The sequence below is a fragment of the Ranitomeya imitator genome, chromosome 8 (genome assembly GCF_032444005.1).
Source record: "Ranitomeya imitator isolate aRanImi1 chromosome 8, aRanImi1.pri, whole genome shotgun sequence".
Classification (NCBI taxonomy): Eukaryota; Metazoa; Chordata; class Amphibia; order Anura; family Dendrobatidae; genus Ranitomeya; species Ranitomeya imitator.
In genome coordinates, this window is record NC_091289.1 from 194,914,614 (window position 1) to 195,202,111 (window position 287,498).

Here is a 287,498-nt window from a genome sequence, read left to right on the forward strand (position 1 = left end):
GCTCTTGCGTTGCTGTGAGCATGATCCGAGTGTCAGCGCTCTGTGATCAGAGTGTCAGCGCTCAATGTCATCGTTCTGTGATCAGAGTGTCGCTGGACCGCCTCTGTGGGCAGTGGGGTACTCGGTATCGGGTCCTTCAGTTCACAGGGGAAATGTCACGGTGGCTGACCCAGTCCGTGGCCCTTGGGACGTCCGTGTAATAGGGAAAGGTCTTTAAAGGGGAAATGTTCGTGACGCCACCTGTGGTATTCGGTCAGGGCGACCGACGCTGCTGTAAGGGGTCCGCTGGGGTGATGTTATGGCAGCTAGATGGGATACCGTCCCACAGGTTAAGTGTGTCCCCAGGGCTTTCCAGATTGTAGATTGTGAGAGGTGCAGTGAAAAACGAGGACACAAGGTTGCAGTTACCTATTACTGGAGGCTTCAGCATCCACAGTCCAGGGCACCAGATCACGGGGCAGGCAGAGTCCGGCCGGTTTGTTGGCAAATCTAGAGTCCCCTTATCCAGATAGAAATCAGTAGCCTTCCTCTAGCACGGTGTGGTGTAGTACCTTACTGCTAAGCGTCTCATATGGTCCTCACAACTGTTGAAGATGTTACAGATGTAATGTCTCTCTCTGTCCCCCAGATGGATAGGACAAACCCGTATGACCGGTGGCTTGAGGCGTTTTACAGGGACTCTATCATGCCCCGGCCTCTAAGGGGTGCCACCTTGCCTCCTGGGTATAGGTGCAAACAGGTAACGTGCAATTAGCTGTCCTGCCGGTCTCTGGAGCAAGGCATAAAGGACTGTTGCTCCCTCGGTGTTCCGGCTACCTGCGCCTCAGAAGGAATGATTTCATTAAGAAAATCACGTCCATTAGTTACACTAAAGGCGGAGGCCATGGACATGAGGAGCAGGTCCCTAATATATATGGAGGCATTTTGACTCGTTCCCTGTGGCCGATGTGATGGGATAAGAGGTTTGAGCACACCGAGTTGATTCTTTGGTGTTCTTTATCTCTACGAGTTATGACCGCATTTGTACAGAATTTGTTATTTTGCTTCCTAAATGCAAAATGAAGTAACTTTGTAAACATTCGACCTTTATAATTTCCATCATTTTCCCGCTGCCGTCTGTAAGTCCTGAACCTAGAACCTCGTATACCAAATGATGCGAATCCATCAGCGCTCTGCAATCCTCTCCGAGTAAGGCTGAATTCAGACGCCCGTGTCTCCCTACATTCAAGGGCACATATGAGACCATCAAGTTCATGGCAGGAGGTCTGCGTCTAGTCTGTGTGAATCCAGCCTTAAAGAACGCTGGAGGCAAAATATTAAAAATATATCAATAATACTTTGTAATACATCTCAGAGAAATCGGCTTCTTTCTCCTCCTGGACTGAGCAACTCTTCCCATTAAAGAGACAGGAAACGACAGTTGGTGCTTATAAAGTTCTATGGAGAATCACTTCAACTGGCAGGTGTATGTGTGTGTCTCCATAGAATTATGAAGACAACAACTGAATTAAAAGGGTCACTCTTAAAATTACAAGTTTTTGCCATATATAATCTATAGATTGATCCCTGTAGCTGGGACCCCGAGATTGGGCACTGGAGCAGAGATGCGCATTCTTGGCCTTTGCTGCTTTGCCTCCTGGAACTGTGCGAGAAATCAGACTGCAACGCACTGGTATATGTAGCAGTCATGTAGACAAAGAATGTGACTGCAGAGCTCCGGTCTGGGGGTCACTGGGGGTCCCAGCGATTAGCAAGTTATGCCCCATCTGTCGGATAACTTAGACATGAAGTTTGCATCCTGAAACTCCATACAACTTTAGTAAGGTTTCCTATTATAAAGGCGACTTCAGACACTTTGCACGTTTACGCTGCACCCTTCTGCGACGTTAGACGGCCGCCCTGACCCCGTGCTCATTGGTCGCACACGTATTAATGAGACAGACGTGCAGAGAAACGTTAGCCTTTATTGATGATTTACAATGAGCAATTAAGTAGTTAAAACCAGACATTCACAACATGCTAACAATCACATCTAGCCATCCAATGACTCTGCAGTAAGAAGGACGAGCCGCGGAGGGGACACATTGTGAGGACCCACTCTCCAGGACCCCGCCTGTCATTTCTATGGGTAGTGGTCATATTTAACCGCTGGCTCTCCCACAACCAGCTTTAAAATTCCCCTGCAGAACTGGAAAACTTCATACACTATACAAAAGCAAGAGATCACTTTAATTTAAAGGTGATGTTCTGGATTTTATCACATGGCCGTATTTTTTTCCCCCAAAAAAAACAACCGCACTACTTCTGTTTACAGATTGTGATTGCAGTTCAGTCCTATTCATTCCAATGAAGCTGCAATACCAAAGTCAACCCATTGACAGAATTGGGCGTTGTTTCAGGGGGAAAAAAAAGCATCCATATTTTTGTCATCTTTGACAACCCCTTTAACAGTGAGCTAAGGACTACATGCATCATTATCAGATGTAGTGGATATAGGTGCGTACATTGTATACCCCAGCCCCCAATACATAATGCCCAATGTGCCACCTTCCTGGCATAAGAATGGCACAAGTTCAATGTAGAATCTCAGTAATATAAAGCACTGTCTATATTAAAAGGGAACTCCGGTATTTACCTTTCAGAAGGCAACAGTGCCGAGGGCGAGAAAACCCAAACTCCCACCGGCTCCAGTGCTGCCCACCATGGAAACCTGGCACAAGGCTGGAAACATGTACTATAGGCAACATGGCGGTGCTGGTCGGCCTCCATCCCCCGCTCTCACCAGGCACTGAGACTTCGCCTCATCTGCACAGTGATGTCATTCATTTACATATTAGTTTGCAGTTTAATGGGCGACTGATTAAAAGATTACCGCAGACCCCACGCCGATCACGACACCTTGTGCGTTGACAATTCTCAAAATGAGTCGGTTTGTCCCGGGTTTCGGCACCGATTCCTGCTGATCACATACATATTGATTGTCTCGTCCGCTGCCGTGAGCTTACAACTCCCAACGTGCTTTGTCGGGAGTTGTAGTTTCACCTCAGACAGGCTTGTCGTAACACCGTGGGCCGGCGCTGCCTGAACAAGAGGTCATGTCTGAATACACTTAATATTGGGCCTGGAAAAAAAGGATCTGCTCAATTACACGGTGAAAACAACTCAGACCAACTAACGGGGAACAATTTTCGGGCCTCATTTACCAATATTGAAAGAAAAACCAGGCTTGATAGCCATAGCAACCAGTGTGCAGCTTATATTATTACTGAGCAGTTTGGAGCTGGGGCCTGTCAGGTTGCCATAGGCAACCAGGCCTTCTGGAGGTTTAACTGGTTGCTATAGGCAATAAGTCATTATTATTCTAACTCTTGTCAGGTTGCTATAGGCAACAAGGCATTGTTCTCTGTTGAGGCCTGTTTGGTTGCTATGGGAAACCAGGCATTGTCTTTTCTGGAGGAGAAATCACCTCTTTTTAGGATCCTGTCTATTTCCAGTCCCTGGTGCAATCGTGGAGTTTAACAGCCGTCATGTATGTGCCACTGACCAACACTAACAATACAAAATTTGGGATATTTATTAAGCCCCATCCCTGAAGCGCCCACAAATCAGCCACTTTGGGCGTGGATTTGCTAAGCCCCGCCCATACGCGATTGTACTTCACCTCGCGGCACCGATGGTACGCGTGTAACCGATATGTAAGCTGTGTGTTCAGCCCAGCAGCAATAGATTCACTTTTTCCTGAAACTCGCTTTTACTTAAAGAGAAGCTGTCGCCATGTATCGTGGCGCTCGCAGCGGCCGTTTATCGCACCTTCGCTCTATTATGTACAGAAGCATTATTAGCACTTATCTATTGCACATGGGAGCTGCCATATTGAAGACACTGACTCTGGTCGGACCTGTTTCTGGCTTCTTCTCTAGCGCCCTCCCAGTCAGTGCGGACCAGGACAACAGAACTAAATTACATCTATAGATATTTTAGCCCTGTTAATAGAAAGAATAAATCTGTCCGAAACACGAGTCTCCCAGAACCCATTCTGCCATATAAAAATACAAAAAGTTTCTAGTTAGTTGCGTTACTGGCACAAATTACAAAGGTTTTTGTGGTTTCTTCTTTTAAAAAAAGTTTTCCCGACTCGCACAATAGAAAGGAAAGGCGACAGATGCTCTTTAAGAGAAGGCGACGTTCAGCGCTGTGAGGTGGGAATCCGGCTGTATGTGGAGGGGGAATATCGAGCGATCCCATTATGGCCGACTTCATTATATCTGTGAAATCTTTGGTGTTCCTATTTTTAAAGGGGTTGGCTCATCACCTTCAATAATTAAAACGGAAAAAAAAACTATGCAACTTTGCAATTTACTTCTTATAATCCTTCTATTAAAAAAAAACAGAAAATGTATAAGTGTTGTCAAGGTCCCCGTCCACCTCTGCAGTGATTCAGCGGGGACCTGTCTCCATATTCAAGAAGAATGAATATGCGAGTGCTGCTCTGAAGTTCTGGACCAACGGTGCAACCATGCCGTTGGTCCAAACGGTCACTCATCAGAAGTGCCGCTCCTAACAGCTTGTTTTGCAAGCTTGAAGCCCTGGGTGGGGTTACGGGGAGGGTGACAGGGGAGCGTAGCAAGCTCCTACAGACAGAACATGGAACAACCCCTTTAAGTCATTACTAATGGACACTTCTCATCAAGTTACATCAGCTCGGGACAACCATTAAGGGTTAAAAGAGCCAAACCCTATTAGAGAGGAGTCCATAATAAAATGCCGCCCACATCTACTTTCTGGGGAAGTGAAGAGTCATAAAGAGGGTTTCTCTCTGGAAGACTTGGCTCAGCCCGACTTGTGCAATTCTCCATTTCTCCTGCGGAGGCGCAGTAGGAAAGCGAACCGCTACCTGCCACAAGTTATATCTGATCGCTGGGGGTTCTGGCAGCCGGACCATCTTGGACCTGCTAATAAGGGGGACCCCCACCCTCATTTAACAAGTAGTACAGAACCCCTAAAACGACTGCTTTTGTGTGCGCCCCATGGGGACCGGCTGGCAGCTCAGGACATCATTGAATCCCAGCAATGGGCAGACGAACAGACCACTAGTACCTAGATCACTTATATTCCTGAAATGTGTAACAATTACCTCCCCCTAAAGGTTTGACCAGTGATAAAGTTACGGTTGGTAAATTCTATTTAATGCAAAAAGAAAACAAAAATGTAACAAATGTACTTTCTGCTATTGGGCGGGGATGGGGTTAAAAATCCTGCGCCGACTTCACCGCCGATCTTGGCAAAAATATATTTTAATGCGACAAGTGCAAACTTCTCTATGACTGCGACAATGTGCAAACGCGTTTTGTGACCGCAGACGATCGCTTGTGCTTTCGTGGTAACTGCAGACCGGTTGCACCGTCCTGTTCTGCGCTGATCCCGGGGACCTTTCTACCGGGAGCAATCGCTCCTTCCTGAAGCTGTGCTTTTTGTTTCTAAGGAAATCTCAACTTTTGGAAAACAGCAAAAAATAAATCTAGTGACGACGCATTGACAAAGATCATTATCAAAATAAAAGCATTTTCTTCATTCTTTCACGTCAGGGCATGCCGTGCACCGGATACATACAAAATCAAAAATAAAAGCCACCAGGTCACTGGCCATACCTTCATATGGGATCACAGGGCCCCCCTAAAACGTGAGATTTATCGTTAATCCTGGCATCAATTCAGAACTATATAGAAAAATACTATTTAAAAAGGGGGAAAACGACAGACAGAGATATCACGGAATTGAAAAAGGTGCTTTTCTTATTTGCACGGCGCATTCCAAGAAAATTTGCATTGACTTAAATAATAGTAAAAAATATATATATAAGGGGTAGGGGGTCCCCAAAATCTGTCTTTACACGCACACATGACATTCCCAGCTAACTAGTAGGTTAGGTCCTGACAACATGGGGGGCATGGATGGATCGCGCTCACATAATCAGGGAGCACAAGGCATGGCGGATTCACATGCACGGCCTCAGCAACCCCCCCCCGGCAGCCTCAGCGGCCCCCCGGTAGCCTCAGGTTATTATTTACAAGTCGGCAGGATTAAAAGGAAAATTAAAAAGAATTAGTTTAATACATTTACATAGATCATCTGAAAAAAAAGTTAAGGGTTTGCCCCTCGCTCTCTTAGAAAACATAAATAGGACACTTAAAAAATCACAGCCAAAATAATAATAAAGGGTGAAGTAATGCAACAGTAGAAACCAAGAAACGGACGGAGCACTATGAAGCAGATTATACATTCCGAGTCTCCACCTCAATCTTCTCCTCCGAGGGTCCGGCTTCACAATCGGTGACTGGGACAGTTTGTCTTATGGTAATCTCGGGACCGCCGCCGTAGATGGAGTGGAGGAAATTCCAGGTTTCTTCTGATATCTGCCCAGAATCGGCTCCTGGAAATAAATTCAAGAAATGTCGACTATGAGATCACATTTAGAGAGGCTAAATGCCAACAGACGTGGCCCCAAACCGACGGTGTACAACTAATGCAAAATGTATACAGTGGCATGTAAAAGTGTGAGCACCGCTGGTCAAAATCACTGTTATTGTGAACAGTTAAGCAAGTTGAAGATGAAATGATACAGATCACACATTTCTTTTGTATTTTAGGCAAAAAAAAAAAATTGTTTCATCTTTTACATTTTAAAAATTACAAAAAGGAAAATAGGCTGATGATAAAGTTTGGACACCTTGGTTTGCTCAGATAAGGTCCGACACCTTGGTCAAAGTTACCGTATATATTCGAGTATAAGCCGACCCGAGTATAAGCCGACCCCCCTAATTTTGCCACAAAAAACTGGGAAAACTTAATGACTCCAGTATAAGCCTAGGGTGGAAAATGCAGCAGCTACCGGTAAATGTCAAAAATAAAAAATAGATACCAATAAAAGTAAAATTAATTGAGATCAGTAGGTTAAGTGTTTTGAATATCCATATTGAATCAGGAGCCCCATATAATGCTCCATACAGTTCATTATGGCCCCATAAGATGCTCGATATAATGCTCCATGCAGTTATGGCCCCATAGATGCTCCATATAATGCTCTATGCAGTTATGGCCCCATAGATGTCCCATATAATGCTCTATGCAGTTATGGCCCCATAGATGCCCCATATAATGCTCCATGCAGTTATGGCCCCATAGATGCCCCATATAATGCTCCATGCAGTTCTTTATGGCCCCATAGACGCTCCATATAGCATTGTGCCACATGTAATGCTGCTGCACAAAAAAAAAAAAATGACATACCTCTCATCGCTGCCCGCTGCTCCTCAGCGTCCCGTCTCTCTGCACTGACTGTTCAGGCAGAGGGCGGCGCGCACACCAATGCGTCATGGCACCCTCTTACCTGCACAGTCACTGCAGAAGATACGGAAGACAAGGCGGCGGTGGAACACGGAAAGGTGAATATGAACTACTCATCTGCTCCTGGCGCGGTCCCCGCATGTCCCACGTCTCCGGGCGAGGCACCATCTTCCTGTAGTGAGTGGTCACTCCCTATGGGAGTGGAGTCCATATTTATAACTTTAATGAGCGGTACCAGTGACCGCTGAACAGGGGAAGAAGCTGCCGCTCCCGAAGACCGTGGGACATGCAGGAACTGCGTCAAGAGTGCCGGGAGCAGGTGAGTATTTGACAGGTGTCGCACCCCCTCACCCGCCGACCCACCGCCTTCCATGACTCGAGTATAAGCCGAGAAAGGCACTTTCAGACCATTATTTTTGGCTGAAAATCTCAGCTTATACTCGAGTATATATGGAAATTAGCCTGTTTGGGGTTATGGCTTGTTCACTATAATCGTTTGGAAAGGCCGGGTGATGCAAATTATCCAGCTTTATAAAGACCCAGCCTCCTCTAACCTTGTGCCAAAAACCAGCAGCCATGGGTTCTTCTAAGAAGCTGCTTAGCACTCTGAAAATTAATATGGTGGAAGCCCACAAAGCAGGAGAAGACTATAAGAAGATAGCAAAGCGTTTTCAAGTTGCCCTTTCTTCATTCCGAAATGTAATTAATAAATGGCAGTTAACAGAAACAGTGGAGGTCAAGATAAGGTCTGGAAGACCAAGAAAAATTTCAGTGAGAGCTGCTTGTAGGATTGGTAGGGAGGCAAAACATAACCTCCGCTTGCCAGCTAAAGACATTCTGAAAGATTCAGCAGACTCTGGAGTTGTGGTACATTGTTCTACTGTTCAGAGACACCTGCACAAATATGGCCTTCATGGAAGTCATCAGAAGAAAACCTCTCCTGCATCCTCACCATAAAATTCAGGGTCAGAAGTATCCTAAAGAACATCTAAACAAGCCTGATGCATTTTGTAAATAAGTCCTGTGGACCGATGAGGTTAAAATAGATCTCTGTGGCCACAATGATCAAAGGTATGTGTGGAGAAAAAAAGGCAAAGAATTTCGGGAAAAGAACATCTCGCCGACCATTAAGCATGGTGGTGGATTGATCATGCTTTGGGGTTGTGTAGCAGCTAATGGCACATGGAGCATTTCATGGGTAGAGGGAAGAGTGTATTCAATGACACTTCAACAAATTCTGGATGCAAACAAAACCATCCGTAAAACAGATGAAGGTGAAAAGAGGAAGAGGATGGCTTCTACAAATGGAGAATGATCCTAAACACGTCACAATCCACAATAGACGACCTCAAAAGGCGCAAGCTGAAGGTTGTACAATGGCCCTCACAGTCCCCTGACCTGAACATCATTGATAATCTGTGGCAGAGGATGCAAGACGCCCCAGGAATCTAACAGAACTGGAGGAATTCTCCAAGGAAGAATGGAGGAAAATCCCTCAGACGAGAACTGAAAAACTCTTGTCTGGTTACAAAAAGTGTTTACAAGTTGTGATACTTTCAAAAGGGGGCGCTACTAGGTACTAACCATGTAGGGTGCACAAAGTTTTGCATATCCCCATTTTCCTTTTTGTAATTTTTAAAATGTAAAAGATGACACTACATTTTTTTTGCCTAAAAGACAAAGGAAATGTGTCATCTGTAACTTTAGGCCTTTTAGATCATTTCATCTTCAACCAGTTTAACTGATCACAATAACAGTAATTTTGACCAGGGGTGCACAGACTTTTACATGTCCCTGAACATATCTAAAAAAACAGGATTTTTGGTTGCTTACCGTAAAATCTGTTTCTTGAAGCCTCCATTGGGGGACACAGGAACCATGGGTGTATGCTGCTGCCACTAGGAGGCTGACACTATGCAAATAAAAAAATTAGCTCCTCCTCTGCAGTGTACACCCCACCGACTGGCATTAAACTCTTCAGTTAGTGAGAAAGCAGTAGGAGAAAGAACAAGGTTGAAAAACCATAACCACAAACTTGAGAACTGTAAACGTGAGAACAGTCAGAGAACATATAACAAAAACATTGGGAGGGTGCTGTGTCCCCCAATGGAGGCTTCAAGAAACAGATTTTACGGTAAGCAACCAAAAATCCTGTTTTCTTTATCGCCTCTCATTGGGGGACACAGGAACCATGGGACGTCCCAAAGCAGTCCCAAGGGCGGGAAAACAGACTTCCATCAGGTCAGAGGACTCACCACTGCCGCCTGCAGGATCCTTCTGCCTAGGCTGGCGTCCGCCGATGCGTAGGTATGGACCTTGTAAAATTTGGCGAACGTGTGGATGGAAGACCAAGTTGCCGCTTTGCAAAGCTGTAGGGCGGAAGCCCTGTGGTGCACCGCCCAGGAGGCGCCGACTGCCCGGGTAGAGTGAGCCTTAATCCCAGGAGGGGGCACTCTGTTCTTGACCCGGTAAGCCTCCAAAATTGCCGTTCTGATCCAGCGAGCAATAGTCGCTTTAGAAGCCGGCTGGCCTCTGCGCGTGCCATCAGGAATGACGAAAAATGAATCCGTCTTCCGGAAAGAGGATGTTCTATCCAGATAAATCCTCACTGCCCTGACTAGGTCCAGCTTGTTCAACGATCGCTCCAGAGGATGAGTCGGAGCTGGACAAAAGGAAGGTAGAACGATGTCCTCGTTGAGGTGGAAGGTGGAAACCACCTTAGGAAGAAAAGAAGGTGGAGGTCGGAAGACCACCTTGTCCTGGTGAATGACCAAAAACGGAGGGCGGCAAGACAGTGCCGCCAGCTCGGAAACGCGGCGAATGGACGTGATGGCCACAAGAAAGGCCACCTTCCAAGATAAAACTGATAGAGGAATCTCCCTAAGAGGTTCAAAGGGAGAAACCTTCAAAACGTCCAGTACCAGGTTTAGGTCCCATGCCTCCACAGGGGCCCTGTACGGCGGGACGGCGTGGGCTACCCCCTGAAAGAAGGTCTTAACCTGTGGCCGAGAGGCCAAGGTCTTCTGAAAGAGGATGGAAAGCGCAGAGACCTGACCCTTCAGGGAACTAAGAGCCAGGCCCGAATCCAGTCCTGCCTGAAGGAAGGCCAAAAGAGAAGGCAGGGAAAAAACCATAGGCGGCACGCGGTTGGACTCGCACCAACGGAAGTAGGCCTTCCAGGTGCGGTAGTAGATCCTGGAAGACGAAGGCTTCCGAGCCTGAATCATGGTGTGAATGACGCGGTCCGAAAGGCCGGACGCTCTTAGAACCGCGGTCTCAACAGCCACGCCGTTAAACTGAGCGACCGAGAATTCGGGTGGCAGATCGGGCCCTGGGACAGCAGATCGGGCCTGTCTGGAAGGCACCAGGGAGCGTCCGCGAGAAGGTTGACGAGCTCCGCGAACCAAGCTCTCCTGGGCCAATCCGGGGCGATCAGGATGACCGGCACCCCTTCCGCTTTGATCTTCTTCAACAGTTTGGGAAGTAATGGAAGGGGTGGGAACAGATAGGGCATCTCGAACTGTGACCAAGGAATGGCCAGAGCATCGACGCCCACTGCGAGAGGATCGCGTGACCTGGAGACGAATTGTGGAACCTTCCTGTTGATCCGAGACGCCGTGAGATCCACATCCGGAGTTCCCCATCGAAGACAAATCTGATGGAAGACCTCCGGATGCAGGGACCATTCCCCCGCCGCGAGACCCTCGCGGCTGAGGAAGTCGGCGGCCCAGTTTTCTACGCCGGGGATATGCACCGCGGATATCACCGGAACCGTTGCCTCTGCCCAAAGGAGGATCTTGGACACCTCGGCAAGGGCCAAGGAGCTCCGAGTCCCCCCCTGATGGTTGACATATGCCACAGCCGTGGCATTGTCCGTCTGGATCCGGACTGGAAGGCCCCTGAGAATCCTTTCCCAATGGCGGAGGGACAGAAAGATGGCCCGAATTTCGAGGACGTTGATCGGCAGCGCGGACTCCTGCAGCGACCAACGGCCCTGAACCGTCAGGTGGCGAAAAACCGCACCCCAGCCGATCAGGCTGGCATCCGTTGTCACCACCTGCCAGTGAACCGGAAGGAAGGACCTGCCCTGGGAGATGAGAGGAGACGTCAGCCACCAGTTGAGAGACCGCTTGACCCGAAAGGAGAGTCTGATCGGCCGATCCAGGGAGAAGACCGACCTGTCCCACTGAGACAGAATGGCTTGCTGAAGGGGTCGAGAATGGAATTGGGCGAAGGGAATCGCTTCCAAGGTAGCTACCATCCTCCCCAGAACCTTCATGGCCGATCGGAGGGAGGGAGGCCGAGGACCCTGGAGCAAGAGAATGTCCCGACAAAGGGTGGATCTCTTGTCCTTGGGAAGGAAGACTCTGGACAGACGAGTGTCGAAGAGCATGCCCAGAAAGATGATGCGCTGAGAAGGAATAAGGCAGGACTTCTTCCGGTTGACCAGCCATCCGAAACGGGATAAGGTGTCGAGAACAATGGACAAGCTTTCGTGGGCCTGAGCAAAGGACGGAGCCTTGATGAGGATGTCGTCGAGGTATGGAAACAGAACCAAGCCTCTGACTCTCAAGATGGCCATCAGCGCCGCCATGATTTTCGTGAACACCCTTGGCGCGGTTGCGAGGCCGAACGGCAGGGCGACGAACTGAAAATGATCTTGTTGCACTGCGAAGCGCAGGAAACGGTGATGTCCGGGAAATATCGGAACATGTAGGTAGGCGTCCTGGATATCTATAGAGCATAGAAATTCCTGAGCCTCCATGGAAGCAATTACTGAACGAAGGGATTCCATCCTGAAGTGTCTCAGGCGAACCCTCCTGTTCAGCAATTTGAGGTCCAGAATGGGACGAACCTTGCCGTCTTTTTTCGGTACCACAAAGAGGTTCGAGTAGAAACCCGTGTACCGTTCCTTTTCTGGGACGGGAACGATTACCCCGGATTTGAGCAGAGAAGCGATGGCTGCGAAAAAGCCCGGAACCAAAGCGGGATCTTTTGGAGGACGAGATTGGAAGAAACGATCTCTGGGTCGGGAGGCGAACTCTATTTTGTATCCCGAAGACACAACTTCCCTGACCCATGCATCCTCTACTGCGGAAATCCAGACGTCCCTGAAACGGAGAAGACGGCCCCCCAACCTGGGAGTTGGGCTGGAGTCTTGCCGAGAGTCATGCGGAAGTGGATCTTCCAGTCCTGGGCCTGGACGATCTACCCTGGGAATAGCGAGGACGCCAGGACGGAGTGGGCCTGAAGGACACCGCCTTCTTCTCTTGACGTGGCTGTGGCCTCTGTTGCTGCTGGGAAAAGGAGTTTGACGCAGCGAAGCGACGAAAAGGCCGGAACGAGCGAAACTGCCGTCTAGGAGGAGGGCGACGAGGTTTAGCCTGGGGGAGAAGGGAACTTGTGCCCCCAGTGGCGTCCTTAATGATCTGGTCCAGCTGGGAACCAAAGAGACGAGAGCCCTGGAAGGGCAGACTAGTGAGGGACTTTTTGGAGGACAAGTCCGCCTGCCAGGCCTTGAGCCAAACGGTCCGGCGAATGGCAACGGCATTGCTGGAAGCCTGAGCCGCACAAGACGCGACATCCAGGGAGGCGGAAACCAGGTATTCACCAGCGTGGGAAATCTGGTTGGCAAGTTCCGCTAATTGCGCGGGAGGAGCCCCGTCCAGGATACCTCGCCGCAGATCCTTGGCCCATTTTGAGATGGATTTTGAGGCCCAAGTGGAAGCAAAGGCCGGGCATAGCGCTGCTGAAGCCGCTTCGAAGGCAGATTTTGCGAAGGATTCTATAACTCTGTCGTTAGAATCCTTCAGAGACGCTCCGCCGGACAGTGGGAGCACCGTGTTGGTGGACAGCCTGGACACAGGTGGATCCACCGAGGGAGAGACCGTCCAATTGGCGGTAAGATCTGGTGAAAAAGGATATAACACCCCCAGGCGTTTTCCTCTCTGAAAACGTCTGGTCGGATTCTCTCTCTCTCTGGTCAGGATTTCCTCGAATTCAGGATGAGGGGCAAAAAATCTTGAAGGTGGTTTGGCCCGTCTAAATGAAACCGCCTGATCTGCGGGTTCCGTAGAGGGATCCTTAATGCCGCAGGTTTGGTTTATAGCCCGAATGAGGTTCTGGACCGACTCACTCATGGTGGCGATTTGGCTAGGATCCAACTCCGACATCTCCTCTGAGGGCGCATCAGATAAAGCCTCGCCTGACTCAGGGGAGGAGGAACGGTGCGACACCAACCGCGGGGGAGGGCCGTGCGGCGAGATGGAACGCGAAGAGGACTCAGACCGACGTTGCTGTCTGGACCTTTTGTGGCTAATCAAGGAGGGCTCGGGCGGCGGTTCCTGCGACCCGCTGGCCACTGCAGGGGTCTGCAGGGGTAACCGATCCAGCGCGGACACCAGGGTTTGAGACATCCGTGTTAAATCGGCCACCGATTGTGACAGAGAAGCGGCCCAGCCTGGGATGGGGGGATCACTCTCGGGCGGAACAGCCGGGGGATCCTGGGCGGTGGGAACAATCGGGTTGCTGCAGGACTGACACAGCGGGGAGGACTGACCTGAGGGAAGTTTGCTGTTACAGGAAGAACATGCAAAGTACGTGACTAAGGCAGAAGATGAAGAGGTAGGGGGACGAGAGCGGCCCCCTTTAGAGGTAGACATTTTTAGGGACCCTGAAGATGCCAGTGGGTTAGGGGACAGTGGGCAGAGGGGGGTGTCAGTCTGCAGTGCAGCTACTCACGGACCCGGTCCTGGAAGATGTCCCACTTGTCCTCGGCGGAGAACTTCCCTGAGGTGCTGATTCTGCGATGCTGAGCCACAGAAGATGCGAGTGCTGCTGCTGTGAGAAGCGGTGCACACCGGCCGAGGGACCCACGAGGAAGGGGGTGGAGCCAGACGCAGAGGCGCCGGTGGGCAGGGCGCAGTATGTCGGGCGGGAAAGAAGCCCGCCCGCAGAACCGGAAGTGAGGAGCCGAGAAACCGGAAGTAGGCCCCGGCGTAAGCCGGGACCTAAATTAGAGACCGGCGCCGCCGGAGAAGGGAACCGCGGCGCCGGAGCAGCGCGCCGCAGAGTCCGAGAAGAGCGGCAGTCCGCCAAGGCTGTCCGAACGGAACCGGCGGGGCCGCGGCGCCAGAGGCAGGCCCCGGCAGAAGCCGGGACCCAAACTAGAGGCCGGCGCCGCCGGAAAATCGCGGCGCCGGAGAATCGCGGCGCCGGAGCGCCGCCTGAGAATAGCGGCGCCGGAGCGCCGCTGGAGAGTGGCGGCGTCGGAGCGCCGCAGAAAGCAAGCGGCACGGCACCCTGCCAAGGACGCCGTGCAGACACAGGAAACACCGCGGCCGCCGAGAAGCGAGACCACAAGGGGGAGCGGCGCGGCAGCCCGCCAGGCCGAGACTCCACAAGGGAGACACCGTGGCTGTGCGGCCGCCAATGAAGGAGAGCCCAGGAGGAAAAAGAGCCACAGCCCCCGTGGCTGTCCCTGGGATCCCCCCAAAACAAACGCCATGAGGGAGGACCGGGGGACATCTGGAGAAAAAATCCCGGGGGAATGGAGAGCCCGCCAGGGGGAAATACTCACCTAAACATCCCACGCCGTTACTAACCTGAGGGGAATGAGACGTCCACGGAGCTGTGATGGACGTCCTCGTCTCCTCCGACCGACAGGCTCTGGTAGGCGAGTGGGTGGGGGACGGAGCCAGGACCGGACTTCTGAGCACGCTTCTGTGCTAGGATCTTGGTCCTGGAGAGGGATCTATGAGTATACGGGGTGGCAGTACACGCCGTACTCATAGTCCGTATTGTGGGACTACAGGTGTGACTGCTCACCCTGTATCCCTCTGGAAGAAAACCTGAAAAGAAACGACGCACATTGAGGTAGATAAGGGTCTAATGAAAGACCCGTGTCCACCTCCTACTGACACTAAGCTAAACTGAAGAGTTTAACCCCTTAGTGACCGAGCCAAATTTTTGAAATCTGACCAGTGTCACTTTATGTGGTAATAACTCTGCAACGCTTTAACAAATCCCAGTGATTTTGAGACTGTTTTTTCGTGACACATTATACTTTATGATAATGGTAAATTTTGTTCAACATTTTTTGTGTTTATTTATAAAAAATAACAAAAATTTGAGAAAAATGTTAAAAAATTAGCAATTTTCTAAATTTGAATGATTATCCCTTTAATCCAGATGGTCATACCACAGCAAACCATTAATAAATAACATTTCCCACATGTCGGCTTTACATCAGGACCATTTGTAAAATATTATTTTATTTTGTTAGCAGTTTAGGAGGTTTAAAAATGTAGCAGCAATTTTTCATTTTTTCAAAGAAATTTACAAAATTTATTTTTTTAGGGACTTATCCATGTTTGAAGTGACTTTAGGGGTCTCATATATTTGGAAACCCACAAACGTGATACCATTTTAAAAACAGCACCCCTAAACATATTGAAAACTGCTGTCAGGTAGTTTATTAACCCTTCAGGTGCTTTACAGGAATTAATGCAAAGTGGTATGACAGAAATGAAAATGTGTATTTTTACCACCTAAATGTCTCTAACTTCTAAACAGATTACTACAGCCGACAGACTCTAAGGCCGCTATTTGGTAATGAATTGCCATGGCAAACATCAGGACAACAAAATCATGATATGAGGGTACCAATTGGGACAAAGAAGAAGCCCCCATGCTCTGTTAACCATTTAGAATGATGTAGTCACTATTGACAGCAGCATCTAAGGGGTTAAACAGATTTAGATGGTGCAAATACTGATCGTGGCTGGTACAGCAAGTTGTCAGCTATAGTGTACAACCGACAGATGCTGGATTGTCACCTATATGGGGAGGCTATTCTCTTATATCTCAGGTCAGTTAAAAGGCGTATTGGCGGTCATTAAGGGGTTAATGCCAGTCGGTGGGGTGTACACTGCAGAGGAGGAGCTAATTTTTTTATTTGCATAGTGTCAGCCTCCTAGTGGCAGCAGCATACACCCATGGTTCCTGTGTCCCCCAATGAGAGGCGATAAAGAAATAATAAATCTGTCAGGACAGAAAAAAAAACAGAGCACCAAGTAACAAAAGCACAGCTCATACAAGCTCTTTGTCACAGTGCTGCACTGACGCCGCCATATCGCTGGATGTCTCCGCATGTAGCATAAAACGGTGCATGGGTCAGGCCCGGAGGGCAGCCATGACACTGGGCCAAACCGAATCAGGAGCACCCTGCGTCCCCCCATCACCCCAGCATGAAGGAGGCCGAGAGCCCCTGAAAATACGTCATAAGATAAAACAGCCCCATTACAGAAGACATCCTCCTGACATCAGATTTGGGACCTCAAGACTTTCCCTTTAAGAACAAACATCAATAAGACGTTGCTCACCTTGCTTCAGACTGATATGTCCGCACTTCGCGACTGCGATTTTGGAATTATCAATTGCACCCGGAGGATCTGAAAAATCCAATTAAAAAAATAATAATGTAGAATTCAGCAAAATATCAAAATATAACATCTGATGATGTCTGACATTACCCCCGCCACTGCGCAGCATTACATCGCCTTACCCACACCCCCCTTCCCCCGGGCGAATGCGGCCCACCAGCTGCACGTGGCCTGAACGATCTCCACTGCGTAACGAGTTCTGCAATAATCAATCGTGCTCAACAAAATATATTTATTTTGTAGGAAAAAGCAAGAAAGCCTCTCCGCTGCTTCCCATTGGTCTCTGCTCACATGACACAGCCGCTAATCAGCGATTGGCTGCAGTCATATAACATTTATAATTTAGGCACTAACTATATATATCTATATATATATAATTGTCTAAGGGTTTTCCCGTCTGTCTGTCTGTCTGTCTTGGAAATCCCACGTCTCTGATTGGTCGAGGCCGCCAGGCGACGATGATGTCATAAGGGACGTAGAAATCCCACGTTTCTGATTCAGCGATGGGCACAGCGACGATGTCATAAAGGACATAGAAATCCCACGTTTTTGATTCAGTGACGGGCACAGTATCGACGTAGATGTCATAATGGTTGCCATGGCGACGATGATGTCATAAAGGTTGCCTCGACCAATCAGCGACGGGCACAGTCTGCCGCGAATTCTGGAATCATCATTGTCCATATACTACGGGGACATGCATATTCTAGAATACCCGATGCGTTAGAATCGGGCCACAGTCTAGTATATATATATTCTAGAACACCCGATGCGTTAGAATCGGGCCACAGTCTAATATATATATATACTCTAGAATACCCGATGCGTTCGAATCGGGCCACAGTCTAATATTATATATATATATATATATATATATATATATATATATATATATATATATATATATATATAAATATATATATATAATATTAGACTGTGGCCCGATTCGAACGCATCGGGTATTCTAGAATATGCATGTCTCTGTAGTATATGGACAATGATGATTCCAGAATTCGCGGCAGACTGTGCCCGTCGCTGATTGGTCGAGGCAACCTTTATGACATCATCGTCGCCATGGCAACCATTATGACATCTACGTCGATACTGTGCCCGTCGCTGATTGGTCGAGGCGAATTCGTGGCAGACTGTGCCCGTCGCTGATCGGTCGAGGCAACCTTTATGACATCGTCGTCGCCATGGCAACCATTATGACATCATCGCCGCTGTGCCCGTTGCTGATTGATTGGTCGAGGCCGCCAGGCCTCGACCAGAGACGCGGGATTTCCAGGACAGAGACAGACAGAAAGACAGACAGACGGAAAAACCCTTAGACAATTATATATATAGAAGATATATATGTAATATGTGATATAATTATATATATATATATATATATATATATATATATATATATATATATATATATATATATATATATATATATATATATATATATATATATATATATATATACACACACACATATATATACACTAGATTGTGGCCCGATTCTAACGCATCGGGTATTCTAGAATATGCATGTCCCCGTAGTATATGGACAATGATGATTCCAGAATTTGCGGCGGACTGTGCCCGTCGCTGATTGGTCGGGGCACCCTTTATGACATTATCGTCGCCATGGCAACCATTATGACATCTACGTCGATACTGTGACCGTCGCTGAATCAGAAACGCGGGATGTCTACGTCCTTTATGACATCATCGTCGCTGTGCCCGTCGCTGATTGGCCGAGGCCTGGCGGCCTCGACCAATCAGAGACGCGGGTTTCTACGTCGATACTGTGCCCGTCGCTGATTGGTCGAGGCCGCCAGGCCTCGGCCAATCAGCGACGGGCACAGTGACGATGTCATAAAGGACGTAAAAATCCCACGTTTCTGATTCAGCGACGGGCACAGCGACGGGTAAATATATAAATATATATATTTATTTTCACAGCGAGACGTCCCGTCTTCTGACACTTACCAACGTCCTTGCCCTTTACGAAGCCTTCCCACTCCCGGAACCAGTGCATGCCGATGCAGTAAATAACCGCCAGAGAGTCCTCTTCTTGGAAAGCTTTATTTAGCTGTGGAAACACAGACATTAAGCTCTTAGCGGATTACTGAGGCCAGAGAGCGTCCATTAGAGCGCGCGGTGCTGTCAGAAGTGTAATTACAGGGCGTCGTTTAGCTGGAGACAATCACAGCCTGTACTGGCCCTAGGGATGTGATACAGGAGCTGGTTTTCAAGATATCACCCTCCGTCAACAATCGCAGCCTGTTGCGGTCAGATCTAAACTGCGGTAAAGGGGCCATACAGGAGCTTTTCTTCATGTTCTCACCATCCCTTGTTAGCTTTACCCCTGGGCAGCCTTCAGTGACAACAGTTAAGTAGTGAAGAAGCTTTTTTTCCGGTTATCACCCCTTCCAGACGGCAGCTGGCTACTGTCATGTCTCCCGTGGCCCCTGGGGGTAGTAGGAACATGAACGCCTTTTCTATCTTTATAACCACAGCTTTCTACTGGCTTCTCCTGGTGTACAGCTAGTGATCCAAGGGTGTGAGAAGAACTTTTCTCCATGTTACCACCCCCCGTCTTAATAACCATGTCTTCTCCTGTATCACCTTTAGTGACCTTAGGAATGGGGGGAGAAGTAAAAAAACAACAACTTATCTTCGTGTTAGTGACTAATCACAGCACGTTACTGACATATTGTTCCCCAAGTAGACCCAGCGATCCCTGAGGGTTACACAGGAACTTTTCTTCATGTTATCATCCCCAAGACAAATCCAAACCTGTTCTGCCAACTACGTCCCTGTATGTTTAGCAAATTGTGCGCGCTGCCAGGACTCACTGTCAGTAATTTGCAGGAAATAAATGAAACCGGCACCATAAAATAGAAGTTCTGTTTACCCGAATGAAAGTCTCCAATTCCATTTTTCGCCTTTTTTCAATCTTCTCTAGTTCGGTCTGACAAGTGTGACATACATAAAGATGGTTTACAGCTGGGCCCCCTCCGAATCTTCACGTGCAAGACAGAAGGGACCAGTATAAAAAACAAAACAATAACATAAGCACTGGTATGGTATAATTGAAAAATAATGCACAGAAATCACGATACAAGAACCAGGCACAAAGAATACATCTCCAGATTTTCCGCATCATGTACTTTTTAGGTCTGACAGTCAGTGGCGATTAATTTAAAACCCCAATAAGGGTCCATGCGCCAATTTTTTCATATGAAGTCGCACTGAATGCCTGTGACCAGTAGAGGGAGCTTTACACGCCAATACAGTAAAGGGAATATAGGGGCTGTGATGGCGACAGGGCATCAATATCAGATCAATAGCGGACCACCACCGGCACCCCGGCCCCCATCAATCAGCTCCCGCCAGAGGAGCACAGCGCTGGACACAGCAATGGCCGTTCGCGGTACTTAAACTCCCATCATCCCGAGCCCCTGCGTGCGTCATTACTCGCCATTCAGGAGGTTGGGGAAGTCGTGTGGATATCGCAGAAAAGTATGAGATGGTAATTGCCCTTTCTGCCAACCATACAAATGCGTCAGATGATTCGTTTGTCAGTTCATTCGTCACTGCGCAGAGTGTCGCAGGATTGGCGGAGACTTTCCCACGACTACATTTTGGCAGCCATCACTCGCTTAAAATATGATAATACGAGTTGAAAAAGTCAAATTGTTTAATGTCAGCCGGCTTTTATCTCCTGTGTATATCCGGCTCCAATCCCTGAAAATCTTCTGCCCGTGAAATCCGAGAATAATGAGAAGCAGCAAACCGGAGGCGGAATAATCACATCTAATCCATTCACGTCAGAACAAAGGTACGAGCCCCGCGCCGAGCGAGCAAACTGCGCAAAAAAGAACGTGCACGAAACGCAGCTCCCTACTGCAAGATAACGGGGGAAAATCGCTGCACCAGAGGGTCCCGAATCAAAAATCCCATAGGAAATACAAGGCTATCTTGTAATTCTCCTCCTGCTGCAGCCAGCGCAGAGGGCAGACGCTCCAGCTGCAGCCAGCGCAGAGGGCAGACGCTCCAGCTGCAGCCAGCGCAGAGGGCAGACGCTCCAGCTGCAGCCAGCGCAGAGGGCAGACGCTCCAGCTGCAGCCAGCGCAGAGGGCAGACGCTCCAGCTGCAGCCAGCGCAGAGGGCAGACGCTCCAGCTGCAGCCAGCGCAGAGGGCAGACGCTCCAGCTGCAGCCAGCGCAGAGGGCAGACGCTCCAGCTAGAACAAGGAGAAGGGGGGGGGGGGGAATGGCTGTTCTGGGAGATACAGAAAAGGCAAAAAAAAGTCCAAAAAAAAAAAAAATTTAGGAAGAAAGTGATGGGATTTTTTTTTGTGTGCATTTTCTATGTTTCAGATTTGAGGTGCTGCTGGAAAACAACTGCCTTACATCAAAGTGGAAGACAACACAAACCTGCCATATAAATAATCCCATATGTTCTGCGGCAGCATCACAACGAGGTCTTCAATGAGTCCGGCCTTTCGTGGAGGAACGCCTGCAAATCACACAAACAGGTGGGAGTCACGACTGGCATCTACAGTGGCGGCATTGTCACGCTGCGACCATAATGTACTTGAGAGTTAGTGCCGCCTGCAATGGTCGCATGATATGGGCATTAGCTGCAGCCGCATGGTCGGCCTCATACAGCAGCCACAGAGCTGCCGGGTGGAAATAAAAACCCTACAGGGCTTGTCCCACGGCCGCATAACATCAGTGACAGACGAGCCACATGGAAGCCTCCAGCATCTGCAGATCCACGAAGATTAAAGTAAAACACAAAGCAATATTCCAACTATACAAATGGTGCATAGAACGTACCGCCGTGCACGCAGAGGAAGTCGTTATTGGATATGGGCCCCGGTTCTGCAAAACTCTTAAACTTATTGAGCCACTGGCGAGAGACGTAGAACTGCAGGAGGCTGGGCTCCGTCAGGTTCAGCAGACTCGTCACCCGTCTCCGCTCCTTCTGAGCATCTTCACTGGATTTTCTGGGTGAAAAAGTAGAAAAACAAAAAGGTTTCTGAGCTGTAAATCCTCGAGTGCGCAGCTCTACCAGCATGTACGACAATGATCACTAACCCGCGGCTCTCCAGTTCTGGAAAACTACAACTCCCAGCAAGGGGAAAAGTTGGAGTGTCACACACTGGAGCCCCCGCACACACCGGAGCCCCTGCACACACTGAAGCCGCCCGCGCACACTGGAGCACCCGGAACCCGCTGGAGCACCCGGAACCCACTGGGGCCCCTGCACACACTGGAGCCCCCGCACACACTGGAGCCCCCGGAACCCGCTGGAGCCCCCGGAACCCGCTGGAGCCCCCGGAACCCGCTGCAGCCCCCGCACAATCAGTTTGACATTTTCCAACTTCCCATCTCTTGTCCCGAGTCAGTACATGATGACTTTACACAATACTTTTTTTTAAGTTGTGTCACATTTTGGAGATTTTGCAGGTCCAGGCTGTCCTTGTATTTTCAGGGCTGCCTATAATGCCTTGCAGGAGGAGCTGTGATTGTCACCTATAGATCGGGCCAATTTCTCGGACATTGCAGTTCTGCCGTCTCCTGCACTTCTATTACCGTATTTCGGACACATTTTCTTATTCCCTTCACCAAACATTAAGATCAGGCCCCGTGACTCGGGACAAGGCAAGAGTCAGGGCAGGTTCAGACGGGACTGAATAAGCTGCAGATTCTGTTGTGGATTTTGGAGCAGATTTTTCCATATAATTTCAGAGACTGAAATCTTGGTGACAATAAGCAAAAAAAAAAAAAACTTGACCTGTGATGATTATAAACCTGCAAAAATCAATGTCCAGGCAGTATTCACACATGGACACAGTAAAAAACCACGTTATTCTCCCGGTCACTATGATTATGCCGATACCAATCTTGTAAAGCTCATTTATTTAAAGTGGTGGAAAAAAAAATTGAGGGAGACACCGCTCCGTCCACCAGTCAACCAGGAAAGGGTGAAATATCGAGAGCAGCAAGAATCAGACAATCCGGACTATTAGGGGATGAAACCTCAGGATGCAGGAGAGCGCTACCTGTAGAAGAGCACGTACGCCTCCGCGTTCTGCACCGTGGCCTCCGACACTTCCGTGACACTTTGGTCATCAAATTCGTACCAGAGATTGTTCAGATTGTTGCGACAATAAGCGATGTAGTGTCCGCCTGGATGATAAAGGGTTAATCAGAATTATAAACGAAGCGCCGCAGCATCAGCAGGTATTCTTAATGCATCAGAGAGAAAACGAGAAACATTACTGATAATACATTGATGGGACTGGTGTATTTCATCCGTCCCCATCCACACTGTATTATACCCGACCCCATCCCCCACTGCATTCCATCCATCCCCATCCCCGCTGTATTACATCCGTCCCCATCCACACTGTATTTTACCCGACCCCATCCCCCACTGCATTCCATCCATCCCCATCCCCGCTGTATTCCATCCATCCCCATCCACACTGTATTATACCCGACCCCATCCCCCACTGCATTCCATCCATCCCCATCCCCGCTGTATTACATCCGTCCCCATCCACACTGTATTTTACCCGACCCCATCCCCCACTGCATTCCATCCATCCCCATCCCCGCTGTATTACATCCACCCCCATCCCCCACTGCATTCCATCCATCCCCATCCCCGGATGTATTCCATCCGTCCCCATCCACACTGTATTATACCCGACCCCATCCCCCACTGCATTCCATCCATCCCCATCCCCCACTGTATTACATCTGTCCCCATCCACACACTATTATACCCGACCCCATCCCCCACTGCATTCCATCTATCCCCATCCCTCGCTGTATTCCATCCGTCCCCATCCACACTGTATTATTCCCGACCCCATCCCCCACTGCATTCCATCCATCCCCATCCCCGCTGTATTACATCCACCCCCATCCCCCACTGCATTCCATCCATCCCCGGCTGTATTCCAGCCGTCCCCATCCACACTGTATTATACCCGACCCCATCCCCCACTGCATTCCATCCATCCCCATCCCCCACTGCATTCCATCCATCCCCCGCTGTATTACACCCTACCCCATTCCCTGCTGTATTACATCCGTCCCCCCAGTGTATTACATCCAGCTCCGTCCCCACCGGTATGTTACATCCGGCTCTGTCCCCCCGCCCCCGTGTATTACATCCGTCCCCCCAGTGTATTACATCCAGCTCCATCCCCACCGGTATGTTACATCCGGCTCTGTCCCCCGCCCCCGTGTATTACATCCGTCCCCCCAGTGTATTACATCCAGCTCCGTCCCCACCGGTATGTTACATCCGGCTCTGTCCCCCGCCCCCGTGTATTACATCCGTCCCCCCAGTGTATTACATCCAGCTCCATCCCCACCGGTATGTTACATCCGGCTCTGTCCCCCCAGTGTATTACGTCCAGCTCCGTCCCCACCGGTATGTTACATCCGGCTCTGCCCCCCGCCCCCATGTATTACATCCGTCCCCCCAGTGTATTACATCCAGCTCCGTCCCCACCGGTATGTTACATCCGGCTCTGTCCCCAGCCCCCGTGTATTACATCCGTCCCCCCAGTGTATTACATCCAGCTCCGTCCCCACCGGTATGTTACATCCGGCTCTGTCCCCCGCCCCCGTGTATTACATCCGTCCCCCCAGTGTATTACATCCAGCTCCGTCCCCACCGGTATGTTACATCCGGCTCTGTCCCCCGCCCCCGTGTATTACATCCGTCCCCCCAGTGTATTACATCCAGCTCCGTCCCCACCGGTATGTTACATCCGGCTCTGTCCCCCGCCCCCGTGTATTACATCCGTCCCCCCAGTGTATTACATCCAGCTCCGTCCCCACCGGTATGTTACATCCGGCTCTGTCCCCCGCCTCCGTGTATTACATCCGTCCCCCCAGTGTATTACATCCAGCTCCGTCCCCACCGGTATGTTACATCCGGCTCTGTCCCCCGCCCCCGTGTATTACATCCGTCCCCCCAGTGTATTACATCCAGCTCCGTCCCCACCGGTATGTTACATCCGGCTCTGTCCCCCGCCCCCGTGTATTACATCCGTCCCCCCAGTGTATTACATCCAGCTCCGTCCCCACCGGTATGTTACATCCGGCTCTGTCCCCCGCCCCCGTGTATTACATCCGTCCCCCCAGTGTATTACATCCAGCTCCGTCCCCACCGGTATGTTACATCCGGCTCTGCCCCCCGCCCCCATGTATTACATCCGTCCCCCCAGTGTATTACGTCCAGCTCCGTCCCCACCGGCATATTACATCCGGCCCTGCCCCCCGCCCCAGTCTATTACATCCAGCTCCATCCCCACCCTCTCCCCCAGTATAGCACTTCCGGCCCCAGCCCCACAGGCACTGAGAATCACACATTCGCTGCCGGCTGCTTGGTTGTTGCTGCGGAGGTGACCACAGATACTCACTGCTGGCCGTGCCGTGGTGGCAGATGACAGACAAGAGGTCGTAGGTGACGATCTGATTGGGACTGTCCTTGGCGAGGAACGGCTGCAGGTCCAGACCCTCCAGCGGGAATGACACGTGGGTCCCGATTTTGGTGGAGAACATGAGCTCATGTCTGAACCTCTTCAGGTGAATGCTCAGGATCTGCAAAAGATGGATATTAATGACGGAGTCAAGAGATAACCGCCCTGCGCCCCTATATTCAGCAGGGGACGCGCTGCCAGCCCCCGTGCATGTTGGGAATTATTGGCAACCGCTGGGAAAAACCTTGTAAGGTCACGCCCACATGTCACTTAAGAAGGTTTTGTCCGTTATTGCCTTTTCTTGATTTTTCCCCTCCATCACTTTCTTACTTTTTCTATGCCAGGTGAGGGCTCATTCACTGCGGAACGAGCTGTAGTTTTACATCTGCCCCCCTCCCTCCAGTTGATGGCTAATTAAATCAGCCATCAAGTGTGGGGAAAGATGTTAGCTCAGTGCCGGCCGCAAAGGCAGGGACGAGGACGTAAATATGTGTCATCGGTCATGGAGGGGTTAAACTGCTGTGATCGGCGCCCACTCCTACTGCAGCCATTACAATTGCATCCTCTTGTATAACAACTCCAGAGCCCGCTCCATACCGAAAATGTATAGGGGATGTAGCCAGGAGGTTGGTGTAAGGCCTGAAGAACCTACCTCGGGAAACTTCTGCACTTTGCAAAACTTGACGCCATTTCGTAACCTAGAAAGGATTAAAATGAGAAAATCAATTAAATTGTATGGAATAAGTCCGATTGCGGAAATCACGCCTTTTGGTTTTCTAGGTTATTAAAAAATGAGGATCCGGCAGCTTGAAACGCGTGAGAATTTGTAATATATAAAATCCCTCTGTGCCGTCCACATCCCCAATGTGGCAGATGGAATATTATAGGGACCATGCCTCTTAGAGTACGGTAAATTATATTAACGTTCTGGATACATAATATTTTTTTTAAAATGTAGGAAAAAGACAATACTCACTTTTTGCATTTCTCACAGCTGTACATGTTGTCACCTGCACAAGATGGATTCAATATTATCAGTTATCATTTACTACCATAAACGATTTCTCTCCAAGAAGATCAATGCAAATAAACATGTCGTCTTCTCCCCCAAAAAATAAAAATAAAGTCAGATTTGCCCCCACTAAACATGGCGCCAGAGTTCACCGTCCGCTGGAGACCGTTTCACATACTAGTTTCTTTGGTACATGAGCCATCCATACAGATTGATCACAGATACATTACAACCAATGTGTCTTTATAGGTTTTTGTAGATTTTTTATTTTTTTGGGAGATGAACACACAACAAACTTGTTGTGAAAAAAAATATAATGTGTGAAACCGGGCTTTGTACTGGATTTTCTGAATAGTTTAATAGGAAAAACACATGTGAAATCAGCGGCTAACAGAACAGTGTAACTCACCTTTAAGTTCGTCCCTGGCAAAGAAAGCTGCAAGGCAATCCTGCAGGGTGACGGTGGGACCCCAAAACCAACTGAGGAGGGTACACGAAAGAGCAAGTTAGATATGATTGGATACAAAGCAGTTAAGACTCTGGCAAGAGACCAGCGACTGCCGTCCGCACCTCTTAAAATATTCCAGGAAGAAGGCGATCCATCCCTGAGGAGCGTACGCCTCGCCGCAGGAGCCTGCTTTCACTAAAGACGTCTGATGGCTGGACGAGTGCAGCTTCGCCAGATCTTCCTTCCCTGGGATCGGAAGGGAAAGGTCCTGAAAAGTTTCCAACGTTACAGAGATCTAAAAAAAAAATAGAATATTGTAGAAATTCTGAAAAATGTGTTTAGAAAAAAAGAAATCTGATTACTAATGAGGAATAAAAACATGTTTGGCATCGCCACGTCCATAAAAGTCAGATCAAAATATAAAATTATGTAACCTATAAGCTAAATGCTGAAAAGGGGGGGGGGGGGGAGATGAAACCCCCGAATTTCTATTTGGTACGATTTTGAGGAGGTGCGGTGACCAATGAAAAACAGGTCCACAATGGCGACAAAAAAAAAAAAAAAGAAAAAAGGTTGTAAGTACTAAACGTGGGAAAAGCAGTAAGTAGTTATCGCTGTAATTGTACGGAGCTGAAGATTCACGCTTCCAGGCTATTTTCACTGCAAATATATATATAAAATAAAAAAAGTGGCGGAATTGCATTTTTCATCTCCTCATCATTGGAAATTATATTTTTTCAGTGCACTATACAATAAAAATAGGGATTTTTGTGGACTCACATAAAATCCTTTTCTCCGAGCCAATCATTGGGGGGACACAGGACCATGGATGTTATGCTGCTGCCACTAGGAGGACACTAAGTTAATACAAAAATAATAACTCCTCCCCTGCAGTATACACCCTCCTGCTGGCTCTAAGTGAACCAGTTCGGTAACAAAGCAGTAGGAGCTTAACAATTAACAAGAATTAACTGTATCAAAACCAAGTCAACACAAAGAAAAAACTAGAGCCAACAGGCTAACAGGGTGGGTGCTGTCCCCCCCAATGATTGGCTCGGAGAAAAGGATTTTACGGTGAGTACACAAAAAACCTTATTTCTCCTACGCCTCATTGGGGGACACAGGACGATGGGACGTCCTAAAGCAGTCCCTGGGTGGGAAACAATCCACTGCAATTGCTCCTTGTACCACTGCAATTGCTCCTTGTACCCACAAGTTACAGATGTGGCACTGCCGCCTGCAAAATTCTTCTGTCGACGGACGCATCTGCCGAGGCCTGAGATTGGACATGGTAATGTTTCGTAAACGTATGCAGGCTGGACCAAGTCGCAGCTCTGCAGACTTGTGCTGCCGACGCCTGGTGCCGGATGGCACAAGACGCACCCACTGACCGAGTAGCATGAGCCTTAATCCCTGCTGGGACAGAGTGCCCTCTAACTCGGTAGGACTCCAGGATAGCTGAACGAATCCACTTGGCTATCGTAGCTTTGGAAGCGACTAGACCTTTCCTTGGCCCTTCCGGGAGCACAAACAGGGCATCTGACCTGCGGAAAGACGCCGTCCTCGAGACGTATCTCCTAAGAGCTCTCACCAAGTCCAGTGTGTGGAGAGCCTTCTCGGTGCGATGTACCGGCGCCGGACAAAGTGAAGGCAAGACAATTTCCTCATTGAGGTGGAAAGATGAGACAACCTTCGGTAGAAAAAAAACGGGATGTTCTCAAAATCACCTTATCCTGATGAAAAATGAGTAAAGGAACTTGGCAAGACAAGGCTGCCAGTTCGGAGACTCGTCGGATGGACGTGACCGCAACCAGGAAGGCAACTTTCCATGACAGAAGAGACAGAGAAACGTCCTGCAGAGGTTCAGAAGCAGCATCCTGCAAGACTCCGAGGATCAAATTAAGGTCCCATGGTTCCAACGGCATCTTATAGGGCGGCACCACATGGGAGACTCCCTGAATGAACGTCTTCACCTGTAATCTGTTGGCAATTTTAAGTTGGAACAGGACTGACAAGGCTTAAATCTTCCCTTTGAGAGAACTAAGGGCGAGACCTAAGTCCAAACCCGACTGAAGGAATTTGAGGATGGAAGGAACGGAAAATTCAAGAGGAAAGCGTCCTCGGTCCTGGCACCATGAGAAGAAGGTCTTCCAAATGCGATGATATATACACATAGATGTAGGCTTTCTAGCACTGATCATGGTACAAATTACTTTCTGAGAGAAGCCTGCCTGTGTCAGGACCCAGGACTCAACGGCCATGCCGTCAAACACAGGGCCTCGGAGTTCTGGTGGTAAATGGGGCCCTGGGACAACAGGTCTGTGCGATTTGGTAATCGCCAAGGGACATCGGCGACTAGTTCGGCGTACCAGGCCCTGCGCAGCCAATCTGGCGCAATGAGGATTACTGGTATCCCCTCCGCTCTGATCTTCTTGATGACTCTCGGCAGCAAGGGAAGCGGGGGAAATATGTATGGAAGCTAGAACTGATGCCACGAGTGAACGAGTGCATCTGCCCCGATGGCTGTCGGGTCGTGGGACAGAGCTATGTATTTGGGAAACTTGGAATTTAGCCGTGAGGCCATCAGATCCACGTCCGCGGTTCCCCAACGACAGCAGATCTGATGGAAGATCTCCGGATGGAGAGACCACTCTCCGGAGTCGAGACCTTGGCGGCTGAGGAAATCTGCCTCCCAATTTTCCACTCCCGGGATGTGAACCGCTGATATCATTGAGCGGTTTTCCTCGGCCCAACGAAGGATGTGGCCTACCTCGGTCATGGCTGCCTTGCTGCGTGTTCCCCCCTGCCGGTAAATGTACGCCACTGCCGTGGCATTGTCGGACTGAATCCTGATAGGACGACACGTCAGTAAGGGATGGAATTGAATAAGAGCAAACCTGATTGCCCGTATTTCCAGGATGTTGATGGGCAGGCGACCTTCCTGAAGAGACTGGCATCTGTTGTCACAACTAGCCAATGTACTGGGAGAAAGGACTTCCCTTGATTCAGGGATGACTTCAAAGTCCACCACCTGAGAGACTGACTCGCTGGGGAAGAAGGAAACGACGATCGAGAGATAACGGGTTCCTGTCCCACAAAGCCAGGAGAGCATGTTGCAAGGGGCGGAGGTGTAGTTGAGCGAATGGTACCGCCTCCATAGCTGCTACCATCCTGCCGAGGACTCTCATACTGAAACGTAGAGAGTAAGTATGAGGTTGGGAGAACTTCTGAGCTTCCCGCTGTAAGACTGAGATCTTTTCCGGGGAAAAAGTACCAACCCCTGGGACGAGTCCAGTATCGTAGAAAGGAAATTCGCTGAGCCGATACTGGGGAAGATTTTTTGAAGTTTCAACCCAGGCGAGAAAGAGTATCTATTGTGATGGTCACGGCCTCCTTGCAGGTGCGCAAAGAGGGGCCTTTGATGAGGATATCGTTGAGATACGGTAACACTACCACACCTCGGGAATGGAGGATGGCCACGGCGGCCGCCATGACCTTGGTGAATACTCCGGGAGCGGTGGCGAGGCCAAAGGGCAGAGCCGCAAACAAAGTGATCTTCCTTAACTGCGAAACGAAGAAACCTTTGGTGAGAAGGTAAAATAGGAATGTGGAGGTACGTGTCCTGGATGTCTATGGATGCTAGGAACTCGCCTTTTTCCACGTAGGCGATGACAGAACGAAGGGATTCCATCCGGAACCGTCGCACCCTGACAAATTTGTTCAGCAGTTTTAGGTCCAGTATGGGCCGTACTGTAACGTCCTTCTTTGGAACAATGAACAGATTTGAATAAAAACCTTGAAACCTTTGGCTTTGAGGGACCGGGATAATAGCCCCATCTTCTTTTAGAGACTTTATGGCTTGGAAGAACTCTGATGCCTTTGCCCTGGGAGGAGAAGATGGGAAAAAGCGATTTGGTGGAAGAAAACGAAAAGCTATCTTGTATCCAGAGGACACTAGGTCGCGGACCCATTCGTCGTGAACGACCGAGAGCCACGCGTCGCTGAAGGAAAGCAGGCGGCCGCCTACTTTGAGGGTATCCTCCGGATACCGCAGGGAGTCATTGTGTGGGAGACCTGCCCGGTCTGGACCCTCTGGACCCTGACTGCCTAGGCCTGCTTCTCCAAGAGGGAGAGGGTTTGTAAGAGGTTTGAGGACCTCTATCCCTGTGTTGTGCCCGGCCAGTAGAGGACCAATTTGAGCTGAAGCGAAAAAAAACAAACAAAAAAAAAACCGGGCCTGTTGTTGCTGGTTCCGAAAGGGCCGAAAGGGTCTCTGTTGTGGAAGAAATTTACTCTTCCCTCCAGTGGCGTCGGAAATTAATTGGTCGAGCTTTACGCCAAAAAGGCGACCGCCCTGATATGGAAGAGAAGTCAATGACTTTTTGGAAGTCGAATCTGCACGCCAGTTCCTGAACCATAAGGATCTCCGGATGGTGATGGCGTTTGCTGCTGCTTGAGAAGCACAGTTAGCAGCGTCCAGGGAGACGGTAAGTACAAAATCTCCCGCTCTGGCTATCTGAGTAATGAGGTCTGCTATCTTGGGGGGAGGGAGGTTGTCGGTATCCAGCACCGCTGCGGACAAGGCCTCAGCGCAGTGGGTCATAGCCTTAGCCACCCACGTAGCAGCAAAAGATGGGAAGAGTGCGGCTGCTGAGGCTTCAAAGGCTGAACGCGCCATATTGTCGATCTGACGATGGGTTGGGTTTTTAATAGAGGTGCCCACCGAAGAGGATAAAAAGGATAAAATAGATTTAGTTGCCAGGCGTGATACTGGAGGATCTACCGGGGGAGACTGAGACCAATCTTTTCTTAGATCCTGGACAAAGGGATATTTTGATTCCATGGGCTTCTGCCCTGTGAATAGTTTATCGGGACGGACCCTGTGAGATTCAACGATTTCCTTAAATTCTGGGTGAGTAGCGAATACCTTGTGAGCTCGCTTGGTCCTCTTAAAGGACACGGCATGATCCGTTTTAGATAAAGGTTCCTCCTCAAGTTTTAAAGCCTTATTCACTGAATCAGAGAGTCGAGAGTCTCCTGATCGTGATGATATTCCTGATCTAGGGACATGTCAGAATCGTCCTCTGAAACAGGTGCTCTGCTAGCCCCAATGGAAGGGGAGCGAGAAATGGAGCTCTCAGAACCCGAATCCCGGTGATGGTCTGGGGACCTAGCATGAGTCCTTTTTCTGGAAGGGCGAGAGCTCCTTGGCAAGGTACGACCCCTAGAGTACAAGGGGTTTTGAGGATAGGAAGCGTCATCCGTAAGAGTGCCCTGGTTAGAGGAAGGGTCTCGGAACGATTCTAATGCTTTTGCTAGGGAAGCCATAGACCGGGTAAGGGAGGTAGCCCACTCAGGGGGACCAGACTCACTTGGTTCGGTATCAGTAACAGGTGGTTCATGAACAGTCACCGGTTCACAAGCTGTGCACAATGCAGTATTGTGACCCTGGGGTAATGACACCTTACAAGAGGTACATGCAGCAAAAAATACTGTGTGGGTTTTCCCAGACTTTTTGTGAGGCCTTGATTGAGACATAGTAACCTTGAGAAGAGCGCTTACTAGCAGGGGAAGGGTTAAGCTTTGTATCTGCAGCTTACCCAGGTCCTGTGTCTTGAGTCCCCAGGGGAGGTCTGCAATGTATGGTCGTGAAGGCAGTATATCGGCTGTGACCCCGGATCCAGAGATTAGAAAGGCTGGATCAGCGCGGCAGGATCAGCGCGGCAGGATCAGCGCGGCAGGATCAGCGCGGCAGGATCAGCGCGGCAGGATCAGCGCGGCAGGATCAGCGCTGGGTGTACCAAGATGGCCGCCGAGATCTGTGAGAGCGCTTCTCATGGAACGAGAAGCGCTAGAAAAGATGGGCGGCGGTAATTGCCGTTGGGCGGGGCCAAGGACTCCGGCCTGTATGAGGAGAAAAGCCGGGGACTAAATTTGAAAAACTTGCTGTTGCGGCGTTGCGACCGGCATTAGTGCCACCTGAGGAGCGCTCCATCGAAAATGCGTGCTGCTGACCACCCACGGACCCAGGCTTTCTGATAGAGGTGCGGACCTTTCATACCCCGGGAACCAGGACCCCCAGCACCTCGGCCCCCGCACTGTACTAACGGTAGATGCGGTGGGCCAGTGCTCAATCCACCGTCGCCATAGTCAGGGAGGGGGTGGAGAGCTTCTGCCGCCTTGCGTCATCCGCTATGTCAGTGGTGATGCAGAGGGGGGCTGCACGGACGCCATACACATTATGTCCGGCTATGCACCTGGCTCCAGGAGAGGTAGATGGAGGGCTACTCCATGTGGTCGCCTGCTATGGAGGGGGGAGATCGGAACGCAAAGGAACCGTCGTCCGTAATGTGAGCTCAGGGCTGGCATACAACGTTGCAGGAGAGGATACGGGAGGGACGCTCCACGTACTTACCTGTTGATGGTTCGGGGGAGATCGGAACCTAGAAAGGGTCCGCCGCCCCCATTCGCTCTGTTAAGGAAAAAATAGAATAAAAAATAAAAATAAAAAACGGTGGGGTCTGAAACAGACCGAAGTGCCTCCTACAGACACTAAGCAAGAACTGGTTTACTTAGAGCCAGCAGGAGGGTGTATACTGCAGGGGGGAGCTATTCTTTCTGTGTTAACTTAGGCTACTTTCACACTTGCGTCGTGCCGACGTACCGACGCGCGTTGTGAAAATGACTGCATGATGTGGACAGCGGATGCAGTTTTTCAACGCATCCGCTGCCCATTCTGCAGTCCGGGGAGGAGGGGGCGGAGTTCCGGCCACGGATGCGCAGTCGAAAATGGCAGACACGACACACAAAAAAAGTTACATGGAACGTTTTTTGTGCCGACAGTCCGCCAAAACACGACGCATCCGTCACTAATGCAAGTCTATGGAGAAAAAACGCATCCTGCGGGCAACTTTGCAGGATGCGTTTTTTCTGCAAAACCACGCATTGTGACGGACAGCAAACGACGCAAGTGTGAAAGTACCCTTAGTGTCCTCCTAGTGGCAGCAGCATGACACCCATGGTTCTGTGTCCCCCAATGAGGCGTAGGAGAAATAAAAACATCATTCACAATTACATCTCATCTTGCAAATAGGCCCTCAAAGTTTTGTGGATGAAAAAAACAAACAAAAAAAGTTAGGAGAAAAAAAAAACGGAACAAACAAAAGTACAAAAAGAAATAAAAAAGCCCGGTCATTAAAGGGGTAGGCCTGGGGTTACAGGGTTTCGGGGATGGTTTTGGGATGGGAAGTTATGACGCAGTTAGTCCCTGACAATTCTGGTTCTCAAGCACAACTCACCCGATCACACGTCAGACACTGCACCGAGCTCACAATGGTGCCGTCAAACACGTCCGATATCACACTGCGATACTTCTTCTGCCGCTTCTTCTTGGGAAGGCAAACTGTGGGGGCTGAGAACAGACGATGACGGCTCAGATCACCGGTGAATGTAAATCCAAGCATTGCTGAGGAGGAAACCTACGGATACCTTTTTTATGGCTTGTCCAAAGAGATCCAGATTTCGGGGGGCTGCTTGACACGTGAGTGGCAGAGACGTCACTGAGCAGAGGAGTCTGAGAGGCGGACAGGTCATTCATGATGACTTCTGTGGCGTAGTCTACAACACAGGATATGACACGCTAAGTCCGCATGTCGTGCGTCTGACGTCGGGGCACCGACTGCGGCCCATCACTTACCCGATATCCGACTCTGGATCTGGACCTTGACGGTTCCTTGGGAGGAGTATTCATTGCCCTCCGCCAGGCTCTCCAGGTTCTTCTCCAGATCTTGCAGGCAGTTGTTCTGGTTTACATGGTTACAGTTCTTCTTTTCTTTCTGCCAGGACTTCACCGCATCCTGCTCCTTTTGATCCTCCTGGATTAGCATGGCCGATTCGGACAGTTCCTCAGATAGTTTCCGACTCTCGTTTTCCATGTGATCGCTGCTGGATCCGGACTCGCAGGACTGGAAGTCATTGTCTGATTGGTTCTTCTCTTCTTCCATGATTTCTGCCAAGATCCCGGGCTGAGGATCCTCTTCTGCCTCGAACATTTGCTCTTTGAGCTCTTCATGTAAAATGTCCATCAGGCAACGCAGGAATTCCTGGGCATCCTGCAAAGGTACGGAGGAAGATTTTTTCCTATTACACTATGTAACAATTTTTGTTCCTGGCTTCCATGTGTAATATTTCAACTGCTTATGTTTAAAGACTATGGAAAAACTACTTCATTCAGCAAAAACTTTGATTTTATGACCACAGGCCAGAAAAATTTTATATATATTGTGTCAAAAAAAGGAAATTACACTAACAAATTTTTATATATTTTTTGTTCCTGGATCAAAAGAGTGTTTTCCTAACCCGTTATGCCTAAAACAAATAGAAAATAGTTGTTCCACAAAAACTTTGTTTCTGTGATCAGGACAATGACATTTTGAAATTTGTCTGTTTTCTGGAAAATTCTCCATTCGTATTCAATACTGAGTAGTCTTCATTGTCCTGATCACAGAAGCCAAGTTTTTGTGGAACAACAACTATTTTCTATTTGTTTTAGGCATAACGGGTTAGGAAAACACACTTTGGACCCAGGAAAAATAAATAAAAATTTGTTACATAGTGTAATTTATCGATGGCTGACACAGACATTGACAGCTTGGTGGTCCGTCATTTAAATTCTCCCTTCCCATTTGCAAGTAAAGCGATTTACTAGTCAAATAATCAAAGAGCCAAGCATCAATTCATTGAAGGTGTCAGAGAAAGTGCTGAGAAAGCAGACCATCTCAGATGTCCTTCCCACCGTCACACAGCACCAGTCCCAAGACACCAGAAGGTCCCTGAGGACCTTCCCACCGTCACACAGCACAAGCCCCAAGACACCAGAAGGTCCCTGAGGACCTTCCCACCGTCACACAGCACCAGTCCCAAGACACCAGCCAGTCCCTGAGGACCTTCCCACCGTCACACAGCACCAGTCCCAAGACGCCAGCCAGTCTCTGAGGACCTTCACACACCGTCACACAATACCAGTCCCAAGACAGCAGCCAGTCTCTGAGGACCTTCCCACCGTCACACAATACCAGTCCCAAGACAGCAGCCAGTCTCTGAGGACCTTCCCACCGTCACACATCACCAGTCCCAAGACACCAGCCAGTCTCTGAGGACCGTCACACAGTACCAGTCCCAAGACAGCAGCCAGTCTCTGAGGACCTTCCCACCGTCACACAGCATCAGTCCCAAGACACCAGCCAGTCTCTGAGGACCTTCACACCGTCACACAGCACAAGCCCCAAGACACCAGCCAGTCTCTGAGGACCTTCCCACTGTCACACAGCACCAGTCCCAAGACACCAGCCAGTCTCTGAGGATCTTCCCACCGTCACACAGCACCAGTCCCAAGACACCAGCCAGTCTCTGAGGACCTTCACACCGTCACACAGTACCAGTCCAAAGAAACCAGCCAGTTTCTGAGGACCTTCCCACCATCACACAAAACAAGTCCCGAGACACCAGACAGTTTCTAAGGACCTTCCCACCATCACACAGCAGCAGTCCAGAGACAGCAGGCAGTCTCTAAGGACCTTTCCACCATAACACAGCACCGGTCCTGATAGACGCCACAGGTGGAGGAGTCTTACCTGCTGGGAGTAGCCACGGAAGGTCGGGTTTACTGTTTTTATGCCTTGGAACAGATTAGTAGGTATGACAGAGCCGGGCCTGGGGAGAACAGGGAGAAGGACAGAAGACCAGGACAGGGTTCTGTTAGAGGATTAACCCGACCGATATGAAAACAAGTTCACATTTCAGATATTGAAGCGACACAATCCAACTACTCGGTTCACTACGGAGGTCACAAAAACGGTGTCTACAGTGAAGAGACCAGAACATGGGGGAGGTTAAGGGGTAGGAGACAGAAGGGGAACGTGCTCATCTTGTGTCACGGGGGAGATACTCGGACCTACCGGTTCTTGTGCCAGATCTCAGACATCAGCCTCTGGTAGCTTTTACACAGAGCGGGCTTCTTGTCTGTACGAGCAAGTCCCCCACAGTCCAGGAAGAAAAGCGTCAGCGGGGGGCTGCGGAAAAGGAGAGGACAGAATCTGCTTGGTATTTGCAAGGGGAATGTAGGACAGAAGGTCAATAATAAAGCGGGGTTCTGCCGCACCTAAACGTTGCTGTGGCGCTCAAATTAGTGATAATTTGCGCAAAATTTTACAACAATTGACTCATTAGTTTCATGATCTGAACTGACAGTGGGAAGTGCCCTGCCATGCTGAAAAAGATGTCTTGGTGCAATTTTAGCATATTGGGGCACCACTTCTCTCGCTGCCTAACGACCGACCACCGCTGGTTGGCCGAACATGCCCAGTGGTTGCAAGCTCTTTTTCTGAGCTTGTAAGTAGTGATGAGCGAGCGTGATCGGTGTTATCGGACCACGCTCGTGTGCTAACAGAGTATCTTTAGCGTGCTTCAATACTATGTTCGAGTCGCCGTGGCTGTTTGACAGCCGCACACATGCAACGATTGCCTGTTTGTTAAGCCATCCCTGCATATGTAGTGACTGTCGAACAACCGCGAGACGTTCAGCCATGGCGACTCGAATATAGTATTCAAGGGCGCCAAAGATACTCCGATTACACCGAGCATGCTCCGATAACACCGAGCATGCTTGCTCATCACTGCTTGTAAGCACTTCTGTGAAGCTGCCAGGATGGATGGAGAGCACCGATAGTCTGACCCCTACCAGCCGCATTGCGGTGCTTACAAGCTAAACAGCAGCGGTGGTCGGTCTCCTAGGAAACAAGTTAAAATCTCAAAAACGGCTTATGTTTTTGATAACCGGTACATTGTAAATGTGCTTGTATATAGAGCAATACCCATGTAAGAGGACGGGAACCATCTGCTAATAAACGTAGAGTTTCAGAGAAGATAAAGATCAATTAAGATTTGGTGCAATTGACGCCATCATGTGACGGCAGCCATAAAAATCAACCGACTGCTACATGGGAAGACTAGTCATGAATGGACAGAATGGTAGAGGGAACATCAGTAACAAAAATCGCAGGAGCCCATCTGAGCGGACCCCGCAGGGCAGGACAAGGCGGCCTTAGGCCATGATCACGTGGGCGGTGACGGACTTCAGGTAGATGGTGTAGTTGCCCGCACATACGTAGGTGGGATGGCGCGTACACAGAAGCGAGCTTACCAGTTGGACAGCGCCTGCAGAGCCGCATTCATGTAACACGTGTTTCCGATGTTCTTCAGTCCGGTGAGACCTATAAATAATGCAACCAGCCGATCAATAGCACGACAGGCTCCAGAGAGGAGTAATACATCGTCTGTGCCGAGACAGGGCACAACCGGACAAGACATGCACCACAGAGGTTTCCTAAGTAAATGGTGGTCACACACCTTAAAAAGGTGAGCGTTTGGTGGTCCGCCGCTGCTCCAGACCCCCAACATGCACAGCTAAGAGGTGAAGGGACTAAGCATCTCCCCATGAGAACAAAGGATCGGGTCAGCTGAAATCCAACAGCCTGATCCTCATCGTCTGCAACATCGACCATTAGTGGAGAGCCAGCTCTTCCCTATACAGTGGACTGCGAAAGTATTCACCCCCTTGGCTTTTTACCTATTTTGTTACATTACAACCTGTGTATAAATATTTCTGTAATCCGATTTGTATGTGAATCATCAGCACTAAACAGTCCAAGTTGGTGAAGTGAGAAAAATATAGGCATACAGTCATGGCCAGAAGTTTTGAGAATGACACCAAAATTATATTTTCACATGATCTGCTGCCCTCTGGTTTTTATTAATGTTTGTCTGATGTTTGTATCACATACAGAAATATAATTGCAATCATATTATGAGTACCAATAGCTTATATTGACAGTTAGAATGAGTTAATGCAGCAAGTCAATATTTGCAGTGTTGACCCTTCTTCTTCAAGACCTCTGCAATTCTCCCTGGCATGCTCTCAATCAACTTCTGGACCAAATCCTGACTGATAGCAGTCCATTCTTGCATAATCAATGCTTGCATTTTGCCAGAATTTTTTTGTTTTTGTTTGTCCACCTGTCTCTTGATGATTGACCACAAGTTCTCAATGGGATTAAGATCTGGGGAGTTTCCAGGCCATGGACTCAAAATCTCTATGTTTTGTTCCATGAGCCATTTAGTTATCACTTTTGCTTTATGGCAAGGTGCTCCATCATGCTGGAAAAGGCATTGTTGGGCGCCAAACTGCTCTTGGACGGTTGGGAGAAGTTGCTCTTGGAGGACATTCTGGTACCATTCTTTATTCATGGCTGTGTTTTTAGGCAAGACTGTGAGTGAGCCGATTCCCTTGGCTGAGAAGCAACCCCACACATGAATGGTTTCAGGATGCTTTACAGTTGGCATGAGACAAGACTGGTGGGAGAGCTCACCTCTTCTTCTCCGAATAAGCTGTTTTCCAGATGTCCTAAACAATCGAAAAGGGGATTCATCAGAGAAAATGACTTTGCCCCAGTCCTCAGCAGTCCACTCCCTGTACCTTTTGCAGAATATCAGTCGGTCCCTGATGTTTTTTCTGGAGAGAAGTGGCTTCTTTGCTGCCCTCCTTGAAACCAGGTCTTGCTCAAAGAGTCTCCTCCTCACAGGGTGTGCAGAAGCGCTCACACCAGCCTGCTGCCATTCCTGAGCAAGCTCGGCACTGCTGGTAGTCCGATCCCGCAGCTGAAACAGTTTTAAGATACGGTCCTGGCGCTTGCTGGTCTTTCTTGGGCGCCCTGGAGCCTTTTTGACAACAATGGAAGCTCTCTCCTTGAAGTTCTTGATGATGCGATAGATTGTTGACTGAGGTGCAATCTTTGTAGCTGCGATACTCTTCCCTGTTAGGCCATTTTTGTGCAGTGCAATGATGGCTGCACGTGTTTCTTTAGAGATAACCATGGTTAACTGAAGAGAAACAATGATACCAAGCACCAGCCTCCTTTTACAGTGTCCAGTGATGTTATTCTTACTTAATCATGACTGATTGATCGCCAGCCCTGTCCTCATCAACACCCACACCTGTGTTACTGGATCAATCACAAAAAAAATGTTAGCTGCTCCTTTTAAGGCAGGACTGCAATGATGTTGAAATGTGTTTTGGGGGTTAAAGTTCATTTTCTGGGCAAATATTGACTTTGCAAGTACAGTAATTGCTGTTTAGCTGATCATTCTGACATTCAGGAGTATATGCAAATTGCCATTAGAAAAAATGAAGCAGTAGACTTTGGAAAAATTAATATTTGTCTCATTCTCAAAACTTTTGGCCATGACTGTACATTAAATTTATGGGATCAAAGAACTAAAAATTGCCATGTGTATATGTATTCACCCCTTTTACTATGAAGTCTTTAAAAATTTCTGGTGCAAGTACTTCCCTTCATAAGTCCCATACTTCATGACAGGACGTCTCCCTGTGTGCAATCTAAGTGTCACATGTCTGTCAGTATATAAACTTTACCTTTTATGAAAGGCCACAGAGGCTGCAACACCATTAATAAGAGGCATCACTAACCAAACACCATAAAGACCAAGGAGATCTCCAGACAACATCACCAAGACCAAGGAGATCTCCAGACAACATCACCAAGACCAAGGAGATCTCCAGACACCACCAAGACCAAGGAGATCTCCGAACACCACCACAAAGACCTCGGAGATCTAGAGACAACATCATGAAGACCAAGGAGATCTTCAAACAAGTCAGGGACAAAGTTATTGAGAAGAGCAAGGCACAGACACACAGGGAAGCCAGAGCAGGGGGGAGGGACAGAGAAGCCAGAGCGGGGGCAGGGGGAGGGACAGAGAAGCCAGAGCGGGGGCAGGGGGAGGGACAGAGAAGCCAGAGCAGGGGGGAGGGACAGAGAAGCCAGAGCGGGGGCAGGGGGAGGGACAGAGAAGCCAGAGCAGGGGGGAGGGACAGAGAAGCCAGAGCGGGGGCAGGGGGAGGGACAGAGAAGCCAGAGCGGGGGCAGGGGGAGGGACAGAGAAGCCAGAGCAGGGGGGAGGGACACTGAAGCCAGAGCGGGGGCAGGGGGAGGGACAGAGAAGCCAGAGCGGGGGCAGGGGGAGGGACAGAGAAGCCAGAGCGGGGGCAGGGGGAGGGACAAGGAAGCCAGAGCGGGGGCAGGGGGAGGGACAGAGAAGCCAGAGCGGGGGCAGGGGGAGGGACAGAGAAGCCAGAGCGGGGGCAGGGGGAGGGACAGAGAAGCCAGAGCGGGGGTAGGGGGAGGGACAGAGAAGCCAGAGCGGGGGCAGGGGGAGGGACAGAGAAGCCAGAGCGGGGGCAGGGGGAGGGACAGAGAAGCCAGAGCAGGGGGGAGGGACAGAGAAGCCAGAGCGGGGGCAGGGGGAGGGACAGAGAAGCCAGAGCAGGGGGGAGGGACAGAGAAGCCAGAGCAGGGGGGGAGGGACAGAGAAGCCAGAGCAGGGGGGGAGGGACAGAGAAGCCAGAGCAGGGGGGGAGGGACAGAGAAGCCAGAGCAGGAGGGGGGGGGGGGGACAGAAGCCAGAGCAGGAGGGGGGGGGGGACAGAGAAGCCAGAGCAGGAGGGGGGGCAGAGAAGCCAGAGCAGGAGGGGGGGCAGAGAAGCCAGAGCAGGGGGGTGGGGAGAGGGACAGAGAAGCCAGAGCTGGGGGGGTGGGGGGGGCAGAGCAGGGGAAGGGGGGGTGGAGCAACACAGGAGCCGGAGCATTGGGGGGGGGGGGGGGGTTGTCAGAGAAGCTGGAGCGGGAGAGGGACAGAGAAGCCGGAGCGGGGGGAGGGACAGAGAAGCCAGAGCAGGGGGGAGGGAGAGGGACAGAGAAGCCAGAGCAGGGGGGGGGGGGGGGAGGGACAGAGAAGCCAGAGCGGGGGGGGGGGGGGGACAGAGAAGAAGCCAGAGTTTGGGGGGGGTTTGGGGGAGACACAGGGGCCGGAGCATTGGGGGGGGGGGGGGTCGGAGAAGCTGGAGCGGGGGAGGGACAGAGAAGCCGGAGCGGGGGGGGGGGGGGGACAGAGAAGCCAGAGCAGGGGGGGGGGGGGAGGACAGAGAAGCCAGAGCAGGGGGGGGACAGAAGCCACAGCGGGGGCGGGGAGAGGGACGGAGAAGCCAGAGCTGGGGGGGGACAGAGAAGCCAGATTTGGGGGGGTGGAGAGACACAGGTGCCGGAGCATGGGGAGGGGGGGGTCAGAGAAGCTGGAGCGGGGGAGGGACAGAGAAGCCAGAGCCGGGGGGGGGGAGGGGATGGGAAGGGACAGAAGCCAGAGCAGGGGGGAGGGGGGACAGAGAAGCCAGAGCAAGGGGGGAGGGGGGGACAGAGAAGCCAGAGCGGGGGGGGGGGGGGGGGGGGTTGGTGAGACACAGAATCCTGAGCAGGGTGGACAAAGAAGCCAGAACACAGCAGAGCGGAGTAGAACGGCGTCTTATTTCAACCCCTGACCAGCCGTCATGTTGCTGGATTCATGTTAATCAGTCCCAAAAATTTCAGATTCGCCTAAATACAACATTAAGGGGAAATTTGTAACAAATTTGATTCGTTCATCACTAGGGAATACTTTGTATCACCAGGGAATAGCGCCCCCTTGTGGTAGAAATACCGTGGGCCCCTAACATTTGGCCGTGTGGACCGCCCTATGGCACAGCACTGGCCTCGTATCTGGGACCCCCGTTACGTGTTGCGGGGGGGGTCGTGCACACCTCGGCTCTTCAGCTCGTCTTCTTCCAGCTCGATGTCCAGGTTCTCATATATCACAGCCGGCGGCGTCTTCAGAGTCAGATTCGACGTCATCCTTGATTCCTTTGGGATAAAACAGACTTTTACTACAGATCCTGCCTACACGATGGCTCTGCTTCTCCATCATGGCCTTTCTCGGCAGCTCGTACCTGCGCAGGGCCGCTCTCCTGGGGTTTGGCGTTAGACGGGGCGCTCAGCTTCCGCTCCAGGAACACTTCTTTACTGCAGGTGTAGCACCAGACCCGCAGCGTGGTGAGGTTCACAGTGAGGCAATGTTTGGTGTCCTATATGAAGGGGTTAATAACGACATACAGCAGATTACTAGCCAAGCTTCTGTCAACAGCGCCACCCTAGTGCATTGGCTGCGTCTGGTACTGCAGCTTGTCCTTGCTCTAATGAACACTGCAATACTGATAGCAGCCAACGGACATTAGTGACACTCTGTAGGCACAAATTAAAAAAAAGAATTAGGAAGAAGAAAAACAACAACTTGTTTTACTTAAAGGGATAATAGGTGTAAAAAAATGGAAGCTAAAACTGTAAAAAAAAACGACCAGCAGATAATCATTGCCGGGTGCGTGCATCACTACTGCGGTCACTGGAGAAGCTTTTTATTGACTTTTCTAATCAGGGAATTCTCAGTTAAAAGGATCTTCAGTAAAGGAAGACGATAACTTATAGATCAGTGGGGTCCGGCCGTCGGGACCAGGAGAACGGGACCCTTCTATCCATGTTAGATTGTAGCAGAGACCCAAGTAATCCAGTGTAAGGGCAATGGCACCAAATACTAATGAAATGGAAACGTCTGACTTTGCAGTAAGTAATAAAATGCATGAAAACATTCTCTCTCTCACTATTCTGGCATTTGGTAAATATCAATCATTATTGTAACCCTAATTGTCCTAAACGGGAAAGGTTAATTCTGATTTCATGTGAGATATTGAGATAAACCTGCAGATGTGTCTTTATACATGGTGGATGGAAGCTGTATATATAATCACACAATAGTCCGGGGCTGGAGATCTCCTCCTTAATAACAACCGTTAGAGATCCCCGGGGAGCAGATTGCATCACCGCACGAGCGCAGCACGGGAGAAATATCAGCGCGGTTCCTCAGACGACGCTGCCCGACCTGCGCTTGTCTGCACTGCGAGCGCCGACTTCCACACTTTGTGGGAACAAGGATTACAGAAAATCAGAGAATCGCTACCAGTTATAGAAACGTACAGGGAGAAGACGACCGGGAAAGCTGGATGACATCCACCACCCGCACACGTCCCAGCTTTTCCAGGCTCCTGAACATCAGATCCATTTATGCTGTGATCTCATATCACTGCACATGATCCGGGGTGACGATGCACTGCACATCTGTTGTGATGCAGACAGTACAATCCGCAGGTAAATGTTGCAGATATAAGATCCGCAGTGTCGGGCGATTTATGCTGCACATTATCTCTGCAGCAGGTGGATGAAGTTTTGTGAAATCTCGTCCTCAATGCTTATGCAGGATGGGAAATCCGCCACAAATCCGCATTTAATGCTCTATATACACAGATAAATCGACTGATCCCGTCAGTTTCTCGGGACTAACCGGCCATCTATTTAGGGGATCAGTAGGGGAGTCATAATTTGCCGGTTAGATATCGGTGCACCATGGACAGTGGCGAAAACCCCAATTAAATCTTTTAGGAATACAAAGCGGATTACAATCCTAATCTAGAACAAGGCGTCCGATTATTATCCAGGAAGGCATCCGGTGGGTGCAGATCCCCATATGCCCACATGATGGCGCCAGTACTGTATAATCACCACCACGGTGTGCACCGTGCAGTCACCTAAATCTCAGATTCCACCTCCTGCCGGGGTCACTGCGCCAGGTAAAGATCCAGCATCACTGACCTGAGAATGAGTAGTGCTGTGGTCCACGTGCGACTCTCCGCAGCCGATATAGGAGCAGCCATTCTACAGAGAGAGAGCGAGAGTTACCGGACGGCAGGGAACGGCACCGGAGAACACCAGAAGAAGCCGGCTTACCTCTAAACAAGCCCAGAGGTTTGGTCCCTTGACTTTGCAGTCTTGGCAGATCCCCTGCACAGGATAACAAGGGAACAGAGCGTTATAGGAGGATATTCCTGAAGTTACTACTACCCCACAGCTGGACGGATCCGCTGCACCCGAGGAGCAGACATCACCCAGCGCTGCAGCCAAGAAATGCAAATATCGCACATCTTGCAGTTTCCAATTAAGGACAGAAATAGTAATGGTTGATGGGACTAGAATAAGATTTCGAGCAGGAAATGAAGAAAAAACTTTCTGGGAATGTGAACGTGGGTGAAAGCCCGCTGCCACAGAGTGCTGCCAGTAAATGGGCACCTGCTGAGAGAGGGATGAAAGCCCAGGGACTATGGTCAGACCTCCGAGGCACACGGCCATCTCCTGGCCTAAAATTGCCCCCCAGCCATAACAATAATATCAGCTAATCATATCCAACCGAGCTAATAAAAGATGGCGCCCAATAAGTGCCCACTGGGAAGCCAAAGCGCAGGTGCAAAACTAGTGCCCATATAGAATCAAAGTGGTGTAAGCACTATCCATCACTGACTGCCCCAATATTCTGTGCCAAGTCTGGGGTCCACATGAGGGCCAGAGTCCACATGGTAGTAGAAGTCCAGACCAAGTGCCCACGCAGTAGTTAAGAGCCAAAGTGGACATGAACCATCTACTGCCCATGAAGCATCTCGAGGCCCATCTACTGCCCATGAAGCATCTCGAGTCCCATCTACAGCCCATGAAGCATCTCGAGTCCCATCTACAGCCCATGAAGCATCTCGAGTCCCATCTACAGCCCATAAAGCATCTCGAGGCCCATCTACTGCCCATGAAGCATCTCGAGGCCCATCTACTGCCCATGAAGCATCTCGAGGCCCATCTACTGCCCATGAAGCATCTCGAGGCCCATCTACTGCCCATGAAGCATCTCGAGTCCCATCTACAGCCCATGAAGCATCGAGGACCATCTACTGCGCACGAAGCATCTCGAGTCCCATCTACTGCCCACGAAGCATCTCGAGCCCCATCTACAGCCCATGAAGCATCTCGAGCCCCATCTACTGCCCATGAAGCATCGCGAGCCCCATCTACTGCCCACGAAGCATCGCGAGCCCCATCTACTGCCCATGAAGCATCGAGTCCCATCTACTGCCCATGAAGCAGAGTCCCATCTACTGCCCATGAAGCATCTCGAGGCCCATCTTCTGCCCATGAAGCATCTCGAGGCCCATCTACTGCCCATGAAGCATCTCGAGCCCCATCTACTGCCCATGAAGCATCTCGAGCCCCATCTACTGCCCACGAAGCATCGCGAGCCCCATCTACTGCCCATGAAGCATCGAGTCCCATCTACTGCCCACGAAGCATCGCGAGCCCCATCTACAGCCCACGAAGCATCGCGAGCCCCATCTACTGCCCATGAAGCATCGAGTCCCATCTATTGCCCACGAAGCATCTTGAGGCCCATCTACTGCCCACGAAGCATCGAGTCCCATCTACTGCCCACGAAGCATCTCGAGCCCCATCTACTGCCCATGAAGCATCTCGAGGCCCATCTACTGCCCACGAAGCATCTCGAGCCCCATCTACTGCCCACGAAGCATCTCGAGCCCCATCTACTGCCCACGAAGCATCGCGAGCCCCATCTACTGCCCATGAAGCATCGAGTCCCATCTACTGCCCACGAAGCATCGCGAGCCCCATCTACAGCCCACGAAGCATCGCGAGCCCCATCTACTGCCCATGAAGCATCGAGTCCCATCTACTGCCCACGAAGCATCTCGAGCCCCATCTACTGCCCATGAAGCATCTCGAGGCCCATCTACTGCCCACGAAGCATCTCGAGCCCCATCTACTGCCCATGAAGCATCTCGAGGCCCATCTACTGCCCACAAAGCATCTTGAGGCCCATCTACTGCCCACGAAGCATCTTGAGGCCCATCTACTGCCCACGAAGCATCTCGAGCCCCATCTACTGTCCACATTTCAGCCACAGTTCTTCTAATGGTTCTGACCCGATACATTGCCCACATAAAAGTCGAGTGCCCACTTAGTAATTACAGCCTTGTCTAGTGCCCACATTTCAGCCACAGCACTAATAATGGTCATCACCCACCAGTGTCCCCATAGTAGTAGCGGCTATGATCTACAGCTCTAGGTCCCTTTCTGCCCATTATGACCAGTCTATAGCAGAGTACCATGCCAGATACAGCAGGGCACCAGGGACGGCCGTCACATCGGACCATGTGACGTGTGGTCTGACCGGCACGGTGCCGTTGCACTGAGGTTCTCCTGTACAGGTTTAGGACTGCTCTTGCATTTTGTAGGAACGATAGCCACTTACGTGAGATTTCTGAATCAGCTCTTCTTTGGTCACCTCGCCCACAGACTCTAGATGGGGGCAGTCACATGCCAAGGAGGACATTGTAAAGTCCGAAGCCTCTTGCTCTGCAAAAGGAAAAAAAATATATATTATCTATACTGTGATGCCAGAAACGAGAGCAGGAGGTAACGGAGCACCGGCCCTGTATCACAGCAGCCACTTACAACTCCCCCCGTCCAGGCCCATCAGAGACCACCCGCTGGATACGAGTCCGTTTCACAAACAACCTCATTAATATCATAGAGGTAGCAGCGCTGCAGACAATCACACACCGACGTATAACACGGGGTACGAGAGAGGAATTACATCCAACGTGGAAGTCAGCGAGCACAGAGCGGCCGTGTATCCGTCAGCGCCTCGCCGGCAGCTAATGAATAATGTATAGGGCTGGAGGCGAGATAACGTATCGACCCCCTATACTGTGACGTGTAAGCGGCTCCTGCCCGAGAGCGGAACGCGCAGATGTACAGAACATTCCGGATTCTCCGCGCAGAGACACTTACACAGGGTGGCCGCTTACTACAAGTCATAAGCAGGTAATGGGGGCACAGGAAACATCACAGAAGGTTGCACTATATTTTGTACCCTCTATGTTACAAGTCTGTGAATAAAGACATTTTATCTTCACGGATTCGGTGGAGCCGGACATTTTTCTTCTTTTGGACTTTACACATTTGGACACAGCGGCTCCGTGCTCCCGAAGCTCAATAATGCATCGCGGGTGAGCTGGTTTATTTTTCTTTTCGTTAAGAATAATAACGTACACTATTATGCCGCCTTCACCGCTGCCCCCAATCTTCTGCATCAGACTTTGGTTTTTCCTGCGATGAAGCCACTGATTGGTCTCAAATAGTCATGTGGGGGGAGGGGAGGGACAATGTATGTCATGATGACCGTCACCTCCCCCATCACTAGAGGATGACAAATCACCGACCTCAAAACCAAAAAGGACAAGATGTAACAGCTAAAGAGCAATCGGAGGTAGGGGAGCGAAACATGCGAGTATAATGTATTTTACCATTTCATCCCCTTCCCGATCATCAAAAGCAGCCAACAAAACAGATGCTGCCCCCAATTGCTGTATTAGAGTCAAACCCAAATATTGTGAATTCAAAAGAGATCACATCCAGCCTATATTACTGGGAGAGACACACAGAGCTCACATACAGCCTATATTACTGGGAGAGACACACAGACCTCACATCCAGCCTATATTACTGGGAGAGACACACAGAGCTCACATCCAGCCTATATTACTGGGAGAGACACACAGAGCTCACATCCAGCCTATATTACTGGGAGAGACACACAGACCTCACATCCAGCCTATATTACTGGGAGAGACACACAGACCTCACATCCAGCCTATATTACCGAGAGAGACACACAGAGCTCACATCCAGCCTATATTACTGGGAGAGACGCACAGACCTCACATCCAGCCTATATTACTGGGAGAGACACACAGACCTCACATCCAACCTATATTACTGGGAGAGACACACAGACCTCACATCCAGCCTATATTACTGGGAGAGACACACAGACCTCACATCCAGCCTATATTACTGGGAGAGACACAGACCTCACATCCAGCCTATATTACTGGGAGAGACACACAGAGCTCACATCCAGCCTATATTACTGGGAGAGACACACAGAGCTCACATCCAGCCTATATTACTGGGAGAGACACACAGACATCACATCCAGCCTATATTACTGGGAGAGACACACAGAGCTCACATCCAGCCTATATTACTGGGAGAGACAAACATACCTCACATCCAGCCTATATTACTGAGAGAGACAAACATACCTCACATCCAGCCTATATTACTGGGAGAGACACACAGACCTCACATCCAGCCTATATTACTGGGAGAGACACACAGACCTCACATCCAGCCTATATTACTGGGAGAGACACAGACCTCACATCCAGCCTATATTACTGGGAGAGACACAGACCTCACATCCAGCCTATATTACTGGGAGAGACACACAGACCTCATATCCAGCCTATATTACTGGGAGAGACACACAGAGCTCACATCCAGCCTATATTACTGGGAGAGACACACAGAGCTCACATCCAGCCTATATTACTGGGAGAGACACACAGAGCTCACATCCAGCCTATATTACTGGGAGAGACACAGACCTCACATCCAGCCTATATTACTGGGAGAGACATACAGAACTCACATCCAGCCTATATTACTGGGAGAGACATACAGAACTCACATCCAGCCTATATTACTAGGAGACACACAGAGCTCACATCCAGCCTATATTACTGGGAGAGACACACAGTGCTCACATCCAGCTTATATTACTGGGAGAGACACACAAACCTCACATCCAGCCTATATTAGTGGGAGAGACACACAGACCTCACATCCAGCCTATATTACTGGGAGAGACACACAGAGCTCACATCCAGCCTATATTACTAGGAGACACACAGAGCTCACATCCAGCCTATATTACTGGGAGACACACAGACCTCACATCCAGCCTATATTACTGGGAGACACACAGATCTCACATCCAGCCTATATTACTGGGAGACACACAGACCTCACATCCAGCCTATATTACTGGGAGAGACACAGACCTCACACCCAGCCTATATTACTGGAAGAGACACAGACCTCACATCCAGCCTATATTACTGGGAGAGACATACAGAGCTCACACCCAGCCTATATTACTGGGAGAGACACCGACCTCACACCCAGCCTATATTACTGGGAGAGATACAGACCTCACATCCAGCCTATATTACTGGGAGAGACACACAGAGCTCACATCCAGCCTATATTACTGGGAGAGACACAGACCTCACACCCAGCCTATATTACTGGAAGAGACACAGACCTCACATCCAGCCTATATTACTGGGAGAGACATACAGAGCTCACACCCAGCCCTCACATCCAGCCTATATTACTGGGAGAGACATACAGAGCACACATCCAGGCTATATTACTGGGAGACACACAGAGCTCACACCCACCCTATATTACTGGGAGAGACACACAGACCTCACATCCAGCCTATATTACTGGGAGACACACAGACCTCACATCCAGCCTATATTACTAGGAGACATACTGACCTCACATCCAGCCTATATTACTGGAAGAGACACAGACCTCACATCCAGCCTATATTACTGGGAGACACACAGACCTCACATCCAGCCTATATTACTGGGAGAGACACACAGAGCTCACATCCAGCCTATATTACTGGGAGAGACACACAGAGCTCACATCCAGCCTATATTACTGGGAGAGACACACAGAGCTCACATCCAGCCTATATTACTGGGAGAGACACACAGAGCTCACATCCAGCCTATATTACTGGGAGAGACACACAGAGCTCACATCCAGCCTATATTACTGGGAGAGACACACAGAGCTCACATCCAGCCTATATTACTGGGAGAGACACACAGAGCTCACATCCAGCCTATATTACTGGGAGAGACACACAGAGCTCACATCCAGCCTATATTACTGGGAGAGACACACAGAGCTCACATCCAGCCTATATTACTGGGAGAGACACACAGAGCTCACATCCAGCCTATATTACTGGGAGACACACAGAGCTCACATCCAGCCTATATTACTGGGAGAGACACACAGAGCTCACATCCAGCCTATATTACTGGGAGACACACAGACCTCACATCCAGCCTATATTACTGGTAGAGACACAGACCTCACATCCAGCCTATATTACTGGGAGAGACACACAGACCTCACATCCAGCCTATGTTACTGGGAGAGACACACAGACCTCACATCCAGCCTATATTACTGGGAGATACACAGACCTCACATCCAGCCTATATTACTGGGAGAGACACACAGACCTCACATCCAGCCTTTATTACTGGGAGAGACACACAGAGCTCACATCCAGCCTATATTACTGGGAGAGACACACAGAGCTCACATCCAGCCTAGATTACTGGGAGAGACACACAGACCTCACATCCAGCCTATATTACTGGGAGAGACACAGACCTCACATCCAGCCTTTATTACTGGGAGAGACACACAGTCCTCACATCCAGCCTATATTACTGGGAGAGACACACAGATCTCAATATATATTTCAAGAATTCCCATGCCCACTATGAGACACCCACGGAGACTAACATGCGGTGCATCTTTCCAGTGCACACTATGTCTATTTATCTTGCGGATATGCTCAGTCTCTGCAAGATAAATGTCGCCCGTACAATGTATTGGACGCGGTGACTCCGCACGGTTCAGTGATCACATGCGTTCAATAGCGGCAGCACTTTGGATGGACATGCTCTGCGCCGGTGGCTGACCGTAGGCACCTGCCCTTAGAGCTTCTTCTCCAGTCACATTTTACACTTCATGTAACGCTGCCATCCAGTGGCCAAAACATCATGAAAAATACACAGCAGGGAAATCACGAAACTGTCACCGGGTAACAACCGAGGAGGGAGAAACAGAAGCAAAGCGAGAGCGGGGGGGATATAGTAACCATGGTAACCAGGACACGGTGTATACAGTGTATATAGCCCTGCACAGACTGCGGTGTATACAGTGTATAGAGGACACATGGGGCACAGTATATACACCCCCAGTACACTGTATACAAGTGTGTGTGTGTGTGTGTGTGTGTGTGTGTGTGTGTGTGTGTGTGTGTGTGTGTGTGTGTGTGTGTGTGTGTGTGTCTCCTATAGGAGGTGCAGCACACACACACCCATTACACAGCTGTGCACATATCTCCTGTACAGCCTGCAGGCTATATACACCTGACAGACGGGGTCGCCTGCCGCTCGCCCCGGGCCCCGCTCACCTGCCCCGCTCCCGGCTCCGGCTCCGGTCTCCGCTGTCTGTGGCCCCGGGGCCGCGGCTCTATTCCTCCTTTCGTCTCGGTGTCTGCGGCTTCCGGGGCTGGGCTAAATCACAGCGACACCTGGCGGCCGCCTGAAGGGCCTACACGGAACAGTCACAGCGGCATCTAACGGCCGGTCACAACACTGCATGAGGCAGCGCCGCCTTGTGTCCAGCCGCAGTATTGCTTTTAGCAGACACAGCGCCATCTTGTGGCCTTCCGCAGCACTGCATGATCAATACAGTTTCAGGTACATAAAACGCTTTAACCCCTTAGTGACAGAGCCAATTTGGTACTTAATGACCGAGCCAATTTTTGCAATCCTGACCACTGTCACTTTATGAGGTTATAACTCTGGAACGCTTCAACGGATCCCGCTGATTCTGAGAATGTTTTTTCGTGACATATTGTACTTCATGTTAGTGGTAACATTTCTTCGATATTACTTGCGATTATTTATGAAAAAAAATGGAAATATGGCGAAAATTTTTAAAATTTTGCAATTTTCAAACTTTGTATATTTATGCCCTTAAATCAGAGAGATATGTCACAAAAAATAGTTAATAAATAACATTTCCCACATGTCTACTTTACATCAGCACAATTTTGGAAACAAAATTTTTTTTGTTAGGGAGTCATAAGGGTTAAAAGTTGACCAGCAATTTCTCATTTTTACAACACCATTTTTTTTTTAGGGACCACATCACATTTGAAGTCATTTTGAGGGGTCTATATGATAGAAAATAATGAAGTGTGACACCATTCTAAAAACTACACCCCTCAAGGTTCTCAAAACCACATTCAAGAAGTTTATTAACCCTTTACGTGCTTCACAGGAACTGAAACAATGTGGAAGGAAAAAATGAACATTTAACTTTTTTTTGCAAACCTCTTAATTCAGAACCATTTTTTTTATTTTCACAAGTGTAAAAACAGAAATGTAACCATAAATTTTGTTACGCAATTTCTCCTGAATACGCCAATACCCCATATGTGGGGGTAAACCACTTTTTGGATGCACCGCAGAACTTAGAAGTGAAGGAGCGCCGTTTGACTTTTTCAATGCAGAATTGGCTGGAATTGAGATCGGACGCCATGTCACGTTTAGAGAGCCCCTGATGTGCCTAAACAGTGGAAACTCCCCACAAGTGAACACATTTTGGAAACTAGACCCCTTAAGGAACTTATCTAGATGTGTGGTGAGCACTTTGAACCCCCAAGTGCTTCACAGAAGTTTATAACGTAGAGCCGTGAAAATAAAAAATCGCTTTTGTTTACACAAAAATGATCTTTTCGCCCACAAATTCTTATTTTCACAAGGGTAACAGGAGAAATTAGACCACAAAAGTTGTTGTGCGATTTCTCCTGAATACGTCGATACCCCATATGTGAGGGTAAACCACTGTTTGGGCGCACTGCAGAGCTTGGAAGTGAAGGAGTGCCGTTTTACTTTTTCAATGTAGAATTGGCTGGAATTGAGATTGGACGCCATGTCGTGTTTGGAGAGCCCCTGATGTGCCTAAACAGTGGAAACCCCCCACAAGTGACCCCATTTTGGAAACTAGACCCCTTAAGGAACTTATCTAGATGTGTGGCGAGCACTTTGAACCCCCATGTGCTTCACAGAAGTTTATAATGTAGAGCCGTGAAAAAAAAAATCGCATTTTTTCTACAAAAATGATCTTTTTGCCCACAAATTTTTATTTTCACAAGGGTAACAGGAGAAATTAAACCACTAAAGTTGTTGTGCAATTTCTCCTGAGTACATCGATATCCAATATGTGGGGGTAAACCACTGTCTGGGCGCACCGCAGAGCTTGGAAGAGAAAGAGTGCCGTTTTACTTTTTCAATGTAGAATTGGCTGGAATTGAGATCGGACGCCATGTCGCGTTTGGAGAGCCCCTGATGTGCCTAAACAGTAGAAATCCCCCACAAGTGACCCCATTTTGGAAACTAGACACCCCATGGAACTTATCTAGATGTGTGGTGAGAACCTTGAATGCCCAAGTGCTTCACAGAAGTTTATAATGCAGAGCCGTGAAAATAAAAAAAAATATTTTTTTTTCCACAAAAAAGATATTGTAGCCCCTAAGTTTTTATTTTCACAAGGGTAACAAGAGAAATTGGACCCCAAAAGTTGTTGTCCAATTTGTCCTGAGTATGCTGGTACCCCATATGTGGGGGTAAACCACTGTTTGGGCGCACGGCAGAGCTCGGAAGGAAGGAGCGCCGTTTTGGAATGCAGACTTTGATAGAATGGTCTGTGGGCATTATGTTGCGATTGCAGAGCCCCTGATATACCTAAACTGTAGTAACCCCCCACAAGTGACCCCATTTTAGAAACTAGACCCCCCAAGGAACTTATCTAGATGTGTGGTGAGAACTTTGAATGCCCAAGTGCTTCACAGAAGTTTAGAATGCAGAGTCGTGAAAATAAATTTTTTTTTTTTTTCACAAAAAAGATATTGTAGCCCCCAAGTTTTTATTTTCACAAGGGTAACAAGAGAAATTGGACCCCAGAAGTTGTTGTCCAATTTATCCCGAGTACGCCGATGCCCCATATGTGAGGGTAACCCACTGTTTGGGCGCACGGCAGAGCTCAGAAGGGAGGGAGCACCATTTGACTTTTTGAGCGCAAAATTGGCTGTCGTGTTTGGAGACCCCCTGATATGCCTAAACAGTGGAAACCCCCCAATTCTAGCTCCAACCCTAAACCCAACACACCCCTAACCCTAATCCCAACCTGATCCATAATCCTAATCACTAACCCTAACCATAATCACAACCCTTACCCCAAAACAACCCTAATGTCAACCCTAACCATAACCCTAATCAAAACCCTAAATCCAACACACCCCTAATCCTAATCTCAACCCTAACCTCAAACCTAACCCTAATCCCAATACACCCCTAATCACAACCCTAACCTTAACCCTAATCCCAAACCTAACCCTAATCCCAAGCGTAACCCTAATGCCAACCATAACCCTAATACCAACCCTAATCCAAACCCTAACCCTAATCCCAGCTCTAACCCTAACTTTAGCCCCAACCCTAACCCTAGCCCTAAGGCTACTTTCACACTTGCGTCGTTTGGCATTCCGTCGCAATCCGTCGTTTTGGACAAGAAACGGATCCTGCAAATGTGCCCGCAGGATGCGTTTTTTGCCCATAGACTTGTATTGCCGACGGATCGTGACGGATGGCCACACGTCGCGTCCATCGTGCACTGGATCAGTTGTGTTTTGGCGGAGCGTCGGCACAAAAAACGTTCAATGAAACGTTTTTTTGTACGTCGCATCCGCCATTTCTGACCGCGCATGCGTGGCCGTAACTCCGCCCCCTCCTCCCCAGGACATAGATTGGGCAGCGGATGCGTTGAAAAACTACAGCTGCTGCCCACGTTGTGCACAATTTTCACAACGTGCGTCGGTATGTCGGGCCGACGCATTGCGACGGCCCCGTACCGACGTAAGTGTGAAAGAAGCCTAACCCTAAATTTAGCCCCAACCCTAACCCTAAATTTAGCCCCAACCCAAACCCTATATTTAGCCCCAACCCTAGCCCTAACCCTAACCCTAACCCTACCCCTAACCCTACCCCTAACCCTACCCCTACCCCTAACCCTAACTGTTGTGAATTCTGTGGCAGAGCTCCCTCCTGTGGTCACAAGTGGTACTTCGGCTGATTCTCTCTGGGAGCTTCCGTTTGTGGAGGAAACTGGTACTGCTGCTTCTGAGTTTCCTCCCTCAGGTGATCTGGTGAGGTCGTTAGGTGCTTCTCTACTTAACCCCACCTAATGCTTTGATCCTGGCTTCCTGTCAATGTTCCAGTGTTGGACTTGTGTTTCTCTGGATCATTCCTGTGGCCTGCTGCTCTGCATAGCTAAGTGCTTCTTTGCTATTTGTTGCTATTTTTTCTGTCCAGCTTGTCTATTTGTTTTGCTGGAAGCTCTGGGACGCAAAGGGTGTACCTCCGTGCCGTTAGTTCGGTACGGAGGGTCTTTTTGCCCCTTTGCGTGGTTTTCTTTAGGGTTTTGTGTAGACCGCAAAGTTACCTTTCCTATCCTCGTTCTGTCTAGAATATCGGGCCTCACTTTGCTTAATCTATTTCATCCCTACGTTTGTCTTTTCATCTTACTCACAGTCATTATATGTGGGGGGCTGCCTTTTCTTTTGGGTTATTGTCAGATCACTGTATGTGCTCTGACCTCCATGTCCATTGTGATACTGAATTGCCTTTCATAACAGTACAGGAAGCTCAAAGTACTAATGATTCTCAATAGAGGGAAAAAAGAAGTTCTGAGACCATTTTTTTTTCTTTGCACTGTGTTTTGCCTTTTTTTTCCCCTAGACATTTGGGTGGTTCAGTACACAGGTGTAGCGATGGACATTAGAAGTCTGTCTTCATCTGTGGATCAGCTCTCGGCAAGAGTACAAAAGATTCAAGACACTATTGATCAGAAATCTATGTTAGAACCAAGAATTCCTATTCCTGATTTGTATTTTGGAGATAGAACTAAGTTTCTGAGTTTAAAAAATAATTGGAAGTTATTTCTGGCCTTGAAACCTCGTTCCTCTGGTGATCCAGTTCAACAGGTTTTGATTGTTATTTCTTTTTTGCGTGGCGATCCTCAGGACTGGGCATTTTCTCTTGCGCCAGGAGATCCTGCATTAAGTAATATCAATGCGTTTTTCCTGGCGCTCGGATTGCTGTACGATGAGCCTAATTCAGTGGATCAGGCAGAAAAGAATTTGCTGGCTCTTTGTCAGGGTCAGGATGAGATAGAGGTATATTGTCAGAAATTTAGAAAATGGTCAGTGCTCACTCAATGGAATGAATCTGCGCTGGCAGCTATGTTCAGAAAGGGTCTCTCTGAAGCCCTTAAGGATGTCATGGTGGGATTTCCTATGCCTGCTGGTTTGAATGAGTCTATGTCTTTGGCTATTCAGATCGGTCGACGCTTGCGTGAGCGTAAATCTGTGCACCATTTGGCGGTATTACCTGAGCTTAAACTTGAGCCTATGCAGTGCGATAGGACTTTGACCAGAGTTGAACGGCAAGAACACAGACGTCTGAATGGGATGTGTTTCTACTGTGGTGATTCCACTCATGCTATCTCTGATTGTCCTACGCGCACTAAGCGGTTCGCTAGGTCTGCCACCATTGGTACGGTACAGTCAAAATTTCTTCTGTCCGTTACCTTGATCTGCTCTTTGTCATCGTATTCTGTCATGGCGTTTGTGAATTCAGGCGCTGCCCTGAATTTGATGGACTTGGAGTATGCTAAGCGTTGTGGGTTTTTCTTGGAGCCCTTGCAGTGTCCTATTCCATTGAGAGGTATTGATGCTACGCCTTTGGCCAAGAATAAGCCTCAGTACTGGACCCAGCTGACCATGTGCATGGCTCCTGCACATCAGGAGGATATTCGCTTTCTGGTGTTGCATAATCTGCATGATGTGGTCGTGTTGGGGTTGCCATGGCTACAAGCCCATAATCCAGTATTGGATTGGAAATCCATGTCGGTGTCCAGCTGGGGTTGTCAGGGGGTACATGGTGATGTCCCATTTTTGTCAATTTCGTCATCCACCCCTTCTGAGGTTCCAGAGTTCTTGTCTGATTACCAGGATGTATTTGATGAGCCCAAGTCCGATGCCCTACCTCCGCATAGGGATTGTGATTGTGCTATCAATTTGATTCCTGGTGGTAAATTCCCAAAAGGTCGACTGTTTAATTTATCCGTGCCTGAGCACGCCGCTATGCGCAGTTATGTGAAGGAATCCCTGGAGAAGGGGCATATTCGCCCGTCATCGTCGCCATTAGGAGCAGGGTTCTTTTTTGTAGCCAAAAAGGATGGTTCGCTGAGACCTTGTATAGATTATCGCCTTCTTAATAAGATCACTGTTAAATTTCAGTACCCCTTGCCTTTGTTATCTGATTTGTTTGCTCGGATTAAGGGGGCTAGTTGGTTCACCAAGATTGATCTTCGTGGTGCGTATAATCTGGTGCGAATCAGGCGAGGCGATGAATGGAAAACGGCATTTAATACGCCCGAGGGTCATTTTGAGTATCTAGTTATGCCATTCGGACTTGCCAATGCTCCATCAGTGTTTCAGTCCTTTATGCATGACATCTTCCGAGAGTATCTGGATAAATTCCTGATTGTGTACTTGGATGACATTTTGATCTTCTCGGATGATTGGGAGTCTCATGTGAAACAGGTCAGAACGGTTTTTCAGGTCCTGCGTGCTAACTCTTTGTTTGTGAAAGGATCAAAGTGTCTCTTTGGTGTGCAGAAGGTTTCATTTTTGGGGTTCATCTTTTCCCCTTCTACTATCGAGATGGATCCTGTTAAGGTCCAAGCCATCCATGATTGGACTCAGCCGACATCTCTGAAAAGTCTGCAAAAGTTCCTGGGCTTTGCTAATTTTTATCGTCGCTTCATCTGCAATTTTTCTAGTATTGCCAAACCATTGACCGATTTGACCAAGAAGGGTGCTGATGTGGTCAATTGGTCTTCTGCTGCTGTGGAAGCTTTTCAAGAGTTGAAGCGTCGTTTTTCTTCTGCCCCTGTGTTGTGTCAACCTGATGTTTCTCTTCCGTTCCAGGTCGAGGTTGATGCTTCTGAGATTGGAGCAGGGGCTGTTTTGTCGCAGAGAGGTTCTGATTGTTCAGTGATGAAACCATGCGCTTTTTTTTCCAGGAAGTTTTCGCCTGCTGAGCGGAATTATGATGTGGGCAACCGAGAGTTGCTGGCCATGAAGTGGGCATTCGAGGAGTGGCGTCATTGGCTTGAAGGAGCTAAGCATCGCGTGGTGGTCTTGACTGATCATAAGAACTTGATTTATCTCGAGTCTGCTAAGCGTTTGAATCCTAGACAGGCTCGTTGGTCGCTGTTTTTTGCCCGTTTTGACTTTGTGATTTCGTACCTTCCGGGCTCTAAAAATGTGAATGCTCTGTCTAGGAGTTTTGTGCCCGACTCTCTGGGTTTATCTGAGCCGGCGGGTATCCTCAAGGAAGGAGTAATTGTGTCTGCCATCTCCCCTGATTTGCGGCGGGTGCTGCAAAAATTTCAGGCTAATAAACCTGATCGTTGTCCAGCGGAGAAACTGTTTGTCCCGGATAGGTGGACAAATAAAGTGATCTCTGAGGTTCATTGTTCGGTGTTGTCTGGTCATCCTGGAATCTTTGGTACCAGAGAGTTAGTGGCTAGATCCTTTTGGTGGCCGTCTCTGTCGCGGGATGTGCGTTCTTTTGTGCAGTCCTGTGGGATTTGTGCTCGGGCTAAGCCCTGCTGTTCTCGTGCCAGTGGGTTGCTTTTGCCCTTGCCGGTCCCGAAGAGGCCTTGGACACATATCTCTATGGATTTTATTTCAGATCTTCCTGTCTCTCAAAAGATGTCAGTCATTTGGGTGGTCTGTGATCGCTTTTCTAAGATGGTCCATCTGGTACCCTTGTCCAAGTTGCCTTCCTCCTCTGATTTGGTGCCTTTGTTCTTCCAGCACGTGGTTCGTTTGCATGGCATTCCAGAGAATATTGTTTCTGACAGAGGTTCCCAGTTTGTTTCGAGGTTTTGGCGAGCCTTTTGTGGTAGGATGGGCATTGACTTGTCTTTTTCCTCGGCTTTTCATCCTCAGACTAATGGCCAGACCGAACGAACCAATCAGACCTTGGAAACCTATCTGAGATGCTTTGTTTCTGCCGATCAGGATGACTGGGTGTCCTTTTTGCCTTTGGCTGAGTTCGCCCTTAATAATCGGGCCAGCTCGGCTACCTTGGTTTCGCCATTTTTCTGCAATTCTGGGTTCCATCCTCGTTTCTCTTCAGGACAGGTTGAGTCTTCGGACTGTCCTGGTGTGGATACTGTGGTGGACAGGTTGCAGCAGATTTGGACTCATGTAGTGGACAATTTGACCTTGTCCCAGGAGAAGGCTCAACGTTTCGCTAATCGCAGACGCCGTGTGGGTCCCCGACTTCGTGTTGGGGATCTGGTTTGGTTATCTTCTCGTCATATTCCTATGAAGGTTTCCTCTCCGAAGTTTAAACCTCGTTTCATTGGTCCTTATAGGATTTCTGAGGTTATTAATCCTGTGTCTTTTCGTCTGACCCTCCCAGATTCTTTTTTCATACATAACGTCTTCCATAGGTCATTGTTGCGGAGATACGTGGCACCTATGGTTCCATCTGTTGACCCTCCTGCCCCGGTTTTGGTGGAGGGGGAATTGGAGTATATTGTGGAGAAGATTTTGGATTCTCGTGTTTCAAGACGGAAACTCCAGTATCTGGTTAAATGGAAGGGTTATGCTCAGGAGGATAATTCCTGGGTTTTTGCCTCTGATGTCCATGCTCCCGATGTTGTTCGTGCCTTTCATGTGGCTCATCCTGGTCGGCCTGGGGGCTCTGGTGAGGGTTCGGTGACCCCTCCTCAAGGGGGGGGTACTGTTGTGAATTCTGTGGCAGAGCTCCCTCCTGTGGTCACAAGTGGTACTTCGGCTGATTCTCTCTGGGAGCTTCCGTTTGTGGAGGAAAGTGGTACTGCTGCTTCTGAGTTTCCTCCCTCAGGTGATCTGGTGAGGTCGTTAGGTGCTTCTCTACTTAACCCCACCTAATGCTTTGATTCATGCTTCCTGTCAATGTTCCAGTGTTGGACTTGTGTTTCTCTGGATCATTCCTGTGGCCTGCTGCTCTGCATAGCTAAGTGCTTCTTTGCTATTTGTTGCTATTTTTTCTGTCCAGCTTGTCTATTTGTTTTGCTGGAAGGGTGTACCTCCGTGCCGTTAGTTCGGTACGGAGGGTCTTTTTGCCCCTTTGCGTGGTTTTCTTTAGGGTTTTGTGTAGACCGCAAAGTTATCTTTCCTATCCTCGTTCTGTCTAGAATATCGGGCCTCACTTTGCTTAATCTATTTCATCCCTACGTTTGTCTTTTCATCTTACTCACAGTCATTATATGTGGGGGGCTGCCTTTTCTTTTGGGTTATTGTCAGATCACTGTATGTGCTCTGACCTCCATGTCCATTGTGATACTGAATTGCCTTTCATAACACCTAACCTAACCCTACCCCTAACCTTACCCCTAACCCTACCCCTAACCCTACCCCTAACCCTAACCCTAACCCTAATTTTAGCCCCAACTGCTGTTCTCCTGCCGGCCGGCAGATGGAGACAGATGGCGGGCGCACTGGGCATGCGTCCGCCATGTTCTTCTGCCGGCGGCCAGGAGGAGCAGCAAGAGGATCCAGGGACACAGGTGAGTATTGTAGGGTCCCCGAATCCCCCTATTTCTCTGTCCTCTGATGTGCGATCACATCAGAGGACAGAGAATTACACTTTACTTTTTTTTTTGCGGTCGCCGGTAAACAGTTAATTACCGGCGATCGCAAAACAGGGGTCGGTAAAACCGACCCCGATCATGCTCTTTGGGGTCTCGGCTACCCCCGGCAGCCGAGACCCCAAAGATTCTCCCGGTGCCGGCCGGCGGGCGCACTGCGCATGCGCCCGCCATTTTAAAGATGGCGGCGCCCACCGGGAGACACGAGGAGCATCGGGGGAGCTAGGTGAGTATTGGGGGGCCACCTGGGACCCCTTTTCTCTGTCCTCCGATGTGCGATCACATCGGAGGACAGAGAAATTAAAAAGAGACCGCTTTTTTTTTTTTGCGATTGCCGGTAAACGGTTAATTACCGGCGATCGCAAATGCGGGGTGGGTTAAAAACCCCCCGAATCTTGTTCTCTGGGGTCTCGGCTACCCTCGGCAGCCGAGACCCCGGAGAAAATCGGCCTGTGGGGGGCGCTATTTACTTTTTCCACAGCGCCGTTAATTAACGGCGCTGTGGTTTAAGTACCCTTAGCGGCCGCCGTTAAAAGGCGTATCGGCGGTCTCTAAGGGGTTAATGCCTTTTGTTTGAATTTTTAGGCCAGGTAGAGTGATTGAAAAAAGGCAAAAAAAAAATACATTTCTAACTGTTTTACTTATTCTTTTAGTCCTCTTATAGAACTTTAACCTGCACTAGTATATATTATGTGCGGCTCATTTTACACATTATGATGCAGCCACAGATGATTTAAAGCAAGGTAGAAAGTGACTAATGGAACCTTCACACATAACGATTTCGTTAACGATATCGTTGCAACGTTACGCTTTTTGTGACGTAGCAACGATCCCGCTAACGATCTCATTATGTGTGACAGCGATCAACGATCAGGACCCTGCCGGGAGATCGTTGGTCGTTGGGGAATGATCAGGACCTTTTTTTGGTCGCTGATCACCCGCTGTCATTGCCGGATCGGCGTGTGTGACGCCGATCCAGCGATGTGTTCACTTGTAACCAGGGTAAATATCGGGTTACTAAGTGCAGGGCCGCGTTTAGTAACCCGATATTTACCCTGGTTACCATTGTAAAAGTAAAAAAAAACAAACACTACATACTCACAAGTCACGTCCCCCGCCGTCAGCTTCCCTGCACTGACTGTCAACGCCGGCCATAAAGCAGAGCACAGCGGTGACGTCACCGCTGTGCTCTGCTTTACGGACGGCGCTGAAACAGTCAGTGCGGGAAGCTGACGGCGGGGGACGTGACAGACATCGGAATGTGAGTATGTACTGTTTTTTTGTTTTGTTTTTTTTTACTTATACAATGGTAACCAGGGTAAATATCGGGTTACTAAGCGCGGCCCTGCAATTAGTAACCCGATGTTTACCCTGGTTACCCGGGAACTTCGGCATCGTTGAAGACAGTTTCAACGATGCCGAAGTCTTTCCCCTGATCTTTGGTCGCTGGAGAGAGCTCTCTGTGTGACAGCTCTCCAGCGACCACACAACGACTTACCAACGATCACGGCCAGGTCGTATCGCTGCTCGTGATCGTTGGTAAGTCGTTTAGTGTAACGGTACCTTAAAGCAGTCAGTTGGCCCTAAGGGCTACCCAGTGCTTTAGACAGTGAGAGCCATGACCAGGAGAACTGCTGGGTAACTGCCTATGCTGGGGATTAAGCAGGACTGATAAGAGTCCTGTCAGGAGCTGAGAAGGAGGAGGAGGAGGGATATAAGCAAATAACTGCTATATATAAATAAGGGCTCTTCTGGCCTCCTGCTTCCAGACTCCTGTGTATTCCTGCTTCTCCCTCTAGACTCCTTAGTTCACTTCCTCCTCCTCAGGGTATGTGTCCACGCTCAGGATTGCATCAGGATTTCGTCAGGATTTTATGCAGGTAAACTCCTGACCAAATCTGCACCTGAGGTCACTGGCAGGACACCTGCGTTGTTCTTGCGTTGTTTCTGCATTGTAAAGACATGCTGCATTCTTAAAAGACGCGCCGCATCTTCGTTAACACGGGTCTGCCGAATGCGTCTTTTAATACATAGTGGAGACGGGATTTCATGAAATCCCCTCCACTATGCTGTAACATCTGGACGCTGCATTTTTGACGCTGCGGCTCAATGCAGCATCAAAAACGCAGCGTTTCCTGAACGTGGAAACATACCCTTAGAGACTCCTCTGTCCTCCTTTATTATTATTATTATTATGCTTTTGCTTATACAGCGCTATCTTATTCCGCAGCGCTTTACAGACATTGTCATCGCTGTCCCCATTGGGGCTCACAATCTACATTCCCTATCACTATGTCTTTGGAATGTGGGAGGAAACCGGAGAACCCAGAGGAAACCCACGCAAACACAGAGAGAACATACAAACTCCTTGCAGACGTTGTCCTTGGTGGGATTTGAACGCAGGACCCAAGTGCTGCAATGTTAACCACTGAGCCACCGTGCTGTCCTCCTCCCTTCAAACCCCTCTTTCCTTCTCCCTCCAGACCCCTCTTTCCTCCTCCCTCCAGACTCCTCTGTCCTCCTCCCTCCAGACTCCTCTGTCCTCCTCCCTCCAGACTCCCCTGTCCTCCTCCCTCCAGACTCCCCTGTCCTCCTCCCTCCAGACTCCTCTGTCCTCCTCCCTCCAGACCCCTCTTTCCTCCTCCCTCCAGACTCCTCTGTCCTCCTCCCTCCAGACTCCTCTGTCCTCCTCCCTCCAGACTCCTCTGTCCTCCTCCCTCCAGACTCCTCTGTCCTCCTCCCTCCAGACTCCTCTGTCCTCCTCCCTCCAGACTCCTCTGTCCTCCTCCCTCCAGACTCCCCTGTCCTCCTCCCTCCAGACTCCCCTGTCCTCCTCCCTCCAGACTCCCCTGTCCTCCTCCCTCCAGACTCCTCTGTCCTCCTCCCTCCAAACCCCTCTTTCCTTCTCCCTCCAGACTCCCCTGTCCTCCTCCCTCCAGACCCCTCTTTCCTCCTCCCTCCAGACTCCTCTGTCCTCCTCCCTCCAGACTCCTCTGTCCTCCTCCCTCCAGACTCCTCTGTCCTCCTCCCTCCAGACTCCTCTGTCCTCCTCCCTCCAGACTCCTCTGTCCTCCTCCCTCCAGACTCCTCTGTCCTCCTCCCTCCAGACTCCCCTGTCCTCCTCCCTCCAGACTCCTCTGTCCTCCTCCCTCCAGACTCCCCTGTCCTCCTCCCTCCAGACTCCTCTGTCCTCCTCCCTCCAGACTCCTCTGTCCTCCTCCCTCCAGACTCCTCTGTCCTCCTCCCTCCAGACTCCTGTCCTCCTCCCTCCAGACTCCTCTGTCCTCCTCCCTCCAGACTCCTCTGTCCTCCTCCCTCCAGACTCCCCTGTCCTCCTCCCTCCAGACTCTTTTGTGTGTGGATTATCTCCAGTAGCATCATCCATCTGGCACCTGACAGGGTGGATCCTTCTCTCCATCATCTGTTGATTGATAACAGCTGATTTGCCCAACTTTAGTTTACTCTTTTTGAGTTTCAGAAACCAGCGACACAGACCAATAGCTGAATTATTTTTTTAACCACTAAGATAAACTTTACAAATTTGCACCGACCCGGAGAATCTGCTAAAACTAAACCCAATAAACAATGGCGGAATTGTGTTTTTCACTTTTTCATCTCACTTAGAATTTTTTTCCCTTTCCTCAATATTTTATATGGTAAAGTGAAGGCGTCATTCCAAACTACAGCTCATCCTGCAAAGAACAAGACCTTGTGCGGTGACACAGATGAAAAAACAAAACGTTTTGGATCTTTAAAGAAAGGAAGGAAAAAAGGAAGGAGCAAAAATCAAAAACTGCCCAGTTATAAAGGGGTTAAATCACAAGTGGCTATTTCACAATCCGCGCAGATCTGCTGAGGCCACCCTCCGGAGCGGCGCCTGTGCACTGGCGGAGCCATCGTCACAGGGGTTAATGTCCAAATACAGTGTCTTGCCACCACAGAAGTAAAAATTAGCGGCAGATTTCCCACTTTCATTATTGGCTGCAGCGGTTTTGTGGTTTTGCAGAATTTCTGGGGCCATTAACAGTAAGGCCATGTGCACACGCTGCGGATTCTGTTGCGGAATGTTCCACAGCGGATTTGATTAAATCCGCAGTGCAAAAAGTACTGCGGATTTATCGCGTTTTTTTTGTGCGGTTTCCACTGCGGTTTTAGACACCTGCGGATTTTTAACATGGAGCAGGTGCCAAACCGCTGCGGATTCCGCACAAAGAATTGACATGCTGCGGAAAATAAACCACAGAGTTTCCGCGCGGCTGTTTTTGTTTTCCATAGGTTTACATTGTACTGTGGATCCACAGCACAAACCGCACCGTGTGCACAGAGCCTAAAGGATTCACTGCGCAAACGAGGTCACAATTAATGTAAAGTCGAAACGTCTCCGCATCTCGTCACATTACCGTCATGGCGAATGTTTAACGGAAAGTTAATAAAGGAACTTCTATGTTATGGGAGACGCCGGCGGCTCGTGTTCTGCTATTGGACGCTGTTTGCTGGATTTCTATGTGGAGGTGGAAATGTGATTACTCCGGTCTGCATGAGGTGGAGAACTACAAGATCCAGCAATAGAGCCACGATATGAAACCTTGTGAAAGCAGCAAAATAGTCACTGGGGCAGCAGAACCGGAGCGGTGAGTGACCGAGAAGATTCTGGTGGAAAGATCCCGGTCATTATCACCGGCGCCCGTAGATTGTGAGCGGGGACAGCGATGAGAATGTGTGCAAACTGTACAGCGCTGCGGAATATGTTAGCACTATATAAAAATAAAGATTATTATCTGGACTCAGATAGAAGGGGCCCCGGGGCAAGAACATTATAGGGGTCCTGCACAGTCAGACAGCAGCTCATCATAATGCAGAAAACCACCTGATGGGGAGAAAGAACTGGACCCCAATGGTGCACGGCGGCCCCAGGGCACAGACCCCTCTCTCCTTCATCCCCTCTCTCCTTCATCCCCTCTTTCTTTCCCTCTCTCCTTCCTCCACAAGTCGCTGAGGATCCTCCTCTGACCCTCGGATACATTGTATCCCTCTCCGCTCTGGCCCCGCCCCCGGAAGCGGCCCCTCCCCCGCCGTGGCTCCATCTGTGCTGGGAGCAGCCAGTGTGACAGGTAGGTGAGGAGTATACAGCGGTATATACACCTGTCCTGTGTCTGCAGCGATGGATACAGCAGGAGCATGCAGAGGACACAGAAATCCCCCCATATCCCAGCACACCGGCAGCAATCCCCCCATATCCCAGCACGCCGGCAGCAATCCCAGCATACCCCAGCAGCAATCCCCCCCATATCCCAGCACACCGGCAGCAATCCCCCCATATCCCAGCACACCGGCAGCAATCCCCCCATATCCCAGCACACCAGCAGCAATCCCCCCATATCCCAGCAGCAATCCCCCCCCATATCCCAGCACACTGGCAGCAATCCCCCCATATCCCAGCAGCAGTCCCCCCATATCCCAGCAGCAATCCCCCCATATCCCAGCAGCAATCCCCCCATATCCCAGCAGCAGTCCCCCCATATCCCAGCAGCAATCCTCCCCATATCCCAGCACACCAGCAGCAATCCCCCCATATCCCAGCAGCAGTCCCCCCATACCCCAGCAGCAATCCCCCCATATCCCAGCACGCCAGCAGCAATCCCCCCATATCCCAGCATACCGGCAGCAATCCCAGCATACCCCAGCAGCAATCCCCCCCATATCCCAGCACGCCGGCGGCAATCCCCCCATACCCCAGCAGCAATTCCCCCCCCCCATACCCCAGCACACCGGCAGCAATCCCCCCATATCCCCAGCAGCAATCCCCCCATACCCCAACACACCGGCAGCAATCCCCCCATACCCCAGCACGCCGGCAGCAATCCCCCCATACCCCAGCACGCCAGCAGCAATTCCCCCATATCCCAGCACGCCGGCAGCAATCCCAGCATACCCCAGCAGCAATCCTCCCCATATCCCAGCACGCCGGCAGCAATCCCCCCATATCCCAGCAGCAATTCCCCCCCCCCATACCCCAGCACACCGGCAGCAATCCCCCCATATCCCCAGCAGCAATCCCCCATACCCCAACACACCGGCAGCAATCCCCCCATACCCCAGCACGCCGGCAGCAATCCCCCCATACCCCAGCACGCCGGCAGCAATCCCCCCATACCCCAGCACGCCGGCAGCAATCCCCCCCATACCCCAGCAGCAATTCCCCCCCATACCCCAGCACACCGGCAGCAATCCCCCCCATATCCCCAGCAGCAATCCCCCCATATCCCAGCAGCAATTCCCCCCCCCATACCCCAACACACCGGCAGCAATCCCCCCATACCCCAGCATGGCAGCAGCAATCCCCCCATATCCCAGCATGGCAGCATCAATCCCCCCCATGTCCGCAGCACACCGGCAGCAATCCCCCCATACCCCAGCATGGCAGCAGCAATCCCCCCATATCCCAGCATGGCAGCAGCAATCCCCCCCCATGTCCGCAGCACTCTGCAGAAATCCCCAATTGCATCTTGTATGTGGCCTTTATTGTAACATGTAGACACAACCACCCGTGAAGCCCCCGCAGGCTGCATTGGAGGGAATGCGGCCAAAATCTGTGCACGCCCCTCGTCCCAGGCTGTGTGCACAAATCCACAGGTAAAACACGCTGCGATTTACCTGCAAAAACTCTGGTTGAGTGCAGTGTGTGATCCATTGTCCGTCTCTTCAGTATCTTATCTATGTGCCCACTTTATACAAGGTCAGATATTGTTCACTAATGGCGGATGCCGCGTAGTAGCCGCCATATTTCACCAGATATATGGAGATGACGAGCGCATGATAACCTTTCTTGCTCTTCCATTATGCAGAATGTTGCACAAAAAAAGTCTTTTGTTCCATTGATGAAAAACGTGTTGTTGTTTTTTTGGTGGCGGGAGCGTCAAAATCCGAGTCCGAAATCCTCTGCTTTGTATCCCCCAGACATGAGCCCCTTGTCTCCAGGATCCATTCTCCCAGATGATTTGTGATTCCGTTATTCCCAATACTGATCCAAAGGGTTTGCAGATCGCTGGGAGAGCCGGACCCTGAGAGGCCGATGGAGCGGAGCGGTGTCTGACCTGTGCGCCGTTTCTTCAGGGTATTTCGGGATACCTTTTCCAGGGTGTGCGCCCAAAGAGTCTTTTTTTTAGCAGCTATTTTTGCACTACATAAATACGCTGTTTAAATAAGGTTTAAAAAGTGCAAAACAATCCTGGCAAAAATGCGGCAAGTTCGAGAAGCCGTTCTGTATATTGGCTGTGACCATAAGCCCCCTGTAGACGTCATCCTCTGGGGTCTACAAGTATCGGACCTCTCACTATTTCTTAATTATAGTTGTATAATTCCGACAGCCGGAGCTCTGCACACATCAGAAATCAATTGTTCATGCTCGTGTGTGAACACAGCCCTAAATAGAACCGTTCAGGAGGATTGTTACTATGAATCGAGCAGCTCGTCTGCATAAAGGATCCGTCTTGTGGGAATCCAATCAAGCAGTGAGAAAATTAAGCCTTGAAGACACATGCAAATGAGTCTGGAAATGCATTGGGGGCGTGTCCATGTACTGAGTCTACTGACACACCCCGAATGCACTTCCAGGCTAATTTGCATGTGGCTTCAATGATCGATTTCTCGGCGCTGACACATCGGACGCTACACGACAGGAATCCTTCAGCTTCTTGTACGGCGAATATTTACTCACCTCTAAATTTAGAAGTAAAGTCGTCTTGGCTCATTTTCTTTAAAGGGGTTTCCCAGGGAATGCTATAATCATATCCACGTTACCACTGCAGCCGATCACTGACCTCGACAGTGTCATGCCATTAAGGGCAGTGATCGTCATAGCGCCACTGCTGAGACTAGTGATTGGCTGCAGTGGTCACGTCCATATATGACTTTTGAATGTTGTTTGAGACTGCCAGGACCACCAGTGCGGCCTGGGGGATGTAATATTTTTATTTTGACTTAATAACAATGTAATGTGGTGCGTCTACTATCTATAGCCGTAATAATGTACACTGCGGTGCACACAGTGCTAAGTACGGCCATACCGTGCGCCTCACACACCAGGATGGGGGTCAGCCAACTGTCTCTCGTCAAGACCACTGCATGGCTGCTACATGAATGATCACCAGCAGGGGACGCTGTTCTGCCATTTTCTGACTTCCCCTATGGAAATATATGAAGGCACATACGTCCTATGTAAGAACGACTCCGCCATAATTCAGACTAGACGCCATCACCAGCACCGCGCCTCCTCTGACCGATCCGAGATACTAAAACTGGGATTGGGGTCTTTATACGTAGTTTTCAGTATTACATGTCACTCATACGTGAGCTGTAGTTCCACAGGGCTTGTCATATGGGGTTTGCTGTATTCTATGGCAAGGGAATATAGGAGGAATTCTGGGCACTGCTCCTTTTTCTGAGCCAGAAATGTTATTTTGGGCATAACTCATTATTAGTGATGAGAGAATGTGCTTGGATATTGTGTTACCTGCGCGAGCTCGGGGTGTTACCTGCGCACGCTCGGGGTGTTACCTGCGCACGCTCGGGGTGTTACCTGCTCGGGGTGTTATCTGTGCACGCTCGGGGTGTTACCTGCTCGGGGTGTTACCTGCTCGGGGTGTTACCTGCGCACGCTCGGGGTGTTACCTGCTCGGGGTGTTATCTGCTCGGGGTGTTATCTGTGCACGCTCGGGGTGTTACCTGCTCGGGGTGTTATCTGCTCGGGGTGTTATCTGTGCACGCTCAGGGTGTTACCTGCTCGGGGTGTTACCTGCTCAGGGTGTTACCTGCGCACGCTCGGGGTGTTACCTGCTCGGGGTGTTATCTGCTCGGGGTGTTATCTGCTCGGGGTGTTATCTGCTCGGGGTGTTATCTGTGCACGCTCGGGGTGTTACCTGCTCGGGGTGTTACCTGCGCACGCTCGGGGTGTTACCTGCTCGGGGTGTTATCTGCTCGGGGTGTTATCTGCGCACGCTCGGGGTGTTATCTGTGCGCGCTCGGGTGTTTTCCTACGGCTGCTTGTGTTGCAGCTGTCTATCAGCTGTGGATCATGCAGTGTGTTATTCGAGCACGCCCGAGCATATGCAGATAACACCTTATCCGAGCACGTTCGCTCATCAGTACTCATTATCTTTTATCTGAAGGGGATAAATTGCTGATATCTGGGGGTCCGTGCGCTGGCACCTCAAGTGATCCAGAGAATGGGGCCCTGCTGTTCAATCTTTATTGGAGTGAAAATGCTCATGCTCGACTATTTGTCAGCCTCATAGACAATGAACTTAATGAAGGCCGCGCATGCGCACGTCCACCCCACTCAGCACAGGCCCTCAGTGGTCGGACCTCCATTGATCAGCAAGTTACCCCCTGTCCTATAGAGGAGGGGATGGCTATTTCTGTCTAAGGCAGTAGATAGGTGATGCCTATTAGATTTAGATCTCTTGGACCCCCAACTATCGTCAGAACCTCAGAACTGGCACTGGTATTCCTGGTCCCCCCTGGATGAAAGACCTCGGCAATGAGGAGAAGAATGGAGGCGGTGGTTGTGCATCCACAGCTGATGGAGGTGAAGAGCAGCGGCTCTCTTTTTAATTGTCATAGACCTGAGCGGTCATCACAACGCATGCGCAACCATCTGCGCCATTCATTTCCTCATGTCCCCGACAGCTGGGCCCTTCATCTAAGATCTTTATGTCACCCGTCACTTAGTTCAGACGTTTTCTCTTATAATCTGCAAAAAATTGAGTTATGTCCTACCTGGGTCTGATTTGTGGGTGAAGCTCGTCCAGTCAGGATCCGACGGCGCATGTTGCATCCATGTTGTATCTTCGCGCTGTGCGATTGCTGCTGACCGGTTGGTAGAAGACGCTTGGAACAATAAATGAGACACGGATGGTAAAATCGGATGCCGCACACGGATCTATTTGGGCTTTATTTTTTGTACGAGAAAAATCACGGATGTGTGAATGAGGTGTAGTTCTGCTGCAGCGGCCCCCCGAAAGTCGCAGCTGTACGGCATGGGTCATTATGCTCACACCTTGTATATACGTACTGTATGCACCTGATGTGATCGCTTTATTCTCAGGACAGGTCTGATCTCACCAGAGGACACAATGGCGGAGACGCAGCACCCGCTCAGGATGGCCGCCCTGCGTGCCGTGGATTTCCCCTTGTCCCTCTACAACTCGCTCACGCAGGTAATCGGATGAAGGTTTTGGGCTTTATCACCTCCATGGAGCGAGATCAGGAGCCGCGTTACACCGCCATCATCTGCCTGTAACATCAGCGACCGGAGCGAGCGCCAATCGCTGCCGTGTAACCGCTTAAATGCTGCTGTTAATTAGGTCGTAATTGAAGTGGTGTGATGAGGTTGGGGCCTCCATATTAGCAGCCATTATGGCCCCCACCCACAACGTCATTACACCGTGCAAATGGTACAAGTCAATAGTGCCTTTGATTGTCCCGTGAAGTCCGAGCACGACACCCCAATTTGCGCTGTATTCCGCAGGTCGTGGGTATTACAATATATAAAGTGCGTGCAAAAAAAAATACAGAAAAAAAAATGTAAGTTTAAAGCACCTCTCTTCCTCGTCCAAAATAAGGTAATAAAAAAAAAGTATAAAAATAAGCATAATTGACCTCGCCGTGTTAATAAGTATTCGATCTGTGAAAATATAAAATTACGATAAATGGCAAAAAAAAAAAGGAATTAAATCCCTAAAAAATCCTGGTTTAATAGTTGCTACATCTAAAGCAACAAAAAAAAAAAAAAGGAAAAACATCTTAAATTCCCCCAAAATGGCAGCAATAAAAACTACGGCTTGCCAAGCGAAATTACAAGCGCCCTCCCCTCCATTGACGGAAACCAAAAAATGTTACATCGCTCAGAAAATGATGACACAAAGCAATTTTTTTCTTTTACAAAGTTCTGAATTTTTGTTGGCCGGTTTGGTGTCACCGTAATGTCACCGACCTGGAGAATCGCTGACCGGGTCACTTTTACTGCGCAATTAACGGCGTAAAAAAAATGTGGGTGGGAAATAAAAAAGATCTGGAAGGAGAGAAAAACAAAAGCACAAGACTGACAACGGTCTGTGTCATTAAGGGGTTAATGGGTTTTTTGCATTCTGACTTTCTCGCACTTTACGTTACAGCTGAAGTCGTCTCCCGGGCTGAAGACGATCTTCGCGGTCACCGCCGTCGGAGCGGTGTCTATTATTTTTCTGGCTCGTCATTTTAAAAGAAGGAGAGGGAAAATAAAAAGCCCAAATTCATCCTGGGAGGCCGGAAATCTGCTGGACAGTACCAAGCAGGCTGCCCTAGAGAAAGGTGCGTCCATAGACTGTCAGCAGCAGAGGATGACTGCAGCACAGAGGATTTCAGGACGAGAAATGGGGTTATATTAGTGAAGGCAAAGGACACAGAGTTAGATGGATCGGCAGCAGCACAGAGGATTTCAGGACGAGTAATGGGGGTTATATTAGTGAAGGCAGGGTGTAGTGTCAGGATGTCACATGACCAGAGGAAGGGACACAGATGGATCCGCAGCAGCACAGAGTATTTCAGGATGAGTAATGGGGTTATATTAGTGAAGGCAGGGTGTAGTGTCAGGATGTCACATGACCAGAGGAAGGGACACAGAGTTAGATGGATCCGCAGCAGCACAGAGTATTTCAGCAGAGGAGTAATGGGATTATATTAGTGAAGGCAAGGTGTAGTGTCAGGATGTCACATGACCAGAGGAAGGGACACAGATGGATCCGCAGCAGCACAGAGTATTTCAGCAGAGGAGTAATGGGATTATATTAGTGAAGGCAGGGTGTAGTGTCAGGATGTCACATGACCAGAGGAAGGGACACAGATGGATCCGCAGCAGCACAGAGTATTTCAGGATGAGTAATGGGGTTATATTAGTGAAGGCAGGGTGTAGTGTCAGGATGTCACATAAGGAGAGGAGACCAGAGGAAGGGCCCCAGTTAGATGGATCCGCAGCAGCACAGAGTATTTCAGCAGAGGAGCTTGTGGATCCTGCACCATTGTGTAACCATCTTGTTGAGCGCAGGGTGGTTGTATCGGCATTTTCCAGAGACAAGAACAGAGATAAATAGGAACAGAGCAGCATTCACAGCAGCGCAGAGTATTTCAGGGGAGCAGGGAGGGTCTTATCTTGTCCAATGATTTGATTATATTAGTGAGGACAGGGTGCGGACATCAGACAAATGCAAGAAAACAGATCCCAGTCATAGAGTTAAAGGTGCAGAGTCCAGAGCAGCGCAGAGTATTTCAGCAACGGATCTCCTCGCTCATGATGATGGTGTAGGGTTAATAGATGTTCTCTGCAGTCACCGTTGGAGAGAGCGAGGTCCTGATTACTGCGGAGGACGCACATCTGCCACCTCCGTCCTCACGCATGGTATACGCTGTATACACGGTGCGGCCGTGTGACCCGGCTCCTCTCCTTGTGCCGCAGGGTCCAGCTGTTCCAGTAGCCGGCAGAATCTGACCCTGTCCCTGACGTCCGTGAAGGAGAAGGGATCCCTGCTGCACCTTAACGGAGGGCTGGACAGTAAATATTCGGGCTCCGTGCAGAGCCTGGCGTCCGTAAGTTATCACCAATCTGACCTGTTTCCAGAGAAGGACTCACAATCCAGATGTCTCCCCTCCCTCCATGTATGTTAGTGAATACATTCCCCATGAGGAAAAGTAGCAACTTTTTTGCACTTTTGTATTTGCCACTAGGGGGCAATCTCCGTACAACTCCTATTGAGAGCAGTGTAAAGAGCTCCCCCTAGTGGTGGCAACGTGCAGGACTACTGAGGGCATTTTCAGCTTTCCTGGCATCGATGGCGTTTTCTTGGTGTGAGCCCCCACTGCCTGCGGCTACATAATATCTGTCCTCTGATTTAGGTTCGAAGCATTAACTCGTGTCACAGCTGCAATCCGTGGGATAATGGGGAAGAAGAAGATATTAAGCTTGTAAACATCCCGGTGACCACACCTGAGAACCTGTATCTGATGGGTAAGCGAGGACTTGCACAGCGTCACTGCTTTTACAGTAAAGAATCCCCTTTAGGAAGAATCTTTCTTATGACACCAGTCGTCCACCGCTGACCCTTTCTGCTTTGTATGTATCGTACACTGACGCCCTAACTGTATATAGTATTTAGTTTTCATGTTTTTGGCTCATTTGGTTGTTGCAGCTTTAACAGCAGCTGTCTGGCATTGATTGTTGGATTTAAAGGGGTCATTCGAATTTACAACAAATTGATAAAAAAAAGTTTTACATTCCAGCTCTACTTTGGGTTTGAAAAGTCATTCCCCGTGATGTTACAGTGCGGAGTCTGTGAACTATTTTAGAACAGGAGTTAGAAAAAATAATTTCTCTAGTTCCTGGCGGAATGTTCTATGTGGATAACGGAGGACAGCGGCCGAAAACCCACGAAACCTGATCCGACAGGTTGAAGAATCCATTTCCGCGTCTTGTTTACTGAGCGCTTCCTGCCCGCGCGGATGGATTAGGGTCGGCATCTGGGTTCTCCAACTGGATTTATTGCAGGATCGGCAGCTGCTTTCCATCAGTGGTCGGTTGCAGGACTTGGTCCCAGTCTTCACGGTCATTCACATGCACATTTTGCTGCAGGCCGTCCGTCCAGCGCTCGGCGAGCCGGGACCCGTGATTATGGGGGGCTGATGGCATTATCATGACAGCCGGGGATTGAAGACCCCTGTGTCGGCCATGTTTGTACACCCATGTAGCTCAGCCGGAGGATGGTCAGTATTGCAGGGAATTACATTATACCTGAAGTCACAAGTTTAAGTCCCCCAGACGACCAATAAAAAAATAAATTAAAAAAATTGAAAGTTCCTATCACCCCCTGTGTTTAATCAGAACATGACTAAGTCGTTTCATGCATCACTGTGCAGACTAATGAAATATCAGAATATCTCAGATGCAGTGAAAGATAAAATGGACATTTGAGAATCGCTGATTATTTTGATCCCTCCGACTTCCATAAATATGGAATAAATAGAGATGAGAAAATTGTACAGATGGCAGAATGGTATCAATAAAAACACCAGATAAACTATTACAACGCTTATCGACTTAACAATAAAAGAAGTTATACGTCATGGACAACAAGGAGAAAAATACTGAAAAGTGAAACGTGGCCTCCTGAGACTCTGTTGCGCAGTGACCTGCATAAACCTGGAGCCTCGTATCAGGGCGTGATGGCTGCGGAGCGATCTCAGAAGCTGGAGGGGCACAGACTATTTATTTTATGCAGTACTTCAGAGTTGCCACAAGAGGGCAGAGTTCCATTGATGTGAATGGTAAAGCAGCTGGTAAGAGGCCAGAAGCTGCCGATTGTTGTTTGTGGAAGAACCTAAGGGTAAGTTCACACTAGGAGTTTTTTCAGTGTTTTTTCTGCAGCAAAACCTGTTCTCTTGGCAAGAAAGATGTTGCAGAGAAAAAACAGGTTTTTGTTTCCTTTTATGGTGCGGTTTTGGCATGCTAGATTTGTCTCTTGTGCATGCTGATATAGTGTTTAAAAAAATGTCCTATTCTATAGAATCAGGTTTTGGCACGAAAAACGCAGCAAAACCCGATACTTGCATTTTTGGTGCATTTTTTCACCACCCATTCATTTCAATAGGTGAAAAATGCTGAAAAAAACGCTGAAAGAAGTGACGTGCTCTATTGTGCTAGAAAACATGCAAAGTCCAAAATCCTGATGACAGTAAACCATTGTGTGTGCCTGAGATTTCTGACATCTCATAGACTTTGAAACGCAGCTGAAAATTTGCATTAAAAAAACACAGCAAAAATGCGAAGTGTGAACATCTGTATAAATATATCTCTACCTTTTTTTAAGGGATGGAGTTATTTGAAGAGGCGCTGCGAAGGTGGGAACAGGCCCTCTGTTTCCGAAATAGGCAGGTGGAAGACGAGGCGAGCTGCGGATCCATCAGAATCGGAGCTGGGGACGCCATTGCTGAAGAAAACCTGGAGGTACTGTTGGCTTTACCAAATGCTTATATTAGGGGTCCTCCCATCTCTGACATTAATGGCCACAGGACAGATCTGAAATGTAGAAGCGGCCGCACATCCGCAGCTTTCTCCTTCATTTCTTTGAGTTCTGAAACTACGTGAGAACGCTTTCTCGGATATAATGGAGAGAGGACCTCAGCGCTTTACTCCCAGCGATCTCGGGTTGTTCCGCTGCTGCAGTCACTAACGGTCAGATGAGATTTGCAAGAACTTGGAGGCGAGTGACCAATTCTCCTGCAGCGCCTCCGCAGGAGGAGTTAAGCATTACGTGGCGCCCTTGAAGTAAATGGACGATTGTGTAGTGCAGCGAGAGCGACCTTCTTTATAGCCATTCTCTGCTCTCAGACAAGCTTTAAGGGGTATTCCCATATTATATCGAGATGTCTGATCTCCGGGATATGCCCTCTTTTTATCTTTGGTGGGTTTCACCTCCACGGGGCCCCTGCAGGATGAAGGGGCCACTTTGCTGATTTAACACTGCGTCCTCTTTTTCTATCATGCCCGGCTGTGAGGGTCCTGCTGCCGGCTCGGGGGAACGCTGCTGTATCCTGCTCAGTACGAGGCTTGGCGTCACTGCAAAGAGAAAAAAAAAATAAAGGGGTTGTGAACCCACAACATCATTGAAGCCCTTTTATTTTGCCGATTGGTGGGCTCCTGGACATTTTAAAGTGATAATATGTTAATTTTTTACATAGGAACGTCCCTTTAATTGACTATAAATGTCGACTTCTAGGACATCATAAGTGCGGAGTTCATCCATAAGCTGGAAGCCTTGCTGCAGCGGGCATACCGCCTTCAGGAGGAATTCGAGGCTTCGCTCGGGACCTCCGATCCAGCATCACTGGCCAATGACATAGGTAAGACACGAGGACTCCACCTGTGGTGGGTGCAGCGATTGGCGCGGACGCTCCTGCGGTGCCTTCTCCTCTAGAGCAGGGGTCCCCAACTCCAGTCCTCAAGGCCCACCAACAGGTCATGTTTTCAGGATTTCCTTTGCATTGCACAGGTGATGCAATTATTACCTGGGCAAGACTAAGGAAATCCTGAAAACATGACCTGTTGGTGGGCCTTGAGGACTGGAGTTGGGGACCCCTGCTCTAGAGTGCAGAACCAGTAATTGTAGCTGCTGAGATCTTTTTGATGTTCACAGCAGCACAGAGTATTTCAGGAGCTAGAGGTTCAGATCTTGTCACAATCTGCATCATTCCAGCTCTGACTCATATCCTGCTTATATCCGCAAAATGTCCATTAAAAACCCAGTGCATGCTGCAATTACCCTAAGGCTATGTGCACTCGTTGCGGAATGGGGTGCAGAATTTTCTGCACAAAATCCGCATCTCTTGGCAGAAACCGCAGGTGCAGATTTGCTGCGGATTTCGTGCGGTTTTTATGCAGATTTTGTGCGGTTTTTACCACTGCGGATTTCTATCATGGAGGGGTGCAGAAACGCTGCAGATCCGCACAAAAGAAGTGACATGCACTTCTTTTAAATCCGCAGCGTTTCCGCACGGATTTTTCCGCACCATCTGCACAGCTTTTTTTTCCCCTTTGATTTACATTGTACTGTAAATCACAGTGCGGATCTGCAGCGTTTCTGCGCGGAAAAATCTGCTGCGGATCTGCACTAAATCCGTATCGTGTGCACACAGCCTAAAATAGTCTACAAAGGCCTCAGATTTTCTGTTCAGATTGGACAGAAGTGGTACTACACCTTATACTAGTAATAAACGGCTGCAGGTAACCTTTAATATCAGATTTTTGGCACCGGTCTAGAATCGGATGATCTTACAATGGGGTCAGGTATTTCTTTACAGCCCTTAGAGATTCTTACAGAGATAAAATCTCCTTTCCTGCAGCCAAAATCTGCATTTGCTTTTCTATAAATTCTCACATGAAGTCTGGGAAATGTGACTCTCGATGTCTGGGGAGACGTTTACTAAGTTGTAAATTGGAGGAAGAGTCGCCATTCAGTCTGTATTGTTCCGCATTTGTAAATTTAATAAAAGGTGTGAAAGTGGAACTATACCCCCCTATCCAGCGCGAGAGTGACAGAGTATCCTGAGCGCAGGTGCAGTCCTAATGTTTCTTCATTGCTTGTAGGAAGGATCATTTGTTGCAGCACATGGGAGAGTTTTCTCACGTGCTGCATCGGAGGGCGGGGGAGGTTACACTCGGAGGGTCCTGACAGCTGACATCTGCTATTTTCAGCTCCAGATAATAAATAAAGTATCACATTCTTTATCCCCTGCTGTCAACTCTGTAACAAAAAAATAATAATAAATAAAAATGACAGAATTGCTGCTGTTTGTTCGACTCTCAAAAAAGCAGCAAAAAGTGATCTAAAAACCAATGTATCTAAAAATGGCGCCAGCCGAAGCCGCTTCTCGTCAGCACTGAACAGTCTCTTCTAAAACTCCATTAACGGAAAGATCTAAGAGTATGGCAACAAAGTTTCAACCTGGGAACAGGATAGGTTGATAAAGGCATGCTGAGGGTTGTAGTGTAACCCCGCGGGCGCTCTGTATACGAGCACGCCGTCAGACGAGCACGTGCCAGGAGCCGCAGCACAGAATATGACATGACTCCTCGCAGCAGACTTTCCTCACCAGCCGTAACCATGTTAAATTTAGGCTTCTGATGTTCGCTGCCGTCTCCGTCCTCCACCTGCCGCAATTACTCAGACACTTGTGAGCGGGATGTGGACTAGCGTTGTAATCACGCGGATGGTTACTCAGTGGATGGAAATGATGTCTCATCGTAGGGGCGCACATCGTCATCAACCCCTTTTGTGCTCATGTGACTCTCTGTAATAATCTCTATTACAGACCTATGGCTAATGTTATTATTGCACCGTGCCTTTAAGACACTGCCCTTCTTCAACCTACAAAATATCACTTGGAAATGAATCCTCCAGTCCGGTTATACAGATTCCCTCTAGCTGTCCATTTCTACCTGTTTTTATTGAATTCCCAGTAGGTTCCCAGCAATGAGAATCGCCTTATCATGGCTGCTGGGTACGCATGAATTGGCCAATTTGTGCACTAAGTTTTCTCCATTTTTAGAGTAATGTAATTCCTATTTCCTATATTTCATGTTTGCATTCTATAGCGCTGCAGAGTGCTACTTTATTTCTTGGTTATATATGGAGATGGAAACTCTTGGTTCGCACCTGTACACACCTGGTTTCTGTTTGGAAGCGGCGGTCAGTCTTTTTTTTGTTTTTAACCCTCATTAATGGCGGATCGCCCTTTCTAACATTTACGTCTATTAGCTGTTTCACCAGCACAAAGCCCCATAATTATCAAAATCATCGGTGTGGGTTTGGCTGTGCTGCGGCTGCAATACGTGAACCTTTTCATTCCCTGAGTGTGTAAATAGCTTTAGTGTTGGTCGTTTTCTCACTAAACAGCACCTGGTCTCGGGGCAGCTGCACAGACTGTGTGGGACCTTCCTACGATGCCTGGGTATATGGAAGCTGCTATACTTCTGCTTTTATAAAATGCGGCTCTTCTCGCAGCCCAAGCTCAGAATCATTTGGTAAATGTTGTAACTTTGTCTTCATGCAGCTACCACTAGGGGGAGCTAAGTACAAACAGATATGTACAGCTGCTCCTGCATTAATATATATGGAGTGAGCGACCCCTAGTGGCAGCTGCAGATACAAAGAACGCTGGGATGGCAGGAGTAGTTTAGTTTAGTATCAGCAATCTCCTGATACGGCATTTGATAACCGAAAACTATTTATGACTTTCCTTGGAACAGCACAGCCTGGCAGACAGGTAATGCAGGAAGAGGGCAGTGTATAATACCGCACAGTAAAGCCCCCCGTCACACACAGCGAGATCGCTAGCGAGATCGCTGCTGAGTCACAAGTTTTGTGACGCAACAGCGATCTCATCTCGCTATGTGTGACACGTAGCAGCGATCAGGCCCCTGCTGTGAGATCGCTGGTCGTGTCGGAATGGCCTGGGCCATTTTTTGATCGTTGAGGTCCCGCTGGGTAGCACACATCGCTGTGTTTGACACCTTACCAACGACCTCGCTGACAGGACGTCCCATTGAATCATCATGAAATAGCATCGTTCTACAGGTCGCTACAGTTCGCCGCATCGCTGCTGCGTCGTTGGGGAGATCGCACTGTGTGACATCTCACCAGCGACCACATAGCGACGCTTGAGCGATCCCTGACAGGTCGTATCTTTGTCGGAATCGCTCAAGCGTCGCTATGTGTGACGGGGCCTTAGTGCACAGAACGTCAGGTATGATCTGCATTTTAGGTCAATGTCATTGTGGTAAATAATCAGATCCTGAGTCCGGCGGAGGAAACGCAGACTCCCATGTGTAACGTCTGAGGTTTAGACATCATGATCTATAACTCTGTTCTCCCCAGAACCGATCTCAAGACTCAGAATATAATGGAAGCCATCCAGGGGGTGAAACGTTTCCTTCTCCATACAAGTCCATGAAATCCCCCGTACACAGAGCAGACAGTATTATGATTTATGCATGGGTTTAATATTACTGAAAATATTCATTAAACTGAAAAGGCAGATTTCCTGAGTCCGCTGACGGCTGCCGAAGTGTACGATTTCTGGATGACCCGGGGGGCAGCGGTGTAGCTTGGGTTGGAAAATACTGATGCAATTATAGTATGCGCTCTGACCTCTTGGGGTTTTTTTTTTCTGACATGAGACACATCATTTTAAAACTATTTTTTTCTTTCTTTTTTTATGTAACAGTTTTATTACCCTAGCCCTGATGCTATCCCTAGCCCCGATGCTATCCATAGCCCCGGTGCTAACCCTAACCCTGATGCTATCTCTAACCCTAGCCCTGATGCTATCCATAGCCCCAGTGCTAACACTAGCCCTGATCCTATCTCTAATCATAGCCCTGATGCTATCCCTTGACCCGATGCTATCCCTTGACCCGATGCTATCCCTTGACCCGATGCTATCCCTTGACACGATGCTATCCCTTGACCCGATGCTATCCCTTGACCCGATGCTATCCATAGCCCCAGTGCTAACGCTAGCCCTGATGCTATCTCTAACCCTGATGCTATCTCTATCCCTTGCCCCGATGCTATCCCTTACACCGATGCTATCCCATGCCCCGATGCTATCCATAGCCCCAGTACTAACCCTAACCTTGATGCTATCCCTAGCCCTAGTGCTATCCCTTGCTTTGATGCTATCCCTAGCCCCGATGCTATCCCTAGCCCCGATGCTAACCCTAGCCCCGGTGCTAACCCTAGCACTGGTGCTACTGCTAACCATAACCCTGATGCTATCTCTAATCTCTGATCTTCTCCCGAACCCAAAATCTGCATTTAGCCACACAAATTATGTGATTAATAGCTGGATTGCTGCCGGCTGTTGTCCTCGGGCAGTGTCCCTGGCAGATAATTTGTCCTATATTACCCAGGTCAAAACTAGACTGGAAATGAGAAGTTGTGGGGGCTTCATCGTTTCTGTTATTACCTTATTAATCAGATTTTTGCATACAGATTACAAAACAACATATGTAACTGATCCATAGAATAGGTGACATTTGTATAATCATGGAGGGAAACAACATTGGGCCCAAAGTCCCGTGTGTGAGCGGAGCAGCAGTGCACGTGTGTGACCACCGTCTTATTCGAAGAGTAGTGGAAGCTCCTTATATTGCCATAAATCGCAGCTGGAACTGGCAGAGGGGCTGAACAGCCAAATTTGAGCCTGCAAGGTTCCTTTATGTGCCGCCACATTCTCATTGTCTTCTATTCAAATAACATATGTGTTTCCTGAAATACTCTGTGCTGCTGCGATGTGTCCCATCTGCTTCTTTATCGCTCGCTTAGTAACTGTCTACTTTATAAACTGAAAGAAAAGATATAGGTTAATAATAATAAAATATAGAAAACGTATGTTCAGTTTTAGATCCCAGCCTCCCACAAACAAGGTCCGGCCCTGTTACTTTGTTGCTTTTAGGTCTGTGAAAATTAAAGGGCTATTCCCAAAATAACAAGTTATTCCCTATTAGGACGGTAGGGATTTTTTTTCTAGCACGCAAAGCAATACATTAGTGATCCTGTGATAAAACTGAGCTACGAGATGTCAGAGCTACAGGAAGTGTTGTCATAGGGACACAGGTAGAGGAGTTCAGCCATGTTTCATTGCAGAGAAATAATCTCACCGTGTCCATGAAATAATGATAATCTGCCGTTATTTTTGCTTTATTCTTTGTGAAGACAAGGACACGGACATGACGATGACGGATAACGGAGGGGATTTTGGGATGAGAGACACAATAAGCATCGCTTCAAACGACTCTTTCACGTCTGCCGCAGAGGTAGGTGCGGGGTGCTGACATACTCTATTGCTATATGGCCCCTTTTCCAAGTAGGACAGAATGTAAAAAGGCAAAGTACCCACCAAAAAAAAAAAAGTTTCCCAAACTTTTCCCAGTAACCAGTCCATGAAAAATGGAGAGAGACAGATTGTACCAACGTGTCATTTTTTGCCGACCCATTTGCAAGAGTAGGGCACGTCTATACTGTTTGATGTAGACCATTGATCTAAGCGTGGGGGTCCTAAGACCTCCTTTGTGAATAGAATGGTAGTGCGCATGTGCAACCTCCCCGCAGTTCACTTTCTACTGTATCGGTGGTTGCACATGCTCACTACAGCGCCATGGGTACAGGTGTCATTGAGCCCCCTGCTCTCTAGATAGCCGGACCCCCGGGATTATACACCATCACCTTCCTTGTATGCAGTGTTAATGGGACACCCATTAGGACACAGGACTGTGCTGGGTCCTGAAGAGGAGTATGAAAGTGCGGGTTTATCAACTGGTTTGGAAGTTTCACCCTCTTCTTCAGGACCCTCCACAGTCCTGACACCCTGCATAACAGCGCTAATGAGTATTGTATGCAAGCTGTCAATCACAGCCAGGGAGGCCGGACTGATCCAAGGAAAGAGACACCTGCCAAACTGGAGCTGCTTCATTAGCATATGAGTAAGAGCGCATTCTTCCAGCATTGCAGAAATCTGCACCCGAAGCCTTATAGGAGAGTTTGGGGACAATGTGGAAACGAATGCAAATCTTGTACCTAAATTCAGTGAGTTCTCTGATTCTTTGTGACTTCCCGGTGTAATGTGCGGCTTCCGTCCCTGCCCCGAGCAGGAATGATTGCAATGTGCGTGTGACGGTAATAATAAACCGGTTTCTATAGACAATGCAATAAAATAGATATTGGTTGAACTTGACACCGGACCCCCCCCCCCCCCCCGTTTCATCCTCCCCCTTCCTTCCCATCACACGGATTTCTAGGAATTTTTTTTTGAGGGAAAACATTTGCTGAAGAATTCAGCTGTTCCTAAATGTTTCAGGATCTCGGAATATCTCTGTGTGCAGACAATGGCGGTATACACAGGGACAGGCTCTCTGAATATGAAGGTCAGATATTGAAGGAAATGTAGAAAAACCCGAAGCTGCGGGGACCCTGGTATTGGCCCCTTTACATTACATTAGTATGGAAACATACTGGGACTCACCGGCGGTAAATCACAAATGTGATTGTCAATGCCCATGTGACATGAATTAGCCAATGAATGATGACTTCAGTGATTTATAAAGCCACATGGTCGCCCCTGTTCCTTTATTACAATGGTGAAGACAGAGGAGCGGTCTGAGGACATCAGAACTGCTATTACTAGCAAACACTAGACTTAGAAAAAGTATAAAGCCACCTCCAAAGACTTTGGTGTCCCAATTTCAACAGTGCGCAATGTTAAAAAAAAGTTGCCAAGCATGGGACCATCAATAACCTCCCTGGAAATGGGGGAAAGAGGAAAATTGACAAGAGATGTGTTCGAAGGTTGGTGAAAATGGTTGAAAAAACACCACGTTAAACATCCAAAGACCTGAAGGCCAACCTGGAACAGTATGGGGTCATGGTTTCTACAAGTGCCATACGCCGCACACTAAACCAAGCAGAGCTTTATTTGTTGAAGGCCAAGGAAGAAACCATTGCTGAAGAAAAGACATAAAAAGGAACGACTGATCTTCGCCAAAGAGTACCTTGACAAACTACAATCCTTCTGGGAAAATGTTCATTGGACAGATGAAAGAAAATTAGAACTTTTTGGCAATGCAAAGCAACAGTTTGTTGACAGACAGCGTAATGAAGCATATATGGAAAAGAACACCCTACCAACAGTAAAGCATGGTGGAGGATCCATAATGCTGTGGGGTTGCTTTACTATTATGTGTTTTCTGTTATTGAAGGACTTGACCATATCACAGGAATCATTAAATGAGAGAATTATAAAGAGATTTAGAGTGAAATGTCCTACACAGTGTAAAAAAACTTGGTTTGAGTCGAAGATCATGGGTCCGCCAGCAAAACAAAGACTCTAAGCACACATCCAAAAGTACACAGGAATGGTCGAAAAAGAAAAAATGGACCGTTTTAAAACGTCCAGTAATGAGTCCTGACCTCAATTCCATTGAAAATCTTTGGGGTAAGCAGAAATTAGACCTTGGGGGGAAAGAAAACCTTGCAAACATTCAAGACCTTAAACAAACTGCAAAGGAAGTGTGGGAGAAAATACCACCTGAGAAGTGCAAGAAGCTTCTAGATGGCTGCAAGGAACGTTTGGAGGCCGTCATCAATGCCAAAGGAGGTGGTGATGGCGAACTCAGTCGAGGGGTTCAAGAGAGGCCTGGATGTCTTCCTGGAGCAGAACAATATTGTATCATACAATTATTAGGTTCTGTAGAAGGACGTAGATCTGGGGATTTATTATGATGGAATATAGGCTGAACTGGATGGACAAATGTCTTTTTTCGGCCTTACTAACTATGTTACTATGTTACCCAAGAATTAATTAGGGGCTTTTATTGCGGCACATGCTGTATATTTTGTTTCTTCTTTGAAATTGCAACATGTAAGTTGAAAAACAATGTTTTATTGTTGTATTACTTTGGACCAGTAATTAAAAAAATCCAGAGGATATAACAATAGCACGTTTTTATTTATTTCTCAAGATATTGTACAGTCTATGAAAAAATGAAGGGGTGCCAATAACGATGAGCAGGACTGTATATCATAGGTATTTGATGTGACCCTTATCGGCCACCGTAGGCATGTGCGTCAGGTTAATTGCATTTTTATTTGCAGCCCCTGCTTTGCTGGGAGAGTCCAACCCAATAAGAAGACAGTTGAGCATCTCCCTGCATGCTCCGTGCTTGCTCCCTGCATGCTCCTGTCTGGCTTCAGTTGCAGTTGACAGTTGGAGAGTAGACATGGAGAGCAGGGGGCTGACCGCCCGGGTGGGTGTAAGTACGGCTTAGTTGACTTGTACACGAACCACCCCATGTCATATAAGGAGGGTGTCCTGTCAGTAGATCCCGTACATATCCAAAATAGTTAGCCTATCAATTCAGGATGTCCTTTATATAAAACGGTATTCCCACTTTAGATGTTTATGACATAAGAAGAAGCTCTTCAAACTTGTAGTCTCAAAAAAAAAAAACCTTTCAAAGCTGTTAGATCATAAATGCAAGTGATCACCTCCCCACTGGATACAAAATAGCATGAAGAAGACCCGGGGGTCCGTCTGTTGGAATCCCCACTGATCCCAAAAACAGGGCATCGGGGATCACCATTTGAAAGCGTTTTGGTCCCACTTTGTGCCCCACCGCTCTGTTCATTATATATGGTACTGCTGGAGACAGTCAGATACCGCGCTCCTCGATCTCTGGCAGTCCTGTAGACCATGAACATAGCAGTATCAGGTTGGTTAGGGGCTGATGGCGGCAATCCATGTCGGAATGGCCGTATAATCCTGATATCAACATTATATGAGTCCAGTTATAGAATCACTGAACTAAAGAGTCCGATGTATTCAGGCTCCACCCACCCTGACTGACGACAGCATTGTGAGCAGCAAGGAGGAGGGACTCTGAGGAGCTGTCAATCATGCTAGGTGGGCGGAGACTGAGTTTACACTTTCAAAAAGGATTACACAGCAACATAAATACACTTGCCTCATCAGGTCTAAGACACCTGTTTTTAATTGTATTCAGTTTGTTGTGGGAAATCTGGTGACCAGTCCAGCTTAAGGGTTCATCCTTGTGACACATACCCTTTAAGAACTTCCCGATGATTACTGGACAGTGTGGATCTTCTGCACATGGTTTAACTCGACGGATTAGCTTGGGAGTCGTACTCTAAACATCAGAAGTCGGTATGTTGCTCATTTCTGGAAAGTCTCCAGCCTGACTGGGATTGTAGCCTCGAGACATAAATATTGCGAGGAAATGTCTGTATTTCTGGATGACATAAATCATGAGAATATGGTGAGGATATACATTATTGCTGTTGGATCAGCGTCCAGCAATTTTTATGGTCGTGATATTTCCTGTTTTACATCCGGTGATGATAAGAATGACATTATATCGGCCGCTGACCGGGATTCATCCTCCTATTGGGGACCTGCTGGTGGTCTTCTCACATTAACACAATTAGGCCATGTTCAGACACCGCAGATTTAATGTGCTGATTCCAAACTACAAAACAATTAGATGAGGTTTACAAAACCATATTCAACATGTAAGGGCAAAAATCTGCACAGATATTTGGGCATGGAACAGATCTGAATATTCACAAGATGTTCATTCATCACAAATTTCCCTCTATGCAATGCACAAGATGGGATCTGGATGACGTCCACCACTCAGTGCAACACTGGTAGGATTTACCCCAAGCATTGTGCTCCAGAACCGGCTTTATGTAGGATGGAGCCACGTGCTGTTCCGCATCCAGTGCCATGCAGTATGGTGCCTAACCACAATGCAATACAGCGTTGCATCACTACAACGCCCTGCAGAAATACTATGATGTTCTGCGCCTGTGTAGCAGAGCCACTCGATGCCGAATGTAAATCCCATATACTGCTCAATAATACCAACATATGTGGAAAGCTGTGTCCGTCCTTTTAAGATCTGGAGTTTTTCTGTTGCTGAGCTCACCGGCCTTTTCACAGTCATGGAGTGAAATGATAAAATTGTCTCCCGGCGGCCACCACCAGGGGGAGCTCCCTGTATACAATTGGAGGAAATGCTTAGAAAAACATCAGTGTAGTAGAAGAATGCACTAGTGCTGTATTCCAGGGTATTAGTAGAGTGCCAGCAATGAACCACCTGCTGAATCAGGTTTTCCGGATTATTGGAATTCTTTGTACCTGCAGCTTTCCTGTACTAATATAAGGTGTATGTTCTGCTTCCCCCAGCTCGCTGAGCACCGAGAGATGATGGAGACCACTGACTTGCCGTCCCTCTACCACTGCCCTCTGTATGAGGACGCCATGCTGCTAGCGGAGGAGGGCAGGATATACTGCAGAGCACTAAGGTGAGCAGCGGTGGAGACGTTGTGCAGTTTCTGTGCAGGCAGCAGTATTGATCGGTGCATTGATTTCATTTCTCTAGGACCGACTTGCTGGAGTGCGGAGGGGACAGCGATTTTCTCGCGAAGCTTCACTGCATTCGTCAGGCTTTTCAGGTAAACCTGTATTCGGGGATGTAGACTTCATGGTCGTCTGAAGATCTTTATTCGCTTACAGCTTGAAGATTTCCAAAGGCACGGCAGCGACGGAGGGGTGTACTGACCTTGTAGGAGGCAGTGACCTGCCTATGTATTTATAGCAGCACAGAGCATTTCAGGAGAGGAGCGTGCTAATTCTGTAGGAGGCAGCACCCATATGTGTATTTGCAGCTACACCAAGTATTTCAGTAGAGGAGGGATCTAATCCTATAGGAATCCATGCTTTGTGTTTGCATTTGTAGCAGCACAGAGTATTTTAGGGATCTTGTAGCCTAAAGCATTTCCATAGAGCAGTGTGCTGATCTTGTTTGAAATTGTGCTTAATTCTTTGATTCATGGCAGCACAGAGTATTTTAGGAGGAGTGTGCAGACCCATTATATCTGTCAGTAGGCTGAAGACATTGCTGACCATGACCATTGAGCATCATGCAGATGGCACAGCCCGTGAGCACAGTGGTAGCGGGCAGCGTGACAGGCGGCTCATGCCAGTGTGCGGCTAGGACGACCCCCACATCTCGCGCTGCCAGGCAGAAGTTCGTGCGAGTACGGGAGGCAGTTTTCCCTGTTTGCTGTTTTGATTAGCGGTGATATTAGGACGGGCGCCCTTGTGATTTATGGCAATGGTTCCCGAGGTCACAGTGGAGTCCTGCCAGTCTGATTCTGACATTCCCTTTTACAGATGATACTCTCAAAAGTCGAAAACAGGGAATTTTTAATTCACGTCGGCAGAAAAATCTTATCCTCTTTGATCATCAAGGCCAAAAAGGTACGTTGTCATCAGCCAAAAATGGAAGTGGGCGCTCGGTGCGTTCACAGTATAGTACAAAGTATTAGCTGAAAATAAGCGTATATCCTATAAAATATGTCCTGCACGAAGCCCTTATAAGAAGGCCCCCATTATGGTGGTGGGGTTTTTTTTAAACTAAAAATTTCTGAAAAGTTGTTCTCATTTTTTAAATCTATCCTTTGGCAGTCAGAGCTGGAAAAGTAATCAATTCTTGCAACCTTCTGCCGCCACTAGGGGGCGTTCAGAAGCTTTCTGCATACAGCTAGTGACATCATTGCAGTTTGTGGGAGAAATTAATCTGTTTTGGGGGTGACATTACTGCAATTTGCGGGCCACTTTGCTTTTCCGGTGACCTCATTGGTTTTTTAAATGTGGCTGTGGAATTTAAGAACAAATGAACTGATGCATTTTTCCCTTACCTGCGTTCTGCGCATTTGTAGAATCCTAGGAAGTTTGAAGCTGCTTATGACGAGATGATGCGCTTCCTGAGCTTTCCAGACTCCTGGTCCACCATAGAAAATGAGCTGTTTGGACGAGGGGTGAGTCCCGGGAGCAGAACCCATCATATGACTCATCAGTGATAGGAGCAGTGTGGGCAGGAATATGCCATCCATAGTGGTCCTAGATATAGCGGGCAGGTTATAACAGCACTAATCCTAGCTGTATAGGCTCAGGTCACAACAACCGGATATATTTTCAATGGCTCCGATTCCGGCTATTCATCTCTTCATTGATTAGGTTATGAGGACATCATTAACCTCTTTGTGACAAGGCGCCTTCATTTCCTCAACTTGATCCAAGAGCCAGAACTTTTTTATTTTAATTTTTTTCCCCTTTGAAATAGCGTTATGAGGGCTTGGGTTTTTTTTGTGTTTGTTTTTCAAAATGAATTGCAGTTTTGAATGACACTCTTCATTTTACCATATAATGTACTGAAAAATGGGGGAAAAAGTGGAGTGGAATTGAAAAAAACATCAATTCCACCATCAGCCTTTGTTTTTGCAGTATTTTTTTTTTTTTTTTTTTTTAAGAACAAGCTGTAGTTTTTCTTGGTAACATTTCGGGGTTTTCAGTCTCTTTCTTTCCTAAATTTGTGGTGAATTGACTTCCCGACCCCCACAGAAAAAATATCAATTCTGCCATTTTTTTCCATTTTAGTTTTAATTATATGGGATGAATAATTTTATATTTTATTAGTAATGGGGCGATATCTAATATGTGCAGGTTTTTTTATTATTTCCACTTTCTTTGTTGTTTTTTTTTTTTTTAATATTTTTCCAATGTTCTTTGCATTTTGGATTACAACTAGTGATGAGCGAATATACTTGTTACTCGAGATTTCTCCAGCACGCTCGGGGGTCCGCCGAGTATTTTTAAGTGCTCGGAGATTTAGTTTTTCTTGCCGCAGCTGAATGATTTACATCTGTTAGCCAGCATAAGTACATGTGGGGATTCCCTAGCAACCAGGCAACCCCCCAATGTACTTATGCTGGCTAACAGATGTAAATCATTCAGCTGCGGCAAGAAAAACGAAATCTCCGAGCACTAAAAAATACTCGGAGGACACTCGAGCATGCTCGAGAAATCTTGAGTAAAGAGTATATTCGCTCATCACTAATTAGAACCCTTCAGGGACATGAACCTGCGATTGCTTGATTGACTATATAATACGGTATTGTTGCAGTGTATTGTATAAATACTGGTCTGGGCTTTATAGGAGTAGTAACATGGCGGACAGCTGCAATAGCAACCCATGGGTGTCTGAAGAGATCATCCCCGTTCTTAACCCCCTCATTGCTGCTGTCACAATTGATAGCGGCATCTAAGAGGCTGAACTTCTTTGATTGGAGCTGGCATTGATTGCGCATGTTACTCTCGGGTGTTGGCGGTGTAAACGCTGCTCCGGAGCTTGCTTTATGCCGTTAGTTTACATATCCGCCATATTGGTACACATCGATAATGGGTTAAAGGACATCTGCTAGTACGGACTGCACCAGGTGCTGGACTATCGTATATTCCAGATTACCAGACGTTAATTGCATTGGATTTCTAGATTAACAGGCTGGAAACACAAGTGCAGGATGTCTGTACAGCAGACTGAGTCGACCGTCCTGTACATTCACCAATCTCATATTGTCCTTCATGTCCATTTCTCCCCTTTCAGGTGAAGAACATTAATTTTTACGACATCTTCTGGGACTTCATTGTGATGGACTCTTTAGAAGATCTGGAGAATCCGCCATTGTCGATTCAGAATGTAGTGAAGAATCGCTGGCTGAACTCCTCCTTTAGAGAAACGGTGAGTTTCCTCTATATATAGGTCGCCATTAACGGTGTCCGCAGATAATGACTGATAGGAACCTTGTCAGCCCAAGTGGCGGCAGATGAAGAGCGGACATGTCCGGGCTATGGTGCTGTCAGGCTTGGCAGGAAGCTGTCAGCACAAAGTGTGATCCAGTGCAGAGCGGCCTGTGCACACTGGCTGATGGCTGCCAAGGCCTCCCGGGTCGGACTTATGTGAGTGAGGCCCAGTGATGAGGGACATTCTCCAGAGCTCCTAGCAGCAACCAATCACAGCTCAGCGTTCATTTCCCCAGAGCATATAATGAAATAAAAGCCAATCGCTGATTGGTTGCTATGGGTGACGAGGCCTAGTTCACTGTTGTGATAAATGGAGCCTATTGTAATTTAGAAAGCAGCAGGACTTTAGTAGAAACGCCTAATTTTCCACAAACTGGGAAAACCTTTTACTTCTTTTATTTTTTAATATCTGGGGAAGTTTTTTTTTTTTTTTTAATTCCATGATGCAGAGAATTTTAATTTATTTTCCTTCTCTTTTTTTTTCAGGAGCCACAACTTATCATTTTTCCATCGTCATAGTAGAATCAGGGCTTGTGTTTTGTTTTTCTTTTACAGAACGAGTTGTAGTTGTGGATTTCCCCATTGTTTTTACCTTATAATGTTCTGTAAACCTCCATATGTATGATGAGCATAGGGGTCTACAGGCCAATTAGCACGTATAAATAGAAGAAAAACCTATGAGGAATAAGTGCAAGGCAACAGTAAGATCATGATAAAAAATACATTTTATTAAAAATGTTATTGAAAAAAAATGTAGGACATAAGATAAGCGAAGCTGAGTAAGCGTAATACAAGCAGCGCGACACAGATTATATAGGTATAAGCTTAGTGCTATGTGACAGGTACTTAGATAGTAAAACAGGGGTAAATACAATGGTATTAATAAAAAATGCAATGTGTAATCCCAATATTACAGACGGACACCAGTGTATATAGGATAAAGTGTGAAAAAGGCTCAGCATGTCAAAGTAAGGTATCATGGAGTAGAAAAAGTCCCATAAATAGTAGATGTAAACATGCACAGTGGCATAAGAGTCTCATCGGTCAATGAAAAAACTGCGTTTTGCACGTAGCTATGTCAAGGGGTGCGAACGAAGCTAGGTGCGAAACGCGCTTCTGGTGCCGTTCTTTTGTCTGGTGGAGACAATTGTCGTATTTGTAGGCTGTAATGTGAACATTAAGAGCATGTATTCTCTGGTCAGTCCATTTCCTTACTCTGTGGTCTGCAGTGCCTCGAGGGTCTCATCCAGCTATTTCTCAGCACAAAGTGCAGAACACGCATCCCCCTCCCCTTAACTGTGCAGTGCGATTCCCCAGTGGTCCCTGTGGTCAGATCACTAGGAAGGAATGGCGGATTGGTGTATACCCCCCCCCCCTTTTGCATGGTAATTAGGGAGTAATTATTATTGCAGTCTCTGGTCCTACAGGAGGAGGAATGGAAGCCGCCGGGTGCTGTGGACAGTACCGTATCTGCCGTACCCTTACGTTAATGCCTGAGTCCATATTTGGGCAAATTACTGAATAAACTATTTAATGTTTTGGCATCAGAAACATTTAAGAAAAAAAAAAAGTATCATATGGCTTCTCCACATTCCTCTATTTTTTGTTGGAATGATCGCCTTGGTTTTAATGCTCAGTTTGGCAGAGGATGCGGTATAACGGCAGAAGAATGCAGAACATACGAGCAGAGAGAGACGCGCCATAGACACATCTGCCCCGAAAGCACGGCCAGTGTCTTCAATTATCAGGAGCCGCCGCTCACACTCTTTCCCCGACTGGGGATGACTCCGTGTGACATAAAGCAACATTTCTATTATGGAATTGCACTCTGAGCAATTGCCCATAATGTGCTCGATATAAAAATGCAGATTTTAAGCTGAAGCCAGAATCGGATTAGAGAAGAATATATGAGGGAAGGACGGACACTTCCACTTTGTGCTAGATCCACATCAGCCATTTAGAATATAATTAATCCATCAAAATAAGGAAGTCTGCTCATTAAAGGGGTATTCCATTTTTTTTTTTTTTTTTAAATGACAGTTTTATTGTGTTACAATATTGCCAATCACCCTCACACAGCCGTTCCACCAGTGATCCTTCTGCAGCTCTCCTGAGTCTCTTTTGTTACCACAGGACCGCTGCAGTCAATTAATGGCCGCTAGAGTTGGTGTGAGGCCACGGGTCCATCGTCCACGTCGGTAATCTGTAGCCCCTGGGGGACTAATAACTGCGCTGCTTTCTTTTGATTAGTTGGGATGGCACAAGAGCGTCACACAGATATGTCACGCCAGGACGACTAATCAAAGGAAGAGCCGCAGATGCCATCGGGTAAGAGGCGGTTCTCGGGACCCCCATTAAGCAGTCACAGATTACAGATGTGACCACTGGACCGGGTCCTGTGAATGGATTAGTGGCCGCAGCAGTACTAATGGCATCATGGCTGAGCGGTGGTGCAGTACGGCAGGAGACGCTGTATGAATGCAGTTTTCACGTGCTGACTACACATAAACTAAGGCCTCTTTCACATTTCCGTCTTTTGCTGTCCGTCGCAATGCGTCGTCCTGTGCAAAAAAACTGCATCCTGCAAAGTTGCCCGCAGGATGCGTTTTTTGCCCATAGACTTGTATTGCCGACGGATCGCGACGTATGGACATGTGCGTCGTGTTTTGGCGGATCGTCGTATCGAAAAAACGTTCAAGGGAACGTTTTTTCGTACGTCAGATCCTGCAATTCCTACCGCGCATGCGCGGCTGGAACTCCGCCCCCTCCTCCCCGGGACTTCAGAATGGGCAGCGGATGCATTGAAAAACTGCATCCGCTGTCCACGTTGTGCCGAATTTTCACAACGTCCGTCGTTATGTCGCGCCGACGCTTTGTGACGGCCCCGTACCAACGGAAGTGTGAAAGAAGCCTAAGAGAAACGGCGCTTACAGTGAGGGTTTATGATATTTCCCAATACTGGCAATCATTCTTACAAAATTCGTACAGGTTGCAAAAACCCTAATGATATCAGTGCGTTGACCTTCTGCACACCTCAGGTAAAAGACTGGCAGTGCCGTATCCCAGCTGACTATTATGGGGTCTGTTATGGAACCTCCACAAGGTCTGGACCTAGGACAAGTTACTTCTTGGGTGTTTTCTGCTTTTTTTTTGTGTAATTTGTGTTGAATAACTCTCCTGTATATTTAGGTTTCTTGTTTTTTCAGTTGTTTTTTTGTCACTTTTGTTGCCCCCAGGCGGTCGCCTCCAGCTGCTGGTCCGTTCTCAAGGAGAAGAGGCGACAGATGAAGGTACGCAGCCTCTGCCTGTGGGACAGTGGCTCCTCTTGTAGCTGTGGCTGTTCATAAGACCTCTGTCAGCTGACTGTTGTATAAAGGGATGGTAAACCCAGAGTTTTCCTCTCCCCATTTGCTGCGGAGTCAGAAGTGTTTTCCGATGTGATATACATAAATCATTATCGTAAGGCAATGTGCACACTTTCAGGATTTCTTGCAGAAATTTCCTGAGCAAAACTGGACATTTTCTGCAAGAAATCTAAATGCGTTTTTTTTTTCGTTTTTTTGATGCGTTTTTTTGTGCATTTTTGATGCTTTTTGTTTCCGGAGCTTCCCAATGCATTAAATAGCAGGAAAAACGCAAAAAATCCACAAAATTAATGAACATGCTGCGTTTTTTACCACGATGCGTTTTTTGCGGGAAAAAAACACATCATGTGCACAAAAATTGCGGAATGCATTCTAAATGATGGGATGCATAATGTATGCGTTTTTTATGCGTTTTTATAGCAAAAAAACGCAACGTGTGCACACAGCCTTAGACTTTCTGATTGAATCATCTCTTAACATTTCTGCTTGCTGTCAGTGAATGAGCGTCATCTTGTTCTCATCCAGAGACTAAACCCTGCGATCACAGGTGATGGATTTGGTATAAAAGTATCCAGTCTGGGCTCAGGTGTGCAACAATTTACCTACAATGATACATGGTAGCAAACTAGAGGAATTGGTGCTGCAGATGTGTTGAGCAGTCTGGACTGGATAGAATTCTACCTGCAGCTGAGGGTTTGTTACAAGTACTTCTTTGTGGGTTTTCATTTCAGGTTTGGTGAAGTTGAAAATGGTCAGATCAAAGTACATGAGTAATTTGCATAGCTTCCTATTGTGCCACAATTATGTAGGATTTACAGTATAGTAAATTCCTTTTAATGCTAGCTATTGCTCTCTGTTATCAGCCATTTAGAGCAGTGTTGTCTCACTGTAGTGTTTTTAATGCAATGACTGACAGACTACTACAGGGATCTACAACTCAAGACACATGGATGGGGCTTGCAAAAGACTCAGCAGTTTAGCTCCGCCCAGTTGTCAGATATGTAATCTGACAGCTCAGTGCTAAGGCTTGGGGTTGGAAGCAGCTGGATTTTTTGCCACTTGATTGTTGCGGAGCAGTGCGTGGGTTAACTCTCTTGCATTACCCTCTGATGTAGCAGCGACATACAGCGACCTTCCACCGTACATCCTGACTTCACTATATATCTGCACACTCCACTCGGCTGAACATGCATGTGTACTGAATGGACAGAGAGAAACCGCTGCAGCCACTCACTGATTGTGGAGGTGACAACACATCATAGCTCCAACTAGAGAGGGAAGTAAAGTGATGGCTAGAGGCCAGAAAAGAATAGGAGCAACAGGGGATGTGTCAGGATATGTTCACACATTGAGTTTGTGGTGGGTTTTTTCTGCACTAAAAAAATGCATCTTTTTTTGCAATATTTGATGCATTTTCGTTGTGTTTTTTATTTACACTTTTCATGCATTAATTTAAATGGATGAAAATTGTTGCAAAAAAAGCTGAAAGATTTAAAATTAAAAAAAATAAACGAACCACAGCTCAAATAATACAAGAAAAAAGAAAACACGGCGTGAATGAGATATTAGAAAGATCACTTATTTTGCTGCTACTGTAAAACACTGCGTTTTTTCACACGAAAAATTCACGGGGTAAAAAAAACGCTCCATGTGATCGTACCCTATGACTTGTTTTTTTATTTTCTGACATTCTGAGCTTTTTTTACCCTTTATAGTATGTAAGTGCCCAGACTACCCATGTAATGTGAGCTCCCACAGTGCCGGGCTCCCTGTTAGCAGAAAGGCCACATTTTTGCTGGTTTTGTCCTACACGGAGAAGAAACAACAGTTGCCGTGAAATATTTTTATGTCTTCAGACTCAGACGGCCGAGTCACAATCTGACAAGTTCCGCGCCGTTCTGATGAAAGCTGTTTCCAGCTCTCTGCAGATTCCTTATAGTCCGTGGCGGAGCCGTCTGTCGGCACCATTGTGTGACGGCTCCGGTCCTCTGTATCGCGGTTTCTGTTCTAAATGGCGCAGAATCAATCACCAGTTGAAGATGACGAGGGAGTTTATAGGACTGACATTTATTACTAATTATTGTAATATTTGCTCCTTCTCTTTCCACAGGCACCAGACGGATTTTTTGCACATTTCTACGCCGTCTGTGAGCAGATAAGTCCAGTTTTGGCCTGGGGATTCCTGGCACCCAAAAACGCCCTACACGAGCTGTGCTGCAGTTATAAGGTCGGTGTGTAGGATTCCTGTAAAATTTGATTCCCGAGTTTGTCCTCTTCCTTAATTAATCGTTTTATCCGCCGCTTGGATCTGAGATGTGACCGATCTCCTCTTATTTGTAGGATCAAGTCCTGCATTTCCTGAAGGACATCTTTGACTTGGAGAAGGTCCGCTATTCCAGCGCGGAGAGTCTGTCGGAAGACATTCTGCAGAGCCTCCACCAGTACGCAGAGTCGCTCGGGGTGTACGTGGCGGCAGACTCTGCGAGGGGCCCGTCCTGTAGATGTAAACCTGTTAAGACTGATCACCTAAATCTTATCTGAGGTGTCGGGGATCCGCACATCCGCCGGCAGCCATTGTGAGAACTGGAGGACAAGTTTCGACATCCATGAAAAATATTAAACCTGAGTTAATAAGAGGGTTTCTTCGAAGAAAACAAAACATCACATATCTGCAGGAAAAGTGATAACTTATTGATCCACTGGGACCTTCACTGTTGATTGGGGCACTGTTATCCTTGTTAGAAAATGGAGCCGCAGGTTGGAAGCCCGGCCACCACTCCGTTCATTCTCTATGATGCTACTGGGACAACTAGAGTGCAGCGCTCGGCAGCCCAAAGAGGGGGAATGGAGCAGCGGTTCTGCTCCTTTTTATTGGGGCCTTAATTTCCATGTTCTGCTGATCAGACCCCCTCCACTCAATAAGTGACCACCGATTTTGTGGATAAATTCTGTTTTCACCAGACAACCCCTTCACTACATTCTAATGGTTGCCATTGGTGTGCCCAAATGACTGGTGCCCATTACAGGAGTCTTCCACCAATGCAGGTCCCTTTCGTTGTTTGCAAATGGACACGGTCCGGGAAACACAGAAATGGCTGCGTTAACGACTCGTATACATTAACTACAGTTATGGAGCACAAAACACCCATTGTAAGGGACCCTTCCCTGCCAGAGATGGTGAGAAACAAGGATAATCCCACTCTGCCTAAAATGTTATTTCTTATTCTCACTGCTAAATTAGTCCTGATATTCTAAATCTGCCTCCACAAAGATTTTTTTTTTTGTCTATTTTTTTTTTTTTACGTTTTGAGACATTTTTGTAAACGTTTGTTTTGTTCCATCACTTTGAGCCAATGGTTGAAAAGTGTTTGGACGGTTTGTGCTCAGTGCCAGACATGACGTTGCCTGGTCCTCGGACAGTTTACCTTCTGGGACTTAGTTTGCACCCCTCGGTCCTGGGGAGCAGCTCCATTACCATTTACCTTCAGCCTGTAGTTTTTGCACCATTACCAGGTTGGATGGTTTGCGCACAATCTTGCTGCCTTTTTGGTCAGTTTTTTGGAATGGTCCACACCCTTCATTGCACAAGGGCAACTTCTAGATGTCTGGGATTTTCCATGTTCTGGCCCCTTAGGGGCCAAACTTGAGTTTTTCTGTTTAAAGTTTGCTGGAAATTTTTGAATTCTACATTTTTTTTCCCCTCTTCCATCTGCTCACAAAACAGGCAACCGGTCTGAGGGATTCATGCTCCCGGGAGTTCTCCAAGCTCCTAAAGTATAAGGCTGTGTGCACACGTTGCAGATTTGACTGTGGAATTTTCTGTGCAGATTCTGAATTTCTTGGCAGAAAACGCGGGTCAGAATCTGCGCCTTTTTTTGGTCTGTGCACACGTTGCAGATTTTTGTGCAGATTTCTTCCTTTTTTTACCCCTGCAGATTTCTATTATGGAATGGGTGCAGAAACACAGCAGATCTGCACAAAGAATTGACATGGTCCTTTTATGAATCTGCTGCGTTTTCTGTGCAGAATTTTCTCCACCATCAGCACAGCATTTTTATTTTGCCATTGATTTACATTCTACTGTAAATCACTTGCAGATCTGCAGCGTTTCTGCGCGGAAAAAAAAAGCTGCAGTTCTGCAGGAAATCTGCAACGTGTGCACACAGCCATATCAGTCGACGCCCATCTCCTCCATGTGAGGGGTACAGACGCGGTTTAGGTTTGTTCCGTGCATCTTCCGGGATATGCAGTGGCCTTGAATGAGGGGTGATGACCGTACACCGCGTGGAGCTCAGGGAGGTCGTCACAGGCAATAAGTACAAGAATTGCTGTTTACGTCAAAGGTGAGCTGCCTGCGGCTCTCCGGCCGTGCATGAACTACAAGTCCCAGCAGCCTTTGGGCTTTCAGGGCATGCTGTGAGCTTGTATACGGCCGGGGGTCTGTGGGTCGGCCTGTCCTGGTTTACATGTTGTATATATGGTGTAAATGTTTGTGTGTGGTTGATGCAGCGTCGCAGATTATTGCACTTTATGGCACACGGCCCTCCGGTTATTAATGGGGTGAAACATTATTATTGCACCTCTGGGGGGACGCTGCTGAGACCACCGCCCATCGCTTGGGACGTCTACTGCAGGCTTCTATAGACTGTGGACACAACTCTCTGTAAGTGTAAGACCCCCGATAATAAGACCCCATCACACAACTGCTGTCATGCGTCAGAAACCTCATAATAGCCAAAGTAAAAAAAAAAAAATCTATGTTTGGAAACATGGAAAACACTGAGATCAAGGCCGACCGCAGACCTGAGTGATAGTAACATCAGATATAGCGGGGACTATGGTCGGGGGTTGTACTCAGTAATTACCCTGTATGGTCGGATGTGAAAAAAAAACTTTAAATCGGACCTGTCACGTGCCGTAAATGTAGATATTTGTTACCTGAATCCGCTGCTGTATTTCATTTCTTCCTGCTCCTCACCGTTCCTGAGATATGACCTTTTCCGTCTATAAAAAATAAATAAATCTGCTTTCTTTAGCCAACTGGGTGTGATCTACAAGATGATCACACCCACTTGGCTAACAAGACTAAAATTATGTACACAGAAGAGAAGGTCATATCTCAGGAACGGAGAAGAGCAGGAACAAAAGAGAAACATCGCCGGATTCAGGAGGACAGCGGCGTTTACACCACATTCATGGCAAGTGACCGGGCTTCTGTAAGGAGACTGTTACCTGTGTCTTATTGTATCCCACATGGAGGACTGTTATTTTTATATGTAGCTTATTACAAGTGCACTGGATTTCTACAGCCGCCGGGTAGATAGATGCGTCCATGTCCATGCAGCTGAAGGACTTTATACGCGTGGTTCAGGGTGGTCTGGCAGGGGTAGGGGCCGTATATCTGTGCACCCCCCTGTACTGATGATACCTGTACAAGGCAGATAAAGTCACCGCTGTGGTATATGCACAATCTATAGTCTTATATGTGACTGTTCACCGCGGCCTCATCATGGAGCCAGACGTCCTACACCTATACATCCTACACCTGTACATTGAGGTCTATGTATAGATGTATCTGGCCACCAGGATGTACCCAGAGCCGTCTGATGGCAGCCGATGTTATCTATCCTACACCTGTACATTGAGGTCTATGTATAGATGTATCTGGCCACCAGGATGTACCCAGAGCCGTCTGATGGCAGCCGATGTTATCTATCCTACACCTGTACATTGAGGTCTATGTATAGATGTATCTGGCCACCAGGATGTACCCAGGGCCGTCTGATGGCAGCCGATGTTATCTATCCTACACCTGTACATTGAGGTCTATGTATAGATGTATCTGGCCACCAGGATGTACCCAGAGCCGTCTGATGGCAGCCGATGTTATCTATACCAGGGGTGTCAAACTGCAATCCTCGAGGGCTGCAAACAGGTCATGTTTTCAGGATTTCCTTGTACTGCACAGGTGATAATTTAATCACCAACTCATTATCTGTGTAGGTGATTAAATTATCACCTGTGCAGTACAAGGAAATCCTGAAAACATGACCTGTTTGCAGCCCTCGAGGAATGCAGTTTGACACCCCTGATCTATACTACACCTGTACATTGAGGTCAATGTATAGATGTACCTGTCCACCAGGATGTACCCAGAGGCGTCTGATGGCAGCCGATGTTATCTATCCTACACCTGTACATTGAGGTCTATGTATAGATGTATCTGACCACCAGGATGTACCCAGAGGCGTCTGATGGCAGCCGATGTTATCTATCCTACACCTGTACATTGAGGTCTATGTATAGATGTACCTGGCCACCAGGATGTACCCAGAGCCGTCTGATGGCAGCCGATGTTATCTATCCTACACCTGTACATTGAGGTCTATGTATAGATGTATCTGACCACCAGGATGTACCCAGAGGCGTCTGATGGCAGCCGATGTTATCTATCCTACACCTGTACATTGAGGTCTATGTATAGATGTACCTGGCCACCAGGATGTACCCAGAGCCGTCTGATGGCAGCCGATGTTATCTATCCTACACCTGTACATTGAGGTCTATGTATAGATGTATCTGGCCACCAGGATGTACCCAGAGCCGTCTGATGGCAGCCGATGTTATCTATCCTACACCTGTACATTGAGGTCTATGTATAGATGTATCTGACCACCAGGATGTACCCAGAGGCGTCTGATGGCAGCCGATGTTATCTATCCTACACCTGTACATTGAGGTCTATGTATAGATGTACCTGGCCACCAGGATGTACCCAGAGCCGTCTGATGGCAGCCGATGTTATCTATCCTACACCTGTACATTGAGGTCTATGTATAGATGTATCTGGCCACCAGGATGTACCCAGAGCCGTCTGATGGCAGCCGATGTTATCTATCCTACACCTGTACATTGAGGTCTATGTATAGATGTATCTGACCACCAGGATGTACCCAGAGGCGTCTGATGGCAGCCGATGTTATCTATCCTACACCTGTACATTGAGGTCTATGTATAGATGTACCTGGCCACCAGGATGTACCCAGAGCCGTCTGATGGCAGCCGATGTTATCTATCCTACACCTGTACATTGAGGTCTATGTATAGATGTATCTGGCCACCAGGATGTACCCAGAGCCGTCTGATGGCAGCCGATGTTATCTATCCTACACCTGTACATTGAGGTCTATGTATAGATGTATCTGGCCACCAGGATGTACCCAGAGGCGTCTGATGGCAGCCGATGTTATCTATCCTACACCTGTACATTGAGGTCTATGTATAGATGTATCTGACCACCAGGATGTACCCAGAGGCGTCTGATGGCAGCCGATGTTATCTATCCTACACCTGTACATTGAGGTCTATGTATAGATGTACCTGGCCACCAGGATGTACCCAGAGCCGTCTGATGGCAGCCGATGTTATCTATCCTACACCTGTACATTGAGGTCTATGTATAGATGTATCTGGCCACCAGGATGTACCCAGAGCCGTCTGATGGCAGCCGATGTTATCTATCCTACACCTGTACATTGAGGTCTATGTATAGATGTATCTGGCCACCAGGATGTACCCAGAGCCGTCTGATGGCAGCCGATGTTATCTATCCTACACCTGTACATTGAGGTCTATGTATAGATGTATCTGGCCACCAGGATGTACCCAGAGCCGTCTGATGGCAGCCGATGTTATCTATCCTACACCTGTACATTGAGGTCTATGTACAGATGTATCTGGCCACCAGGATGTACCCAGAGGCGTCTGATGGCAGCAGATGTTATCTATCCTACACCTGTACATTGAGGTCTATGTATAGATGTATCTGGCCACTAGGATGTACCCAGAGCCGTCTGATGGCAGCCGATGTTATCTATCCTACACCTGTACATTGAGGTCTATGTATAGATGTATCTGGCCACTAGGATGTACCCAGAGCCGTCTGATGGCAGCCGATGTTATCTATACTACACCTGTACATTGAGGTCTATGTATAGATGTATCTGGCCACTAGGATGTACCCAGAGGCGTCTGATGGCGGCCGATGTTATCTATACTACACCTGTACATTGAGGTCTATGTATAGATGTATCTGGCCACCAGGATGTACCCAGAGCCGTCTGATGGCAGCCGATGTTATCTATCCTACACCTGTACATTGAGGTCTATGTATAGATGTATCTGGCCACCAGGATGTACCCAGAGCCGTCTGATGGCAGCCGATGTTATCTATCCTACACCTGTACATTGAGGTCTATGTATAGATGTATCTGGCCACCAGGATGTACCCAGAGCCGTCTGATGGCAGCAGATGTTATCTATCCTACACCTGTACATTGAGGTCTATGTATAGATGTATCTGGCCACCAGGATGTACCCAGAGCCGTCTGATGGCGGCCGATGTTATCTATCCTACACCTGTACATTGAGGTCTATGTATAGATGTATCTGGCCACCAGGATGTACCCAGAGCCGTCTGATGGCAGCCGATGTTATCTATCCTACACCTGTACATTGAGGTCTATGTATAGATGTATCTGGCCACCAGGATGTACCCAGAGCCGTCTGATGGCAGCCGATGTTATCTATCCTACACCTGTACATTGAGGTCTATGTATAGATGTATCTGGCCACCAGGATGTACCCAGAGCCGTCTGATGGCAGCAGATGTTATCTATCCTACACCTGTACATTGAGGTCTATGTATAGATGTATCTGGCCACCAGGATGTACCCAGAGGCGTCTGATGGCAGCCGATGTTATCTATCCTACACCTGTACATTGAGGTCTATGTATAGATGTATCTGGCCACCAGGATGTACCCAGAGCCGTCTGATGGCAGCAGATGTTATCTATCCTACACCTGTACATTGAGGTCTATGTATAGATGTATCTGGCCACCAGGATGTACCCAGAGCCGTCTGATGGCAGCCGATGTTATCTATCCTACACCTGTACATTGAGGTCTATGTATAGATGTATCTGGCCACCAGGATGTACCCAGAGCCGTCTGATGGCAGCCGATGTTATCTATCCTACACCTGTACATTGAGGTCTATGTATAGATGTATCTGGCCACCAGGATGTACCCAGAGCCGTCTGATGGCAGCAGATGTTATCTATCCTACACCTGTACATTGAGGTCTATGTATAGATGTATCTGGCCACCAGGATGTACCCAGAGCCGTCTGATGGCAGCAGATGTTATCTATCCTACACCTGTACATTGAGGTCTATGTATAGATGTATCTGGCCACCAGGATGTACCCAGAACTGTCTGATGGCAGCCGATGTTATCTATCCTACACCTGTACATTGAGGTCTATGTATAGATGTATCTGGCCACCAGGATGTACCCAGAGCCGTCTGATGGCAGCCGATGTTATCTATCCTACACCTGTACATTGAGGTCTATGTATAGATGTATCTGGCCACTAGGATGTACCCAGAGCCGTCTGATGGCAGCAGATGTTATCTCATGGCATCATCTGTACCGGAATCCTCCATCTTCAGACATGTGGCCCTTTAAACTGCACATTTTGGGCCTCATTTACTACGAGGAGGGAAGATTTGCTTCGAGTGGCCAATCAGAACATTGCTTTAGAATAAGATTACTTCATTTTGACTGGTTGTTGCGGCCGATTCCTCCTCTCTTTGTCTTGCCTGGATCGTATGCATGAGACCTGATGATTCTAAACATATCACATTATATATCACATTAATCTCAAATGTAAAGAGGTTTCATTAAAGTGAAGCTCCGTCTTGGATGAACATTGGTCGCAAACTCTTTATTATAAATCTTGATTCCAGAAAAAAATAGAATAAAATAATGTGTATACCTGGAAACCATCAGCAAGCTGCTTCTTATAGATGTTTTTTTTTTTATAAGTTTTTATGACAGATCTCTTCTTTATGTAAGCTGTTTGAGTGCAGAATGATGTCCTGATGTAAGACATGGCCCTAATTGTCGGAGTAATTACCCCCAGCGTCCTGGTCGCTACCGGATAAATGCCGGATGGTATTACTAGGTAATATTATGTGTTCATTAATATTAATAATTTGTGTGTTGAAAGCTGCCATTAATTAGCACCTAAAGGTAGAATAAGGCCTGTCAGGAAATAACCTGCATGCTGATGGTTTCCATGTAGCAGCAGATTTTTTTTTTTCTGCAATGTAAATATGAAGCTGAAAAGTCAAAATCTAAAAAAAAAAATTAAACAAGTTACAAAGATGAGAAGTTTCCTAATAACCGGACCACCATTAACAGGAGCAACACTTTATTGATCTCTCGCTCTGATATTTTTACTCTTTTTACCCAGATTCACCGATTTTCCTCTGAATGTTTATAAGAAATAATACTCGCATCTATTTTCACGTGCGTCTTGTAGAAGGTTTGTACCGATGTAAAGCTCAGATGGAGAGAAGCGCTGCTCCGATCTATATTCGTATGTTTTGGTAACTGAATAAAATCGCATTATAAAAAGACGCCTGTGAGTGATTGTGCGGGAGGAGAGCGGCAGTGACGCACCACGCGATGCACACAACTCGCCTGATACACACCGAACATTGGTGCCTGGAGGGAAAATCCTGCAATGGGAGCGATTCTGGGTGTTCATGGAATTGCCATTCATGCAGTTGACTACAAGGAGTGTGTGGCTTCCGATAGTGGCACTATATGGCGGCGTGCAGTATATAGGGCTCCGCATGCTGCCTTACAAGGTACATGAGGTTTTGTGTGCATCAGGAACTGCGCTATCTGCAGCAGGCTTCGTGCACTCTTTTCACGTTTGCTGCAGTTTTACATACATGCTTTTCCAGCAGCGTAATAAGGAAGCGCAGGAAGATGCGTCAGGTGAAGTCGCAACAAAATCCGCAGCAAAACTGCCAAATGGTATCAAAACACGCAGCAGATTGACCACAAATAAATGCGCCGTGTGTGCTTGCAGCTTTGGCGCATGCGCACACTTGCAGAACATCCGCAGCATAAATAGGCCGGCGCTGCAGATTGCAGTTCTCCAGCATGTAAAGGGTAAAGCGTGCGACCGAACTGCACCAATATCTGCAGGCAGATTTATAGTCGCAGAAGTCCGCAGCCTAAATGTTGCATGTCTGCATACACCTGAGGCCGATTCATTTTTTTTTATCTAGTTTTTCCTGTTTTATTTTTCCTCCAAATTCTTTACGTTTTTGTTTTTTTTCCTATTCTTCCATCTGTTTTTTTTCTTTGTTCTCCATTTTGGGCACGCTTTTTTTCAATTCCCGATATTGCTGACGATCGCCCTTTTTTTCCACAAATATCCTCCTTTTTTGTTTGTTTGCTATAACTTGTTATGCAATTGTTACAGTTTCATGTGATATTCTAAAGGTTTATGCAACTTTTTGCTCTAATGTAAAAAAGGGAGCATTTTTGATTTTACGCCAAATTCATAAGCCGGGTGACTTTCTGATTATGGAATTGCCAGTTGAGCAATAGTTATAAATATTACGAGGAGGAGCATTAATTTTTTTCGATATGGAAAATGCAGAGTTAACGAGAGATGTTTCGCCTTGTGGGTTGGATGCGATCCTGTTAAGTCGCCCAAATCTTGGGGAGAGGGGAAAAAAAAAAGCGAAGAATTAACCCCTTCCAGACTGACCCCCTATTCTCATTCATGGCTGAAGAATGGAGTGTGGTTTCCTGTGCAGGGGGTCGCACTGGGAACATTTGAGTGCTCGACAGCTGAGAGCTGCTTTTGGATTGTCTGGAATGTGGTGGATGACCTGACAAGCAGGACTTTTATGGAAACTCGCAGGCTGGGAGTAACTGCAGCCAAACTGCATCCAGTCTGATGAGAGGAGCAGAAGAGCGCAGACTGGCCGCAGTGTTAGTGTGCATCCACGTATCCTGGGGGCCACGCATCACAGGGCGCCCGGCCTAGCACCGCTCCGCCAGGAATACCCCGGACAGGGCACCGAGCACTGACCCTATATCTGGAGAAGGTAAGACTGGTACTAATGCGTGACACAAGGGACTACAAGCCACAGCAAACAGGGGGCCACTTGGGGCTTGTTGGTTATCCTAGAACTGACACTTTCGCAATTAGTGCCGCCGCTTTTCTTGGAGAAAATTGCCACCTGTAAGGAACATTCACGGCCTTGGAAATCTGGTAATGATTAATAATCAGAATCTGGTCATCTGGGTTCTCGTCCTCCTCACGCTCAGTTCTCGGAGTTCTTCCTTAATGTGATGTGAACTTATAGGAGAAAAGTTTTAGAAATCTGGCAAAACTTTCGGCGTTTAGCCCTGATACTAGATAGTGTAATGTATTCCTTGGCGTTGTGCGGCCTGGCACCGGTATGGCATTTGGGCATCCCGGCCTCCATCTACTAGACTTTTTATTTTTCATTTTTTGACTGCGGAATATTACTGAAATAATTTTAAAAAAAGCAAAAAGTTTTTAAAGAATATAGAGTTTAAAATAAAATGCTCATTTCCAATGGACGCGGCCTTTTATGTTACACAGAAACTAGGGAAATTGTTGGGGGCAAAAATAAAGTTGTAATCACGTCGGTCAGAGATGCACCTCTGGTCAATGGCTTGTAGCTTGTGGGCCCCAATGCAAAATCTCCAATGGGCCCACTCTTACCTGGGGCTGAAGATGACTGGTGGTTATTGGGGATGTATATAGCGGTGTATATTAGCTACTATATGGCGGTATTATGCCACATTTCATCTACAACTCGCCCCATTTATCAATCTAATATGTCACTGGGGGAAAAGCAGTGTTTGCATCTGATATGAGTGCCAGCAGGAGGATGGGGTTCTTGTCCTCTACTTATCATTCTGGATGACAACATTGGTTTGGTGGTTAAACATTTTATTAGTTTTTGGAACATCCGTGCGACAAACTCCTAAGAAAACCAAACTTTACGTTTTCTTTTTTCCTTTCGTGGGAACCTGGCGTCCGTTGGTTTTATTGCAGATTATATGGCGGTGATATTAATAAGCCGGGTCAGCACATTCTCGTGCCGGCTCTTATATAAATGGTGCAGACAGCTGGGGATTTCATGCGGCTCGTACGGCACAATGTACATTTTCCGAATATAGGATTCCAGGCTTTATATCTAGGGTTTGCCAAGGACAAGACCGGACGGAGTCGGATACTGCAGAGTCTGTGTAATGCCACTGGGCCCGGGATGAGTCCCCACAACAGGTGTCAGCTGCTGTCACTGCCCCCTCCCAATAGTGCCGCAGTAAAATGAACCGATATCTAACGCCGTCTCCTGCAACCTCCATGTCGGCACGGTCATTGGGAGTCTTCTTGGTGGATCCCTCCGAGGATCAGCAGACGAGGGTTCATTGACAGCACCCCAACATTTCTTGTGTGCTTCGCCCCAATAATAAAAGGGCACAAATACACCCGGCAGCCGCTTGTCCCCCACCCCTAATGGCTGAACTGAAAATGCACACTTTTCTTGTGTTTTGCTGCTCACTACAATACATTGGTGAATTTTACAAAGAAAGTGCCACAAAAAATTGGGGACACCATGGCAAGGATGGGGGAACATAACTCTAGGCGGTGCAGCGGTAGCAGTCACACCTCATACCGTGACCCTTACATTAAATAATAAAATTGGTAGGTGGGCAGTGGCGTAATTTTAAGATCATGGGCCCCAATGCAAAAGCAGTAATGGGGTCCCCAATTATGTTAGTCTTTAATAATATTGGTCTTTTCATAGAAGGACTTTTTGGGCCCCTTAGTCTGCAGGGCACGGGTGCGATTGCAACCTCTGCACCTATTGTGGTTATGCCCTTGCTTAGTGGGTGCATTGGGCCCAGAAGCTACAAATGACGCCCCACCCAAGTCCACCATGAGATCGTAAGGGGCGCTGTGCTTTAGATCCATAACATGGATGTGTCTGAGGCCTCACCTTTGGATAAGCTGTTGAGTTGTACAACATTTTTCCCCATTTTTTTCACATAGAATGACCTAATTGTTCTGTTTGCATATTTTTTTTAAATTTCTCAGTGGGTGATTGCTTTCTAAACAATTGTCTAATATGTTCTGGTAGCTTCACCAAAAACAATGGTTAATGGCTTTAATGTTTGTTTGTTTTACGTGTCTATATATATATATATATATATATATATATATATATATATATATATATATATATATATATATATATATATATAATAAAATACAATTTCCTGTGTTTTTGATAGACGTTCCTTTTTTTTGCGTAGAGACAATCATTCACAATTATAGGCAAATTACAAATTCAGAAATGTTTAGATCTTTGGAAATACGGCTTTGGGAGGCTACACCGACTCATGGAGATTTATTATTGATGTCTTGTGTTAGGACTTCTATATCCAACTGTGATGAGGGAACAGCCGCCATCTTGGAACAGGCATGCTATCAGATTGGCGTGACTCCATTTTGTCTCCTGGACACAGGAGTGCTCCTGGCCCCCACCTTTGCTAATGAATAGAGTTCCTATTAGTATGCTAACGGGCTGAGCTCAGTGTAAACTGTAGACGGTAGTTCAAAGCCCCATGAGGAAACCACGCCACCAGGGGGCTTGGAAATGCTTGGGGGCTTAATTAAACCACGCATGCCAAGTGGTCACTGGATACACATCTATTATGGCAGCCCAGCCAAACCGTCTCCAACATGGAATTGTGAATTATGGACGCATCGTCCGAGGTACAGGCTCATAAAAAATATTCTCATTACCCTAAAGAAATTGTACATCCAACAGTGTGACTCCCGTGACGGTGGAAGGTCTGAAACCCGAGATATAGGGATCAGCCTCCCACAGGGACCGAATGGGTCCAGGTTTGATCCCAGTACGACCGGCAGAACAAACCACAGGCGCTGGTACTGCCCGTGTGCTGATCCGATCATCCTGAGAGAAGTTATCCCATTTATTAGATATTGGAATAAATCTTGCAGGGAGACAGAGGGGGTGGAGATTGCTAAGCCCCCCAGCTGCAGGCAGGGTGGCTCAGCCAGGTATAAGAAGAAGCTGAGGTCACTGGGAGGGTCTGACTCCACAGAAGAACATGATGATGATTTCTTAAGGAACAGGGTATGCCAGCCAGAGGGGGGAGCAAGCACATGCTTTCTGGGGGCTGCCCGGCAACTAAGTTTTTGGACCTGCGGAATGCTATGCCCCCCCGGCTTCCACAAGCGACCTTCAACCTGGTAAATTGACCTCCAGCTTTATACCTTTAAGCCTTGTATTATTGTTGTTATATTGTACTCTGACTGTAATTCTTGATATATTCTTTGACTGTATATTTCTTGTAATTATCTAGTGCGCCCTTAAGGCAATTAAATCATAAATTAATTTTGGGCTGATCCTTTTACTCTGATTGCGAATCTTAGAATACCCAGGGTGGGTAACAGGGCAGTCTCCCCGGCGGCCATTTGCTCTAGGTGCAGTCCCTTTACTGACCTGAGAGACAAAGGGGGCGCCGGAGAGCTGGACCTGTGTAGTGACGTCACGGATTGGTGACGTGGGAGGAAGGGGTAATCCTTCACAGTGGTGGCAGCGTACGTGGGATCAGAGTAATAGTGTGCGTGGGACCCCTACTCCCAGACACTAAAGACTACCAGTGGTAACTTTCACTGCTGGGGTCTTAAGGTCAGCCCAGCACTAGACGGTCAGAGTGTAGATATAATAAGTTGTGTGCAAGGTCAGGGGTACAGCTGTGTCAGTAACCAGAGGTTCCAAAGATGGCGGAGGGCACCAGGAGTGCAGTGAGGGCGCAGGCCAGTGCTATGGCCTATGAGGAGGTGGTGGTGGACGGTACTGTTCCAGGCGAGGGGGAGCTCAGCCCAGACTCCCCAAGGAGCCAGCCACCCGTGCTTAGTCCGGCAAGGGACTACCCACCACCTACCCGCCCCAGCCTGTCCACATCAGCGGCCCTTGTTGCAGCGGCAGTAGCACGTCTCGAGGCGGGTAATGAAGACGCCTATATGAGACTCATGGCAGCTGCAGAGAAAGCAGCGGAAGCCGAGCGTGCAGAACGCCGTGAGGCAGCGGAGCGGGCAGAGAGAGCTGCTGAGCGGGCAGCGGAGCAAGCAGCGGCAGAGAGAGCAGCGGAGCGCCAGCACCGACTGGAGATGGCTCAACGCGGGCTCCGGCTGGACGCCCCAGCACCGCCAGAGTCCAGGGTTTCCAAAGTCCGGGCCGAGGACTTCCCTCTGCTTGAGAAGGATGGAGACCTGGATTCCTTCTTGCTGGCCTTTGAAAGGACCTGCCTTCAACACCATCTGGCCCCGGATCAGTGGGCAAGATACCTGACCCCCCGTTTGAGGGGTAAGTCCCTGGAAGTTTTGGGGGACTTACCTGCCGGGGCGGAGCAGGACTACAGCAGCATCAAGCGGGCGCTGATCCAGCACTACAACCTCACCCCAGAGTCCTACCGCAAGAAGTTCCGGAGCCTGCAGCGGGGCCCAAAGGACACCTGGACCGACCACATGCGGGCGTTGCTGAGAGCTGCAGAGCACTGGACCTCGGGTCTAGCGCTCACCACCCGCCAGGAGGTCCAGGAACTGTTCGTCACGGAGCAGTTCTTGTGGAACTGCCCAGAGGACCTCCAGCAGTTCCTCCGTGACCGGAAACCGAAGGGGGCTTCTGCTACAGCCGCCCTGGCAGATGAGTATGCCAATAACAGGGCGCCTGAGCCGAAGAAGCCTGCCAGCAGCACCTGGAGAGGGGGTAAGCCCAATCCTGCCCCTGTTTCCCCAGCCCCCAGAGTGCAAGGGGTGTACCCCCCTGCTGCCCTCTCCAGGCCAGGCGCAGAACCCAGACGTGGTCATCACTGCAACCAGCTGGGACACTTCAAGACCGCGTGTCCCCAGCGTCTTAAGGCCCCATCCATGTCTCCGAAACCGTCCACTGTTTTATGTGTGGGAGGGGGTGGTGGGAGGTCCCTGGACAATTACCAACCCGTCACTATCGGCCGCTCAGCGGTCATGGGACTGCGGGACACAGGCGCTGAACGAACCCTGGTACGTCCTGAGGTGGTGTCCCCTCAAGACTTGGTGCCAGGGAGATCCCTGTCCGTCTCCGGAATTGGAGGCGTGGAACCGGCGCTGCCTGTCACAAAGGTGTTTTTGGACTGGGGTGCCGGGAGGGGAATGCGGGAGGTGGGAGTAACGTCGAATATTCCTGCTAATGTATTACTTGGGACCGATTTGGGGCGGCTAGTGTCTCAGTATGTGGCCACTGAACCCCCAAGTTCGGCTCCCCAAGAATGTCATGTCTCTACTGTGAATGTTGATGTGTTGAATGTGCCTCCAACAGTGGGGGAGGGAGTGAAACCTGAGGGTACTCCATGCACTGACACCACACACACAGGGCTCACAGTGAGGACAGGTGAGGAGACTGTAGGGGAGAGCTCAGAGGTGGAGGGAGGGGCTGCTATGGGCAGTGTAGGGCCCCTAAGTGAATCCCGCCTGCTGAGTCTAGGGCCCCTGCAGGAAGAGGAACAGGCCATGGGGGGAGGAGGCGTCCCGGGAGAGGAGCCACCAGGTAAGACCCCAGGGCGGGAGTTCCCCACACCCGGGATGTCAGGAGGGCCGGGAAGTCTGCCTGACCCGGCGACTTGGTCAGGAGCCGGGGGGAAGCAGGCGCTACCCATGGACACAGTGGTCGTGGCCGCTGTCACCAGGAATGGGAGCGCCGGAGCCCAAGGAGCCTTGCAGAGGTCCGACGGCTTCCCCCTCTCTGACCAAGTGGCTGCCGAGTCAGACAGCGGCCGGGAGACAGATCCCGGGGAGCTGACGGTGGATGTGGCGGTGTTGTCCATTCTCGCCACATCGAGTCAGGGATGTCAGGAAGCGCTGGAAGCTGACGCTAGCCTGAAAGCTCTTAAGGAGCAGGCGGCACAGCCTCCCGGGGAGTCAGACCGCGAGCAGGTGGTCTGGGACCAGGGACGGCTGTACCGGGTAACGGTCCAGCAGGGTTCACCGGAGGCGTGGCCCAGGGACCGACAGTTAGAGGCAGCCTCTGAGAGAGAGAGAGAAGGAGGAGGGGGCAGAGGCAGCCTCAGAGAGAGAGGGGAGGGGGCAGAGACAGCCTCAGAGAGAGAGGGAGGAGGAGGCAGAGACAGCCTCAGAGAGACAGAGGAGGGGGCAGAAACAGCCTCAGAGAAAGAAGGAGGAAGGGGCAGAGACAGCCTCAGAGAGAGAGAGGAGGGGGCGGAGACAGCCTCAGAGAGAGACAGAGGAGGAGGCGGAGACAGCCTCAGGAAGAGAGGGGAGGAGGCACAGACAGCCTCAGGAAGAGGAGGAGGGGGCAGAGACAGCCTCAGAGAGAGAGAGGAGGAGGCAGAGACAGCCTCAGAGAGAGGAGGAGGGGGCAGAGACAGCCTCAGAGAGAGAAAGGATGAGGCAGAGACAGCCTCAGAGGGAGACAGGGGAGGAGACAGCCTCAGAGAGAGAAAGGAGGAGGCAGGGACAGGCTCAGGGAGAAAGTGGCAGAGACCATGGTAATGCTGATGGGTTGTCCCGGCAAGGAGAAGGTGTGGAAGGGCGCATGGGGGAACACAGGAATGTGATGCCCCCTAGCGCCCTCTAAAGCAGGGAGGTGTGATGAGGGAACAGCCGCCATCTTGGAACAGGCATGCTATCAGATTGGCGTGACTCCATTTTGTCTCCTCCGCACAGGAGTGCTCCTGGCCCCCACCTTTGCTAATGAATAGAGTTCCTATTAGTATGCTAACGGGCTGAGCTCAGTGTAAACTGTAGACGGTAGTTCAAAGCCCCATGAGGAAACCACGCCACCAGGGGGCTTGGAAATGCTTGGGGGCTTAATTAAAACACGCATGCCAAGTGGCCACTGGATACACATCTATTATGGCAGCCCAGCCAAACCGTCTCCAACATGGAATTGTGAATTATGGACGCATCGTCCGAGGTACAGGCTCATAAAAAATATTCTCATTACCCTAAAGAAATTGTACATCCAACAGTGTGACTCCCGTGACGGTGGAAGGTCTGAAACCCGAGATATAGGGATCAGCCTCCCACAGGGACCGAATGGGTCCAGGTTTGATCCCAGTACGACCGGCAGAACAAACCACAGGCGCTGGTACTGCCCGTGTGCTGATCCGATCATCCTGAGAGAAGTTATCCCATTTATTAGATATTGGAATAAATCTTGCAGGGAGACAGAGGGGGTGGAGATTGCTAAGCCCCCCAGCTGCAGGCAGGGTGGCTCAGCCAGGTATAAGAAGAAGCTGAGGTCACTGGGAGGGTCTGACTCCACAGAAGAACATGATGATGATTTCTTAAGGAACAGGGTATGCCAGCCAGAGGGGGGAGCAAGCACATGCTTTCTGGGGGCTGCCCGGCAACTAAGTTTTTGGACCTGCGGAATGCTATGCCCCCCCGGCTTCCACAAGCGACCTTCAACCTGGTAAATTGACCTCCAGCTTTATACCTTTAAGCCTTGTATTATTGTTGTTATATTGTACTCTGACTGTAATTCTTGATATATTCTTTGACTGTATATTTCTTGTAATTATCTAGTGCGCCCTTAAGGCAATTAAATCATAAATTAATTTTGGGCTGATCCTTTTACTCTGATTGCGAATCTTAGAATACCCAGGGTGGGTAACAGGGCAGTCTCCCCGGCGGCCATTTGCTCTAGGTGCAGTCCCTTTACTGACCTGAGAGACAAAGGGGGCGCCGGAGAGCTGGACCTGTGTAGTGACGTCACGGATTGGTGACGTGGGAGGAAGGGGTAATCCTTCACACCAACCATGTTTCAGGTGAAGCTGTCATAGTGGAGCCCAGAAGTGACAATAATGGAGGTGCATCGATCAATTGATAATTAGCTTTATTAAATTATTGGTCTTTTATTTGCTCCAAAAACAATGCAAACTATGGGTTAAGTTCTAGTAAATATTGTAATGTTATGGTAAAATGATTGTAAACTTCTGATCTAATTCTAGTAAATATTGTGACATTGTAGCCAAGTTATGGATGTAGTAAATATTTGATAAAGTTGTGATACAGTTATAGTAAAGTTGACAGGTCACTTAGATCCCACTGAGTGATGTGGGCGCACGCTTTCACTCTTTCTGGTGCATTTAGGTAATAGATTTGTCTAAAAACAATTTGCAGCAAATAATAACAACATATTTCCAGAACAAAGCTAATAATGCATCTGCCGGAAGAATTCTCACATCCCTGTCTGTCTTCTGTTTGCCGCCAGTGATTTTCGCGCACATGTAATAAGCTCTATGGGGACATTCAAAACTGAGACAGGTCCTGTTTGATCTGATTCATTCATCAATGTTGCCAATTCAAGTGACTGGGTCCCCCCAAAACTGACGTCACATGGATACCATCTGAATTGCAACTTGGTGCTGTCCAATTTTCACAAACTTTTGGGGAAAAAAAAAAGTTTTGACAAACAGGAAAAAAACAGATGGTAAAAACAGTGAAATAGCCACACGGACCTACAATTATTGAAACCGGATCCAGCGCACCGATGAGAAATGGTCGTTTTTTATGTATGTGAAAAATCACCGACATGTGAATTAGATCCTATTTGCAACAACAACCAAAAATTGTGTTTTTTTCTAACAAACGAAGCCGTATACGATGTGAAACCGCCAACATGATCAGAATTGGTTGCAATGGTCGCGTTTAACATCTCGAGGACAGTGTAAACCACGGCGGTAACTTCTCTGCTATTTGCACACGTCACCTAAGCCTAAATCTCATTATTACCAGGGCTGACCTCCTTCTAGAAGGATTCTGGATTGTTGCAGCTCTTACCGCATCCATGTTCTCAATGTTTCACAATATAATAATAATCTTTATTTTTAGATAGTGCTAACATATTCCGCAGCACTTTACACACATTATCATCGCTGTCCCCGATGGGGATCACTGCCTAAATTCCCTATCAGTATGTCTTTGGAATGTGGGAGGAAACCGGAGAACCCGGAGGAAACCCACACAAACACGGGGAGAACATACAAACTCCTTGCAGATGTTGTCCTGGGTGGGATTAGAACCCAGGACCTCAGCGCTGCAAGGCTGCAGTGCTAACCACTGAGCCATTGTGTGCTAACCACTGAGCCATTGTGTGCTAACCACTGCGCCATTGTGTGCTAACCACTGAGCCATTGTGTGCTAACCACTGAGCCATTGTGTGCTAACCACTGAGCCATTGTGTGCTAACCACTGAGCCATTGTGTGCTAACCACTGAGCCATTGTGTGCTAACCACTGCGCCATTGTGTGCTAACCACTGAGCCATTGTGTGCTAACCACTGAGCCACTGTGTGCTAACCACTGCGCCACTGTGTGCTAACCACTGAGCCATTGTGTGCTAACCACTGAGCCATTGTGTGCTAACCACTGCGCCATTGTGTGCTAACCACTGCGCCATTGTGTGCTAACCACTGAGCCACTGTGTGCTAACCACTGAGCCACCGTGCTGCCCACAATTCATACCGGAACGCGTCTTATGACAGCACGATACGCAGCGCTCCGTGTCCTTGCGTGGCCCCGGCCTTACACGCCGCTGTATATTCTGTGTTTATTGTATCGTTTTCCGCAGGTTGTATACTTTGTGCGCTCGCCAGGTTTATAGGAGATGCCGTGCGCCATGTTAATAATTATTTTCTGCTCCTTCTGCGCTGTCCCATGAGAGGAGGCCTGACCGGCTCTGGTTCTGGCCCGGTGCCCCGTCTGAGCCCGATGATCATGTACACTTCGGCTATTTTCAGCCTCTCACAGCTGAGACCCCTGCCCCCTCTCGGCAGCTTCTGATTTTTCCAGCCCCCTGTACACACTTGGAGCCATAATGACACACATCTATTTTATTTTTTATTTTTTTGCACCACGTTGGACAGGATTCTCGATAATATCTTCATATGTTTATTCCCAAGCGCAGACCCGGGAATATGTTACACGCTCCTTTGGCAGCGAATGCTTTATACTTGGTGCCAATTACAGGATCACAATCCTTTTTTTTTTTTTTATTATTGAAGTTGGATCCGGGACATGAATGCAACGTGGCTGAAGTTTGGCTCTTATCGCCGTATGCTTTATTTTCTAAAAGACATTAAATTTCAGAAGTTTTTGGAGAATTTTGCTTTCCTTTGTAAGATTTGAAGACCAGGACTGGACGGCTCGGGAAATTAAAGGTCTTAAGTTATTACAGGGGTGTACGGGCTCCACTGGTACTGATTTTATATACTCAGATGATATCAAATGAAAACTGCAGAAAATATGCAAACAGCCTTCACCATATTCCACCGTTTTGTGTATACAGCTCCTACGCAGATCTGTGTCTCCATCATTACAAGTCCCTGTTGTATGCTGATCCTGCAGTCACGTACTGCTCCTTCCCATCTACCCTTATTCCTAGAGGAAGACGGCTCTGGACTCCCCTGAATCCTGCCCATGTTATTTATGCATTTGGTGCATTTATGGCACTGTTGATATGGACGCTGTATGATGGTAACGGAGCACAAATAGTACATATGGTACTGGTAGTTTATGTAGGCACTGCATGACAGTAGAGGGACATATATCACACAGTATATATAGGCACTGTATGACAGTGGTGGGACATGTATGGCACAGTTTATATGGGCACTGTATGGTGGTAAAGGATCACAAATAGTACATATGGTATTAGTAGTTTGTGGTCACTGTATGACAGTAGAGGGGTATGTATGGCACAATTTATATGGGCACTATGACAGTAAAGAGACATGTATGACACAGTACAGTATATATGTAACAATGTGTGGGCCTTTGTTGGCAACATATAGATGTACTACGTGTGGGCCTATGTTGGCACCATATACAGTTGTGCTAAAAAGTTTACATACCCCGGCAGAATTTTTGTTTTCTTGCCTTTTTTTCAGAGAGTATGAAAAAAAAACACCAAAACTTTTTCTCCAGTCATGGCTAGTGGTTGGGTGAAGCCATTTATTGTCAAACTACTGTGTTTTCTCTTTTTAAATCATAATGACAACCCAAAACATCCAAATGATCCAGATCAAAAGTTCACATCCCCCATTTCATAATACCGTGTATTGCCCCTTCTAACATTAATGACAGCTTGAAGTCTTTTGTGGTAGTTGTGGATGAGGTTCTTTATTCTCTCAGATGGTAAAGCTGCCCACTCTTCTTGGCAAGAAGCCTCCAGTTCCTGTAAATTCCTGGGCTGTCTAGCATGAACTGCGCGCTTGAGATCTCCCCAGAGTGGCTCAATGATACTGAGGTCAGGAGACTGAGATGGCCACTCCAGAACCTTAAATTTGTTCTGCTGTAGCCAATGACAGGTCGACTTGGCCTTGTGTTGTGGATCATTGTCATGTTGGAACGTCCAAGTACGTCCCATGCGCAGCTTCCAGGCTGATGAGTGCAAATTTGCCTCCAGTATTTCCTGATTACGTGCTGCATTCATCTTTGCTTCAACTTTGACCAAGTTTCCTATGCCTTTGTAGCTCACACATCCCCTAAACATCAGCGATCCACCTCCATGCTTTACAGTAGGAATGGTGTTCCTTTCATCATAGTTCTTGTTGACCTGTCTCCAAACAGGAACGTTTATGGTTGTGGCCAGAAAGTTCAATTTTGGTCTCATCACTCCAAATTACCTAGTTCCAGAAATTTTGAGGCTTATCTCTGTGCTGTTTTGCATACTGTAAGCGAGATACTTTATGGCATTTGAACAGTAATTACTTTCTTCTGGCGACTCGACCATGCAGCCCATTTTTCTTCAAGTGCCTCCTTATTGTGTATCTGGACACAGCCACACCGCTAGTTTTCAGAGAGTCCTGTATTTCAGCTGATGTTATTTGTGGGTTTTTCTTTGCATCCCGAACAATTTTACTGGCAGTTGTGGAAGACATTTTTGTTGGTCTACCTGACCGTGGTTTTGTTTTTACAGAGCCCCTGATTTTCCATTTGTTAATCACAGTGTGAACACTGCTGACTGGCATTATCAATTCCATGGATATCTTTCCTGTTTTATACAGTCCAACTACCTTTTCCCTTAGATCCGTTGACAATTCTTTTGCTTTCCCCATGACTCACAATCCAGAAAGGTCAGTGGCTGGATGAAGGATGCAAGAGTCAGTCTGGATCCCAGAAACTCACTCAGCTTTTTTGCACACACACTGATTACAAGCAAACAGGTCACAGGTGAGAATGTTACCTTTAGTAGCCATTCACACCCATTTGTGTCAACTTCTATGCATGTTATCAGGCCAAAATCACCAGGGGATGTGAACTTTTGATCAGGGTCATTTGGATGTTTCGGGTTCTCATTATGATTTAAAAAGAGAAAACACTGTAGTCTGACAATAAATGGCTTCACCCGACCACTAACCATGAGTGGAGAAAAAGATTTGGTGTTATCATTCATATTCTCTGAAAAATAGCCAAGAAAGCAAAAATTCTGCCTGTCTATTTAAACTTTTGAGCAAAACTCTAGATGTACTATGTGTGGGCCTATGTTGGCGGCATATAGACGTACTAGGTGTGGGCCTATGTTGGCGGCATATGGATGTACTATGTGTGGGCAATGTATTGCAGTGGTAATCCTGTTTTTGCCTCTGGCTCAGCAGCACATCTTGTCACTATTTTGTTGTTACAGTCTGATTTCTGGGTGTTTCTTCTTTGCAGCAGTCCGATGATGTTGAGTATTGTAGTACTATTATTAGTGTGAATGATATTACTATATAATGATTCTGTTAATTACTCAGGTCATCCTGGGACGTGAGACAGAAATGATGACTCAGGTGCAGCAGAGCTGAGCTTCTCATGTGACACAGTTGTCAGCTCGGTGGTTCACGACTGTTGCTTTACAGCGCTGTGGTCCTGGGTTCAATCCCCACCAAGGTCGACATCTGGAAGGAGTTTTTATGTTCTCCCTGTGGTTGCATGTATGTAAAGCACTGTGATAGATGAGGTTTGTGGAGACCCAGGGGTCAGTGGGTGTTCTCGTCCGTTGGCCAGGACACATGGACCAGGGATCATCCCACTGAACTCCAGCACTCCTTTGCCGTGGGCATAATACCACTCATACAACACCTGGTGAGGGCAACAGTGTGCCAATACTTTATAATAACGTATAGAACAGTCCCAGTAAAAACACAAGATGGTGTCAAATTACAGAGTCTCACTGATCTGCTTGCGCAACATGAATTACACCATCTGTGACTTCAAGGCTTCCAGGACTGACTACCCCCACCAGTGGCACCCCACTTTTGTCGGGCACCACAGAGTGGAGGTAACGACAAGCTTAGGAAGCTGACAGTCCATTGATGCATGTGGCCAGGTGACCTGATTGTCTCAACCTGGCTTCTCTGAGCTTCTCCATGGGGTCAGGTGACCGGAGGGTCACAACCTGGCTTCTTCAAACGTCTCCATGGGTTCAGTGATGTTCAATGAATCAGATCTGTATTCCTCCGGCTGGGTTTGTGGTCCCTTATGCTGGCGTCCTGTAGAGTGTCAAATCTGTATTCCTCTAGGTGGAGTCATGCTTCCATAGCTGCTGTTCTGTAGAGTCTCACTGCAAAATGATAGAAGTCCCTATTTATATCCACAGCTGTCCTCTAGGCCATAATCAACAGGTCAAAGAGAAGATGGGATGAGGTCAACTCTCATTGTTCCAGTATTCAATCAATCTGCATGATTTGTCCTTCAATGTTTGCAGGTCAACCAGCTGCATGGACTGATACAATCGGTAATCAACATATTGGCAAACATCGCTTGTTCAATGACCCTGTGTCCCTGTCCTCCAGGGATAGCAGCACAATACGCTGCAACAAACAAGAGTCAACTTTCAGGCTCATGTGAACAATGGCTTAGGTCTCTTGACCTACCATAAGATGCGTCTGGCCTAATCAATAACAAATGCTGTGTCGTTACAGCTGCAACAAACATCAACTCAAGAGTCAACGTTCAGGCTCATATGAACAATGGCCTATGTCTTCTGACCTACTGAAAAAATAAGTCTGGCACAATTAAAAATAAATTCTGTTTTGTCACAAATGTGCTATGTAAGCAAGTAGAATAAACATTATGTAGTAGACAAAATGGCGAATTCTTGCATTCTCTGTAAATAAACAGATATGTTCCGGCTTTATTTCTTGGACGCTACTGAAATCAGAGGAGCTTCTATCTCTGGTCTGTTCTGGATGTGAATGGTGCTCTATAAATAAAGCCACAGTGCGGGAATTCACTATTTTGTCTACTAACTGATGTTGTTACGTGGCAGCCGGACACTGACGCATTCAGCTCTGCTACATCAGTAGTGACTGCATTATAAATAGCACAGCACAGATAACATTGTTGGCAAGTGCTAAAAAAAATGTCCCAGTGATTAGGCAGACAGAGGACAGGAATGTGGAGGCTGCAGCAGAGACAACGTGAGATAACGCAGGAATTCAGGGGCGCAGATGATAACGTTTCCAAATGGTGGTAAATGGACGACTTATGGACTCTGGTATGTGTTCATGTTATAGGGAACCTGTCAGGACCGTCTTACTACTGAAACTAACAGCATGGCTGTATAGGTCCGAGCTCAACAATAAAAATGACACTAGTCTTGTGGTGATCCGATGTGCCAGCGCTGGGAAATCGAGCATTGAAGCAACTTAGCCTGATAGGTGCAATGTGGGCGTGTCAAGGTACTCTGAATGCATAGACACACCCCCAGTGCACTTCTAGGGTCATTTGTCATTCAAAGCTCACTTTCTCATCAGTGGCATATCAGATTACTACAACACAGGTGTCGTTTTTTTTGCTGTGCGGCCATGTTGCCAGTGTCAGAGGTAAAAACACCCTGACACGTCGTTTATAAAGAAGGACATAAAAAAATAAATTTGTTATTGTCGTGTCCGTAAAAGTCCGATCTATCAATATGTAGAATTGTATAAACTGTATGGTAAAGTCTGTAAATTCCTAAAATGGTACCAACGGGTCCCTACACAACCACAAGTCCTCACACAGCTCCGCCAACATAAAAACGTTTCGTGTATCAGAAAATAGCCACACAAAACGCATTTTTTTTTCTTTTTTTTTATAAATGTCTGATTTTGTTTTTCACCAAGTAAGTAAAATAAAAAACCCAATACGTTTAGTATCACCATAATTGTACTGACCTGGAAAATCACATTACTCCGTCATTCTTACTGCAGAATGAATGCCGCAATACTCAAGAAAACAATGGCGGAAATGTTTTTGTTTTTTTTCACCATTTCAACACACATTTTATTTTTTTTTGCGCGTTATGTGGTAAAATGAATGTTGTCGTTCTAAACGACAACTTGTCCCACAAAAAAAAAAAAAAAACAAGTCCTCGCACGACGATGTGGATGGAAAAACAGAGAAGTTATGGCTCTGGGAAGAAGAGGAGGGAAAAGACACAAAATATGCACAATTGGGCAGCGCTCAGGTTTCGCGGATGGCGCCGATCATTGCTTCGGATGGCGCTGCGCCTCTCCGTGAAGCACCACGAGTTCTCGCTGCATCTTTAGTACTTTTTCCGCTGTCACTTATGACTTTTCTATCTCTTCGTTAACTTGCTTCTAAGTTATGAGGAGCCGAGTGCAAAACTTCAATAAGGATATTAAACAGCAGACACCCCATGAATGTGCAGAGCATCGCTCCCTTCATTCTGCTTTTATACAAATATGATATTTCTATAATTAATAAAACAATTTCATACAAACACAGGTGACTATAATCCAGCCGCTTGCACCTCCACATGGTCACATGGAAACATTCTCAATATTTTTTTGGGTTTTAGGAACTGTTATTGTGGCTTGGCGATTTTTCAGGAAGCCAAAGGGACGGGCTGCGACTTTGTGGTATATATTCTGGCAGAGGAGGGAATGATGGAGGCGTCTACATACCGCACAGCTCATCCATGAGTGATCTTACATGTTAAGAATCCACATCTCTATATAGGAGAGCACTGGCCTCCATCTGTATCACACGCTTAGGAAATTAATTGCAAAGTGATTAAATTGCTTATTAATTGCATAATTAAATGTCCGGTTAAGGGGACATTTTTTTTTTTTATTTCAATGCATGTATTTTGGGATAAAAATTATTTTTTTGTAATAGGTTTTATTAAGAATTTTGCAACGTTTGCCTCCTATAGTCGCTGTGCTGCACTGTCTATCGCCGGATCCAGAATGAGATAACTGAGGGTCCATCAGTGAGCTCGTCTGATGGGAACATTTGTAAATCTTTAATGTGTTTTTTTTTTTTTTTTTTGAGGGTCTATGGAATAAAAAAAAAAAAAGAATATGCAGAGAAAAGAAGAGTAAACATTTTAATGAAACCCAATTGCAAAAAAATATGTGTTGGCCCAAATACATGCATTTAAGTAGAAAATAAAACCTTTAAGGTTTAAAAAAAAAAAAAAAAGCATTAATATCAATTTCTAATTTTAGGTTGAATATTAAAGTAACCTGATTTACGGGGGAAACGCCAGGGAAGGGAAAATAATCATGAATGACGTGGCCCAAAAGACTGAGGTAGGTGCTTAACGTGTGTACTGGCAGCTGCGCCGGTCATAGGAAACCACTGGATGTCAATGTCGCGTGACGCATGTCGCTGCGCTGGTCTAGACTTATTGTGGCCATCCAAACTTTTTCTAGTGCAACTTTTCAGTTTTGACAATTTCACTAATTTAAGGGGCAACTAAACGTTTAAGGTTTTTATGCTAGAGTCCTTTTTCCATAGTGTTGATTGTTGGGGGTGTAGACCTTCACCAATCACTGATAGCAATGCAGAGACGTGGTCCGATTATTTTCAGATGCGAATGGATCCGAAAACTTTCTATAGAGCCCAAATGGAGCTTTGCCCCTATTTGTGGGTTTGTCTATTACTTCTGTCTCTCAGTTTAGGCAAAGCTGTTGGTCTCTGGACCTAGACCCCAACCCATCAACAGGGACTAGGCATGGACTAACCCATCAAAAAAGGTTTCAAAGTTTAGTTTGTAGAAATAAAGTAAACCTGATAAAAAAAAAGAGGAAAGTTTTGCACTAAATCCAGGGTATAAGAAAAGGCAGGGATTTGCAATTCCAGGAAGGCGGGTGACTGTGTGACCAAATCGTAGCTCCACAGATGTGAACAATGACTTCCCGAGAAGGTGAGAACTATCGCAATGTAGCGAGTGATAGGAGAAGAACTCTCCGTGTGGCTGAGGCTCGTTCACATTTGTAGGTCTGCAGATATCAGCGTTGCCCATACACGCTCTGTCTCTCTGAATTTTCTCCATCTATGTTTATGTAAATACAAAGTATCATTGTTTTTTGTCTTTTCTCAACTATCATTCATTGGTACAGGCAGGAATTTGTATCTATTTTAGACCTGTTCCAATGTACTGCTTAATGTTGCAATATGTCTCCCATTCGGAATAAAGGCAAACAAAAGTTTTGTTCATGATTTCTTTTTTTTTTTTTTGGGGGGGGGGGGACCAAAAATGTGGTCAGCTAAGTTTTTGTTTTGTACATTCAAAAAAAAAAAAAAACCCTCAACATAACATAAACCTGACTAGGTCAAAAGATTTTTTTTTTGCCCTTTTTAAGGTGTGGGTACGCGGCCATTTATATCTATTTTTTTTTTGCAATTTAGGCTAGTGTGGTACAAGCATGAACTACTCAGTAAATATATTTTCAACCACAACTTTTAAATGTGAACTTGATCGTCCTCTAAACTTCTGTGCACAGAGATGCGACTTTGCTGTATTCTGTCTTTAGGATCTGAAGCCAATTTCTCTAAATAACTGCTGTAAATTTCTAACGGACCTGGTGTAAACGCCGCTGTTCTCCTGAATCCGGCGATGTTTTTCTTTTGTTCCTGCTCCTCTCCGTTCCTGAGATATGGTCCTCTCTTCTCTGTACACAAGTCTAGTCTTGTTTTCCAAGTGGGTGTTGTCTTAATATATTCTCAATGGACGTCTACTTGATGGCCACACCCCCTTGTAACAAGACTATGTTTATATACAGGAAAGAATAAGCCATATCTCGGGAATAGAGAGGAGCAGGAAGAAAATAAAAACATCGGCGGATTCAGGAGAACCGCGGCATTTACACCAGGTAAAATAATTCCATATATATGGCGAGTGACTGGTCGCATTTATTAGGGATTACACTGTCTTAGAAGTTAATAGAGAGATTCAGTCTCTGCATGATCGTTGTAGCCCCCTCACTGGGCAGGAGATGGGGTCTGTATCATCAGACATCAATGCCATATACAGTAACATAGTAACATAGTAACATAGTTAGTAAGGCCGAAAAAAGACATTTGTCCATCCAGTTCAGCCTATATTCCATCATAATAAATCCCCAGATCTACGTCCTTCTACAGAACCTAACAATTGTAAGATACAATATTGTTGCGCTCCAAGAAGACATCCAGGCCTCTCTTGAACCCCTCGACTGAGTTCGCCATCACCACCTCCTCAGGCAAGCAATTCCAGATTCTCACTGCCCTAACAGTAAAGAATCCTCTTCTATGTTGGTGGAAAAAGCTTCTCTCCTCCAGACGCAAAGAATGCCCCCTTGTGCCCGTCACCTTCCTTGGTATAAACAGATCCTCAGCGAGATATTTGTATTGTCCCCTTATATACTTAGTACAGACCGAAAGTTTGGACACACCTTCTCATTTAAAGATTTTTCTGTATTTTCCTATGAAAATTGTACATTCACACTGAAGACATCAAAACTATGAATTAACACATGTGGAATTATATACTTAACAAAAAAGTGTGAAACATCTGAAAATATGTCTTATATTCTAGGTTCTTCAAAGTAGCCACCTTTTGCTTTGATGACTGCTTTGCACACTCTTGGCATTCTCTTGATGAGCTTCAAGAGGTAGTCACCGGGAATGGTGTTCCAACAATCTTGAAGGAGTTCCCAGAGATGCTTATCACTTGTTGGCCCTTTTGCCTTCACTCTGCGGTCCAGCTCACCCCAAACCATCTCGATTGGGTTCAGGTCTGGTGACTGTGGAGGCCAGGTCATCTGGAGTAGCCCCCCATCACTCTCCTTCTTGGTCCAATAGCCGTTACACAGCCTGTAGATGTTTGGGGTCATTTTCCTGTTGAAAAATACATGATGGTCCAACTAAACGCAAACCGGATGGAATAGCATGCCGATGCAAGATGCTATGGTAGCCATGCTGGTTCAGTATGCCCTCAATTTTGAATAAATCCCCAACAGTGTCATCAGTAAAGCCCCCCACACCATCACACCTCCTCCTCCATGCTTCACGGTGTGAACCAGGCATGTAGAGTCCATCCGTTCACCTTTTCTGCATCGCACAAAGACACGGTGGTTGGAACCAAAGATCTCAAATTTGGACTCATCAGACCAAAGCACAGATTTCCACTGGTCTAATGTCCATTCCTTGTGTTCTTTTGCCCAAATAAGTCTCTTCTCTTGTTGCCTGTCCTTAGTGGTTTCCTAGCAGCTATTTTACCATGAAGGCCTGCTGCACAAAGTCTCCTCTTAACAGTTGTTGTAGAGATGTGTCTGCTGCTAGAACTCTGTGTGGCATTGACCTGGTCTCTAATCTGAGCTGCTGTTAACCTGCGATTTCTGAGGCCGGTGACTCAGATAAACTTATCCTCAGAAGCAGAGGTGACTCTTGGTCTTCATTTCCTGGGGCGGTCCTCATGTGAGCCAGTTTCTTTGTAGCGCTTGATGGTTTTTGCCACTGCACTTGGGGACACTTTCAAAGTTTTCCCAATTTTTTCGGACTGACTGACCTTCATTTCTTAAAGTAATGATGGCCACTCGTTTTTCTTTACTTAGCTGCTTTTTTTTTGCCATAATACAAATTGTAACAGTCTATTCAGTAGGACTATCAGCTGTGTATCCACCAGACTTCTGCTCAACACAACTGATGGTCCCAACACCATTTATAAGGCAAGAAATCCCACTTATTAAACCTGACAGGGCACACCTGTGAAGTGAAGACCATTCCCGGTGACTACCTCTTGAACGTCATCAAGAGAATGCCAAGAGTGTGCAAAGCAGTCATCAAAGCAAAAGGTGGCTACTTTGAAGAACCTAGAATATAAGACATAATTTCAGTTGTTTCACACTTTTTTGTTAAGTATATAATTCTACATGTGTTAATTCATAGTTTTGATGCCTTCAGTGTGAATGTAGTCATGAAAATTCAGAAAAATCTTTAAATGAGGTGTATCCAAACTTTTGGTCTGTACTGTATGAGAAAATTCCATTGAAGTGGTAATCAGTCACCTTAGGTAACACTTTTAACTTTTAGACTCTGAAGCTAAACTTCTAGTCATCTATTAGGTGTACTAGTAATGGCCGTCGTATGTGTATCTTTGTCCCTTCACATTGTGTTTCCCCCAGAACCAGTGCCAGTCTTGTACACGGGTTGTGTTTGGTATTGCAGTAATTCAAGTAAAGGAGACTGGGTAGCAATACCAGACACAACCTGTGGAGACAGTGGCGCTGTTTCTGAGTGAGCAAGGATCATATGTAAACACACATGTGATATGGTAGTGATTATAGAGGCAGGGATTTTCGAGGTGTTTCTGTCAGTAACCCTAAAGATGAACACGACAGCAGCTCCCAGACTGAATTCGCTGATAACAGAGAATCAAGAGAAACATTTAAAGTTTTTTTTTGCAGATAGCAATAATTTTCAGACTGGTTAAACAAAATAAGAAAGTCGTGCTCACAGTCACAGTCCCAAGCTTTTTTTTGTCCCAACAGTTTCCCGTTCTCCGCTGGTCTCTACTTCCTGGACACACAGGAAGTGGCAGTAAACGCTAAATGCCTGCTCAGCCAATCACCGATTGAGGTGGGTCAATGCTGTGGCCAGTGATTGGCTAACAGAAATTTCCTGTGTTTTCAGGAAGTAGCGACCACATGGGACTGAGCTGGACCATGACCAGTGCTGGATCGAGGGGGGATCAGCGAGTATCACGTCTACTTAGTTTTCTACCCTAGTCTGAGCCCTTTTAAAATGTTTTTTTTCTATCCACCGAATCCCTTTAACTTCACATCATAGGTAAAAGAAACTTTCGATTTACTTTTCCTTTAAGATTTTTCAGATAATATAATAACAATAACATGCGCTGGAAAATGTGGCTCACGCTCTGTCCTTACTCGCTTTCTGTCTATAACTCTTCCTCCATATCTGTCATGCTCCTTTCCTGTTTTTCTCATCTTTAAGATTCTGCTTTCTACATCTAAACCTGTCCAAAAAACCTACGTCCCAAAACTTGGCAAGGGAGATGTAATGAATAAGTTTGAAGCCATGCAGAAAGCCAGAGAGGAGCGGAGCCAAAGGAGATCCACGGACGAAAAACAGCGGAGGAAAGAGCAGTATAATAGAGAGCGGATCTGGAACAAGAGGAAGCAAGAGGTGCTCTGCGCTGCTGTGGACTCGCTGTCTTGTAGGCTAGCCATGACTTATACGTTTAGGCCACAGTATACATATACAGTGCATGCACTAACCGCAAAGTGAACCCTTCACCACTGTCTCCTTTATTTTCCAAAATGTTCCCTGTGGTCTCTTTTGAAGATCGAGGGATTGGACTGTTGTCCATTTCCTTACGTCTTCTCCACCCTTGTATCATATTATTACACATGTACAATTATCCTAATGGACAGAAACATTTTTCCCATCTTCCATTGGATGCACTGTTAAAATATCCCTTTTATTAAGTATTTCAAATTAATAATGTAATATACCCAACACCAACTATAGCACTAAAATGCAACAGGTGGACTAAGTCCATAGAGTGTGGATTCTCCAATATTGCTGCCTAAGGAAGCACTATTGTCACATTATTGCCAAGGACAATGGGCACCTACCCTGTCCCTCAAGCTATGGGAACCCTAGGCTGTCCCCCAGATTACTCCTGAAGGTGAAGACGCCGGGGTCTCGTACTTTGTTCTACTCCTATAATACTTATCTGTTCCGTCCCTCACCCAAGAATGTATGAGACAGAATTATATAGGAGCATAGCAAGGTACGAGACCCAGGCATAGCCACCATCAGGGGTACAGGGATAGCCTAGATTGAGGGACAGGGAAGGTGTCCATTGTCACTGGCAATATGGTGACACTATGACTGGCCAGGTTAGACGCAAGGAGGAGAGTTCTTGTACCTCTTGGAAGTAACAAACTAAGAACAGCTGATACAACCCAAGACAGAGAACTCCAGGAGTCCAATGACCCAGTTTAACCCCTGCAGCACCAGAGCAAAAAAAGCCAAAACTACTAATAGGACAGTGAAGGCTACTTTCACACTGACGTTTTTTGCAATGCGTCGTTTAGGGGAAAAAACGCATCCTGCAAAGTTGTTTGCATGATGCGTTTTTGCCCCATAGATTAACATTAGCGACGCATTGCGATGCATTGACACACGTTGCAAGTCCGACGCTAGTGTGAAAGTAGCCGAAGTCGTGTTAACTACCGCAGGGGTATGCATCTGACCCCACTCTGTTGCGGTATTCCCGTGACTACGATTTAGTCTATAAATCCTTGTGCCCCTGATGAAGCTGGATTACAGGCGAAACGTTAAGCTTCAGTGTTCCTTGTTAGGAATTGTGATGACCGTCTTTGCACTGCAGACACAACACCAACATATATAACTATTGCAGCAACGTGAAAGTTGAGAAACAGTGCTCTCAATTATACATTTTTGTAAAATCCACAAATTGGGCACTAAGCCCTCCAGTTGAATTTTAGTAATTTATTCAGTGATGGATATTTCACATAATTAACGTAATGTTTTAATAATGTTAGTTGAAATGGTGGAAGGGTGAACATTTCTCTGTCCATTTGGACAATTGTATATTTGTCTTGTAAACCCTCCAACCATGGCGGGGTCCGGACTCTGTTCTTATTGCGTTACCACTGAATAATTCTTATTCTTTGCCACCAGATTAAAGAGTTACTAGAATCTGATGAGGAAGAAGAAGATAAATCGAAGCAGGTGGAAAAAGGATATGTCCCAAAGCTCACCGGTAAGTCTGATCAAAGTCAAAACATGTTGGATTTTTTTTTTTCAACCTTTTACTTTTTGCAAGAATTTGAGCCCTTTCTAGTCGCTATTGTTTAGGACCACCGTAAAGATTAGGTTTAGATACCGCGAGTAAGGGAGGAATATATTTTTTAAAATTTTCAACCGTGGAAATTTCCAAATGATTAGGAATTTCCATTACAAGACGGTAACTTAATGCTACAATTTCAATATTTGTTACTCAAAAGCAAAAAATAAACAAAAGAACAGTTATGGGTAGAGATGAGCAGATCGGCAGGACCTTGGTCCAGAAATCACAGACCTGGCAGGAGCCCTGCGGACCACCTTCTATCTGCTGGTATCACCAGATCCTCTGCTGGTTAGTAGAACCGCTGCACCGCCATACATACATCATACTGGAACAATGGCGTCGTGCACGGCCTACAAATCCGAGAAGATGTATCGGCGATTCAGTCAGATAAGGGGCAGTTTGCCAGCTCCTGCCCGGATGCCATGGACTACTGACTTGGCCACTGGACCTGCAACATTATTTGCTCGTCTCTAAGGGGATGTTAATTAGGCATTTTAGCCGGATTTTATATTCAGAGCCAGAAATTAATTTTTTTCCCCCTATAACGGGGCAAGTGGAACGTGTCTCATTATTATCATAGGCTGGACTATATCAGCTATCTAAGCTTTCTGGCCATTGGATCAGGTTTCTAAATTTTGGAAGCAATTGTTAGAAGAAACAAGAATCATTTGGTTCCATTTGGTAAAATGTTCTTGACCATTAGTGATAACCCTACATCTATGGCTCAGCTTAAGGGCATTGTACCAAGTATATAAGCTTGCCCTGTGAATAAGATAGGGGACACCTTACTGATCTCTGGGGTCCAACCGCCAAATCATAGAACCTGACCCTGCAGAAACCCACCTTGTGCTCTTACCTTCACACCTCCGCACCAGTCATTGTCTATGGTACTGCTGGAAATTGTTGCTCCAGTATTCTGCTATCTCCAGCAGGTGCCGAGAGAATGAATGAAACGCGTTCTCGGGATTGATGAGGGTCATAGTAATTAATAATTTATGTCCCCTCTTTGGTACGACCCTTCGAATTACGTTGTACTGAATCGGCTTATTGAAACGTCGTATAATTTGGCGGTATACATTTTGTGCCACTTATGTACTTATCTGAGCTGTGGCTTGTAACAAACAGCGATAATCACCCGTGTGATAATCGACTGTAATGAAAGTTCCTATTGAATGACAACAAGAAGAAGCATTAAACATCATGAGATATTGATACAGAAGAATGATAATAAATCGCACAACTTTCCATTTACAAAGCCGTTCTCTCGATGCTACATTGTATCTGGATGATTCCGAGGTAAGGGGGGGGGGGGGGAATAGACCGTACTAATTCCTACATTGGTGTCGTAGGAACCGTTAAAGGAAAGTTTGCAGAAATGGAAAAACAAAGGCAAGATGAAGAGCGAAAAAGGATGGAAGAGGAGAGGAAGCGGAGGAATGAGCAGGACTTGAAGGAAAAGAGGAAAATTCAGCGTGAACTGGCAAAGAAAGCTGAAATTGTAAGTCAGGTTTACCCTCTTCTTTTCTCTTATTTATATCAGTACTTTGCTGCCCACCATAAATGTGTAATGTTTGTTGTCATTTTGAGGAAAATATCACTGCAGGCTCTACAATACCATCTTTGCGAACAATGTTGTTTTTTTTTGTCTTAAATCCATGTATTTTGGCATCTTTTTTTTCAATTGGGTTTCATTAAAATCTCTTTTTTTACCCTTGTATATTTCTGGCCGAAGAATGAGTTAACTGAGAATCTGTCATTGATCTTGTTCTGACAGAAATTTGTAACTTATTTTTTTTTTTTTTTTTAGCTCTTCTTCACTGAGGAATGACCACAGACCACAAAAAAGTTGACCTGAACATTGATGTGGTCATAAATCAGCTGAGAGGAGTTCAAGAAGAGATACAAAAGTTATAAACTCCTTGTTAGAATCACTGACGAACTCAGTTAGCTCATTCTATAGTCAGACAACCTGTTAAAAAGTTCAATTTTTCTAAATAAAAAATTATTTTAAGTTCAAAATAATTGCATTTAATTTAAAAAAGTTTCCCCTGGAGGTGTCAATATCCCCAGTGAGACAATAACGAATACTGACGCATCTGAACAATCTTAGAAAAGGAGCTTAATGTTAGCAGCAAGCGTAAATTTGCACTAAAATTCAAGATATTTCCTCCTAATTCAGATTAGATGCTTTCTCTCCAATTTGCAATTTAAGTTGATAACATGAAAAGTGGCAAATTTGAAAGCAAAAGTTCACTTGGCGCCGCGGTTTGTACCAAAACCAGGAATAAAGTGCCCGATAAGTGGTCTGCGTTACACTCAGATGTCCATGGTACCATCCATGGTAGAACATTAATTTGGTTATCATTTATGCACACAGGTCAGTAGTGTTTTACAAGTGTTTTTTAAGAGACATTTTGGTTCTGGTCTAGAAAAAAAAAACACCCGTAGGGTTTCCGCTCCTTCCCCTTTTCAGGAGCCATAAACAAATCTTCAAAGTCTCCGCTCTTTTAAAAATGTGATTTCCTTACGTGATTTTTTTTTTTTCCTGTTCTAAAAAATGTTATTTTTTTCATGAACAAAACATCAGTATCTTCTTTGTGGAAAGGCAAACAGCATGACAATATGACCAATTCTTATTTAATAGATTGAGGACATTAACTGTGATGGAAGTGACTCGGAGATGGAGGTAATGAGAAATTTATTCAACTAAAATTCCTATTCTTCCTACTTTTTTTTCCTTCTGACGTCTTTCTATCTTTATTAATACTTATTGCCTATTTTTCCTGAAAAAGTACATTTTTTTTATTTAGGTTCCTATCCTGGAAATATAAAGGGCTTCATCTCGTTTAACTTAACACAATTATTTTATTTTTCTTTTTTTTTTAACTTACGGTAACACAATTATTTTATTTATTTATTTATTTTTTTTAACTTAACACAAGTATTTTATTTATTTTTTACTGTTACTTTTGACTTTTTTTTTTTTTTTTTCAAATTAAATCTCAGCTTATTTTTGAGAACAGTTTACCGCTGAAATCTCAAAGACAAAAGAAAAGACAGACGTCTCCTCTCAAGTTCATGGTTTGCTCAGGACTTCTATCTTCTACATTTCAGACATTCACCGACCTCTGTGATTAAAACATGTTAAACTAATCTGAAGATGCCACGAGATACAATCTATGAAATCAGTTTTGAGTGTCTAAAATATAACAGCTGAAGGAAGTTATGAGGACAATTTACCCCAAAATGAACTGGTTATCAAATAGCCGCCTTATAGCAAATATTTCCAACATTTTTTTCTAGCAAGAAACATTGGGCCCGATTCATCATTTGCGATTTTTTCACACGTTTCTCTTTTTTTTTTTAAATAATTTTCTTTGCACCAAATTTACCAAAATAGCACATGCACATAATGACGAACAAAGTAAAAAATGGTCTTTATTTTTTACTTTTACCTTTTCTGTGACTTTTTAAGCTCAAAAGTTCTAAAAATTGTGTCAAAATATCTCTGCAAATATCCTCGTCAGAGAGGAAGGGGACTAGAACTCTAGCACCAACTATTGGATGCAGCAATCCTAAAACTCAATATTGACCCATTAATGAGCCTTGCCATGACTTAGGCTAAAACCAATCTATAAATTTCATTTACAGACACATGTTTCAGGGTGTTTGCTCCTCATCAGTGCAAAGCTTAGCCTATTTATCCTAAGTAGTGATATAGTGATATACGAATATACTCGTTACTCGAGATTTCTCGAGCACGCTCGGGTGTCCTCCGAGTACTTTTTAGTGCTCGGAGAATTAGTTTCCTTCGCCACAGCCGAATGATTTACATCTGTTAGCCAGCATAAGTACATGTGGGGATTCCCTAGCAACCAGGCAACCCCCACATGTACTTATGTTGGCTAACAGATGTAAATCATTCAGCTGCGACAAGAAAAACTACATCTCCGAGCACTAAAAAATACTCGGAGCACACGTTGCGGATTATCTGCGGAAACGCTGCAGATCCGCAATTGATTTACAGTACAATGTAAATCAATGAGAAAAAAAAATGTTGTACACACTATGCGGAAAATCCCACTGCGGAAATGCTGCGGTTTAAAAGAAGTAGCATGTCACTTCTTTTTTGTGAATCTGCAGCGTTTTTGTACCCATTCCATTATAGAAAACCGCAGGGGTAAAAACCGCAGCAAATCCGCAAAAAAAAAAACGCAGCAAAAACACACAAAAAACGCTGCGGAAAAGCAGGTGCGTTTTCTGCCAGGAGAGGCAGAATCCGCACCAGAAATTCCTAAGCCTAATCCGCAACGTGTGCACATAAAGACACAAGAGAGCATAGTAGAACCAAAAACACGCAGTTACAAAAAATCACAGTAATCCGCAAGTGCTAGTAAAAAGATGTAAAAAACAGGGTATTTGGTTGATACGTTTTTTGCAAAAAAATGTGTTCCTGTTTCCATAACGTGTGCACATAGCCTAAAGGGTCAATATTGACTTTAGGATTTCTATCTCTCGACAGATAGCACTAGAGTTTTAGTCCTTAGTACTCTTCTTCTTTGAAGAGGATATTTACATATTTAATTTCCCAGAGGAGTATTGCATGGCATATAGGTCTTCTTACTCCAAAATATCTGGCATACATAAAATCAGTTGAGCATTGGGGGAAGGGGAGACTGGAGTATATTTGTGACTTGTGCAAATGATGACTTAGGCAAAAAATCTGGAAACCCTAAACGTCATCTACAATAGTGAACTAAAAAAAGCAAGAGTTGAACACCTATAAAATAGACTTTAAAGGGGAATATGCTGCAAACAAAAAAAGCACAAAACAGTAAAAACTCGACAAATACGTTAACCGTTGCAAATACAACAATCGGGTCCATAATGTATTCAATTTTAAAGCAACTAGTTCTTTTTACTTGGTTGAAGGATCGGACACATTGAAATCCAACATTAGGACGAATCTACAAAAAAATTTAGTTCTTTGTAGAATTCTTCTTAGTATAATCCAACAGAGTCTCCGACGTTTCAGATCTTGACTATAAGGAGAAGATCCAATGAGTTAATGTCGGCATCGAGGCACTTTAGTCTATCGTAACTCTTACCTTCTTCTTTTGTAGAAATAGTTTGGAGTTTTAGTACTTGGGTTTTCTTTTCTTTATAGTTAGTGAATAGCGTCTCATCTAACCAAGGAGAGTGTCTATTTTAAACAGGAAGAAACAGAGGAAATAGAGGTAACTGTAAGAACAGAAAAGCCTGTCAGATCTCCGGGGAGAATAAATGTCAACTTCGAAGATTTGGAGAAGGAAAGGGAAGAAGACGAAAAAAAAAGACGTGAAGAAGAAAAAAAGAGAAGATATGATGAGCATAGGAAATCATTCCGAGAAGCTAAGAGACGTTCCACCGCTATGGTAATAATGTCTAGATGCCGGCAATTATGCTGTAAATGTATCCACTTACAGAGGTTTCGGCTACAGTTAGAATCAATTTGATTTTGGCATCAATCATAGGGACATAGTGGAGGCAAATACCAAGGTTGTTTGTATCATGTCCTGTTAAGAAGAGCTGCACATCGCCACATTCAAGTGACCAAATTATGATCATTCATTCTCAATTATAATTGCCATCTGCCTACACATCTTATTTTCTAAGGATGAAACAGAGACTCAGGACAAGAAGAGCAAAGAGCAAGTGACTCCTGGAAAACTAAAATTAACCTTCGAAGAGATAGAAAAACAAAGACAGGAGCATCAGAAGAAGCTTACGGAAGAGGAGGCTCGCCAACGTTTAGAGGAGGAAAGAAGGACCTTTGAGGAAGCCAGGCAGCATGTGGTAATACTGCCATTAATTCTGTAGTTCTTTGTCCTCCCTTACACTCGCTTACAGTCAATATAGTGATTTCTAAAAATTGTTAATTCTCATTCCCAAAGTCATTCAAGAAGCAAATATATCTTTTGTCATTTGCCCCATCAGTCCAGTAACTAGCTGATCCAGATGAATTCCACGCTCAACCTTAAGGTTCTTATTGTTTTTATGAATTCTAAACCCTAAATCCCCAGTTAATTCATAGATTCAGTGTCTCCATCTCTCTGTAGGGTCCTGGAACACAAGATATCGGAGATGAAGTAGTGACCATAGCTCTTGGCTACCAGTACGTCTACGATGGTGGGAAGGATAATATCCATCTAAATATTGACACTTGGTGATTATCCACACGACATAATTGATGAATAGTAAGTGTCAATATGTAGATGGATATTATCCTTCCCACCACCGAACTGCTTGATAACAAATTAGAACAGAAAACATGCAGTCATGTTCTTGACAGTAGAATCTGTAAAAGAGGTTATTGCCGTCCTTGACAACTGCCCCAGACTAGTCCAAGGGTCGTGGCTTCACCCAGAGCAGTCTGGCCTCAAGTGCAGTAATCGCCCTCCCTGGGCATGGTTGACGCCTTCCTTAACAACCTGGTGATGTCTGCAGTTCTCCACCATTCTGGGCATGCACAGCGTGCCAATAAAGCATGGGAGAGCAAACTCAACTTCACTGCTCATGCTCAGGTAGGAAGGACTTCGAATAAATGCGCAAGATTTCCAGTTCTGTAGATATCATGTGGTCATTGAGAAAGACGACAATCATGCCCAAAGGAGGTTACGGGCAGAATCTGAGGCTGGTCTGGGTGAAGCGATGGCTCGATGGATGATGATGTGCACATGAGAAGTATTGTATCCAGGCTTGTTGTGCAGGTTGAATACTCTCCATTGCTAGTAATAATTTTAAGTTGTTACTAATTTCTGTTGAAATATGGTTTATATAAACCACTGACTCTCACAAAAAAACTCTTGAATTTACTTGCATTAACAGGTTTTACGAACATTCCCCAGCACAAAACTTCCTTTATTTCTTTTTCCATCCTAGTAATGTGAGGTGCGTGTATCATCTGCATGAATAGTACATGCAAGAACGTTAATTTACTATTTACACTCAGATACAAGTTTAATCCCATGCAAAAGTCACTTTAACGAAAATTTCTTTCAAGATCAGAAAGAATTTAACTTGTCAGCGTCTATTTTCCGAAGGTCAGTGATAATGAAGACGACACCACAAATGCGCACAAAGAAGAAATCCGCCCCGGAAAACTGAAGTTGAGTTTTGAGGAGTTAGAAAAGCAGAGAAAAGAGGAGGAGAGGATGAGAGCGGAGGAAGAAGCGAGAAGGAGGATAGAAGAAGAGAAAAGAGCATTTGCGGAAGCCAGAAAGAGCATGGTAGTGTAGTGTTCGAGAACGTTCCTTCTGTGTTCCCCCATCTTGCATGAATTTCTTTTTTCCTCCAGGCAGGACGGCATCGCTATGTTAGAATAGGAATACACCTTCTAGGGACGGGCAAAATTCCCCGGTGAACACAGTGAAACATTGGTTGGCTAAATTAATGAAAAGTAGGAACCCTTATCCTCAGATATCTAGAGGACCCAATCCAGTGCATGGCAGTCCATGTGGATTGTAGAATACTGATCAGAACAGTAAAAGAAAAGTCAGGAAAAGATCCGACATGAATATTTGCTCTAACTTCACATAAGGTGTTTATAGGATCCAGGAGCAACAATAGGTTAAATAATAAAGTAGGTTCTTTGGGACAGTAAAGAAGTATAGGAGATGAAGTAGACATTCTTAGGGTATGTGCACACGTTGCAGATTTGACGCTGCAGATCTGCAGCTGTTTTCCATGCGTTTTACAGTAGCATGTCAACCTATGGAACACAAAACCCGCTGTGCACATGCTGTGAACAATTCCGTGCAGAATAGCTGCGGTTTATTTTCTGCAGCATGTCAATTCTTTGTAAGGATTCCGCAGCATTTTACACCTATTCCTTAATAGGAATCCGCAGGTGTAAAAAACGCAGGTGAAATAAAAAACTGCACTAAATCCACAGGGCATTTTACCTGCAGATTTTGCAGAATCCACGAGGAAAAATCCGCAATGGAATCTGCAACCTGTGCACATACCTTTAGCTGTTTCATTTGTGGGTCAGGTGGCAAAAACTTTTTGTTTTAGTATAGAACATAAAGCAACATTTTAGATGCAGAGATTGTATTCATAAATCAGACATAACATTAAAACCTAATTGTGTATTACACCCTGAGCAGTATAATACACAAGCTGTGATGCTGTGTCCCGACACCTTTCTATAATAGCTGTGATGCTCTGTGTCCCGACAACTTTCTGTCATAGCTGTGATGCTGTGTGTCCTGACACCGTCTATCAAAACTATGATGCTCTTCGTGTCCCGACACCTGTCATAGCTGTGATGCTGTGCTGTCCTGACACCTTTGTCATAGCTGTGATGCTGCGTGTCCTGACACCTTTCTGTCATAGCTGTGATGCTCTGCGTGTCCTGACACCTTTCTGTCATAGCTGTGATGCTCTGCGTGTCCTGACACCTTTCTGTCATAGCTGTGATGCTCTGTGTCCTGACACCTTTCCGTCATAGCTGTGATGCTGTCCCGACACCTGTCATAGCTGCTATGCTCTGTGTCCTGACACCTTTGTCATAGCTGTGATGCTCTGCGTGTCCTGACACCTTTGTCATAGCTGATGCTCTGCTTGTCCTGCAACCGTCTATCATAGCTACTATGCTCTGCATGTCCGGATTCCTTTCTACCATAGCTGTGATGCTCTGTGTCCCGACACCTTTCTATCATAGCTGTGATGCTGTGCGTCCTGACACTTTTCTGTCATAGCTGTGATGCTCTGTGTCCTGATACCGTCTATCATAGCTGTGATGCTCTGCGTGTCCTGACACCTTTCTGTCATAGCTGTGATGCTCTGCGTGTCCTGATACCGTCTATCATAGCTGTGATGCTCTGCGTGTCCTGACACTTTTCTATCATAGCTGTGATGCTCTGCGTGTCCTGGCACCTTTCTGTCATAGCTGTGATGCTGTGCGTCCTGACACTTTTCTGTCATAGCTGTGATGCTCTGTGTGTCCTGATACCGTCTATCATAGCTGTGATGCTCTGCGTGTCCTGACACCTTTCTGTCATAGCTGTGATGCTCTGCGTGTCCTGATACCGTCTATCATAGCTGTGATGCTCTGCGTGTCCTGACACTTTTCTATCATAGCTGTGATGCTCTGCGTGTCCTGACACCTTTCTGTCATAGCTGTGATGCTCTGCGTGTCCCGACACCGTCTATCATAGCTGTGATGCTGTGTCCAGACACCTTTCTGTCATAGCTGTGATGCTGTCCCGACATGTCATAGATGCTATGCTCTGTGTCTTGACACCTGTCATAGCGGTGATGCTCTGCGTGCCGACTCCTTTCTACCCTACCATAGCTGTGATGCGCTGCGTGTCCTGACACATTCTATCATAGCTGTGATGCTCTGCGTGCCCTGACTCCTTTCTACCATAGCTGTGATGCTCTGTGTGTCCTGACACATTCTATCATAGCTGTGATGCTCTGCGTGTCCTGACACCTTCTACCATAGCTGTGATGCTGCGTGTCCTGACACGTTCTATCATAGCTGCATTGCTCTGTGGGTTCCTTGAGGTCTTCTCCTTCCAGGTGGTGCATGCTTTTCCTTGCATGGGTTTTGTCTTGGTTCTTCCCACAATCCAAAAGCATGGAAGAAGGAAATTATCTGGTGATCCTGTGAGTGCAGGGATAGAGCATACTCTGTGTGCCATACTCCTATTTAGTGCTCATCTACAATGACTGAATTTTCCATGTGAGAAACGTCATGAATAACTGTGACGACTGTTTCCACCCTAGTGGTGCTGCGGTCACTGAGTCTGGTGTCTTCGGTGCCTGATTATGGACACAAAACAGTTCTTAGACGACTACTTTTGCCATGCAGGCTTCCAATGATGAAGATGTGTATGAACTACAAAAAGAAAATGTTACCCCTGGAAAACTGAAATTAAGCTTTGAAGAACTGGAAAAACAGAGACGAAAAGTAGAGCACAGAAGAGCGGAGGAGGAAGCGCGACGGAGGCTGGAGGAGGAGAGGAAGCAATTTGCCGAGGCGAGGAAAAACATGGTAAGCTTTTACCCCGTCCTTCAGAGTTCAGTTTGGAAAATGATGGAATAAGGTGGGATAACTCTGAAGATTCATCCTAAGAATTCTGACTCCTGTGATTAGCTGATTCAATGGGGCATAGCTTTCCACTGAGTGTAATAGCCCTTTCGCTTTCTACCTAGCTCCACTTTGTAATTTTGGCAGTGACTGTACCAGATACTGGAGCCTACTCCATTCAATTCCAGTCAATGGGAGTGAGATGTAATACCAGGCACAGCCACTACAAGAAGTAGGCACTGTACCAAGATGGAGTGTCGTACACTTTCAGGGCAGGTGCTTGGAGAGAGAATTTGATAATGGTAGCCTACTTTAAAGGGGTTGTGTAGTACACAGATGGCCTATCTTTAGGATAGGTAATCAATACCTTATCAGTGGGAGTGCGACACCCGATCAGCTGTGGTTGGTTGCCGAGCTGCACAGCACAACCCAATCAACTGCATCATGGAAGCGGCAGAGTAGGTGAATTTGTAGTATCTTGCTGCCGCCTCCTGCAGTTAACAGAGAGCAATGCTGTTGTGTTCGGAACCTAAGCACATCCAGCCGCCGCCGGCATAGAGAACAGCTCATCGGTGGGGAGGAGGAATCCCACCAATCTGGAATACCCTACTCCAGTGTTCCCCAACTCCGGTCCTCAAGAGCCACCAACAGGTCATGTTTTCAGGATTTCCTTAGCATTGCACAGATCATTGAATTCTTGCCTGTCCAGGTGATGCAATTATCACCTGTGCAATACTAAGGAAATACTGAAAACGCGACCTGTTGGTGGCTCTTGAGGACCGGACTTGGGGAACACTGCCCTACTCAAAGGATGGGTCATGAATATAAAAGTACTGGACATCCCCTTGAAGGATACGCTGTCAATGTTCTAACTCTCGAGAGCCCCTTTAACAAAAAGTGACAATTGATTCCGATCCTTAACTATGGGACCATTGTTAGTTTATAACCGGTTCCAAATACATTTCTCGATCTTTACTACTGATATTATCAGAATTTTTTCTCCTTGTTTATGAAAAGTTGTAAGACACGTACCAAAATTTCTAATCTTCATCCCAGATAATTACGTATTTTGGAAGTTAACTATGTTGACCGTCTGAGCATCGCATCTTCTTTGTAGCACTGAATTAAGATCGAGACTTGCGTGAAAAATTCCATGAAATGCAATAAGACCGGCATAAGGAATAGGTGATCATGGAGGATCTGCCACACGGCAGCCAGCCAATATCATTGATTGTTTTTCCATTGGTGACAGATTTGGAATCGTTTTGTGTTATTGTCCAAAACAAACAATTTCCAAATTATTTTTTAAGAGCCCCGGCCAAGATTATATTCTTCAGGATATGGAGTATTCTCACCTGGACAGTTGTGACGCATGCAAAGTAAGATATGTTCAACTGAGGTCAACTTCTAATATTAACTCACTAATTTACATCATGTTCATCATTAACAAGTTCATATTAAGAATATTAAAATCCATTTTGCCTTCCCAAATGTTTAACGAAAACTCCAGTAAATGTTCAGCGGCCTGTCCGTTCATGCGAAGACTTTCCGAATGGGTTGTTACAATTTTAGTATTTCTTACTTGAACCATGATAACGTTCTACAAACGGCTTTAAAGGGGTTTTCTGTGGCATTAATATATTAGCGAGGGTCACCATGCCGATCAGCTGATTGAAGGCGCTGCAGGACACCAGATGCGATACAGCGCCATCCGAACTGTGAATAGTTCTCCAAGGTTGCTCCCATAACCGTGAATTAAAGAGAATTTCTCGAGCCATAGACTGCAGGGGAAGCTGGTAACTTAGGGCACTGAGCAGTAAGCAAAAAAAGTTTTAAAAAATCCCTGCGTTCTTGATGTATTTTTAGTAATGAGTAAATCGTAATGTTCCTTAATTTTACAAGCATTTTGGAAAATCATCCATCAAAAATTGTGAAAATCCTTTTTTGAAGCAGATTCCTTCTACAATGTGCAGATCGCTGAAGTCCTGGCTCACCGTCTTAGTTTTGTTAAAACAGATTTGTATGTCCAATATAGGATAGTAGCGAGAAGTCCCAATATTGCGGTGTCATAACATGTCCTACAATACAAATTTCTGCATGACGCGAAATATTTTGGCATCTACATTATGGTCACACAAGTTCACATGGGTGCAAAAGGACAAGAACATTAGAAGTAAGAAAATTTCAGCGGGACTTTTTTTTGCCATTAATTTGCACATATATACCCTGACAAGTGAGGTAGACGTAACATTTATGGCATCTTATTGAACCCAACTAGGTATGTATGTGATACATATTATAATTGACACAATGTATCACCGATGACGTCTTCGGGGTCAGCTTTCTCTGGGGCAGATATCGGAGTTGTACAGTTGATAAGGAGTATGTATGTTTACTTTGTTTCCCCCACCAGGAACCAGATGAAGAAGGATTGCCACTTAGCAAACCCACCTCTCAAGAGTCTCTTACCCCAGGCAAACTGGAAATCAATTTTGAAGAACTTCTCAAACAGAAAATGGAGGAAGAAAAGAGATCAAAAGAAGAAGAAAAGAAACAAAAGCTGGAACTGGAGAAACAAGAATTTGCACAGTTACGACAGGAAATGGGAGAGGTGGGGAACATGAGAATGGAAGACTTTTTAGAATTGCAACAAGGCATAGGTCATCAACATGAAATCGGTGGGGGTCCGATACCTGGGACCCTCCTCGATCCGCAGCTCCTGCATGTGCAGGGACGGCACAGCTCCATACACTAATTAGTGGCGGATATCAGTACTGCAGCTCAGATCACATTCACCTCAATGGAAACTGAACTGCAGTACCAATGGCCAGTACTCGGTGTAAGGAGTGGCACTGTATAAGCTGGGTACACCGTGTCCTTTCAGTAGACAATGGACATGGTACGAGATGGGAATCCGCCATCCCTAGTCAGATATCATCAATGACAGCCCTCTCATATGATGCATGCACTTAACACTGCTATTCCCCATCATGTACGGTCAAATTTCATGTGGCTGTGGTTTCTAGAAAATTCATTGTTAACCTTGCTTTACCAAAATTTTATCCTCCGCATAACCGGTAAATTATTATATGCCCATGCAAACGTGCCTCCACGTCTGCGGAAAACCAGATTCATTGTGCAAAGCCATAGAAATAAATCAGAGCTGAAAATTACGTGAAGGGAGGACGGTTGTAAACTTTTCCAAAACAATTCAACCTTTTATTTTTTCTACTATAGTTTAGTAATATTTTGGCAACTTTTTCTCCAATAGGCAACGATCAGTTTCACTCATAACTTTTTCTTTTTTTTTTGGAGAAGGAAGAAATAAATGAAAGTTATGAGGTTTTAAGCCGAGAATATGAAGAACTCATCAAGCTGAAAAGGACTGGATCCATCCAAGCCAAAAACTTGAAAAGTAAATTTGAGAAAATTGGAAAACTGTCAGAAGAGGAAATTCAGAGAAAAATCGAAGAGGAGAGGTTAAGGAGAAAAGCCGAGGATGAAGAGCTGAAGGAAAGGGAAGCAGAACATTTCCATGAGGTCAGATGTTCCTCGTTGTGAGTTGTACGAAGGATGCTTGTCTCGTATGATGGGATATGTAGGATGATTCACGGTTAGTGGATCCGCGGTTTTTCTGCACTTTACTAACCCTCGCTATGTTCAGCTTTGCTTTTAGTAGTCCCACTAATCCTATTAATGCCCAATGTCAACTTTTCACTTTCTTTGCCAGCAGGTCCAGTTGAAAACCTGCCCAGAGATCCCATCTTCTCTAGTCCAATATACCAAAAGAAACTAGCAAATTTTAGTGCATGGGTATTTAAAAAAAACCTTTGCGATGGTCTCAGCGCATTTTAACCCCTTCCTGACACCGGACATACCTGTATGTCCAACATTGGACACAAGTGTACGGAGCCGGCTCAAAAACCGGGGCTGATCATGCAGAAACTGCGTCAACTGTTACACAGCCAGCACCTGCAAAATAACAGCAGAGACTGGAGCTAGCACCCATCACCGCCATTTATGGGTCCCAGTCACCATGGTGCCAAATTTTTAATTCCACTATATATTACTGCATCTCAGTAAATAGGACAAGTGATGTAATAATTGCAGGTTCAAAACCCCTAGGGGGACTTTTGTCAAAAGTGGTACGGCCAGTCACACCCGACTAATTTATTTTAGTTTATGGCACAAGAGGCAAAAATTCAAAAAGAAACATTAATGTACATTTCTGGCGAAGGCGAGGTTGAACGATGCACCAAATTTATAATGACACACACATCTCTTACGTACTACAGTGCAGTTTATCAAGACTGCCCCAATTCATCAAGAATAGCGTTTTCACACCAGATATCTTTCTCCGTAATTGTACTCACCCGGCAGATCATGTTCCCAGGTCATTTTTGACTTGACAATGAATGCCACAAAAATGAAACCTAAACTAAATGGTAGAATTATTTTTTATCTTTTTTTAATCCAATTAGTACGATCTTTCAAAATTACATGTCTTCGAATGGCAATATTGTCTTAAATATATATAAAAAAAGCCTTAGCAATTGGAACAAGGATAGAAAAACACATGAAAGCAAAAAAATTAGCTTGTCAAGAAGGGGTTTTAAGAGTGCGTGTGGCTTAGGAAAAGAGGCTGCTGCGTGACATACAGTACAGACCAAAAGTTTGGACACACCTCATTTAAAGATTTTTCTGTATTTTCCTATGAAAATTGTAGATTCACACTGAAGGCATCAAAACTATGAATTAACACATGTGGAATTATATACTTAACAAAAAAGTGTGAAACAACTGAAATTGTGTCTTATATTCTAGGTTCTTCAAAGTAGCCACCTTTTGCTTTGATGACTGCTTTGCACACTCTTGGCATTCTCTTGATGAGCTTCAAGAGGTAGTCACCGGGAATGGTTTTCCAACAATCTTGAAGGAGTTCCCAGAGATGCTTAACACTTGTTGGCCCTTTTGCCTTCACTCTGCGGTCCAGCTCACCCCAAACCATCTCGATTGGGTTCAGGTCTGGTGACTGTGGAGGCCAGGTCATCTGGTGTAGCACCCCATCACTCTTCTTCCTGGTCAAATAGCCCTTACACAGCCTGGAGGTGTGTTTGGGGTCATTGTCATGTTGAAAAATAAATGGTCCAACTAAAAGCAAACCAGATGAAATAGCACATGCCGCTGCAAGATGCTGTGGTAGCCATGCTGGTTCAGTATGCCTTCAATTTTTAATAAATCCCCAACAGTGTCACCAGCAAAGCCCCCCCACACCATCACAACTCCTCCTCCATGCTTCACGGTGGGAACCAGGCATGTACAGTCCATCCGTTCACCGTTTCTGCATCGCACAAAGACTCGGTGGTTGGAACCAAAGATCTCAAATTTGGACTCATCAGACCAAAGCACAAATTTCCACTGGACTAATGTCCATTCCTTGTGTTCTTTAGGCCAAACAAGTCTCTTCTGCTTGTTGCCTGTCCCTAGCAATGGTTTCCTAGCAGCTATTTTACCATGAAGGCCTGCTGCACAAAGTCTCCTCTTAACAGTTGTTGTAGAGATGTGTCTGCTGCTAGAACTCTGTGTGGCATTGACCTGATCTCTAATCTGAGCTGCTGGTAACCTGCGATTTCTGAGGCTGGTGACTCAGATAAACTTATCCTCAGAAGCAGAGGTGACTCTTGGTCTTCCTTTCCTGGGGCGGTCCTCATGTGAGCCAGTTTCTTTGTGGCGCTCGATGCTTTTTGTCACTGCACTTGGGGACACTTTCAAAGTTTTCCCAATTTTTCGGACTGACCGACCTTAATTTCTTAAAGTAATGATGGCCACTCGTTTTTCTTTACTTAGAATTTGTATTTTGGCAAGAAAAAGCAGCTAACAGTCTATTCAGTAGGACTATCAGCTGTGTATTCACCAGACTTCGGCACAACACAACTGATGGTCCCAACCCCATTTATAAGGCAAGAAATCCCACTTATTAAACCTGACAGGGCGCACCTGTAAAGTGAAAACCATTCCTGGTGACTACCTCTTAAAGCCCATCAAGAGAATGCCAAGAGTGTGCAAAGCAGTCATCACAGCAAAGGTGGCTACTTTGAAGAACCTAGAATATAAGACATAACTTCAGTTGTTTCACACTTTTTTGTTAAGTATATAATTCCACATGTTAATTCAGTTTTGATGCCTTCAGTGTGAATGTACAATGTTCATAGTCATGAAAATACAGACAAATGTGTGTCCAAACTTTTGGTCTGTACTGTGTGTACTATAATGTACGCCAGAAAACTTGCATAAAAAGTATCTGACGACCATTAGTAAAAACATCCAATACAGGTGTCTAGAGTCATGAAATCCAGGTTGGTATTATTGAATAGCGAGGAATCGCCGCTCCTTTAACTGTTTTATATGAAGGGCGTAGGTCTGTTACTCACATTATCGTTACCATGTGGTGCTGAAGGTCTGTTACTCACATTATCGTTACCACGTGGTGCAGCAGGTCTGTTACTCACATTATTGTTACCACGTGGTGCAGTAGGTCTGTTACATTATCGTTACCACGTGGTGCAGTAGGTGTTACTCACATTATCGTTACCACGTGGTACAGTACGTCTGTTACTCACATTATCGTTACCACGTGGTGCAGTAGGTCCGTTACTCACATTATCGTTACCACATGGTGCAGTAAGTGTTACTCACATTATCGTTACCACGTGGTGCAGTAGGTCTGTTAATCACATTATCGTTACCACGTGGTGCAGTAGGTCTGTTAATCACATTATAGTTACTACGTGGTGCAGTAGGTCTGTTACTCACATTATCGTTAGTGTGGTGCAGCAGGTCCGTTACTCACATTATCGTTACCACGTGGTGCAGTAGGTCTGTTAATCACATTATCGTTACCACGTGGTGCAGTAGGTCTGTTAATCACATTATAGTTACTACGTGGTGCAGTAGGTCTGTTACTCACATTATCGTTAGTGTGGTGCAGCAGGTCCGTTACTCACATTATCGTTAGTGTGGTGCAGCAGGTCCGTTACTCACATTATCGTTACCACGTGGTGCAGTAGGTCTGTTAATCACATTATAGTTACTACGTGGTGCAGTAGGTCTGTTACTCACATTATCGTTACCACGTGGTGCAGCAGGTTTGTTACTCACATTATCGTTACCACGTGGTGCAGCAGGTTTGTTACTCACATTATCGTTACCACGTGGTGCAGCAGGTGTGTTACTCACATTATCGTTAGTGTGGTGCAGCAGGTCCGTTACTCACATTATCGTTACCACGTGGTGCAGCAGGTCTGTTACTCACATTATCGTTACCACGTGGTGCAGCAGGTCTGTTACTCATACTCACATTATCGTTACCATGTGGTGAAGTAGGTCTGTTACTCATACTCACATTATAGTTACAGTGTGGTGCAGTAGGTCTGTTACTTACATGATTGTTACCATCTGCTGCAGGAAGAGGAGGTCGATATAAGACCAGCAGTGAGGAGACACGCTCCATTCTCACACAAAGTCAATATGAAGGCTCGATTCGAGCAGATGGCAAAAGCCCGGGAAGAGGAAGAACAGAGAAGGATCGAGGAACAGAAACTTCTAAGAATGCAATTTGAACAGAAGGAAATAGATGCTGCTTTACAGAAGGTACAGACACCTCGACAGGTGGATTTAGATTACAAACCTCTTGGTGAATCTCTGTGAAATAACATTACAGACTCTAATCACTCACATGAAAAGGTCACGAAGGATAGCAGTCATGTTCCACATTTACACCCTGGATTTCAATGCAAGAAAATCGTCACATGCCAATTAAGGCTTTGTGCACACGATGCAGATTTTGCCGCGGATCCACAGCGGATTTGACCGCTGCGGAGCCGCAGTTTTCCATGCGGTGTACAGTACAATGTAACCCTATGGAAAACAAAATCCGCAGTGCACACGATGCAGAAAAATCCACGCGGATTCTCTGCGGAAAAAAAGGAGCATGTCACTTCTTTCTGCAGAGTCCGCAGCGGATTTCAACTTGCACCAATAGGAAAGTGCAGTTGAAAACTGCACACAAATCCAGTGAAAACCACAGCGGTTTTGCACTGCGGATTTTCCAAATCCGCGGCGGAAAAATCTGCATCGTGTGCACATACCCTAACATTTCATGGTTGGCTAACTTTAGGCAAATTTCCACATAATTTTTGAGATGTGATTCCTATAAGTGTGTCCTAGAACTGTGAAGATTAATTTAGAATTAAAACCAGAAGGGAACTGAAGGTAACTGGCCAGTCACTGTAAACAATGTTTCTGTTTGTTTTCACTTTCACCCCTATAATTCTTCACTTTCTACAAACTCCTCTAACCCCTACTCCTAGTAAAGAACTGTTCATCTCCTCTTCAATCCTCCCCATCCATCTCACCTCCTCCTCAGAACTGTTCCTTAACATACAATCCTCTGTCTCCAAGCTCAGACAGCCACCTCCTGCCCTCTCCTGCTCCCACCTGCTAACACTTTCTCTGCTCCTTCTCACTGCTGGTGATATCTCTCCAAATCCTGGTCCTCCTCACCACATCCCCACAGTCAGTTCTACCTCCCATCCATGCTCCATCACAAATTTCCGTAACCTCTCTATAACCTTATACCCATTCGCCCAGCCTCCACTTCCCCAGTCCCACTAACAGGAGCTCTGTGGCACGCTCGCTGTCTGCAACAAGCTTTCCTACATCCACAATCTTTTTGTTACTACCAAACTTTCCTTCCTCGCCATCACTGAAACCTGGCTCACCCCTTCTGACACAGCCTCTCCTGCTGCACTTTCCTATGGTGGCTTCCACCTTTCTCACACCCCCCGCCCCAGCAAGCATGGCGGAGTAGATGGTTTTCTCCTGACAGATAACTGCTCCTTCACCCCAATCCCTCTGCCACCCTCCCTTCCTTTGAGGTGCACTCTGTGCACATCTATGCCCCCACCAACCTCTAACTGGCAAGTCATTTACTGCCCCCCAGGGCCAGCCACCACCTTCTTTGACCACTTCACCACCTGGCTACTTCATTTCCTTTCTGTGGACATCCACACTCTCATCATGGGCGACTTGATCATACCCATTGACACTTCCCTCTCAGCTACCACTAAACTTCTATCTCTCACTTCCTCCTTCGGCCTTACTCAATGGTCTTCTGCAGCCACTCACAAAGATGGTCACACATTGGACCTCATCTTCACCCACTTCTGCTCTCTATCTAACCTCTCTAACTCACCTCTTCCTGACCACAATCTACTCACATTCTCTTCCCTCTCCACTCCTTGTCTACAATCTCCACCCCACAAACTTGCACACCCTTGCAGAAATCTTAAACACCTTGATCTACATTCACTCTCTGAATCCCTCCTCCCTCTCACAGACATAAGTTCCCTACACAATGCAGATGACGCTGCCGCTCTATATAACAGCACAATAGCTGCAGCTTTGGAGTCTCTTGCCCCTCTCACACATACCAAAGCTCGCAAAATCAACAGACAGCCCTGGCACACCAGCATGACCAAAGAACTGAGGCGAGCTTCCAGGGCTGCAGAGCAGTGATGGAAAAGATCCCACTCCAACGAGCACTTTATCGAATTTAAACAGTCCCTCACTACTTTCAAGACCACACTCGCCACAGCTAAACAAACCTACTTCTCATCTCTCATATCCTCCCTGTCTCACAACCCTAAACAGTTATCAACACCTTCAACTCTCTCCTCCCTCCCCACTCATCTCAGCTGAAGACTTTGCCTCATTTTTCATGCAGATTGAGAACATCAGACAGTTTTAGTCGACAACCCCCAGAGCCCTTCCTCCCAACTACTCAGCCCTCAACCTCGAAAACCAACTCTCCACTCCACTCTCAAGATCGCATCTCACCACCTGTGCACTTGACCCGATCCCTTCCCACTTCATCCCAAACCTCGCCAATCTTCATCCCAACACTAACCCATCTCTTCAACCTAGCACTAACTGGTATTTTCCCCTCAAGCTTTAAACATGCCTCAATCACACCCATCCTTAAAAAGCCCTCTCTGTATCTAGCTATTGCCCTAGATCACTTCTCCCCTATGCCTCAAAACTACTGGAACAACACGTCCATCTTGAACTGTCCTCCCATCTATCTTCTCCCTTTTTGACCGCTTACAATCATGCTTCCGGTCACACCACTCCACTGAAACTGCCCTAAGGTCACCAATGACCTATTAACCGCCAAGAGCGACACTATCCTCCTCCTCCTGTCCTCTGCCTTTGACAGTGGCCAATTTTCTATTACTACAGACCCTCTCATCCCTTGGCATCAGACTTGGCCCTATCCTGGATCTCGTCATACCTAACAGACCGAACATTCAGCGTCTCCCACTCACACACCACCTCCTCACCTCGCCCCCTATCTGTCAGAGTCCCACAAGGTTCAGTTCTAGGGCCCCTGCTCTTCTCCATTTACACTTTTGGTCTGGGACAGCTCATAGAATCTCAGTTTTCAGTATCATCTCTATGTTGATGACACACAGATCTACATCTCTGGACCAGATATCACCACCCTACTAACCAGAATCCCTCAATGTCTATCCGATATTTCATCCTTCCCCGCTAGATTTCTAAAACTTAACATGGACAAAACAGAATTCATTGTCTTTCCCCCCTCTCACGTGAGCCCCCCCAACGAACCTATCTGAGGAGGGGGGATGAATGGAGTTGATGGAACACAGCTCCTCAGGCTGCCCCCATCATGTGAACACATTTCTCTGTCTGCAGCCTAAATTTATAACTTTGGTCTGAGGTGAGGTTTCTAGACCGGCCCCTCAGGTTATTATCATAATTGCTGGCTTGTTAATTGGCCACGGCCGCTCTACTAATGAATATATATTATTTTCCTCTTGAGACACTTGTGACCAGGTTCCCAGGAATACCTCAAGCTGCAACTTTGCATCTCCCCTCCAAGACCTCACAGGTGCCAAATGTTACCTTCTTCTTGGCTCTAGCTAGACCTCCTGGTGTGATATGGAGACATTTTCCACTAGTCCCAAGGAAGTACCTATTAACACCTAGGTGCGATTTGCCTTCAGGACAGGTGTTACATTATCACTAGTCACACATATAACCCTAGACATGTCCCTACACACATTTCACCACACTATCCATTACAGTAAACGGCTGCCCATTCTCCCCAGTCCCACAAGGTCGCTGTCTCGGGGTAATCCTTGACGCTGATCTCTCCTTCAAACCACATATCCAAGCCCTTTCCACTTCCTGCCGCCTTTAACTCAAAAATATTTCACGGATCCGTACATTCTTAAACCAAGAATCTGCAAAAACCCTAGTCCATGCCCTCATCATCTCCCGCCTCGACTACTGTAACCTCCTGCTCTGTGGCCTCCCCTGTTACACTCTTGCACCCCTCCAATCTATTCTAAACTCTGCTGCCCGACTAATCCACCTGTCCCCCTGCTATTCCCGGCCTCTCCCTTCACTGGCTCCCCATTACCCAGACTCCAGTACAAAAGCCGAACCATGACATGCAATGCCATCCACAACCTGTCTCCTCCATACTTCTGTGACCTCGTCTCCCGGTACTTACCTACCCGCAACCTCCGATCCTCACAAGATCTCCTTCTCTACTCCCCTCTTCCCACAATCGCATACAAGATTTCTCTCGCGCATCACCCCTACTCTGGAACCCTCTACCCCAACATATCAGACTCTCACCTACCATAGAAACCTTCAAAAAGAACCTGAAGACCTACCTCTTCCGGCAAGCCTAGAACCTGCAGTAACCACCGATCGACCAAACCGCTGCATGACCAGCTCTACCCTCACACATCTCTTGTAGACTGTGAGCCCTCGCGGGCAGGGTCCTTTCTCCTCTTGTACCAGTTATGACTTGTATTGTTCAAGATTATTGTACCTGTTTTTATTATGTATACCCCTCCTCACATGTAAAGCGCCATGGAATGGCGCTATAATAATAATGTGTTAGTCCAACATGTCTGACTAAAGATGGAATTACAGATCCATTATCATTCATAACCATTGCTCCATAAGGCTAAGTGCCCAGGATCCAAAAGTAGCAGGGCTTTGGATGTAGCGTATGTTCACTGCGTCCAAAGCACTGCCTTCTATGGAACGCAGGTAAATCCGCATGTGTGCACTAAACCGTGCAGATTCATGGCAGCCAATGGATTAGAGCCGTTGCAGAGTCTAGGGTCTCAACAAGAGAAATTGACATGTGCGGTCTTGAATGACGAGCCGCATGTCCGTCTCCGCGGGTGATGCACAGATGCATGGATAGTGGACATGGGATTTATAGACATCCAATCCATTATGCTGTAACAGCCGGATACTGGTTAATACGCAGTGTCAAACCCACAACTTTGGATAGTGGGCACATACCCTTAATGCATCTTCCTTCATAAGGGGATTGTGCATCTCATCCTGGGAAGCAGAACACTTTCCTTAGAGCAGATGGAGGATAACTACAGCACTACCTTACAGTGTGCAAGGAGGCAGTTTCATATAAGGCCTCATTCACACATCTGGGAGAAAAGGATACAGGTGCTCAGAATTTCTCTATAAACTCATTCTATAGCCAGCAACAGACCGTGAACCATAGAGGCTATAGCAGCCAACAGTGCAATAATTTTAATGAAATCAATTACATTAAAAAGTTTTTCCCTCAAATAATGTCCGTTTTTAATAAATTTTCTCCAATCATGTGATTTACTTAGTGTGAGGACACTTTCTGCTGTAATGTATAAAAATTAACTCAAGTTATACAAGGATAAAAACAAGCAATTATTTGATATACTGTAAGTGAATGGCCTAATCTTTCCACATGTCTTACAGAAAAGGGACGATGATGAAGAGGAGGAAGCGGCAAGTGTCAACGGTTCACAATATGAAGATGAAGAACTTGCTCGCTCTGGGGCCCCTTGGTTTAAGAAACCCCTAAAGAACATGTCAGTGGTGGACGGCGAACCCGTAAGGTTTACAGTAAAAATTACAGGAGAGCCAAAGCCTGAAATAACATGGTGGTTCGAAGGGGAGATGCTGCAAGACTCCGAAGACTATCAGTATATCGAGAGGGGAGAAACGTATTGTCTTTACCTACCTGAAACCTTCCCGGAAGACGAAGGGGAGTATATGTGTAAAGTAGTGAACAGCAGGGGCACGGCTGCCAGCAGCTGCATCCTCAGCATTGAAAGTAAGAGCTAGTGCTTTAGTAATGGACTGCATGCTTCCTGACACGCTGGTTCTCTCTCTTACTCTGCTTTCTTTTCTTGCTCCAGCTGATGACTATTAACATCCTGCTTTCTCTGGAGCCTTCCTTCTGACCCTCACTGCAACCAGGTCTTTCTTCATGGGCCGACAAGAATTGCCTCTGCCTTAATCCAGCATTCCTGTAGTACTGGGGTTAGATCGCATGCATTGCTGCAGCTGAGGATGGATGCGGAGCGGTGACGCAGGGGCTGCACCGGGAACATAAAACCTGCAAATAGTTAAAGGACAGCAGAGTTTTACAGAACTCTGCTGCCTTTGTAGGTCTCAGACCAGACTTTTCTAAAGAGAAATATTTTGTGTTAACTTCTTATTCTTGAGTATTTTCATCCAATTTCCTAATAAAGATTTTGTTTAACCTTTAAGTGGCTTGATCTTCCTGCGCCGCATCATCAACACACAAGGAAAGAGCCCAACGCCACAAGAGACCATTTATTGGTTTTATTGGGTACAATGTTACATACAGCAGAAGAATATACATTTGCCATTACAGAAGCAATTCCATCAGTAACAACTCAGAAAAATTCTCAAGGTTCAATGTTAAAGAGTCAATATATATAAAAAAAAAAAACAAACAAACACAAATGGGTAATTTATAAGTTGTACTTGACTTCCATTAAAGATTGTGATATACTACCATATACCCCACAAGTGCCCCAATGCAGCCCTAAAAATATGGTCAGTCTGGACTATTAATAGAGAAAATAAAAATGCTCAAACTTTGTACAAAAAAAAAAAAAAAATTATATAAAAGGGATTATTCAGAACATTCAGTGATGGGTCTATCTGACCACATAATTGCGGGGGTCCGAACAGCAAGGGTGTACCCCCACATGTACACTACATCATGCTGGGTGAGGCGACTGCCCTGAGCAATCCCTTTAACAAGATGTACGTCTACATACTGGGTGAGGTGACTGCCCTGAGCAATCCCTTTAACAAGATGTACGTCTACATACTGCAGAAACCAATAGTGACTGAGGGAAGAGTGAAAGATTAGGAGCCACATGGTACCAAACAGTGGTAAAATATCATTTACAATATTAGATAGTTCATTGGTTCCTGTGTTTGGGTTCTAGGATATAGTTATATATATTTTATTTCATTTTTTTCTGGTAGCCCAATCCCGCTAGCGAGCTTGCTCGTGGTCTTTGCACCTTTCCATAATGTGACCCAAGACTGACGTCATGCAATTTCGCTAGTGTGATCGAAGTACTAGACGACACCCAGGTATCACAGGAAACAATGCTGTATCGGGAAAATTCTCCAAAGAATAAAATAGATTTATTATAGTAGGATACTGAATACCCAAAACACAAAGCGGATTTATGGAAAAGACTAAAGCAAAATTCTGAAATGAGGCAGTACAGTCAGGCCAGACATTACACCTTGTATTATCAGACTTTACAGGATAAAACATTGAGCCGTGCGATTTACCTCCATCTGTACGACGGCTGACTACGACACTGGATTTTTTACAAGACACTGGCGTCGGTCTTCTTTATGCATGGATAAGGGGGGGGAACGCTGTGCAATGTCAGAAATGCATCTCACGTGTATGACAGGTTTATGTGACAGCACATTGATCAATGGCGAGATACCCGCAGTGAAATCGTACTTGTACTAAGTTGTTAGCAAGTCACAGCAAAAACTAAAAATACATTACCGGGTTAGTAAATTACAGCAACAGATAGGAAACTGCTTACCACAACCGATGTACAGTATCGGGGATAAACCAATGTGACAGACACAGCAGTCAGAGATGGAGCAGGTCTGGCTCATCTACAACTCATAATCAAAGTATCCAGGAGCCATCATTAGAAAAACAACTAAAGCTGAAACGTCACAGAAAATGGCCAATAAACCCTCAGTAAAGGGGTTTACAGCAAAACACGGCCATTTCCCGCAGATACAGCGCCACCCCTGTCCATGGGATGGAACTACAGGACTGAGCTGCAGTACCAAACGGCCTGTAGACAGGTGTGGTGCTGTTTTTGGAGGAAAGGAGCCATGTTTTTTTCTGATCCTGGACAACCCCTTTGACAGAGCACAATTTGTTTTCAGCTAGAGATTATAATGGTAACGAGACCTCATCAATAATTACTATACACTTATTTTAAGTGCAATCCTGAACGAGTCCTCAGGCATACAGCTGCAAGACCTGACCCTGCCATTCTGAGCCATTTCTAAGAGCATAGGGTATCATGACAGATTAAGTACGGTTCTAATTAGTGAGGGGGGTCAGTTAAATAAACACCGACATCTACAGTATCTGCGATAAGGGAACAAAGCCGTATTACTTTTTCTTCAATATGGATGTCTATTAATAGGAAGCTCTCTGGTTACAAAAAGAACTGAAGGAAAATCTAGAGAGTCGGACTTTGATTTGCCTGACTTAAAATACAAGAAAGAAAAACACTAAAACCCACGGTCCAAAAAAGAAAAAAGCGGAAGGTAGGAATTAAGAGGAAACCGTTAATGACCTTGCAAGGATAACTATTGCCAGAGGAGAAAGCAGCCAAGCTGGTCATCGCCGCTTCCTAATATGATAAAGTGGTAGGACCTGACCGAGCGGCCACGGAACGGGAGTCCTGCAAACCGCCTACAACCTGATGGCATCGCGGATCCAGTCTGGTGCAACAATGACGTGGTGCCAGGTAGCAGGCGGGTCACAGGGCTCCGGCCAGCCGCCACTGAATCCTGACCAGACTGCGGGACCAGGGCTCTGAAGATCGATTTGACAATTTCTAATGAGCACTAATCAAAAGGCTCAGTGTCATCTGGTAAAGAGCTAAAGACCTTACTTCTAATTTACCTGCAGACTGAGCTCATTATTAAAGCAGTCAGGGAATGGCGGCTTTTGTACAGTCTATATACAATCATTTCTCCCTATAAAAACGGAAAGTTCTGCCCTTATGAAATATTAGGACGTGGTGTGTTCACATCACTGGGATCTGTGCCTGATTGCGGTCCACCCTGAGACCACACTGATTTTGTGCCACTTCACCTTTAAGACTTCCTTGCACAGTATTGACCAGGGCAAAACCAGTGAGGGGGCCGCAGACTGACATCTGTGCTTCTCTGGATCAGTGGGGGCACGAGGTCACAAACCCACCGATCATAGTGATAGATCACCAATATGAACGCACAAATGTCAGATTCAGACCTTTCTTGAAAGCCTTTTAATGGGCCATGGATTAAATTCATCAGATTACGGAGGGCATGGTTAATAATTATAGTGCACTTGTGTGTAACCCATGAATTAAAGCTTCACACCCAGTAGAGATGCTGCAGCATTCCTGCATAATCACATTATCTTGCAAGAAAACCGCTGGTTCACCTACAAAACTGTAGAGCCATTACCATCAGATGTGACGTCTTGTAGGGGAATCAGCCATCTCCATGCAAGACTAAGTGACAAAGGGAACTGAAAAGACCATAGTGGCATAGAGCCGGTTTATGGCTTATAGCAGCAGCATGACTTTTTTTTTGAGTACCTTTCACCAAATTTCATTTTGAACTGGACACAAAATGTAATATTGGTTTAAGAAAGGAAAAACTTTTGTTGTACTTTGGCCAATCATAAGCAGGCAGCAACATAGAAGCGCAGAAGGACCTGTGATGTCACAAGGTCCTGCAATCTGGAGTGTGCAGCCTAAATAAGCACTGAAGAAAAATTACACAGCATAGCAGGGTGGAAACATTAACTATAGATTGCATACGCCATATTCATGTGCAGGTCCTTCTGCACCTCTATGTTGCTACCGGCTTATGATTGGTCGATGTCATACAGGAGGCAGAAATACATGTCCCCAATTAAAGCGGTCCAATAATACCCACCTTGGAATTATCTATAGTTAACTTACTAGGTACCAATTTTTTGATTTCCAATATCTCCACAATGGAGAGGTGGAAAATAAATCTTTTTATTCCGCTCTCAAGCTACCATTACATAGTGTGTCCAGTTCAACACGAAAAACTGGTCAGAGATCCACTTTAAATATCAATTTTGTTATGGAGTCAGAAACATTAACAATCACTGCTCTACTTCATCACAAAGATCATGTCATTTATCAGTGCTACTGTTCTTATGGTCTGGCCGTGTACAGATGCCATGAAAGCTTCATACCAGTCTATAGAAGTTTGTGCACACAATGCATTTTTTTTTTGTTCAATATTACAGTCCTATTTCACGTCTGGAACTAAATATTAAAGTAACAGAAAATCTAAATCATAAGAGAACTCATGTTGCAGAATATTGGAAATTAAAAAAAAAAAAGTAAATATATAACAAGTAAAGCAGTCAGGCTAAACGATTTGTCCCCCCTCAATGACAGCAATATAATCAGAGCACTTCAGGAAATGTTACGACAGTCCTATATACCCAGGTATACGTCTCAGATAAAAATCAGGCTCACGTTAACTACATAAATAAGATAACTGAGGGCAAAAAATATATATCAGTTGAAAAAGCATCAACAGTGATCAGTAAAAAAGAAAAACAGTCTGCACTATATAATGCATTATTACGGTGTTACCTTCTACATGAGCCCTTCTAGGTCCATGCTCATCGGCTCACCAATGGCATACACAGAAAGGATTCCTCCTTATGGGTGGGAACTACCTCAGGACCTGATATTAAGAGCTACCATTTGCAGCATCTTCAGCACTGTGTGTGAAAATGAAGGCAGGATTTTGAAACGGTTCTTTAAATTGTACAAGTTATGCAGGACTTTTGAGAGAATAAAATCAGCACATTTTGTTTCAGAAGTTATGAAACAAATGATCTTTAAAGAAAAAAAGAGACAACAAGAAATCCATGGACAATATCTGCCATCATATACGTTCTAACAGCGGCACAAGCGTATAAAGAGCGAGCAGGAAAACATTACGTGCCCTTACTACAGCATGAAGGAAAGAAAAGAACACCTCCCTAACATACATCACATACAGTCCAAAGACAATATAGATTTCATTTTTTTTGTTGGTGCAGATTGTGGCATAGAAAAAAAAAAAAAGCACAAACCGTAAAATAAGGGACAACATGATAATGCAAGTTTGCGTCCTTAGGTTGTGCTTACCTGACACATTGTGCAGCAGAACCTAAGGTGGAAGATCAGGGAAGGCACTGATGTATTATTATTTCAACTCTTTCCAACTATATAGAATTTTTTTTTAATAAGACCTGAAATGAATTAGACAGCCTCCGATTGTAAAAGGTCATATAAGAGTTAAATCTGAACGATATAGCAATAAACTGGTGACTTTACAACAAGACAAAACGTCATGCAGAATAAAGGTCATTCAGCGCCCCCACCTGTTTCATAAACAGAAGTGGAGAAATCAATGGCAGGTAAAGAAAAAAAAAAAAATAATACATTGCCTACATAAACTCATTACTGTTCTTCATATTACGAGTTCATTTGTCAGACAGAAATAAAAAGGCAATGGACTAATAGAAATGATGCCAAGGGCATTGTGCAGCTCAACTTATGGTTTCCCAGTACAGCCCTGTGCAGACTGCGTTCAAGCCCCCAATATAAGGCTCTGCACACATCAATGCAATGATAAAAGAAAGCTATTGGTACGTCTCTGCAGGTCTCCACTGCACAGGAAGGTGCAGTCTGTGACCCTCACAAGCCATGTCTCCATGCAGAGAACACCACGGTTTTTTCACTACTTTTTTTTAGCTACATTTAACAGTTGAAGCAAAGTGGATGTGACCTCATGAAGACTAATACCCACTGTGCATTTAAAGGGAATCTGTCAGTAGGCTTTAGTTATAAAATTTGACAGAAGCATGATGCAGGGACAGAGACCCTGATTCCAGTGGTGCATCACTTAGTTTCCTGGGTGCAGCAGTTTTGATAGAATCACAGCTTTTGAAGCTGCAGATGTTGCAAAGCTCGGAATGTTGAGCTCTGTGTAACCCCGCCCACACTAGATTTGCAGCTGTGTAACCCCGCCCACATCGCTGATTGGCAGCTTTCTGTGTATTATCCCGTCCACATCTGTCAGCTTAGTGTATAATCCCGCCCACACCAGACTGGCAGTTTAGTGTATAATCCCGCCCACACCAGACTGGCAGCTTAGTGTATAATCCCGCCCACACCAGACTGGCAGCTTAGTGTATAATCCCGCCCACACCAGACTGGCAGCTTAGTGTATAATCCCGCCCACACCAGACTGGCAGCTTAGTGCATAATCCCGCCCACAACTGATTGGCAGCTTTGTGTATAATCCCGCCCACATCACCGGAATGGCAGTTTTCCGTGTATAATCCCGCCCACATCACCAGAATGGAGGCTTCCCGTGTATAATCCTGCCCACATCACTGATTGGCAGCTTTTTCAGTACACTGACAGAAAGCTGCCAATCAGTGATGTGGGCAGAGTTATACAGAACAGGAGGACTATGTGGCACAGGATTAGTCCTGTAGTAATACACTGATTTTATTGAAACGGCAACACACAGGCCAGTAAGTGACACCAGTGGAATCAGGGTCTCAGCCACTACATCACAGATTCCATTTTAAAATGACTGTCAGTGCAGAATCATTGTTCAAACCAAGTACAGGCGCTTGGTGCATTATGGGGCGACCAAATATTTAAATACACCTTACCACCTGGTTGCTTTCTCTTTATCGCCACCCCCTTTTTGATTGACACCTCAGGCTTCATAGAGCCAGAGAAAGGTGGAGATGGATGGAAAACAAGCAGGCGGGGGGAAGGTGTATTTTAAGCGCCTGTGCTTCATTTGAACAGTCATTCAGTGATGACAAGTTACCTTTAACACTAGGACTACTGGACTCGTGACCCCGACTAGAACTACTGAAGTGCAAGTAGTCAAAATGACTATACCAGTAATCCCAGTGTTAAAGCAGCTGTTGATCAGTGCAGTGTTTGTTACATTTTTTTCCTTCCTTGGTATTTTTAGGCGAAGGCAGGGAAAAAAAAGCAAGTGTGAAAAATAAATCTGTTTTAAGAAAGGGAAACGCACCATAAAAATGCAACAATCCAAGTGCCGGCACCTGAAGAAAAATTCAGCCTTTACAGTAATAATTCAGACATGCCAGCAGGACACCATGTTGGTCTCTGTCAGGAAGAACTATGGATATGATTGATGTATATGCCGTGTGCTTATCCAACCTTATACATCGACTATAGGGCTCGAATGGAGTGTGCACAGAGTTTAAAATTACATATTACACTTCTGTAGCTAAATCCACCTGTAAAATACTTACCTACGATAAAGGAGAAAGCCACAAAGTAATGGCATGTAATATACAGCACTGTATAGAAATCAGTACAGAACATTACGAGTAATACTTACAGTGCGTATAGAGGAAGCACGACTCTGCTCTTACCACTACAGAGCAATTTAGATAAAAAGGGCTAAATGATTTTGGACCAAAAGAAAAATCACACACTGAACTAGCAATGGTGTAAATGAAGGCCTGGACTAGCCGTGTGGACACAGTGATGCAGGTTACAATAAAGGAAAACACATTTGCTCTAGCCCTTCGTTCTACATTGCAGTTCGATAAAGACAGACCTGCGACTGAACCGTGAAATAGGGGGAAGAAGCCATAAAAGATGCAGGCGGATCCCAGCAATGCTTTCTATTTAATACGGAAAAACTATATAAAACTGGTTACTACATCATATCGAAAATAATAAAACAGCACACAGTCAGTAAGTAAATAAGTCAATTTATGAAAAACAAAACAAAAAAATTAAAGTAATAAAAACGTAAACTGGTATGAAGAGAAGACAACTTTACAGGTCTGAACAGTGGTCAAATAATGCAGCGATACCTGTCTGCTATAAAGATATATACATGCAGGCAGAACACGTTATCTGGTCTACAAGTCATAACAGTACAACTTTCTAAGAAAAATAAATGTCAAAGAAAATTAAAAAAAAAACCCTGAAAACAATGATTTTCAAATATATATAAAAAAAATAATTTCATTTTCTATGCAATTTGTTCTTGTAAAGCATTGATTAAAACAAAAACAGGTCTTCATTTAAATACTCACATATCCAACTTACCGACACAGGAGGTTTCATATTATTTATTGTAAAGCACAAAACAGGCATTTAAAAGTGAAAGTATACATTGAAAAAAGTACATTTGTATCACAAAGCATCGACCACATAATAATTGCAAATACATTTGCTGGAATGTGTACATCTACACTATTTTACTAAAAACAAACCAAGTTTCCATTTCTACACAGAAATATAGCCTCCTATCAGTCAGTAGTGATAGTTTATGTACATTTTTCAAAACAATTTTTTTTTTTTAAACCAAAAACAAAAAAAATTTAAGATCTTCATCAAGGCGTCTGCATCCAAACATTTAACAAAGGTTTTCCCCAACACAATGAAGCAAATACTGTATTGTCCGCTTCGTATTATTGGCCCTGTGCAGAGGAAATACATAAGAGATATACAAAGCGTTAAACCAGAAATTCCTTGGTAAAGGAAGCCAACTCAGGAGAGAGCCTAGGGGAGAAATGGGTTAACATATGTCGGCTGCTTCCTGTAAAAGTTTTCATTTGCCCTGAAAGGGGAAAATGTGATCACACAAAACATTGTGTTGAACAGGAAAGCTTTACGATTTTGCAAGGGTAAATATATCTCCCCAAAAAGATAAAAGATGCAAGACAAGACTCTTAACTTCCTACCTGTGGCGCGGGAGGGTGCTGTGGCATTGGTTGTGGACTTGTCTGGGCATAATATGCTGCTTGCTGCCTGTAGTACTCTGCCCAAGCAGCACTGTAGTCTGCCTGACCAGCAGGTGGCGCACCACCTACAGCAGGGACCGTTTGTCCTATAAAAAAACAAACAAACAAAAAAAACTTAAATTGTAAAGTACAAATGAAGAAAATAAACTTGTTTGTTTAGATTATGAATCCAGGGAATGTGTCACATTAAAGGGTTAATAAACTTTAGATAGTTTTCTCATTTTGTAGGTCCCCTTACCTCCGTCAATCACTGAAAAGCAGCAAACTGATTTGCAAGACTAGGATCTAGCGGCCACATCAGTACCTGATGGACAGGAGCCCTGCAAATCGCCATCTAGCTACCGACATCTCTTCTGATTAAAAGGCCCAGAGAGACAGCATGGGTGCGTCATGTCACATCAACTTTGCACCTACTGGACCTTGAAATCAGAGGAGGCACCAGAGGTTACAGCACGTACGGGATGGTTCAGAGACCCCAGTCTGAACAACCGGAGTGTTCACTGTACCAAGATCCTGTGAATCGATTCTACTTGATACTTTTTATGGTCACTTACACTTTCATTTTTACACATTAAAAAACTGATCCAAGTTATTTTCTTTTTCTGGGGGTGCACCATCATTGGGCCGTCCATCTTGCCTGCCCTATTGTTAACAGTTCACACATTTGCTTTACAGCAATCACATGTATTATAGAAGCCTGCAGTCTGGAGAGAGGAGTCAATGATATCTATGGGAGACTTTGTGGGCATGCTCTAGGATTTGTGCAGGTCAGATTGATGCAGATCAATTTGCAGGACCCAGCCCAATGGTCACATCGGTAAGCTGTACATGCTGCAAGGCAGCCCAACATATTGTTTCTTACCTTCAGACATCTGCAACTCCTCTATTAGTCGGCCTGTCGCGATGTCACACCAGGCCGGCTAATTGCAAGAGATTGCATCGGTAAGAGATTAACAATGTGAGCGATGGTGCAAAATCGAATCACAGAACCCGGTCCAATGGTACACATTCCCTTTAGAGACATTTATTTGCCTTGTGTCAATTAAATAAAAGTGAGCCCTGACATTACACTTGCCTTGCTTTTTATAATATTCTTCCCATGCCTTGGAATAATCTTGTGGTGGTGCTTGCTGACCTAATTAGAAGAAAAAAAATTGCACATTATTAACATCTGTAAGAAGTTAACACAATTATTAGGAACCAGTATAAACGTTATAAAAAATCCATATAAGACAGTAATTGAAGGCATCACATACCCATTTTTTTGTAATACTCTTCCCAAGCTTTTGTGTAGTCCACTTGTCCACCCTGAGGTGCGCCTTGGGGCTCGACTGAATGAAAAGCATTAGATAGGTAAGTCATGTGAACGTAAGAGAAGGCTGAAACTGAGCAAAACATGAGCAGGTAAAGGGTTTCCACATGAGTTCATGCAAAGCATGTACGGTGTGTGCGAAAAGGTCAACATGCCACCTAAAAAGGGGGTGGATCCTTTGGCAATCCCCAAGATGCCTTCACCAGAAAAGTGTGACATATAATCTCACACTTCATTCCTCATGACAGCCAAAATAAAGCGAGATTGATGTGACTGGCCAGGACCTTGGGCACGCAGAGGCCAATAAAATAAAAAATTATAAAAATGAAAAGGAGTTTTGCTACCTTGTCCATTAGTTTGGGTTGTAGCTGGTCCAACAGATGGAGCTGCAGGTGGTTGGGGTGCTTGCTGTTGGTAATATTGAGCATAATAAGCTGCCCAAGCTGCAGAATTGGGGTCTGTTCCCGCTTTACCTAAGAAATTAAACATCACACTCTTACAGTGTACTGAAGACGAGCAGTCTATCTACATAAGATTTACTGGCCACCCTCCCATTGATTAATTTTGTCATAAAGGGGCCCCCCTGCACGCTGTCCCTCCTGTGTCCATCACTAAGTGCAGCTTCCACTCTGGCAGACCCAGCCGTCCACACGTTACATGAGCGGCCATTTATTAGTAATTCTGCACATGTAGCCGATGTATGATGCGCCTGTGCAGACAACGGCTGTCACCAGGAGATAAAGGAGCTTGACCCGCAGCCATATTGTTAATTTTTAAAGGGTTGTCTTCTAGACACAACTGCTTTAATGTCATGAGGCTTTGCTGCTTTAATCTGCAGGCACTGTTCAAAACTGCATTTACAGGATTTCAGGCATGAGAGCTGAAATCTCCCAGCAGTCCTGTTGATTTGATTGTTAGCCATGTGTAACAATTTCAATTTTTTTTTCAGTAGCCCTGTAAATACTGACCTTCATTCAGGACCTGGACGGGTGTGTAATGAAATGTATCCCCAAAATAATCCCACCTCTTAGGTGCATTTATATCAGGGGGATGGAGTTGTGCTATTCTGCCTCCGTACACAGTTTACATCCGGCCGCTGTAGAAGTTGATAGGAGCCAATCAGGGTGTTGGCCCCTAATCGATCCGATATTTATGACCTACCCTGACGAATTCGTCAATTACAAACTAGTGGTTAACTCCTTTAACGGTGCCCAAGGACTGTGTATACCTTTGTCTCTCCTACTGTCAGAAGCTTCTACTATAGTTTTCTCTACAGGACAGTGTTCAGATAGGAACGTACATTTTAGTACCACAATACACAGGTTCTCTACGTAGCAGCTGCTGAAATTAAATGTTCACTTTGGAATATTTCTCCTTTTTTTTTATTGCAACTTACAGGTTGGTAAAAAAAAAAACCAAGACAACATCCTGCATTGCTGGGATCCCTAAAAGATTCTCGATCACCTTTATTTATTCACCAAGAGCAGGTGGATTTGCACTAAAACCGAAACTATAGAGCAAGACGACTCCAGGTGTAGCAATTGAAGGGATCTCGTAAGGTGTAATGAAAAAACAAAACTAAAACCCATGCTCAGAAACGGACGGTGCTGAGGCATGTGAAGATACATGTCAGCCACAGCCGGGATCCGCCAAATGAAGCGTTATGATCACATATGACCCCTCCAAATAGGGGAACCGAAAGTCATGACCACAGCAATGAAGCACATGCGGTTTATACTCTATGGGGTTAATAAGTGGATTTATGCACACACCCGTTACATATACAAAAGTTGAATTAAATTTACATTTTCAGGGCAAATGCTACTTTTTACAGAAGGAAGAAGGCAACCACACACGATTAACTTACTTGGATCAGCTGGGGCCGGCTGCTGCCAGTGTGGGTATGTATTTCCCCAGCCCTGAGGGGCGTATGGTGCAGGGGGACCACTAAAACAAAAACAGAATAACCCTCAGTAAATATACAGTAAATCCATGGATCATAATGTGTAAGAAGTGTTCTCTCAAAACTTACTGAGGGGCTGGTCCTGGGGGACCAGGGTTGTATGGTGGAGGGTTGTAGGGTCCCATTGGTGCACCAGGGCCAGGGGGTCCTGGAGGTCCATGGGGTCCAGGTACGCCACCTGGAGGGCCATGAGGAACTGGAGGACCTAATGGATTTACAGGACCCTGGCGAAATGGAAAAAAGGAGGTTTTTGTGTACTCACCGTAAAATCTCTTTCTCTTAGCCTCTAATTGGGGGACACAGGACCATGTGTTATGCTGCTGTCCACTAGGAGGCGACACTATGCATAATCTGGAAAATATTAACCGTGGCTCCTCCTCTGCAGTATACACGCCTGGACGGCGTCAGCCTTCTCCAGTTTTGTGCAAAAGCAGTCGGAGGAACGTGACATGAATATCATAACCATGCCTATAAGACGGCAACTATGTACGAGCTCAAGCAAACAATACGAGAACTCGACAGTAACAAAGGCCCGGAAAGGGCAACAAGGTGGGAGCTGTGTCCCCCAATTAGAGGCTAAGAGAAAGAGATTTTACGGTGAGTACACAAAAATCTCCTTTACTCTGTCGCCTCATTGGGGGACACAGGACCATGGCACGTCCCAAAGCAGTCCCTGGGTGGGAAGCAATGGACGAATATTGTGCAGACAGGCCGCTACACTTGGGGCACCGCCGCCTGCAGAATACATCTACCCAGGCTCACGACCGCTGAGGACTGGGAATGAACCCTGTAGTGTTTAGTAAACGTGTGTAGGCTAGTCCAAGTGGCCGCCTTACACACTTGTGCCGAAGCCTGGTGCTGAATGGCCCAGGAGGCCCCTACCGTCCGTGTAGAGTGTGCCGTAATACCGGCTGGAAGAGGAGAATTCTTAAGGCGGTAGGCGTCTTGTATGGTGGATTTGATCCACCTGGCAAGGGTAGCTTTGGAAGCTGGCAGACCCTTGCGGCCGCCTTCGGAAGGAGGAAAAGAGAATCAGACCTCCGGAAGGATGCAGTCCTAGACACATACACAATGCCCTGACAAGGTCAAACGTATGCACAGCCTTCTCCACTCTATGAACCGGGACCGGACAAAAGGATGGCAGTGAAATTTCCTCATTGAGGTGGAATTGGGACACAACCTTCGGAAGGAAGGATCAGACCGTACGGAGAACTACCTTGTCCTGGTGAAAAGCCAGGAAGGACCATCTGCAGGAAAGTGCTGTCAGTTCAGACACCCTGCGTAGCGAGGTGATTGCCACCAGGAAAAAACCACCTTCTGGGATAGAAGGCGGAGCGGGACCTCCTTAAGGGGTTCGAAGGGTGGTTCCTGCAATGCTGTCAGGACCAGGTTGAGGTCCCACGTTTCTAGTGGTCATCTGTAGGGGAGAACCAATCGGGAAACCCCCTGAAGAAAAGTCCTTACTTGCGGCTTGGTAGCAATGCGCCTTTGAAAAAGAACTGAGAGGGCTGACACCTGGCTCTTAAGCGAGCCCAGGGACAGCCTGGCCTCCAGACCCGATTGGAGAAAACCAAGTACTTTGGGTAAGGAATAAGGGAGTGGAGTCTGGCCACGAGATTTGCACCAGGTAAAGAAAGCTTTCCAGGTACGGTAATAGATCTTGGCAGAGGCTGGCTTCCGTGCCCTGATCATGGTTCCAATGACGTCCGGCGAGAGCCCTGCCTGGGTTAGAACCCAGGTCCCACGCCATCAAATTGAGAGCCCCTGGTGGTAGAACGGGCCTTGTCATAGAAGGTCGGGGAGACGCCAGAGGACGTCTACTGTAAGTCGTACGATGTCGGCGTACCATGTACGTCGGGGCCAGTCCGGTGCGATTAGGATGGTTGGAACTCCCTCTTGCTTGATCTTCCTCACCACCTGGATATCAGGGGGAGAGGTGGAAAAACGTACAGAAGCTGGAACTGGGTCCAGTCCTGAACCAGAGAGTCTGCTCCGAGCGGCCATGGATCGTGTGTTCTGGCCATGAAGTTGGAGACCTTGGCATTGAAGTGGGATGCCATTAGGTCCACATCCGGGGTCCCCAAGCGATGGCAAATCTGGCAAAAAATTTCGGGATGCAGAGACCACTCTCCCGAGTCTATTTCTTGTCGGCTGAGGAAGTCTGCTTCCCAGTTGTCCACACCTGGAATGTGGACCTCTGAGAGAACCGACCCTGTGTCCTCTGCCCAGTGGAGGATATGTGACACTTCTCGCATCGCCTGGGTACTGCGGGTCCCCCCTTGGTGATTCACATATGCCACAGCCGTGGCATTGTCCGACTGTATTTTGATGTGAGAGGCTGCCAGTAAGTGATGAAAGGCCCTCAATGCCAGGAGGATGGCACAAATTTCCAGGATGTTGATGGGCATGGTCGCTTCCACTGGGGACCACTTGCCCTGTGCCCTGTGGTGTAGGTGCACTGCACCCCAACCTGTCAGGCTCACATCGATGGTCAGAACCTTCCATTGACCTGTGAGAAAGGATTTCCACTTTGCTAGCGAGGATGGCTTGAGCCACCAGTGCAGGGACCTCTTGGTTGACAACGTTAGCCGGAACTCCCTGTCGAGAGAAAGGGTTTTTGTCCCAGGACTTGAGGATGGCTAGTTGGAGAGGCCTGAGGCGAAACTGGGCAAATGGGACGGCTTCTATTGCTGCCCCCATCCTGCCGAGGACTCTCATAGCAAACTAGAGATCGAGGGGGTTTGCAGAGGAGGGTGCGAACTCCTGGGCGAGGAGCCAGTGCCTTGTCCTTGGGAAGGAGCACTATACCCCCCCTGGAGGTGTTGAATAGCATTCCCAGGAAGGTCCGAGACTGACTCGGGGTTGGTGATGACTTTTGTAAGTTGACTAGCCAGCCCATGCGACAGTGTCGATTGTAATTGAGACGCTGAGCTCGCAGTCCTTGAAGGTGAGAGCCTTGAGTAGATCGTCCAAGTATGGAACGACTACTATGCCTCGAGTGCAGGACGTCCATGGTGGCTGCCATGACTTTGGTAAACACTCTGGGAGCCGTGGCGAGTCCGATCGGGAGAGCCACGAACTGGTAGTGGTCCTAGTCGATTGCAAACCTAAGAAACCTCTGATGAGCAGGTGCAATCGGTATATGCGTCTTGTATGTCTATGGAGGCGAGATATTCTCCTTTCTCCATGGACGCAATGATGGACCGAAGAGACTCCATGCGTAAGTGACGGACCCGTACATATTTGTTGAGTTGATTTAGGTCCAATATGGGCCGCACACTGCCTCCTTTCTTGGGGACTACGAATAGATTGGAGTAGAACCCTCGGAAGCGCTCGGCCGTGGGGACCGGCACTATGACTCCTGCTTGAAGAAGCGAGGAGACCATTTGTCGGAAGGCACAAGCCTTGGCCGGTGGGTTTGGGGGGACAGACAGGAAGAATCTGTCCGGTGGGTTGGAGGTGAACTCTATCTTGTATCCGGAAGACACTAGCTCCCTGACCCACCTGTTTTCTGTAATAGGCAGCCAGACTTGATGAAAGAGCAAAAGTCGGCAGCCTACGGGTGTGATGTCTTCCAGAGTACGCGAGTCATGATGAGGAGAAAGTCTGAGATTTTCCTCCTCTGGGCTTAGACTGGGCAGCTTTTGACTGCTAGCTCTTGTCTGACCTTTGCGTCGACCGTGAGTTGTCCTTGCGTGGGGAACGGTTACGATTTTGTGCTGGACGCGAGACGGACCAGCCCGAAGAATTTCCGAAAGGATCGGAATAGAGTTTGGTTACGCTTCTTGTAAGTGCGTTTAGGTTTCAGTTGGGGAAGAGAGGTACTCTTACCCCAGGTGGCGTTGGATATTATCGTGTCCAAGCATGTAATCTGCTACGACTGCTATTTGAACCGCTTGGTCCAACCGCTCAGGAGCGGATGCTTGGAGGCCAGCTTGTAAATTTTTGACCCAGGCCAGAATGGCCTTGGCAGCCCAAACTGAAGCGAACGCAGGAGCCAGGGATGCCCCTGCAGCCTCGAAAATTGAACGAGCCATGCGTTCTACCTGCTGGTCTGCTGCATCCCTGAGGGTTGAGCTATTTGGCAGTGAAAGGAGGGTCTGTGCTGCTAGTCTTGAGACTGGGGGTCCACTTCAGGTGGGTCTGTCCATTCCTTGGTATCCTTCTGTGGGAAGGGGTACCTCGCCTCCAGATATTTGCGATTAGCAAATTTTTTCTCAGGCTGTGAGAGCTGCTTTTTTAAGGATCGCCTTAAACTCTGGGTGGTTAGAGAAAACCTTAGGCGGCTACAGAGGTCCTTCAAAGGAAATCTTGTGTTCTGGGGCCTCTGGTGGCGGATCAGAAATGTCCAGCACCCGATGGATGGAAGAGATTGGAAGTCCTCAACTAGCGCTGTATTGCTAGGAGGGATTGGGATCAGGGACCCCTCCGTTTCCTTGTCTTAGTCCGAGTCACAGATGCCTTCCGAATCCAGTGTATCACTGAGGCGTCCCCTGCTGGGTGAGTTGGGGCGGAGGCCTTCTCTGTTCGGGGATAGCGGAGATCTGCATTGTCTGCCCCTGGAAGGGGACTGTCTAGATGACCTAGAACTACGGTGTCTCTCCCTAAAAGGGGATGACCGTGTGCTATGGGATGACGCAGATGAACGTGACCTGTGGGTCCGCTTGCGTCCTGACCTAGACGTGGATGTGCAAGGGTCGTCCTGTCCCTGAGTCAAGCTCTCCCTTTGCTGGGTAGCAGTCATATCCGAGGCATGACTCTGCAGAGCCTGAAGTAATGTGGAGGTTAGGTTATTTATAGACTGCGTCAGATTGCGACATCTGAGTGACCCATTCCGGCATGGCATTAGACACTGAAGCATTGGCAGGGGCCTCTTGGGGCTCTGACAGTAGTCCGAGTGCAGTCCTGGCAGTGCGGGTACGTGCTGCCACTGGGGAGAGCGGTCCCGCAGGCTATGCAGAATGCATAATAGCAGTCCTGCCTAGTTCCCCCCCCCCCCCCCCGGATTTGAAGGCGGGATAGCGGTGGGGCTATAAGCGGAAGGGGGGCCCTGTGAGGGGTCCCCCTGAGCAGTACAGAGCTGGTGCTGCCGCAGAGACAGGGGTGCAGGGAGCCCTGTCACTCTATTGTGCCATGCCTGCCTGCACTCCCCCCGGCCCAGACAGGAGCCCGCAGCTGGGCTGGGGTCCCTGGATGCAGGCGCAGTGTGCTGGCCCATTACTGGGAGCTGCAAAGTGCTGCCTGTACAGGCCCTACCTGAGGCGTCTCAACCCAATGCCCCCAGAGGGGGATTATTGCTATGACCTTCAGGGGGCTTCATCCTCGCCTCGACCTCAACCTCAACCCATAAACCAAAAGGAATTGGGGAAGGAGGGGGGTCTCGACTTCGAACCAGCACCCGAGGGACTGGGGAAGGAGCGACATAGGGAATAGCCATCTCGACTTCAACCGGGCGCCCCGTGATAGGGGGCCAAGGAAGGAGCCATGCCGGGAGTCTCACAGGAGACCCACTTATCTTCATCTGTAATCCGTCGGGAAAAAAAACGGAGTAAAAAATCTTAGGTGTGCCTCCTATGCGACACTAAGCAAAAACTGGAGAAGGCTGACGCCGTCCAGGGGTGTATACTGCAGAGGAGGAGCCACAGTTAATATTTTTCAGATTATGCATAGTGTCGCCTCCTAGTGGACACCAGCATAACACATGGTCCTGTGTCCCCCAATGAGGCGACAGAGTAATAACGTAAAGGTGCAATCACAAGAACCAGCTAAAGTGAAGAGGTTTTCTGCATCACTTACCCCGATCTTCTCTTCAACCAGCTGCCTTGCATAGTCGATCTGCTGCGGAGTGCCACGGATCGTAAATAACTTCATATTCGGGTCAGAGTTTGGTGGAGGGTTCCTCTGAAGCTGAATTCTGGCACCAGACTGTTGACTTATACTTTTAATAGTTTCTCCCCCTGTGAAGTACGTCACATAGAAAAAAACCTTATGAAAACGCAATACAATCATACGTTTGTTCAACTGCTAGGACGACAGCCCATCTAATCAGAAAGCCTCGCAATGGGACAGCAAGCGGCACTTCTGATTTGAACTTTTTCACCGAAATGTTTCCATTAAAAAGGTTTTTTTGCCTAGGTATCTTTTTGTAATTGGGTTTCATTATAAGTTTTGCCTAGTATGCCTTCCATATTCTCGGTGTTGTGCTGTCTATAGCTAAAAAAAAAAAAAAAAATTGTCCTCACCTCAGAGGTGGACAACCCCTTAAGAATATTACAATACAATATTCAGCACAAGCATTTCAATGGTATGTGTTAAAGGGGTTTTCCACAACTACAATATTTATGTCCTATCTGGTTATAAACACAGTGGAAAAATCTCCTTTAATAGACAGTCTCCAGTTTTGAACCCTCAAGACAAACAGTGCAAATGCACAGTCGGTGATATCTATGCAGGTTGAATGTAAGGAATCCAAGCTTTAATGCCCCAGTGTCACAGTTGCAAGAGCTCAGGAAGGGGCAAATACATGTGCCGTTGAGACACGCTCCGGAGAGGGGCATATACATGTGCCGTGTGCCCAGAGACACACTCAGGAGAGGGGCATATACATGTGCCGTGTGCCCAGAGACACGCTCCGGAGAGGGGCATATACATGTGCCGTGTGCCCAGAGACACACTCAGGAGAGGGGCATATACATGTGCCGTGTGCCCAGAGACACGCTCAGGAGAGGGGCATATACATGTACCCAGAGACATGCTCAGGAAGGGGGCACATACATGTGCCGTGTGCCCAGAGACGCTCAGGAGAGGGGGGCATATACATGTGCCATGTGCTCAGAGACATGCTCAGGAAGGGGCATATACATGTGCCGTGCCCACAGAGACTACTTTGATCAGGCCTTGAAATTGGAGCTGCTTTTAACAGACAATCCCATTACAGAGGTTGTCCACCATTTGGACAACTTCTTGTCATAACCCTTCACTTGGCCCACATAAAATAATAAAGCCTATACTCGCCCCATGACAGTAGGCGTTCCGGCAGTTTCAGCACTGGTTCTGAAATTAAACATGAAGAGGAAGTCCAGGCTACAGTCCAGACGCCAGCGCTGATTGGGCGCCGGAATCACGTGTCACAACACCGCACAAGAGCGAGTGCCGACACCACTGGTACCGTGCCGACTCGTAAGTATAGGCTTTATTATTTTATGGGGCCAAACATTTTGATCAAGGGGTTGTCCTAGTAGTGGACAACCCCCTCAATGCTGCACTAGTACAATAGGGGTACAAAATGATATTTAATGTGAAAAACATAAGGAAAACCACTGTAAATATAAATTAGATAATAACCTTTTCCAATTATGAGTCCCGTTTTTACAGTCAGAACAAAGAAGTTGAATTCCTGAAATCCTCCAGGAGGGCCCATGTTCCAGTTTCCTTGACCTCGTCCCCTTCCCCGTCCACCTGGCTCAGGACCACCACCATTTCCAGACTGGTGCAAAATGAAGAACAAAATAAATATTGTTAGTCTGACCCCAAGAAAGTATGAGGATATAACATTTACACACTTCCTCCACCCAGAAGAGTTTGGGCTTACACAGTATTTCATTAGAGCTGTTATAATAGTCAATTGTATAAAGATAACATATGGTTAACGTCGTTTTTTTTTTCAAAAAAGAACTAGTCACACAAATTGCCTTATAAAGTAATTAAAATACCCATCTGCAACTGCCTAATTTTAGTGGGATACACAGGTGGACAAAGCACAAACCTGGACGCTACGGAGCAGGTCTGTAATGATCTCGGCTGCATGCTGACACCTGTCCGGGGGGCCGCTAATCTGGGCTATTCTTTCTGGGGTTGATCCATCATCTGCAAACGAAAATGTCAGTCAGAAGACGCACAAGTACTTCGGAATAATCAGACGAGTCCCCAAAAAGTAACATACCGGGTTTAAACTGTATTCTGACGCCTGCATCATTCTGAATTTTCTTAATCATTTCACCGTTTCTACCTATTACAATCCCAACTGCAAATCGTGGTATTGGGACCTGAAAAAAAAAAAAATGCAATCATTGGCCCGTGTCATTACGCTGCTTACAAGACCTTATGTTTTTCTCATATATTGTGCAAAAAGTGTACAGAGGAAGAGACATGGTAACATCAGTGTATTAAATACTGAAAACCACAGATTTACATGTGGGTGGTTTCACACTTGCGTTTTTGTCTGCAGCGTTTTTTTTTTTTTTCTCAAAAAAAAAAAACGCATGCGTTTTTCCCCCCTATATTTAACATTGAAAACGCATGCGTTTTTGTTTGTACGCGTTTGGTCGCGTTTTGAAACGCATGCGTTTTTTTTCTGCATGCGTTCATTTTCAGAAATGAAACTTGTAGTATTTTTGAGAGGCGTTTTTTGGACCAAAAAAAACGCATGCGTTTTCATGCAGTTTTTTGGGGTCAAAAAATACATTGGAGTCAATGGGGACGCATGCGGTTTTTTGTGCGTGCTTTTTTTGCGTTAAAAACGCATGCGTTTTTATATTAAAAAACCAGAAAACACACTGATATGCCACCCCCCAACATAAAGGTGATAAAGGGATTCTAACCCTACCCCTAAGGGATCCTAACCCTAAGGGATCCTAACCCTAACCCTACCCCTAAGGGATCCTAACCCTAACCCTACCCCTAAGGGATCCTAACCCTACCCCTTTAGGCATGCGTCAAAAAAATGCAGCGTTTGCACGCGTTTTTTCACCATGCGGTTTTTTTTGCGTTTACCGCAAAAACGCACCCAAAAAAAACCCAAAATGTGAAACCAGCCTAAACTGTGAAAAAAAAAACGTGAGGCTGGGAAACCGGTCAGAAGGGTTAGTGACCTTTTTGTCTCCTCAAGATGCCATAAATGTCTCAAAAGGTGCAAGTCCCACCTACACTAAAAGGAACTAGTCCCCAGGATTTCCCTACATAATCTGCTGTCATCAGCTTTTAGCGCTTTGTCTACAATCCCATTAAAGGTACCGTCACACTAAGCGACGCTGCAGCGATACCGACAACGATCCGGATCGCTGCAGCGTCGCTGTAGAGCTGTCACACAGACAGCTCTCCAGCGACCAACAATGCCGGTAACCAGGGTAAACATCGGGTTACTAAGCGCAGGCCCGCGCTTAGTAACCCGATGTTTACCCTGGTTACCAGCGTAAAAGTTAAAAAAAAACCAAACACTACATACTTACCTTCCGCTGTCTGTCCCTCTGCGCTCTGCTTCTCTGCCCTGTGTAAGTACAGCGGCCGGAAAGCAGAGCGGTGACGTCACCGCTCTGCTTTCCGGCCGCTGTGCTTACACAGGGCAGAGAAGCAGAGCGCCGAGGGACAGACAGTGGAATGCAAGTATGTAGTGTTTGTTTTTTTTTTTTTTACTTTTACGCTGGTAACCAGGGTAAACATCGGGTTACCCAGCGCGGCCCTGCGCTTAGTAACCCGATGTTTACCCTGGTTACCAGCAAAGACATCGCTGAATCAGCGTCACACACGCCGATTCAGCGATGTCAGCAGGAAGTCCAGCGACGAAATAAAGTGCTGGACTTTCTGCAGCGACCAACGACATCACAGCAGGATTCTGATCGCTGCTGTGTGTCAAACTGAACGATATCGCTAGCCAGGACGCTGCAACATTACGGATCGCTAGCGATATCGTTTAGTGTGACGGTACCTTAACACTGCTGCGCCACATACTTCCCCACCCCAAAAAAGAAAACATTGCTGCCTGCAAAGCGGAAGCAAGTGGTCCGATGCACTACTCTGAATCACGGTCGGAGCTCCGTCTGTGCCTGTGGTGAAGTCATAAGTCAAAACACACAGATCTTGTTCTCAACTGCAAGATTTGGGCAGGTTGTGAGACTGACAAAGACATCTTTACCACTTCAAAGGTGATGGGACAACGAATAATGGTGCAGGGAGCACCAATATGTGCTATCTGAAGAGGACTATGGGGCAACAATACTGATACAAAGTGGTTGTAGGGACATTACTAAAAGAGATGAGAACAGATTATAGAGAAGACCTGCAGACAGCTTCCCTTTAAAGGCAACCTGTCACCCCCCCCCCCCCCCCCCCCCCCCATGCGTTTGTAACTACAAGAGCCACCTTGTGCAGCACTAATGCTGACATTCTGATTTATTCACACTGCGGGGCAGGATCTCGGCCGCACAGGCGCAGTCAGCAAGACATCAAATGATGTCAGAAGACTGGCAGCACTAACTGCGCATGCCCAAGGCATAACATAACAGCGCAGGGACAGTTGAAAACAACGCTGAGGAGGCGACACCAGGCGCCAAGAGGGCATGAGTGATGGCGGTGCTGCGTCTGCATTAGGGGGGAAAGAACTGCCCCCAGGACTATTTCAAGGTATTTTGAACAAATTGCAAAATCGATTATTTCTGCAGTTACAGTACCAAGTACTAACCAAGAGCCACCTTGTCAGAATGCAACATTAGTGCTGCACAAGGTCGCTCTTTTATTTATAAACGCCTGGGGGGGGGGGGGGGGGGGGGGGTGTGACATGTTCATTTTAAGAGTGGTGTCCTTGCCTCTGTTACACATTGAGATGCTATCCTGATATGCCATGAAACTTTGTCTGTAATGAATGTAAAGAAAACTTACATCAATCCCGTCATTGCCGCCTAGTCTTGAACCGTACTCATTCCTCGACTCTCTGAAACCTCCTTGGTCACGTATTAATTCTAATACCATATCTTTTGCTTGCTGTAAAGAAATATATAAAGAATTAAAATCTTGAATGTACCCCATTTTTTAATCTAAAGGCTTTCACGGCTGATAAGCCTTTTTGTTACCTGTACTTTGTACGGATCCCCAGTAATTCTTAATGGCTTGTCCGCTCCCGTGTTTTGAGGTCCGTCTTGAATCATCACCATTTTAACCCCAGCACGCTCCTGTTTTCATTTAAATGGAAAAGTTGAGTCCAAGCCCCACATAATCCACAAAGAAAAAAAAAAAACCTATAACATCACACGGTCATACCTGCAGCTGCTTGATTGTCTCTCCTCCTTTTCCAATAACCAGTCCAGCTTTACTTGCAGGAATCATGAGCTCCTGGATTGAATTTCCGGGACCATCCCCGTGATGGTAAGGGGTAGGTCTTCCCTTTTCCACTATCTGATCCAGCATTCTCTTTGCACCCCTTAAAAAAAAAAATTAAAAAGTTGAATCATAACTTAATAAATTTGAACTAACCAACTAACACAAGAAACCCATAGTATTTACTTACTGGACAGAGTCAGGGGTGCCAGTCAACATGCAGGACCGGTCGGGCATACCACCGCTATCTGAAACGAAAGAAAACATCAATTTAAGAATATGTCAAAAGGAATTTTACAAAAACTGACGTAAAGTATTAAAATCCTTAAACACTTTGCGAAGCCTGGGATCTAGAAGCCAGCAGCGTCTGAGCAGAAGGACTGTCCAATAATTTACAGCATGGACAGGTTTCCCAGCCACCATCGCCCCTTCATTCTGTCACCTTTCTTGGTTCCACAGGATTCTCATGCACTCACTTTACAAATCGATGAAGACTGTTCAATCTAATGTAAGGCATGCTCAGTTTCGATCATGCAGCTTGACACAGATTCTACCATAATCTAATAAATATGAACTTATTTTACTCATTCTTATAGGGCTCACAATCTGAATTCCAAATTAATGTCTTTGAATGGGTTGACTCAAACATGGGCAGAACATATACCGTATATACTAGAGTATAAGCCGACCCCCCTAATTTTGACACAAAAAACTGGGAAACCTTAATGACTCGAGAATAAGCCTAGGGTGGGAAATGCATCAGCTACAGGTAAATGTCAAAAGTAAAAATAGATACCAATAAAAGTAAAATTAATTGAGACATCAGTAGGTTAAGTGTTTTTGAATATCCATATTGAAACAGGAGCCCGCTCCATACAGTTCACGATGGGCCCCATAAGATGCTCCATATTAAAATATGCCCCATATAATCCTGCATAAAGGTTAATAATGGCCCCATAAGATGCTCCATAAAGATATTTGCTCCATATAGTGCTGCAAAAACCTTGATTATGGCCCCATAAGATGCTCCATACAGACACTTGCCCCATACAATGCTGCACAAACGTTATGGCCCCATACAGACACTTGCCCCATATAGTGCTGCACAAACGTTATGGCCCCATAAGATCCTACATACAGACAACTGCCCCATATAGTGCTGCACATGGCCCCATATGATGCTCCATAAAGACAACTGCCCCATATAGTGCTGCACAAACGTTGTGGCCTCATAGATGCTCCATACAGAAACTTGCCCCATTTGCTGTTGCTGCGATAAAAAAAAAATAATAATAAAAAAAAAAATCACACACTCACCTCTCCGTCGCTCAGGCCCCCGGCACTTTCAATATTCACCTGCTCCTCGTTCCGGCGCCGCTCCATCTTCAGCGTCTTCTGCACTGACGTTCAGGCAGAGGGCGCGCACTAACCACGTCATCATGCCCTCTGACCTGAGCGTCACTGCAGAAGATGCTGAAGATGGAGCAAGTGAATATCGCGCAGCGCTCCCCTCCCCGTTATACTCATCTGCTCCTGGCGCTGTTCAGTCGCTGCTTCCCCGGCAGCTTCTTCCTGTATTGAGCGGTCACCGTTATCGATCATTAGAGTAATGAATATGCGGATCCACCCCTATGGGAGGTGGAGCCGCATATTCATTACTTTAATGAGCGTTACCATGTGACTGCTCAGTACAGGAAGAAGCTGGGGCAGCGGGAGGCCAGGGACCGCGCCAGGAGTAGGTGAGTTATTAGACAGACCCCGCTCCCCCTCCCCTGCCGACCCCTGGGTATGACTTGAGTATACGCCGAGAGGGGGACTTTCAGCCCAAAAAATGGGCTGAAAATCTCGGCTTATACTCGAGTATATTTATACTGTAAACTCCTTGCAAATGTTGCCCACTGTGAGATTTGAACTCAGCGCTGCACTTGGCGACAGACAGCGCTGGTCCAGGAGGTGAATAGCATTCTCTTTCCTACAGCACCCTGAGCCCATTTACTGTACCTTTCATAGTAGACCAGAACAGATTTAAGCATTTTGAATGGCTTACCAGGAGCAATTTGTATCTTGCATCCAGATTCTTGTTGAATGCGTGATATCTGTTCTCCGCCTCTGCCGATTACTATCAACAAAAAGGAAAAAGTGTCATGCCACAGGGACATATAAAATAAAATTTTAGAATGTAAAATTTAATTCCGTCAGAGAAAGAAAATACAAGCACTTGTCATTAAAGCACTGAAAGCCGCTGCTGATGCCGGGTGACAGACATTGAGGCCACCAAAAATACCCAGTGGTTCACATGCAGGTGTCCTATTAATAAGAACATTGCCATATGCTTTCTGGTGGAGATGTGTGAACGTTTTGTGAGGGTCAGACCGAATTGTTGTGGCACCTATACAGATGACCGGTGACAAATGGTTCACACTGAAATATCCCAATAAAATTGTATGCCAATGTATTCTAACAAAGTACTTACTGAATCCGACCATTCCATCCGGAACTTTGTATTCTTCTGTCAGAACAGCTCTGATTAGAGGGGAAAAAAAAGTTGTTTTCAGAGTTTTTGAACAAGAAATCTCAATCTTTAAAATGGTTGTTCTTATGACTGCAGATCCAGAGCTTCACGGCTAGTCGGGAAGGGGGGGGGAGGGCACGGGGTAATGGATTTCCATGGCAGACAGAGGCCGCGACCAATGAATATCCGTGACAGAGACAGAAGTGACCCTTTGACAATTATATAGTAGATTCTATAATGCTAGCCCGACCTGTGAAAGAAGAAAAGTAACTTTAAAATGATCGCTGCATCATCCAGTCTCCTCAGCACAGCCCTTCCGGCACAGGAGTACTTATGTGCCCTGTTGAGGGCAGAGCAAAATACTGCAGTGCGCAGGTGTCGGGGCTCCTTGACCTTTTCCAGCACCTGCGCACTGCAGTACTTTGCTCTGCCCTCAACAGGGCACATAAGTGCGCCTGCACAGGAGCGCTGTGCTGAGGAGACTGTGTGGATGATGCAGCAATGCGTCATCCACGAGGGCAGCATCACAAGCAGATGGGAGGCGCCGGACCAAGAGACACCCCTCGGACTGGACCGCCCCCCACAGGAGAGTATAATAAAAGATATTTTTCTTCTTACAGGTTGGGGCTTATATACAGCATTATAGAATGCTGTATAAGCCCTGAAAGGTGATTGCCGTATCTCATATCGGCCAAAACTGCTGACAGGCTCTTTAAATGTATATTACACTGGGTGGGCCATTAATATGGATACACCTAAATAAAATGGGAATAGTTGGTGATATCAACTTCCTGTTTGTGGCACATTAGTATATGGGAGGGGGAAAACTTTTCAAGATGGGTGGTGACCATGGCGGCCATTTTGAAGTCGGCCATTTTGGATTCAACTTTATTTTTTCCAATGGGAACAGGGTCACGTGACACATCAAACTTATTGAGAATTTCACGAAAAAAACAATGGTGTGATTGGTTTTAACGAAACTTTATTCTTTCATGAGTTAGGCTACTTTCACACTTCCGTCGTTTGGGCTACGTCGCAATGTGTCGTTTTGAAAAAAAAAAACCCGCATCCTGCAAAGTTGCCCGCAGGATGCGTTTTTTTCTCCATAGACTTGCATTAGCGACGTATGGCCACCACACGTCGCATCTGTCATGCGACAGATGTGCCGTGTTTTGGTGGACCACCGGCACAAAAAAATTCAATGTAACGTTTTTTGTGTGACGTGTACGCCGTTTTCGACCGTGCATGTGCCGCCGAAACTCCGCCCCCTCCTCCCCACTCATCACAATGGGCAGCGGGTGCATTGTAAAACTGCATCCGCTGACCACGTTGTGTTAAATTTAGCACAACGTCCGTAGGTACGTCAGGCCGACGTTTTGCGACGGCCCCATACTGACGGAAGTGTGAAAGTAGCGTTATTTACAAGTTTATGACCACTTATAAAATGTGTTCAAAGTGCAGCCCATTGTGTTGGATTGTCAATGCAGCCCTCTTCTCCGACTCTAGACACACTGATAGAAACACCGCAGAAGAAATGCTAGCACAGGCTTCCAGTATCCATTGTTTCAGATGCTGGGGTCATCTGAAGGCAATTGTCTATGCTTTGAACATACGAGATGTGCAGCATCTGAAGCAACGGATACTGGAAGCCTGTGCTAGCATTTCTTCTGCGGTGTTGCTATCAGTGTGTCTAGAGTGGGAGAAGAGGGTTGCATTGACAATCCAACACAATGGGCAGCACTTTGAACACATTTTATAAGTGGTCATAAACTTGTAAATAATTCATGAAAGAATAAAGTTACGTTAAAACCAAGCACACCATTGTTTTTCTTGTGAAATTCTCAATAAGTTTGATGTGTCACATGACCCTCTTCCCATTGGAAAAAATAAAGTTGAATCCAAAATGGCTGACTTCAAAATGGCGGCCATGGTCACCACCCATCTTGGAAAGTTTCCCCCCCACCCATATACCAATGCGCCACAAACAGGAAGTTGATATCACCAACCATTCCCATTTTATTTAGGTGCATCCATATAAAATGGCCCACCATGTACATGAGATCATGCAGCAGAAGATGTGACGCCGCCTGTCGTTTGTTTTTTCAATACATATAATATTCAGTATGTAAATTACGGGGAGGTCACTGAGGGATCAGACCTGTCATAAGCCATCAATACGAATAGCTAAGCAGAGCACCACATAAAGTCCCCCCACAGGCCTCCCCGAAGCACGAGCATATCATTACCTGAAAATAAAGATTAAACAACCACAAGACTGATTTCATCACCAGGTATCATTTTAAATCAGTATAATGGCTCCAACCTGACACTGACTGTAGGTTACTCAGCACAATCCTGCTGACAGGTTCACTTTAAGGGTAAGTTCACATAGCACGTTTTTGCTGCGCTTTTTTATGCTAAGTTTCAGCTGCTTTTTACAGTACCAGCAAATCTCATGCACGCACATTGGTTTTTTGTGTCATCAGGATTTTGTGCTTTGCTGCTTTTTTTTGGACATAGAGCATGTCACTTCTTTCAGCGTTTTTCACCCATTGGCTTGAATGGGTTTTGAAAAACCGCTGCAAAAGCGCAGGTACCATTACTTGCAGCCTTTTTACTGCAGAAAATCAATGGACATTAGCATGGACAAAAAAAACGCACCCGAACCTGTGTTTTTGCTGCAGCTTCTTTCCTGCCAAGATGATCAGGTTTTGCTGCAGACAAAAAAGCAGCAAAACTGCCCTATGTGAACTTACCCTTACAATGGAAGGGATTTTAAATAAGGAGTACATTTCAGAGTAACTTCTCTTTACAAGTACTATGCAAGTTTACAATTTATGGTGAGAAAAAAAAAATCTTATGGACCTGTGCGAGTTTTTTTTTTTAAGTGGGAAAACTTGAGTCATGAAAAACTGGAATGGTTTGCGTGATAGTAAGAAGCGGCAGGAGACAAAGGACAGGGAAAAAAATAAGAACGATTCACGTTTCCGCATTTCTAGGAAAGTTAACTGTAGAATGGGGATGGGTTTATAGCCCTAGATTCCAGGCATGTCTGATATGCGGCATGAACATCTCTACTAGCTATATTCATGACAAACTCACCTCTGCTGCTGGTGCATGGGAGGCATGGCTGGCTGGAACGCTTTTAAGGAAAGGAAAAAAGTTCACATCAGAAAACCCCTTAAACTATGATTGCAGCTGTAAATATGCAGTTTATATCACACAACTTACAATCATTTGTAGGAGCAACTTTCTTCGCTTCAGGTTGATCTAAATGGGAAAAAAAGGTAAATTAAAAACAAAAACTGAACGGATGAGCATAAACCTGTAAACCTTACATGAGATAACGAGCGGAAACCATTGCTCTATGCGAGGGTATAACCAAATAACACAGGAAGGTCGGACCCTGCAATGCTGGCAGCATCGCCAGCACAACAATGATTCTGAGGGTCCCACACAGCCAGTGATGGACAACAGGATAGAATGGAGGGAATTCAATACACAATCTTGACAGAATCCAAATCTGTGACTTTGCTTTTGAAAAGGGGCTAAAAAAAAGTGGACAGGCCACCTCTGGTATGACACAATTAGTGTAAATTTCAGCCCAAGATGCACCAATCACTTCCTGGTAATCTGGCACATTTTCGTATAAGTAAGGCCTTTGTACGTTTCCCCCACACCACAAATGTTAAAACTCCAGTCCTAGGTGTAAAAATGGATTAAAGGCCACATTCTCATACAGCGAGGTGGAGAAGACCCTGTACGTGATGAGATAATGAACTGGGGAGGAAGTAACACACCAGAGCGCCACACAGAAAACAGGAACCGTATACCAGCATAGCAGTTTCTTTTGTACCCGGCGCATTCTGTAAACCTACGTGAGTGTGCCGCCAGTCCCACATCTATAAACGCACCTCCGTCATCCAGTGGCCTCTTCTGCCCAGAAAAGCCATAGTCATTGTTGTTAACAGCCGGTGGTCCAGTATCACCTCCAATTTTTGCAGCAATCTGTCAGGTTGAAACAAAAGGTCATTAAAGGACTCGTCCTCTCCTGCTACACAAGGACACCACACATTCAAATTGGCCAGGTGTAACTCTGCATCTCGCCTGTGGGGGCACTGTAGGGAAACGTAAGGCTATGTGCACACGTTGCGGATTCTCTGCGGATCCGCAGCGTTTTTTGCAGTGCAGAAACGCTGCAGATCCGCAATTGATTTACAGTACAATGTAAATCAATGAGAAAAAAAAAAGCTGTGCACACGTTGCGGATAATCCGCTGCAGTTTAAAAGAAGTAACATGTCACTCTGCGGATCCCATAGGTTTACATTTTTTATTTTTTTTTTTAAAGAACAAAGGGAAACCGCTACAGACCCGCAGTAAAATCCGTAGCGTGTGGACATACCCTCAGGGTATGTGCACACGTATTCTAGGTCCACTGCGGATTTTTCTGCAGCGGATTTGATAAATCTGCAGTGGAAAACCGCTGCGGATTTACAACCGTGGAACTCTATTGGAGCAGTTGTTAGGGTATATGCACACGTATCCCGGATGACTGGGGATTTATCCGCAGCGGATTTAGAAAAACTGCAGTTCAAAACTGAGGATTTACTGCATATTTATCGCGGTTTCTATTGCGGGTTTACACCTGCAGTTTTCTATTGGCGCAGGTGTAAACCCGCAGCGGAATCCGCACAAAGAATTGACATGCTGCGGAATAAAAACCGCTGCGTTTCTGCGTGTTTTGTTCCGCAGCATGTGCACTGCGGTTTTCATTTCCCATAGGTTTACATTGTACTGTAAACTCATGGGAAACTGCTGCAGCACCGCAGCTGCGGAAATGCTGCGGACCTGCAGTGTGTGCACATGGCCTCAAACCGCTGCAGAATCTGCAGAAAGAAGTGACGTGCTGCGGAATGTAAACCGCTGCGTTTCTGCGCTGTTTTTTTCCGCAGCATGTGCACAGCATTTTTGGTTTCCCATAGGTTTACATTGTACTACAAACTCATGGGAAACTACTGCGGATCCGCAGCAAAATCCACATTGGGTGCACATACCCTCAGTCCTCCAATGTCCTGGGCCTGCTCTCGGCCTTTCACCCTTTGGGCCCACTCCTCGCCTTCCTCCCGCTACTTGCTTTTTTCCCCTCCAGGCCCTGCTCCCGCCTTCCTCCCTTCGGCCCACTCCTCGACTTTTTCCCCTCCAGGCCCGCCCCCACCTTCCTCCCTCCGGCCCACTCCTCGACTTTTTCCCCTCCAGGCCCGCTCCCGCCTTCCTCCCTCCAGCCCACTCCTCGACTTTTTCCCCTCCAGGCCCGCTCCCGCCTTCCTCCCTCCAGCCCACTCCTCGACTTTTTCCCCTCCAGGCCCGCTCCCACCTTCCTCCCTTCGGACCCGCACTCAGCCTTTATTCCTCCCCTCATGGGCTTGGACCCACTCCTCGCCTTCCTCCCTTCGGCCCGCTACTTGCTTTTTTCCCCTCCAGGCCCGCTCCCACCTTCCTCCCTTCGGCCCACTCCTTGCCTTTTTCCCCTTAGGGCCCGCTCCCACCTTCCTCCCTCCAGCCCACTCCTCGCCTTCCTCCCCTCAGAGTCCGCTTTCCGCCTTCATTCCTCCCCTCATGGGCTCGGACCCACTCCTCGCCTTCCTCCCCTCAGAGTCCGCTTTCTGCCTTCATTCCTCCCCTCAACCCCCAATCTACTAAAATGCTTGTGCACGCCCTCATCATTTCCCGCCTTGACTACTGCAACATCCTTTTCTGTGGCCTCCCTGCTAACACCCTTGCACCTCTCCAGTCCATCCTTAACTCTGCTGCCCGACTAATCCATCTCTCTCCTCGCTACTCCTCCGCTTCCCCCCTCTGCAACTCTCTTCACTGGCTCCCATTCCCTCAGCGTATCCAGTTCAAATTGCTAATACTGACCTACAAAGCCATCCCCAACCTGTCTCCTCCATATATCTCTGAACTAATCTCTCGATATCTTCCCTCACGTGACCTCCGGTCCTCCCAACACCTCCTTCTCTCCTCCACACTTATTCGCTCCTCATCCAATCGCCTCCAAGACTTCTCCCGAATATCCCCCATCCTCTGGAACTCTCTGCCCCAACCACGTCCGACTATCAACCACAGTCGGATCCTTCAGACGGAACCCGAAAACTCATCTCTTCAGGAAAGCCTACAGCCTGCACTGACACCGCTGCTGCCTCATCACTATCGAAGCTACCGCCTCACCAACACCGGAGCTACCGCCTCACCAACACCGGAGCTACCGCCTCACCAACACCGGAGCTACCGCCTCACCAACACCGGAGCTACCGCCTCACCAACACCGGAGCTCCTGCAACCCTCAACCTACTGTCTCCTTCCCCATAATCCTGTAGAATGTAAGCCCGCAAGGGCAGGGTCCTTGCCCCTCTGTATCAGTCCGTCATTGTTAGTTTGTTTTCTGTATGTGATATTTAACCCCTTCTCATGTACAGCACCATGGAATCAATGGTGCTATATAAATAAATAATAATAATGGGCTCGGACCCACTCCTTGCCTTCCTCCCGCTACTTGCTTTTTTCCCCTCCAGGCCCGCTCCCACCTTCCTCCCCTCAGAGTCCGCTTTCTGCCTTCATTCCTCCCCTCATGGGCTCGGACCCGCTCCTTGCCTTCCTCCCTTCGGCCCGCTACTTGCTTTTTTCCCCTCCAGGCCCGCTCCCACCTTCCTCCCGCTACTTGCTTTTTTCCCCTCCAGGCCCGCTCCCACCTTCCTCCCGCTACTTGCTTTTTTCCCCTCCAGGCCCGCTCCCACCTTCCTCCCGCTACTTGCTTTTTTCCCCTCCAGGCCCGCTCCCACCTTCCTCCCGCTACTTGCTTTTTTCCCCTCCAGGCCCGCTCCCACCTTCCTCCCTCTACTTGCTTTTTTCCCCTCCAGGCCCGCTCCCACCTTCCTCCCTCTACTTGCTTTTTTCCCCTCCAGGCCCGCTCCCACCTTCCTCCCGCTACTTGCTTTTTTCCCCTCCAGGCCCGCTCCCACCTTCCTCCCGCTACTTGCTTTTTTCCCCTCCAGGCCCGCTCCCACCTCCCTCCCGCTACTTGCTTTTTTCCCCTCCAGGCCCGCTCCCACCTTCCTCCCGCTACTTGCTTTTTCCCCCTCCAGGCCCACTCCTCGCCTTCCTCCCTTCGGCTCACTCCTCGCCTTCCTCCCCTCATGGGCTCGGGCCTACTCCCCGCCTCCCTCCCGCCGCCGGCCGTCCGTCCCTCACCTGTCTCGCCCTCTGCAGCGCGTCCTTGAAGGCGTCGTTCACGCCGCCGGTGGAGCCGGAGTTGGGGGGCGGCACGGTGGAGTAGTCGGCCATGTCCGCGGAGCTCGCAGCCCGGGTGATCCGTGCGTCTGAGGGCTGAGTAGAGAGAGAAGATGGCGCCCGAAGTCCTCACTCCGTAACCCGCGCCGTCAGATCTCGCGAGACTCCACGAGAATTCCCGCCGGATCCGCCCACTGGGTGCGAAGAAGGAAGGGACAGATCTCGCGAGCGTTTCCGTGCCACGTGCTCTCCTCAGTTACTGTCACTGTGTGTGCGGAATGTTGGCGGGAAACGCGCTTAGAAGAATGTGCAGCTGCAGAGCGTAAGGATAAAGGGCGAGGAGGAGACTGTACAGCCCGACTGTGAGGGGAGGAGGAGGAGACTGTACAGCCCGACTGTGAGGGAGCGAGGAGGAGACTGTACAGCCCGACTGTGAGGGGGGGAGGAGGAGACTGTACAGCCCGACTGTGAGGGGAGGAGGAGACTGTACAGCCCGACTGTGAGGGGGGGAGGAGGAGACTGTACAGCCCGACTGTGAGGGGAGGAGGAGGAGACTGTACAGCCCGACTATGAGGGGGGGAGGAGGAGACTGTGTACAGCCCGACTGTGAGGGGAGGAGGAGACTGTACAGCCCGACTGTGAGGGGAGGAGGAGGAGACTGTACAGCCCGACTGTGAGGGGAGGAGGAGGAGACTGTGTACAGCCCGACTGTGAGGGGAGGAGGAGGAGACTGTACAGCCCGACTGTGAGGGAGGAGGAGACTGTACAGCCCGTCTGTGAGGGGAGGAGGAGACTGTACAGCCCGACTGAGGGGGGGAGGAGGAGACTGTGTACAGCCCGACTGTGAGTGGAGGAGGAGGAGACTGTGTACAGCCCGTCTGTGAGGGGAGGAGGAGACTGTACAGCCCGACTGAGGGGGGGAGGAGGAGGAGACTGTACAGCCCGACTGTGAGGGGAGGAGGAGGAGACTGTGTACAGCCCGACTGTGAGGGGAGGAGGAGGAGACTGTGTACAGCCCGACTGTGAGGGGAGGAGGAGGAGACTGTGTACAGCCCGACTGTGAGGGAGCGAGGAGGAGGAGACTGTACAGCCCGACTGTGAGGGGATGAGAAGGAGACTGTACAGCCCGACTGTGAGGGGAGGAGGAGACTGTGTACAGCCCGACTGTGAGGGAGCGAGGAGGAGGAGACTGTACAGCCCGACTGTGAGGGGAAGAGGAGACTGTACAGCCCAACTGTGAGGGGGGAGGAGGAGACTGTGTACAGCCCGACTGTGAGGGGAGGAGGAGGAGACTGTACAGCCCGACTGTGAGGGAGCGAGGAGGAGGAGACTGTACAGCCCGTCTGTGAGGGGAGGAGGAGACTGTACAGCCCGACTGAGGGGGAGAGGAGGAGACTGTGTACAGCCCGACTGAGGGGAGGAGGAGGAGACTGTGTACAGCCCGACTGTGAGGGGAGGAGGAGGAGACTGTGTACAGCCCGACTGTGAGGGAGCGAGGAGGAGGAGACTGTACAGCCCGACTGTGAGGGGATGAGAAGGAGACTGTACAGCCCGACTGAGGGGAGGAGGAGGAGACTGTACAGCCCGACTGTGAGGGGAGGAGGAGGAGACTGTACAGCCTGACTGTGAGGGAGCGAGGAGGAGACTGTACAGCCCGACTGTGAGGGAGCGAGGAGGAGACTGTACAGCCCGACTGTGAGGGAGCGAGGAGGAGACTGTACAGCCCGACTGTGAGGGGAGGAGGAGGAGACTGTACAGCCCGACTGTGAGGGAGCGAGGAGGAGACTGTACAGCCCGACTGTGAGGGAGCGAGGAGGAGACTGTACAGCCCGACTGTGAGGGAGCGAGGAGGAGACTGTACAGCCCGACTGTGAGGGAGCGAGGAGGAGACTGTACAGCCCGACTGTGAGGGGGGGAGGAGGAGACTGTACAGCCCGACTGTGAGGGGAGGAGGAGGAGACTGTACAGCCCGACTGTGAGGGGGGGAGGAGGAGACTGTACAGCCCGACTATGAGGGGGGGAGGAGGAGACTGTACAGCCCGACTATGAGGGGGGGAGGAGGAGACTGTGTACAGCCCGACTGTGAGGGGAGGAGACTGTACAGCCCGACTGTGAGGGGAGGAGGAGACTGTACAGCCCGACTGTGAGGGGGGGAGGAGGAGACTGTACAGCCCGACTGTGAGGGGGGGAGGAGGAGACTGTACAGCCCGACTATGAGGGGGGGAGGAGGAGACTGTGTACAGCCCGACTGTGAGGGGAGGAGGAGACTGTACAGCCCGACTGTGAGGGGAGGAGGAGGAGACTGTACAGCCCGACTGTGAGGGGAGGAGGAGGAGACTGTGTACAGCCCGACTGTGAGGGGAGGAGGAGGAGACTGTACAGCCCGACTGTGAGGGAGGAGGAGACTGTACAGCCCGACTGAGGGGGGGAGGAGGAGACTGTACAGCCCGACTGAGGGGGGGGAGGAGGAGACTGTGTACAGCCCGACTGTGAGGGGAGGAGGAGGAGACTGTGTACAGCCCGTCTGTGAGGGGAGGAGGAGACTGTACAGCCCGACTGAGGGGGGGAGGAGGAGACTGTGTACAGCCCGACTGTGAGGGGGGGAGGAGGAGACTGTGTACAGCCCGACTGTGAGGGGAGGAGGAGGAGACTGTGTACAGCCCGACTGTGAGGGAGCGAGGAGGAGGAGACTGTACAGCCCGACTGTGAGGGGATGAGAAGGAGACTGTACAGCCCGACTGTGAGGGGAGGAGGAGACTGTGTACAGCCCGACTGTGAGGGAGCGAGGAGGAGGAGACTGTACAGCCCGACTGTGAGGGGAAGAGGAGACTGTACAGCCCAACTGTGAGGGGGGAGGAGGAGACTGTGTACAGCCCGACTGTGAGGGGAGGAGGAGGAGACTGTACAGCCCGACTGTGAGGGAGCGAGGAGGAGGAGACTGTACAGCCCGTCTGTGAGGGGAGGAGGAGACTGTACAGCCCGACTGAGGGGGAGAGGAGGAGACTGTGTACAGCCCGACTGAGGGGAGGAGGAGGAGACTGTGTACAGCCCGACTGTGAGGGGAGGAGGAGACTGTGTACAGCCCGACTGTGAGGGAGCGAGGAGGAGGAGACTGTACAGCCCGACTGTGAGGGGATGAGAAGGAGACTGTACAGCCCGACTGAGGGGAGGAGGAGGAGACTGTACAGCCCGACTGTGAGGGGAGGAGGAGGAGACTGTACAGCCTGACTGTGAGGGAGCGAGGAGGAGGAGACTGTACAGCCCGACTGTGAGGGGGGGAGGAGGAGACTGTGTACAGCCCGACTGTGAGGGAGCGAGGAGGAGGAGACTGTACAGCCCGACTGTGAGGGGATGAGAAGGAGACTGTACAGCCCGACTGTGAGGGGAGGAGGAGACTGTGTACAGCCCGACTGTGAGGGGAGGAGGAGGAGACTGTACAGCCCGACTGTGAGGGGGGGAGGAGGAGACTGTGTACAGCTCGACTGTGAGGGGAGGAGACTGTGTACAGCCCGACTGTGAGGGGAGGAGACTGTGTACAGCCCGACTGTGAGGGGAGGAGGAGACTGTGTACAGCCCGACTGTGAGGGGGGGGGGGAGGAGACTGTGTACAGCCCGACTGAGGAAGCGAGGAGGAGACTGTACAGCCCGACTGTGAGGAAGCGAGGAGACTGTGTACAGCCCGACTGTGAGGAAGCGAGGAGGAGACTGTACAGCCCGACTGAGAGGAGGAGGAGACTGTACAGCCCGACTGTGAGGGAGCGAGGAGGAGGAGACTGTACAGCCCGTCTGTGAGGGGAGGAGGAGACTGTACAGCCCGACTGTGAGGGGGGGAGGAGGAGACTGTGTACAGCCCGACTGTGAGGGGAGGAGGAGGAGGAGACTGTGTACAGCCCGACTGTGAGGGAGCGAGGAGGAGACTGTGTACAGCCCGACTGTGAGGGGGGGGGGGAGACTGTGTACAGCCTGACTGTGAGGGAGCGAGGAGGAGGAGACTGTACAGCCCGACTGTGAGGGGAGGAGGAGGAGACTGTACAGCCCGACTGTGAGGGGGGGAGGAGGAGACTGTGTACAGCCCGACTGTGAGGGGAGGAGGAGGAGACTGTACAGCCCGACTGTGAGGGGAGGAGGAGGAGACTGTACAGCCCGACTGTGAGGGGAGGAGGAGGAGACTGTACAGCCCGACTGTGAGGGGAGGAGGAGACTGTGTACAGCCCGACTGAGGGGGCGAGGAGGAGACTGTACAGCCCGACTGTGAGGGGAGGAGAAGACTGTGTACAGCCCGACTGTGAGGGGAGGAGGAGGAGACTGTGTACAGCCCGACTGTGAGGGGAGGAGGAGGAGACTGTGTACAGCCCGACTGAGGGGAGGAGGAGGAGACTGTGTACAGCCCGACTGTGAGGGGAGGAGGAGGAGGAGACTGTGTACAGCCTGACTGTGAGGGGAGGAGGAGGAGACTGTGTACAGCCCGACTGTGAGGGGGGGAGGAGACTGTGTACAGCCCGACTGTGAGGGGGGAGGAGACTGTGTACAGCCTGACTGTGAGGGGAGGAGGAGGAGGCTGTGTACAGCCCGACTGTGAGGGGGGGAGGAGACTGTGTACAGCCCGACTGTGAGGGGGGAGGAGACTGTGTACAGCCCGACTGTGAGGGGAGGAGGGGGCGAGGAGGAGACTGTGTACAGTCATTGACAAAAATTTTGAGAATGAGACAAATATTAATTTTTCCAAAGTCTACTGCTTCATTTTTTCTAATGGCAATTTGCATATACTCCTGAATGTCAGAGTGATCAGCTTAACAGCAATTACTGTACTTGCAAAGTCAATATTTGCCCAGAAAATGAACTTTAACCCCCAAAACACATTTCAACATCATTGCAGTCCTGCCTTAACCCCTTAGTGACAGAGCCAATTTGGTACTTAATGACCGAGCCAATTTTTGCAATTCTGACCACTGTCACTTTATGAGGTTATAACTCTGGAACGCTTCAACGGATCCCGCTGATTCTGAGATTGTTTTTTCGTGACATATTGTACTTCATGTTAGTGGTAACATTTCTTCGATATTACTTGCGATTATTTATGAAAAAAAACGGAAATATGGCGAAAATTTTTAAAATTTTGCAATTTTCAAACTTTGTATTTTTATGCCCTTAAATCAGAGAGATATGTCACGAAAAATAGTTAATAAATAACATTTCCCACATGTCTACTTTACATCAGCACAATTTTGGAAACAAAATTTTTTTTTGTTAGGGAGTTATAAGGGTTAAAAGTTGACCAGCAATTTCTCATTTTTACAACACCATTTTTTTTTTTAGGGACCACATCACATTTGAAGTCATTTTGAGGGGTCTATATGATAGAAAATAATGAAGTGTGACACCATTCTAAAAACTACACCCCTCAAGGTTCTCAAAACCACATTCAAGAAGTTTATTAACCCTTTACGTGCTTCACAGGAACTGAAACAATGTGGAAGGAAAAAATGAACATTTAACTTTTTTTTGCAAACATCTTAATTCAGAACCATTTTTTTTATTTTCACAAGTGTAAAAACAGAAATGTAACCATAAATTTTGTTATGCAATTTCTCCTGAATACGCCAATACCCCATATGTGGGGGTAAACCACTGTTAGGGCGCACCGCAGAACTTAGAAGTGAAGGAGCGCCGTTTGACTTTTTCAATGCAGAATTGGCTGGAATTGAGATCGGACGCCATGTCACGTTTAGAGAGCCCCTGATGTGCCTAAACAGTGGAAACTCCCCACAAGTGACACAATTTTGGAAACTAGACCCCTTAAGGAACTTATCTAGATGTGTGGTGAGCACTTTGAACCCCCAAGTGCTTCACAGAAGTTTATAACGTAGAGCTGTGAAAATAAAAAATCACTTTTGTTTACACAAAAATGATCTTTTCGCCCACAAATTCTTATTTTCACAAGGGTAACAGGAGAAATTAGACCACAAAAGTTGTTGTGCAATTTCTCCTGAGTACGCTGATACCCAATATGTGGGGGTAAACAACTGTTAGGGCGCACCGCAGAGCTTGGAAGAGAAGGAGTGCCGTTTTACTTTTTCAATGTTGAATTGGCTGGAATTGAGATTGGACGCCATGTCGCGTTTGGAGAGCCCCTGATGTGCCTAAACAGTGGAAACCCCCCACAAGTGACACCATTTTGGAAACTAGACCCCTTAAGGAACTTATCTAGATGTGTGGCGAGCACTTTGAACCCCCATGTGCTTCACAGAAGTTTATAACGTAGAACCGTGAAAAAAAAAAATTGCATTTTTTCTACAAAAATGATCTTTTTGCCCACAAATTTTTATTTTCACAAGGGTAACAGGAGAAATTAGACCACTAAAGTTGTTGTGCAATTTCTCCTGAGTACATCGATACCCAATATGTGGGGATAAACCACTGTTTGGGCGCACCGCAGAGCTTGGAAGAGAAAGAGTGCCGTTTTACTTTTTCAATGTAGAATTGGCTGGAATTGAGATCGGACGCCATGTCGCGTTTGGAGAGCCCCTGATGTGCCTAAACAGAAACTAGACCCCCCATGGAACTTATCTAGATGTGTGGTGAGAACCTTGAATGCCCAAGTGCTTCACAGAAGTTTATAATGCAGAGCCGTGAAAATAAAAAATATTTTTTTTTCCACAAAAAAGATTTTTTAGCCCCCAAGTTTTTATTTTCACAAGGGTAACAGGAGAAATTGGACTGCAATAGTTGTTGTCCAATTTATCCCGAATACGCTGATGCGCCATATGTGGGGGTAAACCACTGTTTGGGCGCACGGCAGAGCTTGGAAGGGAAGGAGCGCCTTTTTGGAATGCAGACTTTGATAGAATGGTCTGTGGGCATTATGTTGCGATTGCAGAGCCCCTGATGTACCTAAACTGTAGTAACCCCCCACAAGTGACCCCATTTTGGAAACTAGACCCCCCAAGGAACTTATCTAGATGTGTGGTGAGAACTTTGAATGCCCAAGTGCTTCACAGAAGTTTAGAATGCAGAGTCGTGAAAATAAAAAATATTTTTTTTTTCACAAAAAATATATTGTAGCCCCCAAGTTTTTATTTTCACAAGGGTAACAAGAGAAATTGGACCCCAGAAGTTGTTGTCCAATTTATCCCGAGTACGCTGATGCCCCATATGTGGGGGTAAACCACTGTTTGGGCGCACGGCAGAGCTCGGAAGGGAAGGAGCGCCTTTTTGGAATGCAGACTTTGATAGAATGGTCTGTGGGCATTATGTTGCGATTGCAGAGCCCCTGATGTACCTAAACTGTAGTAACCCCCCACAAGTGACCCCATTTTGGAAACTAGACCCCCCAAGGAACTTGAAGACACAAAAGAGAATAGTAAAACCAAAAACACTCAGTTTGAAAAAATGTTGCAGTAATCCGCAAGTGCTAGTAAAAGATGTAAAAAACAGGGTATTTGGTTGATACGTTTTTTGCAAAAAATGTATACTAAGCTGCTCTACCAATCTTCACGGTATACCCTTATCAGAGCAGTCCTAACTAATGTATGCAATCCCTATCTGATGTATTTAAAAACCTGATCATCTGTATATAACCTGTGTGAACAGGGTTCAGAGAGGAAAAATCCATGTGTGCATACAGGGTAGAACAGCTATTGTGCAGATAGCCCAAGAGGAGTGGTGGAACTCCCCAGTCTTGTAGACACAAGAGAACAATTATGGAAACAGGAACACATGGGCTACTTGCACAGTGAACAAGTCTGTAGGATCATGTTCACACACCACCAAGAAACCTGAAGACACAAAAGAGAATAGTAAAACCAAAAACACTCAGTTTGAAAAAATGTTGCAGTAATCCGCAAGTGCTAGTAAAAGATGTAAAAAACAGGGTATTTGGTTGATACGTTTTTTGCAAAAAATGTATACTAAGCTGCTCTACCAATCTTCACGGTATACCCTTATCAGAGCAGTCCTAACTAATGTATGCAATCCCTATCTGATGTATTTAAAAACCTGATCATCTGTATATAACCTGTGTGAACAGGGTTCAGAGAGGAAAAATCCATGTGTGCATACAGGGTAGAACAGCTATTGTGCAGATAGCCCAAGAGGAGTGGTGGAACTCCCCAGTCTTGTAGACACAAGAGAACAATTATGGAAACAGGAACACATGGGCTACTTGCACAGTGAACAAGTCTGTAGGATCATGTTCACACACCACCAAGAAACCTGAAGACACAAAAGAGAATAGTAAAACCAAAAACACTCAGTTTGAAAAAATGTTGCAGTAATCCGCAAGTGCTAGTAAAAGATGTAAAAAACAGGGTATTTGGTTGATACGTTTTTTGCAAAAAATGTATACTAAGCTGCTCTACCAATCTTCACGGTATACCCTTATCAGAGCAGTCCTAACTAATGTATGCAATCCCTATCTGATGTATTTAAAAACCTGATCATCTGTATATAACCTGTGTGAACAGGGTTCAGAGAGGAAAAATCCATGTGTGCATACAGGGTAGAACAGCTATTGTGCAGATAGCCCAAGAGGAGTGGTGGAACTCCCCAGTCTTGTAGACACAAGAGAACAATTATGGAAACAGGAACACATGGGCTACTTGCACAGTGAACAAGTCTGTAGGATCATGTTCACACACCACCAAGAAACCTGAAGACACAAAAGAGAATAGTAAAACCAAAAACACTCAGTTTGAAAAAATGTTGCAGTAATCCGCAAGTGCTAGTAAAAGATGTAAAAAACAGGGTATTTGGTTGATACGTTTTTTGCAAAAAATGTATACTAAGCTGCTCTACCAATCTTCACGGTATACCCTTATCAGAGCAGTCCTAACTAATGTATGCAATCCCTATCTGATGTATTTAAAAACCTGATCATCTGTATATAACCTGTGTGAACAGGGTTCAGAGAGGAAAAATCCATGTGTGCATACAGGGTAGAACAGCTATTGTGCAGATAGCCCAAGAGGAGTGGTGGAACTCCCCAGTCTTGTAGACACAAGAGAACAATTATGGAAACAGGAACACATGGGCTACTTGCACAGTGAACAAGTCTGTAGGATCATGTTCACACACCACCAAGAAACCTGAAGACACAAAAGAGAATAGTAAAACCAAAAACACTCAGTTTGAAAAAATGTTGCAGTAATCCGCAAGTGCTAGTAAAAGATGTAAAAAACAGGGTATTTGGTTGATACGTTTTTTGCAAAAAATGTATACTAAGCTGCTCTACCAATCTTCACGGTATACCCTTATCAGAGCAGTCCTAACTAATGTATGCAATCCCTATCTGATGTATTTAAAAACCTGATCATCTGTATATAACCTGTGTGAACAGGGTTCAGAGAGGAAAAATCCATGTGTGCATACAGGGTAGAACAGCTATTGTGCAGATAGCCCAAGAGGAGTGGTGGAACTCCCCAGTCTTGTAGACACAAGAGAACAATTATGGAAACAGGAACACATGGGCTACTTGCACAGTGAACAAGTCTGTAGGATCATGTTCACACACCACCAAGAAACCTGAAGACACAAAAGAGAATAGTAAAACCAAAAACACTCAGTTTGAAAAAATGTTGCAGTAATCCGCAAGTGCTAGTAAAAGATGTAAAAAACAGGGTATTTGGTTGATACGTTTTTTGCAAAAAATGTATACTAAGCTGCTCTACCAATCTTCACGGTATACCCTTATCAGAGCAGTCCTAACTAATGTATGCAATCCCTATCTGATGTATTTAAAAACCTGATCATCTGTATATAACCTGTGTGAACAGGGTTCAGAGAGGAAAAATCCATGTGTGCATACAGGGTAGAACAGCTATTGTGCAGATAGCCCAAGAGGAGTGGTGGAACTCCCCAGTCTTGTAGACACAAGAGAACAATTATGGAAACAGGAACACATGGGCTACTTGCACAGTGAACAAGTCTGTAGGATCATGTTCACACACCACCAAGAAACCTGAAGACACAAAAGAGAATAGTAAAACCAAAAACACTCAGTTTGAAAAAATGTTGCAGTAATCCGCAAGTGCTAGTAAAAGATGTAAAAAACAGGGTATTTGGTTGATACGTTTTTTGCAAAAAATGTATACTAAGCTGCTCTACCAATCTTCACGGTATACCCTTATCAGAGCAGTCCTAACTAATGTATGCAATCCCTATCTGATGTATTTAAAAACCTGATCATCTGTATATAACCTGTGTGAACAGGGTTCAGAGAGGAAAAATCCATGTGTGCATACATAATTGTTCTCTTGTGTCTACAAGACTGGGGAGTTCCACCACTCCTCTTGGGCTATCTGCACAATAGCTGTTCTACCCTGTATGCACACATGGATTTTTCCTCTCTGAACCCTGTTCACACAGGTTATATACAGATGATCAGGTTTTTAAATACATCAGATAGGGATTGCATACATTAGTTAGGACTGCTCTGATAAGGGTATACCGTGAAGATTGGTAGAGCAGCTTAGTATACATTTTTTGCAAAAAACGTATCAACCAAATACCCTGTTTTTTACATCTTTTACTAGCACTTGCGGATTACTGCAACATTTTTTCAAACTGAGTGTTTTTGGTTTTACTATTCTCTTTTGTGTCTTCAGGTTTCTTGGTGGTGTGTGAACATGATCCTACAGACTTGTTCACTGTGCAAGTAGCCCATGTGTTCCTGTTTCCATAATTGTTCTCTTGTGTCTACAAGACTGGGGAGTTCCACCACTCCTCTTGGGCTATCTGCACAATAGCTGTTCTACCCTGTATGCACACATGGATTTTTCCTCTCTGAACCCTGTTCACACAGGTTATATACAGATGATCAGGTTTTTAAATACATCAGATAGGGATTGCATACATTAGTTAGGACTGCTCTGATAAGGGTATACCGTGAAGATTGGTAGAGCAGCTTAGTATACATTTTTTGCAAAAAACGTATCAACCAAATACCCTGTTTTTTACATCTTTTACTAGCACTTGCGGATTACTGCAACATTTTTTCAAACTGAGTGTTTTTGGTTTTACTATTCTCTTTTGTGTCTTCAGGTTTCTTGGTGGTGTGTGAACATGATCCTACAGACTTGTTCACTGTGCAAGTAGCCCATGTGTTCCTGTTTCCATAATTGTTCTCTTGTGTCTACAAGACTGGGGAGTTCCACCACTCCTCTTGGGCTATCTGCACAATAGCTGTTCTACCCTGTATGCACACATGGATTTTTCCTCTCTGAACCCTGTTCACACAGGTTATATACAGATGATCAGGTTTTTAAATACATCAGATAGGGATTGCATACATTAGTTAGGACTGCTCTGATAAGGGTATACCGTGAAGATTGGTAGAGCAGCTTAGTATACATTTTTTGCAAAAAACGTATCAACCAAATACCCTGTTTTTTACATCTTTTACTAGCACTTGCGGATTACTGCAACATTTTTTCAAACTGAGTGTTTTTGGTTTTACTATTCTCTTTTGTGTCTTCAGGTTTCTTGGTGGTGTGTGAACATGATCCTACAGACTTGTTCACTGTGCAAGTAGCCCATGTGTTCCTGTTTCCATAATTGTTCTCTTGTGTCTACAAGACTGGGGAGTTCCACCACTCCTCTTGGGCTATCTGCACAATAGCTGTTCTACCCTGTATGCACACATGGATTTTTCCTCTCTGAACCCTGTTCACACAGGTTATATACAGATGATCAGGTTTTTAAATACATCAGATAGGGATTGCATACATTAGTTAGGACTGCTCTGATAAGGGTATACCGTGAAGATTGGTAGAGCAGCTTAGTATACATTTTTTGCAAAAAACGTATCAACCAAATACCCTGTTTTTTACATCTTTTACTAGCACTTGCGGATTACTGCAACATTTTTTCAAACTGAGTGTTTTTGGTTTTACTATTCTCTTTTGTGTCTTCAGGTTTCTTGGTGGTGTGTGAACATGATCCTACAGACTTGTTCACTGTGCAAGTAGCCCATGTGTTCCTGTTTCCATAATTGTTCTCTTGTGTCTACAAGACTGGGGAGTTCCACCACTCCTCTTGGGCTATCTGCACAATAGCTGTTCTACCCTGTATGCACACATGGATTTTTCCTCTCTGAACCCTGTTCACACAGGTTATATACAGATGATCAGGTTTTTAAATACATCAGATAGGGATTGCATACATTAGTTAGGACTGCTCTGATAAGGGTATACCGTGAAGATTGGTAGAGCAGCTTAGTATACATTTTTTGCAAAAAACGTATCAACCAAATACCCTGTTTTTTACATCTTTTACTAGCACTTGCGGATTACTGCAACATTTTTTCAAACTGAGTGTTTTTGGTTTTACTATTCTCTTTTGTGTCTTCAGGTTTCTTGGTGGTGTGTGAACATGATCCTACAGACTTGTTCACTGTGCAAGTAGCCCATGTGTTCCTGTTTCCATAATTGTTCTCTTGTGTCTACAAGACTGGGGAGTTCCACCACTCCTCTTGGGCTATCTGCACAATAGCTGTTCTACCCTGTATGCACACATGGATTTTTCCTCTCTGAACCCTGTTCACACAGGTTATATACAGATGATCAGGTTTTTAAATACATCAGATAGGGATTGCATACATTAGTTAGGACTGCTCTGATAAGGGTATACCGTGAAGATTGGTAGAGCAGCTTAGTATACATTTTTTGCAAAAAACGTATCAACCAAATACCCTGTTTTTTACATCTTTTACTAGCACTTGCGGATTACTGCAACATTTTTTCAAACTGAGTGTTTGTGGTTTTACTATTCTCTTTTGTGTCTTCAGGTTTCTTGGTGGTGTGTGAACATGATCCTACAGACTTGTTCACTGTGCAAGTAGCCCATGTGTTCCTGTTTCCATAATTGTTCTCTTGTGTCTACAAGACTGGGGAGTTCCACCACTCCTCTTGGGCTATCTGCACAATAGCTGTTCTACCCTGTATGCACACATGGATTTTTCCTCTCTGAACCCTGTTCACACAGGTTATATACAGATGATCAGGTTTTTAAATACATCAGATAGGAATTGCATACATTAGTTAGGACTGCTCTGATAAGGGTATACCGTGAAGATTGGTAGAGCAGCTTAGTATACATTTTTTGCAAAAAACGTATCAACCAAATACCCTGTTTTTTACATCTTTTACTAGCACTTGCGGATTACTGCAACATTTTTTCAAACTGAGTGTTTTTGGTTTTACTATTCTCTTTTGTGTCTTCAGGTTTCTTGGTGGTGTGTGAACATGATCCTACAGACTTGTTCACTGTGCAAGTAGCCCATGTGTTCCTGTTCCCCCAAGGAACTTATCTAGATGTGTGGTGAGAACTTTGAATGCCCAAGTGCTTCACAGAAGTTTAGAATGCAGAGTCGTGAAAATAAAATTTTTTTTTTTTTTCACAAAAAATATATTGTAGCCCCCAAGTTTTTATTTTCACAAGGGTAACAAGAGAACTTGGACCCCAGAAGTTGTTGTCCAATTTATCCCGAGTACGCTGATGCCCCATATGTGGGGGTAACCCACTGTTTGGGCGCACGGCAGAGCTCAGAAGGGAGGGAGCACCATTTGACTTTTTGAGCGCAAAATTGGCTGTCGTGTTTGGAGACCCCCTGATGTACCTAAACAGTGGAAACCCCCCAATTCTAGCTCCAACCCTAACCCCAACACACCCCTAACCCTAATCCCAACCTGATCCATAATCATAATCACAACCCTTACCCCAAAACAACCCTAATGTCAACCCTAACCATAACCCTAATCAAAACCCTAAATCCAACACACCCCTAATCCTAATCTCAACCCTAACCTCAAACCTAACCCTAATCCCAATACACCCCTAATCACAACCCTAACCTTAACCCTAATCCCAAACCTAATCCCAAGCGTAACCCTAATGCCAACCCTAACCCTAATACCAACCCTAATCCAAACCCTAATCCCAGCTCTAACCCTAACTTTAGCCCCAACCCTAGCCCTAACTTTAGCCCCAACCCTAACCCTAGCCCTAAGGTTACTTTCACACTTGCGTCGTTTGGCATTCCGTCGCAATCCGTCGTTTTGGACAAGAAACGGATCCTGCAAATGTGCCCGCAGGATGCGTTTTTTGCCCATAGACTTGTATTGCCGACGGATCGTGACGGATGGCCACACGTCGCGTCCGTCGTGCACTGGATCAGTTGTGTTTTGGCGGAGCGTCGGCACAAAAAAACGTTCAATGAAACATTTTTTTGTACGTCGCATCCGCCATTTCTGACCGCGCATGCGTGGCCGTAACTCCGCCCCCTCCTCCCCAGGACATAGATTGGGCAGCGGATGCGTTGAAAAACTACAGCTGCTGCCCACGTTGTGCACAATTTTCACAACGTGCGTCGGTATGTCGGGCCGACGCATTGCGACGGCCCCGTACCGACGTAAGTGTGTAAGAAGCCTAACCCTAAATTTAGCCCCAACCCTAACCCTAAATTTAGCCCCAACCCTAACCCTAAATTTAGCCCTAACCCTACCCCTAACCCTAATTTTAGCCCCAACTGCTGTTCTCCTGCCGGCCGGCAGATGGAGACAGATGGCGGGCGCACTGGGCATGCGTCCGCCATGTTCTTCTGCCGGCGGCCAGGAGGAGCAGCAAGAGGATCCAGGGACCTAGGTGAGTATGCTAGGGTCCCCGAATCCCCCTATTTCTCTGTCCTCTGATGTGCGATCACATCAGAGGACAGAGAATTACACTTTACTTTTTTTTTTTTTTGCGGTCGCCGGTAAACAGTTAATTACTGGCGATCGCAAAACAGGGGTCGGTAATACCGACCCCGATCATGCTCTTTGGGGTCTCGGCTACCCCCGGCAGCCGAGACCCCAAAGATTCTCCCGGTGGCGGGCGCACTGCGCATGCGCCCGCCATTTTGAAGATGGCGGCGCCCACCGGGAGACACGAGGAGCATCGGGGGAGCTAGGTGAGTATTGGGGGGCCACCTGGGACCCCTTTTCTCTGTCCTCCGATGTGCGATCACATCAAAGGACAGAGAAATTAAAAAGAGATCGCTTTTTTTTTTTTTTTGCGATCGCCGGTAAACGGTTAATTACCGGCGATCGCAAATGCGGGGTGGGTTAAAAAAACCCTGAATCATGTTCTCTGGGGTCTCGGCAGCCGAGACCCCGGAGAAAATCGGCCTCTGGGGGGCGCTATGGACTTTTTCCACAGCGCCGTTAATTAACGGCGCTGTGGTTTAAGTACCCTTAGCGGCCGCCGTTAAAAGGCGTATCGGCGGTCGCTAAGGGGTTAAAAGGAGCAGCTAACATGGTTTTAGTGCTTGATCCAGTAACACAGGTGTGGGTGTTGATGAGGACAGGGCTGGCGATCAATCAGTCATGATTAAGTAAGAATGACATCACTGAACACTTTAAAAGGAGGCTGGTGCTTGGTATCATTGTTTCTCTTCAGTTAACCATGGTTATCTCTAAAGAAACACGTGCAGCCATCATTGCACTGCACAAAAATGGCCTAACAGGGAAGAGTATCGCAGCTACAAAGATTGCACCTCAGTCAACAATCTATCGCATCATCAAGAACTTCAAGGAGAGAGCTTCCATTGTTGTCAAAAAGGCTCCAGGGCGCCCAAGAAAGACCAGCAAGCGCCAGGACCGTATCTTAGAACTGTTTCAGCTGTGGGATCGGACTACCAGCAGTGCCGAGCTTGCTCAGGAATGGCAGCAGGCTGGTGTGAGTGTTTCTGCACACCCTGTGAGGCGGAGACTCTTTGAGCAAGGCCTGGTTTCAAGGAGGGCAGCAAAGAAGCCCCTTCTCTCCAGAAAAAACATCAGGGACCGACTGATATTCTGAAAAAGGTACAGGGAGTGGACTGCTGAGGACTGGGGCAAAGTCATTTTCTCTGATGAATCCCCTTTTCGATTGTTTGGGACATCTGGAAAACAGCTTATTCGGAGAAGAAGAGGTGAACGCTCCCACCAGTCTTGTCTCATGCCAACTGTAAAGCATCCTGAAACCATTCATGTGTGGGGTTGCTTTTCAGCCAAGGGAATCGGCTCACTCACAGTCTTGCCTAAAAACACAGCCATGAATAAAGAATGGTACCAGAATGTCCTCCAAGAGCAACTTCTCCCAACCGTCCAAGAGCAGTTTGGTGCCCAACAATGCCTTTTCCAGCATGATGGAGCACCTTGCCATAAAGCAAAAGTGATAACTAAATGGCTCATGGAACAAAACATAGAGATTTTGGGTCCATGGCCTGGAAACTCCCCAGATCTTAATCCCATTGAGAACTTGTGGTCAATCATCAAGAGACGGATGGACAAACAAAAACCAACAAATTCTGGCAAAATCCAAGCATTGATTATGCAAGAATAGACGGCTATCAGTCAGGATTTGGTCCAGAAGTTGATTGAGAGCATGCCAGGGAGAATTGCAGAGGTCTTGAAGAAGGGTCAACACTGCAAATATTGACTTGCTGCATTAACTCATTCTAACTGTCAATGTAACCTATTGGTACTCATAATATGATTGCAATTATATTTCTGTATGTGATATAAACATCAGACAAACACTAATAAAAACCAGAGGGCAGCAGATCATGTGAAAATATAATTTTGATGTCATTCTCAAAACTTTTGGCCATGACTGTACAGCCCGACTGTGAGGGGGCGAGGAGGAGACTGTGTACAGCCCGACTGTGAGGGGGCGAGGAGGAGACTGTGTACAGTCCGACTGAGGAGACGAGGAGGAGACTGTGTACAGTCCGACTGAGGAGACTGTACAGTCCGACTGTGAGGAGACTGTGTACAGTCCGACTGTGAGGAGACGAGGAGGAGACTGTGTACAGTCCGACTGTGAGGAGACGAGGAGGAGACTGTGTACAGCCCGACTGTGAGGGGGCGAGGAGACTGTGTACAGCCCGACTGTGAGGGGGCGAGGAGGAGACTGTGTACAGTCCGACTGTGAGGGGACGAGGAGGAGACTGTACAGCCCGACTGTGAGGGGGCGAGGAGGAGACTGTGTACAGCCCGACGAGGAGGAGACTGTACAGTCCAACTGTGAGGGGACGAGGAGGAGACTGTACAGCCCGACTGTGAGGGGGCGAGGAGGAGACTGTGTACAGCCCGACTGTGAGGGGACGAGGAGGAGACTGTACAGCCCGACTGTGAGGGGGCGAGGAGGAGACTGTGTACAGCCTGACTGTGAGGGGACGAGGAGGAGACTGTGTACAGCCCGACTGTGAGGGGAGGAGGAGACTGTGTACAGCCCGACTGTGAGGGGAGGAGGAGACTGTGTACAGACCGACTGTGAGGGGAGGAGGAGACTGTACAGCCCGACTGTGAGGAGGAGACTGTGTACAGCCCGACTGTGAGGAGGAGACTGTGTACAGCCCGACTGAGGGGGCGAGGAGGAGACTGTACAGCCCGACTGTGAGGGGGCGAGGAGGAGACTGTGTACAGCCCGACTGTGAGGGGGCGAGGAGGAGACTGTGTACAGCCTGTGAGGGGGCGAGGAGGAGACTACAGCCCAATTGTGAGGGGGCGAGGAGGAGACTGTACAGTCCGACTGTAAGGGGGCGAGGAGGAGACTGTACAGCCCAACTGTGAGGGGGCGAGGAGGAGACTGTGTACAGCCCGACTGTGAGGGGGCGAGGAGGAGACTGTACAGCCCGATTGTGAGGGGGCGAGGAGGAGACTGTACAGTCCGACTGTGAGGAGGAGGTGTATAGTCCAACTGAGAGGGCAAGGAGGAGGTGTACAGCCCGACTCTGAGGGGGCTAGGAGAAGGCGTACGGCCTGACTGAGGGGGCGAGGAGGAGGTGTACGGCCCGACTGTGAGGGGGCGAGGAGGTGTACAGCCCGACTGTGGGGGGGCGAGGAGGAGACTGTGTACAGCCCGACTATGAGGGTGAGGAGGAGGTGTACAACCTGACTGTGAGGGGGCGAGGAGGAGATGTACAGCCCCACTGTAAGGGGGCGAGGAGGAGATGTACAGCCCCACTGTAAGGGGGCGAGGAGGCGTACAGCTCGACTGATGGGGCGAGGAGGTGTACAGGCCGGCTGTGAGAGGGCGAGAAGGAGGTGTACTGCCCGACGGTGAGGGGGCGTGGAGGTGTACAGCCCGACTGTGAGGGCGAGGAGGTGTACAGCCTGACGGGGGAGAAGGAGGCGTACAGCCCAACTGTCAAAGGGCGAGGAGGAGACTGTACTGTCAGGGGGTGAGGAGGAGGTGTACAGCCCGAGGGTGTGGGCATGAGGAGGAGGCGTACAGCCCAACTGTGAGGATTTGAGGAGGAGGTGTACAGCCCAAGAAGGTGAGGAGGAACAGGTGTACAGCCCAAGGGTGAGAGGCCGAGGTGGAGGCGCAGAGAGGAAGCTGTGGGGATAGACGAAAAATAACGTAACAATTACCTCAGTACACAAACCAGGCGCCCTAAGTACAGATATCTCCTCTGTACACAGCCCCCAGACCAGGACCCCTACTTGCAGTTAAGGTACCGTCACATCTAGCGACGCTGCAGCGATATAGACAACGATGCCGATCGCTGCAGCGTCGCTGGAGAGCTGTCACACAAACAGCTCTCCAGCGACCAACGATGCCGAAGTCCCAGGGTAAACATCGGGTTACTAAGCGCAGGGCCGCGCTTAGTAACCCGATATTTACCCTGGTTACCAGTGTAAATGTAAAAAAAAAAACACTACATACTTACATTCCGGTGTCTGTCCCCCGGCGTTCTGCTTCCCTGCACTGTCTAAGCGCCAGCCGTAAAGCAGAGCGGTGACGTCACCGCTGTGCTCTGCTTTACGGCCAGCCGGCGCAGTGCAGGAAAGCAGAACGCCGGGGGACGCGACAGACACCGGAATGTAAGTAGACCGGACCGCAGTGGGACTGCCCCGGGGTGAGTATAATATAACCTCTTCTCATCTTTCAGGCTACATCGGGGGCTTATCTACAGCATTACAGAATGCTGTAGATAAGCCCCTGATGGCGGTGAGCTTAGCTCACCTATGATTTTGGGGGTGATAGGTTCCCTTTAAAGTTTGCAAGCAGCAGAGCAGGAGGCTATGTGCAACCCAGATCTGTGTAGCAAACACAGAGTTGGTGACTTCAAAGGTGGCTTATGCACCCAAGAGACACGGCGGTGCCATTGCCCACAGCAACAGGATTTTGAACTGAATTTCTGGAAAAATCGGCTGCTATCCGGAGGCTATCACTCCTGTATGTGAGTCTGAAAATAAAGCCACTGTCTTTGTTGAACTTTTTGTGGTCCCTGCCTATCTGTCACACTGCACCAACCCCGCTGCACTAATGCGGGCAGTGTGAACTGAGGCATACCCAAAGCCAGCTGCATGTTGGTTAATAGGCCTGCAACTCTGCAGCCCAAGCCGGCCGACTAAATGGAGGAGCTGTTGAAGCAGTTTGTCCACAGTCAGCGGCAGGAGTTGTACCAGCAGCAGCTGACAAACAACCTGATGCTGCAACAGTTTGCGGCCCTGCGAGAGGTGCCCTTACCAGCGACACCCGATCTGTTCTGAGGCCTGGTGCAAAGTCCACTCAGCACCGAGGAAGATGAGTCCTGAAAACAATATGGAAGCTTTTCTAACCATGTTTGAGCGCACATCAGAGTGGGAGAACTTGCTGTTTTCCCAGTGGGCGGAAGTTGTGGTCCCTTTGCTGATGGGAGATGCCTAGAAGGCCTACTTTGACTTCAAGTCAGGACGATGCCCAGGGCTATGAGAAACTGAAAAGAGATCTTCGCTCGACTGGTAGTTAACACGTATGGACGGGTGTTCCAGTGGTCCTTTGTGGATGGCCAACCCGCTAGGTCTCAGGCATATTACTTGCTGCAGCTAGTAAAAAATATGGCTTCAGCATAAGACCTTAACCCCTTCCCAGATGGTAGAGGGTGGTGGTCGATTGGCTGGCGAGAACGCTGCCAGCCGCTATTCAGCGTTGGGTTTGCTAAGGGGATCCCGGCACCCTACACCAGGTGGTCAGCCTGATTGAGCATTATACAAGCACTCAGGACTTCATACAAGACTCTTCTCCACTACAGATATCACGCCGGGCCCCGCCAGCCCAGGAGCCTGGGAAAGGTCCACAACCCTCTGCTGGGGCAAATCAGGACCGAGCCCGTACTGAGGGGGTACCCTGGAGTGAGGGTGACAAGAGACCCATTTCCCCTAAACTGGTCCTGGGGTCCAGTCGTGCTGCAGCTATTAGGTGTTGATGAATAAGGAAATTGCTGTCGACTTGGTCTGCGCTGCTGAATAATTGTTGGTCCAGATGTATTTCACATAGAGAATGGTGGTTTATTCAACTCATTTCATAGTCTAAATAATTATCAGGGACTTAACATCTTCCACCACCTAATTAATTTTACATCCATATCTAACGTCCTCCTGCCCCTGTTCATAAGTCCATTATAACCCCCCTTACTCCCTTCTGAATTCCCCACCCCATTCATTGTCCTCTTCCCCACCTCACTCATTGTCCTCTCATCTACTTCCATCATTCTCCCACACCCCCTCATTGTCCTCTCCACCTGCCCCATCATTGTTCTACCCCACCATACCTGTATCCTCTCCACCAGCCCAATCATTGTTCTCCCCCACCCTCATCATTGATTGTTCTTCCCCACCGCTCCTGCCCTTTCCCCCACCACACCTCAATGTCCTGTCCACCAGCTCCATCATTGTTCGCCCCCCACCACACCTGTGGCCCCTGCACTAGCCCCATCATTGTTCTCCCCACCCTCATTGTTTTCCCCCACCACAACTCAGTGTCCTCTCCACCAGCCCCATCATTATTGGCCCCCACCCTCATTGTTGTCCCCCATGCTACCTTAGTGTCCTCTCCTCTAGCCTCGTAGTTGTCCCCCACCCTCATCATTGTTCTCCCCACCACACCTCACTGTCCTCTCCACCAGCCTCATCATTGCTCTTCCCCACCACCCCATCATTGCTCTCCCCCACAACCTCTAAGTATTCTCTCCCTAGTTTATTGCTAAAAAAACAAGCTACGGCACTACTCACCTCTCTGTCCGTTCCCCCGCAGCATGGTCGTCGACGGCAGATCTCTTTCTGTGTCAGGAAGAAGAGCGCCAGGCAGGAAGTCGAGGATGGATCCCTGCAGCTCCGCTTCACTACCATTTTCTCCTGTAACCAGCTACCCTGTGCCAGTCATTACACTGGCTACCCATCCACTCCAGAATCCAGTACAAAACTACTACCCTCATCCATAAAGCACTCCATGGCTCTGCACCACCCTACATCTCCTCTCTGGTCTCAGTCTACCACCCTACCCGTGCCCTCCGCTCCGCTAATGACCTCAGGTTAGCATCCTCAATAATCAGAACCTCCCACTCCCGTCTCCAAGACTTTACACGTGCTGCGCCGATTCTTTGGAATGCACTACCTAGGTTAATACGATTAATCCCCAATCCCCACAGTTTTAAGCGTACCCTAAAAACTCATTTGTTCAGACTGGCCTACCGACTCAATGCATTAACCTAACGATCCCTGTGTGGCCTATTTATAAAAAAAAAACAATCAGGTTCCTCGCATCATGTTCTCATTCGCTTTATGCAGTTAATAGCCCTCTGTGTCTGTACTGCTACATACTTAGGCTGATAACTGGTTCATGCAGCTTTACATGAACACCCGAGCCTTACACTATGGCCGGTCCGAATAACTAAAGCAATTGTTACCATCCACCTCTCGTGTCTCCCCTTTTCCTCATAGTTTGTAAGCTTGCGAGCAGCAGGGCCCTCACTCCTCCTGGGATCTGTTTTGAACTGTATTTCTGTTATGCTGTAATGTCTATTGTCTGTACAAGTCCCCTCTATAATTTGTAAAGCGCTGCGGAATATGTTGGCGCTATATAAATAAAAATTATTATTATTATTATTATCACTGCCTGCCGACCGCACATGAGGGCAATCTGGCCATGAGCCCCTCAGAGCCTAGGGCATCAAGATACAGGCCAGATTGCCCTCAGCATTAGCTGCCCTGCGGGGACCTCGACACAGTTTCATTGGTGGTATGTCCTCCCCTGCAGTGACTGCACCCGCAGAATAGTGAGTGCAGCTCTGGAGTATAATACAGGATGTAACTCAGGATCAGTAATGTAATGTATGTACACAGTGACTGCACCAGCAGAATAGTGAGTGCAGCTCTGGAGTATAATACAGGATGTAACTCAGGATCAGTAATGTAATGTGTGTACACAGTGACTGCACCAGCAGAATAGTGAGTGCAGCTCTGGAGTATAATACAGGATGTAACTCAGGATCAGTAATGTATGTAGACAGTGACTGCACCAGCAGAATAGTGAGTGCAGCTCTGGAGTATAATACAGGATGTAACTCAGGATCAGTAATGTAATATATGTACACAGTGACTGAACCAGCAGAATAGTGAGTGCAGATCTGGGGTATAATACAGGATGTAACTCAGGATCAGTAATGTATGTACACAGTGACTGCACCAGCAGAATAGTGAGTGCAGCTCTGGAGTATAATACAGGATGTAACTCAGGATCAGTAATGTAATATATGTACACAGTGACTGAACCAGCAGAATAGTGAGTGCAGATCTGGGGTATAATACAGGATGTAACTCAGGATCAGTAATGTATGTACACAGTGACTGCACCAGCAGAATAGTGAGTGCAGCTCTGGAGTATAATACAGGATGTAACTTAGGATCAGTAATGTAATGTATGTACACAGTGACTGCACCAGCAGAATAGTGAGTGCAGATCTGGGGTATAATACAGGAGGTAACTCAGGATCAGTAATGTGTGTACACAGCGACTGCACCAGCAGAATAGTGAGTGCAGCTCTGGGGTATAATACAGGATGTAACTCAGGGTCAGTAATGTGTGTACACAGTGACTGCACCAGGAGAATAGTGAGTGCAGCTCTGGAATATAATACAGGATGTAACTCAGGATCAGTAATGTAATGTATGTACAGAGTGACTGCACCAGCAGAATAGTGAGTGCAGCTCTGGGGTATAATACAGGATGTAACTCAGGATCAGTAATGTAATGTATGTACACAGTGACTGCACCAGCAGAATAGTGAGTGCAGCTCTGGAGTATAATACAGGCTGTAACTCAGGATCAGTAATGTAATGTATGTACAGAGTGACTGCACCAGGAGAATAGTGAGCGCAGCTCTGGAGTATAATACAGGATGTAACTCAGGATCAGTAATGTAATGTGTGTACACAGTGACTGCACCAGCAGAATAGTGAGTGCAGCTCTGGAGTATAATACAGGATGTAACTCAGGATCAGTAATGTATGTAGACAGTGACTGCACCAGCAGAATAGTGAGTGCAGCTCTGGAGTATAATACAGGATGTAACTCAGGATCAGTAATGTAATATATGTACACAGTGACTGAACCAGCAGAATAGTGAGTGCAGATCTGGGGTATAATACAGGATGTAACTCAGGATCAGTAATGTATGTACACAGTGACTGCACCAGCAGAATAGTGAGTGCAGCTCTGGAGTATAATACAGGATGTAACTCAGGATCAGTAATGTAATATATGTACACAGTGACTGAACCAGCAGAATAGTGAGTGCAGATCTGGGGTATAATACAGGATGTAACTCAGGATCAGTAATGTATGTACACAGTGACTGCACCAGCAGAATAGTGAGTGCAGCTCTGGAGTATAATACAGGATGTAACTCAGGATCAGTAATGTAATGTGTGTACACAGTGACTGCACCAGCAGAATAGTGAGTGCAGCTCTGGAGTATAATACAGGATGTAACTCAGGATCAGTAATGTATGTAGACAGTGACTGCACCAGCAGAATAGTGAGTGCAGCTCTGGAGTATAATACAGGATGTAACTTAGGATCAGTAATGTAATGTATGTACACAGTGACTGCACCAGCAGAATAGTGAGTGCAGATCTGGGGTATAATACAGGAGGTAACTCAGGATCAGTAATGTGTGTACACAGCGACTGCACCAGCAGAATAGTGAGTGCAGCTCTGGGGTATAATACAGGATGTAACTCAGGGTCAGTAATGTGTGTACACAGTGACTGCACCAGGAGAATAGTGAGTGCAGCTCTGGAATATAATACAGGATGTAACTCAGGATCAGTAATGTAATGTATGTACAGAGTGACTGCACCAGCAGAATAGTGAGTGCAGCTCTGGGGTATAATACAGGATGTAACTCAGGATCAGTAATGTAATGTATGTACACAGTGACTGCACCAGCAGAATAGTGAGTGCAGCTCTGGAGTATAATACAGGCTGTAACTCAGGATCAGTAATGTAATGTATGTACAGAGTGACTGCACCAGGAGAATAGTGAGCGCAGCTCTGGAGTATAATACAGGATGTAACTCAGGATCAGTAATGTAATGTATGTACACAGTGACTGCACCAGCAGAATAGTGAGTGCAGCTCTGGAGTATAATAAAGGATATAACTCAGGATCAGTGATGTAATGTATGTAAACAGTGACTGCACCAGCAGAATAGTGAGTGCAGCTCTGGAGTATAATACAGGATGTAACTCAGGATCAGTAATGTATGTACACAGTGACTGCACCAGCAGAATAGTGAGTGCAGATCTGGGGTATAATACAGGATGTAACTCAGGATCAGTAATGTAATGTATGTACACAGTGACCGCACCAGGAGAATAGTGAGTGCAGCTCTGGAGTATAATACAGGATGTAACTCAGGATCAGTAATGTAATGTATGTACACAGTGACTGCACCAGCAGAATAGTGAGTGCAGCTCTGGGGTATAATACAGGATGTAACTCAGGATCAGTAATGTATGTACACAGTGACTGCACCAGCAGAATAGTGAGTGCAGCTCTGGGGTATAATACAGGATGTAACTCAGGATCAGTAATGTATGTACACAGTGACTGCACCAGCAGAATAGTGAGTGCAGCTCTGGGGTATAATACAGGATGTAACTCAGGATCAGTAATGTATGTACACAGTGACTGCACCAGCAGAATAGTGAGTGCAGATCTGGGGTATAATACAGGATGTAACTCAGGATCAGTAATGTAATGTATGTACACAGTGACCGCACCAGTAGAATAGTGAGTGCAGCTCTGGAGTATAATACAGGATGTAACTCAGGATCAGTAATGTAATGTATGTACACAGTGACTGCACCAGCAGAATAGTGAGTGCAGCTCTGGAGTATAATACAGGATGTAACTCAGGATCTGTAATGTATGTACACAGTGACTGCACCAGCAGAATAGTGAGTGGAGCTCTGGAGTGTAATACAGGATGTAACTCAGGATCAGTAATGTAATGTATGTACACAGTGAGTGCACCAGCAGAATAGTGAGTGCAGCTGTGGAGTATAATACAGGATATAACTCAGGATCAGTAATGTATGTACACAGTGACTGCACCAGCAGAATAGTGAGTGCAGCTCTGGAGTATAATAAAGGATGTAACTCAGGATCAGTAATGTATGTACACAGTGACTGCACCAGCAGAATAGTGAGTGCAGCTCTGGAGTATAATACAGGATGTAACTCAGGATCAGTAATGTAATGCATGTACATGTGACTGCACCAGCAGAATAGTGAGTGCAGCTCTGGATCTGGAATATAACTCCGGATCAGTAATGTAAGGTTGCTCTTTCTGTGTTTTTGTTAAAATGTTTCTTTGATGTGTACTTTTGAAATCCTATAATGTGAGATATCTTGCACACATGGAGCAGTGGGCCTCTTGTTGATGTGCGGCCCTCCTGGTCACATGGCACTTTTCTCCGTGTCACCTGCTTTATCTGGGCACAGTAGGAAGCTGTTCTCTGAGTTCGGTAGAATTTTTGCAGCCTGTCATCTAATAAAGCTTCGGCTTGTTTAAAAAAAAAACCTTGTAGAAAGAGCTGGTAAATTCTGCAGGCAGCAGAGAGACGTACATGGGAGGCAGGGAGCTGATCTCTATATATGAGCAGGAGGGGATGGATCGGCGAGCACTCGGGGGGACACACTATTTGGATCCCATTAGGGACGAGGAGCTCTGAGCATTCCAGTCCTGTCATCAGAGGGGCTATGGGGAAAGATTACTACTCAATTTTGGGCATCGAGAAGGGGGCTTCAGAGGAGGATATCAAGAAAGCTTACAGAAAGCAAGCTCTGAAGTGGCACCCGGACAAGAACAAGTCGGCCCACGCAGAAGAGAAGTTCAAGGAGATAGCGGAAGCCTACGAGGTGTTGAGTGACCCCAAAAAGAGAGAGATCTATGATCAATACGGGGAGGAGGGTATGTATCATCTTCTATGTCTCATCCTTCCCGCATGCAATGGACGACTGATAGTCAAATGGTACTCCAGGGGTTAATACCTGTATCCCGCACGACTCCCAATAACCCTAGTGGATGGGATATGTTTACGTTTATTTTTTTTGCATTATTTCCTTTTGTGGCTGCGGCTTTAAATCGACGTCAGATGGAAACATCCTGGGCTCAGACGGGACATTTTTGATGCTATGTTTATGAGATGACATCGATTGGGGGGGGGGGGGTGTCGCTATCGTGCGTCAGTAAAAAAGGGGATGAGACCCGCTGGTTAATATCGACTGAGCCAGACCCCATGATCCCAGGATTTATCAAAGCAGCTGCTGCAATCAGACTGTTTGCATGCGACATATATGGGCCGGTGTCTAATCTAGTGTTATGCCATGTATGAGGACAATAAAATAGTGATACGTCATAATAAGCCGACGCTCTCATCACATTTGTGTTGTATGTATAGTTTGCGCCCCACAAAAGGGCCTGATATCAGTGGCTTAGCGCTAGGGGGGTCAGGGGCACGGTTACCCCATGTGCCACAGTCTATATGGGATTGCAAAATTTCACCCCAACTCGCTGCTTCCCAACAATGTCCACCTTGTAAAGTGGACCGTGCTTGTAAGCATGCAGTGAGTGCTGGTTATGCAGAGCACAACTGATGAGATGAGACTTGCCATCAGCTTCTGTGCTCTGCATAGGCAGCAACTGAAATGACAAAGCTCTGACTAATGAAGTGAGGTTTGTCATCTCAGTACGGAAGGCAGCAAATAATAATTGCAAGCCCGTCTTCACAGCTGCATAGGCAGCAAGGAAAAAAGGTGAGCAGCCAAGGAACAAAGACACTTGATTGAAATCAATCTTTATTCATTACCGAGAGCGGCTGTTATATTTTTACACTTTTTTTTTTAAACTTAAGGACTGATTTAGGGTTAGGCTTAGGGTAATAAAATTGTTACCTAAAAAAAAATGTAATAAAAACCCATAACAAGTTACAATGCTTTATTTTAACATTTTTAGAAATGAAAAAAAAAAAACTGGAAGGAGAACACAGAAGCCATAATTCCATCAATATTTGTCTTTTGTCGCTATTTTTTTTCCATTGCGATTTATTTATAGTTTTATGTTTCAACAGATTTTTATTTATTTTTCCAAAAAGAAAGAAAAACAAAACAAAACAATTTTTTTTTTAACAACAATAACAAGCTATGGATGTGGCATATCACTTCTATCTTTAAAGTATATCTTCTCTCAATATTTTACTATACTTAAGACATTATTTATTGTAATGGGAGAGATAGGCAGGGGAAGGGCAAAGAAGGGGGTTAGAAGGGTAAAGGAATGGGTATATCCAAATCTAGGATACAAACAGGAGTAAATGCTGTATAGTCAATTTTCGCAAAAAAAAAAAAAAAAAAACAATAAAATTATTTATCTGTTTAAACAGTTATAATCATACTATTACCTACTATTATTTATACCAACTTTATATCCACCAATAATACACAATATATTTACTTCTAATTATGTTTCTAATAATTCTACATTTAATAAACTGCATTCTTATTGTTCCAAGCCTACATTTCTTTTGCAATTGTTGATATATTTATGACATGTCGAGCCTTAAATAAAGCTACTGTCCGCCTGCTCAGTGTCCATCTTTAGTGATAGTCACGGGCGCATTACAGGCGTTTTTGCTGCATGTCCACAGCGAAACACAAAGACGCACATGCGTTTTTTTATGTACAGATTTTTTGCATACTTACCGCCTAGAGGGATTGACGTGCCACAGATTACCAAAATTGCACCTCAGATCAATTTCCGCAGCGTAAAAAAAATAGAGGTACGATGTGCGAGGGATTTATATAAATCTCATCCACTTTCACTGAAGTGTGATTTGTGCAATGTGTGAGCTTAGAGCCACTAGCGTCCAATTTTCTCTCTTATGTTTTTCCCGCTGTTCTTCTAAGTATTCCCCCTTTTTTTTTAAATCCACTATACTGTACCAGAGGTATGGGCCTTTTTATTTAGTGCTAATTTTTTTATGCTCTTTGCCAAGGGGGCGGTGCTCACATGACTCTCTGGGGGTGGGGTCTTCGGGCTGCCCTGCATAAGTACCCTGAAAGCCACGCCCCTGAGGAAAGATAATTTTGAAAATACAAAACAAAAGAGATTACTGAGGGGAAATGGCAGCAATAAATCAAGAGCCAATCCTGCCCTCTTCTGAGCTGTTCACAGGTTCCCTTTCAATACACTGTGCAGCCCCAATAATCTAATATAGATATAACAAAATCTGGAAAAATATCAGAAACTAGAAAAATGCACTAAATTCAATTAGATGTTACATGCATAGTAATAGGATAGCTAACAACTAATCCTAGGTGCCGAGTCTTACAGGGTTGGTGCTTGTAAATGTGACGCTAGCATAGTATCGCATTAGTATAAATGCCTTCTATGTGACGTCACATTACTAGATGCCAAGACCAAGGTGATTCTGAGCGATGGTAATGTACTCAACACCACATGCTAAATATTAGAAAAGAGACAAAAGTAACCAAAAAGGGTAATAAACAAACTATGGTGGCTGGATGGTTACTATGTCATTGTCATAAGCAACAAAAGGAAATCATGGAGCTGGAGAGACGTCTTCGCTCCTGCACGATATGTACAGGACTGCCGGCTCCAGGCGCGGACACTGAAAATCTTACATGATGTCATGAAATTCCTAAATCCTAATTGCAAACAGTGAATACAAGCCATAAGAATACAAGCCATAGAAATACAAGCCATAAAAATACAAGCCATAGGAATACAAGCCATAAGAATACAAGCCATAAGAATACAAACCATAAGAATACAAGCCATAGAAATACAAGCCATAAGAATACAAGCCATAAGAATACAAGCCATAGAAATACAAGCCTTAAGAATACAAGCCATAAGAATACAAGCCATAAGAATACAAGCCATAAAAATACAAGCCATAGAAATACAAGCCATAAGAATACAAGCCATAAGAATACAAGCCATAAGAATACAAGCCATAGAAATACAAGCCATAAGAATACAAGCCATAAGAATACAAGCCTTAAGAATACAAGCCATAAGAATACAAGCCATAGAAATACAAGCCATAAGAATACAAGCCATAAGAATACAAGCCATAAGAATACAAGCCATAAGAATACAAGCCATAAGAATACAAGCCATAGAAATACAAGCCATAAGAATACAAGCCATAAGAATGCAAGCCATAAGAATACAAGCCATAGAAATACAAGCCATAAGAATACAAGCCATAAGAATACAAGCCATAAGAATACAAGCCATAAGAATACAAGCCATAAGACCGCGTCTCCAGGAGGGGGGCAGCGTTTAACATCTTGCAGATTTTGCAGTGATCCTCAGTGTGCGGCTTCATTATAGCGCTGCGTCGTCAGCTCCCACAGGACCAGTAACACTGTTGGGCTCGTTCTTGTACAATCAGTGAAAAATCATGAAAGCAGATGTAGAATATAATGACATGTAGCAGAACTTACACTCCATATACCCAGGCCTGGGGGCGAATATGACGACATGTAGCAGAACTTATACTCCATATACCCAGGCCTGGGGGCAATGCATTTATTGAGGAGCCCGTGCTTATCAGTATCTGATGGCCCTCCATATTTGGTGCTGGAGAAACATTGTCTCCATGTTGCATTTTAACGTTTCCATTCTTTTAATAAATGGGGGTAAGTAGTGTTAGGGCAATGTGGAAGCTATTTATCATATTTCCCATTCTTAATCTTGTCTATGTTTGAAGCTAAAAAGGAGCCTGTAATCCCAGCTGACCGTATAAGCTAAGCACATCGCTTTGTAGTGGAGATCGCCCCTATTAAAATCAGCTTTATGGTTCCAATCTGCGTCTCTTCTGCAGAGACTGAAGTTTAATGATGCATGCTAATTAGTATGTTTGGTGCACCCTGGGTGTGGCCAAGAGGCTCAGTGCACCTTTCTGCCCACTGGCTTGGCATGGTGCACCCTGGGTGTGGCCAAGAGGCTCAGTGCACCTTTCTGCCCACTGGCTTGGCATGTCTTCGCCTCCGTCACTGGTGATTGACAGCATTAGCTTGCCTGAGCTTTCTCTACAGACGTTACTTCTCCAGGCAAGCCAGTGGTGTCAATAGTTTTGAGCCTGTGAGCGCTGCTCTGGAGCTGGCTGGACCGCTCAGTCCTCACGGCTTCAGTGTCTGTGCGCTCCTCCCCGACTGCAGCAGCAGAGGGCAGCGCTCCGTTCTGGCCAGCTGCAGAACCATGCCATAGGCCCGAACTGTCAATCATCGTACCGCCCCGCCTCTTGAAGAAATTCTGCTGAGACAACCCCTTTAAGTTCTGTCACTATTAAATTAAAGCAGAAAACAAAATTCTGTATTTTTGTAATATCCATGGAAACGTTAATTGCGACAAATGAAGAATTATGCGGCTGACGTTGCGATCACTGATCTCCTTGACAACTACAGTTTTGGCAAATCCTCGGTATAAAAGGCAAATCACTGTTCACAGCTTCTGTATACAGGTAAAACTTTGATGCATGAGAAAAATGGTGGGGAGATTAACCAAATCTGGTGCAAGAGGAACGTGGGGCAGGAATTAACTGCAACCAATCAAGGGACTCTCAGACCCCCTAAGGCCTTCCCGACCTCTGCCCACCCTTCCTGTAGGGGACAGGGTCAGAATGCTAATATAGCACATATGTGCCCATGGACGCCCAGCTACCCGGCGCCAGTTGGGGATATATGGTGGTGTCGCGCCACCAGAAACAATTGTGCACCTCTTCTGCGACTTGTAGTCATGCCTATAATGGAGCCTGGATTCTACTGTAAAGAACAACAACAAATGTTATTGTCTATGAGACTATTCCAGAAAGATTTTTTTTTGGATATTTACAGAATGTCTCAATATACATTGAGTAAGATTTATATGTATAGGATGGGACAACTTACTTAAACTCTTCCAGTAAATCCTTCTAGATTGTCTTGCTGACTGTCTCCTTTGCAAACCCAATGTTTCCAGTTACGCTATCGGCCAATAAAACAATTCTGGCAGCATCTGCCGCTACTTCTCTTTCCATACATCGCATAGCCATTAACTGTCCCTGATTTCCTGGGCCGAAAATGTAATAGCTGCCCAAACCAAAAGTGGGAATTCTGGGGAGAGTGAAAGGTGTTCCCGGGAGGGGTGAATATTCCCAGAATGAGCAGTCAGGGTTTGGGATGGAACTTAAAACACCCCAGAAATGTTGGTAGCTATGATCTGGGAGTACAGCGCTTGTATTCAGATAGGACCCCATTGTAATAAATGGCATGTGATTATAGGGGGGCCCAGGATAATAAAGTTTTGTTCCTGGCAGACACATGCAGTATATGCTATAGCCTTGATCCCCTGATTTTTGGCTGTTGTGTATACAGCCCCGTACGCTCAGACGTGGAATGTGGTTTTCTGTCCGCGCCACCCACTCAGTGTTATTCTAGGAAATGCCAGGGCTGGAGCCATGTGTTTCATTCCATCTCCAGTCTCTTTGGCATTATGGCTGAGCTGCATTGACATGGTCATCACTGTACAGTCACATACACAGTTAAAATTTGGTTCCATTTTGGACCCCTCCCAAATAATGAGCGGTCCCTGCTGTCTCGTCACGCACAGATACGAGTGCTCGCTGTTTGGAGAAGGCGTACAAAATGCTGGACCTTTTATTAGGAGGGTAGGTCCACACGGTCAGTAAGTGGCAGCGCTTTGGATGCAGGTGAATCCTCTGTGGTCATTGAATCGTGCGGAATCACCGCGTCCTATACATTGTACAGGTGACATTTATCTTGCGGAGACTTGTGTCTCTGCAACATAAATTGACAAGCTGTGGTCTGGAAAGATGCACCGCATGTCCGTCTCCCCAGGGAAGCTGCGGTCGTCGGTGTACACAGAGTGGACATGGGATTTATTGAAATCCCATCCACTATGCTGTAACATCTGGACTCTGCACAGGTACGCAGCGTCCAATCTGCAGCGTTTACTGACCGTGTGCACATACCTGGAGGGCCATGTGGTCGATAATTGTGCGCTCTTGCGACAAGCTTAGATCTGATTTGTATTGATACTTTCCTTAATATTACCGCAATACTGTTGCAGACTGCATGGATTTGCATTTGTACTGTGAACACTTTAAGGCCTGTAGCGTCATGTTTGCAGTCACCATGTTTGGAGCTAATTGCAGAACAAGCAGGGAGCACTTTTACCAATATGATCCATTTTCATCAGTCGCCTTCTTACTGGTGATGTGTCAAATGCTCGTAGTAATAACTGTTTAATATGGCAGTCTAGCTGCTGCTTGTTCTTTGCCAAAACTGGAGAAGGCTTGAGATTGGGCAGGTTCAATGCAACACATGAGAGGTTAACCTTAAAGGGAACTTGTCACCTGAATTTGGTGGGACCGGTTTTCGGTCATATGGGCGGAGTTTTCGTGTGTTTGATTCACCCTTTCCTTACCCGCTGGCTGCATGCTGGCCGCAATATTGGATTGAAGTCGATTGAAGCCGAAAAGCATTAGTGCGCATGCGCCGGCGCACTATGTCCCGGAACACAGCAAAATACTTTCGGGACATAGTGCGCCGGCGCATGCGCACTAATGCTTTTCGGCTTTGCCCGCAGTTGGGCAAAGCATACTGCGCGTGCGTAAGGCAAGATTGCCTTGCGCAGGCGTGTACTACGGGGGACAGAGCATGAATTTCAATCCAATATTGCGACCAGCATGCAGCAAGCGGGTAAGGACATGGTGAATCAAACACCCCAAAACTCCGCCCATATGACCGAAAACCGGTCCCGCCAAATTCAGGTGACAGGTTCCCTTTAACTTTAAAATAGTAAATGCCATGAATGTCTACTCACTGAGACCCTCATGATGTCTAACAAAAAGGAGCTGTGGTGATCAGTCATCAGCATTTATGACACTTATGAAGGTAGAAAAAGAAAAGTAGGTATAAACAGCTTCCGTTCACCTATTCCTGAGATTTTGGGTATGTTATGCCTGGTATTCGGCTGAAAAGGACCTGTGAGCAGCTGTTAGTCACCGACCAATCAGCAGATGTGCTCAGTAATGCTGCTTGATAGGACTGTCCTCACTATGCTTTTCCTAAATGTCCTTTTCAGTAGGATGCTTGGCACAATAAACAGCTCCTAAAGCTGATTCTTGTAGTTATGTGGTAGAAACTGTTAGAGGGAACAATGGGAGACACAGTAATTAGTGCAGTAAAGTGGTGACAGTCCAAATGCTGACTGTATTATTTTTTTCTTACACCCTTCTGGACCTGTTAAGATTAACAATTATAGTAGGGAAAACCCTTTTAAGCTTCTGGTCCAAAAAACTTGGGGCAAATTTACTATTTAGCATGCAGCAGAATTCTGGCGGCATTAGGTGTTCGTGGCTTAAAATGCACAAAATGATGCTAACATATTTGACACAAGATGAACAAATTTTACGTGACCAATGTAGTGCAGCGGGGTTGGTGCAGTGCAACAGATAGATAGGCAGGGACCACATAAGCGTTCAAAGCAAATGTCTTTAATGTCCAAAGAAACTCACAAATGGAAAGCAAATGGTATCCTTCGGTTCGAAGCCAGGGCGTTAAGACAGTCCGTAACCGAGACCTGTTGCCGTGGGCAGCTGCACAGTCGTGTCTTGCTGAGGGGTGCCAGGCATTTTTGCTTCCCTTGGCTCCATGTTGCTTCACACAAGCCGGATGTTGCAGAGCCACCTGCCCTGCAGTTTGCAAACCAACACTGACATACCCAACCTATGCTGTAGGGTTTTTAAATGGAATCTGTGGCCATGGGCCACTTGTAAGACCTGGTTGGAGGGAGTGAACCGCCCCACTACCATCCTGTAGTTCGCTCCAAAAATAAAAGCCCTTAATGGGTTTTTCCTAAACATTGCTTTGGCCAAATAACTTGACCAGGTCGACACTTTTATTTTGCACTGCAACCACAGCTATGCCTGTGACTGCAACTCACTCCAGCCACCTCAATACGTTTCTATGCGCATCCTGGGGGACACATATCGACCCTCACATATGATCCCCCTCACGGCCTCACACCAAGAAGTGGAATAAAGTGAGTGGCAGCAGATTTATCCTCTCACCAGCCCTTGTGATGTTTGTGCATCGAGTCTGATCCTAATAATAAACTTTCCCCATCAGATGAAAGCGGCATTCCCATAGTCTTCATTGCCATGGTTACTTTCATCATACTTTCATGCTGATTACTTTGTATTTTCTTACCTTCTGTTCCATACTTGACACTTATGTGTTTCTGTAAGTTTGAGATGCAGAATGAGGCTGAGAACATAAGTAGCAATAAACACAATCGGAGCAGCATGCGGTATGACCGCTCTGATATTATGTATTTGGAGGGATCGGTCAGCACATTTTTACATTTGTCCCCCTGCAAAAATGTTACCTTTTTGTAGAGATCCAATGTGCCGGTCATGAGAAGTTCCGCGTGGACGGTCCACGTACTTGGGAGAAGCGCGGGTGCATTGCCGCCTCCAGTGCTTCCTGCAGCAGAGCCAGTCTCGCCTCTGACGCAGCACAGTGTCTCTGTGTTTGCAAGTACATGCTCCCCGACTATGGACCCAAACCTTGCAGAGCTGGCCGGTAACCTAGACATCAAATGGAAAACTATGAAATTAAAAAATCCTCTTGAATGGAGAGGATTGTAATAAGAAGTGAATGGAATAATTACTTGTTTTTACACGCACTGTGCAATTTTAACCATTAACAAACATGCGAAGACCCCTGTAAAGACGAGCTCTCACTGGATTTTTTTATTGTTTTTATTTTAACTGAGAACCATTTCCAATTTCTGATTCTGGAACAGTTTTCCTTTTCCATTTGAGCCTCTCCATTCCAAAACGATGCCTCCCGGTAATGATGCAAAGACCATCTCTGTGGGCACGGACATTTTTTGATTGGCTAGTATCAGAAAAGAAACTGCAAACACCCACAGAAAAGTTCTGTGCTACACGCCCCGTTGTTGAAGGGAAAATTTGCTCCATTATTACCGGGGAACATAACCTTGGACGGGATCGGAACAGAAGAAAAACTGTTCCGGAATCAGTAGAGTAGCTGAAATTGGGGGATGTAAAATTAACAAAAAAATCCAGTGAAAGGTCTTCTATAAAGATGCTTTCAGTATCGTGCTAAGTTCTGACTCTGAATGCTGCATTGGAAGGAAATAGGCAGAGCTCAACAATCTCTGCAGGACCTGCAGATATGCCTGAAGAAGGGGAAGAAGGGGCATGTAGACAAGCTCAAAATCAGGGAACCATCTCTTCTTCCCACCTATCCGTCCAGACATGATGGCGATCACCGAATGAACGAGAAAAGCGATCTCTCGTTGGTCATTGGATGGTTTATGCCTCCACAAAAAGCATCATTATCGGTAGCACATCGTCCAGTGCAACCAGATGTGCTGCCGATAACATGATGCTGTAAGGGAAGGGGGCATAACGATGCTGTTAGTAATTGTTCTTGTCCCATCAGGGCTCGTTGGTCGGTGTAAACAGACCATTAAGTAAGCAACATCAACTTATATATATATATATAGTGGATCGGCGCTTGTTAACAGGCCCAGGTCGGCCCATCTGAATGTACCTAGATGTGAATCTTTCCATTGAAAACATATGTTGGCTGAGCAGAGAGCTCATTGCTGTCAACTGAATGAACGTTGAGCCAACAGCCATCTGATGTGCATCTCTTCATTCGGGAGACTCTCTAGGCCGTGGAGGGAACACCTGATGGGAGCTGTCGGGTGAAAGAAGGATAGTGAATATTGGATTTCAACATGTCCAATCTTTGGTCCACCCAGGAGTTAAGGCCCTGTTTCTCTTCTCACTCAAAACATGAACGCTCGACTTATTGTGCACGTTTCTAGATGGGAATATCTGTTGCCCAATTGTTGGTCAACTACTGCATCTAACAGCCCATCCTGTGATTGCTTTCACCCAATTTCTTTGAGCAGAGAGTTTGACCTTTGCATTATTGGGAAGAGTCCAGAAATGACATTGTATCAAAATCCTGTAAGAATCTTGCAATAATGTTTTTCTATCATTAATTCTAGGACTTAAAGGAGGACCTGGGGCACAAAATGGACACGGAGGAAACTTCCACTACACATTTCATGGAGATCCACACGCCACTTTTGCTGCATTTTTCGGTGGAGCAAACCCTTTCGAAATCTTCTTCGGAAGACGAATGCCCAGCGGTCGGGACGACGAGGACATGGAGTTGGATGGCGATCCGTTCAGCTCATTTTCTAGCTTTGGCATGAATGGGTTTCCAAGAGAAAAGAACCAGGTTGGTCAGATCCGACGCAAACAGGACCCCCCAATAATCCACGAGCTGAAAGTGTCTCTAGAGGAGATATACCACGGATGCACTAAAAGAATGAGAATCGCCAGGAAGAGGATGAATCCTGACGGAAGAACTGCACGGACTGAGGATAAGATCCTGACCATCGAGATAAAGAAAGGATGGAAAGAAGGCACCAAAATCACATTCCCCAAAGAGGGAGACGAGGCGCCCATGACCATTCCTGCCGATGTAGTATTTGTCATAAAGGACAAGCCCCATGCACATTTTAAGAGGGACGGCTCGAACATTGTGTGCCCTTTACAGATCAGCCTACGGGAGGTAAGATTTATGGTTGCCACTTTGTTAGTTATATCTCTTTTGTCTAGACTTTGTTTTATCAGAGTGAGGACTGTGACTTTTCGGGGGACAGACTTGATCATAGGGAGGTGTTGCACGGACATTTTTTTGTGTGATACTAATCTGACGCCATGGTTGGAGGGCACTTCCCCAAAGTCCGAGACCTATCCAGTGATCCCTCCTGGCCGAGCTCGTAGTGCACAAAGGACGGACGTTGTAGACACAGGATGGGAAGTAGTTTACATAAAGTGACTTTAAGAAATAATATCCTGAGAACGATCCAAAAAATATATAGATGACAGGGGGGAAACATTGGACACAATGGTCCTTCTATTGCCGTATGTGTTGTCTACAGCCGTATGTTGTAACATAAGTGAATCGCTACCTTGTCGGGGACTAAGACTTGAATCGGAGGGTCTGAAAATGAAAAATGATCACATGAAGCGGAGGACGGAGTGAGAGAACGCCCGGGGGCCGGCCATTTGGTCACACAAAGGCTTGCTTCTCTGGATAGAATAAGTGTGTTTTGCACATACAGACGTCTTGTGTGCAGTCACCGTCCATCGTCACGTCTGCTCCAACCACCAGTAAAATCAGGGGCTCATTTTGACTGCAGAACTGGTTTTACGCTCTCAAAGAGTCACTGTTTGCGTCTAATTTACAGGATTTTTTTATATGATGTATGCAGTGAGTAGTTGTAACGCATGATCCTAATAGAGGATGTCAAACAGGTTTACATATGAGATCTCTGTATACAGCGCCGTGCTCCGTGCAGAATGTTTCACCTGAACTGAGAGGTGTAGCTAGGGGTTCATCTCAGGGGGGCGAAATATCTGAGTGGCCCCTAACCAGTAACCCTGATTACAGCTATGGTGACACGTCCTAATAATTGATGTAAGGGAACCCCAGCAGATAACCGAGCTGTTATTGAAAGAAATCACTATACAAAGGCCAACTCTGATATTGCCACCACATAGTGTATAGTGCCCACGTAGTGGTAGATGCCGGTCCTGCCGAACATGTAATAGGTCACAGCACAGTTATAGATTGTGACTTACAGCTGATGTTCTTTCTGATGGAGTCGCTCACTTTTCCCATCTGGCCCAGACCGACATGACAACTTCTCCAGTGCAGAGATTACAGCACAGTCACAATTACCAGAGTGCCCTTATAACAATAAGTGCCCACTTAACATTGCTAATGGCCACTGAGACTTCCCCTGTACAGCCCCTCTACACAGTCTGTCACCATAACTCCCTTATACACAGTATGATGTAACTACAGCTCCACTGTAGACTGCATAATGCCCCGAAAACTATATGATGCCTCCACACTGTATAATGGCCTCTTAGTAGCCCCCACACTGTTTGATTGCTCCCACACTGTATGATGGCCCCCTCACTTTATGACGGTCCCTACAGTAGTCGCTAACCTGTATGATGACCTACACAGTAGTCCAAACAGTATATTGTCCCCCTTAGTAGCCACCATTCTGTAAGATGGCCCCCTTAACCCCTTACCGGCATCGGACGTACTATACCGTCCGATGCCGGCTCCCCTGCTTTGATGCAGGGCTCCGCGGTGAGCCCGCAACAAAGCCGGGACATGTCAGCTGTTTTGAACAGCTGATATGTGCCCGTAATAGGCGCGGGCAGAATCGCGATCTGCCCGCACCTATTAACTAGTTAAATGCCGCTGTCAAACGCAGACAGCGGCATTTAACTACCGCTTCCGGCCGGGCGGCCGGAAATGACGTCATCGCCGACCCCCGTCACATGATCGGGGGTCGGCGATGCTTGTATATTGTAACCATAGAGGTCCTTGAGACCTCTATGGTTACTGATTGCCCGTCGCTGTGAGCGCCACCCTGTGGTCGGCGCTCACAGCACACGTGCAATTCTGCTACATAGCAGCGATCAGCAGATCGCTGCTATGTAGCAGAGCCGATCGTGCTATGCCTGCTTCTAGCCTCTCATGGAGGCTATTGAAGCATGGCAAAAGTTAAAAAAAAAAGTTTAAAAAAATGTGAAAAAAATAAAAAAAAACATAAAAGTTTAAATCACCCCCCTTTCGCCCCAATCAAAATAAATCAATAAAAAAAATATCAAATCTACGCATATTTGGTATCGCCGCGCTCAGAATCGCCCGATCTATCAAATAAAAAAAAGTATTAACCTGATCGCTAAACAGCGTAGCGGGAAAAAAACTCGAAACGCCAGAATTACGTTTTTTTGGTCGCCGCGACATTGCATTAAAATGCAATAACGGGCGATCAAAAGAACGTATCTGCACCGAAATGCTATCATTAGAAACGTCATCTCGGCACGCAAAAAATAAGCCCTCAACCGACCCCAGATGATGAAAAATGGAGACGCTACGAGTATCGGAAAATGGCGCAATTTTTATTTTTTTTTTTTAGCAAAGTTTGGAATTTTTTTTCACCACTTAGATAAAAAATAACCTAGTCATGTTTGGTGTCTATGAACTTGTAATGACCTGGAGAATCATAATGGCAGGTCATTTTTAGCATTTAGTGAACCTAGCAAAAAAGCCAAACAAAAAACCAATGTGGGATTGCACTTTTTTTGCAATTTCACCGCACTTGGAATTTGTTTCCCGTTTTCTAGTACACGACATGCTAAAACCAATGATGTCGTTCAAAAGTACAACTCGTCCCGCAAAAAATAAGCCCTCACATGGCCAAATTGACGGAAAAATAAAAAAGTTATGGCTCTGGGAAGGAGGGGAGCGAAAAACGAACACGGAAAAACGAAAAATCCCCCGGTCATGAAGGGGTTAAAAGACATCACTCTCATGGCCCCATTAGAAGCTCCAACTCTGTAGGAAGGCCCCCTTATCAGCCACCACTTTGTATGGGGCCCCCCTTATCATCCCACCACTCTGTAGGAAGGCCCCCTTAGCAGCCCCCACTCTGCAGGAAGGCCCCCGTATCAGCCACCACTCAGTAAGGGGCCCCCTTATCAGTCCACACTTTGTAGGAAGGCCCCCTTATCGGTCTCCACTATGTAGGAAGGCCACCTTATCAGCCTCCACTCTGTAGGCGGCCCCCTTATCAGCCCACACTCTGTAGGAAGGCCCCCTTATCAGCCCCCACTCTGTAGGAAGGCCCCCTTATCAGCCCCCACTCTGTAGGAATGCCCCTTTATCAGCCCTCACTCTGTAGGGGGGCCCCCTTATCAGCCCCCACTCTGTAGGAAGGCCCCCTTATCAGCCCCCACTCTGTAGGAAGGCCCCCTTATCAGCCCACACACTTTGTAGGAGTGCACCTTATCAGCCCCTACTCTGTAGGAGGGCCCCTTATCTCCACTCTGTAGGGGGGCCCCCTTATCTCCACTCTGTAGGGGGCCCCCTTATCAGCCCCCACTCTGTAGGAAGGCCATCTTATCAGCCCACACTTTGTAGGGGGGCCTCCTTATCAGCCCCTACTCTGTAGGAAGGCCACCTTATCAGCCCACACTTTGTAGGAGGGCCCCTTATCAGCCCCCACTCTGTAGGGGTCCCCTGTTATGAAAGGCAATTCAGTACTACAATGGATATAGCGGTCAGAGCACATACAGTGATCTGACAATAACCCAAAATCATAGAACGAGCTCTGAGACGTGGGAACTCTGCAGACCGCAATCCCTAATCCTCTCCAAACAACACTAGAGGCAGCCGTGGATTGCGCCTAACTCTGCCTATGCAACTCGGCACAGCCTGAGAAACTAACTAGCCTGAAGATAGAAAATAAGCCTACCTTGCCTCAGAGAAATACCCCAAAGGAAAAGGCAGCCCCCCACATATAATGACTGTGAGTTAAGATGAAAAGACAAACGCAGAGATGAAATAGATTCAGCAAAGTGAGGCCCGACTTTCTTAACAGATCGAGGATAGAAAAGGTAACTTTGCGGTCTACACAAAACCCTAAAGAAAACCACGCAAAGGGGGCAAAAAGACCCTCCGTACCGAACTAACGGCACGGAGGTACACCCTTTGCGTCCCAGAGCTTCCAGCAACAAATTAGACAAGCTGGACAGAAAAAATAGCAAACAAATAGCAAAGAAGAACTCAGCTATGCAGAGCAGCAGGCCACAGGAACGATCCAGGGAAAAGCAAGTCCAACACTGGAACATTGACAGGAAGCCAGGATCAAAGCATTAGGTGGAGTCAAGCAGAGAAGCACCCCAAAGACCTCACCAGATCACCTGAGGGAGGAAACTCAGAAGCCGCAGTACCACTTCCCTCCACCAACAGAAGCTCACAGAGAGAATCAGCCGAAGTACCACTTGTGACCACAGGAGGGAGCTCTGCCACAGAATTCACAACAGTACCCCCCCCCCTTGAGGAGGGGTCACCAAACCCTCACCAAAGCCCCCAGGCCGACCAGGATGAGCCACATGAAAGGCACGAACAAGATCGGGAGCATGGACATCAGAGGCAAAAACCCAGGAATTATCTTCCTGAGCATAACCCTTCCATTTAACCAGATACTGGAGTTTCCGTCTAGAAACACGAGAATCCAAAATCTTCTCCACAATATACTCCAATTCCCCCTCCACCAAAACCGGGGCAGGAGGATCAACAGATGGAACCATAGGTGCCACGTATCTCTGCAACAATGACCTATGGAATACATTATGTATGGAAAAAGAATCTGGAAGGGTCAGACGAAAAGACACAGGATTAAGAACCTCAGAAATCCTATACGGACCAATGAAACGATGTTTAAACTTAGGAGAGGAAACCTTGATAGGAATATGACGAGAAGATAACCAAACCAGATCCCCAACACGAAGTCGGGGACCCACACAGCGTCTGCGATTAGCGAAACGTTGAGCCTTCTCCTGGGACAAGGTCAAATTGTCCACTACATGAGTCCAAATCTGCTGCAACCTGTCCAGCACAGTATCCACACCAGGACAGTCCGAAGACTCAACCTGTCCTGAAGAGAAACGAGGATGGAACCCAGAATTGCAGAAAAATGGCGAAACCAAGGTAGCCGAGCTGGCCCAATTATTAAGGGCGAACTCAGCCAAAGGCAAAAAGAACACCCAGTCATCCTGATCGGCAGAAACAAAGCATCTCAGATATGTTTCCAAGGTCTGATTGGTTCGTTCGGTCTGGCCATTAGTCTGAGGATGGAAAGCCGAGGAAAAAGACAAGTCAATGCCCATCCTACCACAAAAGGCTCGCCAAAACCTTGAAACAAACTGGGAACCTCTGTCAGAAACGATATTATCTGGAATGCCATGTAAACGAACCACATGCTGGAAGAACAATGGCACCAAATCAGAGGAGGAAGGCAATTTAGACAAGGGTACCAGATGGACCATCTTAGAAAAGCGATCACAGACCACCCAAATGACTGACATCTTTTGAGAAACGGGAAGATCTGAAATAAAATCCATAGAGATATGTGTCCAGGGCCTCTTCGGGACTGGCAAGGGCAAAAGCAACCCACTGGCACGAGAACAGCAGGGCTTAGCCCGAGCACAAATTCCACAGGACTGCACAAAAACACGCACATCCCGCAACAGAGACGGCCACCAAAAGGATCTAGCCACCAACTCTCTGGTACCAAAGATTCCAGGATGACCAGCCAAGACCGAACAATGAACCTCAGAGATAACTTTATTGGTCCACCTATCAGGGACAAACAGTCTCTCCGCTGGACAACGATCAGGTTTATTAGCCTGAAATTTTTGCAGCAACCGCCGCAAATCAGGGGAGATGGCAGACACAATTACTCCTTCCTTGAGGATACCCGCCGGCTCAGACAAACCCGGAGAGTTGGGCACAAAACTCCTAGACAGAGCATCCGCCTTCACATTTTTAGAGCCCGGAAGGTACGAAATCACAAAGTCAAAACGGGCAAAAAACAGCGACCAACGAGCCTGTCTAGGATTCAACCGCTTAGCAGACTCAAGATAAGTCAAGTTCTTATGATCAGTCAATACCACCACGCGATGCTTAGCTCCTTCAAGCCAATGACGCCACTCCTCGAATGCCCACTTCATGGCCAGCAACTCTCGGTTGCCCACATCATAATTTCGCTCAGCAGGTGAAAACTTCCTGGAAAAAAAAGCGCATGGTTTCATCACTGAGCAATCAGAACCTCTCTGCGACAAAACAGCCCCTGCTCCAATCTCAGAAGCATCAACCTCGACCTGGAACGGAAGAGAAACATCTGGTTGACACAACACAGGGGCAGAAGAAAAACGACGCTTCAAGTCTTGAAAAGCTTCCACAGCAGCAGAAGACCAATTGACCAAATCAGCACCCTTCTTGGTCAAATCGGTCAATGGTTTGGCAATACTAGAAAAATTGCAGATGAAGCGACGATAAAAATTAGCAAAGCCCAGGAACTTTTGCAGACTTTTCAGAGATGTCGGCTGAGTCCAATCATGGATGGCTTGGACCTTAACAGGATCCATCTCGATAGTAGAAGGGGAAAAGATGAACCCCAAAAATGAAACCTTCTGCACACCAAAGAGACACTTTGATCCCTTCACAAACAAAGAATTAGCACTCAGGACCTGAAAAACTGTTCTGACCTGCTTCACATGAGACTCCCAATCATCCGAGAAGATCAAAATGTCATCCAAGTACACAATCAGGAATTTATCCAGGTACTCTCGGAAGATGTCATGCATAAAGGACTGAAACACTGATGGAGCATTGGCAAGTCCGAATGGCATCACTAGATACTCAAAATGACCCTCGGGCGTATTAAATGCAGTTTTCCATTCATCTCCTCGCCTGATTCGCACCAGATTATACGCACCACGAAGATCTATCTTGGTGAACCAACTAGCCCCCTTAATCCGAGCAAACAAATCAGATAACAATGGCAAGGGGTACTGAAATTTAACCGTGATCTTATTTAGAAGGCGGTAATCTATACAAGGTCTCAGCGAACCATCCTTCTTGGCTACAAAAAAGAACCCTGCTCCTAATGGTGACGATGACGGGCGAATATGCCCCTTCTCCAGGGATTCCTTCACATAACTGCGCATAGCGGCGTGCTCAGACACGGATAAATTAAACAGTCGACCTTTTGGGAATTTACTACCAGGAATCAAATTGATAGCACAATCACAATCCCTATGCGGAGGTAGGGCATCGGACTTGGGCTCATCAAATACATCCCGGTAATCAGACAAGAACTCTGGAACCTCAGAAGGGGTGGATGACGAAATTGACAGAAATGGAACATCACCATGTACCCCCTGACAACCCCAGCTGGACACCGACATGGATTTCCAATCCAATACTGGATTATGGGCTTGTAGCCATGGCAACCCCAACACGACCACATCATGCAGATTATGCAACACCAGAAAGCGAATAACCTCCTGATGTGCAGGAGCCATGCACATGGTCAGCTGGGTCCAGTATTGAGGCTTATTCTTGGCCAAAGGCGTGGCATCAATTCCTCTCAATGGAATAGGACACTGCAAGGGCTCTAAGAGAAATCCACAACGCCTAGCATACTCCAAGTCCATCAAATTCAGGGCAGCGCCTGAATCCACAAATGCCATGACAGAATACGATGACAAAGAGCAGATCAAGGTAACGGACAGAAGAAATTTTGACTGTACCGTACCAATGGTGGCAGACCTAGCGAACCGCTTAGTGCGCTTAGGACAATCAGAGATAGCATGAGTGGAATCACCACAGTAGAAACACAGCCCATTCAGACGTCTGTGTTCTTGCCGTTTAACTCTGGTCAAAGTCCTATCGCACTGCATAGGCTCAGGTTTAAGCTCAGGTAATACCGCCAAATGGTGCACAGATTTACGCTCACGCAAGCGTCGACCGATCTGAATGGCCAAAGACATAGACTCATTCAAACCAGCAGGCATAGGAAATCCCACCATGACATCCTTAAGGGCTTCAGAGAGACCCTTTCTGAACATAGCTGCCAGCGCAGATTCATTCCATTGAGTGAGCACGGACCACTTTCTAAATTTCTGACAATATACCTCTATCTCATCCTGACCCTGACAAAGAGCCAGCAAATTTTTCTCTGCCTGATCCACTGAATTAGGTTCATCGTACAGCAATCCGAGCGCCAGGAAAAACGCATCGATATTACTCAATGCAGGATCTCCTGGCGCAAGAGAAAATGCCCAGTCCTGAGGGTCGCCGCACAAAAAAGAAATAACAATCAAAACCTGTTGAACTGGATCACCAGAGGAGCGAGGTTTCAAGGCCAGAAATAATTTACAATTATTTTTGAAACTCAGAAACTTAGTTCTATCTCCAAAAAAACAAATCAGGAATAGGAATTCTTGGTTCCAACATAGCTTTCTGATCAATAGTGTCTTGAATCTTTTGTACTCTTGCCGAGAGCTGATCCACAAATGAAGACAGACTTCTAATGTCCATCGCTACACCTGTGTACTGAACCACCCAAATGTCTAGGGGAAAAAAAAGGCAAAACACAGTGCAAAGAAAAAAAAATGGTCTCAGAACTTCTTTTTTCCCTCTATTGAGAATCATTAGCACTTTTGGCTTCCTGTACTGTTGTGAAAGGCAATTCAGTATCACAATGGACATAGAGGTCAGAGCACATACAGTGATCTGACAATAACCCAAAATCATAGAACGAGCTCTGAGACGTGGGAACTCTGCAGACCGCAATCCCTAATCCTCTCCAAACAACACTAGAGGCAGCCGTGGATTGCGCCTAACTCTGCCTATGCAACTCGGCACAGCCTGAGAAACTAACTAGCCTGAAGATAGAAAATAAGCCTACCTTGCCTCAGAGAAATACCCCAAAGGAAAAGGCAGCCCCCCACATATAATGACTGTGAGTTAAGATGAAAAGACAAACGCAGAGATGAAATAGATTCAGCAAAGTGAGGCCCGACTTTCTTAACAGATCGAGGATAGAAAAGGTAACTTTGCGGTCTACACAAAACCCTAAAGAAAACCACGCAAAGGGGGCAAAAAGACCCTCCGTACTGAACTAACGGCACGGAGGTACACCCTTTGCGTCCCAGAGCTTCCAGCAACAAATTAGACAAGCTGGACAGAAAAAATAGCAAACAAATAGCAAAGAAGAACTCAGCTATGCAGAGCAGCAGGCCACAGGAACGATCCAGGGAAAAGCAAGTCCAACACTGGAACATTGACAGGAAGCCAGGATCAAAGCATTAGGTGGAGTCAAGCAGAGAAGCACCCAACGACCTCACCAGATCACCTAAAGGAGGAAACTCAGAAGCCGCAGTACCACTTCCCTCCACCAACAGAAGCTCACAGAGAGAATCAGCCGAAGTACCACTTGTGACCACAGGAGGGAGCTCTGCCACAGAATTCACAACAGTCCCCCTTATCTCCACTCTGTAGGGGGGGGGGCCCTTATCTCCACTCTGTAGGGGGCCCCTTATCAGCCCCCACTCTGTAGGAAGGCCACCTTATCAGACCACACTTTGTAGGGGGGCCCACTTATCAGCCCACACTGTAGGAAGGCCCCCTTATCAGCCCCCACTCTGTAGGAAGGCCCCCTTATCAGCCCCCACTCTGTAGGAAGGCCCCCTTATCAGCCCACACACTTTGTAGGAGTGCACCTTATCAGTCCCCACTCTGTAGGAGGGCCCCTTATCTCCACTCTGTAGGGGGCTCCCTTATCTCCAATCTGTAGGGGGGCCCCCTTATCAGCCCCCACCCTGTAGAAAGGCCACCTTATCAGCCCACACTTTGTAGGGGGCCCCCTTATCAGCCCCTACTCTGTAGGGGGGCCCCCTTATCTCCACTCTGTAGGGGGGCCCCCTTATCTTCACTCTGTAGGGGGGGCCCCTTATCAGCCCCCACTCTGTAGGAAGGCCCCTTATCAGCCCCCACTCTGTAGGAAGGCCCCTTATTAGCCCCCACTCTGTAAGGGGGCCCTGTGACTAAAAGTAGCAATTCTGGCATTTCGATGTTAACATGCAGGTTGAATAATGTTATATTTTGATAGATCGGACTTTTGAGGACTTGATTATTCCCAATATGTTTATTTCTTTTCTTTTTTTTTTATTGGGAAAAGGATGATACAACAAACTTTTAAACTTTTTATTCATAGTTTCTTAATATTTTGTAAAGGTTTTTTTTACCTTTTTTTTTCTAGCAATCCTGTTAGGGCTGGAACCTGCAATCATTTTGTCGCTTGTACTTTATATACTTTGTTATTCCTGTATACAGTAAAATTTGTGATCTCTCATGAAGTGCAGCCACCGGCTTGGTTGATAGCAGCACAAAGATGGCCACTATGTGGGGGGCTTAAGCAGGCCATCAACTGCCATCACGATCCATCGGCACCCCGCTGTTGCTTTGTGAGGGGTGAGGAGGATGATGATGGCATTTAAGTACTGCAGTCCGGTTGGCATGCCGATTCAGGAGGCCAAGATCTCGTACGACTGCGTCAGTGAAAAAAATAAAGAATTTATGGTGGGTGTAATGCGCAAAGGTTAAGAGGTAAGATCGGTCCGTCACTAGGACCCTTTCAGCTAGGAGGGTTGTCCCATCAGAGATGACCGGCATCTCGTGCATTCACCGGTCATCGCAGCAGGTCACACAGCTGATGGGGGAAGCCAGGGATGAAATATTACATGGCGGCTACTGAGACGTATATCTATCTATAATACTAGGAAGGTTCGAGTCCGCCAGATGGGGAACGTATGTATTCATTGCCTGCGGTTTATGTAACGTGTTTTCTGTGTTTCCAGGCTTTGTGTGGCTGCTCCATTACTGTGCCCACCTTGGACAACCGCAACATCCCTATGACCATAAATGAAGTTATTAAGCCGGGAATGAGGCGAAGGATTATTGGGTACGGACTCCCTTTTCCAAAAAGCCCTGATCAACATGGAGACCTTCTGATCGAGTTTGAAGTCATTTTCCCGGACAGCATTCCACAGTCATCAAAGGAAATTCTGAAACGGCACCTGCCGGCGTCCTAGACGAGGCCAAAAGCACAAAGTGGTCTCCGAACAGACTCCTCAGTCCTAGAACGTGCGGCCAGCCGTCCATCCGCGCTACCCCAGTGTCTGGAGGGCTGGATGTGTGCAGTATATAACCCTGCGGAGGACATTTTCTGCTGTTGCCATTTTGGGGGGGGGTTTCACAGGCCTACTAATGACGGCTGTTTACTGTAGGAGCATTTCTGTTATTACGGAGCCGGTCATTATATCAGGAAGCTTGCAAGTAGCATAATAATGGTGATGACGCAAACCCTGCATAGCGATAGTTCTTATCTATTAGATTGGCGGTATATTCAGCATCAGACTTCATCCCGCACAGCCTTTAACAAGCGTCGGTGTTACGTGAGTTTCACAGCTTTGTACATTTATTTGTTTTTTTTTTTCTCACAATGCGGCATTAGCTTTTCTTCTGTAACAATCCCGTGAGCGCCCGGGTCAGGCCATTTCGCACGACCCCACACAGACTGATAGGAATAGTCCCCATGCAGTTTGCATATCATCGGCAGCACATCTGCTGTTTTACATGGCGAGCTCTGCTGCCGACAACTATTTGAGGGCCGGCAGAAAACGATCCCTTCATCTTTTCATTATCGGGAATGGATGTCCTTATGAATTCAGATATAACCCATTTATAGGCCTGTAGGAAGTTCACAGAGGGGCGTGAGAGGCGGGAACCTCGTGTAACCTGCCGGACGGGCACTGGCTCCTGATTCCGCTCACGGCGGCTTTGCTTCAGATGAGGCGCTTAGCTTGAACGTTACAGATACGCCTTATTACTGTCTCTTTGTACTCTTTTGGTCCAAACCTCTACTTCTTATGTGCACCTTCTTCACTAGAAGATCCTTACGCAGTCGCTACGAGACCTGGACTGTATCTGCTCGTGTAGCTTCCCTCCGCTCCACCTGCCCTCTGCAACTGACCTATAATGGATGGGAACTGACCCCCAAATAATATAGGCTAGCCTCTTCTCACCTGAGCCACCTGCAAGCCTATCCCCTAACTACCCGCACTGGCACGGCTCTGCAGACACCGCACACAGAATACACGGAGCGGGGCCGAAGAACAAAATTAGAGGGTCCGTCTTTCTTGTAGGAGGGTTAGCAGGAAATTCTCATCCCACTTACCGGCCTTTATACAAGTAGCAAATAACATTACAAGTTAGACTTCCGGCTGAATTAATGTGCAATGTGGGGGTGCAGGATTATGGGGGAGTCAATCAAGTGGTCAACAGCTATCGCTTGTGTATGGGCAGAGTGCAAACAGCCGCTCTATGGGACGATGCGGGGGAACTTACAGGGGGACTCTGGACTGTAGAGGGGGAGGGAGTCACTAAGCAGTAATGGTATCCTTGTATATCTAAAGGTTCCCATATAACTTAGTGGGCACTCGACTCCCCCATACACATGCACGCTCTGAGGGGGAAGGGGAGCGAGCTGCCTTTAGGCACCTCTGGCTGTGGAAAGGCCTGGGTCCTGCTGCCTCATCCTTTCACCTGTTGGGGGAGAATCGGAAACCCCCATTCGCTTTGGTCAGTTGGTCCCAATGAAATTGGGAATTAGAATGAATCTAGAGTATGGGGTCTGTAAATGTAGACATTGGGGCCTCGCGGCGTTGGTCTTATCGTGGCTTCTGTTAAAGAGATTGTGTGAAAAGCTCCCAATTCTGTGCCCCGTTTTGTCCATAGTCCTGATTTAGTGTTGCAGCATTCATGGAGCTGAGCTGCAAAATCAGTCGCCGTCCATGAACATGAGGGCTGGACGGATTACAGGACCCCCCTCCAATCTCAGTTTTGGCTGCACCCCCTGAGCCTGTGGATTTCATCAGGAAAGGATGACCATCTAATGTCAGGGAAAGAAGGGCAGGTCATGTTGAATTAGGTTTCTGGCATTGACTTCCATTCTGTCCATTTAAAACACATGCACTCTCAGGTGAGGTGAGCGTCCATGTGTATGTGGAGGTCATCCAGAAATAGGTAGTGTGCTGGCTCTCAGCTGTTAAAACTGCTTGGCAAGCTTTAGTATCCATTTTTATTTAAAGTGCAACTAAGGTTTTAAAAGTTTTTTTTGATATGCTGTAGTCAATGCCGTAATTAGAGTTCAATGCACCCCGATGCAAAATGTGGTTCCCCCCTTCCCTCTGCATGTTGGTCAGATGTATGGTCTTTATAGTGTTCAAAATCCCATGAAGACATAAGCGTTGCCCCCCTTCATTATGTAGTAATGTCTCCCATCCTGTACTAATGTACTCCATCCTGGGCCCCTTCCATGTATATGTGTCCACAATCCTGGTAGATACGGTATATACCTGGAAGCGTCTCAGGATGGGGGATATGTCCCCCATCCTGGTATATGTGTCCCTTATTCTGCGCCCCATCCTCACTTCTTGGTATATATGTCCTTCATCTTGGCATATATGTCTCCTATCCAGGTATATATGCCCCCATCACTGGACCCATCCTGGTATATATATCCCCTCTGTGCCCATCCTGGTATATAAGTCCTCTATCCTGTGCCCATCCTGGTATATATGTCCCCCATCCTGGTATATATGTCCTCTATCCTTTGCCCATCCTGGTATATATGTCCTCTATCCTTTGCCCATCCTGGTATATATGTCCTCTATCCTTTGCCCATCCTGGTATACATGTCCTCTATCCTTTGCCCATCCTGGTATATATGTCCTCTATCCTTTTCCCATCCTGGTATATATGTCCTCTATCCTTTGCCAAATCCTGGTATATATGTCCCCCATCCTCGTATATATGTCCTCTATCCTTTGCCCATCCTGGTATATATGTCCTCTATCCTTTGCCCATCCTGGTATATATGTCCTCTATCCTTTGCCCATCCTGGTATACATGTCCTCTATCCTTTGCCCATCCTGGTATACATGTCCTCTATCCTTTGCCAAATTCTGGTATATATGTCCTCTATCCTTTACCCATCCTGGTATATATGTCCTCTATCCTTTGCCAAATCCTGGTATATATGTCCTCTATCATTTGCCAAATCCTTGTATATATGTCCTCTATCCTTTGCCAAATCCTGGTATATATGTCCTCTATCCTTTACCCATCCTGGTATATATGTCCTCTATCCTTTGCCCATCCTGGTATATTTTTCTCCATCCTGGTATATATGTCCACCATCCTGGTATACATGTCCTCTATCCTTTGCCCATCCTGGTATATATGTCCTCTATCCTTTGCCCATCCTGGTATATTTTTCTCCATCCTGGTATATATGTCCCCCATCCTGGTATACATGTCCCCCATCCTGGTATATATGTCCTCTATCCTTTGCCCATCCTGGTATACATGTCCTCTATCCTTTGCCCATCCTGGTATATATGTCCTTTATCCTTTTCCCATCCTGGTATATATGTCCTCTATCCTTTGCCCATCCTGGTATATATGTCCTCTATCCTTTGCCCATCCTGGTATATTTTTCTCCATCCTGGTATATATGTCCACCATCCTGGTATACATGTCCTCTATCCTTTGCCCATCCTGGTATATATGTCCTCTATCCTTTGCCCATCCTGGTATATTTTTCTCCATCCTGGTATATATGTCCCCCATCCTGGTATACATGTCCCCCATCCTGGTATACATGTCCTTTATCCTTTGCCCATCGTGGTATACATGTCCTCTATCCTTTGCCCATCCTGGTATATATGTCCTCTATCCTTTTCCCATCCTGGTATACATGTCCTTTATCCTTTGCCCATCCTGGTATATATGTCCTCTATCCTTTTCCCATCCTGGTATATATGTCCTCTATCCTTTTCCCATCCTGGTATACATGTCCTCTATCCTTTGCCCATCCTGTTATACATGTCTTCTATCCTTTGCCCATCCTGGTATATATGTCCTTTATCCTTTGCCCATCCTGGTATATATGTCCTCTATCCTTTGCCCATCCTGGTATATATGTCCTCTATCCTTTGCCCATCCTGGTATATTTTTCTCCATCCTGGTATATATGTCCCCCATCTTAGTATATATATCGCCCATTCTGCTGTTGTAAAAAAAAGAAAAATGATCCTACTCGCCTTCCTCTGCTCCCACACAATGCGGCGTCCTCCTCTTTAGGTGGCGCAGAATCCGGCAGCCGACTTTGGCGTGCAAGCGACGGGCAGCGCATGACGCCACTGCGATGTGCAACCACTGACTGACACTATGACATCAACTGGCGGCCTCTGATCGGCAGCAGCTTGTACGTATTGTGGTGCTGGGACCCGACGGGTCTACACAACGTTCAAGTGGCTACAACATATACAGAAACCTTTACAAGTTTAGTAAACGGCACACACGCACGGCTGGTGGACGCGGCAGGAATGTATTTACCTTTTTGCTCGCACTCAGGGACGTCATTCGCTCTGCTTGGAGCCCAAACACCAAGAGGTTCTGCAGCTGCCGCTGTTCTGCACCCACTGAATGCTCATCGCTCTGGAGTAATCATGTCAGGGATGACAGTGTATGGGCAGAGTGCAAACAGCCGCTCTATGGGACGATGCGGGGGAACTTACAGGGGGACTCTGGACTGTAGAGGGGGAGGGAGTCACTAAGCAGTAATGGTATCCTTGTATATCTAAAGGTTCCCATATAACTTAGTGGGCACTCGACTCCCCCATACACATGCACGCTCGGAGGGGGAAGGGGAGCGAGCTGCCTTTAGGCACCTCTGGCTGTGGAAAGGCCTGGGTCCTGCTGCCTCATCTTTTCACCTGTTGGGGGAGAATCGGAAACCCCCATTCGTTTTGGTCAGTTGGTCCCAATGAAATTGGGAATTAGAATGAATCTAGAGTATGGGGTCTGTAAATGTAGACATTGGGGCCTCGCGGCGTTGGTCTTATCGTGGCTTCTGTTAAAGAGATTGTGTGAAAAGCTCCCAATTCTGTGCCCCGTTTTGTCCATAGTCCTGATTTAGTGTTGCAGTCTGCACAAAGGAACAGCGCTCCACCGGGTGTATAGATTAAAATAAATCCTTTATTCGGCCATAAAGCACAAGCGACGTTTCGACCATATGCTGGTCTTTTTCAAGCATATGCTTGAAAAAGACCAGCATATGGTCGAAACGTCGCTTGTGCTTTATGGCCGAATAAAGGGTTTATTTTAATCTATACACCCGGTGGAGCGCTGTTCCTTTGTGCAGACTGTGACGTGTTACCCAGGTGGGTTTCCTGGATATGGAACGTGCGCCCAAATAAGGGAGTGCTGTCTGTCATCTATACTTGATTTATGCTGATTTAGTGTTGCAGCATTCATGGAGCTGAGCTGCAAAATCAGTCGCCGTCCATGAACATGAGGGCTGGACGGATTACAGGACCCCCCCTCCAATCTCAGATTTGGCTGCACCCCCTGAGCCTGTGGATTTCATCAGGAAAGGATGACCATCTAATGTCAGGGATAGAAGGGCAGGTCATGTTGAATTAGGTTTCTGGCATTGACTTCCATTCTGTCCATTTAAAACACATGCACTCTCTGGTGAGGTGAGCGTGCATGTGTATGTGGAGGTCATCCAGAAATAGGTAGTGTGCTGGCTCTCAGCTGTTAAAACTGCTTGGCAAGCTTTAGTATCCATTTTTATTTAAAGTGCAACTAAGGTTTTAAAAGTTTTTTTTGATATGCTGTAGTCAATGCCGTAATTAGAGTTCAATGCACCCCGATGCAAAATGTGGTTCCCCCCTTCCCTCTGCATGTTGGTCAGATGTATGGTCTTTATAGTGTTCAAAATCCCATGAAGACATAAGCGTTGCCCCCCTTCATTATGTAGTAATGTCTCCCATCCTGTACTAATGTACTCCATCCTGGGCCCCTTCCATGTATATGTGTCCACAATCCTGGTAGATACGGTATATACCTGGAAGCGTCTCAGGATGGGGGATATGTCCCCCATCCTGGTATATGTGTCCCTTATTCTGCGCCCCATCCTCACTTCTTGGTATATATGTCCTTCATCTTGGCATATATGTCTCCTATCCAGGTATATATGCCCCCATCACTGGACCCATCCTGGTATATATATCCCCTCTGTGCCCATCCTGGTATATAAGTCCTCTATCCTGTGCCCATCCTGGTATATATGTCCCCCATCCTGGTATATATGTCCTCTATCCTTTGCCCATCCTGGTATATATGTCCTCTATCCTTTGCCCATCCTGGTATATATGTCCTCTATCCTTTTCCCATCCTGGTATATATGTCCTCTATCCTTTGCCCATCCTGGTATACATGTCCTCTATCCTTTGCCCATCCTGGTATATATGTCCTCTATCCTTTGCCAAATCCTGGTATATATGTCCCCCATGATCCTCGTATATATGTCCTCTATCCTTTGCCCATCCTGGTATATATGTTGTGACAAAACACTCTGGGATCGCCTTTGCTGGGGTCAAAGGACACGTGGTTTGTGCATTGAATCTGAGGCGTACAGCAGGTTTCTGAGCAGGCTGACCTCAGGTCAGATTTATTAACGTGAAAGCAACACAAAAAACAAAACATAAAAATAAACCCTAGCCTGTCCGGCACTAACTAAACAAATACGTTGCTATCTCAACAACTGGGGGGGCTTCTCCCACCCAGCTAACATCATACAGATCTTGAGCAGAGCTCTTCACTCACGTTTGTCCCACACAGGCAGGCAATCTGTGTGCCCCAGGCAGAGACTGGAAACACCCAGCTGGTCATCTTTTATTCCTGCAATCATTAACCCATTAGCACCCTGAAGATACTGAGTGGCCTAATTCACATAGGACAAACACCTGGGCGAGATATACCTGCCTCCATCTACCACACCAGCATGAGTCTTACAATGTCCTCTATCCTTTGCCCATCCTGGTATATATGTCCTCTATCCTTTGCCCATCCTGGTATACATGTCCTCTATCCTTTGCCCATCCTGGTATACATGTCCTCTATCCTTTGCCCATCCTGGTATACATGTCCTCTATCCTTTGCCAAATCCTGGTATATATGTCCTCTATCCTTTACCCATCCTGGTATATATGTCCTCTATCCTTTGCCAAATCCTGGTATATATGTCCTCTATCCTTTGCCAAATCCTGGTATATATGTCCTCTATCCTTTGCCAAATCCTGGTATATATGTCCTCTATCCTTTACCCATCCTGGTATATATGTCCTCTATCCTTTGCCCATCCTGGTATATTTTTCTCCATCCTGGTATATATGTCCCCCATCCTGGTATACATGTCCCCCATCCTGGTATATATGTCCTCTATCCTTTGCCCATCCTGGTATACATGTCCTCTATCCTTTGCCCATCCTGGTATATATGTCCTTTATCCTTTTCCCATCCTGGTATATATGTCCTCTATCCTTTGCCCATCCTGGTATATATGTCCTCAAGATTCAAGATTCAAGATTCAAAGAAGCTTTATTGGCAGGACCAAATACACATCAGTTTTGCCAAAGCAAGTGTATAGAGGCAATAGGGATAGGGACTGAGGGGATGTTGGGTAGGAGCTGTGGGGGGAGGTGGATGGGGCAGATCCAGGGTGGGGGCTATAGTCCATGGCATAGGGGAGATGGATGGGGCAGATCCAGGGTGGGGGCTATAGTCCATGGCATAGGGGAGGTGGATGGGGCAGGTCCAGGTTGGGGGCTATAGTCCATGGCATAGGGGAGGTGGATGGGGCAGATCCAGGTTGGGGGCTATAGTCCATGGCATCATAGTTCTCTTTCTCGTAGTCTATGACATTCGCTCACATACCGCGCTGCTATCTCCACCGCTCTCTCTTCTTCTCCCAGCAAGATATAGGTTTTCTCTTCCTCCTTCATGGTGATGAAGTCTGGGAAGAGATGTGAGAGTCTCCTGAAGTGAGTGTCCCTCACTGCTGAGTATTTGGAGCAGTGTAGCAGGAAGTGGGTTTCGTCCTCTATGGCCTCCTGGTCACAATGTTGGCACAGTCTTTCCTCCCTGGGCTTGTAGCTCTGCCTGTGTCGGCCACATTCGATGGCCAGACTGTGGGCGCTGAGTCTATATCGGCTCAGGATCTGGCGGTCTCTGGGGTCCGGGAGTTTCTCCAGATATGGCGCCAGTCTGTAGTCTCTCTGTAGGCTCCGGTACATGGTCAGTTTCTGTGAGCTGATGATATCATTCTTCCAGTCACTGACATACCTCTCCTGGCCTTCATCTGCCATCTTCCTAATTCCGGCTTTTGTCAGGTTGTTGTGATTGGTGTTCTGCTCCGGTTGGGTTTGGCTGGGCTGTTCCGGGGGTTCTGGTTTTTCTGTTTCACCTTCATGTATCAGGGCTTTATGGTGGTGGGAGCTTGGATTGCTCCTATGTAGGTGAGCCCGGAATGACAGCGCCCTCTTTAGAACTGTGAGGTGTAGAGGGAATCTGCCCAGCTCGGCCCGACAAGCACTGTTGGAGGTGCTCCGATGGACCTGGAGAAGGTGCTTGCAGAATTCCAGGTGGAATATTTCTGTTGGACTGGAGTCCCACTTTGACCAGTCTGGGTAGGTGTGAGGACCCCAGACTTCGCTGTCCTCTATCCTTTGCCCATCCTGGTATATTTTTCTCCATCCTGGTATATATGTCCACCATCCTGGTATACATGTCCTCTATCCTTTGCCCATCCTGGTATATATGTCCTCTATCCTTTGCCCATCCTGGTATATTTTTCTCCATCCTGGTATATATGTCCCCCATCCTGGTATACATGTCCCCCATCCTGGTATACATGTCCTTTATCCTTTGCCCATCCTGGTATACATGTCCTCTATCCTTTGCCCATCCTGGTATATATGTCCTCTATCCTTTTCCCATCCTGGTATACATGTCCTTTATCCTTTGCCCATCCTGGTATATATGTCCTCTATCCTTTTCCCATCCTGGTATATATGTCCTCTATCCTTTTCCCATCCTGGTATACATGTCCTCTATCCTTTGCCCATCCTGTTATACATGTCCTCTATCCTTTGCCCATCCTGGTATATATGTCCTTTATCCTTTGCCCATCCTGGTATATATGTCCTCTATCCTTTGCCCATCCTGGTATATATGTCCTCTATCCTTTGCCCATCCTGGTATATATGTCCTCTATCCTTTGCCCATCCTGGTATATTTTTCTCCATCCTGGTATATATGTCCCCCATCTTAGTATATATATCGCCCATTCTGCTGTTGTAAAAAAAAGAAAAATGATCCTACTCGCCTTCCTCCGCTCCCACACAATGCGGTGTCCTCCTCTTTAGGTGGCGCAGAATCCGGCAGCTGACTTTGGCGTGCAAGCGACGGGCAGCGCATGACGCCACTGCGATGTGCAACCATTGACTGACACTATGACATCAACTGGCGGCCTCTGATCGGCAGCAGCTTGTACGTATTGTGGTACTGGGACCCGACGGGTCTACACAACGTTCAAGTGGCTACAACATATACAGAAACCTTTACAAGTTTAGTAAACGGCACACACGCACGGCTGGTGGACGCGGCAGGAATGTATTTACCTTTTTGCTCGCACTCAGGGACGTCATTCGCTCTGCTTGGAGCCCAAACACCAAGAGGTTCTGCAGCTGCCGCTGTTCTGCACCCACTGAATGCTCATCGCTCTGGAGTAATCGTGTCAGGGATGATACAATGCACTTTATATATTTTGTTACATGAGTATTAGAAAGCGGTGGCCGTATACTGCGCCTCGCTGGAGTATACGTCCCGGGTTCATAGGTGGAAGGGGCTGAGAACGAATCTTCTGTGCCTTGTTTTATTAAAAGTCTTTGCTTCATTGATTTTCAGACTCCGAAGGTTTTTATAAGATTATTATATGTTTCATTGTTTTTCTTGTCAAGGACGGCCTTAATATTAGTATCTCTACGTATCTCGCTGCAGTCATAATTCTGAAATCAGCGACCACAGACATTCCTGAATAGGAAGGATAGGTGTCGGATTATAGGAGATTCTGAATTATTGGACGGCTCCAGCATAATAGAATAAACTTATAAAGGGTAAGGGATAGGGCAACGTCTGTTCGTTCATAGGACTGTCCATAGTGGCCAAGTAACACTTCATTTATATGGCTGTCTGGAATTTTCAAGTTTAAAGGGGTTGTCCACTTTGGGTTTAAAGGGGTTGTCCAGCAGTTGGATGAGACAAATCGTACAAAAATATACATATTTCTAATATATATACATTAAAAAGTTTTTACCCTTTGCCCTTGTTTTTCTGCCCCGGAAGTTGTTTTGACCTTGGTTTCTCTGGACACAGGAAACTGCGGCCTTTCCCTTCCTGGTTGTGATGTCATCAGGTCAGGTGACCACCGCTTTAGTCCTTCTTCTTTGGTCATGTGATAAGGTGATGAAGTTCTACGTGGAGCCCGTCAATCAGGAAATTGGAAGAAGGACGAGGACCGAGGAAGCAGCATAATTACCGATATTGATGTTGAAGGCTCACCCCAACCTCCGCCTGGACATTTGCCATACGCAGCAGACCACCCACTTTTAGGACCCCTTTTTAGCACAGGATAGCTGAAAATTTTCTGGGATTTTACCTTGAAAATCAGGATAGTCCCATAAAATCCAGGACTGTTGGCAACCACGAAGCTGTGTCGTCGCACGGTGAGAAACCAGGAGGACGAGAATAATGGAGGAGCTGAGACCACGTGATGTGGTGGCAGAGCGCAGTAGGGGGCACGATGAGCCAGGACCCATGAGGTGGTCTCCTGAGCAGAAGAACAGGAAGGGGAGCAGTTTCCTGTGTGTATAGTGACCAAGAATCAACAGCAAAAAGTGATAGAAGTATTGACAATTTGTGATTAATGTATAGTAGAGAAATGAATAGTTTGATGGATATTTTCTTTTCAATGCAATTTTTTCATTTCCTTTAACATCTGATCCCTCAGCTTCAATACAGTTCTGGGTTTTATATCTATGCGATCTGCTGCTCGTGAAGACATTTCATCCTTCTCTTGGTTTTGTCCTCATGAAGCCTTTCCGCCTCTGATTGTTGGATCTCTACCAGTTAAAGGTTCGCGCCTTTTAAGGTTTCTGTTTACAGGATCCCAAGTAACACCCGGAAAATAGACAGACAGTGATGTATCTGCGGAGTATGTATCGCCGCACAGTCCTGAAAGTATCTGCGGAGTATGTAACGCCGCACAGTCCTCAATGTATCTGCGGAGTATGTAACGCCGCACAGTCCTGAAAGTATCTGCGGAGTATGTATCGCCGCACAGTCCTCAATGTATCTGCGGAGTATGTAACGCCGCACAGTCCTCAAGTATCTGCGGAGTATGTAACGCCGCACAGTCCTCAATGTATCTGCGGAGTATGTAACGCCGCACAGTCCTCAATGTATCTGCGGAGTATGTAACGCCGCACAGTCCTCAAGTATCTGCGGAGTATGTAACGCCGCACAGTCCTCAATGTATCTGCGGAGTATGTAACGCCGCACAGTCCTCAATGTATCTGCGGAGTATGTAACGCTGCACAGTCCTCAATGTATCTGCGGAGTATGTAACGCTGCACAGTCCTCAATGTATCTGCGGAGTATGTAACGCTGCACAGTCCTCAATGTATCTGCGGAGTATGTAACGCCGCACAGTCCTGAAAGTATCTGCGGAGTATGTAACGCCGCACAGTCCTGAAAGTATCTACGGAGTATGTAACGCTGCACAGTCCTCAATGTATCTGCGGAGTATGTAACGCAGCACAGTCCTCAATGTATCTGCGGAGTATGTAACGCCGCACAGTCCTCAATGTATCTGCGGAGTATGTAACGCCGCACAGTCCTCAATGTATCTGCGGAGTATGTAACGCTGCACAGTCCTCAATGTGTCGGTGGAGTATGTAATGCTGCACAGTCCTCAATGTATCTGCGGAGTATGTAATGCTGCACAGTCCTCAATGTATCTGCGGAGTATGTAACGCCGCACATTCCTGAAAGTATCTGCGGAGTATGTAACGCCGCACAGTCCTGAAAGTATCTACGGAGTATGTAACGCTGCACAGTCCTCAATGTATCTGCGGAGTATGTAACGCAGCACAGTCCTCAATGTATCTGCGGAGTATGTAACGCCGCACAGTCCTCAATGTATCTGCGGAGTATGTAACGCTGCACAGTCCTCAATGTATCTGCGGAGTATGTAACGCTGCACAGTCCTCAATGTGTCGGTGGAGTATGTAATGCTGCACAGTCCTCAATGTATCTGCGGAGTATGTAACGCTGCACAGTCCTCAATGTATCTGCGGAGTATGTAACGCCGCACAGTCCTGAAAGTATCTGCGGAGTATGTAACGCCGCACAGTCCTGAAAGTATCTACGGAGTATGTAACGCTGCACAGTCCTCAATGTATCTGCGGAGTATGTAACGCCGCACAGTCCTCAATGTATCTGCGGAGTATGTAACGCTGCACAGTCCTCAATGTATCTGCGGAGTATGTAACGCTGCACAGTCCTCAATGTATCTGTGGAGTATGTAACGCTGCACAGTCCTCAATGTGTCGGTGGAGTATGTAATGCTGCACAGTCCTCAATGTATCTGCGGAGTATGTAATGCTGCACAGTCCTCAATGTATCTGCGGAGTATGTAATGCCGCACAGTCCTCAATGTATCTGCGGAGTATGTATCGCCGCACAGTCCTCAATGTATCTGCGGAGTATGTAATGCTGCACAGTCCTCAATGTGTCGGTGGAGTATGAAATGCTGCACAGTCCTCAATGTATCTGCGGAGTATGTAACGCCGCACAGTCCTCAATGTATCTGTGGAGTATGTAATGCCGCACAGTCCTCAATGTATCTGTGGAGTATGTAATGCCGCACAGTCCTCAATGTATCTGCGGAGTATGTAATGCTGCACAGTCCTCAATGTGTCGGTGGAGTATGAAATGCTGCACAGTCCTCAATGTATCTGCGGAGTATGTAACGCCGCACAGTCCTCAATGTATCTGCGGAGTATGTAATGCCGCACAGTCCTCAATGTATCTGCGGAGTATGTATCGCCGCACAGTCCTCAATGTATCTGCGGAGTATGTAATGCTGCACAGTCCTCAATGTGTCGGTGGAGTATGAAATGCTGCACAGTCCTCAATGTATCTGCGGAGTATGTAACGCCGCACAGTCCTCAATGTATCTGTGGAGTATGTAACACTGCACAGTCCTCAATATATCTGCAGAGTATGTAACGCTGCACAGTCCTCAATGTATCTGCGGAGTATGTAATGCTACACAGTCCTCAATGTATCTGCGGAGTATGTAACGCTGCACAGTTCTCAATGTATCTGCGGAGTATGTAACGCCGCACAGTCCTCAATGTATCTGTGGAGTATGTAACGCTGCACAGTCCTCAATGTATCTGCGGAGTATGTAACGCCGCACAGTCCTCAATGTATCTGCGGAGTATGTAATGCTGCACAGTCCTCATCGCCGGGCTCCAGAGGATACGATGCTACAGCGGCACTACGCATATGTCTGTCTGTCCGCCATGGGCTGAGTGTGATTTTGGCAGGTTAGCTCCATTCACTTCAGTTGAGCTGAGCTTTGATATCAGTCACATCCTGTAGACAGGGGTGGCGCTGTTTCCAAAAAAAAAAGCAGACGTGTTTTTCTAACCCTTGAGAACCCCTCTAAAGCTTCACTACTTTGACAAGTTTACATGGATTTCGGACTCTGTCCTCTCCTGAGAACCTTCGGACACTTTTTCAGGATCCGTGTAGAGCAGAGATGAAACTTTTATAATATTTGTAAGCTTAGTGGCGTCTCATTACATTTCCATTCTTTCCAAATGGCCCAGAGATTACAGGAACTCCACTACCAATAATGTAATCCCCCATTAAAGTGGGTGTTCTGGGGGGACGTTTCCAGAAGAGGTGGGGGCAGATCGTAGACATCTAGGGTCTCAGGAAGTCCTGGGTCAGATAGCAAGTACAGTATAGATTTCATAGTGTCTCGTAGTGCCCTAACCCCGTAACGTGAGCCCAAAGTGTGCACGCAGCCTTAGGGTTGGACATAATTATGAAAAAAGTGTCTGACCTGTAGCGCCAAATCACACAGTGACCGCCATGGTGATAAAACTGGCACCGCCGGGACTGAGTATTCCTAATAGACTGTTAATAAGTGTTGTAGTTTGCGCCATTTTAGTTGAGCTTTTAAGGTCTGCAGGCGCTTTATGGCCTTTTTTTTTTTAGGACTGTGCCTGCTCTTAGTGCCTGCACATATTTTTCATGGCTCTTTCATTTCTATTTTAGTTATTTGTCTGTTTTGTTCTCCTTGGATACATTTGTAGCAGGTGACTTTATCAGTGATTCAGAGATACTTCACATGGAACAAACTGACCTCCTACTGCCGACTGAAAGCGGAGAGCCGCTGCGGCGTGCCAGGACCGCTCAGCGACTAAATAAAGATCATCATCTCATCTGCGAGGTATGGATATTAAAGCGCTCGGCACAAAAAAAACACAGAAAAGTTTACAGCGTTCTATGGGACGCAAAAAGCAGAGGCAGATATTGGGAATTTCCTGTAAACTGATGATAAACATGACGTTAAAGGGTTATTCTCAACATGTAACATTAGGATGGGTGATCATTTGTGGATTTGGGGTCTGACCCCCTGGATCCCAACAATGGGTTTGTTAAAGGGGTTGTCCACTGTCCATCTACCATTCTATGTGACTAACAAAGCACAACAAACAGAAACCTGAAAATAATAAAGACTGTAGTATGGAAATAATAATAAGGACAAAAAAAATATGTATAAAAAATGTATATAAAAAAAATATGTATATATTTTTTATACATATTTTTTTGTCCTTATTATTATTTCCATACTACAGTCTTTATTATTTTCAGGTTTCTGTTTGTTGTGCTTTGTTATATATCCCGAGTGGTTATCCACTCATTCTCTGTGTATCAACCATTTTCCACTAATAGATATATATATATATATACTAGCTGAAGAGCCCGGCGTTGCCTGGGCATAGTAAATATCTGTGGTTAGTTAGAACACCTCACTTCTCTTATTTTCCCATCACGCCTCTCATTTTCCCAATCACATCTCTCATTTTCTCCCTCACACCTCTCATTCCCCCCTAACACTTGTCATTTCAACCTCACATCTGTCATTTTCCGATCACTCCACTATTTTCCCTCACTCCTCTCATTTTGCACTCACACCTTTTCATTTTCACCTCACACCTCTCATTTTCACCTCAGTATATACATGTTTGTCATCTCCCTTATATATAGTATACACCTGTATGTCATCTCCTGTATATAGTATATACCTGTATGTCATCTCCCCTGTATATAGTATATACCTGCTGTGTGTCATCTCCCCTGTATATAGTATATACCTGTATGTCATCTCCTCCTATATATAGTATATACCTGTATGTCATCTCCTTCTATATATAGTATATACCTGTGTGTCATCTCCCCTGTATATAGTATATATCTGTGTGTCATCTCCTCCTGTATATAGTATATACCTGTATGTCATCTTCTATATATAGCATATACCTGTATGTCATCTCCTCCTGTATATAGTATATACCTGTAGGTAATCTGCTCCTGTATATAGTATATACCTGTGTGTCATCTCCTCCTGTATATAGTACAGTGGGGCAAAAAAGTATTTAGTCAGTCAGCAATAGTGCAAGTTCCACCACTTAAAAAGATGAGAGGCGTCTGTAATTTACATCATAGGTAGACCTCAACTATGGGAGACAAACTGAGAAAAAAAAATCCAGAAAATCACATTGTCTGTTTTTTTAACATTTTTTTTGCATATTATGGTGGAAAATAAGTATTTGGTCAGAAACAAACAATCAAGATTTCTGGCTCTCACAGACCTGTAACTTCTTCTTTAAGAGTCTCCTCTTTCCTCCACTCATTACCTGTCGTAATGGCACCTGTTTAAACTTGTTATCAGTATAAAAAGACACCTGTGCACACCCTCAAACAGTCTGACTCCAAACTCCACTATGGTGAAGACCAAAGAGCTGTCAAAGGACACCAGAAACAAAATTGTAGCCCTGCACCAGGCTGGGAAGACTGAATCTGCAATAGCCAACCAGCTTGGAGTGAAGAAATCAACAGTGGGAGCAATAATTAGAAAATGGAAGACATACAAGACCACTGATAATCTCCCTCGATCTGGGGCTCCACGCAAACTCCCACCCCGTGGGGTCAGAATGATCACAAGAACGGTGAGCAAAAATCCCAGAACCACGCGGGGGGACCTAGTGAATGAACTGCAGAGAGCTGGGACCAATGTAACAAGGCCTACCATAAGTAACACACTACGCCACCATGGACTCAGATCCTGCAGTGCCAGACGTGTCCCACTGCTTAAGCCAGTACATGTCCGGGCCCGTCTGAAGTTTGCTAGAGAGCATTTGGATGATCCAGAGGAGTTTTGGGAGAATGTCCTATGGTCTGATGAAACCAAACTGGAACTGTTTGGTAGAAACACAACTTGTCGTGTTTGGAGGAAAAAGAATACTGAGTTGCATCCATCAAACACCATACCTACTGTAAAGCATGGTGGTGGAAACATCATGCTTTGGGGCTGTTTCTCTGCAAAGGGGCCAGGACGACTGATCCAGGTACATGAAAGAATGAATGGGGCCATGTATCGAGAGATTTTGAGTGCAAACCTCCTTCCATCAGCAAGGGCATTGAAGATGAAACGTGGCTGGGTCTTTCAACATGACAATGATCCAAAGCACACCGCCAGGGCAACGAAGGAGTGGCTTCGTAAGAAGCATTTCAAGGTCCTGGAGTGGCCTAGCCAGTCTCCAGATCTCAACCCTATAGAAAACCTTTGGAGGTAGTTGAAAGTCCGTGTTGCCAAGCAAAAAGCCAAAAACATCACTGCTCTAGAGGAGATCTGCATGGAGGAATGGGCCAACATACCAACAACAGTGTGTGGCAACCTTGTGAAGACTTACAGAAAACGTTTGACCTCTGTCATTGCCAACAAAGGATATATTACAAAGTATTGAGATGAAATTTTTTTTCTGACCAAATACTTATTTTCCACCATAATATGCAAATAAAATGTTAAAAAAACAGACAATGTGATTTTCTGGATTTTTTTTTCTCAGTTTGTCTCCCATAGTTGAGGTCTACCTATGATGTAAATTACAGACGCCTCTCATCTTTTTAAGTGGTGGAACTTGCACTATTGCTGACTGACTAAATACTTTTTTGCCCCACTGTATATACCTGTATGTCATCTCCCCTGTATATAGTATATACCTGCTGTGTGTCATCTCCCCTGTATATAGTATATACCTGTATGTCATCTCCTCCTATATATAGTATATACCTGTATGTCATCTCCTATATATAGTATATACCTGTATGTCATCTCCTCCTATATATAGTATATACCTGTATGTCATCTCCTTCTATATATACTATATACCTCTGTGTTATCTCCCCTGTATATAGTATATATCTGTGTGTCATCTCCTCCTGTATATAGTATATACCTGTAGGTAATCTGCTCCTGTATATAGTATATACCTGTGTGTCATCTCTCCTGTATATAGTATATATCTGTGTGTCATCTCCCCTGTATATAGTATATACCTGTGTGATCTCCTGTATTAGACCTCGTTAACACGTTATTTGCTCAGTATTTTTACCTCAGTATTTGTAAGATAAATTGGCAGCCTGATAAATCCCCAGCCAACAGGAAGCCCTCCCCCTGGCAGTATATATTAGCTCACATATACACATAATAGACAGGTCATGTGACTGACAGCTGCCGTATTTCCTATATGGTACATTTGTTGCTCTTGTAGTTTGTCTGCTTATTAATCAGATTTTTATTTTTGAAGGATAATACCAGACTTGTGTGTGTTTTAAGGCGAGTTTCGTTTGTCAAGTTGTGTGTGTTGAGTTGCGTGTGGCGACATGCATGTAGCGACTTTTGTGAGATGGGTTTTGTGTGGCAACATGCGTGTAGCAACTTTTTGTGTTTCGAGTTGCATGTGACAGGTTAGTGTAGCAAGTTGTGTGCAGCAAGTTTTGCGCATGGCGAGTTTTGCGCGTGGTGAGTTTTATGTCTGGTGCCTTTTGAGTATGTGCAAGTTTTCTGTGAGGCAACTTTTGCATGTGTTGCAAATTTTGTGCATGTGGCTATTTTTCCGCGTGTGCAAGTTTTGCGTGTGGCGAGTTTTCCGTGAGGCGAGTTTTGCACTTGTGGCGAGTTTTGCGTGAGCCTATTTTTTGCATGTGGCGAGTTTTGCGCGTGGCGAGTTTTGAGCGGCGACTTTTGTGTTTTGACTTTTATGTGGCGAGGTTGGAGAATGTGTGGTGAAATGTGTGCTGAGGGTAATATGTGTTCAAGCACGTGGTAGTGTGTGGCGCATTTTGTGTGTGTGTTCATATCCCCGTGTGGTGAGTATCTCATGTCGGGGCCCCACCTTAGCAACTGTACGGTATAGACTCTTTTGCGCCATCGCTCTCATTCTTTAAGTCCTCCTTGTTCACATCTAGCAGCTGTCAATTTGCCTCCTACACTTTTCCTTTCATTTTTTCCCCATTATGTAGATAGGGGAAAAATAGTTTGGTGAATTGGAAAGCGCGGAGTTAAAATTTCACCTCACAACATAGCCTATGACGCTCTCGGGGTCCAGACGTGTGACTGTGCAAAATTTTGTGGCTGTAGCTGCGACTCCTCCAACACTTTTCATTTCACTTTTTCCCCATTATGTAGATAGGGGCAAAATTGTTTGGTGAATTGGAAAGCGCGGGGTTAAAATTTCACCTCACAACATAGCCTATGACGCTCTCAGGGTCCAGACGTGTGACTGCAAAATTTTGTGGCTGTAGCTGCGACGGTGCAGATGCCAATCCCGGACATACATACATACATACTACACACACACACACACACACACACACATTCAGCTTTATATAGTAGATATATAAGATGTGATATTATATATTTATTATTATTGTTTTCTGTGGGTACTTGTGGATCAGGTCTATACACCTTGCTCAACCATTCTATGTGACTGCAGACTTGTGAATTCTCACACCTCGCTTGCAGCGCAATTGTAACGATTCTCCGTGGCAGGCAGCGGGTGCGTGGCTGCAAGTATGTGATTCTCGTGGCCACATGCTGACTTGATGGGAGCGGCGTCACTTAATGCAAATGTTTTGAGCGAGGCAGGATAGTCTAGTCGGCATGTGGTCGGAAATATGCAATTGCATCACATGACCGCCGTTCCCCGCGCCGGAGAATCCTCGCAGCGCTCACTGCGTGCTATGAGAGGATTGACAAGTCTGCAGTCGCATAGACTGACTGCAAACTTGTAAACTAAGGCCAAATAAAAACCGCTTTAAATTGTCCCTTCAGAACTGGGTGCAATTATATGAAGCTTTTGCACAGATCTGTGCCAACTTTTGAGAAATTACACCAGGACACAATATATTAAATTCTTACAGATTTTTTATTTACAGTGTAAAAACGTGCAGATTTTGGCACAATACCACTTTCAGGAAATAGAGACCCCATTCTGACGAACTCTCGGTGCACCTTTCATTACATTTGGGTCAGTTTGTGTTAAATTCCCCTTTGGTTTCTACTCTGCTCAGTGACTGAATAGAAATATATTGCAGGGAGTAAATCTGTTTGCATTCACTCACAATCAGTTAAGATCTTAAAAATAGCGAGGAATTAAAGTGCTGAATTATCCAAAAGTTCAATATCTTGGAAGCGGTGGAATCTCCAAGGCCTTGGTCCTGATGTAATCTAGCATGGACAGATGAGGCGAATGCTTCCAGGAGAACTGGTAGATGGAGCAATGGAGTCTACAGAGACTGGACGGCAACTGGAGGAGTAGAGTTGTAGACCAAAGAGAAGCCGGATACTCTGAGAAGGGAAGTCAAAAAGCAGAGTTCAGATAACTGCCCAGCATAGTAGTAAAGCAGAGCCCAGCAATGTAGGAGAGGTGAGCGATGTAGCAGAGCCTGGCGGCACAGCAAAGCAGAGTCTGTGAGGAGACTCACATATAGCAATGTAGTAGAGGCCAGCAGAGCTGAGTGTGTAAGGAGACTCACTTGTAGCAATGTAGTAGAGGCCAGCAGAGCTGAGTGTGTAAGGAGACTCACTTGTAGCAATGTAGTAGAGGCCAGCAGAGCTGAGTGTGTAAGGAGACTCACTTGTAGCAATGTAGTAGAGGCCAGCAGAGCTGAGTGTGTAAGGAGACTCACTTGTAGCAATGTAGTAGAGGCCAGCAGAGCTGAGTGTGTAAGGAGACTCACTTGTAGCAATGTAGTAGAGGCCAGCAGAGCTGGGTGTGTAAGGAGACTCACTTGCAGCAATGTAGTAGAGTCCAGCAGAGCTGGTTGTGTAAGGAGACTCACTTGCAGCAATGTAATAGAGTCCAGCAGAGCTGAGTGTGTAAGGAGACTCACTTGTAGCAATGTAGTAGAGTCCAGCAGAGCTGAGTGTGTAAGGAGACTCACTTGTAGCAATGTAGTAGAGTCCAGCAGAGCTGAGTGTGTAAGGAGACTCACTTGTAGCAATGTAGTAGAGTCCAGCAAAGCAGAGTCTGTGAGGAGACTCACATATAGCAACGTAGTAGAGGCCAGCAGAGCTGAGTGTGTAAGGAGACTCACTTGTAGCAATGTAGTAGAGTCCAGCAGAGCTGAGTGTGTAAGGAGACTCACTTGTAGCAATGTAGTAGAGTCCAGCAGAGCTGAGTGTGTAAGGAGACTCACTTGTAGCAATGTAGTATAGTCCAGCAGAGCTGAGTGTGTAAGGAGACTCACTTGTAGCAATGTAGTAGAGGCCAGCAGAGCTGAGTGTGTAAGGAGACTCACTTGTAGCAATGTAGTAGAGGCCAGCAGAGCTGAGTGTGTAAGGAGACTCACTTGCAGCAATGTAGTAGAGTCCAGCAGAGCTGGTTGTGTAAGGAGACTCACTTGCAGCAATGTAGTAGAGTCCAGCAGAGCTGGTTGTGTAAGGAGACTCACTTGTAGCAATGTAGTAGAGTCCAGCAGAGCTGAGTGTGTAAGGAGACTCACTTGTAGCAATGTAGTAGAGTCCAGCAGAGCTGAGTGTGTAAGGAGACTCACTTGCAGCAATGTAGTAGAGTCCAGCAGAGCTGGTTGTGTAAGGAGACTCACTTGTAGCAATGTAGTAGAGGCCAGCAGAGCTGAGTGTGTAAGGAGACTCACTTGCAGCAATGTAGTAGAGTCCAGCAGAGCTGGTTGTGTAAGGAGACTCACTTGCAGCAATGTAATAGAGTCCAGCAGAGCTGAGTGTGTAAGGAGACTCACTTGCAGCAATGTAGTAGAGTCCAGCAGAGCTGGGTGAGTAAGGAGACTCACTTGCAGCAATGTAGTAGAGTCCAGCAGAGCTGAGTGTATGGAGACTCACTTGCAGCAATGTAGTAGAGTCCAGCAGAGCTGGGTGTGTAAGGAGACTCACTTGAAGCAATGTAGTAGAATCCAGCAGAGCTGAGTGTGTAAGGAGACTCACTTGCAGCAATGTAGTAGAGTCCAGCAGAGCTGGGTGTGTAAGGAGACTCACTTGCAGCAATGTAGTAGAGTCCAGCAGAGCTGGTTGTGTAAGGAGACTCACTTGTAGCAATGTAATAGAGTCCAGCAGAGCTGAGTGTGTAAGGAGACTCACTTGTAGCAATGTAGTAGAGTCCAGCAGAGCTGAGTGTGTAAGGAGACTCACTTGTAGCAATGTAGTAGAGTCCAGCAGAGCTGAGTGTGTAAGGAGACTCACTTGCAGCAATGTAGTAGAATCCAGCAGAGCTGAGTGTGTAAGGAGACTCACTTGTAGCAATGTAGTAGAGTCCAGCAGAGCTGGGTGTGTAAGGAGACTCACATGCAGCAGTGAAGCAGAGCTTGGCTTAACAGCATAGCTGGGTTTTTCAGGAGACTCACTTGTATCAATGTAGCAGTGCACAGCAGAATAACAGAGTTGAGTATGTCAGGGGACTTACCTGTAGCAATGTAGCAGAGCACAGCGAAACAGCAGTGCTAGGTATGTGATGAGACTCACTTGTAGTGATGTAGCAGAGCACAGGAAAACACTAGAGAGCGTGATATGTTATGAGGGATTGAAATAAGCAGAGTGGAGGGATACAAGTCCTTGCAGTGGTAGGACACCAATGACATGAATACTCCAGTGGCGAATGTCAGCCTGAGCCGACCTATATATATATATATATGTCATCAGAGGTGTGTGCCAGGATGATGCACTGAGGATCAGGAGGGGGAGCAGGGCCTGGCGCTGATGCAGGAGGATAGAAATTCTCTCCTGACCAATCTGCCAATAATATTTGTATAATCGCATATCGGCCCCCGACTATCATACAGAGATCAGCGGCAGCGTTCCACACGGGCGCTGCTCATCTCTCCTCGCACATCACTTATTCCGGAAAGTTCCTTATTTTGTGCCAGCCACTGACTGACTCTCATGTGAACCTCCCTCCATTATTAACCCCTTATACGCCTCTACTGATATTTGTTTTTTCATCTCCGGCATTTAGTTTTATTATTTTGTCACGTTTCCTCATTTTGGTGACATTTTTTACGCCCTCAGATCTGGACGGCTGCCTTTGACCCCTGTCCGGCTCTCGTCACTTTTACAATATGACGTCCTATATTCAATATACATTGCGTTCAATGGATAAGAAATCATCGATCAAAGGTTTGGTTTACAGCCCGGCAATCTGATTGTAAGAAGGAAGCACTGTACGTCCTTCCTCCACAGAGTGCGGACTGGCCATGTTTGCATCTTCCTTTCTTTGGACTCATTAGTTAATCAGAGGGACTGCTCCGTATTTTATATGTTCCCGCCTGGATATTATATATATTATATATGGTTTATGTTGTGCTGGTATATAGCACATGCGTACCAATATTTTTGTTATTTTATGTTCCACCACCCAAACATCCCAGAACCCCCACTTTGGGACGGCGCTCCACCTAGTCTGCTCCTTTTTGATCAGGATGCCCCAGATTTGATGGAACTTTAAGCAAATTCAGGACAGTTGACATAATGCTGCTTTCCTTCTAGATTTAGGATACAGCCCAGCAGTGCCACTTTTCCTGACTGCCAACTGCATGGAACAGCCTATTGTTGCTGGGAGATGTGCAATATGGCGCTGTTGTGCTGTGCCGCCCTGCTATGAGGGTTGGTGCCAACAGGGCAGAGCGGAGACGGTTCACATACAGTGCCGATTGGAGCCGCTCTGGGAGACACTGCTGTTACTGCAGAGATAGTGCAGCCTGGGGGACGTCAAGAAGGGTTTATCGCTGCTGAGATTAGTGGGGACAGGGTCTATCGCTGTGGACCAGCTGTGTTGGAGGCCTAGTTTTTCCTCTGGTTCCAGCTCTGTGCACTGCATCACTCTTCTCATCTAGTTGGTTCTTTCTGTTCCATTGATTGTCGAGTTGCAAGTGACATATCCGCCTGGGTCACTTCAATCAGGTTCAGGCGCCTTTGGCATTCTCTATTATTTCAAGTGCCCATCAGCGTCTGCTATTCAACTATGCCATATCAGTCTCCAACTCCACTGCATGAACTCTGCTGGTCCCGCTCTGCTACACCAGGCTCCTGCCCCACTACACCAACTCTGCTGTTCCAGATCTGTCACATCAATATCCAACTCCACTACACCAACTCTGCTGGTCCAGCCCTGTTGCATCAATTTCCAACTCCGTTATAATAACTGCTGTTCCAGCTCTGCTGCCTCAGTCTACAATTCCAGTACACCAACCCTGCGGTTCCAACTGTTACATCAATTTCCAACTCCACTACAATAACTCTGCTGTACCAGGTCTGCTGCATTAATCTCCAACTCCACTACACTAATTAAGCTGTTCCAGCTCTGTTGCATACATTTCCAACTCCATTATAACTCTGGTGTTCCAGCTCTGCTGCATCAGTCTCTAGTTCCACTACAATAACTCTGGTGTTTCAGCTCTGCTGAATTAGTCTGTCTCCAACTTTACTCCACTACAAAAACTCAGCTGTTTCCAGCTACGCTACATCAATCTCCAACTCTGCTACACTAACTATTCTGATTCAGCTCTGCTACATCAGTCTCCAACTCTAATACACCAACTCTGCTGTTCCAGCTCTGCTACATCACTCTCTAACTCCAATTCACTAACTCTGCTATTCCAGCTCTGCTTTATTACTCTCCAATTCCACTTTACTAACTATGCTATTCCAGCTCATCAGATCAGTGTCATTATTTCAACTCAGCATGTCATCACCACTCCTGCGCACCGACTCACCCACCTAGCTGCACCAGGGTCTAATCACGCTGGAACTGTCCGTGGAAGGGGTTAGTGGCACAAAGCCCATCTGGGTAGCAAGTAACAAGGCTTCTGAATAGTAGGATTCTGAAGAGTCTGCGATTCCTTGCAAAGTCTACACAGAAGGAATAGGGCCTGAGAGACGGGAGGCAGAGCTCTTGGATTCAGGGCTTGGATAAAGTGAAGGGACTGTTCATAGGTTGGGGCTGGTTGGACGAGGCACAATATTTAAGAATAGTGACTGGGTTAGGAGAAATGGCAGCCTTCAATCCAGTGGGAAAGGGATTGTGTGTGGAGACTTGTGTGGAGTTGCACAGTCCCTTTGGAGGGTCCGGTGAAGGCAAAAAGGACTTGAGATAACACAAGTGTCCCACATCAGTAACATGCGCCGTCTTGTATATACTAACACCATCAAGATTTGTGTCGATGTTGTCACTTGTCGCCATGATGAGTGTTGTCCCTTTAAATGTGACATTTACCGTAAGGTCGTGGGCCGCTAATTGTGAAGAAAAGAGAAAAAGGCAAATGAATCGCCCTTAGAAGTTTTTCACAAGAATCCACAGATTAAGACCTTGTGTACAGGAGCATATCATAAGTGATGCAAGGCTTGCGGTGGCGTCCGCGTTCCTGGTGCCTTAGAAGTCCCAAAGGGTTGCATTGGCCTATGCGAGAAGACAATTACTACTGAAGACCCCTGATAGTTGGAGATATAGCAATGGGGCCCATGAGCTTCAGGTGACCCCACTCCCCGTACATACAAGCTCCAGTACAGAAGCCGAGGAGGTTCTGGGACTATCTGGTGCTTGAACTTTTGGGCATTGATGTTTTAGGGGCCCATTTTTGTTTCATAGCCTGGAGCCACTCAACAATTCTCTGAAAGTTTGACCATAGAAAACTACACAAGAGAAAGGAGATGTCTCCACAAAGAGGAAAACGCGTCATACTATGGAAAGGGGATATTTCAGGTTTTGGATCAGGTTATGTGCCATGGGTCACCCAAGCATCTACGTGAGCCAAAAGTCCTGGGTTGTGCCTCAGAATAGGGCCAAGAGTTTCATTGGGAGCAAAGAGCAGCTATCATACGGGGCTCCAAATCTTCCTTTAGTGATGGTGTTGGGTGGACATTGGAAGGGCCATTGATCGATCAGGCCGTACCTCTGCTCAATGACCCAGTGTCAGTTCCACGTCTTGACTCGCACTCTGATATCTCATGCTGACATTTATAATTCATGCTTATGGTATGGGGGCATTGTCCTGCATCAAGAACGTATTGATCCCTGCTGGGTCTTCATGGTGAGTAACAATGAACTATTGAGTGTTGTTCCGAGGACGGTGCTCGCAGCAGATGCTGGATGCTTCCCGGAGGATGGGGTTGCTGCAGAATCTAAAGGACTCATATTACTGAGAGATACTTATCGGCTTCTCCATGTTTTATGAGAGGCTCGTTGCCTGCAGTCGTTTTCCAGCACATATTACATCTTGGTGTAAAATCTGTACAATCTGCTGCTGGGCTGAGACCAAATACTCTATTCCATAGATATTAGCGACAAGTTTGTTATATTCCATGTACAAGCTCCTGGACGCTGTAAAATTAGACTTTCCCCCTAAAATGATCAGGGATCAATAACCTCCACAAGCCAGAGCTTAAAGAGAATCTGTCAGTTCAAAATAACTATTCAAACCAAGCACACGTGTTCGGAGCATCCTCGACATCTCCAAACATAACTGTGCGCACTTTGTCCTATGGCGTGTCTGTACAGTTCACTGCATTTTCCCACCTACTTGTTTTCCATATATCACTTTCTCTTATTCCTTGATTGACAGCTCTTGTCTTACAGAAGATAGAGGAAGATGAAGATAGATGGAAAACAAATAGGTGGTGAGGTGGTGCACTGAACTGCTCCACCACTCCAAGGGTACACTGAGCTGCTCAACTACTCCATGGGTGCACTGAGCTGCTCCACCACTCCAAGGGTGCACTGAACTGCTCCACCACTCCAAGGGTGCACTGAACTGCTCCACCACTCCAAGGGTACACTGCGCTGCTCCACCACTCCAAGGGTGCACTGCGCTGCTCCACCACTCCAAGGGTACACTGAGCTGCTCAACTACTCCATGGGTGCACTGAGCTGCTCCACCACTCCAAGGGTGCACTGAGCTGCTCCACCACTCCAAGGGTGCAATGAACTGCTCCACCACTCCAAGGGTGCACTGCGCTGCTCCACCACTCCAAGGGTGCACTGAGCTGCTCCACCACTCCAAGGGTGCACTGAACTGCTCCACCACTCCAAGGGTGCACTGAACTGCTCCACCACTCCCAGGGTGCACTGAACTGCTCCACCACTCCAAGGGTGCACTGCGCTGCTCCACCACTCCAAGGGTGCACTGCGCTGCCCCTCCACTCCAAGGGTGCACTGTGCTGCTCCACCACTCCAAGGGTGCACTGAGCTGTTCCATCACTCCAAGGGTGCACTGAGCTGCTCCACCACTCCAAGGGTGCACTGAGCTGCTCCACCACTCCAAGGGTGCACTGCGCTGCTCCACCACTCCAAGGGTGCACTGCGCTGCTCCACCACTCCAAGGGTGCACTGCGCTGCTCCACCACTCCAAGGGTGCACTGAGCTGTTCCATCACTCCAAGGGTGCACTGAGCTGTTCCATCACTCCAAGGGTACACTGAGCTGCTCAACTACTCCATGGGTGCACTGAGCTGCTCCACCACTCCAAGGGTGCACTGTGCTGCTCCACCACTCCAAGGGTGCACTGCGCTGCTCCACCACTCCAAGGGTGCACTGCGCTGCTCCACCACTCCAAGGGTGCACTGAGCTGCTCCACCACTCCAAGGGTGCACTGAGCTGTTCCATCACTCCAAGGGTGCACTGGGCTGCTCCACCACTCCAAGGGTGCACTGCGCTGCTCCACCACTCCTAGGGTGCACTGAACTGCTCCACCACTCCCAGAGTGCACTGAACTGCTCCACCACTCCAAGGGTGCACTGAGATGCTCCACTGTTGTGAATTCTGTTGTCGGGCTCCCTCCTGTGGTCATGAATGGTACTTCGGCTGGTTCTGTTCATGGACTTCCTCTGGTGGGTGTTTCTGAGTTTCACAGGTGACGAGGTTAATTCGTTAGCTGCTGCTCTATTTTACTCCACTTAGATCTTTGCTCCATGCCACCTGTCAATGTTCCAGTATTGGTCCAGTTCACTCCTGGATCGTTCTTGTGACCTGTCTTCCCATCAGAAGCTAAGTTCTAGCTTGTATTTCTTTGGTTTGCTATTTTTCTGTCCAGCTTGCTATTTAATTTGTTGTCTTGCTTGCTGGAAGCTCTGGGATGCAGAGGGAGCGCCTCCGCACCGTGAGTCGGTGCGGAGGGTCTTTTTGCGCCCTCTGCGTGGTCTTTTTGTAGGTTTTTGTGCTGACCACAAAGTAACCTTTCCTATCCTCGGTCTGTTCAGTAAGTCGGGCCTCACTTTGCTAAATCTATTTCATCTCTGTGTTTGTATTTTCATCTTTACTCACAGTCATTATATGTGGGGGGCTGCCTTTTCCTTTGGGGAATTTCTCTGAGGCAAGGTAGGCTTTATTTTTCTATCTTCAGGGCTAGCTAGTTTCTTAGGCTGTGCCGAGTTGCATAGGGAGCGTTAGGCGCAATCCACAGCTATTTCTAGTGTGTTTGATAGGTTTAGGGATTGCGGTCAGCAGAGTTCCCACATCCCAGAGCTCGTCCTCATTATCAGTAACTATCAGGTCATTCCGTGTGCTCTTAACCACCAGGTATATTATTGTCCTGACCACCAGGTCATAACACTCCACCACTCCAAGGGTGCACTGCGCTGCTCCACCACTCCAAGGGTGCACAGAGCTGCTACTCCACCACTCCATGAGTGCACTGAGCTGCTACTCCACCACTCCATGAGTGCACTGAGCTGCTCCACCACTCCAAGGGTACACTGAACTGCTCCACCACTCCAAGGGTACACTGAACTGCTCCTCCACTCCAAGGGTGCATCGAGTGCCTGTTCTTGGTATGAACAGTCATTTTGTGCTGACAGAGTCCCTTTAAGGAAAGCCTGTCTTGCATGGCTCCCCGAGAATTGAGACCATAATTTTTGGGGAACATAAAGAACATGAACATTCACATTAGACCTCTAAAAGGCACCACACCCTGAAAAATTTAGGAACACAAAAAAATTGCTGAACGAGCATAAAAACTAAATAAAAGTGCCAAGCTCTGTCTGATGAGCATAATGGAGGTGGGTATTAATATTCCTCATATCTAAGGCAGTCGATAGAAAAGTGCATGAAGAACAATGAAGTCCAAGTGCATCTGCCAATCAAGGTGCACTGCAAAAATAGGGAAAGCGCTCCTTGGGAAAATCTGTGGATCTAGTTACAATGCCAGATTGTGCATGCTCACCTGAGGAGGTCGTGCATAGGAGACGCATGTGAGTCCACTAGAGATGGCTGCAGCTCCAACTGCTGGCTCCTAGACGTATACATGAGGAATATTCCCGGCAGCTCCAGAATATCCCACAAGTTTTTTGGCATCACGGTGCACTTGCACGTGCCCATTCGACCACCTCTTTGGGGTGTGCCTGGTCAGTAGGTGGGTGGGAAGCACCTCTGGTTTTATCAGTATAATGTGGATTTTAGCTCCGTGATCTAAACGGAGACTAAAGTGATATACAGGTCCTTCTCAAAAAATTAGCATATAGTGTTAAATTTCATTATTTACCATAATGTAATGATTACAATTAAACTTTCATATATTATAGATTCATTATCCACCAACTGAAATTTGTCAGGTCTTTTATTGTTTTAATACTGATGATTTTGGCATACAACTCCTGATAACCCAAAAAACCTGTCTCAATAAATTAGCATATCAAGAAAAGGTTCTCTAAACGACCTATTACCCTAATCTTCTGAATCAACTAATTAACTCTAAACACATGCAAAAGATACCTGAGGCTTTTATAAACTCCCTGCCTGGTTCATTACTCAAAACCCCCATCATGGGTAAAGGTACCGTCACACTAAGCGACGCTGCAGCGATACCGACAACGATCCGGATCGCTGCAGCGTCGCTGTTTGGTCGCTGGAGAGCTGTCACACAGACCGCTCTCCAGCGACCAACGATCCCGAGGTCCCCGGTAACCAGGGTAAACATCGGGTTACTAAGCGCAGGGCCGCGCTTAGTAACCCGATGTTTACCCTGGTTACCATCCTAAAAGTAAAAAAACAAACGCTACATACTTACCTACCGCTGTCTGTCCTCGGCGCTCTGCTTCTCTGCTCTGGCTGTGAGCGTCGGGCAGCCGGAAAGCAGAGTGGTGACGTCACCGCTCTGCTTTCCGGCCGCTGTGCTCACAGCCAGAGCAGAGAAGCAGAGCGCCGAGGACAGACAGCGGTAGGTAAGTATGTAGCGGTTGTTTTTTTTACTTTAACGATGGTAACCAGGGTAAACATCGGGTTACTAAGCGCGGCGCTGCGCTTAGTAACCCGATGTTTACCCTGGTTACCAGCGAAGACATCGCTGAATCGGTGTCACACACGCCGATTCAGCGATGTCTACGGGGAGTCCAGCGACGAAATAAAGTTCTGGACTTTCTTCCCCGACCAGCGACATCACAGCAGGGGCCTGATCGCTGCTGCCTGTCACACTGGACGATATCGCTAGCGAGGACGCTGCAACGTCACGGATCGCTAGCGATATCGTCTAGTGTGACAGTACCTTAAGACTAGTGACCTGACAGATGTCAAGAAGGCCATCATTGACACCCTCAAGCAAGAGGGTAAGACCCAGAAAGAAATTTCTCAACAAATAGGCTGTTCCCAGAGTGCTGTATCAAGGCACCTCAATGGTAAGTCTGTTGGAAGGAAACAATGTGGCAGAAAACGCTGTACAACGAGAAGAGGAGACCGGACCCTGAGGAAGATTGTGGAGAAGGAGCGATTCCAGACCTTGGGGAACCTGAGGAAGCAGTGGACTGAGTCTGGTGTGGAAACATCCAGAGCCACCGTGCACAGGCGTGTGCAGGAAATGGGCTACAGGTGCCGCATTCCCCGGGTAAAGCCACTTTTGAACCATAAACAGCGGCAGAGGCGCCTGACCTGGGCTACAGAGAAGCAGCACTGGACTGTTGCTAAGTGGTCCCAAGTACTTTTTTCTGATGAAAGCAAATTTTGCATGTCATTCGGAAATCAAGGTGCCAGAGTCTGGAGGAAGACTGGGGAGAAGGAAATGCCAAAATGCCTGAAGTCCAGTGTCAAGTACCCACAGTCAGTGATGGTGTGGGGTGCCATGTCAGCTGCTGGTGTTGGTCCACTGTGTTTCATCAAGGGCAGGGTCAATGCAGCTAGCTATCAGGAGATTTTGGAGCACTTCATGCTTCCATCGGCTGAAATGCTTTATGGAGATGAAGATTTCATTTTTCAGCACGACCTGGCACCTGCTCACAGTGCCAAAACCACTGGTAAATGGTTTACTGACCATGGTATTACTGTGCTCAATTGGCCTGCCAACTCTCCTGACCTGAACCCCATAGAGAATCTGTGGGATATTGTGAAGAGAAAGTTGAGAGACACAAGACCCAACACTCTGGATGAGCTTAAGGCCTCTATTGAAGCATCCTGGGCCTCCATAACATCTCAGCAGTGTCACAGGCTGATTGCCTCCATGCCACGCCGCATTGAAGCAGTCATTTCTGCCAAAGGATTCCCGACCAAGTATTGAGTGCATAACTGAACATTATTATTTGATGGTTTTTTTGTTTGTTATTAAAAAGCACTTTTATTTGATTGGATGGGTGAAATATGCTAATTTATTGAGACAGGTTTTTTGGGTTATCAGGAGTTGTATGCCAAAATCATCAGTATTAAAACAATAAAAGACCTGACAAATTTCAGTTGGTGGATAATGAATCTATAATATATGAAAGTTTAATTGTAATCATTACATTATGGTAAATAATGAAATTTAACACTATATGCTAATTTTTTGAGAAGGACCTGTAATGACATCCGGTCACCCGCCATTGTGGCAGTTACATGACATTACGACCTTGGCGGTGGCCACGTTGCACTTACCTATAAAGTAAGGAACGTACTAGTACCGCAACATGGATTGTTGACTGATCCCATTGTGGCCACAAAGGTGGCTGTGCCCGACACAAAATACTTAAAGGCACAACATTTCAAAAGAGAAAAACAGGAAAGTACAAAAAAAAGGAAAAACAACTTCATTTATTTATTTCTGAAAATACTAACACGAACAAGTGGCGTTACTGGAGCCAAAGATCAAGCAGCCCCACCATTCACTGTCTTGTAGGCAGCAGAACCGTGGCACAAGACATCACCGTACCGGCACCGTACCAACACCGTACCGGCGCCACCCCGCTCTGAGTGCAGGGGACCGGACTCGGAGAACGTGGCTAGAAGTTCTATTTCTTTTTGAAGCAGCACTTAGAGACCATCATTACTTTTTAAGGGGGCAATAAGGGGGTGTTATTACTTCCTAGAGGGGGTGGACAAGGGACAGTATTTATGTTCAGGAGGCACTCGGAGCATTACTTGTCACTTGACTTGTCCCGTGAGTTGCAATGACGCTGTGCTACTGCAAGTTATGGGGGTTTCAGCAGTAATGGAGAAGTCAATGGTTTGAAAGGCAAATATTTGTACATGAAGTCACACGTTCAGCTGTCAGATTTGCATGAGTCTCTAACTGTTGTGTGCTGACTAGAGTCTACAATCAGAGAGATCAGCTGGACGGACTGCAAATAATTCACCTTCTATGGGTATGTTGGGATCAAGAAAGTGGTCTCCCAAACTCACAATAGGTGATGGTCACAGCTCACCTCCTCCTCCTGTATAATGACTGATAACACCTCTATATACAGTAGATAACACAGGATCCACCATTCACAATAGGAGATGTCACAGCTCACCTCCTCCGCCTGTACAATGACTGATAACACCTCTATATACAGTAGATAACACAGGATCCACCATTCACAATAGGAGATGTCACAGCCCACCTCCTCCTCCTGTACAATGACTGATAACACCTCTATATACAGTAGATAACACAGGATCCACCATTCACAATAGGAGATGTCACAGCCCACCTCCTCCTCCTGTACAATGACTGACAACACCTCTATATAAAGTAGATAACACAGGATCCACCATTCACAATAGGAGATGTCACAGCTCACCTCCTCCTCCTGTACAATGACTGATAACACCTCTATATACAGTAGATAACACAGGATCCACCATTCACAGTAGGTGGATATCACAGCTCACCTCTTCCTCCTGTACAATGACTGATAACACCTCTATATACAGTAGATAACACAGGATCCACCATTCACCATATATGATATCACAGCTCACCTCCTCCTCCTCCTGTACAATGACTGATAACACGTCTATATACAGTAGATAACACAGGATCCACCATTCACAATAGGTGATGTCACAGCTTACCTCCTCTTCCTGTACAATGACTGATAACACGTCTATATACAGTAGATAACACAGGATCCACCATTCACAATAGGTGGTTATCACAGCTCACCTCCTCCTCCTGTACAATGACTGATAACACCTCTATATACAGTACATAACACAGGATCCATCATTCACAATAGGTGATGTCACAGCTCACCTCCTCCTCCTGTATAATGAATGATAACATCTCTATAAACAGTAGATAACACAGGATCCACCATTCACAATATATGATATCACAGCTCACCTCCTCCTCCTCCTGTACAATGACTGATAACACGTCTATATACAGTAGATTACACACGATCCACCATTCACAATAGGTTATGTCACAGCTCACCTCCTCCTCCTGTACAGTGACTGATAACACCTCTATATACAGTAGATAACACAGGATCCACCATTTACAATAGGTGGATATCACAGCTCACCTCCTCATCCTGTACAATGACTGATAACACCTCTATATACAGTAGATAACACAGGATCCACCATTCACAATAGGTGATGTCACAGCTCACCTCTTCCTGGGCAATGACTGATAACACCTCTATATAAAGTAGATAACACAGGATCCACCATTCACAATAGGTTATGTCACAGCTCACCTCCTCCTCCTGTACAGTGACTGATAACACCTCTATATACAGTAGATAACACAGGATCCACCATTTACAATAGGTTATGTCACAGCTCACCTCCTCCTCCTGTACAGTGACTGATAACACCTCTATATACAGTAGATAACACAGGATCCACCATTTACAATAGGTGGATATCACAGCTCACCTCCTCTTCCTGTACAATGACTGATAACACCTCTATATACAGTAGATAACACAGGATCCACCATTCACAATAGGTGATGTCACAGCTCACCTCCTCCTCCTGTGCAATGACTGATAACACCTCTATATACAGTAGATAACACAGGATCCACCATTTACAATAGGTGGATATCACAGCTCACCTCCTCCTCCTGTACAATGACTGATAACATCTCTATAAACAGTAGATAACACAGGATCCACCATTCACAATAGGTGGATATCACAGCTCACCTCCTCCTCCTGTACAATGACTGATAACATGTCTATATACAGTAGATAACACAGGATCCACCATTCACAATAGGTGATATCACAGCTCACCTCCTCCTGTACAATGACTGATGACACCTCTATATACAGTAGATGACACAGGATCCACCATTCACAATATCTGATATCACAGCTCACCTCCTCCTCCTGTACAATGACTGATAACACGTCTATATACAATAGATAACACAGGATCCACCATTCACAATATGTGATGTCACAGCTCACCTCCTCCTGTACAATGACTGATAGCACCTCTATATACAGCTGATAACACAGGATCCACCATTCACAATAGGTGATGTCACAGCTCACCTCCTCCTCCTGTACAATGACTGATAACACGTCTATATACAGTAGAAAACACAGGATCCACCATTCACAATAGGTGATGTCACAGCTCACCTCCTCCTCCTGTACAGTGACTGATAACATGTCTATATACAGTAGATAACACAGAATCCACCATTCACAATAGGTGATGTCACAGCTCACCTCTTCCTCCTCCTGTACAATGACTGATAACACCTCTATATACAGCTGATAACACATTATTCACTATTCACAATAAAAAACAAAGAAAATCAATATGTGCATATACCCTAAAGAAAGTAAATACGGTAAGTAAAAAAGCAAGTGCATTAAATAATTAACATAGGGTATTTAGTAAACACTGTTTTAGATTAAGAAAAAAAAAAAGCATAAAGTTGTCCCACCGTGACAAGGTGTACCCAATTGGGACAGTACCTACACTCTCTAATGTTAAAACCTACCTAGTGTGAACAGTGGCAGAGAGTCACCGGGTCCCAACCGGATACCCAGCTTTGGAGGGACTATTTATGAACTGCCAGCTCAGTGAAAAGGGTGCCACACCTTATTTGTACTGAATACAAAAATACTATAGAAAAATAAAACAACTGAGCCGGAATATGACTTGACAACATGCATGATATAAAAACTAGCCACGGAAACAAACAAAACCAAAGAAAAGGCAATGTGTGCATATACCCTAAAGAAAATAAATAAGCAAAAAAGCAAGTGCATTAAATAATTAACATAGGGTATTTAGTAAACACTGTTTTTGATTTAAAAAAAGCTCCTCCTGTGCAATGACTGATAACACCTCTATATACAGTAGATAACACAGGATCCACCATTTACAATAGGTGATGTCACAGCTCACCTCCTCCTGTACAATGACTGATAACACCTCTATATACAGTAGATAACACAGGATCCACCATTTACAATAGGTGGATATCACAGCTCACCTCCTCCTCCTGTACAATGACTGATAACTCCTCTATATACAGTAGATAACACAGGATCCACCATTCATAATAGATGATGTCACAGCACACCTCCTCCTCCTCCTGTACAATGACTGATAACACCTCTATATACAGTAGATAACACAGGATCCACCATTCACAATAGGTGATGTCACAGCTCACCTCCTCCTCCTGTACAATGACTGATAACACCTCTATATACAGTAGATAACACAGGATCCACCATTCACAATAGGTGATGTCACAGCTCCCCTCCTTCTCCTGTACAATGACTGATATCACCTCTCTATACAGTAGATAACATAGGATCCACTATTCACAATAGGTGATGTCACAGCTCACCTCCTCCTCCTGTACAATGACTGATAACACCCCTATGTACAGTAGATAACACAGCATCCACCATTCACAATAGGTGATGTCACAGCTCACCTCCCTCCTGTACAATGACTGATAACACATCTTTATACAGTAGATAACACAGGATCCACCATTCACAATAGGTGATGTCACAGCTCACCTCCTCCTCCTTCTCCTGTACAATGACTGAGGACACCTCTATATACAGTAGATAACACAGGATCCACCATTCAAAATAGGTGATGTCACAGCTCACCTGCTCCTCCTGTACAATGACTGATAACACGTCTATATACAGTAGATAACACAGGATCCACCATTCACAATAGGTGGATATCACAGCTCACCTCCTCCTCCTGTGCAATGACTGATAACACCTATATATACAGTAGATAACACAGGATCCACCATTCACAGTAGGTGGAAATCACAGCTCACCTCTTCCTCCTGTACAATGACTGATAACACCTCTATATACAGTACATAACACAGGATCCATCATTCACAATAGGTGATGTCACAGCTCACCTCCTCCTCCTGTACAATGAAGGATAACATCTCTATAAACAGTAGATAACACAGGATCCACCATTCACAATATATGATGTCACAGCACACCTCATCCTCCTCCTGTACAATGACTGATAACACCTCTATATACAGTAGATAACACAGGATCCACCATTCACAATAGGTGATGTCACAGCTCACCTCCTCCTCCTGTACAATGACTGATAACACCCCTATATACAGTAGATAACACAGGATCCACCATTCACAATAGGTGATGTCACAGCTCACCTCCTCCTCCTGTACAATGACTGATAACACCTCTATATACAGTAGATAACACAGGATTCATCATTCCCAATAGATGATGTCACAGCTGACCTCCTCCTCCTGTACAATGACTGATAACTCCTCTATATACAGTAGATAACACAGGATCCACCACTCATAATAGATGATGTCACAGCACACCTCATCCTCCTCCTGTACAATGACTGATAACACCTCTATATACAGTAGATAACACAGGATCCACCGTTCACAATAGGTGATGTCACAGCTCACCTCCTCCTCCTGTACAATGACAGATGACACCTCTATATACAGTAGATAACACAGGATCCACCATTCACAATAGGTGATGTCACAGCTCACCTCCTCCTCCTTCTCCTGTACAATGACTGAGGACACCTCTATATACAGTAGATAACACAGGATCCACCATTCAAAATAGGTGATGTCACAGCTCACCTGCTCCTCCTGTACAATGACTGATAACACGTCTATATACAGTAGATAACACAGGATCCACCATTCACAATAGGTGGATATCACAGCTCACCTCCTCCTCCTGTGCAATGACTGATAACACCTATATATACAGTAGATAACACAGGATCCACCATTCACAGTAGGTGGAAATCACAGCTCACCTCTTCCTCCTGTACAATGACTGATAACACCTCTATATACAGTACATAACACAGGATCCATCATTCACAATAGGTGATGTCACAGCTCACCTCCTCCTCCTGTACAATGAAGGATAACATCTCTATAAACAGTAGATAACACAGGATCCACCATTCACAATATATGATGTCACAGCACACCTCATCCTCCTCCTGTACAATGACTGATAACACCTCTATATACAGTAGATAACACAGGATCCACCATTCACAATAGATGATGTCACAGCTCACCTCCTCCTCCTGTACAATGACTGATAACACCCCTATATACAGTAGATAACACAGGATCCACCATTCACAATAGGTGATGTCACAGCTCACCTCCTCCTCCTGTACAATGACTGATAACACCTCTATATACAGTAGATAACACAGGATCCATCATTCCCAATAGATGATGTCACAGCTGACCTCCTCCTCCTGTACAATGACTGATAACTCCTCTATATACAGTAGATAACACAGGATCCACCACTCATAATAGATGATGTCACAGCACACCTCATCCTCCTCCTGTACAATGACTGATAACACCTCTATATACAGTAGATAACACAGGATCCACCGTTCACAATAGGTGATGTCCCAGCTCACCTCCTCCTCCTGTACAATGACAGATGACACCTCTATATACAGTAGATAACACAGGATCCACCATTCACAATAGGTGATGTCACAGCTCACCTCCTCCTCCTGTACAATGACTGATAACACCTCTATATACAGTAGGTAACACAGGATCCACCATTCACAATAGGTGATGTCACAACTCACCTCCTCCTCCTGTACAATGACTGATAACACCTCTATATACAGTAGATATCACAGGATCCATCATTCCCAATAGATGTCACAGCTGACCTCCTCCTCCTGTACAATGACTGATAGGTGATGTCACAGCTCACCTCCTCCTCCTTCTCCTGTACAATGACTGAGGACACTTCTATATACAGTAGATAACACAGGATCCACCATTCACAATAGGTGATGTCACAGCTCACCTCCTCCTCCTGTACAATGACTGATAACACCCCTATATACAGTAGATAACACAGGATCCACCATTCACAATAGGTGATGTCACAGCTCACTTCCTCCTCCTGTACAATGACTGATAACACCTCTATATACAGTAGGTAACACAGGATCCACCATTCACAATAGGTGATGTCACAACTCACCTCCTCCTCCTGTACAATGACTGATAACACCTCTATATACAGTAGATATCACAGGATCCATCATTCCCAATAGATGTCACAGCTGACCTCCTCCTCCTGTACAATGACTGATAACTCCTCTATATACAGTAGATAACACAGGATCCACCATTCATAATAGATGATGTCACAGCACACCTCATCCTCCTCCTGTACAATTACTGATAACACCTCTGTATACAGCTGATAACACAGGATCCACCATTCACAATAGGTGATGTCACAGCTCACCTCCTCCTCCGGTACAATGACTGATAACACCCCTATATACAGTAGATAACACAGGATCCACCATTCACAATAGGTGATGTCACAGCTCACCTCCTCCTCCTCCTGTACAATGACTGATAACATCCCTATATACAGTAGATAACACAGGATCCACCATTTACAATAGGTTATGTCACAGCTCACCTCCTCCTCCTGTACAATGACTGATAACACCCCTATATACAGTAGATAACACAGGATCCACCATTCACAATAGGTGATGTCACAGCTCACCTCCTCCTCCTGTACAATGACTGATAACACCTCTGTATACAGCTGATAACACAGGATCCACCATTCACAATAGGTGATGTCACAGCTCACCTCCTCCTCCTGTACAATGACTGATAACACGTCTATATACAGTAGATAACACAGGATCCACCATTCACAATAGGTTATGTCACAGCTCACCTCCTCCTCCTGTACAGTGACTGATAACACCTCTATATACTGTAGATAACACAGGATCCACCATTTACAATAGGTGGATATCACAGCTCACCTCCTCCTCCTGTACAATGACTGATAACACCTCTATATACAGTAGATAACACAGGATCCACCATTCACAATAGGTGATGTCACAGCTCACCTCCTCCTCCTGTGCAATGACTGATAACACCTCTATATACAGTAGATAACACAGGATCCACCATTTACAATAGGTGGATATCACAGCTCACCTCCTCCTCCTGTACAATGACTGATAACATCTCTATAAACAGTAGATAACACAGGATCCACCATTCACAATATATGATATCACAGCTCACCTCCTCCTCCTCCTGTACAATGACTGATAACACCTCTATATACAGTAGATAACACAGGATCCATCATTCCCAATAGGTGATGTCACAGCTCACCTCCTCCTCCTGTACAATGACTGATAACACGTCTATATACAGTAGATAACACAGGATCCACCATTCACAATAGGTGATATCACAGCTCACCTCCTCCTGTACAATGACTGATGACACCTCTATATACAGTAGATGACACAGGATCCACCATTCACAATATGTGATATCACAGCTCACCTCCTCCTCCTGTACAATGACTGATAACACGTCTATATACAATAGATAACACAGGATCCACAATTCACAATATGTGATGTCACAGCTCACCTCCTCCACCTGTACAATGACTGATAGCACCTCTATATACAGCTGATAACACAGGATCCACCATTCACAATAGGTGATGTCACAGCTCACCTCCTCCTCCTGTACAATGACTGATAACACGTCTATATACAGTGGAAAACACAGGATCCACCATTCACAATAGGTGATGTCACAGCTCACCTCCTCCTCCTGTACAGTGACTGATAACACGTCTATATACAGTAGATAACAGGATCCACCATTCACAATAGATGATGTCACAGCTCACCTCTTCCTCCTCCTGTACAATGACTGATAACACCTCTATATACAGTAGATAACACAGGATCCACCATTCACAATAGGTGATGTCACAGCTCACCTCCTCCTCCTCCTGTACAATGACTGATAACATCCCTATATACAGTAGATAACACAGGATCCACCATTCACAATAGGTGATGTCACAGCTCACTTCCTCCTCCTGTACAATGACTGATAACACCCCTATATACAGTAGATAACACAGGATCCACCATTCACAATAGGTGATGTCACAGCTCACCTCCTCCTCCTGTACAATGACTGATAACACGTCTATATACAGTGGAAAACACAGGATCCACCATTCACAATAGGTTATGTCACAGCTCACCTCCTCCTCCTGTACAGTGACTGATAACACCTCTATATACTGTAGATAACACAGGATCCACCATTTACAATAGGTGGATATCACAGCTCACCTCCTCCTCCTGTACAATGACTGATAACACCTCTATATACAGTAGATAACACAGGATCCACCATTCACAATAGGTGATGTCAAAGCTCACCTCCTCCTCCTGTGCAATGACTGATAACACCTCTATATACAGTAGATAACACAGGATCCACCATTTACAATAGGTGGATATCACAGCTCACCTCCTCCTCCTGTACAATGACTGATAACATCTCTATAAACAGTAGATAACACAGGATCCACCATTCACAATATATGATATCACAGCTCACCTCCTCCTCCTCCTGTACAATGACTGATAACACCTCTATATACAGTAGATAACACAGGATCCATCATTCCCAATAGGTGATGTCACAGCTCACCTCCTCCTCCTGTACAATGACTGATAACACGTCTGTATACAGTAGATAACACAGGATCCACCATTCACAATAGGTGATATCACAGCTCACCTCCTCCTGTACAATGACTGATGACACCTCTATATACAGTAGATGACACAGGATCCACCATTCACAATAGGTGATGTCACAGCTCACCTCCTCCTCCTCCTGTACAATGACTGATAACATCCCTATATACAGTAGATAACACAGGATCCACCATTCACAATAGGTGATGTCACAGCTCACCTCCTCCTCCTGTACAATGACTGATAACACCCCTATATACAGTAGATAACACAGGATCCACCATTCACAATAGGTGATGTCACAGCTCACCTCCTCCTCCTGTACAATGACTGATAACACCTCTGTATACAGCTGATAACACAGGATCCACCATTCACAATAGGTGATGTCACAGCTCACCTCCTCCTCCTGTACAATGACTGATAACACGTCTATATACAGTAGATAACACAGGATCCACCATTCACAATAGGTTATGTCACAGCTCACCTCCTCCTCCTGTACAGTGACTGATAACACCTCTATATACTGTAGATAACACAGGATCCACCATTTACAATAGGTGGATATCACAGCTCACCTCCTCCTCCTGTACAATGACTGATAACACCTCTATATACAGTAGATAACACAGGATCCACCATTCACAATAGGTGATGTCAAAGCTCACCTCCTCCTCCTGTGCAATGACTGATAACACCTCTATATACAGTAGATAACACAGGATCCACCATTTACAATAGGTGGATATCACAGCTCACCTCCTCCTCCTGTACAATGACTGATAACATCTCTATAAACAGTAGATAACACAGGATCCACCATTCACAATATATGATATCACAGCTCACCTCCTCCTCCTCCTGTACAATGACTGATAACACCTCTATATACAGTAGATAACACAGGATCCATCATTCCCAATAGGTGATGTCACAGCTCACCTCCTCCTCCTGTACAATGACTGATAACACGTCTGTATACAGTAGATAACACAGGATCCACCATTCACAATAGGTGATATCACAGCTCACCTCCTCCTGTACAATGACTGATGACACCTCTATATACAGTAGATGACACAGGATCCACCATTCACAATATGTGATATCACAGCTCACCTCCTCCTCCTGTACAATGACTGATAACACGTCTATATACAATAGATAACACAGGATCCACAATTCACAATATGTGATGTCACAGCTCACCTCCTCCTCCTGTACAATGACTGATAACACGTCTATATACAGTGGAAAACACAGGATCCACCATTCACAATAGGTGATGTCACAGCTCACCTCCTCCTCCTGTACAGTGACTGATAACACGTCTATATACAGTAGATAACAGGATCCACCATTCACAATAGATGATGTCACAGCTCACCTCTTCCTCCTCCTGTACAATGACTGATAACACCTCTATATACAGTAGATAACACAGGATCCACCATTCACAATAGGTGATGTCACAGCTCACCTCCTCCTCCTCCTGTACAATGACTGATAACATCCCTATATACAGTAGATAACACAGGATCCACCATTCACAATAGGTGATGTCACAGCTCACCTCCTCCTCCTGTACAATGACTGATAACACCCCTATATACAGTAGATAACACAGGATCCACCATTCACAATAGGTGATGTCACAGCTCACCTCCTCCTCCTGTACAATGACTGATAACACGTCTATATACAGTGGAAAACACAGGATCCACCATTCACAATAGGTTATGTCACAGCTCACCTCCTCCTCCTGTACAGTGACTGATAACACCTCTATATACTGTAGATAACACAGGATCCACCATTTACAATAGGTGGATATCACAGCTCACCTCCTCCTCCTGTACAATGACTGATAACACCTCTATATACAGTAGATAACACAGGATCCACCATTCACAATAGGTGATGTCAAAGCTCACCTCCTCCTCCTGTGCAATGACTGATAACACCTCTATATACAGTAGATAACACAGGATCCACCATTTACAATAGGTGGATATCACAGCTCACCTCCTCCTCCTGTACAATGACTGATAACATCTCTATAAACAGTAGATAACACAGGATCCACCATTCACAATATATGATATCACAGCTCACCTCCTCCTCCTCCTGTACAATGACTGATAACACCTCTATATACAGTAGATAACACAGGATCCATCATTCCCAATAGGTGATGTCACAGCTCACCTCCTCCTCCTGTACAATGACTGATAACACGTCTGTATACAGTAGATAACACAGGATCCACCATTCACAATAGGTGATATCACAGCTCACCTCCTCCTGTACAATGACTGATGACACCTCTATATACAGTAGATGACACAGGATCCACCATTCACAATAGGTGATGTCACAGCTCACCTCCTCCTCCTCCTGTACAATGACTGATAACATCCCTATATACAGTAGATAACACAGGATCCACCATTCACAATAGGTGATGTCACAGCTCACCTCCTCCTCCTGTACAATGACTGATAACACCCCTATATACAGTAGATAACACAGGATCCACCATTCACAATAGGTGATGTCACAGCTCACCTCCTCCTCCTGTACAATGACTGATAACACCTCTGTATACAGCTGATAACACAGGATCCACCATTCACAATAGGTGATGTCACAGCTCACCTCCTCCTCCTGTACAATGACTGATAACACGTCTATATACAGTAGATAACACAGGATCCACCATTCACAATAGGTTATGTCACAGCTCACCTCCTCCTCCTGTACAGTGACTGATAACACCTCTATATACTGTAGATAACACAGGATCCACCATTTACAATAGGTGGATATCACAGCTCACCTCCTCCTCCTGTACAATGACTGATAACACCTCTATATACAGTAGATAACACAGGATCCACCATTCACAATAGGTGATGTCAAAGCTCACCTCCTCCTCCTGTGCAATGACTGATAACACCTCTATATACAGTAGATAACACAGGATCCACCATTTACAATAGGTGGATATCACAGCTCACCTCCTCCTCCTGTACAATGACTGATAACATCTCTATAAACAGTAGATAACACAGGATCCACCATTCACAATATATGATATCACAGCTCACCTCCTCCTCCTCCTGTACAATGACTGATAACACCTCTATATACAGTAGATAACACAGGATCCATCATTCCCAATAGGTGATGTCACAGCTCACCTCCTCCTCCTGTACAATGACTGATAACACGTCTGTATACAGTAGATAACACAGGATCCACCATTCACAATAGGTGATATCACAGCTCACCTCCTCCTGTACAATGACTGATGACACCTCTATATACAGTAGATGACACAGGATCCACCATTCACAATATGTGATATCACAGCTCACCTCCTCCTCCTGTACAATGACTGATAACACGTCTATATACAATAGATAACACAGGATCCACAATTCACAATATGTGATGTCACAGCTCACCTCCTCCTCCTGTACAATGACTGATAACACGTCTATATACAGTGGAAAACACAGGATCCACCATTCACAATAGGTGATGTCACAGCTCACCTCCTCCTCCTGTACAGTGACTGATAACACGTCTATATACAGTAGATAACAGGATCCACCATTCACAATAGATGATGTCACAGCTCACCTCTTCCTCCTCCTGTACAATGACTGATAACACCTCTATATACAGTAGATAACACAGGATCCACCATTCACAATAGGTGATGTCACAGCTCACCTCCTCCTCCTCCTGTACAATGACTGATAACATCCCTATATACAGTAGATAACACAGGATCCACCATTCACAATAGGTGATGTCACAGCTCACCTCCTCCTCCTGTACAATGACTGATAACACCCCTATATACAGTAGATAACACAGGATCCACCATTCACAATAGGTGATGTCACAGCTCACCTCCTCCTCCTGTACAATGACTGATAACACGTCTATATACAGTGGAAAACACAGGATCCACCATTCACAATAGGTTATGTCACAGCTCACCTCCTCCTCCTGTACAGTGACTGATAACACCTCTATATACTGTAGATAACACAGGATCCACCATTTACAATAGGTGGATATCACAGCTCACCTCCTCCTCCTGTACAATGACTGATAACACCTCTATATACAGTAGATAACACAGGATCCACCATTCACAATAGGTGATGTCAAAGCTCACCTCCTCCTCCTGTGCAATGACTGATAACACCTCTATATACAGTAGATAACACAGGATCCACCATTTACAATAGGTGGATATCACAGCTCACCTCCTCCTCCTGTACAATGACTGATAACATCTCTATAAACAGTAGATAACACAGGATCCACCATTCACAATATATGATATCACAGCTCACCTCCTCCTCCTCCTGTACAATGACTGATAACACCTCTATATACAGTAGATAACACAGGATCCATCATTCCCAATAGGTGATGTCACAGCTCACCTCCTCCTCCTGTACAATGACTGATAACACGTCTGTATACAGTAGATAACACAGGATCCACCATTCACAATAGGTGATATCACAGCTCACCTCCTCCTGTACAATGACTGATGACACCTCTATATACAGTAGATGACACAGGATCCACCATTCACAATAGGTGATGTCACAGCTCACCTCCTCCTCCTCCTGTACAATGACTGATAACATCCCTATATACAGTAGATAACACAGGATCCACCATTCACAATAGGTGATGTCACAGCTCACCTCCTCCTCCTGTACAATGACTGATAACACCCCTATATACAGTAGATAACACAGGATCCACCATTCACAATAGGTGATGTCACAGCTCACCTCCTCCTCCTGTACAATGACTGATAACACCTCTGTATACAGCTGATAACACAGGATCCACCATTCACAATAGGTGATGTCACAGCTCACCTCCTCCTCCTGTACAATGACTGATAACACGTCTATATACAGTAGATAACACAGGATCCACCATTCACAATAGGTTATGTCACAGCTCACCTCCTCCTCCTGTACAGTGACTGATAACACCTCTATATACTGTAGATAACACAGGATCCACCATTTACAATAGGTGGATATCACAGCTCACCTCCTCCTCCTGTACAATGACTGATAACACCTCTATATACAGTAGATAACACAGGATCCACCATTCACAATAGGTGATGTCAAAGCTCACCTCCTCCTCCTGTGCAATGACTGATAACACCTCTATATACAGTAGATAACACAGGATCCACCATTTACAATAGGTGGATATCACAGCTCACCTCCTCCTCCTGTACAATGACTGATAACATCTCTATAAACAGTAGATAACACAGGATCCACCATTCACAATATATGATATCACAGCTCACCTCCTCCTCCTCCTGTACAATGACTGATAACACCTCTATATACAGTAGATAACACAGGATCCATCATTCCCAATAGGTGATGTCACAGCTCACCTCCTCCTCCTGTACAATGACTGATAACACGTCTGTATACAGTAGATAACACAGGATCCACCATTCACAATAGGTGATATCACAGCTCACCTCCTCCTGTACAATGACTGATGACACCTCTATATACAGTAGATGACACAGGATCCACCATTCACAATATGTGATATCACAGCTCACCTCCTCCTCCTGTACAATGACTGATAACACGTCTATATACAATAGATAACACAGGATCCACAATTCACAATATGTGATGTCACAGCTCACCTCCTCCTCCTGTACAATGACTGATAACACGTCTATATACAGTGGAAAACACAGGATCCACCATTCACAATAGGTGATGTCACAGCTCACCTCCTCCTCCTGTACAGTGACTGATAACACGTCTATATACAGTAGATAACAGGATCCACCATTCACAATAGATGATGTCACAGCTCACCTCTTCCTCCTCCTGTACAATGACTGATAACACCTCTATATACAGTAGATAACACAGGATCCACCATTCACAATAGGTGATGTCACAGCTCACCTCCTCCTCCTCCTGTACAATGACTGATAACATCCCTATATACAGTAGATAACACAGGATCCACCATTCACAATAGGTGATGTCACAGCTCACCTCCTCCTCCTGTACAATGACTGATAACACCCCTATATACAGTAGATAACACAGGATCCACCATTCACAATAGGTGATGTCACAGCTCACCTCCTCCTCCTGTACAATGACTGATAACACGTCTATATACAGTGGAAAACACAGGATCCACCATTCACAATAGGTTATGTCACAGCTCACCTCCTCCTCCTGTACAGTGACTGATAACACCTCTATATACTGTAGATAACACAGGATCCACCATTTACAATAGGTGGATATCACAGCTCACCTCCTCCTCCTGTACAATGACTGATAACACCTCTATATACAGTAGATAACACAGGATCCACCATTCACAATAGGTGATGTCAAAGCTCACCTCCTCCTCCTGTGCAATGACTGATAACACCTCTATATACAGTAGATAACACAGGATCCACCATTTACAATAGGTGGATATCACAGCTCACCTCCTCCTCCTGTACAATGACTGATAACATCTCTATAAACAGTAGATAACACAGGATCCACCATTCACAATATATGATATCACAGCTCACCTCCTCCTCCTCCTGTACAATGACTGATAACACCTCTATATACAGTAGATAACACAGGATCCATCATTCCCAATAGGTGATGTCACAGCTCACCTCCTCCTCCTGTACAATGACTGATAACACGTCTGTATACAGTAGATAACACAGGATCCACCATTCACAATAGGTGATATCACAGCTCACCTCCTCCTGTACAATGACTGATGACACCTCTATATACAGTAGATGACACAGGATCCACCATTCACAATAGGTGATGTCACAGCTCACCTCCTCCTCCTCCTGTACAATGACTGATAACATCCCTATATACAGTAGATAACACAGGATCCACCATTCACAATAGGTGATGTCACAGCTCACCTCCTCCTCCTGTACAATGACTGATAACACCCCTATATACAGTAGATAACACAGGATCCACCATTCACAATAGGTGATGTCACAGCTCACCTCCTCCTCCTGTACAATGACTGATAACACCTCTGTATACAGCTGATAACACAGGATCCACCATTCACAATAGGTGATGTCACAGCTCACCTCCTCCTCCTGTACAATGACTGATAACACGTCTATATACAGTAGATAACACAGGATCCACCATTCACAATAGGTTATGTCACAGCTCACCTCCTCCTCCTGTACAGTGACTGATAACACCTCTATATACTGTAGATAACACAGGATCCACCATTTACAATAGGTGGATATCACAGCTCACCTCCTCCTCCTGTACAATGACTGATAACACCTCTATATACAGTAGATAACACAGGATCCACCATTCACAATAGGTGATGTCAAAGCTCACCTCCTCCTCCTGTGCAATGACTGATAACACCTCTATATACAGTAGATAACACAGGATCCACCATTTACAATAGGTGGATATCACAGCTCACCTCCTCCTCCTGTACAATGACTGATAACATCTCTATAAACAGTAGATAACACAGGATCCACCATTCACAATATATGATATCACAGCTCACCTCCTCCTCCTCCTGTACAATGACTGATAACACCTCTATATACAGTAGATAACACAGGATCCATCATTCCCAATAGGTGATGTCACAGCTCACCTCCTCCTCCTGTACAATGACTGATAACACGTCTGTATACAGTAGATAACACAGGATCCACCATTCACAATAGGTGATATCACAGCTCACCTCCTCCTGTACAATGACTGATGACACCTCTATATACAGTAGATGACACAGGATCCACCATTCACAATATGTGATATCACAGCTCACCTCCTCCTCCTGTACAATGACTGATAACACGTCTATATACAATAGATAACACAGGATCCACAATTCACAATATGTGATGTCACAGCTCACCTCCTCCTCCTGTACAATGACTGATAACACGTCTATATACAGTGGAAAACACAGGATCCACCATTCACAATAGGTGATGTCACAGCTCACCTCCTCCTCCTGTACAGTGACTGATAACACGTCTATATACAGTAGATAACAGGATCCACCATTCACAATAGATGATGTCACAGCTCACCTCTTCCTCCTCCTGTACAATGACTGATAACACCTCTATATACAGTAGATAACACAGGATCCACCATTCACAATAGGTGATGTCACAGCTCACCTCCTCCTCCTCCTGTACAATGACTGATAACATCCCTATATACAGTAGATAACACAGGATCCACCATTCACAATAGGTGATGTCACAGCTCACCTCCTCCTCCTGTACAATGACTGATAACACCCCTATATACAGTAGATAACACAGGATCCACCATTCACAATAGGTGATGTCACAGCTCACCTCCTCCTCCTGTACAATGACTGATAACACGTCTATATACAGTGGAAAACACAGGATCCACCATTCACAATAGGTTATGTCACAGCTCACCTCCTCCTCCTGTACAGTGACTGATAACACCTCTATATACTGTAGATAACACAGGATCCACCATTTACAATAGGTGGATATCACAGCTCACCTCCTCCTCCTGTACAATGACTGATAACACCTCTATATACAGTAGATAACACAGGATCCACCATTCACAATAGGTGATGTCAAAGCTCACCTCCTCCTCCTGTGCAATGACTGATAACACCTCTATATACAGTAGATAACACAGGATCCACCATTTACAATAGGTGGATATCACAGCTCACCTCCTCCTCCTGTACAATGACTGATAACATCTCTATAAACAGTAGATAACACAGGATCCACCATTCACAATATATGATATCACAGCTCACCTCCTCCTCCTCCTGTACAATGACTGATAACACCTCTATATACAGTAGATAACACAGGATCCATCATTCCCAATAGGTGATGTCACAGCTCACCTCCTCCTCCTGTACAATGACTGATAACACGTCTGTATACAGTAGATAACACAGGATCCACCATTCACAATAGGTGATATCACAGCTCACCTCCTCCTGTACAATGACTGATGACACCTCTATATACAGTAGATGACACAGGATCCACCATTCACAATAGGTGATGTCACAGCTCACCTCCTCCTCCTCCTGTACAATGACTGATAACATCCCTATATACAGTAGATAACACAGGATCCACCATTCACAATAGGTGATGTCACAGCTCACCTCCTCCTCCTGTACAATGACTGATAACACCCCTATATACAGTAGATAACACAGGATCCACCATTCACAATAGGTGATGTCACAGCTCACCTCCTCCTCCTGTACAATGACTGATAACACCTCTGTATACAGCTGATAACACAGGATCCACCATTCACAATAGGTGATGTCACAGCTCACCTCCTCCTCCTGTACAATGACTGATAACACGTCTATATACAGTAGATAACACAGGATCCACCATTCACAATAGGTTATGTCACAGCTCACCTCCTCCTCCTGTACAGTGACTGATAACACCTCTATATACTGTAGATAACACAGGATCCACCATTTACAATAGGTGGATATCACAGCTCACCTCCTCCTCCTGTACAATGACTGATAACACCTCTATATACAGTAGATAACACAGGATCCACCATTCACAATAGGTGATGTCAAAGCTCACCTCCTCCTCCTGTGCAATGACTGATAACACCTCTATATACAGTAGATAACACAGGATCCACCATTTACAATAGGTGGATATCACAGCTCACCTCCTCCTCCTGTACAATGACTGATAACATCTCTATAAACAGTAGATAACACAGGATCCACCATTCACAATATATGATATCACAGCTCACCTCCTCCTCCTCCTGTACAATGACTGATAACACCTCTATATACAGTAGATAACACAGGATCCATCATTCCCAATAGGTGATGTCACAGCTCACCTCCTCCTCCTGTACAATGACTGATAACACGTCTGTATACAGTAGATAACACAGGATCCACCATTCACAATAGGTGATATCACAGCTCACCTCCTCCTGTACAATGACTGATGACACCTCTATATACAGTAGATGACACAGGATCCACCATTCACAATATGTGATATCACAGCTCACCTCCTCCTCCTGTACAATGACTGATAACACGTCTATATACAATAGATAACACAGGATCCACAATTCACAATATGTGATGTCACAGCTCACCTCCTCCTCCTGTACAATGACTGATAGCACCTCTATATACAGCTGATAACACAGGATCCACCATTCACAATAGGTGATGTCACAGCTCACCTCCTCCTCCTGTACAATGACTGATAACACGTCTATATACAGTGGAAAACACAGGATCCACCATTCACAATAGGTGATGTCACAGCTCACCTCCTCCTCCTGTACAGTGACTGATAACACGTCTATATACAGTAGATAACAGGATCCACCATTCACAATAGGTGATGTCACAGCTCACCTCTTCCTCCTCCTGTACAATGACTGATAACACCTCTATATACAGCTGATAACACATTATTCACTATTCACAATAAAAAAACAAAGAAAATCAATATGTGCATATACCCTAAAGAAAGTAAATACGGTAAGTAAAAAAGCAAGTGCATTAAATAATTAACATAGGGTATTTAGTAAACACTGTTTTAGATTAAGAAAAAAAAAAAGCATAAAGTTGTCCCACCGTGACAAGGTGTGTCCAATTGGGACAGTACCTATACTCTCTAATGTTAAAACCTACCTAGTGTGAACAGTGGCAGAGAGTCACCGGGTCCCAACCGGATACCCAGCTTTGGAGGGACTATTTATGAACTGCCAGCTCAGTGAAAAGGGTGCCACACCTTATTTGTACTGAATACAAAAATACTATAGAAAAATAAAACAACTGAGCCGGAATATGACTTGACAACATGCATGATATAAAAACTAGCCACGGAAACAAACAAAACCAAAGAAAAGGCAATGTGTGCATATACCCTAAAGAAAATAAATAAGCAAAAAAGCAAGTGCATTAAATAATTAACATAGGGTATTTAGTAAACACTGTTTTTGATTTAAAAAAAAAAAAAGCATATACTATTCACAATAGGTGATATCACAGCTCACCTCCTCCTCCTGTACAATGACAGATGACACCTCTATATACAGTAGATAACACGATCCACCATTCACAATAGGTGATGTCACAGCTCACCTCCTCCTCCTTCTCCTGTACAATGACTGAGGACACCTCTATATACAGTAGGTAACACAGGATCCACCATTCAAAATAGGTGATGTCACAGCTCACCTCCTCCTCCTGTACAATGACTGATATCATACAGTAGATAACACAGGATCCACCATTCGCAATAGGTGATGTCACAGCTCACCTCCTCCTCCTCCTCCTGTACAATAACTGAGGACACCTCTATATACAGTAGGTAACACAGGATCCACCATTCAAAATAGGTGATGTCACAGCTCACCTCCTCCTCCTGTACAATGACTGATATCATACAGTAGATAACACAGGATCCACCATTCGCAATAGGTGATGTCACAGCTCACCTCCTCCTCCTGTACAATGACTGAGGACACCTCTATATACAGTAGGTAACACAGGATCACCATTCACAATAGGTGATGTCACAGCTCACCTCCTCCTGTACAATAACTGATAACACCTCTATGTACAGTAGATAACACAGGATCCACCATTCACAATAGGTGATGTCACAGCTCACCTCCTCCTGTACAATAACTGATAGCACCTCTATGTACAGTAGATAACACAGGATCCACCATTCACAATAGGTGATGTCACAGCTCACCTCCTCCTCCTGTACAATGATTGATAACATCTCTATATACAGTAGATAACACAGGATCCACCATTCACAATAGGTGATGTCACAGCTCACCTCCTCCTCCTGTACAATGACTGATAACACCTCTATATACAGTAGATAACACAGGATCCATCATTCCCAATAGATGATGTCACAGCTGACCTTCTCCTCCTGTACAATGACTGATAACTCCTCTATATACAGTAGATAACACAGGATCCACCATTCATAATAGATGATGTCACAGCACACCTCCTCCTCCTCCTGTACAATGACTGATAACACCTCTATATACAGTAGATAACACAGGATCCATCATTCCCAATAGGTGATGTCACAGCTCACCTCCTCCTCCTGTACAATGACTGATAACACGTCTATATACAGTAGATAACACAGGATCCACCATTCACAATAGGTGATATCACAGCTCACCTCCTCCTGTACAATGACTGATGACACCTCTATATACAGTAGATGACACAGGATCCACCATTCACAATATGTGATATCACAGCTCACCTCCTCCTCCTGTACAATGACTGATAACACGTCTATATACAATAGATAACACAGGATCCACCATTCACAATAGGTGATGTCACAGCTCACCTCCTCCTCCTGTACAATGTCTGATAACACTTCTATATACAGTAGATAACACAGGATCCACCATTCACAATAGGTGATGTCACAGCTCACCTCCTCCTCCTGTACAATGACTGATAACACGTCTATATACAGTAGATAACACAGGATCCACCATTCACAATAGGTGATATCACAGCTCACCTCCTCCTGTACAATGACTGATGACACCTCTATATACAGTAGATGACACAGGATCCACCATTCACAATATGTGATATCACAGCTCACCTCCTCCTCCTGTACAATGACTGATAACACGTCTATATACAATAGATAACACAGGATCCACCATTCACAATAGGTGATGTCACAGCTCACCTCCTCCTCCTGTACAATGTCTGATAACACTTCTATATACAGTAGATAACACAGGATCCACCATTCACAATAGGTGATATCACAGCTCACCTCCTCCTGTACAATGACTGATGACACCTCTGTATACAACTGATAACA

The 287,498-nt window shown here is 46.5% G+C and overlaps 5 protein-coding genes across 20 annotated transcripts; 3 read left to right on the forward strand and 2 right to left on the reverse strand.

Annotated features, from left to right (window-relative positions):
- Positions 1-1,944: 1,944 nt before the first annotated feature.
- USP33 (ubiquitin specific peptidase 33) lies at positions 1,945-51,894 on the reverse strand. The gene is made up of 24 exons (XM_069738314.1): positions 51,792-51,894; positions 46,896-46,999; positions 44,537-44,590; positions 44,402-44,464; positions 42,652-42,786; positions 42,466-42,565; positions 37,960-38,029; positions 36,716-36,829; positions 36,392-36,470; positions 34,456-34,870; positions 34,248-34,376; positions 34,058-34,170; positions 26,882-27,054; positions 26,721-26,791; positions 26,276-26,309; positions 25,952-25,997; positions 25,240-25,420; positions 22,858-22,984; positions 21,629-21,798; positions 21,224-21,305; positions 19,699-19,807; positions 18,771-18,873; positions 16,728-16,796; positions 1,945-6,430 (listed from the first exon to the last, which is right to left on the reverse strand). Exons 2-24 carry the CDS (start codon positions 46,974-46,976, stop codon positions 6,273-6,275), a joined length of 2,676 nt encoding a protein of 891 aa, XP_069594415.1. The 5' UTR covers positions 46,977-46,999; positions 51,792-51,894; the 3' UTR covers positions 1,945-6,272.
- Positions 51,895-66,212: 14,318 nt separating this feature from the next.
- Positions 66,213-99,068, forward strand: MIGA1 (mitoguardin 1). The gene is made up of 16 exons (XM_069738316.1): positions 66,213-66,270; positions 71,265-71,376; positions 72,334-72,508; positions 73,650-73,780; positions 74,087-74,198; positions 76,054-76,190; positions 76,963-77,086; positions 82,462-82,562; positions 87,509-87,627; positions 87,705-87,777; positions 88,499-88,585; positions 89,047-89,145; positions 90,771-90,905; positions 94,204-94,257; positions 96,443-96,559; positions 96,673-99,068. The coding sequence occupies exons 2-16, from the start codon at positions 71,293-71,295 to the stop codon at positions 96,871-96,873; spliced, it is 1,749 nt and encodes a 582-aa protein (XP_069594417.1). The 5' UTR covers positions 66,213-66,270; positions 71,265-71,292; the 3' UTR covers positions 96,874-99,068.
- A 6,863-nt stretch (positions 99,069-105,931) lies between these two features.
- On the forward strand, positions 105,932-153,173 carry NEXN (nexilin F-actin binding protein). Of its 13 annotated transcripts, none has more exons than XM_069738317.1 (16): positions 105,933-106,311; positions 122,776-122,859; positions 127,547-127,738; positions 129,266-129,347; positions 130,784-130,932; positions 132,079-132,120; positions 134,651-134,848; positions 135,090-135,269; positions 136,517-136,702; positions 139,294-139,476; positions 140,823-140,891; positions 141,926-142,123; positions 142,828-143,052; positions 146,977-147,162; positions 152,377-152,734; positions 152,820-153,173. In XM_069738317.1, exons 2-16 carry the CDS (start codon positions 122,833-122,835, stop codon positions 152,831-152,833), a joined length of 2,289 nt encoding a protein of 762 aa, XP_069594418.1. In that variant the 5' UTR covers positions 105,933-106,311; positions 122,776-122,832; the 3' UTR covers positions 152,834-153,173. The 13 variants fall into 13 exon arrangements, with proteins under 13 accessions (XP_069594421.1, XP_069594418.1, XP_069594425.1 ...); XM_069738319.1 differs by having other exon boundaries at positions 105,936-106,311; positions 142,831-143,052; XM_069738320.1 differs by lacking the exon at positions 132,079-132,120 and having other exon boundaries at positions 105,932-106,311.
- Positions 153,174-160,870: 7,697 nt separating this feature from the next.
- On the reverse strand, positions 160,871-185,996 carry FUBP1 (far upstream element binding protein 1). Of its 4 annotated transcripts, none has more exons than XM_069738332.1 (21): positions 185,685-185,882; positions 182,350-182,443; positions 181,667-181,705; positions 181,538-181,577; positions 178,397-178,446; positions 177,971-178,042; positions 176,114-176,171; positions 175,867-176,026; positions 175,680-175,778; positions 175,489-175,590; positions 172,778-172,880; positions 172,601-172,701; positions 172,180-172,321; positions 170,632-170,792; positions 164,905-165,059; positions 164,740-164,819; positions 163,217-163,345; positions 162,817-162,891; positions 162,636-162,695; positions 161,501-161,646; positions 160,871-161,236 (listed from the first exon to the last, which is right to left on the reverse strand). In XM_069738332.1, exons 1-21 carry the CDS (start codon positions 185,775-185,777, stop codon positions 161,228-161,230), a joined length of 1,968 nt encoding a protein of 655 aa, XP_069594433.1. In that variant the 5' UTR covers positions 185,778-185,882; the 3' UTR covers positions 160,871-161,227. The 4 variants fall into 4 exon arrangements, with proteins under 4 accessions (XP_069594433.1, XP_069594432.1, XP_069594435.1 ...); XM_069738331.1 differs by having other exon boundaries at positions 182,314-182,443; XM_069738334.1 differs by lacking the exon at positions 163,217-163,345 and having other exon boundaries at positions 185,685-185,996.
- A 25,638-nt stretch (positions 185,997-211,634) lies between these two features.
- On the forward strand, positions 211,635-237,319 carry DNAJB4 (DnaJ heat shock protein family (Hsp40) member B4). The gene is made up of 3 exons (XM_069738335.1): positions 211,635-211,984; positions 222,158-222,729; positions 233,460-237,319. Exons 1-3 carry the CDS (start codon positions 211,669-211,671, stop codon positions 233,691-233,693), a joined length of 1,122 nt encoding a protein of 373 aa, XP_069594436.1. The 5' UTR covers positions 211,635-211,668; the 3' UTR covers positions 233,694-237,319.
- The last annotated feature ends 50,179 nt before the right edge of the window (positions 237,320-287,498 follow it).

Bases quoted from the DNA above. Each gene is read 5' to 3' on its own strand.
- MIGA1 (XM_069738316.1), top strand. From the start codon at position 71,293: ATGGCGGAGACGCAGCACCCGCTCAGGATGGCCGCCCTGCGTGCCGTG. The intron at 72,509-73,649 runs GTGCGTCCATAG...CTTGTGCCGCAG, and splicing joins GCAGGCTGCCCTAGAGAAAG to GGTCCAGCTGTTCCAGTAGC. The intron at 94,258-96,442 runs GTACGCAGCCTC...CTCTTTCCACAG, and splicing joins AGAAGAGGCGACAGATGAAG to GCACCAGACGGATTTTTTGC.
- NEXN (XM_069738317.1), top strand. From the start codon at position 122,833: ATGAATGACGTGGCCCAAAAGACTGAG. The intron at 132,121-134,650 runs GTAATGAGAAAT...TATTTTAAACAG, and splicing joins GAAGTGACTCGGAGATGGAG to GAAGAAACAGAGGAAATAGA. The intron at 140,892-141,925 runs GTAAGATATGTT...TTCCCCCACCAG, and splicing joins ACAGTTGTGACGCATGCAAA to GAACCAGATGAAGAAGGATT.
- FUBP1 (XM_069738331.1), bottom strand. From the start codon at position 185,777: ATGGCCGACTACTCCACCGTGCCGCCCCCCAACTCCGGCTCCACCGGC. The intron at 182,444-185,684 runs GTGAGGGACGGA...TCAACCTGACAG, and splicing joins CGCTGCAGAGGGCGAGACAG to ATTGCTGCAAAAATTGGAGG. The intron at 175,591-175,679 runs GTAACAAAAAGG...ATTTCTTTACAG, and splicing joins GGGATCCGTACAAAGTACAG to CAAGCAAAAGATATGGTATT.
- DNAJB4 (XM_069738335.1), top strand. From the start codon at position 211,669: ATGAGCAGGAGGGGATGGATCGGCGAGCACTCGGGGGGACACACTATT. The intron at 211,985-222,157 runs GTATGTATCATC...CATTAATTCTAG, and splicing joins TGATCAATACGGGGAGGAGG to GACTTAAAGGAGGACCTGGG. The intron at 222,730-233,459 runs GTAAGATTTATG...CTGTGTTTCCAG, and splicing joins TACAGATCAGCCTACGGGAG to GCTTTGTGTGGCTGCTCCAT.
- USP33 (XM_069738314.1), bottom strand. From the start codon at position 46,976: ATGTCCTCCTTGGCATGTGACTGCCCCCATCTAGAGTCTGTGGGCGAG. The intron at 26,310-26,720 runs GTGAGTTACACT...CATCTTGTGCAG, and splicing joins TGCCAGGGACGAACTTAAAG to GTGACAACATGTACAGCTGT. The intron at 21,306-21,628 runs GTACGTTCTATG...TGTGATTTGCAG, and splicing joins CTTCCTCTGCGTGCACGGCG to GCGTTCCTCCACGAAAGGCC.